The sequence below is a fragment of the Leucoraja erinacea genome, chromosome 8 (genome assembly GCF_028641065.1).
Source record: "Leucoraja erinacea ecotype New England chromosome 8, Leri_hhj_1, whole genome shotgun sequence".
In the NCBI taxonomy this organism is placed as follows: Eukaryota; Metazoa; Chordata; class Chondrichthyes; order Rajiformes; family Rajidae; genus Leucoraja; species Leucoraja erinaceus.
Genome location: NC_073384.1, coordinates 51,624,575 through 51,912,932, shown reverse-complemented (window position 1 = coordinate 51,912,932; position 288,358 = coordinate 51,624,575). Strand labels below are relative to the sequence as shown.

At 41.3% G+C, this 288,358-nt stretch overlaps 4 protein-coding genes across 7 annotated transcripts; all 4 read right to left on the bottom strand.

The window, feature by feature from the left end:
• Positions 1-48,438: 48,438 nt before the first annotated feature.
• Positions 48,439-57,136, bottom strand: sertad4 (SERTA domain containing 4). The gene is given in 6 exon segments (XM_055639700.1): positions 48,439-50,271; positions 51,120-51,235; positions 56,184-56,264; positions 56,267-56,425; positions 56,525-56,609; positions 56,996-57,136. Coding segments are annotated over 4 exon segments (1,095 nt in total). The 5' UTR covers positions 56,373-56,425; positions 56,525-56,609; positions 56,996-57,136; the 3' UTR covers positions 48,439-49,479.
• A 29,402-nt stretch (positions 57,137-86,538) lies between these two features.
• syt14a (synaptotagmin XIVa) lies at positions 86,539-219,496 on the bottom strand. 3 transcript variants are annotated; one of them, XM_055639699.1, is made up of 9 exons: positions 219,307-219,496; positions 209,727-209,774; positions 164,796-164,960; positions 154,084-154,305; positions 130,091-130,368; positions 124,786-125,235; positions 108,962-109,154; positions 98,895-98,969; positions 86,539-90,151 (listed from the first exon to the last, which is right to left on the bottom strand). In XM_055639699.1, the coding sequence occupies exons 1-9, from the start codon at positions 219,317-219,319 to the stop codon at positions 89,838-89,840; spliced, it is 1,758 nt and encodes a 585-aa protein (XP_055495674.1). In that variant the 5' UTR covers positions 219,320-219,496; the 3' UTR covers positions 86,539-89,837. The 3 variants fall into 3 exon arrangements, with proteins under 3 accessions (XP_055495674.1, XP_055495673.1, XP_055495672.1); XM_055639698.1 differs by lacking the exon at positions 98,895-98,969 and having other exon boundaries at positions 108,965-109,154; positions 219,307-219,492; XM_055639697.1 differs by lacking the exons at positions 98,895-98,969; positions 154,084-154,305; positions 209,727-209,774; positions 219,307-219,496 and adding an exon at positions 162,829-164,080 and having other exon boundaries at positions 108,965-109,154; positions 164,796-164,930.
• A 9,207-nt stretch (positions 219,497-228,703) lies between these two features.
• On the bottom strand, positions 228,704-263,934 carry utp25 (UTP25 small subunit processor component). The gene is given in 13 exon segments (XM_055639696.1): positions 228,704-229,999; positions 232,102-232,313; positions 232,315-232,348; positions 235,176-235,288; positions 236,216-236,398; positions 237,259-237,461; positions 242,941-243,154; positions 246,216-246,623; positions 247,929-248,014; positions 249,240-249,428; positions 249,595-249,835; positions 251,596-251,635; positions 263,756-263,934. Coding segments are annotated over 13 exon segments (2,280 nt in total). The 5' UTR covers positions 263,866-263,934; the 3' UTR covers positions 228,704-229,752.
• An 11,069-nt stretch (positions 263,935-275,003) lies between these two features.
• mrps10 (mitochondrial ribosomal protein S10) lies at positions 275,004-285,359 on the bottom strand. Of its 2 annotated transcripts, none has more exons than XM_055639695.1 (7): positions 285,260-285,359; positions 282,726-282,784; positions 280,423-280,492; positions 276,595-276,734; positions 276,230-276,338; positions 275,389-275,469; positions 275,004-275,290 (listed from the first exon to the last, which is right to left on the bottom strand). In XM_055639695.1, the coding sequence occupies exons 1-7, from the start codon at positions 285,308-285,310 to the stop codon at positions 275,207-275,209; spliced, it is 594 nt and encodes a 197-aa protein (XP_055495670.1). In that variant the 5' UTR covers positions 285,311-285,359; the 3' UTR covers positions 275,004-275,206. The 2 variants fall into 2 exon arrangements, with proteins under 2 accessions (XP_055495670.1, XP_055495668.1); XM_055639693.1 differs by having other exon boundaries at positions 275,380-275,469; positions 285,260-285,358.
• Between the last annotated feature and the right edge of the window lie 2,999 nt (positions 285,360-288,358).

Below are 288,358 nucleotides of genomic sequence, written 5' to 3'. Positions count from 1 at the left end.
AACAGAATTTCCAGGAGAATATTTTCTCCAATTCTGATATAACGTTGACTTTCATTGTGCTAAATTACATGGCACTCTATTCTTAAAATAATTTCAAGTTCACTACTGTATTTACAACACCAAGAGAGTCCACTTGTAGGTATTGAAAATGGATAATTAAAATGCATTATTTCTTTGCTGGAAAATGTCCTCACTGCAATCTCACACTTGCAAATTTTGGTGACAATATGAAGCAATGACTTTTAATTTCTTCAAGTGACTCACCAGGCTTCATGGACGCTGAGTTCCTGAAAATCCGAGCATCCAAATGATACATCTCCATTTTAGAAAATCTAGCCAAATTCTCTTGACAACTTGAATATTAAGATTCACTATATCCAGTCAAAGAGAATCAAAGCAAATGGCAAGGCAAGATATCGACAGAAATGGTCTTAATGGGGGAAAATGAGATTAGTTTGGATGGGCAAAACAGTCGGCATGGACGTGGTGTGCTCTAGAACCTATGTGGCCTTTAAACTTTAACCTACAAATGCCACATGGTGGCAGAATGTGGCTATCTTCATTTTCCGGCAGGAATTACTAAAATAAGAAGCAAGTGGTGCGTTGTTGCTGCTTGGACAGGATTCTATTAACTTTGACCATCCAGCCCCAACTTTAGTAATGGCCCACATAAGCATAAATAAGATGATTCCATTGCCCTACCAAGCATCTTTAAGAGTGCTTGAGATGAGATTAGCTAACTAGTATGGAATTATTGCCAGTTTTGTTTTGTGGCTTCCTGCTCATGGGGAATCAGTTTCAGAGTGCCAAAACTAATTTCACATAGAATTCTCAACAGCTGTCAGAGTGAAAAGACTTTCATTCCATCTGTCTGGCTGGATTGAAATCGAGGAGCTATAATTGAAAGCATAATATTCCAATTCACTGAACTTCCATTTCCACCACTGGTTTTCTAAAGGGATATGCGTGCTATTGACTTTGGTTTCAAATCAACAGTCGGTAAATCAACATTCCTGCTCCTTTCGTTTTATCTAATTCTTGAAAACGAATGAAATGTGGCTTTAGCTGCTTTATGTATTGTTGATAACAGCAGCTACCATTTTGCCAAGAGTTAATGCATCATAAAGTTGAAAGTGTACAATTTGCACACTGTACATTTAATAAAAGTTTCAAAACATGCAATCATATTGCATACTTTAAGTTCAGGAAAGGGATCAGGGTTTTTGTGAGTACAGAGACTGGACACCTTATATCATGAACGCAACCTAGCCTTTAACGTTATTAAGACAAAAGAGCTGGCTGTTGACCCAAGAAAGCAGGAGGGAGGTTGGAGCAGAGAGGGGGGGAGACTTAACCCTGCCCTCATCAATAAGAGCTGCTGTAAAGATGGTATATAGCTTCAAGTTCCAAAACATCCATATCACTAGCAACCTAACCCGGTCACTTCACACGGATGCAGTGATCAAGACAGCACAGTAGAATATTTACTCTCTTAGGCATCTGAGAAGATTTGGCACGTCCATAAAGGATATCTCAAACTACTACAGATGCGCTGTCGAAGATGTTCTCACATGATGCATCTCAGCCGGTGCTTTGCTCTAGTCCACCTGAACCTGCAGAGAGTTGTGAACACAGTCCAATCCATCACAGGCTCACCACTTCCTTCCACCCAGTCCTTTTTTAAGGTGCATGGTGTCTGCTATCTTGGCCATTTACTTTTCTCTCTTCTACCTTCTGAGACATCCAGACTTTTTCACCATTGTTATCAGACTCCTGAACCAACCACTTCTTTCATACATCCTTCTCAGATACACTGCCATGTACCCTTACTCTTAACTCTACCCCATTACTACACTTTAGCATGTTGTTTGTATTACTTCAGTTTGCAAAGACAGAATCTTTGCACCATTCTGCTGTCTTGCATTTGTTATTGCATCTTTCACTACCATACATGCTGTTTACTCTATGAGCTTCATGCAAACAAGGAATTAATTGCATGCTAATGTATATGAACAATAAATTAATCTGAATCTCATTATGACTATATGTATTAGTTGCACTTAAAAGCAACAGAGAGAAACCGAATGCCAGGGAAATAAACATATTGAGGAAGTTTGAGAAACAGAAAAGATTTTGCAGTTGGCATGTCTGAAATGGAAATAATTATTTTATACATATTAAAAATGTTTTGATAATCTCACATTAAAAATGTCAGATCTGAGCTTTTCTTTTGAAGTCCACATGGTCCATTAGTTATGGTTGATTAGCATCTTGGCTGGAATAGTGAGAGTTATTTCTCTTGTTATTTTGGTGCATCTCAGAATCTGAGCATCCACAACACTGCACTATGATCACACACATGCCAGCTAGTAAACTAGAATTTTAGTCAAACTTAATTTAGTTCATTTTCACACAGATATCAAACTTTAAAACATGTCTAAAACATATGGGGTAATTGAAATATTTGTTTGAATCTTCTGATCTTAAAAGTCAAGTTCAGTTTAATAAAATCATTTTCTAAAGTTGTTGTTCACTAAACCTGAAAATAAATGTATTTTCTCAGATTTACTTACTTTAAAATTATCAATATTATCTCTAGACTAATTTCTGTTAAGCATAATAAATACACTTTCTTATGCTGCTGGATGATTAATTGCTGTAAAAACTGGCTAAAGTGTTTGTTTCCTATGAGGCTATTTAAAGAAAACATGTTTTTTTTATATAGAGAGAAGGGATGGATGGGTGACATTTCGGGTCGGGACCCTTCTTCAGGGAAAAGGGAAACAAAAGACATAAACGATGATTTAGAGAGGTAAAGAACAATGAATGAAAGATATGGAAAAAAGTAACGATGATAAAGGAAACAGGCCATTGTTAGCTGTTTGTTGGGTGAAAATGAGAAGCTGATGTGACTTGGGTGGGGGAGGGATAGAGAGAGAGGGAATGCTGGGGTTACTTGAAGTTAGACAAATCATTGATTTGTTAGACAAATACATTGATTTCCTTCCGACACTATGTATTTTTTTAATAGATGGTCATTCTTGGCAATTTGGCACTGCAAAGTCTAATGGGCCTGTCCCACTTAGGCGACTTTTCAGCGGACTGCCTGCAACCTTCAAGCTCGTGGCACTCGCCTGAAAAACCGCGAACTGGAACGGCGATCATCAGAGTGGAACACACACACACGCACACACACACACACACACACACACACACATCTCAAAGACGGGGGCCAGGGAAAGTGGGTGCAGTGTCTGAAAGTCACACTGTGCAAAGCCATGATACAGACACACATCGCGATGAACAGAAAGGTTAAGACAGCTAGCACAGTGTACGGTGTCCTTTAAAAGAACGGGGAGGGGGAGGGGGTTGGAGAGAAGGGGGGAGAAGAGGGGAGTGGGAGAAGGAGTAGAGACACTTTTAAGAAGCCTGACAACTTTTATTAAGCCAGAGATACACAGCTGTGAAGTTTAGCGGGCTTTAAACATTACCAGTCGGTTATCCTTGGTTCTGAAAACTCATGCTTACGTTTTCTTTTTTGACCAATGAGCCAATGAAAATGCCCGGTCAGCAAATGCCCGGTCAGCTACCTCGACTACCTACAACTACATGGCGACCCCACTACCACTGCACCTACGACTACAAAAGTATCAATTTTCTCCATGGCGACCAATTTGTGGTCGCAGAAAAATGTTCAACATGTTGAAAAATTTGCTGCAACCATACTGAGGCCGCGACTAGTTCCCAGAATGCAGTAACTCCTCGTGACCATGAAGGAGACTCACCAGAGACCACCAGCGAACATGTGGCGCTCATGAGGCGAGCACAGATTCTTCTGCACTCGCCTAAAAAGTCGCCTAAGTGGGACAGGCCCTTTAACTGATTTAACTGTAGTAGTATATCTCAAAAATCAGTGCCCTTTGACACATCTGCAAGAAAGCCAAGGAATTCTGAGCTGGCCATGTATTTTCACATTGATGTGCTTTGGAAATCACCTTGTAATAATTCAAACAGACTTTGTCAAAAAATGTAACAAGGCCTTTTCAAACCACAGCTGCTAGAAATATGAAAACTGAAAATGTAGAAATTACCTGGTAGAGAGAAAAATGCTGCTAAAGCTGCTGCCTCAAATTACCGGAGACAGTTTTGATCCAGTTCTCGGATGCTGTCTGTGTGGAGTCTGCACGTTCTTCCTGCAATTGTGTGGGTTTTCTCCAGGTGCTCCGCTTCCTTCCACATTGCAAAGACAAGTAGAATTGTAAGTTTGTAGGAAAGAACTGCAGATGCTGGTTTAAATCGAAGGTAGACACAAAATGCTGAAGTAACTCAGTGGGACAGGCAGCATCTCTGGAGAGAAGGAACGCGTGACGTTTCAAGTCGAGACGTCTGAAGAAGGGTCTTGGTCCAAAACGTCGCCCATTCCTTCTCTCCAGAGATGTTGCTGAATTACTCCAGCATTTTGTGTCTACCTTAGAATTGTGTTCATTGGCCTCTGTAAAATTACCCCTTATATGTAGGGAATGGATGAGAAAGTGGGCTAACATAGAACTAGCATGAATGGTTGGCACGGACTTATGGGCTGTAGGGCTTGTTTCCATGTTGTATCTCATGCAGATAGAGGGAAACATTATTAATTTTTAAAGCCAATTACTTTTCATTGGAAATGTTACTTCCTCTTCTTAGTTTAGTTTAGAGATACAGCATGGAAACAGGTCTTTCGGCACACCGAGACCATGCTGACCAACGATCTCCCGTACACTAGTTCTATCCAACACACTAGGGACAATTTACAGAACCAATTAACCTATAAATCTGCACTTCTTTGGAATGTGGGAGAAAACCAGAGCAACCTAGTGTAAACCAGGGGAAATGTACAAACTCCATACAGACAGCACCTGTAGTCAGGATCATACCCAGGTCTGTAAAGCTATAAGACAGCAACTTTACCGCTGTGCCACTAAGCCACCCCGCAGATGTTGCCTGGTGAACTGAGATTATGAATCTAACTTCCTTCACATATGTATTTAATCAAAGAAATCAGACTTTGATGTCGCGTTTCATTTTTATGTGATTGCAGAATATTTTGAGATTTTGGATTCTATTCAAACAGGAAAATGTTAGCATCCAAATGAGACCCACCCTTGCAGAAACTTTACAAAATGATATTTTATAAAGGTTGTGCCAGAAATAGATGGCTACATTTTATTTGTGTCATATTTAACATGCCATAAAGGTAAATGAAGTAGTAAATATACATCCTTTTGTAGAAATGGACATCGCTGGTGATTCCAGCATTTATTGTTATTCATAATCACTGCCAAAATGAGAAGCAGTTAAGAGTCAAATACATTACTGAGCATCTGGAGACCAAATAAGGATGTCAGAATTCCTTTCCTGAAGAACATTAGTAGACGTGGTGCGTTCTTACAACTGCTGGTGTTATGTTTGCCATTACTGAAACTAGTTTTTTTTTGTAATTCCAGGTTTTTTAATTTAAATTCCCCCAGTTGCCATGGTGGGATTTGAACACGTTTGAAGATCAATGGTCCATTATTCTGGCTGCTAGCCCAGCCCCCTAACCACAACACCACTAACCGCACCATCATTATAAATATAACCAGAGCAAGTTGCAACCAAAACCTTTTGATTAACATTACGGATGAAATATGTACGCTTATTTTTGTGCATATCTTTATCTAAGCAGCACTATGAGGCGAGGCTGCCAAGTAAAACCTAGTGATTCCTCATAGGACACCAAGTGTAGTTAAAAAAAGCCAAGGCTCCTAGCAACCAGCTCAGAGCACAAACAGCGACAGGAGCATGTTGATGAGCCAGAGGAGGTGTGTAGGCTGCTGAGAAAAATTGAGGGATTTCATGCCTTCACAATAATTAACAAAATAGAAAATATTGGCATACTGGAACTTTGAAATTCAATTTTATTTACACATCCAAAGGAATTAGAAAATCCTCACTGTGAAAATCTTGCGATCTTGAGAAGTTTATATCAACCGATGCTAGATATTTAATGAAAATGAATGCAGAATTCATGCACACTCCTTTTGCTGCATTAAGTGGAATCTATGGTTTAAGATCTACAACATAGGCTTCTGAAGCCAGATTTACCGATCTTGAAAATGCTGGAAACACTCAGTGGGGATATGGGGAGAAAGCAGGAACGGGGTACTGATTGTGGATGATCAGCCATGATCACATTGAATGGCAGTTCTGGCTCGAAGGGTTAAATGGCCTCCTCCTGCACCTAGTGTCAATTGTCAGAAGGGGGATATCTCAGGTGTCCTAGAATGGAAAACTTCCTCTTGGGAGCAGATTCGGCAGAGATGGAGAAATTGAGAGTAGAGTAGAGTCATTGCGAGAGGCTGGGTGGGAGGACGTGTAGTCTAGAGAACTGTGAAGGTCAATGGGTTTGTAGTAGATTTCAGCCAATTGTCCCCAGTGATGAGACAGAGAGATTAAGAAAGGGGAAAGAGGTGTCAGAAATAGTAAATAAGATGGCAGGATGAAAGTTAAGTCAACGAGTTCTGTCGGTGCAGGGGTAGCCTTGATGCAGTCGTTGATGAAGCATAGAAAGAGTTGGGGGGATTATAACAATGCTTTGGCCGTCAGATCAGAAGATTTGTGCTATGCCCTAAGATTTATGCTGAGTTACGACAGAAGCAAATTTCTGAATTCAGAGTTTCAAAGTGCAGGGTATGGAAATGAAAAACAAGCAACAACCATGCAGTCTTAAAACCAATATATTAGTAATGGGAGATACAATGGTTTGGTTCTCTGCAGATCTCTGAACAAAACTAAAGATCTGGCAACTGAAGATCAATGTGAACCAAACCATTGTGTATTTCATTGCAAATTTACTGGTCTCAGCATGGCAGTACATTAAGTGAAGGTGAATATAATTCCATTCATTAAAGCACATTACTCAGTCATAATCACTTGTGCAAGTTCTTGGCCATAATTGGCAAACAATTTTCTTACATTAGCTGTAAAGCACTTCCAGATCTCCTGAGGTGGGAATGTTGTTGTCCAAATGGGACAGGAGACCCGGGTTCGATCCTGATTATGGGCGCTGTCTGTGCTGAGTTTCCACCTTCTCCCTGTGACCACATGGGTTTTCTCTGGATGCTTCGGTTTCCTCCCACACTCCAAAGATGTACAGACTTGCAGGTTAATTGCTTTTGGTAAAATTATAAATTGCCCCCAGTGTGTAGGATGGGGCTAGTGTAAGGGGTCATCGCTGGTCGGCACGGACTCGGTGGGCCAAAGGGTCTGTTTCCACACTGTATATCTAAAGTCTAAAGATAATGCAGACTCATGAAAGTCAACTCCACAGGGTTTATGTTTATTGTCTACGAGTCTAGACGGCAACTGGACTGCAGGGATCTTCAAAATCATTCAACATCTCTGCAAGTAATACTTTCCTGCAAGATGAACAAAGGAAGACATTCTGTACAATTTCTCTCCTCATCCCTAATCTGGACTCTGAGGCCATTTGAGATACTTAACTATTTTACTGATCAAGATGAACTAATTCAGCACAGACCCACTATTCAATCTGGCGAGTGTACACAAGGATGATAACATTCAAGGCATTTCTTCCCTGTGTCAACAGGGAAGCTGTAATTTGCTCTTTTATTGTGAACCATTGGAGTAAATGAATAAAACATGGTAACACAATTTATCAATCAGTCCATATACATTTGGCACTCCATGAATAAAATGGTCTGCATTTAATTATGGAATTAAATTTTACAACTAAAAAGAACAGTTTTCTCATGAATTGAAATCATTTTTGCCAATTTAAAATAAACTTATTTTCAGACCCAAAGAGGGAAGAGTCAATCAACTAAACATTCATTTATGCAGCTGCAAACTAAACAATAATGTTTTTTGAACATCACATCAAAATAATATTGTGCTTTTGAAAGTCGCTTTTTGAGAGTATTGGTAACATATTCTCTGAACGTCCAGGTTCAGAAATAGCTCCTTCCCCACAGCCATCAGGCTATTAAACTAAACTGAAACAAAACTCTGAACATTAATAGACCATTATCTGTTTATTTGCACTTTATCAGCTTATTTATTGATGTGTGTGGATATAGTTATATAATGGTATATGGACTCACTGATATGATATGTTCTGTATTCGTGCCTACTCTATTCCGTTGTGCTGATGCAAAGCAAGAATTTCATTGTCCTATCTGGGACATATGACAATAAACTCTCTTGACTTGACTTCTTGATTTGGCAGGATTTCCATGTTCATATGCACATTTTTTCTAGTATTAAACTCACCCAGATGACTGCACGAGTAGTATAGCAACCAACATTTGTCATCAGCGATACTTTCAACCACATTGGCCCAAACCACGACAGGATTCTTCATTTGCTGAACAGCTACCTTTCACTGCCACTGAATGTTCAGAAGCATATCTTAAAGGGCGAATCGCACTGAACTATCATCTGTTATGAAAATACCATCCTGCAGTCTCACAGCTAATTTTTGCACACATTTTCACACTGAAAATACATGATCTACCCTCACATCTTTATGCAGTCTGCTGTGATAATTGCTGACTTACCACAGTTATTTGTTTGGGCCTAACACTTGACACAGGTGTGCAAAAAACAACTTCCAGTCAGTTCACATATCCTTGAAAATCATGCCGTAAGAGGCAACTCCCTGAAGACTCCATCCACTCAATATTCAAACGGAACCAAGCTCTTTAATTACTCTTCTTGGAGAAACATTGTCTATGTCTCCCCAAGGCAGTCCTTACTGACATATGTAACCTCAAAAACCTCATACAAGCTCACACATGTGGCTAGATTTCTACTACAGTCAAACTCCAGATTGCTGCCACTGTTAACTAACAGCCATGGAATCATTCAGGGTGCAGCTGTTAAAATGTGTTACATATTATAGTATATTGCTGAATATGTTGGGGAGGTTGTTGATGTTTTCCATCCCTCACACCTTTCTTTCTCCCCGTCTTCTCTCTCCCCCACTCTCAACAAGGAGTGTCTATTTCTCTACAATTGGGAGGTTCTTATTGCTTTCTGTCCCCCACACCACTCTCCCCACCCCCTCCCCTCTCTTCCTTCTGTCTCCCTCTCTTCCCGTCTCAACTCATTGGGACTTTGTCTGCTTTTCCTCAGCCCGTGAAAGGTGGTAAAGCAATCATCATCTTTGTCTACCATTGCAAGCTTTTCCAAATTGAAGGAATTCACAGGCTGCACTCATGAGCTTATTAGATGCCCCAAAGCCAACACACATACGTTGCTAAACAAAAAGGAAGTACATTCTTTTGAGATACACCTGGTGGTAGACATCAGGTGATGTTTGTCACAATCAATTCCAGATATACATACATACATTTTGCAAACTTTATTCATTCTTAGGCTTTTCTCAGCTGCCTCTTACCTCTGGAGTCACAGTGCCCTCAAGAATGGATTCTGGGCTCAGGTGACTGCTCATTCTGCTCAGAATGGGAGCAAAGCAGCGGGGCATAGTAGTGGCAATCACAGCTATGCTGCTGGCAGGAGCCGCGTGGAGGCCACAAAATGACATTTTGCCTCTCTGCACCATACTGGTGATGCTCACGATTTTCAGCGACCAGGGTGTCATTCATGGTGGTCCTCTGCTGTGCCCTCAGTAATTTGGCAGATAGCACCTTGCATCCTGACAGGCTTTATGGGCAGCCGGAGATTGTAAAGCAAGTCTTGTGAATAATGTACCTCTTATAGGGAGAGATGGAGATGCTTTTCAGGACTAATGATATTCAGGAGGAGGAGGTTGGTATTGAGAATGCACAGGCACTTAATGCTGACAAGAGGAATTGAAAGCCAGTGATTTAATTCACAGAATTCAGCACCAAATGATATGCTAGCTACTGTAACTTAGCCACTCTGCAGAAAGCTAACAACATCCCATTTTAAGAGATAATAGGACCTCACCCCCAGGCATTTGTGCTAGTAGAGAGACATATATTGTACAGAGACAATTAATGAATAGGAGAACCAGGCAGTGGTGATACTTCTATCGTAGCATTACAACATTATTGCGGCATTGCAACTTTGGAGAACTACAAATTTGTGTGTATCTAAATGGTAAAATCTGTTAGGTATAAGCCCATGATTTGGCATGTGGATTGTGACTTCAATGGCAATGATAGCCACAAATGCCAAATAATGATGACCTTTGCCAACCACAAATCTAACTGCGGTTTAGTCCTTTATAAAGGGTGAAGTTTCTCAGTACAGAAGCACATGATAAAATAGGCTGGTCAGCATGATTTTGTGAAGGAGAGCCCTGCAGAAACAAGGGAATGCATGTGCATATGTAAGAGCTAATAGGTTGCTCATATGCTTCATATGTTGCCTCAAAGTAATCATGCCAGGTGGGGAATACTCTTTGATGCTCATGTAATATGGTGCAGCAGTGGTTGGCACAGTGACACAGCAGGTAGTGCTGATGCCTCACAGCTCCAGAGACCAGGGTTCAAACCTGTCCTCAGGTGCTGTGTGTGCATACCATATGCTCTTTCGCTCTGCAACTGTACAGATTTCTTCCAGTTAGTCTGATTTCATCCTGTACCCCACGATGTGCAAGTGGGTTTCCTGACTACTGCAAATTAGCCCCTGGCGGAGGCTCATGGCATAAAGAAATAAAAGGTGAATTATGCGCCACAGGGAAATAAGAAAAGGGGGATTGAGACTAATGGGAATGCTCCCCCGGAAGATGGCATGAATCTGATGGGTTCAGTGGCGTCCTTCTGTGTCGTTATAAAACAATTGTGAACTACCTGTACTATGAACTTGGCCACCATCTTGAAGCTGAACAAATTCTTACGGTTTTTGCTTCCGTCATCTGAGGGTGGAAACCGGTCTGCACCCTGTTGTTAACCAGCTCCACGCATTGCAGATAGTTGCAGAGAGTTTCTCTACTTCACAACAGGAAGTCTTCCTTTCCTATCCCTATCCGAGCATTCCTCTTTGTTCCACTAACTCAACAAGTAAAATAGTAATGCTGACAAAGCAAGAAAGCAGCATCAGCACTTTAAGAACTGTTACATTAATATATTTTAAATGCATATATATATTCCCATAACGATAGTGCTCCCTGGAGGTTAAGCTTTTCTCCCTGCAACAGTGTAAAACATGGTGACAAGTTGGCAGTTCATTTTACATCTCAGCTATTTTTTGCTTAATTGGCAAAAAAAAAGTGAAAAAAATAAAATAGACTATTAATTTTTTTTTTACCGTCTATTTTAAACCATTACACACAATCTGTGTCAGTCCAACCATCCACTATCGCACCCCATTCTTCTGTTTTTAACTCAATCTGTATCAGGTACATGGAAGACTTAATAACCATGCAATATCTTAAATCTGGTCAATGATTGAAAAATCAATGACTACCATTATCCATTATCTCACCTATCATCTTTTTTTCTAAAGCAATTTGCACAATTCTCAAAGTGAACCAGTAATCCTGGTTTACGATTTTTAGTGACCTTTATGCATTTGAGCAGTGTAGGAATAAAAAGTTTGATTGAGCACAGTCACAGTGCATGTTCACAAAGCTTTTTAGAACGAAAATTGTATTTTTGCTCTCAGTGAGCTTCTCTTACACACTGCAAAACCCTGCTGGAACTCATTATCAGATCCCCACGGACATAAAAGAAAATTTGTAAATTCTGAGAAGTTTTGTAGAAATAAGATACTGGGTATAGGGTTACAAACTAACAATGGTGGCTGAATCTAGTTGTATCCTCCCATTTTCCCACAGTGGACTAACTCGCAGAAGTCTTTTATTTATTATGTTCAGACATTGACTGAAAGGTTGGAAATAGGACCAGCAGTGCAGGGGGTGAAGTAACTGCTTGGCACAGAACTCAAAACCACTCGGGGATTACAGTACTGATGAAAAGTTCCAGTAAAAACAAAAAGGAGCTTTTTTCTTCAAGCCATGCATTTCCTTTATGGCATTTTTTTTAAAGAATGTGTCTTTGGTACTGACTTGGCTGTCTGACTAACCCTCGCAGGGTGTGTCTGCGGTTTGCTGCATACAGTAACTCTTTTGTTTATGAACAGCCGCCAAAAATACAAAAAAGGTGGAGTGTTTATTTAAATGTCACATTTGACCATATTAAAAAATGCTGGTTGGTGGGTGTGCGGTGTTCAATCAAAACAGTTCTTAATCATATCATGCACTGACGATACATATTAAAAAAAAAATTTCAGCAAAAATAAAATAAAATGTTTTGTTCATTTCTGGATTTAAAATTAAAGTAGTTCTGTGAAATATTTCTCAATGTTGTTCGTTGTTATTTAAAAATATATATACTATTCTATTTCAGTAACATTTTCAGCTACGATAGAAAGCACGTGACATTATGCATGTCTCAGTTAGTAATGTACACACATGCTAAAGAAAATGAACTGTTGGAATTAATTCCCATCCAAGTTATGTACATGTTATACCATTGAAAAAACTGATAGTTTATGCTTGTACAGTAGGTAAAAGGGACATTCATCTCTTTGTCTCTTTCCACTCTGGAAAATTCAATCCTAATTGTCACTGTCATTCATGACCCAACATGCAACCAGCCACACATGGCAATTTGAAGTAATGTTTTTCTGGACATTTAATTAGGCAGTAAAAGAATCAGCCTTACAGAGGGAATTAACTTCCTAAAAAAACTGCTTTTGAGTAGTAGCCAAGTGGATGGCAAGTGAACTGGGAACATGGTAAACCTGACCAATTCCAAATATTATCTTTTGGGTCATGTATCTTTTTCACTTTTAAATGTGCATGCATCTTATCCCTATTGAGGTGAGCTGTTAGGATTGCCTGGGCTGTAATATGCGACTTGCCATTTGAGTTGGGAGGTGGGTGATGTTGTGAACTCCTTCAAAGCTTATTCCATTTAAAGGTAAACGGCTGCTTTTAAAGGGTAGGAAGTAGTGAATGGCAGAGCAGCTGGTGCATGCAAGCTGTCTGCATCTAGGGCCCCAGTTTTCAAAGATTTTCTTGTGCTGGAAGAGGTGATTAAGGGGAAAATACATATTAACAGGCCTAATAGCAGTGCCTTCTCCTCACCCAGATAGTCTAGCAGTATAGAAGCTGTTCCTATTGAATAAACATACTCATTAACTTCAAGGGGATTGTAGCCTCCCCTAGTCGCTCTACATTCGTTTTGCTCCAATATGTCAAAGTGCTGAAGTGTTATTTATTTATCCAGAATTGGGTCCAAAACAATCTGTGTACTTCCATTCTAAAGTACATCCTGTCCTTTGGATCTGTGCATCGAGAGCCAAGTTGGCTGATTACACCATCAGCTTGCCAATTACGTTACCCGTCCTAGTGAGGACATGTGAACAGATGATCATCCACCTCCACATCATCTGCTTCAGAAGCTCTCTGTCATGCATCTCTGGTAGATTAGGCATGATTTTCATTGTACAAAGCCATGCTAGGGTTTTGAAATCTATGAATTTTCCAAAAAATTACCAATCTTTATGCCTTGTTTTAACCTTCTAGTATATTGATTTGCAGTAAGTGCCGTTTAAAAATTAAAATCACCTACAGTTTGGGCAAGATAAGGAATTGTACTCTGGATGGCATTCTATGGATTCCTGGAGACACAAAAGATTGTAGATGTTGTAATCTGGAGGGGTGGTGGGGTGGGAAGGGGGACTAGGATTGGTTTTGGGATTGCTGGGAGAGGTTGGTGAGATGTATGGGAGGGGATGGTGAGATGTTTGGGAGGTGAAGATGGGATGTCCAGAGAAGGGGAAGGTTCCACGGCACATGGCTCATTACTTTCCATGTATCCTGGGTGAAAATGATGACAAAGAGTTATGTCAGCTTTACCTTTTTGGGCATCTCCACTGAAATCTCTCTATCCTGTCGTGAACATGATTAACGCATAAAAATATTAACCTGTTAATTCACGTTTACATTAATAGCACATGTTAGTCTTGATTAATTGATGGGGGCAATGGCGATCAATGAAAATTGTACATTGGAAATATTCATGTTGCTACTGACTAGACTCGGCTTAAATAGTAGCTGTGGTGTATAAACCCAATGCTTCAATTCATGCAACCAGGATCTTTCAACTGTGTCCCCCAAACATGTGTCAACATCTCTCTCCTGTTTGCCTTAACATTTCTTATTGACTGTTGTCAGGTGGATAAAAGACATGATAAGCACCACAACACCATTCTGCAGCGTACCCCACCCTGACCAACACTGTAATACACCCCACTGCTCAGACTACCAGACGTCCCTACTACTACACTACAATATTGCACAGAGGTGAAGGGCTGCCTATTGTGTTGTTATCTAAGGGCTGCATGTTAAGTCTATTTGACGTATTAGAAAGAGTTAGAGAATGTGAGAGATTGGGAGGTGGAGAGAGAGAGAAGCAGAAGAGAGACAAGGGGTGGAGAGAAACAGAAATTGAGAGAGAAAGTAAATTTGTTAAGACTTCTCTGTGAACGAGAGAGAAAGAAAGGGAAAAATAGAAAGTTGAGAGGAAAGAGGGAGGGAAGGGATAGGGGAGAGAGATAAACGGCTGCTTTTAAAGGGTAGGAAGTAGTGAATGGCAGAGCAGCTGGTGCATGCAAGCTGTCTGCATCTAGGGCCCCAGTTTTCAAAGATTTTCTTGTGCTGGAAGAGGTGATTAAGGGGAAAATACATATTAACAGGCCTAATAGCAGTGCCTTCTCCTCACCCAGATAGTCTAGCAGTATAGAAGCTGTTCCTATTGAATAAACATACTCATTAACTTCAAGGGGATTATAGCCTCCCCTAGTCGCTCTACATTCGTTTTGCTCCAATATGTCAAAGTGCTGAAGTGTTATTTATTTATCCAGAATTGGGTCCAAAACAATCTGTGTACTTCCATTCTAAAGTACATCCTGTCCTTTGGATCTGTGCATCGAGAGCCAAGTTGGCTGATTACACCATCAGCTTGCCAATTACGTTACCCGTCTTAGTGAGGACATGTGAACAGATGATCATCCACCTCCACATCATCTGCTCCAGAAGCTCTCTGTCATGCATCTCTGGTAGATTAGGCATGATTTTCATTGTACAAAGCCATGCTAGGGTTTTGAAATCTATGAATTTTCAAAAAAATTACCAATCTCTATGCCTTGTTTTAACCTAGTATATTGATTTGCAGTAAGTGCCGTTTAAAAATTAAAATCACCTACAGTTTGGGCAAGATAAGGAATTGTACTCTGGATGGCATTCTATGGATTCCTGGAGACACAAAAGATTGTAGATGTTGGAATCTGGAGGGGTGGTGGGGTGGGAAGGGGGACTAGGATTAGTTTGGGGATTGCTGGGAGAGGTTGGTGAGATGTATGGGAGGGGATGGTGAGATGTTTGGGAGGTGAAGATGGGATGTCCAGAGAAGGGGAAGGTTCCACGGCACATGGCTCATTACTTTCCATGTATCCTGGGTGAAAATGATGACAAAGAGTTATGTCAGCTTTACCTTTTTGGGCATCTCCACTGAAATCTCTCTATCCTGTCGTGAACATGATTAACGCATAAAAATATTAACCTGTTAATTCACGTTTACATTAATAGCACATGTTAGTCTTGATTAATTGATGGGGGCAATGGCGATCAATGAAAATTGTACATTGGAAATATTCATGTTGCTACTGACTAGACTCGGCTTAAATAGTAGCTGTGGTGTATAAACCCAATGCTTCAATTCATGCAACCAGGATCTTTCAACTGTGTCCCCCAAACATGTGTCAACATCTCTCTCCTGTTTGCCTTAACATTTCTTATTGACTGTTGTCAGGTGGATAAAAGACATGATAAGCACCACAACACCATTCTGCAGCGTACCCCACCCTGACCAACACTGTAATACACCCCACTGCTCAGACTACCAGACCTCCCTACTACTACACTACAATGTTGCACAGAGGTAAAGGGCTGCCTATTGTGTTGTTATCTAAGGGCTGCATGTTAAGTCTATTTGACGTATTAGAAAGAGTTAGAGAATGTGAGAGATTGGGAGGTGGAGAGAGAGAAAAGCAGAAGAGAGACAAGGGGTGGAGAGAAACAGAAATTGAGAGAGGGGGAAAGGAAAGGGCAAGGGGAAGTAGAGATTTTGTTAAGACTTCTCTGTGAACGAGAGAGAAAGAAAGGGAAAAATAGAAAGTTGAGAGGAAAGAGGGAGGGAAGGGATAGGGGAGAGAGATTGTGAGAAAGGATGAGGGGGATGGGAGGGGGAGAACAGGAATGAAAAGGTGTTAGGGGAAGGAAAGAAGGAAAGAGGAGAGAGAAGGAAAAGAGGGAGGGAGATGACGGGAGAGGGAAAGAGGACAGAGAAGGAAAAGGGAGGGGGAGGAAAGAGGTTATAGAGAGGAACTGAAAGGATGGAGAGAGAAAGCAATTGAATAGTCAAACTAGCACTGAAGCCTAAACTACTTACCTGTCTACTTCCTCTTGAACATTTGCATTTTCTCATCTTAGAGGTTGGTAACAAAGCTCTTTTGCCACACCATTGGCAGAGTGATGCAGATTTGGAATACGTGAGAAATTGTATTTGGAAGAAGGAAGGGATTCAAGGTTTGGAAGACTGAAGCAATCTAAAGAAATAGGGAGAGATTTGAACACAATGGCAATACTGTTTTCATTTTTTGTAATTAAAACAATGCATTTTCTTCTAAACTATTCCAAATTAAAAGCATTGTGTCATTTTTTGGATGTTTCTTTGATTTAAGTGTGTGATTAAGGCTGCAATTAGGATTGTTTTTTTCCATCAGACGGTAATCATAATTGCTTATTTAAATGCTTACTGCAATCGGTGCTCCTGGAGTGGCCTCCTTTACATAGGTGAGATCAAGCGTAGACTGGGCTACTGGGTAAGCAGCTCCACCATTGCCGGCCTGTGTCCAATGTAAATGTGTGATCATACAGTGTTGTGGAAATGACAAACTGCCTCGATTCCTCCAGGGACTGTGCACTGAATTGTTCGCATAAGTGCAAGTTTACCTAGAGTGAATATTGCATGAATCAGGGAGTGGCTGTATATGATAGATTGAACCAAGGAGAAAAACTGTAAAGCAGCTCAATATCCAAATAAAGAGCTTCTTTAGACAGTGCAGTGATATGGATATTTGTCTTCATCATACCATCAAATATGCAAAAAGAAGAAAGCTTCCTTGAAAAGAAAAAAATGGAAATCTAAAAACTATATTTTAATATGAACATAAAGAATCAGAGCTGCATGTACTTGCCAGTAAGCTCCACTTTTCAATATAATTATGGTTTATCTGCCTCATGGCCTCAAATTCATGCACAATTCCCATGATCCTTAATTTCCCCAACAGTCAACAAAATCCATTAATCGGCCTTGAATATACTTAATACTCAGCATGCACATAATTCTGAGGCAAAGAACTTCAAAGATTCACAAACCTCGGAGAGAGGAACTTCCTCCTCATCTCAATCTTGCAGAGAGACCCTATCCTGAGATTACACTCCTGGAACCCACCAGCGGAATCGTTGTCAAAGCATCTTGCCGGTCAACCCCTTTTGGGACCTTATGTACTTCAGTGAGACCACCCCCCATTCTGCAAACAGAATATTGGCCTGCATTTAATTTCAATATACACTGTTACAGCCTATATTCCTCTTATCACAAACGTTTGCTTGTGGGATTAATTTTTCTGGGATAAACCTCTGCTCTTGTCCTTCCAATAAATTTGCCATCTACACAGAGCTTGCATCGGGTAATCTACATGTATTTACTGAACTACATAACCTATCCCTCGTCTATCATTTCAGCAGCTGTCAGATAAAAATGTAAGCCATTCTGGCTTTTTGGAAGTCTATAAACAGTTTTATCTGGGGATCATGAACTTTGTACAAGTGTTTTGGTTAAGGAAGAAACTTCAGCCAGTTTTGATTTATACCAGATACATCCTTTGGGTATTCATTAGTAAGAATAGCACAGCGCATTGGGTTTTTTTTTATTTTGGGAGAAGGAATTTAGTGGTGATTATATAGAAACAATGGCATTTGTCTCATAAACATTTCACCTGGAGGTGGTTCAGAATTTTTTTGCAGGGGTGACAATCACTCTGAACAGTATGGCTATGCTGTTGTAATCTGTCATTCAACAAACAAAAGGCTTGTGTACTTGAATATGTGCAGACAGGTTTCATGCAGTGCTTTGGCACATCCAAACCCACTGCCATTTTAGATTTGTAGTTGTAGCAAGTTCATACTGGCACTCTACATTCTGCCACAAGTGTGCCAATATTATGACTGCCATTGCAGCCTCATTGTACAGCAACAGCTAAGCAAAGGTGGGAGCAAGCAATGCAGGCAGTTGTGCCGCATTCTCATCATATGAACTGCTGTCCATTTGTCAAATCAGGTTATATGCATCATAGTGACTTATGAGCTAAAATTATGTTAACAAAGGCAGGGGAATATGCATTCTGCTGCAGAAATAATGTCACACTAACAAAACTGTAGAGCTGTGCATTTTTGAACTATGGTTTTCCACATGAAATATGGACCTTTATTAGCGCAGTAATTTCAAAAGATATTTAAATTTTTATTTCTTTTGAGAAAAAAATGTCAGTCTAATGAAATTTCTTTATGACACATTTAAAAGACGGCTTTAAAATAATTATCCCTGTGTGGAGATTTTTACCGATTCTAATAGAAGGTTGATATTTTTGAACCTTTGAATGGAAGTAAGCAAATTACTTTGTTGTAACTTTATTTTATAAACGACAACAGCCTTCTCAATCAATGAAGGACGACAGTTTCTAAGGCGAGACGCGGGTTTCAAATTGACATTCCTTCCATCCAAGACCAAACCCAAAACAAAGAGCGCAAAGCTCAGTACTATTCACAGTACGCTTGGTTGCTTAGCAACAAGCAAGAGCTGTCTCGGCTTCAGCACATTCAAAATAGTCCTGATTTTTTTTTTCATCATGTTTGAAACTCAAGTAGCAAATGACAGGGATAGCTTAAAAGAAATTGATGGGCTGGGGAGTGAAGGAATTCCCTGTAATGATTTTCAGCAATTCATCAAAAGCTCCAAATTTGTTGATAGACTTCCCAGCTATTTGAAAGTCTGTTTTATAATTTACAGTACCACTGCATTGGAGGGAGTTTTAACAAGGGAGTTTTAAAACACCAGAGAAATCCCTCAACGGATGTTCTAAAATCAGATCAAGCTCACATTTTAAGAGAAGAATGGCCTTCTTGGCTAAATGGATTGAATCTGTGTTACTGAGCCATAAAGGTTCCAGCTGTTTCTATCACGTACCTCCCACGATACAAGCATTCTGCCAGAAATTGGCAAAGTCCACATTGTAACCTCAGACTTCAAATGGAAATCCTTATTGAAAATATTGTTCTGCAAGATTTCCCAAAGCAATTACTGTGCATCATATTTACAGTTTTTGTTTCAAGCTGTGTCCTCATTGTTCCATGCAATATTTAATAGTTTATGGGAAGAATGGTGCCAACTACATCACTGTTAATCAGTGTCTTTCTTTACTTAGGGTGGTAAAAATTATTACAGGCTAGTTTGACACCATGCCAGTAAGTGTTAAATCTGCTTTAAAACTGTTTCATCTAGTAAGATACAGGTACCTTTATCATATTCAAATCCATCATCCTGGCAGGATCATTAACTCCTACAGGAAACCATCTCAAAGGATGTGCTAAGCTTTTGCTGATAAAGTCAGTTGTACTGGAAAACATGCACTAGAATGGCAATGAACACGTGACATACCAGATTAATCTGCTGTTGTTCACACCTGATATTTTATACAATGCAGCAAACTGCAATTGTATAAATTCTCCTTCAACAACCAGCAATTGGGATGTTTAGCACAACAGACCACATTCACAGGGTGTAATTTCATAAGTAATTAGCAGCATCTGAATCTAACTGGCATTGGCTGAAGTCGTGCTGCATCTTTTAAATACGGAGTGATCATTACGGTGAACAATTGCTGGAAGCCAGTGCTTCTGGGGAGGTTTACTGAAGCTGTGGCGGACCTGGTGTAAGGGTAAGCACCTATACTCAATCCTTAGCTGAAGAGATGGCGGTTAGAATAGAGGTCCTCAGAGCTCAGATGTGGTAAAAATCCCCAGCTTACTTTTGATGAAGCAAATGGGGACAGGTGGCTGTGGAATTTAATGCTGAAAAATACACACAGGGCACCCGAGTCAGGTGGTGGAAAAATATTAAGGAATTTGCTCGTGATTAAAGTTCCAGTGGATTTTTTAACCTAAGATGCTGCTCAATATATGCACAATCCCATCAATAATCAGCCAACAAACATTTCCCTCTATCTTGAAAGATGGGGTAGTGACAAACTATGAAGGGCACAAAGTGCTGGAATAATTCAACAGGTTCGGCAGCATCTCTGGAGAACATGGGTAGGTCACGTTTCAAGTCGAGGCCCTTCTTCCGACTCTGAAAAACTATGGCTGCAACAGGAATATAGTGGAGTCACTTGTGGCTGCCGTGCATTAACCATCTGGGGAAGAGCACGTGACCACAACAGAATCGATGGTCAATAACAAGACTGGGGCATGATCACATGCTCAGGTCTCATCCTCTTTTTCACATCCACTATTCCCTCCAATCTAACAACTGCAAAAAGCACAAGCAGCCCAACTTGTTGCCTCATTTGCCTTGATATAATTACTATACCTATCCTATGAATGAATGAATAAGTTTATTGGCCAAGTATTCACATACAAGGAATTTGCCTTGGTGCTCCGCCCACAAGTGACAACAACATACAGTTAGGAATGACACATAAAACATTAAACATTAATAATAAAACATTATTGATTAAACATGTGAATTAAATAAAATACCAGAGCAAAAGGAGGCTACAGATTTTTGGTTATTGAGTAGAGCTACTACTCGTGGAAAAAAGCTGTTTTTATGTCTGGCTGTGGCAACTTTGACAGTCCGGAGTTACCTTCCAGAGGGAAGTGGTTCAAAGAGTTTGTGGCCAGGGTGAGAGGGGTCTGAGATGATCTTGCCCGCTCGCTTCCTGGCCCTTGCAGTGTACAGTTCATCAATGGAGGGAATGTTGCAGCCAATAACCTTCTCTGCTGATCGGACGATTCGCTGCAGCCTCCGGATGTCGTGCTTGGGGGCTGATCCAAACCAGACCATGATGGAGAAGGTGAGGACAGATTCTACGATGGCCGTATAGAATTGGACCATCATTGCCTGTGGCAGATTGTGCTTCCTCAGCTGCAGCAGGTACCTGTCCAAATGATTCTTAAGTGTTGTGAGGATGCCTGCCTGAACTATCTCCTCCTGCACCTCATTCCATGTACCCACCACCCTTTGTAAAAAAAAGTTGCCCCTCAGGTTCCTATTAAAGCTTTCCCACCTTGCCTTAAACCCATGTCATCTGGTTCTTGATTCCCCTAGTCTGGGTAAAAAAACTCTGTGTGTTTTCCCTATTAAACATTGCTTAAGCATTCCAGTGGTCACCTTCGTTCATTGTTTTACCTGCACGTACATTGCTTTTGTGTGTCTTCATTGCGCATCGGTGTCAAGAGCCAAATAGTGAGAAGACTAATAAGCTTCCTTGGGTTTAGCATGATGCATCGTGAAAGGAATGCACAGCTGACTGGTACGTTGTGGCTGCTTTCTAGATAAGGGCAAATGATCATTTCACCACGCTGGACCTAGCCATCACCAGTTGTGGATTCAGACAGCAGAGTGACTTACAACTGGAATAAATCTTAGAGTTCACATCCAACATCCAGAACACAATGTAGGTCCTCTACACCAACAGGAAGTCTTTAATCCTCATGGAGGCACACGCTTATGTGCAGCTGCTAAGAGAAATTTAAAGAATTCTAGTTTCCTGGAACATTTGTTGCCTTCCCCACCACAGTGAGCTGCAAAATGCAAATATGTCTGCAGCTCCGGCAAGGACTTCCTTATTGCTGCACAATGTCCTGACAAATCCCTTCTCATCAATGTACATTAGAGGAATTGCAACATGATAACCCTAAGTAGATATAGTCATAGTCATGCAGCGTGGAAACAGGTCCTTCAGCCCAACTGATCTATCTGACCAATATGTCTCATCTACACAAGTCCCACCTGCTTGAGTTTGACCCATATCCTTCCATATCTATCCTATCCACGTACCTGTCCAAATGTTTCTTTAACATTGCGATACTACCTGCCTCAACTACGTCCTCCAGCAGCTCGTTCCATGCACCCATGTGAAAAAGTTTCCCCTCAGATCAACTCCCCTGCTGAGAGTCATTTCTCCCTCTTCTGGTAATTACATGCCATGTCCTCATTCTGCCTATCAAATTGCAGTCCAAAGTAAAGATAAATATCTGTAACTAATTCTATTGAATCATCTGAAATCTGTATTGATTCTGTCTGTTTTACTTTCCATTCAGACAAATCAATTTGATGTATAATAGATGGCCAGCAGGCTTTAACCTATTTATATTCTCACCCAACTTGAATTTCATCGGTCTGATTGCACTGCTCTTCCATTTTGCCTTTGCAGGAAAATAAAGCACTTCATTGTGTTTCTTTGCTGCAGTCAGAAATATTTGGGGAAACTCTAATGACTATACAGACCTAACCAGTTCAAACAATAAACAAACAACTAAAACATAATGTATTTGCCAAACCAAATAGAGACTTATGGAGTGATGGGATGTGAATTTCACACATGTTGAACTACTGAGTCTGGCGAGACTAACTGGAAGAGAAAATTGGCAGCACTCTCTTTCTGGACCACCCATTAGCATCCAGTTACAGTCAAGCAATGGCAAGGGCATGGAAACTGACTGCGTACTGTTGCACTTTGAAATTCTGGAGTCTCAAATGGCCCCAATGTTCAGATTTAAATAAAAATTACACTGTGCAAGTGTTAAATTAGACTTGAATGCGAATTTCCAGCTGCAGAATCTTCGAGATACTTTACAAATATTTTTAAGTGTAAGATTACGTGAAAAGATTGGGAGGATTCCCATACATTCCTCCTTCTGGGGAAATACACTTTGGCGTAAGTGATGAAATCGAAGGAAGAGACAGATGTCATGAAAATGCGAAGGCAGGAATGGCAAAGGAAATAGCAGAATATGCTGCAAAATGTAAATAGAATTAAATATTCCAACAGTGAATTTTTATTTCCATTTCCTTACATTGATTATTTTTTTGTTATGTTTAGAATTTGCCTTAAATAATATCAGGGAAAACTTGACTTTTGTAGTTAATTCTATCCAGAGCTCAACAAAAAAAAATCCTTGAATTTTTGCATTTAACTAATTTGCCTCCAATCATACTCTATGGGAATGCACACAGCTTTCTATAAAATTGCTTGTAAATCCAAATTCCAAGTTGAATTATTCACGCATACTTTTGTTTCAGTTGGTCTGAATGTTACAAGCACACTGCAGTCTGGTATTCAAATGAAAATATATATTTCATCCAGGCGTTAAACACTAATTTCATGGTCTACCCTTATTTTTTTTTATCAGGTGTATACAGCAAGCCTTTCAATGCCCACATTATGAGAGCATCACCAATACTGAATTCATCTTGCTAGAATTACTTGGCATGTCAACATATGAAACAAGAAGTTATGGTCAGGTTAACAATCTGTGATAAAGAACTACGCAGTTCAGAACTAATGACCATCCTGTAAAGTCCAAATTACATTTTGTCCATTGATGGTTTTCTTCTTCCAGGATTGTAATTCAAGAAACCTACTGTGTGTAAGGCTGTATTTCTGTGTTGGTCGCAGTTCTGGTTGCCACAATATAGGAAGGACATGATTAGCTGGGCAAAGTGCAGTCGTGATTCAGCAGAATATTTCTAGCATTGGAGGATTTTAGTTGTGGGAAAAATATTTGATAGGCTGAGCTTGTTTTCCTTGAAGCAAAAGAAGACCAGATTTAAGGATATAAGATTATGAAGGGCATGGATAAGATAGATGGTCAAAATGTGTAGGAAAGAACTGCAGATGCTGGTTTAAATTGAAGGTAGACACAAAATGCTGGAGTAACTCAACGGGACAGGCAGCATTTTGTGGAGAGAAGGAATGGGTGACGCTTCAGGTCGAGACAAGGTTGAAGGTGAGAGGACAAAGTTTTAATGAAGAATTGAGGGAACAGTTTGTTTTTTTACACAGAATGGTTGATATCTGAAACACACTGCCAGTGGAGGTGGTGGAATTAGATACAATTGCTACATTAAAGGGGCATTTAGACAGGCATATGCAGAGAAAGATATGGTATTAATGTGGGGAAATGGTCAGCATGCGCGTGGCCTGTTGAAGGATCCACTTTTGTGATATACAACTCTATGACTTTCTAAGCAAGGATTAATCTTTGTTTCTCCAGCTTTTTTGTGTACCTATGATTGTAAGAGAAATGGGTTGAATGTCCACATGCACTGAGGTGTTACAATCTCCTCTGTAATTCCTTGACAGCATTGCATGCATTGCACGAGGCCAAGTCAGCGGATATTTTTAAGGCAGAGATAGATAGATTCTTGTTTAGTACAGGTGTCAGAGGTTATGGGGAGAAGGCAGGAGAATGGGGTGAGGAGGGAGAGATAGATCAGCCATGATTGACTGGCAGAGTAGACTGGATTGGCCGAATGGCCTAATTCTGAGGCCCAGTCACTGCGATCAACAGGCAACTGCTGTCAGGAACTATGCAAATTGTGTTTTAACACACAAATCAGGGTGAAAATATATATTTTTCAAGCTTTAGTATTTTTGAGCACTAAACAAAGCCCTCAAACTGGATATCAAATCAGGGTGAATTTCAGATTCCAGGGTACTGCAGTGAGCATAGGTACAATAAATCACATATATAGGCTAAAGGTCTAATTAGCACATCAATGCTATACCTAGTCATATCTTGTTTAGAACCTACATGCATGTTCAAATTTCTTATAATCATCAACCAAAATGGTGTGTCATAACATGAACATATTCTCACATAGGCGTGCGTTAGTAGCAACACGTGTATTCAGAACTTAATTGCAGTCCTTGGCCAAAATAATACTCATAATAAATCCAAATTATATCAGCTTAATAAATTGTGCATAGATTTGCTTGTTTAAGCAAAAGAGTCTTTAAGGCGATTCAATGAAATAACCAACTAACAAAATATTACTATTAGGGCAAAGATAGGGTTTGCATTTATCCTGACAAACGTTCTCAATTTGACTTGGATAAATAAAAACTGCAAACAGCCACAAATCCATAAACATTGAGAATGGTGGAAATAATTTTGCTTAACACAGGAGCAGGAGTTGGCTCGCACCATAACTAGCCTCTCAAACTATTTCATGAAGGTAATGGCAAATCGATAGTAGTCATTGAAGCAGGTCACCATGCTCTTCTTGGACTTCAGTAGATTAGGTGTTCTTTTGAAGCAGGTAACAACGCATGTGTTTAGTACTCGGCATTGTATGTCGGTGGGCACAGCACTTTGCTTGGATTCACGCAAAGGATGCTCTGACATTGGCCGAAGAGACTGAGATCACTGGGATACCAGGGACAGCGGGGGCTCATGTAGTAGGTGTGTCATTGTCCTCCTTTCAAAGTGTGCATAAAAGTGATGATTTCTTGCCACTCATGTGACCCGGATTTGCTTTGTAGGTGGTGATAGTGTGCAGGCCCTGCCAGACCTGTTGAGTGGCTGTCTATGACTCCAGCTAAGCAACAAGTTGTGAATTTGCACTCTTGCTGGCCTTGGGTTGACCTTTTGGGTTGAAACCCTGCATCAGGACCAGGAGAGAAGAGGAAACTGCCAGGATATGGCAGTATTAGGTGGGGTGGGGCAGAAGGGAAGGTGGAGTCAGGTACATGAAAGATGGAACCACACGACAAGGGGTTGGTGGGCAGATGGAGCCAGGTGGAGGGATATTGGTCATCAACATTTCAATTGCCACTACATCTGCACTGTTTTGGGACACAAAACTCCACACTTCTACCGGCATTTGTATTAAAAATTGCTTCTTGATTTCCCTCCTGTATGGCCTAACTCATCTGCAAAGCTTTGATAGTATCACAATATACAGTGTTGCTGATTGGAATATTTAGAAAGTTTTCATTACCAACTGGACTTTCATCCTGTTCTCTTCATTGATGAATTCATTGATGAAAGCTGTGGAGGCGTAGTCGCTGAGTATATTCAAAATCAAAATCAATAGATATTTAAATGTTATGTGAATCACAGGGGCATTAGTATACGGGTCAATAGGTCAAAGGACCCGTTTCCTTTCTGTATGACTCCACAATTTCTACAATGACTTTCAGTAACTTGTGCACAAAGACATTTTGCTTCCTTTGTACATCAACATTACTCAGTCTCTCACCCTCCTTTTCTGCTTTGTGCACCAAGGTGGATAACTTCACATTTTTCCACATTACTGTATAGTCCATCTGCCATATCCTGGCCTCACTTATCTTATCTATATCTCCATTAAGCTTCCTTGCATCCTACTCCCCACTTACAATTCCACTAGTTTTGTATCATCAGAAAACTTGGAAATGTCACTCTTGCTCCCCTTGGCCTGCCAACATGAAAATTGTCCATTTATTTGCACGCTTTTCATTCTGGCCAATAATCATATCAATGCATTATCATCAACACATGTTCTCTAACCCTGTTGACCAATCTGTGGAACTTCATCAAAAACCTGAAAATCCAAGTACATATCCACTAGTTCCCTTTATCAACTTTATGAGTCACATCCTCATAAACTCCAGTATGCTCGTCAAATATAATTTTCCTTTCATAAATCTGCTCAATTCGGTTATTATAATGGCATTTTCCTAATCTTATCTCAAGATCGCACACCAGCAGATTCAAGAACAGTTTCTTCCCAGCTGTTATCAGGCAACTGAATCATCCTACCACAACCAGAGAGCAGTGTTGAACTACAATCTACCTCATTGATGTCCCTCGGATTATCCTTGACCGAACTTTGCTGGCTTTACATTGCACTAAACTTAATTACCTTATCATGTATCTATACATTGTAAATGGATCGATTGTAATCATATACTGGTTAGCATGCAACAAAAAGCTTTTCACTGTACCTCGGTCCACGTGACAATAAACTATACTGAAATCTATTGATATTTGTTGTGAACATGCTGAGTGACCGAACCTCCGTGACCCTTTTGGCTAAAGAATTCCAAAGGTTTACTGCCCACTGGGTGAAGATCCCACCAGTTACACCTTCCTGTCCAATCCTCCCTTTCTGATTCCCACAGAGACCACTCTTTCTGTGACTCCTTGGTTCGCTCATATTTTTCCGACCACAGTGGAGACCTTCATGTTTTTCCATGTTACATTCCATTGTTCCTGTTCTAAACCATTTAATTAGTCTGTTAATATTGTAATGATGCCCTTGCTGTAATTCCCTCATTGCTCACACTTCCACCCAGCTTTTGTATTGTCTGGTGAAAGTTCTCAGAAGAGATAATCGATTGCTGTTTCACTTGAGCTGCTGAGCAGTCCCAGCATTTTCTTTGATTAATTCAGATTCTCAGCATCTCCAATGTCTTACTTTTGGACAACAGTACAGGCCTGTTTCAAGTGTGATTTACAACTGCAGATGCCATCCCACAACAATTCAGTGGCAACAACCCTGAAGTTGAATTTCATCTCTGGATTAGCATTTTTGCGTACTGTATAGCTGAAATGTATTTGCACTAAGCTTTATTCCCTTTATTATGTATCTATACACTGTGGTGCTGATCTAGAAGAGAAAGGTCCAATTGCAATGAGGGAGACTGCGGCCCAGATCCTGGAGCACAGTGAAGAGTTTAGAGGGGATGATGGTGCTGAATGCTGACCTGAGAGATGTTTGTAATCATGTATTGTCTTTTTGCTGACTGGATAGCACGCAACAAAAAAAGCTTTTCACTGTACCCCTGTGATGTGGCCCTTGTGGCTAAAGGGATCAGGGGGTATGGAGAGAAGGCAGGAACAGGATACTGAGTTGAATGATCAGCCATGATCATATTGAATGGCGGTGCAGGCTCGAAGGGCAGAATGGCCTACTCCTGCACCTATTTTCTATGTTTCCATGTTTCTATTCAACTGAACTAGAATATGAAAATGATGCAAGTTAACAAGTAGTTAAAAATAAGCAGTTTAAAGATGCAAGATGGAAATAGGCACTTTGGCCCACCGAGTCCTCATTCACACTAGTTCTATGTTATCCCACTTTCTCATCCACTCCTTACACACCAGGGGCAATATACAGGGGCCATTTAACCTAAAACCTGTACGTCTTTGGGATGTGGGAGGAAACTGGAGCACCCGGAGGAAACCCTCGCGGTCGCAGGGAGAACTTGTACACTCCACACAGACAGCACCCGAGGTCAGGATTGAACCTGGGTCTCTGGCGCTGTGAGATAGCAGCTACCAGCTGCACCACTGTGCTGCCAAAGTCTATTGTCACGACATGTAGTATTTTAACAAAAAGCACTTACGTCAGCTTGCATACATTCAGTTCTAAACCCGACGATCTCTGTTAAGCCGCAATGATTTCTCATCTCCAGTATTTTTACCACTGGCCTAAAGCCATTTTCACCCATCTGTTTCCACTAAACAGAACAGCACAGGCACACAAACAAGAGCTTTTTTTTCTAGTCCACAGCTCTGCACAACTGTCTGTCATATATATTTAACTGTGTACCTGGATTAGGCACGCACCACCAGTTCCACTGACAGCAGTTTTATTGTGTTGCTCGCATGATTATGTGTACCAAAGAATGATCACATATGTTACAGATTACCTAATGGTGAAATGTATTCATCTTGTATATATTATGGATCTGGCTCCAGAATCTGTTAGAGGTTTAGCCGCTCGAGATGTGCCTCAGTTCAGCCGGCTACCAGGTACAAAATACAGGTGACAACAATAACTCAATTGCACATAAATAAGTATGCAACTGGTTTTCAGTTTGTCAACCTGATCTAATCTTGAGGAAGGTCTATATGGGTCAGCATAAAAAAATCTGGATGATTAGCCCTTACTAGATTGCTGGCCTGGAAAGCAGCATTCCAGTAGCCAAAGCTAAATGACATTCTGCAACAACTATTTATTTTTATGTCTGTTGAGAGTTTACCTCCAACCGTGTATAGATGTAGAAACAACCTTTCAAAATATCTGCTGCTCCACCGTTTGGACATTTGTGTCCGCTTGCTTATGATGGGTGAATATTGCCTCTGAAGGAATTGCTGAATAAAAGCCATTTTAGGGAACAGTATATTTCAACCTGTTTCATCAGTATTTTGTTATTAATGTACTCACTGTATGTCCAAGCGTTCTTGCCACCCAGATGGTGGGCTGAAATTTTCCTTTTCCAGTTTGGATCACTTTGTTCACCTTTACTGCTTTAAAGTTATGTCAGATGGGTTTATCTATCGGTGTACTTGATTGCAGAATATCATCTGGCTATCAATTAGCAGCATCAAGCTGCTTGTGGCTCAAGACTGTGGTTAATAGATCCCAGCTGGGACCATTTCAACTGGGAAACTTGACCCTGATTTGCAAAGCCGAGCAGATCTAATAAAAAACAGATTCCAGCAATTTATCCGTGAGCTTTTGATTTTTTCCCCCCCGCGGCAGACCATTTCCAAGACCAAAATTCTTTCAACAGTTCTGCAAAAGGGATGAGAATTAAGTGTTGTTGCATATGAATGGCAGCGCATCAGGCCAGAGATGCCAACCCAGGATGAACTGAAGCACAGTTTAAAATCGAAGTGCGGAAAAAGAAAATAAATCAACTTTCAGCGTGGAATGAGCTTAAGATGATACATCATGAAGCAAGCCTTAATTGGCTTTAAATGTAATTCCAGACAACAACTTTACAGAGACGTTAATGGAATACAGGCTCACGAAAAAGAATGTGATCTGGAATCGTACAACTGCACAATGTTGCACCTTTGAGACTGACCAGGAGATATTCTTGTCTTTTTCAAACTGTTACAAACCAAGGGTTATGGTGTCAGATAATAAACGTATTTATATTGCCACTTGATCAATCCAGATCTTTACATTCCTTTCACATAAAAGCAAATTACTCAACTGAGGATGCTGAAAATCTAAAATAAACACAGAAAATGCTTGGAGCTCTTCCCAAGTTAGCAGTGCCTGACCCACAAGTGGGGCGGCACAGTGGTGCAGCGGTAGAGTTGCTGCCTTACAGAGCCAGAGACCTGGGATCGATCCTGACTAATGTGCTAGCTGTATGGAGTTTGTACATTCACCCAATGACCTGTGTGTGTTTTCTCCAGGTGCTCTGGTTTCCTCCCAAACAATTAACCAGGTTTGTAGGTTAATTGGCTTTGGTAAAATTGTCCCTAGTATGTGTAGGATAGTGCTAGACAGAAGGTCATAAGGAATCGGAGTAGAATTAGGCCATTCGGCCCATCGTCCACTCTGCCATTCAATCATGGCTGATCTTTCTCTCCCTCCTAACCCCATTCTCCTGCTTTCTCCCCATAACCTCTGACACCTGTACTAATCAAGAATCTATCTATCTCTGCCTTACAAAAATATCCACTGACTTAGCATCTACAGCCTTCTGTGGCAAAGAATACCACAGATTCACCACCCTCTGACTAAAGAAATTTCTCCTCATCTCCTTCCTAAAAGAGAGTCTTTTAATTCTGAGGCTATGGCCTTTAGTCTAGACTCTCCCACTAATGGATGTCCTATCCTCCTCTCCACATCCAATGTGTGTGGGGATCTGGTCAGCGTGGACTTGGTAGGTGGGAGGGCATGTTTCCATGTCTCGAAACTAAATACAACATGAGTTGTTGGATTTTTCCAAAAGTTTCTACTTATTTCGGGGTTCTTTCAAGATCAGAAGTTAGCCAATTAACTGCAAATTGTCCCATATCACATGAATTCAGTATGAATGAAGATACATCTATTAACATCTGACTGCTAGAACAGAAGATTACATGGCAACGAGATAAATACAGAAAAATGTTGCAGTGTTTTGAAAGTTCCATCCCCAATCACAAACTGATCTGTTTTGATACATGTAACAGTGGTCACAAGTATGTAAGCAGAATTTTCAAAGCGAGCTGAGATTTTGAGTGATGACGTAAGGCATAAAAAGTCGAACTCTTTGATGAAAACATCATGTTTCCTGTCGGGATAGTTTTTCCAGTGTAGAAGAATTGGAGCGGTTTGTGGCCAATGCTCCAAACTCATAAATCATTAACTTGGATCAGGGATCATTAGTTATATAGGATGGGCGCCCTACGGGACTCTTGCCACACAGAAGGAGCCAATTGCTCCGAAAAAGGAAAATCCAATGGCCCCGCAACTGCAGGAGAGGAGTAACATCTGTGGGAATGGGAGGGAGGGAGGGGTGGGGGAAGGGAATATCCAAGAGACAAAGTGCTTTTGCCTTTCAGAGGGTATCAAAGCAAAAAAAACTAATCTAATTGGGGATTGATGAGAAGGAATAATGTCTATACTTGCACACATCATCATCACTGCTCTATTATCTATCTACCTCTACCCAGCAAACCTTGAAACCAGCAGATCTCTTTCAAAGAGTCATAGAGTTAGCGTATACAGTGTGGAAACAAGCCCTTCGTTCCAACATGCCCACTCTGGCCAACATGTCCCAGCTACACTAGTCCCACCGGCCTGCGTTTAGACCATAATCCCTCCAAACCGTCCTATCCATGTACCTATCTAACTGTTTCTTAAACAATGGGATAGTCCCTGCCTCAACTACCTCCTCTGGCAGCTCTTTCCATACACCCATCACCCTTTGAGTGAAAAAGTTACCCCTCAGATTCCTATTAAATTTTTCCCCTTCACCTTAAACGCGTCCTCTGGTCCTCAATTCCCCAACTCTGGGGCATTTACCCAACCTATTCCTCTCATGATTTTATACACCTTGATCAATATTTTATATAAATCAAACCAATGGACAAAGTCAGCGATTCTTTATGTGCATTTTGAACAAATGGAGTTCTGAATAACAGAGGGTGGCACACTGGCGCAGGGGTAGAGTTGCTGCCTTGAAACCCGGGTTTGATCCTGGCCACGGGTGTTGTCTGTACAGAGTTTGGATGCGATCGCTGGCCGGTGTGGACTTGGTGGGCCAAAGGACCAGTTTCCACACTATATCTCTAAACCTATAACTGAAGAGACCACAATGAGAGATGAGATCGTAATGTTTAAGAAGGAACTGCAGATGCTGGAAAAGCAAATATAGACAAAAATGCTGGAGAAACTCAGCGGGTGCAGCAGCATCTATGGAGTGAAGGAAATAGGCAACGTTTCGGGTCGAAACCCTTCGACAGAAATGCTGGAGAAACGCAGCGGGTGAGGCAGCATAGATGGAGCGAAGGAAATAGGCAACGTTTCGTGTCGAAAGGGTTTCGACCTGGAACATTGCCTATTTCCTTCGCTCCATAGATGCTGCCTCACCCGCTGAGTTTCTCCAGCATTTCTGTCTACCTGAGATGATCGTAATATGCTATTACCCCAAGCTCAATGTTTCTGTACAAGGCACAGCAAATTTGTATTGGCATCTTAGTTGCAGAACTATTTGGTGTAGCCACTAACATCCACTTCTGCATTGGGTCAGGAGAATCACTAGGCCTGCTCGCTAGGCCATATATTGCAGCTGCAACAATTGCGAGACAATGCTGAGACCTATATATGCTGCACACAGGATCTTTTCCTTCACTCTACCTGCTGTATTTGAGTTTGGTTTGATTGTATTTATGTGTAGTATTATCTGATGTGACCAGATAACATGTAAAACAAAGCTTTTGTACCTTGGCACATGTGACAATAATAAACCTAAACCTAAGCCTGATATAAAAATGTATTGTTGAGCAAACCATTGCAGACCAGCTAGATTTTGTATTACGCTCCCCCAATGTGAGTCAGTATATCATTGACGAACATGTTGAAAATTTTGCAGCAGTCGCCTGTAATCGCCTAATTGGGACAGGCCCATTAATGTTGCTCACTGTCAGGGCTTGTACATTCTTCCATTCCACTAAGTATATTGGTCGACTATCTTCCCCTTGCCCTGATTTTAAACCAAGATAATACTGAGGACGGAAAAGTACTTTTGTTAATGATCATACTAAAGGCATGAGGTCAGTGTGAGTAACATATCATATTTCTAGACCAGCTAACCTAAATCCCAGAAATTAGTTCCATGTAAGGAAAATATGTTACTGGGGGTTTGTTGTCATGCTGCAAATTGTTTAATAATTGCCTTATCATCAGCTATTATCTCGGAATGAAAGGCAGAATGCAAACTTTCAATACAAAACTAACACAAAACTAGATTTCAGAAATACAGCTGTAGCTGCATGAGATCATCAGTGAAAACAGAATGGAATACAAAGTTTTACATTTTAAATGTCTGTTTCCTCTTTTGCCAGCACATACTACTTTCAAGTGGTGTCATTATTTCACAGTGCATGTGTGTTACCCTCATTAACTTCTTAGGAGAATTAATTGCCACCATGAAAATGCGAACCTATGGAAGAAAACCAGATGAACGTTATTTTTCCGCTGCTAAGCCTTGAAAGCATAAGCCAGACTTATGCCTTTAGAAACTTTCGTTTCTGTCTTTCATTCCAAGATAATGGCTGAAGAAAAAAGCAATAGTTAAAAATTGCAGCATCATAACAAGCTCCCAGTAACACACTTTCCTTACATGGAAATCATTTCTGTGTTTTATGGTTTTAGATTAGGCAGGCTTGAAAAATGATATATTTCTTACAACTGACCCTTTCCCTTTGTAATGTCATTAACAAAAATACTTTTCCGCCCTCAGTATTATCTTGGGATCTGTAAGTGCCTGGAAGAAACAGTGGAATCTGGCATTTATTGTGATGCTCCCATCTGTTTGACAGGATCCAGATGATGGTGCCTTTGCTGCTGAACAGATTTATTGCTCATACATTAGAATCAGATGAACTGAATAGTTCTGCAGCAATGCTGGTTGGGTGTTGAAGCAAACAATTAAAATACTTACTCAGTCTTTCTCATTGTCAAATGACCCTGCCTCACAAATGTGGTTCGGAACAGGACTTGGAGTTGTGGGAATTGATGGAAATTGCAATGGTCAAATACTTAACTTGACCCCAGTGGTCTTTACAAGTAGACTGGAGAAAACAGTTGTGGAGAGAAGCAGGCCTGGCTGAATGTAGAGGGCTGATGATCAATGCGTATTGTGGTGTGTTGCTTGATTACTCGAGTTTCTTGCAGAAGATGCAACGGTCCTGGTGCAAAGGAAGGTCCAAAGTGTCTTTGGACACTATGGGACTATATCTTGCCTTTGTACAGGGTGAAACACAATGACTGATCATTGGTAGTGCCATTGGTATTAGTTTATTATTGTCATGTGTACCAAGATGCAATGAGAAACTGTACAGGCAAATCTTATCACACATGTGCACATCAGGCACTGCAAAAGAGAAAACTAATAAGAGTGTACTAGATAGTGCTGCAGCTACAGAGGAAGTGCAGATAAATAAAATGCTTGGGATGCAACAAGGTAGATTGGAAGATCAGGAATACATCCTTAGCATATGAGAGATCCACTCAATAGTCCGATAACAATGAGGAAGAAGCTGTTCTTGAATCTGGTAGCACGTGCTTTCAAGCTTTTATGTCTTCTGCTGGACCGAAGGGGGAAGAATAAAGAATGATTGGAGTGTGAGCTGTCCTGGATAATGTTGGCTGCTTTCCTGACACAGTGTGGTGTAGATGGAATCTTTGTGGGGAGGCTGTTTTCCGAGATGGACTGAGTTACATCCAGGACCCTCTGCAGCTTCATGCCATGGGCAATGCAGTTGTGATACCAAGATGTGATGCATATTGATAGGATGCTTTCTATTGTCTCATCTGTAGTAATTGGTAAGTGTCTCTGGGACATGCCAAATTACCTGATTATTAAATTGATGGAAATGAAAAACTGGATGATTTTGGAAGCAGGTTGTTGATTTAATTTGTGTAAGAAGGAACTGCAGATGCTGGTTTAAATCGAAGATAGACACAGAAAGCTGGAGTAATTCTGTGGGACAGGCAGACAGAGATGCTGCCTGTCCCATTGAGTTACTCTAGCCTTTTATGTCTACCTTCTTGTTGATTTGCGATGTCCCATTTCCACCATCACACTCAGACCAGATCTATCTTGGTGAGATCCCATTCCAGCTCAAAATCTGGAAAGAAAGTGGTCCAAAGGATTTTGACTCACTGGTTTGGCTTTATCCTCATTTCAGATGGAGGTCAGTGCAACATTGGCTCCTCACACAAAGGATTGTTCAGTAAGGTTCCCTGCCATGGATGCCGCATTAGGCTGTGGGTCGAGCATCAAAAATGTGTCTAGAAATCAGTTTTCGTGACCCAAGTCATCAAACTACATTAAATTTTCCACAGATTTAGATGAAATATAATTGAGAAGGATGTCATAACTCGTCATTGCCAAACGTTGCACATTAATTAATAAAACTAATTAGAAAATGAGATCGGGGAAATAAGCGCCATCTAGTGGCCAATGCCCGTATTACATCATGGGCAGCCTATTTCCGTGTTGCAGTACATTTAAACAATATATTATTATACCAATATATATATCTATATATATGTAACCTGTAAATATGAATGTAATCATATTTTGTGTGGATATTAATTGAGACCGCGGCTTCACTATACCGCGATTACCTAGGCCCCGCGATTGGAGCACTTTTTCCCGGTAAGTTATCGCAGGCAGCTCCGAGATTAGCTGTTAAAGACTTATTACTCTACAACATGCTGGCATTAGTGACAATGTTTAATTGACTGTGTTATGGAAACATATAGTTTAGGCCCTCAACTTCATGAATGAATGAATGAATGAATGAATGAATGAATGCATGAATGCATGATGAATGAATGATGAATGAATGAATGAATGGATGAATGTAATTAAGTGAATGAATTATTCACATTATAAAAGGGTGCAATTAAATTAATTAAAGTCTATACAAATAGATTTTCATAAATTCAGACTTTTGATCTTACCTTTCAGTTAGAGTTGATTCCTGGCTCTTAATCTTTGTGTTCCAGCACCTCAGCAGCGACTTTGCTTTCAAGGTTTTCTTGCACTTCCATCCACTTAGCAGCACGTTCTTCAGCCTTTTTAATGCTTTTCTCACTAAATTCAATTACCCTGCTGCAACTTTCCACAACATTTATTCCACAGAACTACAAATCGGAATCTCCAGTAAAACAGGCATCAGTGAAGCCCCCTCAGTCATTTTGTGTGCTAGCCTGAAGCAAAGCACGTGATTGGCCAACTGGCAGACAACTCAATGTTAAACGTGCTTTGATTGGACTACAAATTACCCGAAATTTTAGTGTTTTTTCTCTAATTTAATAAAAATGTGCAAGTCTTGTTCATGACGAGTTTCAGGGGTGATTTATATGATTTCTTTACACAATATGTGAAAATTTCATGTAGTTTGGTGACTTGGGTCATGAAACTGCAGAATAAAGCTCCTCGGCCCACAGCCTATATGGCATGTGGGTGGGCAGGTCTGTGGCAGCAGAGGTTGCTTTCGCTCTTCAAGGCCCCAAAGATGAAAATAAAAGGCAGTGAAATAAGAACAATTCTACAAGGGTGATTTGGATTTTCTGCCATCTTGAATGATCTCAATGAGCAATATTGTGAAGGCATTACTTTAAGATGAGATCACCATCATAATATTTATGAACTTGTTCAAAACCATTTGAATGTAAATTAGATACATTTCCAATGATTTTCTTTAATTGAAGATTAGTACTGCAGCAATCTGATGACTGCTACGACATCTGCAAGTTTAATTTTCACATGCCAGCAAAAGCAACGCCTAAATTCATGATGTGTACATGTGGCATTAGGTGGATGAGCAGTTAAAACACCTTGGTTGGTTGTGTGTGTGTGACAATCCAGGAAATGTCAGAAGATGTCAGTTGAAGACATTCCCCTGATAACTGAATCTAACACTAATTCTAGCTCGGAAAGAGATTTGGGACGAGAACAGGCTCCCAAAAAAGGCACGTTTCTCTTTGCTTCACTTGTGGCTAACCCATGCAGTTGGTTTGATCACCTGCATTCTTCCCACCCCATCCCCCTTCCCCCACCCCCTCAATCTCTTGCTACATCCTTGGGAACTCCTTACCTTCCCTAGTGCTTTTGCTACTTTCCTGTGGTGTTTGTGGTACTCTTGTGGCCTAGCTTGTGTTTTGTACAGTTCAAGCAGAATCTTCCAACCCTTGATCTACTCTTGGCTGTAAAGACAAGTTTCTAACTCAATAATCAAGCAACCACTGCAGCTTTCACAGATCAGACACCCACCCCAAATCCCTCCATTTAGCTACAGTATCCTACAGTTACTGCTTTTTATTTTGCAGTATACGTCCACCACAAGTGCATTATGTTCCAAACGCTGCATTTTCCATTGTTTGTCCACCTGACCAGTCAACCCATAATTATCTTCCTGTCACTACAACGTATTACACTCACAATGAAACTTATTGCTAATTCTGGTGTCATGTGAAGCTTCTTAACAATTATCTCACAAAACATTTGTAGATGGACCATAACAAACAAGGAACATCGAAGCATAAGATTTAGAAACAGCTCAGTCATTAGTATCTTTGACACTTCTCCATCATTCAATAAGACCCCAGTTGATAGTTGCTTCACGGAACATAGAATATAGAACAAAATAGCACAGGAACAGGCCCTTCGACCCACAATGTATGTGCCCATGTGATACCACGACCAACTCTTATCAGCATGCACATAATCAATATTTCTCCATTCCCTGCATGTCCATGTGCTTATCTAAAAGTCTCTTAAATGCCACCATTGTTACTGCCCATATTTCTACCTGATCCAATAACCTTTAAGGTGTCCAAAAATCTATGGTTCTTCACTAAGAAAGACGGGGCATCAGCAATTTGATACTACATTTTACTACAATCCATGTAAAGTTCAACAAATACGGCCCCTCATTGATCCTCATTACTATCTCCTCAAACATTCTTATGTTGATAAAACTTGATCTTCCTTAATAAATTCACTAACTGGCTAACATTGCATATCTATACCTATCTAAATTATGATTTATATTGTCCCTTATTTCATCTTCTCCTCAGCATTATACAAAGTAGTCAGACCATGTTATAATGGAGTAAGCAAAGTTGATCTAGCTCCAGCATTGCTATTTTGAAACTCAACACTCCAATTAATGTCTTCTCTTAATCTTGCACAGCTGAACACAGCAGGAAGGTCCACATTTCTAGTGCTATTTAAAGGCATCATCGAGCGCTTATAGGTGTAGTTGGTTGCTAGTTAATTTATTTTACATGTTGCTATGGTTGTATAAGTACACAGTGCTTTCTTTAGTTTTTTTTTCTACTTGCAGAAATCTACTGGGAGTGGTGTGGCAGCTGCTGAAAGATTTATTGCTGGTGGTATATTTTCTCCACAAACATTAGCTGCCAGATTACAACATGAACAGCAAGACTGGAATGATGAACAGAGAAATCTCATTGCAGGACTTACTACTGGCAGAGGTAGGAGGAGTAGAAAGCATGTGTGTGACTCTGAGGAAACGACCATAACCAGCCATGGTGTTCATGGAGTGAAGGAAATAGGCAACATTTCGGGTCGAGACCCTTCTTCAGGCTGATGCGATGTGAGGGTGGAGGAGGGGGCGGAAGAAGAAAGGAAGAGGTGGAGACAGTGGGCTGAGGGAGAGCTGAACTTCTGCCATCAGGCCACCGATATAAAGTCCCCCTATCCAAGAAAAACATCCACAAAAACTCATTCATACCCATTGCCATAAACAGCTTAAATTAAAAATGAACAATGGACAAATTAACCCTGACACATTGTCACTTTACACGTATCCACAACTTTGATCTTGTCTATTTTTACAGTTTTTAATCTTTATATTTGCTTTTAAGATCGATACACACTGTGTGTGCTCACAGAAATCTGTGTTGTATGACTGCTTATCAGTACATTGTCCTGTCTGTATGTTGAGCCACGTCAAAGAAGATTTTCTGTTACGACAGACAATAAAGTTTTCTGAATCTGAATCTGAGAAGGGGAGGAGAAAGCAGGGACTACCTGAAATTAGAGAAGTCAATGTTCATCCCACTGGGGTGCAAACTGCCCAAGCGAAATATGAGGTGCTGCACCTCCAATTTACGGTGGTCCTCAATCTGGACATGGAGGAGGCCCAGGACAGAAAGGTCGGATTCGGAATGGGAAGGGGAGTTGAAGTGCTGAGCCACCGGGAGATCCGGTAAGTTAATGCGAACCGAGCGGAGGTGTAGGGCGAAGCGATCGCCAAGCCTACGCTGCCTCACCCGCTGAGTTTCTCCAGCATTTTTGTCTACCTTCGATTTTCCAGCATCTGCAGTTCCTTTTTAACATAGTGTTCATGGAGTAACTTTCCCAACAGAGTTGAAATAAAGTTCTATTAAAGTCTCTATTGCCTGTGGATCTGCTGGGGGTCAGTCTGGACTTAATTATCAAGTTTGTCACCAAAAAACATTCACTGGCTGTAGAACAGAGTAAAAGTTTACATTGCCAATGACACGGCAATAAATTCTCTGTAACTATCTCATTCCTGGCTGGAATATACATTATTTCACAGTTTCATATTTATTGTTGAGTAACAGGAGATTGTTACCATGCTCTATTCTTTCATTATCCAATGTCAGAGATCATTGATTGCATCATTTTGTCTTCTGGTGTGCCACACCTTGTCTACCAAAGAGAAAGATATATGCGTATCAGGGGCAGTTGTGCACTCTTTGAATGATGTGGCTGCCCTCTTTGGGATATAGTATTAGTCTGCGGCAGTGCTGATAAACTATTAAACATGAGGCTTGATTGATTGAGATTCTAGCTGATGTGAGTGTAGTGAATTGAAAAATGTCCAAGGCTAGATATATATTTCATAGGTGAGAACTGAAGGTGTATCTGCTGACCTTTAGTGCCCATATTATATCATTAAACTTCTTGTGGCACTTCATCCAGTTCCTGGGAGCCTGACATGGCATTTTTCTCCGTGTTCATATGTTTTGATTGCCATTCTATTTGACACCTGGAAAGTTAACTGGCCTCAAGCAGATATCTCTTCCTTCCAAGGTACACAAAATTGCTGGAGAAACTCAGCGGGTGCAACAGCATCTATGGAGCGAAGGAAATAGGCGACGTTTCGGCCCGAAACGTCGCCTAAAGGGTTTTTGTGTACCTTCGATCTTCCAGCATCTGCAGTTCCTTCTTGAACACATCTCTTTCTTCCAACTCCTTTGTCAATGCCCCCAGTGCAATATTCAAAGACTGTGCACCCTACTCCCTCCTGCTTGACACCAGTCACATATCTCCAGGCTGGATTCAGTTGTGGAGGATCTTTCAACACTACATAAATTCAGGATCATTTTAAATAGTTCAGACTAATTTTCAATGGCACTAATCACACACAATATTTATTCTTGATAATACATCCAGATAGTAAACAACATGGCTGGATGCAGTAATCATAGAAATTATTTTTATTCCAAGGACACAAATGAATGGTGCAAGGCAATTCCCTCAGTCAGTTTCTGCAGAATGTAATCTCCAGCTTTTCTGTGTCTGTGCTTTCCATGGTCTGTCGCAATGGTTTACCATTCAATCAGCGCTTGTTTGATATCCATCTCCCACAAGCCACCTCTCATTGAGAATATCGGTGATGAAATTCACCATCGCCTTCAATGCACTAACATCACCTTTGATCGATTAAGGAAAGGGATATTTGGAAATCAAATTAGGCAGCAAGGATCCCTGCCTTCCGACCTGATTTTGAAGCCTGGACCCCTGCAGCTGACATCTTGAGACACAAGAAAAATATCAGCAACATTCCCAACAAACCAACATCATCTCATCTCATCCGGCCGACATCTTAAGCACTGAAGTCCCAGTTACTGCCAGTGAGTTACTTTGGGAGGTGATATCACTTAGATATGCACAAAAATTCCCAAAACTGACACTATTCCAGGCCCTTTCATAGGAAGAGATTATCAGGTGGGAAGAGAACAAGATTCAAGGATACATTCAAAGCCTCTTTGAAGAAAGGCAACATGCATGCCAACTTGTCCAATGACAGCTCAAACTGGTGAAGAAGCATTTGCAACGTTACTGAGAAACTTGAATCCAGGCATTGGAGGGGTCCCTTCCACACATTAAATAACCACCCGCCCCATCAGCTGCCTTCTGCCCAATATGTGGGAGGGTCAGCAGTTCCCACTATTACTTATTAGCCACTGCAGATTGTACCGAGTGGAAGTAAGTGATCCTGAATTCCAACCTCAAGGGACTGCGCAGGAAGACATTTGGCACCAGTAACACGGTCTAAACATAAGTAGAAAGTAAACATGATGCTCGGAGATGCTAGAGATGATCTCTTCAATCAATGATTGCTGTATCAACATAGATAAAACATTTCTCAATTACTAGATGATCCATACAATTTAATTGTTTAATGACATGCAGATTTTAATATCAGTTCCATATTTAACAAGTATTTTCAATTCTATTGAATATTACTTTTTCAAGACACTCAGTTTCTCGAGTATTGCCAGATTTTTAATTTTATTTCAAATTTCATTACCTCCCAGTATTTGCTTTACTTTCGTAACTCTGAGAACTGTAAGTTTGTGAAAAAAGTTAATTTTGTTAATAAAATTTAACTTGGAATGAGTTCCTCATGATTAATGGTGCTTCATAACATGTACAACATATGCCTGGGGCAAATGGAATTTCATTCACTGTGTTTAGATTAAATAAGGAATGGTTCTAGTAGTGTTTAATACAAGGGTTTAAATAAATATGACTCCGTAAAGCAATATCAACAATAAGATCTCAGATATGTCACTAAACCACACAAATTTAAACTGACACATTGTCCTCCTTTCTTTTAGATAAATGCAGTCATTTAGGATGCTTCCTTGGTAGTTGATAGCTGACACTTGATGGCTGTGGTCAAGGATATGGTAATGTAATCTCTACTTCAGGTTAATAGTTTTTATGAATTGGTTTCCTGTGATCATGATTTAATCTCCACAATCATTAGGTAGCAATTGATAAAAAAAAGTTATAATGCACTAAGTAGGGAGAAAGGCCTGCCTGAGATTTGCATTACATATAAGTTTAATGATGCATTTCATGCCCCCAGACTGTCCCATAATACTTTTTGAAGACTATGCACTTTTGTAACTGGGTTCCCAGTTTTTTTTAGTGAAAATCAAAATGTAACGTGGAGTAGAAAAAATATTAAGAATTTTTAAACAAAAGACCTTTTCCTTTTTTTTTGTCCCCAGGTGCAGATCCAGAATTGTTAGCATACTGCATCCGTTTCACAACATTTCATATCTTATTTCATTTTTAAATGAACAGCACATTTTTCCAAACCTTGGGAAGATGGGTGGGCCTCATTTCCCTTCCAGGCACCCTGTGTGATCTCACCTCCCTATGAGAGCCTAGGTGACGACAGCAGAGCTGTAGGTGATAGCTGGGTGATGGGCAGTTCTGACAGAAAACAAAACACTAAAGCTATTTGGTAATTGTCACTTTATATGAAAAAAAATCAAGGCAACAATTATTATTAATGTTATAATTATGAAAAATCGTGATTTTAAAATAAATGGCTATATTGAAGAATATCAGCAAAGAAGCATCAGAACAAATTTTGTATATTTACATTTAAAGTAAATATATGAAAATGTCTTTAGATACCTTTTCACTGCATTTCCTGCCAGTTTCAACGAGCCTAACCAAAATATTTCATATTTCACATATAGATCACATATTTCCAAAATCTTCTCGACAAATTTCAACTAGTAAGCTTATCCCAAATTTTCTATTCAATGTTCTTTTTCAACTGTGAAAAGTGTGCGTGCACATTAACAAAGAAAATACTGCAGAGTGTTTGAGTTTTAAATCATTTGTATTGCGATCATTTTCTTCTGTGGTTCTAACAAGCCCATTCTTGCCTCGTCTGCATTGATATGAAATGGAGGGTCTACCATTTCCATACCAAAAGTGATGGGGAAGCAGACTTATCTCAAGCAGTCGCAATAGTTAAGCAGCAGGAATGCTCACCTTGCCACTACCTATTTTGTGAGATTGCAATTTCATTACGAAAATATAGCAATGAGTCATGACACACCTGCAACACAATCACAGTAAACATTACAAATATTGTAAAAGGGCATCTTTTCTTGTTGGACAAAAAGTCTGAAAGCAGATAGGGAAAAATTAAACAGACACAAAAACCTGCAGATACTGGAAACTTAAGCAAGAAATACAGTATTGGACTCGGGGTCAGGCAACATTTAGGGAGAGTAAAAGCAACTGATATTTTCGGTCGGGACCCTTCTTCCGACTCAGGGAAAAGATAATGACATTGATGAGACACTTCAGGTTCTGGTAAACAGCGCAGTAGAGATGTTTAAACACATTTTTGGTGGAGTATGTCCAGTCACATGCAGAGATTGATATTCTGCCTATCAGTCACAAATATTATCTATCATTTGGTGACCTAACATCCAGAAGTATTTTATAATTCAGAAGACAATAGTAAGGCACCAATATTACAGTAAATTAGCATCTATAATATGCACATGACATGAGTCAGGAATCAGGAAAAAAAAACCCAACTACCAAAAATTAGACATGTTAATACGGATGTTGAAGGTAAAGAACAAGAAATGGTTATGCAAGTTCCTTTGAAAATGAAAATTCCATGTAGAACATAGAACAGTACAATACAAGAACAGGCCATACAGCCTACAGTGTCTCTACTGAACAAGATGCCAAGACCATTTTATATAATCCACAGCCCTCCATATACAAATGCCTGTCCAGGAGGATCATACCTATCTCAATCACCAACCCCGGCAGCATGTTCCAGGGACTCACAACCTTCAGTGTAAATGCGTTCCCCCACAAATCTTCTTTAAACTTTCCCCCTCTCACGCTATACCCTCTTGTATTTGATTTTCCATCCTGGGAAAAAGGTTCTTACCGCCTACCCTATACATGCCTCATAATTTTATATATTTCAATCAGGTCTTTCCGCAATCTATGGCGTTCCAGAAATAACAATCCAAATCTGTCCAACGCCTCCCTGTAGCTAATACCCACTACACTCGGCATCATTCTGGTAAGCTTCCTCTGCACCCTTTCCAAAGCATTCACATCTTCCTGTAATGGGGCATAATGCAACATAACCAAAGTCCTATCTAGCTGCACCACGACTTCCTGACTTTTATACTCAATGGCCAATGTCCTATGAAAGCAAGCATACCACACTGTCTATGTGTTGCCTCTTTCAGGACTTGGACCCCAAGATCCCTCTGTACATCAATGCTGTTAAGGGTCATGCCATCAGTTGAATATTTTCCCCTTACATTTGATCTTCCAAAATGCAACACCTAACACTTACTCGGATTAGACTCCATCTGCCATTTTGCTGCCCATTCTGAAACTGATCAATATCCTGCTGTTTTCTGTGACAGCCTTCCTCACAGTCCACGACCCCAGCTGTCTTGGTGTCACCTGCAAACTGACTAAACAACCATCTACGTTTACATCCAAATGTTCAGTGAAAAAAGCGTCAGACACAATTGCATCATTAAATGTAATGTTTTAAATGTAGATAAAATTATAACAGCAGTGCTTTCTTTTGTAACTGGACTCTGGAATGAAACATAACAATTTATGTAGGTGTCAGTATTGCCCTGGAGTTGTTTCATGAATCTAGTGTCTATTCCAGTACTTCAAAAGCCTGGGCAGTCATATTAGTCCAACAAGGTTCCTGGAGTTTTCTCCAGATGAAATATGAAACAAAACCCCAATTTGCCGATCAAATACATATGAACATCCTGTGGCTGTATTGAGAGCTACCAGTATTCATCCTCAACTCAACATAAATGAACATTCCGGTTATTCAGCTCATTGCGTTTTGAAGAATCTTGCTCTGTACATATTTTTTGCTACAAATGAACAATGATTGCACTTTAATTAATTAGTCATAAGATGGTTTGGGATCGATCCTCTGAATGTTTGAAAAGTAATAATAAATCATAGTAACATTTTCATTCAAAGTGAAAACATGTTGTTTGTGTGGGTAATCAATTCCCACAACTCGTTGCATAAACAGACACTAATAATGGATAATAACTGTCTTAAATTAATTATCTTTGTCTGTACTTCTCCTAGAAACGGAATAGGTTTTACCAATGTCTACTTCTGGCAGTTGTCAAATGTTGACATCAATTTGTAAAGGAAGTGAAATCCAATTACTCTGATGGCCCCAAAAAAGGGAGATGGTTGTATTAAGCATATACCACCTCTTCCAAAGTCTATTATTTTGTATTTTCCTGAGCTGTGGCTGTTAAATCACATTTTTTTAGTGCACTCTTGCTTTTAAGTGGAAATTGCAAAAAAAAAGTTTAGCCTTATATTCTTTTGGCCTTAGAAGAATGGGGGATGGTCGTATCAGAGCTGAGGGGGCATATTGTGGTGTTTGTACCAAAGGAAAAGTCTCAAACAACGAAATAGTTTCAAGATCAGGGTTCGGTCATTTAAAACTGAGTTGTGTAGCAACCTCTCACAGAGTTAGTGAGTTTGTGAAGAGTTGTGGAGGCTATGTCATTTACTGAGGAATAGATGCACTTTTGAAAGACCAAGCAATTGATGGGTGTGGGGATCTGGCACAGAAGGGATGAGGCGTAGGGGAGATCAGCCAAACTCATATTGAATAGTGGGGCAGGCTTGAGGGGCTGAGTAGCCTACTCCTGTTCCTATTTTCTTATATTCTTCTGTTCTGCAGATTTAGGCTGTGGGCCGAGTGTCAAAAATGTGTCTAGAAATCAACTTTTGTGACCCATGTCTCAGAACTACATGACATTTTGCAGAGATTTAGGTAAAATATAATTGAGAAGGATGTCATAACTCGTCAGTGCCAAAAGTTGCACATTAATTAATTAAACTAATTAGAAAATGAGATCGGAAAGGTAAGCGCCATCTAGTGTCCAAAGCCCGTATTACACATCGGGAGCCTATTTCCGTGTTGCAGTCTCTTTAAACCATATATTATGATACCATATATGTATATGTATGACGTGAATATGACTGTAATCATATATAATTATGTATAATTATATTATATAAAAATAATATAATGAATATAATTGCGTGTGTGTTTTGAATGTGTGCCGCAGAGGTCCGGCTCCTGAACCAGCCTAATTAATGGGTGAGGACAGTTCCTCTGTTTACTGAACCCCACTGACTGAACCCCAGTGTGCAGAGTGGGGGGGGGGGGTCACGGCCATAGTGGGACTGGGGCAGTGCCAGGCTGGGGGAAGGCTAAAAGCCCTGTCCCACTGTACAAGTTCATTCAAGAGTTCTCCCGAGTTTGCCCTGATTCGAACTCGGAGATTTACGGTAATGGCCACTCGTAAGTACTCAGTGCTCTATGGACATTTTTCAACATGTTGAAAAATCTTCACGAGTCCTTCCGAGCCTACCGCGTTTCCCGAGTACCCGCCGTTAGTGTAACGAGCCGCTAAGAGACATGCCTGAGCTCCGACGTACCCGCTACGTACATTCTATGTGCTTACCACGAGTTTGATTTTTGTTTAAACTCGGGAGAGCACTTGAATGAACTCGTACAGTGGGACAGGGCTTGTAGGCATCTTCCACTGACAGGAAAATGCCTAACCCTAACCCCCCCCCCCCCCCCCCCCCTTCCAGAGCTGCCCACGGCTGGTGCTGGGGCCGCTTTGGGATCGGCTGCAGGCTCCGTACGTGTGGCCCCGCAGCGCGTCTACCTCAGCCAGCACTGCCCCACACGCCGCCCAGGCCGCCCTCAGCAGCACCATAGCGCCAGCTCCGTCAGTCCGCCCGCACGCTTGCTGCAACACCAGCCATCCGACCACTCGCACTCACAGCACCCACCAGAGGCCAGGCCCAACGCTCACCACCCACCGGACAGCCCGACAGCCCGACTGATCCCCCACAGCATCTATCAGTCTACCGACAAGCCCGACCGACAGACTGACCCTAATCCTAACCCTAGCTCTACATTTGTTATTTATCATTTTTATTTAACAGTTCACATCATAACTTTATAAAGATAAATCAATTGCAAAACAAAATGATCAACAAGGTTAGCATTACCTTAATCTTGGAAACCTTGTTATTGTTTAGATGTAATGAGGAGGCAGCCATGATCCCAGGGTCCTCGCTGCCTAACGACCATAAAACAAAGCGCAGGATTGGTCAATTTGTGTCCGACCTCATATCAAATGTGCATTGATTGGGCAATTACTCATATTTCTTAAAAATGTGCAGGTTTTAGTCTTGACGAGTTTCAGGCATGATTTATATATTTTTACACAATATGTTAAAAATGCAGGTAGTTCTGCGAGTTGGGTCACAAACCTACAACGAAAAAGCTCCTCGGCCCACAGCCTAATTGATTCACTGCATAATTCCAAGCATAACTTCATTATAATGTATTTTTCAACCTGTCTACTATATTTCAAGATTAATAAGTAAAATACAACTTGGCAAGAATGATCAATGTCACAAGCTAAATTTTACCCAACACATTTTCCAAATGGGAACATAATTTGGAGAATTTGTACTTCAAAATGAACAGGTTCAGCAAGTCTACAAATGGAAACCACACCTTGGCAAGTTTACTCTGGCGTGTCTTTCTGATTCTGTGCATTCTGTGAATAAATCTATCTATCAGTTTTAGCATAAATGGTCTGGAGTTATGATGTGACCTTTTCCAACCTATCCAAATAGAAGATTGAATAATAAAGAATGGGTGAGATGGCAATAGAGTCTGCAGGTACACCCCAAGGCATCAGGTTCATATTGTTTACAGGAGACTATAACCTAGCAATTTGGTTGCATAGTACTATATCTTCATAGCCAAGCAACAGAATTTCATCCAAAACACAATTGTTAAATGTGGTCTTTAACTTACTGCTTTTGATGGCAAATTTGAAGATCAATATTAGCTGCAAAATAACTGCAATCTATGAATTTCCCTTTTGTAGAGTCACATGCATTGGGGTATATATTGATGGGTAAAGGCATTTCTCAAATGCAAGCTAGTTATTTTTATTTCTAAAGCCTTATTTTATTTCCAAATACACTTGGACAGGAGAAAACTTGATTTAATGTATTTAATCATTTCTATTCCCACTTGGAACCAATTTGTTTCCACGTATTCTGAGGAAAATTAATATTGAACTACTCCTGTGTAAAATGTTCTACTGTTTAATAAATATCTTACATGTAAATCACATTTTACTGTAAAACACTTGTATGAACCAATTTACCATATCACGTGGAAAAGGACCCCGATTATTATTTTTTGATTTTTATAAAAGCATATACAATTGCATTGGAAACATAAATACCGGCCACAATCACAACAAAAAAGCAAATGCCTTAATGTAAAGGACTTGATCACTCCAAATGCAATTGGTTTTATGGAGAGCATTTTCCATTCCTCATTTGAGCTAATATGGCTCCAAAAGTTTTAAAATCCAGTTACAACTGAGCAGTCCCTACGAACAAGATTTCATTCTATGGTGTTTGCTGATGATTATGTCGATAAAATGATTTTGGATTTTCAGCAAAAAGCAGGAAAGAAGCTTGAAGAAATGTTTTTTTTTTTTAGTTTAAAGGTTAAGTAAAGCATTGCAATTCTTCAAAAATAAATGGAGGAATTATGTCAGCCACCAATTCACAGACTGTACAGCACAAATTTAATTTTCTGCAGCCGTCTAACTGTTGCTATGGAAATGCTCAAGCAGCTGGATGTTTGCTCATGGAACACACTGTTGGCTTATTCAAGAATATTACACGGAGAACAGGCTGAAATTATACACATTATCTGTTCAAAATGGTAAATTTAAAATAACAAACAAAAATTCTCGCTTTCTATGTGTTAGAGCTGATGTTCTGTGGCAAGTCAAAATATAAGAAAATATTATAAAATCTCCTACAGCTAACCCCCAACAGATGATTCGTATAGTCCTGCAAACTTTAACACTGTGGTAACAAATTTAAGGCACCTTCGATCACACTCAAGTTTTTCTCTGTATAAACCACTGTCTATAACATAAAACCTTAACCTGCTATAATGGTAAGTATAAGAAAACCAAACCACAATGTGCTGGTTTATTTCCTTTCCTACATATTTTTTCTTCAGGATCTAGTTTCAAGAATGGTATAAAGTGCATCAGCATGATGGTAAAGATTCAACATCAGTTTCTGTAATGGGCGTTCCTGCTAATAAGTGTCACTAACTCTGCATGTGCTCTTAGCTATGCTTGTTAAACTGTTGGTTGTGGCCATTGCAAAACAAGCTGCTTCTAATTTTGCTTCCTCTACACAACAAAGTTTGTGATCGCCTACATATTGCTTTAATATGCTGGAATCTAACCCAGATTCAGGAGAAACAATTCCATCATTTCTGAAGCCTGTCGCTGTGCAATCAACCTCCTTATCACTGCACACACGAGGGGGGCCCCTTTCGCAGGAGGTATGTTTCTCTGTGTTGCTTTCCTTTTGATGTTCATCTTCCTTATGGATTTCCTTATCACCATTTTTTTCAATGTTCTCATAAATGTCAGACAATGCACTGGTTGCCAGTTCAATTCTGGGATGCGTGCTGTGTATTCCGTAAACGTCAGGGCAGCCCATGCCCTGGCGAGAGCAACTTGGCAGAGTGGAGGCAACTCTCTCCCCATTATAAACTGAGAAAGGTATCACTGAATACTGGTTGCCACGTTCCTGGTAAAAACAGCAATCATGCAGGCTGCTCTCATATTCCTTGGCAATCCGCAGCCGCTTCCTGCAGGTAGAGTCTTGCGATCCAAACCAATTATTAGGCCTCGTCTCCCCAAAAGAGCAGGCAGACAAATACCAGTCATTCTGCATCTCCCCTCGGATCCGCTTCAGTAAGTTGTTGATCAATACTGATCGACGCAAAAATACTTCGGGATCTTCAATAAGTCTTAATTTTTCCAATGATAAACGAAGTATGTGGGTACGATCCTCAGGAGCGACCAATGTCCGTGACTAAACCAAAGGAAAAAAGTAAGTCATCAAATAATAAAGCCATATGATTCTCTTTAATAAGACGACCCTTAAAGATAGCGGAGTCAGGGGACATGGGGAGAAGGCAGGAACAAGGTACTGATTGTGGATGATCAGCCATGAACGAACGAAATACCATTCAAACCTCACTTGTTTGAATGACAATAAATGGCAATTGAATTGAATTGAATGATCACATTGAATGGCGGTGCTGGCTCGAAGGGCCGAATGGCCTACTCCTACACCTATTATCTTTGGCTAACTATGAACATTCTTGATTTACTGTTGTTCATATTTCTATTTTTATTCCACAAGCTTGGTCCCATTGCTATCTGATATAATTATAATTGAGTTCATGTATGTACATTAAACCTCAACCATTCACAAACTCAATCCTATAAACTACAGAGTGTTCCTGCAATGTGAAGAATGTGGAAAAGAGGACAAGTCAATTAATATGCATGATTATTTTCTTCTTCATGCGATTTATCACTAACATATCCCATATCTTTATAGTTTTCTTTGTTCAGTCACTGGCCTTACTAAACAAAGATCCTGTATGTTTTGTACAGGCTTTGGAAGATGTGCAAAGTAACTCTTTAATCCCCGTTTTTATCTAGGATTCTCATGCTTAATCATTTTTCAAATCAATAACTTCCTAAAGCACTGGAGAACTGTGGAGATGTAATGAACATTGCTAAACTGACCAGATATTGCGTGTGTGGAGTATATCTCCTTCTTCTATTTTGTGTCGATACAAAACTGCACCAAATATAACAGAAAGTAGTCATTAAGTTGTAAAAGAGTTCTAATAAATTCTTTCGACCTACTTTTTGGCAGCAACTGTGAGCAGGTGGGTGAAGATCTTCATCTTCCACATATTTCCGTTTGAAGTATGCTATCTTGGACGTTGTTAGAAAATTTGAGATTCCTTTGCAAGAGGATTCTGTAGAAATTAATCAAAGGCAGTAACATGTGGTTAGAGATCTCTTCACTATTTATTTTATCCTTTTCCCCTTACAATTGAGAATTAATAAAGTATTTGCTGCTATGGAACAATTCCAAAGTCAATAAAATATTCGAATGTACATACAATACTATTTTCCAATTACACGTCCTATTGACTTATTCGTCGCAGGGAAAAGAGCACGCTTAAAATGTCACTAATGGCATGTCGTCATAAGTTCATGTCATAGGAGCAGAATTAGGCCATTCGGCCCATTGAGACTACTCTGCTGTTCAATTATGGCTGATCTCTTTCCTTTTCAACACCATTCTCCTGCCTTCCCCCCATAACCCCTGACACCCTTAATAATGAAGAATCTATCAATCTCCACCTTAAATATATCCACTGACTTGGCATACACAACCTTCTGTGGCAATGAATTCCACAGATTGAAATTCCTACTCATCTCCTTTCTAAAGATACGTCCTTTTATTCTGAATGTTTAAGAAGGAACTGCAGATGCTGGAAAAATCGAAGGTCTCGACCCGAAACGTCACCTATTCCTTTGCTCCATTGATGCTGCCTCACCCGCTGAGTTTCTCCAGCATTTTTATCTACCTTCCTTTTATTCTGAGATTATGGCCTCTGATCCTAGACCTCCCACTAGTGAAAACATCCTCTCCACTCTATCCAGTCCTATCACTATTCGACCACTCTATCCAGGTCTTGCACTATTCACGATTCAATGCGTACAATTCAATGAGCGCAATTATTTCTGTTGTATTAAAGGCCACATAACAAGATTGACATTTCAGCATAGTTATGATCATTAAACATCTCTCTGAATAATAATTGCTACTTTTTCTTCCTATTGTTTTACTTTATTACTGCCTTAACCTAAGAGATTTGAATGAGTCATTTCCTCTGGCTATTTTTGTCGCACTGAATGAAAGATGATACATTGCCTCTCCATTAAGTAATCCTGTGACTCGAGCATCCCTTTTGAAATTAATGAATTATTAAGTCCAGAGGGGTCAATCCAACATTGTTGGAGTCCAATCAATTCAGTGTAGAGCTGTCTCTTAATATGAGATTCTTGTTAATGGCAACAGTAGAATTTCAAATGCTACATTTGACAAGTACAATTCCTTAATATCATTAGTTATATTATAAAGAAGAGGCTCTTTTATTTTTTAGAGAAATACAGCATGGAAACAGGCCCTTTGGCCCATTGAGACCACACCGACCATTGATCACCTGTTCACACTAGTTCTATTTTGTTCCACATTCACATCCTCTCCCCGCACAATCTTTTTAAACGGAGGCCAATTAACCTACAAACCCTTACGGCTTTGAAATGTGAGAGGAAAGCCACACGGCCAAATTAATAAGGATAAATTTAGGATTGATGTCAGGAAATTCTCATTCAAAGACTGGATTCAGAAACAGAACAAAGGCGAAACCTTAAATCGTTCATGTGTGGAGAAAATCTTTTGAAATTTGGGGATACCTGGGAAGTATTGGAGTAATTTCAGAAAGATGAATTAAGATAGCCAAATCTTCTTAATCTATAGTTATCTCCTTCTCTTGAATTTCCAGGTGTACACCATGAGTGACAAATTGATTTTACATGCACAATTATTCATTATACATTGTTTGTTGCCTAGAGATTTACACAATATTTCCCTCCTTAACCAAACCCATTATTGTTGCTGAAATTGTAATCCTTTAATGATTAGGATTAAGGTCTCTGGTGGGGGTGGGAGATTGCAACCTTCACGTGGTCCGCCCTGTTTCAACGAACGCAATCAACCCGGCGTGCACAATCAAATAAGATCAAATAGAACAAGTTGTCCAACTTTAGGTTGTGCACGCCATACGTAAGAAGAAGAAGGTCTCTGGTACAGATTTTGCGTTATTTGGAGCACGAGAGCTTTTCACTGTACCTCGCTACACGTGACAATAAACTAAACTGAACTGACGTGAGTAAATAAGATTGTAATCCAGGTCAGCAATGATTCCAGAGAATAATCTGCTGAGGGAATGAATGATTGCACATTTCCTACATTCCTAAAAGTAATTCCTATGAAAGACTGACCAATTATAACAAGGTTATTGCTAGACCCAAACTTGTGCAATCCTGCTTCTACTTTGAATCCCAAAGCCAAGATGAGAGTAAAAATCAAGCTTTTTGGCCAGTTTATTTAAACTGCAGAAGCTAAAGAATTTCAACTGTTAAATCAATTGCCAAAAAGAAATGGAGGCTCATTCTTTAAGGTAGACTGACCACCACACTTTTTTTTCTCTGATCTTAGCTTCATCTGAGTGAGACCATGTTTGGAGAAAAATCTTTTAAACTTTGGGACTTACATATTTATATTGGTGAACCAGAGTTCATGAATGCATTTACAGAATTATGATGCAACTGCACACTGCAGAAGTATTAAAAACACAAGTATATTTTGTTTCACATATTACTCCATTTTTAAATCATATTCTTTATCATGCTCTCGATTTTGATTTGTCCTGGAATAAAAATATGATATAAGCTATTTATTTTACAGGTAATTTCAGCTTAACTCAAAAAGGGAAAATTTGCTTTTAGCCCATTGAAAATGTGTTAAATGTAGGCTAAGATTTGGTTGTTATGGACATGCAGAGAAGAGCTATATTTTCCTTGACTTTCTGTGTGATAGGCAGCATTCCATCTAATGTTAAAGAAAAAAAAGAACTTTAACAAAGACATCATTTTGTGATCTCAGATCAAGGTGTTCTGTGCAATTTACCCTAAATTTACCTCCAGACAAGTATGATGAAAATAAAATGAACGGGTGAATTTCCGTGGATTATTGCCAGGAGTGGAAACTCTACCTAATATTTATTTGCACTGTTTTGAAGTACAAGCCCAACAAAAACATAATAATTAAATGTATAAATATGCAATTTATTCTTACATTCCTACTGCATCAAACGATGATCAGTTTGCTCACTGTCACCATATGTCCTGAATTTGACAACTATTGATAAATGTTGAAAAATTTAAATCTCAGGAACCATCTGACAAGTGTTTTGAATTTATGGTAAATCAATTTCTACACTTAACTCTGGAATGCACTGGGCCTCCCGCATATGGAAACTTTTTATTTTTGATAACTGCTCTGAGATAGTACCAATAGTATAGTTGATTATACCAGGAATGCATCAGAAGCAAATGAAGATGACTGTTGAAAATCCAAAGTACAACTTTTGAATTATAGCTGCAACTGAAATGTATAAGGGTCACTTTGTAAATCATGGTAGAAAATATTAAGTACTCAATATTATTTAGAAAAATTGAAAATTGGTGAGACATAAACTTCTAGTCAACAACTGAAAGGGGAAATATGTTGACTTCTGGGTATAGCAGTACATCAAAATAGTTAAATCTAAAAACAATCAACATATTTTGCGTTTTTTTCAGGTGATGACTGACTGGATGTGCATTCCTATCTTACCCCAGTTATTTTCTTGGTACTGCACTTATTTCAGCTCCCTTAAGTCCAAGCATTGCAAACTGAGACAGATAGAACAGACAATAACAAATGCATTCATTGCTCTCGCCTCATTTACCAAAGATGCTCACTTTTCCAAGGTCACTTTCTATTGAGCTTCTCTCCATATCTCCACCATCTCACCTTCAACAAGTTAACTAATTTGTGCAATGCTATCACTACTATCTCTATTTTCTTTAAAGCAAGTCCTTAAACATTTTAGTTGAAAGATAATGACTGGCGAAAAATGTAAATCTTTGATAAAGGGTGCAATATGCAATCGTAGTTCCTTATGTAATACACTTATATTTGGAATGTGCAAGACTGCAGAAATTGCAATTTCGTTCAAACCAAGCTGTTTGAAATGACAATAAAAGGCATTCTATTCTATTCTATTCTAGAAGCAGAACACAATTGGAATAAAATCATGCTAAATTGGAATAATTATATATGGCCATTGGTAAAATAAACCAGTTCCATGCTCCATTATAAGGCCTCAGCATGTACTTTGATAACCAGTTTAGTCCTTTGAGATCGAGGCTGGCTTGCTTCTACCCCAATTTTGTGGGTTTTGAGGTGGCTACTAAGGCCTATGTAAAAACTACAGACTCTTGCAAAGATTAGGCAGGTTGGGACGACAGGGGTGGGTGGTTTGTGAGGTTGTCCGCTCTTTCCATAGCTTACACAGGGTCCCCGTATTACCCTAATGCATGGTCTTGGGGTTTTCAAAACCATCCTAAATACTCCTTCTCGACGGAGCTAGTCATGAGCCAAAGATTCCCAGGAGTTCATGAAAATGGTTCCTTTCTTCAAGCAGACTTTGAGCAGATCCCTGAATCTTTTCCTGCCTGCCTGGTAATCTCCATTAAAGAGTTTGGAATGCAGCTGCTTTCAGAAATGTTTCTTCATTGTACACTTGCTCCACTGTGCATGCAAGCCGTGCTCTTAACCAACAGATCAACAACAACAACCATGTTAGTGAAGATTGGTGTCAAACCAGGCTGCACATTGCTTCCACATTTTGTTCAAACTTTCCAAAGACAATGCTGGCATAGATGGTAGCTAGACTTTTATCAGTATCACATGCCATTCCTGGGAAGACCCTAGATGATTCTGTTCTTGGATGGTAGAATTATGATTCTAATTACCTTTAAATGAGGATCTCACCTCGTTTCATGTAACTTCAGATCTGTTCCAAATTGTCACGCCAGTGTTTTTCTGGTCACTCCAATCCAACAGCAGATCTTAAAAGGGCATCACAACTGTGCCATACATTTGGCTATCCTGGACCGTAGAGTTAGTGACTGGAGTCATGTTGCCATAATGCTGTGCTTTGGTATAACATACAAAGACTGTTTATATGTTTTGGTGAACACTTGATATAGAATCAGTTATCAAAATGTTGTGATCAGACTAACCAGTTGCATACTTGATAGCACTATTGGAGTGAAAATGAATCCCTCTATATGAAGAAGGGTCTCGACCCGAAACGTCACCCGCTGAGTTACTCCAGCATTTTGTGTCTTCCTTTTATAGTTTCCTCCGTCTGTTAATTTTGACTGGGTTAAAGAGAGCAGCAACCTCCACACTCCCTGTCCCCACATCATTTTAACCAGTTGACACTGGTGAAAATCTTTTATGCAAACAGAAATGTCCAGACCTATGAAAGATTTAAATATTGTGAGAGTCAAGCTTGGGTCATTTGAACCCCATGAAATTATCAGTTTGAAATCTCTGCCACGGACCAACAGCTACAGACCGGCACACTTACTGCGAACTTTACAATGAACAGCACGTGTCTTTGTGTTGAGACTACCCTACAGCGTGTTGATCACCTCGGCAATCTGTGAATAATCATGTTGGGGATTAAATATTAATTATTTTTACTTTATTGCTGTCATTTTATTCAAAAACAATTTGTTACAGCTTTCTGAAATATATAGTATATATGTATATATATATATATATATGGCTGTACACTGTGGCAGGCAGTTGTAAGAAATCGGGATAAAAACAAAACAAAGTCTGTGTTTCCTCTTGTGAAATTCATATTGATTTTCACCTACCTTGGCTCTCCCTCGCCGCCCCCGTTATAAACTGTGGCTGAGCAGCACACATTGGCAGCCCGGAGTGCAGACCGCCCGCACCCAAACACACGGGGCTGGAGCCCAGGAGAAAAACACAAGCGGGTGAGATGAGATGCGATGTCTGGTACCTGCTCCCGACTGACCTGTGGGCTCTCCGTATTTAATCTGGGTTGAAATCGCTGCGGTTTTGCTGAAAGATTCTTCCCAGATGGGCGCGTACTCCGGGATATCTGAAGCCTCTTCAATGGGAAGATCGCATAATCTGCTCATCGAAATCACCAATGTCATTTCTTAACCTAGGGACTGAAGGGCCAGAGAAACAGGAACCATTTAGTCCACTTTGTACCTGGACAACGTATTGAACAAAAGCAAACCTCACCGTGTTACTGTTTCCTCTTTGCTGCAACGTCTCGGGTAATTCCAGCTCCCCGCCTTATCCAGCCCGGTGTAAATTTCCCTTCTCAGTAACAAAAAACCCAATCGATCTCCTCTCGACCAGCCCACTCCCTCTCCAGAACGGCCAGAAACCGTTCCACCCGCGGGTCCTTCCCATCAACAGCACCTCCACTACACAGTGGCATCTGCCCACAGGCGTGGAACCCATCCCAGAGGAAAAACAGGGATGAGACACTTTAACGCCTTACCTGTCATTCGGAGTCGATCCCGGTCCGCAATTCAGGTTGGGGGAAATCGGTTGAATGTTTTCAGAAGAGCGGGTCGGGCTCCTGGAGTCAAACCACTGTGAGAACGGAACAGGAGAATTGGCTGGGAATAGACTCAGTGTGTGTGTGTGTGTGTGTGTGTGTATGTGTGCGCCGAGTGCCGAAGGAGCCAAGCACAACGTCAAAAGCATGCAGATTAAACAAGCCTTGGTATTTGGAGAGAGAAAGAGCAGCCCTGAGATCGGAGATAAACAAAACACAAATCAAATCAGCCGTGTGCTTCCAGGGCGTATTTCATTTCTGCCACCGGTGAAAGCAAATGTGATGTAAATGGCTGGGTTTACACAAACTAGGGTCACTAACTGTCGCCCGTCAACCTTTACCCCCCACCACCCTCCTCACCCACACTGGTTACAGCGAATGCGTATTTCACGCAGCATTCCGCGCGGATCAATGATACCAAATATCATTTGGGATCCAGTGAGTTCTGGTGTGGAATGTCCTGGGCAGTTTGCGCTCGGAATTTCCAAACCATGAGCCAGCGGTGAATCCCGTTTTTATGGATGTTTAGCTTGGACGGGGCTTTCGGACTGGTTGCCCAAGGAGTTCGCGCCGATCAATCATCCACAAACGTACCATCGTCTCTTATGACCAGAAATTGGTTAAGACATGATTTCTGATTAAAACTTCCCTGTTCATCCAACCTTCCTATAAAATCCCGTTGTCCCAAAACAAACACAGCATGGAAAAATAGCGCGCAACCGAGATAATTGCAACTAATCAATTACCTAAAAACAAATCTATATCCGAAACTGCTTAAAACAGGAGTGTTAAGGGATCTTGATTACCCACCCACCCTCAATACATACCTGATCCTGTCAGCAGTCCGGTTTGTAAACCTAGCCCGGGACACCCGAAGCTAATGCCAACATTTCTGAGTTCTTACAGTCATATCCCCAGGAATCCTACCTACAAGATCAATTTCCCCATAGATGGAAAACAGTCCAGGCGCCGAATGAATGCTCCCAGTATTTGTCTGGGGAACGGGGCGGGGTCACTGGAAGGATTGGATCCCAAGAAATGCAGCCGTGCACCATTGTGAAAACCGCTGGGATTGGCTCCAGGGGAGTGTAGTCTCCCATTCCTTTTATAGAGCACTTTTTATGCCCATCGAGGACCACGCGGCCAGACGTGGCAACAGGATTTTTTTTGAAACTTGCTTGCTTTCCTGTCCGATCTGATTTCAGGATGTCAGACACCCGGAGATAAATAAAACAGAGATTCAACCTCCGCCACATCTGCGGGCCGTGGGATCGCTTCGCTCCAGCCTCAGTTTGCAGTCTTGCATCAAATTGCATTCCATTATTACTGCACCAAACGCGTTCACTACAACGCGAGTAAAGGGCTACAGAAAGGTCGCTGTGCGGGCGGCTGGGTCGAAGTCTAGGATGCCGCCCGCCTACCCCGCCCAACCTCTACATGCTTCAACAGTGGCCGCTTTGTGTTAGCTAGACTGGGCACACACATAACACCGCCGGCAGTGGCTGGGTGGATCTCTCTGCCCCACTCTGCACACAGCCCGGGGTGGACTCGCATATCTGGAATGAACATCCGAGATTCCCCGCTGCGCACATTAATTCCCCCTTTACTTACTGACCTGGTCTCCTCACTGTCGCCCTCCTTTCTGCGGATTGCGAGTCAGGGTGTTTGTGTTCGCTGCTGCACACTTAAGATGCTTTGTCGAATCGCCCGACAGCCCGCGCCTCGCCCTCGCTGTTACATGCTGGAACAAGAGCACGGATTAGGGCGATCTATGTGTGTCTCACAGTCCCTCCCCACCGAGCGCCCCGGGATGTCCTCACAAGTTGCTGCTGCTTTCTCGCCTCAAGCCCCGCACCGAAGGAATCTGGCAACCGGACTTGACCTCAGCCTTGGGGACGTCGGGAATTGACAAAGCGACTTAACTCAAGAATCGTGCACGTTATTGAGGGGGAGAGGGGGTCACCAGGTGGCAAAGTCCCGGGACATCAATGCCATTTTCGCCTTTCTCAGCTGCCAAACGCTAGGGAAGTTTCATCTTTGAATTGTACATTGAAAATAAAATCATATTGCCAATATAATGATTACCACAAAGCCTTGTTATTCGGCCACCTCTTACTTTATCGTGTACGTAGGCAACAGACAAAAATCATTGCCCCTGTTATTCACATATGATGTTGTGCATGTAAGAATGTCATTGTTCTGTTTGGAACATACGAGAATTAAACACTTACCCGGCATCTAGTGCCCTGCGCAGACTGACCCTTACCTGGATGGTAAATGTCTTGGTTTAGGAATTAAAGGTCAAACAGGGAATCATTGAAATTGCAAAATTATTTAGGAAACTAGTAATTCCTGTCTGACGCGTTCCAGCGGGCTCAAAACTATTGAGTTGGCCCGACTGCTAATGACTCCAGTATCGCCTGCAGGAAGACTGTGGTGTGAACTTGACCGAGACTTGGAGCAGTGTGGGGGTGACAGAGGAGGGGCGCAATAGGGAAGACCTAACATTATTCAAAGTTAAATATCTGTTCCTTGCCGTGGGGTGAGGTGGTGAGAAGCCAAGATTTGCAGATGGGGTATTTGTCTTTTATTCCTCGTGTCCCCTAATCGAGCTGATTTTGACTGGAAAATGCTTGAGACTTTGACCTCAGATCTGGAGGTTAAGAGGAACATATTTCTTCTCTGTGATTATTCAAGAAATAAAAGTCAGCCAGCTCACCCCCATCACCATGATTTATCAGAGGCCCAGACAATTCTTGATCACTCATGCTAGGATTGAGACAGTAAACGAGGAACCCAGCGGATCGCGCAGCATCTGCGGGAGCAAAGGAATTGACGAGGTTTGGGGTCGAATGGCTCAGGCATGGTTGAGGACGTTCAATGACCTGGTTATCACATGCACAGCGATTGTGACGTCTCCAACCTGGAACCAACAGGTGAAACAAGAAACTGCAGATGCTGGAATCCTGAGCAAAACACAAAGTGCTGGAGTAACTCAGCGGGTCAGGCAGCATCTATTGGAGGGAATGGGTAGACGACGTTTCACGGTCGAGATCCTTCTGCAGACTGATTGGTGCCAATAGGTGGTAATTAAAGTAGCTTGACCTTAATCTGCAAGTTGACCCTCACGTACACCAGCAATTTGACTCGATGTCTTTTTTTTATTAACAGAAGGCTCCAAATATGCTGCATTTAAAATCATGGTGGAAGGAAATCTCAGTATGCAAAGTCTCCATTCCGGCCTCAACATTCTCCTGCAAGATCATTAGTTTGGTTAGTCAGAAGAAGGATCCCAACCCAAAATGTCACCTATCCACGTCTCCCAGAGATGCTGCCTGATCCCATTAGTAATTCCAGTACTTTGTTTTTTAATTAATTTCAAATCAATTTGGAACTCCATTTGTAGGCTCAATTATCGTTTATTTATTTTTACATCATCTGGACACCCCTGGCAAGGCCTAAATTGTCCGAGAGATCTAGTGAGCATCCTAGTGGAATCGCTTTCTGCCCATCAGCTGAAGATATATCCACTGTGCTGTAGAGGAACTCCCCTTCCCATTCCCATACTGACCTGGGCCTCCATTGTCGTTGCCCAACACAAATTGGAGGAACAGCACCTCATATTTTGCTTGAGCAACTTACAACCCAGTGGTATGAGTATTGACCTCTCTAACTTCAGGTAACCCTTGCTTTTCCTCTCTCCACCCCCCCCACCTGAGTTCTCCAACTAGTGCATACCTCATTGTCACCTTTCCCTCAGCTAACAATTATCTATTCGACCTTTTCCTTTGTTCCCTTTGATCTCTAATTTTCACACCTTACCCTTCCATATCTCTATGTCTTCGTCTCAGACTGTCTGAAGAAGGGTCTCAACCTGAAACATCAAGAGTCAAGAGAGAGTCAAGAGTCAATTTAATTGTCATTTGGACCCCTGGAGGTCCAAACGAAATGCCGTTTCTGCAGCCATACATTACACACAAATAGACCCCAGACACAACATAATTACATTTAACATAAACATCCATCACATAGCTGTGATGGAAGGCCAAATAAACTTCTCTCTCCACTGCACTCTCCCCCCCCCCCCCCCGATGTCAGAGTCAAAGTCATAGCCCCCGGCTGGCGATGGCGATTGTCCCGCGGCCATTAAAGCCACGCCGGGTGGTGCGAGGTCGCACACCGGGTCTTGATGTTGGAGCCCCCGGCGTGCGCTCGCAGAGTCCGCGGCCATTCCAGCCGCGCGGGGCAGTGATGTAGGCCCCGCTCCAGGAGCTCTTCGACCCCGCAACTCGGGCGGGAGAAGTCGCCGCCGCAGAAGCCCCGAAAAGCGGTCTCCCCCCAGGGAGCCGTGGGCTCCCGGCGCCGTCGTCCACAGACCTGTAGAGAGCCTCCGACTCTCCGGCAGCAGCAGCAGCAGCACAGCATCAGCAGCAGCAGCGCTCCTCCACCGCTCCGAACTCGGCCAGCTCCGCGACGGCAACGGTGAGTCGACACCTGAGTCCCCGGTCTCTTCCTGTTGGAGGCCGCTCCTCGTTACGGCCTCAACGACGACTGAGACCCGACGAGAAAAGGTCGGGTCTCCAGTGCAGGGAGAGATTCAAAAAGTTTCCCCCCCCCTCCCACCCCCCCACACACACACACCCCAACATAAAATAACAAACACTACATAAAAACACAGACAAAAAATAATAAAAACGCGGACAGGCTGCAGAGGCCGCTGCTGGCCAGAGCCGCGCCGCCTACCGAAACATCACCCAAATGTCATCCTTCTCTCCAGAGATCCTGCCTGCCCCGTTGAGTTACTCCAGCATTTTGTGTCTATCTACAGCGTTCTAGGATTTAGACCCAGTGATAATGAATAGCAGCAAATTTCTAGGTCATCATGATGTATGACTGAGAAGTGAACCTTTAGAAGGATGTGTTAATGCCCCAACTTTCTAATTCTTAGGTGGTAGATGTGTGTTTGGGAGCTGCTTATAAATAGTCTCAGCAGGTAATTGCAGTGTTATTTGTAGATAATGTAACTAGCCACAGTATACTAATAAGGGGTTCAATGAAATATTAATAAAGTGCATTGTTTTGCCCTGTATGGGCTATCTTCTATTTTCTATTTCTTTTTCTGCATTCCTATTGGAGTTGGACATGAAAAGGTGAAAGAGACCAAGGTAATATAGTAACAATAATTGCTTGAATAATATCCAGAGACTGACTAGTAGCTGTCAACCTGAAATAAAATTGTTCTGAAAGGCGAGTGCAAGTACCGAAGGTAACAAATTCCTACCAGGGCCGTGTTAAGGCAGGCATCAAATCTGTTATTCTAAACAAGTTCACACCTGCACAAAAATAGCTTTTACGTGAGTGTAGCAAGAGAACATTAAGTATCTGCAATTAAATGTCTACCCTGAAAGCTGGATGTCTTATTTCAGTGCTTTAATCGCAGTGAAGGATTTAGGCAATAGGAGTTGCAGAGCCATAGAAAATAAATCAAGAGACTATTAACAATGTATAGAAATTACAGGCATACATATTTTAATTTATGTAATTAAATTGTTTGTTTTTAGGCACACTTATGGTGGTTTTTGGTTGTAGGCACTGGCCTGAGAAGGTAGTTGTATTGTGAGTTACAGCTGGGCATTAGCAAATATTGTGTGGCTGAAAATATACCCATAGGATAGCTGATTGTGAGCATGTTTATACATGTAAGGACCTGTCCCACTTACACGCAAATTACGCAACCTTGTCGTCGCGTTGAGGCACACGGGCATCGTATGGCCACGCGGGGCCGGTCCCACTGAGAATCGCGGAGGGGTATGTAGTTGTGCACAACATCGCGCGGGGCTCCGAAATTTTTGCAGCGAACAAAATCTTCGCGCGCCAACAGCCTGTCGCGTAACTGACGGCCAAAGTGGGACAGGCCCAAGACCCTGGCGCGACGCAACATCTCACTTCCTCACCTCCAACAGCAGCAGAAGCAGGCAAACAATCGACGAACTCGGCCTGGGGCTCACGGCCGTTGCGGTCCGGATCAGCCCCCACTTCTACTTCCAGAGCGAGGCCAAGAAAATTGAAGATGGACACAAAATGCAGAAGTAACTCAGTGGGACCGGCAGCATCTCTGGAGAGTAGCAATGGGTAACGTTTCGAGTCAAGACCCTTCCTTTCAGGCTGAAGTCTCGACACGAAACGTCACCCATTCCTCCTCTCCAGAGATCCTGCCGGTCCCGTTGAGTTGCTCCAGCTTGGTGTCCATCTTCAAATGATGTCACTCGCTCCAGACGGCTGTGCGGGCGCATGAAATCGAGCGTGACCTTCGCGGGACCGTCGCGGCTCAATGCGACCAAAAGGTCGCGTAATTTGCGTGCCAAGGACATGTAAGTGGGACAGGCCCTGTATGGAGAGCTACTCCCAGGCTTGAGGGGTATGCCTACATCATCCAAACAATTAAATGAATTGTGAGTAGGTTTATAAAATGTCTAAGGTTTCCCAAAGCATGTTTACAGCTGGTTTGTAATGATAAGAATCACTTCAGTGTTGCTGATAACGTGATAAAAACACCTTCATATTGTCAACACCATCACACCTTAAAACCAAGGAAAGACAAATTGCTGGAGTAACTTATCAGGTCAGGCAGCATCTCTGGATAACATGGATAGGTGATGTTTTGGGTCGGGATCATTCTTCAGACTGATTGCAAGATGTGGGGGTGCGGGGAAGGGGGGGGGGGGGACAGGAAAATAAAGCTCAAAGAGAGGTTTGGCAGGAGAGAGCATAGCTGATAATAAGTGAACACAAGCCACAGGTTTTCTTTGATAGGCAAATTATTGGACAAGGCCAGAGATGAAAAGCCAGTGGAAGGGTTGGAGGAGAGAGCAATGTTAGCCACGACTCTTCAGGGGAGGGAAGGGAAGGCGACAATGGGGGGGGGTGGTCAGGGAAGAAAGGGGAGTGAGAAATGCTGTAATTGTGGGTAGTTACCATAAAACCAGAACAACATTTTGTTTTACATAGAAACATAGAAATTAGGTGCAGGAGTAGGCCATTCGGCCCTTCGAGCCTGCACCGCCATTCAATATGATCATGGCTGATCATCCAACTCAGTATCCCGTACCTGCCTTCTCTCCATACCCTCTGATCCCCTTAGCCACAAGGGCCACATCTAACTCCCTCTTAAATATAGCCAATGAACTGGCCTCGACTACCCTCTACGGCAGAGAGTTCCAGAGATTCACCACTCTCTGTGTGAAATGGCATTCTAAGGGCCCAGAATGTTCTGAGAAGGCACACAAATGTCCCAAATTCCCCCGTCTGTCATTCCAACATGACCTCAATATTGTATTCATCATGGAACCTGGCAGCAAAGCACCAACTTCCTACTGTATCTGAGGTGTTGCAGAGATACCTTGCAAAGGGCCGCACACTGACGCAGCAGTAGAGTTGCTGCCTTACAGGGGCATTGACCCGGGTTCAATCCTGACTACTGGTGCTGTCTGTACGGAGTTTGTACATGCTGTCAATTGGTTTACTGACTGCCTTTCAGCCATTTGATGGGGGTGGCTCCCAGATGTCTGGCAGGACACAGAATGCTGAACAAGGGCTCCTTTACTGGCGACACAAGGAACTGCAGATGGTGATTTACTCGAGGGGATGGACAGAGAAGGGGGGTGGTGGTAATTAGGGAAGTGAATGCGCACCAGAGAGAGAGGGGAGAAAAAGAAGGGGGAGTTACGTAAAATTGGAGAATTCAATGTTCATACCATTGGGTTGTAAGCTACACCAGGTGCTGTTCTACCGGTTTGTATGTGGCCTTACTCTGGCAATGGAGTAGACCAAGGACAAAGGTCAGTATGGGCTTTTACTCCTTTGAATTGGAAAGTAATGGGAACTCAGGCTAGAGATTCTACATTTAAAATGCATAGCAACCTACTCACTGCAACACAAGAACAAGAACAATGCAAGAAAATATGAGCAGGAGCAGGCCATGTGGTCTCTCAAGTCTACCCTGCCATTCAATATAATCATGGCTGATCTACCCTAGGCCTCAACTCCTCTCTCAGTTCTCCATTGACCTCAATACCTTCATTTATAATTTAGCCTCTACCTCTCTCTACTGTAGAGAAACACATAAATTCTCAGCCATCTACAAAGAAAAAATCTGTGTTTAATGATCAGTCCCCTATCTTGAAGCTGTGTCTCCTCGTTTGAAACTCTCCCATGAATGAAAACCAAATTTAGTGCCTCTGGCTGCCCAGATTTGGCAAGATTGCCCAAATTTGCATGTCTGCAGGAAATATCTCTATCGTGTCAATGCATCTCAGTGTTGTATGACTGGAGGGCAAGTTAGAGACAGGAGAAACTAATAAACTATTTTGGATACCTTTAAAAAATAAAATGCAGAACATAGCCAAATTCAAAAGGAATAGGAGGTTTCAGGAAGGGGAAGTCACAAGTGTAAGGGAACTAGATAGATTGATTTATAAGAGCATGGGAGGAGATTCTGCAGTCACTGGTCTTATAACCATATAACCATATAACGATTACAGCACGGAAACAGGCCATCTCGGCCCTACAACTCCGTGCCGACACAACTTTTTTCCCCTTAGTCCCACCTGCCTGCACTCATACCATAACCCTCCATTCCCTTCTCATCCATATGCCTATCCAATTTATTTTTAAATGATACCAACGAACCTGCCTCCATCACTTCCACTGGAAGCTCATTCCACACCGCTACCACTCTCTGAATAAAGAAGTTCCCCCTCATGTTACCCCTAAACTGCTGTCCCTTGAAGTCATGTCCTCTTGTTTTTAATCTTCCCTATTCTCAAAGGGAAAAGCTTGTCCACATCAACTCTGTCTATCCCTCTCATCATTTTAAAGACCTCTATCAAGTCCCCCCTTAACCTTCTGCGCTCCAGAGAATAAAGACCTAACTTATTCAACCTTTCTCTGTAACTTAGTTGTTGAAACCTAGGCAACATTCTAGTAAATCTCCTCTGTACTCTCTCTATTTTTTGACATCCTTCCTATAATTGGGCGACCAAAATTGTACACCATACTCCAGATTTGGTCTCACCAATGCCTTGTACAATTTTAACATTACATCCCAGCTTCTATACTCAATGCTCTGATTTATAAAGGCTAGCATACCAAAAGCTTTCTTTACCACCCTATCTATATGAGATTCCACCTTCAAGGAACTATGCACGGTTATTCCCAGATCCCTCTGTTCAACTGTATTCTTCAATTCCCTACCATTTACCATGTACGTCCTATTTTGATTTGTCCTGCCAAGGTGTAGCACCTCACATTTATCAGCATTAAACTCCATCTGCCATATTTCAGCCCATTTTTCCAAATGGCCTAAATCACTCTGTAGACTTTGGAAATCCTCTTCATTATCCACAACACCCCCTATCTTGGTATCATCTGCATACTTACTAATCCAATTTACCACACCTTCATCCAGATCATTGATGTACATGACAAACAACAAAGGACCCAACACAGATCCCTGAGGCACCCCACTAGTCACCTGCCTCCAACCCGATAAACAGCCATCCACCATTACCCTCTGGCTTCTCCCATTCAGCCACTGTTGAATCCATCTTGCTATTCCTGCATTTATACCCAACAGTTGAACCTTCTTAACCAACCTTCCATGAGGAACCTTGTCAAAGGCCTTACTAAAGTCCATATAGGCAACATCCACTGCTTTACCCTCGTCAATTTCCCTAGTAACCTCTTCAAAAAATTTCAAGAAGATTAGTCAAACATGACCTTCCAGGCACAAATCCGTGTTGACTGTTCCTAATCAGACCCTGTTTATCCAGATGCTTATATATATTATCTCTAAGTATCTTTTCCATTAATTTGCCCACCACTGAAGTCAAACTAACAGGTCTATAATTGCTAGGTTTACTCTTAGAACCCTTTTTAAACAATGGAACAACATGCGCAGTACGCCAATCCTCGGGGACTATTCCCTTTTCTAATGACATTTGAAATATTTCTGTCATAGCCCCGGCTATTTCTACACTAACTTCCCTCAATGTCCTAGGGAATATCCTGTCAGGACCTGGAGACTTATCCACTTTTATATTTTTCAAAAGTGTCAGTACTTCTTTTACTTTGAACCTCATAGTATCCATAGCTACTCTACTAGTTTCCCTTACCTCACATAATTCAATATCCTTCTCCTTGGTGAATACCGAAGAAAAAAAATTGTTCAATATCTCCCCCATCTCTTTTGGCTCTGCAGATAGCTGTCCACTCTGTCTCTCCAATGGACCAATTTTATCCCTCGTTATCCTTTTTCTATTAATATAGCTGTAGAAACCCTTTGGATTTACTTTCACCTTACTTGCCAAAGCAACCTCATATCTTCTTTTAGCTTTTCTAATTTCTTTCTTAAGATTCTTTTTACATTCCTTATACTCCTCAAGCACCTCATTTACTTCATGCTGCCTATAATTATTGTAATCTCCCTCTTTTTCCGAACAAGATGTCCAATTTCCCTTGAAAACCAGGGCTCTTTCCAATTTTTACTGTTTCCTTTCAACCGAACAGGAACAAAGATTCTGTACTCTTAAAATTTCCCCTTTAAATGTCCTCCATTTCTCTTCTACATCTTTCCCATAAAACAAAATGTCCCAGTTCACTCCTTTTAAATCATCTCGCATCTCATCAAAGTTAGCCTTACTCCAATCAAAAATCTCAACCCTAGGTCCAGTTCTGACCCTCTCCATAATTATATTGAAACTAATGGCATTGTGATCACTGGACCCGAAGTGCTCCCCAACGCATACCTCTGCCACCTGTCCCGTCTCATTTCCTAACAGGAGGTCCAGCACTGCCCCTCCTCTACTAGGTACCTCTATGTATTGCTGCAAAAAACTATCCTGCACACATTTTACAAACTCCAACCCATCCAGCCCATTTACAGAATGTGTTTCCCAGTCTATGTGTGGAAAGTTGAAATCTCCCACAATCACTACCTTGTGCTTGCTACTAATATCTGCTATCTCCTTACATATTTGCTCTTCCAATTCTCATTCCCCATTTAGAGATCTATAATACACCCCTATAAGTGTTGCTACACCTTTCCCACTTCTCAGCTCCACCCAAATAGCCTCCCTAGATGAGCCCTCCAATCTATCCTGCCAAAGCACTGCTGTCTTGACCATCAGATCCAATGCATTCACTATCTTGGAGAAAAGGGGAATGACCACAGGGAAGACAGACCCAAGCAAGGGGAATAAGATGATGAGAAAGACAAGAACGGAAATATTTTGATGATAGTGGACTCTATAATTAGGAGCATAGACAGCATCCATGGTAAAAGCGGGGTCAGTCAATTGTGATGTCTAGAGTGAATAACTAATGTAGGAATAGGAAATAAATCAACCTGAGGGAATGTCAGGACAGGAGCCAAAGTAATAACAGAAATGTTCGAATTATGAGTAATATTCTCTGGAGTATTGCCTAATCCACTGAAAAGACAGACAGATCAGGAGATCTACTATCCTGCTTTCTCCCCATAAGATGGCTGACAACATACTGGCGTGAGAAAAAGTGTGACATTGGCAACAGAAAGGCCGTATTGAGTTATTCAGAACATTTGTGGGTAAGCCCCATAGCAAAAATATTAAATATGAGAAGTGGCAAATGTTAAAAATAAGGGAAGGGATCTGCAAAAAAGTTGAAATTTAAAAAAAGTTTAAGGAGTATGGGAATATAAACCAAACTCCACGTCCAATGAATTACAAGTTTTGCAGTATAAAAGATGGTTAAGAGCCTGTTCCACTTGGCGATGTTTTTGGCGACTGCCGGCGTCATTGACTGACATATCAGGTCGCCGAAAGATTTTGAACATTTCAAAATCCAGCGGTGACGAAAAAAATGTTGTGACACTTGAGGAGACACCGCGCGTCAATACGCCACATCATGCCGCGACTTTTTCGGTGACCTGATACGTCAGTCAATGATGCAGTCACCGAAAAAATCGCCAAGTAGCACAGGCCCTTTAAGATCAAATGAAGAGAATCTCTAATAAGAGAATAACTATCTTCATATCAATACAGACACTATCATTGTGATAAAAATGAGAACTGAAGGTATTGCACAATGAGAAGGGCTTAATTGATAATTTTGTTATAAAGGAAGGATTAAGTGAAGACAAGGTAGAAATTTTAATTGAGTTTAAAAGTGATGTAGTTCAATCCGAAGTCAAGGTCCCAAATCTAAACAAAGGAAATAATAAAAGCATGGGGACTGTGATAGATTCGGAAAATATATTGAAAGGTGTGACAGTGATGGGCAGTAGCAAAAACATAAAAGGCAAAGTTGGTTGTCTATGGCTGACAGGAGAAGTTAAAGAGAGCATTACATCAAAATTCATAAAGTTGGCAGAATAATTAGTCAGTGGCAAGTTTTGGTGAATTTCAGAACTCAGCAAAAGAGGACAGAAATTAATAAAAGTCAAGACAGAATATGAGTGTGTATTGCTGTGAAACATGAAAACAGGCTATGTCCATAATTAATGTCCCAAATTCCATCATAATTAATGCCCCAAAATCTGCCTCTTAAAACTTATTAAAGGGATCATCAATTACTGTTTCTTGATTGATTTGCACTGCCCTTGTTCAAGTGAAGCTCAATGATTGCTTTATTATTAGGAGTTACTGAAGTCTACTTGAACCATACGCTTAGAGGTTTTGACATAAATGTTTCTGTAATAACCAGTTAATCTTAGTCATGGGTGATTTAGCAGAAACAATGTGACAGAGAAAAGAGCCGAGGACATGCAAAGCAATCAAGCTGCTTAAAGAATGGGGAGAGTGAAGGGGTAAACTTCTCAAAGCAGTGGATCATAGGGTCTCTGGGCAGCAATTCTCCTTAAGGAGTGACATATGAGGTGTATGCAATTCATTAAGAGGCACACAGAGAAAAATGTCATATGTTATGGTTGTAACCCCAATCAAAGTGTCGTTGAAGGGCTGGTTTGCTATTGGTTGGTAAGATTGTGGTTCCATCAGTGTTTGTCAGGCACCTTGCTGTAGCTGCAGATATCTACAACATGTATCTCCCCCATTAGTTTGTGGGAATAGAGGAGCATATGTGGTGGGAGATCATAGAGAGCTGTTTGTATAAAAGTGCTTGCCAGTAAGTGATTTTTAATTTTCCTAATATTGGGGAATACTTACCTCAGAGAAGTACAGCAACTAGATAGAGTCCTTTGTGAACAAGATGTTTTTATTTACTGATCGTTCCCTGCACTAATAACATCCAGGCTCCACAACAAACCAAAAAGTGGCCAATTGGCAACTGGAGTTAACCCTTTATTACATGGCTCCCGATTCAGTTGTGCAATCCATACGCACATAAACAAAATATCTACACTGAAATCTACTGCTACGTGAAACGTCGTACAGCAGTTTATTTACTTGTTCAAAGATTTCTTTGCCTGAACATTTGAAGACCCTGAACTTACTAGGTCAAGTATTCTTTGTTTTGGTCTATCCTATAAAATATTGCCATAATATTGCTATAATAACCACTGACTGAACAATAAGTTATTGTGGAGCAGAAGTAAAAGGGAGCAGAAAGGGAGAACATTGTTGAATGGATCTTTCTCAATGGGGTATCCATTGTCAAATAATCTCGATAATGCTTGATTGTTCCACATAGTACGTGTAATGTTTTTAAAACCTATTCCTTACTTTGTTTCCCCTATTGTATTGAGGAATTAAAAATTTCCTCTGGGTTTTAACATCTTGTGATAATAACGTAAGTAAATCTAATTAGTGAAAAATAAATCATGTTGATTTACTTTAATATGCTCATGCATCTTTGACAAAAATGAAAGGCTTGAAAAACTAGAGACATTTTCATTGGTATTTGAAATGTGATTATTTTGCAATCGTATAAAAAAAGTACGCCCGATTCAAAAAAACTGTTACACTAATGAAAAGCTTACATTAAAAGGGAAGAATTTCTCGGGGTTTACAGCTGACAGATGCCAACATGACAAAGGACATGCAAGAGAAACCTCGTGGAATTTCATCCTTGGTTTGCTGAGTTTGCTTTGATAATTAACCAGGATTATATATTTAGGATTGTCATCCAAAACAAGTAGGAAAGGACCATCATGTTCATCAACCCACAATCACATTGGAAAAAGGTTGGTTGTTTACACCAGTGATTCCCAACCTGGGGCCACAGTGGGGCCACGGAAAAATTTCAGGGGGGCCACAGAAAAATTTGGGGATTTAGGGGGTCACAGGTTCAATGAAGGGGGCCACTTTTTTTCCGCTAATAATGTCAGGGGTGGGGCCACAGAAAAATTAAAGAGCCCAAGAACTAAAAAAAGGTTGGGAACCACTGGTTTACACCACTGGCATGCATTCCAACTGTCTACCTGATGTCCAATCTCACATAACAATTGGCCTCTAATTCAGAATATCTATGACAAACTTTTCTTTAACTCCATTGCACGAGCATCTGGAGAACTACTGAAATCTAAAATCCTCTTGCTTTTTTCGACTTGATAAATGGAAAGCAATTCAAAGCAGAAAACGTTGCTGGTTTCTCATTCTTGATCAAAACCCAGAGGTACAGTGCCTATCAGTGTTTAATGAAATCAGTTGCATCGTTACCTACCATACACTGAATCCAAGCTCTAGTTTATAGTTCAGCTACTCACTGCTTGCAATGATAATGAGAAGGAAACAATTACATTTTTGATGAAAATACTTTACCTACCTATACAAATATTTAACATTTAGAACAAAACAATAGTAAGATGAGTACCTGTGAGGCTGTGAGAACATTGATTTTATTTCATAAATGTAGCACATCTATTTAACGATGCAAATGTTTCCAGTTTCCTCCAGGTAATGGCATAGCTTGAAAGTGGAGACACGCCGCAACTGAACAAACCCACACAGTATAATTTGCACACTAGTGATTCATTCACCTATAAATACAGTTTATAACAGCCAATTATTTTTTCATATCCTAACTTGTCATTCAAATGAAAGAACTCCCCTTAACTGATTTCAGTTATTTAAGGAACTGTTGTTTGATTACTTGACTTGTTCTTGAGAAATTCACAAGGGGATAATCATCTGCAGTGGTATGAATCACAAAAGACACATTTCAGATAAAAAGAATACCAAAAGAATAGTTAAGTATTAAACTTGTTCTATTCTTTTTCTTTTTAGAGCTATATAAAACACTTTCATTGATATAAATATATCATAAATATGTACATAAATGTAGTTACAATTAGATATATCACTGTTATTTATTCACTGGGTGAGGTTTTGTCAATTTTAACTTTAAATTGGACTTCAGTGTTTTGTGAAAACACTGTAAAGGGTTCCTCTGTGCAAACCCAAACTGTAGAAGACATCAGGAATAAGCGAGGTAGTAAAACATAGAAACATAGGGAGGTAGTAGGCCATTCGGTTCGAGCCTTACAATAAAAAATCATGGCTGATATTAACTTTCCCGTACCTGCCTTCTCTCCATACCCCCTGATCCCCTTAGCCAAAGTAACACTAACTTTAAATGCATATTGTAAAGACAATAACGTCTTTTTATTAATTTCCTAGTTAAAAGTAACACATTTCAAATGCATATAATGAGTGAACGTTCTTTTCCCGTTTTGTTATGGTGCATAGCAGAATCTTTAAAACACAGTCATCAACTTGTCTTGTCTTATAAAGGATGCACTAATAGGTAGCCCATAAGTTCATGTTTGCAAAGAGATTAAATCAAGCTATAAATTTCAGTTTACAATGCTAGGTTGATGACTGACTTTCTTCCTCTCTTTTAATATTATGCATGATCACGTGCCACTGTGAACTGTGTCCTCAAAAATATGGCATCTGGATTGTGACATACCAAATGCAAAACTTTTATATTTGTTTATAATCTACAAACGATTTATTTAATTTCCATGCACATCTTTTAAAATTTGCCAGTAAATTGGAGTAATCGACCAAAACAAAAGGGCTTGAATTTAATTTCTGTCTTTCGACAATGTCAAAACAAAGGAAATGAAGTACGAAAGGAAATGAAGAGTCAGTAGCACCAGTACTCACCTCCTCCTCGACCGACCTCAGGCCAGGACCACCGAAGACGCCGCCGTCACCGATCTCCACGTGGCCGCTGACGCTGACCTTCACCCACCCACCGATGAAGCCGATCCTCGCTGCCTCACCGGTAACTATCGCCCCCTCACCGATTACGCCGACCCTCGCTATCTCCCCGATTCCTTTGACTACCACCACCAAAACGTGACCGCCGAACCTCTCTGCCTCACCGGGACCCACTCACCTCGCCGTTTCACTGGGCCCGCTGAACCTCACCACCCCACCGGCCATCCGCTGTCTGGGACCTCCTACGCTTTGCCCGCTGACCCGGACTCCACTCCCCGCGGAGCTCCACCATCAACTCTCCCGATCTTCGCCACTCCACCTCTCTCCAGCAGGTTGCAGCCGTTGCCTTACCTGAGTCCTAGGCTCAGCACCAGGCCTGAAGTCTCCACGCTGCAGACTCTGACAGCACGGGGTCTAACTGTGTTAGGTCCTAGTGCTCATCCCTCTAACACAGGGAACCTCAGTGGTTGTTCCACTGGGTCTTTCTCTTCCCAAGACATGTAACCCCAGCTCTTCCCCACCCACACTATAGTCCTCATACCCTTTCTCCCTGATCATCCACCCACCCTCCCCCCCCCCCCCCCCCCCCCCCCCCCCCCCCCCCCCCCACCCCCACCAGACATCACCTCGGCCTCAGTCCACTCACCCTGCCTTCCTCCAGCCCCAACCTTGCCGTGTGTTCACGATCCACCCTGACCTCCCCTTTTCTGATACCGAATGGTCTGTGCTCAGCAGAGGCCTCACCTTTGTTCCCCTCCGTCCCCACCCTTTAAGTTCCGCTTCCTCCACGATCTGGAGGTCTTCTTCCATCGCCTCCGCATTAAAGCGTTCTTCCATGGGAAGGAGCCATCGCACCCCAGTAATGACCCCTTCTCCCATCTCCAACCGCCCCCCTCCTCTTGGACTCCCCCTCATGGTCATTGGACTTCTCTGCTCCCATTTCTCACTCTAACACTCTAACCTCTTCCCCCCCCCCCCCCCCCCCCCCCCCCCCCCGAGCGTAGAGCCCTCCATTCAATCTGCAAGAACCCAGATTGGGTGATCAAACCTGCCGACAAGGGAGGTGCCGTGGTAGTCTGGCGCGCTGATCTCTACAAGGCTGAGGCCACGTGCCAACTCTCAGACACCTTCTCCTACTTATCCTTGGACCATGACCACATAGACGAGCACCAGGCCACTATCTCTAGCACCATCGCTGACTTCATCAATACTGTCTCCCTGCCCTCCCAATCCTCCAACCTCATCGTTCCCCAGCCCCGCACGGCCCGATTTTACCTTCTCTCCAAAATCCACAAACCTGACTGTCCTGGTAGATCCATTATTTCTGCCTGTGCGTGTCCTACCGAACTTATTTCCACATACCCCGACTCCATCCTATCCCCCCCTGGTTAAATCTCTGCCTACCTATGTTCAAGACACCTCACACGCTCTTCGTCTAATCCAGGACTTCCATTTTCTAGGCCCCCATTCCCTCATCTTCACCATGGATGTCCAGTCACTCTACACCTCCATCCCCCACCAGGCTTAAAGCCCTCAGTTTCTTCCTCGACCGCAGAACCAAACAATCCCCGTCTACTGATACTGATACTCTCCTCCGCCTAGCGGAGCTGGTCCCTACCTTAATAACTTTTCGTTTGACTCCTCCCATTACCTCCAAATACAGGGCGTAGCTATGGGCATACGCATGGGCCCTAGCTAAGCCTCCCTCTTCGTAGGGTACGTCGAACAATCTTTGTTTAAGGCATACCATGGCCCTATCCCCGAACTCTACCTCTGCTACATCGACGGCTGCATTGGTGCTACCTCCTGCACCCACACACAACTCACCGACTTCATCCATTTCACCCCTAACTTCCATCTGGCACTCAAATACACCTGGACCATTTCTGACATTTCCCTACCATTTCTAGACCTCACTATCTCCATCGCAGGGGATAGACTCCTGACCGACATCTACTATAAACCCACTGACTCCCATGGCTATCTGGACTACACATCTTCCCACCCTACTTCCTGTAAGGACTCCATACCCTACTCCCAATTCCTCCGTCTACGTGGCATCTGCACCCAGGATGAGGTGTTCCACACCAGGCCATCGGAGATGTCCTCATTTTTAATGGGGGTTCCTCTCTTCTACTATAGATGAGGCTCTCATCAGGGTCTCTTCTATACCCCGTAACTCTGTTCTCACTCCCCATCCCCCCCACTCGTAACAAGGGCAGAGTCCCCCTTGTCCTCACCTTCCACCCTACCAGCCGTCACATACAACAAATAATCCACCGACATTTTCGCCACCTCCAACGGGATCCCACCACTGGCCACATCTTCCCATCTCCTCCCCTGTCTGCTTTCCACAGAGACTGCTCCCTCCATAACTGTCTGGTCAATTTGTCTTTTCCCACCCAAACCACCCCCTCTCCTGGCACTTTCCCTTGCAACCGCAGGAAAAGCTACACTTGTCGCTTTACCTCCATTGGACTCCATGGACCCAAGCAGTCTTTCCAGGTACAGCAGAGGTTCACCTGCACCTCCTCCAACCTCATCTATTGCATCCGCTGCTCTAGATGTCAGCTGCTCTACATCGGTGGGACCAAGCATAGGCTTGGCGATCGCTTCGCCCAACACCTCCACTCGGTTCGCATTAACTTACCTGATCTCCTGGTGGCTCAGCACTTCAACTCCCCCTCCCATCCCGAATCTGACCTTTCTGTCCTGGGCCTCCTCCATGGCCAGAGTGAGGACCACTGTAAATTGGAGGCGCAGCACCTCATATTTCGCTTGTGCAGTTTACACCCCAGTGGTATGAACATTGACTTCTCTAATTTCAGGTAGTCCCTGTTTTCTCCTCCCCTTCTCAGCTCTCCCTCAGCCCACTGTCTCCGCCTCTTTCTTTCTTCTTCCCGCCCCCCTCATATCAGTCTGAAGAAGGGTCTCGACCCAAAACGTTGCCTATTTCCTTCGCTCCATAGATGCTGCCTCGCATGCCGAGCTTCTCCAGCATTTTTGTCTACCTTCGATTTTCCAGCATCTGCAGTTCCTTCTTAAACATCTTAAATACTTCTTTAATACAATCACTTCGGTAATGAATAAAATCATGACCACCAATTTAGGCACATTAAGCCACATCATTTGTTGATAAATAATCTGTTTTGTGATGCAGTTCAAGGGACAAATATTGGCCAGGATCCCAGGTGAACTCAGACGGTAGACAAAAATGCTGGAGAAACTCAGCGGGTGCAGCAGCAGAAGGAAATAGGCAACGTTTCGAGCCAAAACCTTTCTTCAGACTGAATTCCCAGGTGAACTCCCCAGCTCTTCTCAGATTAGAGATGGAGCATATTATACACATCAGTCAATGGAATCTCATCAAAAGGACAGCAATATAGTGTCAACCTGGATAATGTGCAGATTCTTTGGACTGCCATCTGAACCCACATCCTCTTGATTCAGGTGAGGGTACCTTCACTGAGCCTATATTAATATAGGTCCTTATAGGTATATTAATACCAGGTCTTTACATCATTAAGTGTTATGTCTTCTGTGAGCCAAATTAGTTAGCAAGTGATCAGAATCATGTGGGTCACATTTTTCTCCAAATCCAGTTTAGAAATTATTCCTGACAGCATTTTTGCACAAATTATAATTCAATCCTTTCCAAATGTACTTTCTTACTTCCTCAATGGATGTCTAAAGTAACACAAGCTCTAGTAAAATAGCTAATAGTGGATTTTGGTACGTATTTGATGTATGATATTACCTCATGTATTCAACTGCACTGTGAAGTTAACACAAATGAAACGTGAAACTTCTGCACCCTTGCCAGTTTACATAGTCATAGTTATACATCATGGAAACAGGCCTGTCAGCCCAACTTGTCCATGCTGACCAAGATGCCCCATTACTATGTGATGATAGAAGTATGAAGACAAAAATGCAAATATTTTAAATTAATAATAAACATTTAACTTTGAAACTGTGAAAATTATAGTTTCACTTTTAAACAATCTATCAAACGTTCCTCTCTTCATGTGTAAAATTAAATCTACCATGTCAACTGCAAAGCATAGTTATGCAGGAATTGCTGGCAGGATAGGAATTGATTGTCATTGAGTCCACACTGATTTAGAGGAAAAGATGCACTCTACAGAGCCATCTATTACACAGTTCTGAGAGAATAGTTACTGAATGTCATTAAACACAAGCCTTTTTACAGCCTGTCTATCTTTACCACAGAATTGTGAATATATCAGGAACATTGAGGAGCAAATGTAAATGATGAAGATGATAACAATTGCATTGTGCAATATTAAAGTTTTGTATCTTCACAAGCATAGTTTGTTAACTACGAAAGTTTTTATTTTGACAGATCTTAGAAACTGCTTCAAAAATAATAGCACCTGGATTATTAATTATAAACAGGACCAAGAGAAGTGAACAATTTGAAACAACTCTACTGTGTTCTGTTTAATTCAAACAGCATTTACAATAAGTAAGAACATCTCGGACATGAAACATATCCATTACAATAGTAGGAATTACAAGATTAATCTTGCCCACTGCCTTCCAGCCCTTTGAGATGCAAATATTAATGCAAACCATTTTTGGATCTAAAGCAAAGTTGTAGGGGTATATTTTGTAACATTTGATTAAAAAAATACTCTATTTGTAAATTTAAAGTCCCACCAATTAAAAATGGTGGAGATTTTCTTTCCATCAAATCTCAGGGCTCATGGTTAAATGCAGGGAAATGGCAGAGCTCTGTTCTCTCCGATTGGGCTGCTGATGCTGCTTTTTCCCCATTCCATAGGCACCCAAACTACAGATTTTCATATACATATATTTTTGTGTGTTCAGCCTGCCATAGAAGGCAAATCTGTTTCCTTGTATGTGGCCATCAAATTTTACGAGTTGGGCGTGGAAGCAATGTTCATTGTCTTTCTAACAAGAAATTGTTCTGGTGCTGCATGGCAGCTAGCTGCTATACAGCACACACACTTATTGTGATAAAACATCTAAAATAAGCCTTAATCAAGTGAAGCAAGCATAAAGTACAAAACATATTGTGAAATGGAAAATACAACACAGTATAGGATATAATTTAATTATATAGTTCCACCAAAGGCAAGATATGAATATGAGGAACAGATACTGCGTACAAATGTGTACTGGAGTAAAGCTTTGAAATACTAATGGATTTGAAATTGCCAAATAGCCTTCCATTATGAATGACAAAGAGGACAACAAATATGGAATTGACTTACAAGGGCTTGATATAATGTAGAGGCAAGGTGAAACCAGAAGAGAGTTATCTTGATGTCAGAACCTCAAAGTCAGCTAAAAGCAAATACAGTTGGTTGTGGGAGAGGAATGTTGAAAGTGTGATAATGTGGTGGATGGGATGTGGTTGAGAAAGTGTCTGATCACAGAGAAGAACATTTGCAAGACGATCCAATTACAGGGGAAGCTGAGAGCTTGTTGGACCTGGAGAAAATATTTCAGCTCCTCCTAACCTACAAACACCACTGTCATAACACTTACCTTATGGATTAATCTCATCTCCTCTCTCTTCACTTGTCTAGTTTCCCGTGATCACCATTGTTAATAATAGAACCATTGTCAGAATGAAGGCACACAGAATTAAAACGTGTGAATAACTAAACCACTTCTATCAACTGATCTGTCACCCACCCATTTTCTAAAAATCAGAAATGAGCAGTTCCCATACAAATGTAGTTTCTGCATCAGATTTTTAATGCCTTAACTTATCAACTAAACGAAACCAGCGTCTTTCTATGTATTAATATTATCTTCCAACTGAGATATGAATGAATCCAAATGTTAATTTGCCCAGCTTACTTCATGTCTTTTTTAGAGAAGAGTTGCTCACACAAGCTCCATACAGGCTGAGAATCTCCCAGGAAAACATTTAACATTGATAGGAAAAGAGGTCCTTGAAAGTTTTGTCCCCATGTACATTGAGAGAAGCACAAACTGGTGTGCATGCTAATAGGTATGAATTTAGTTATGATCATACCAAATGAATTTCACCATGTGTTACAACAAATTGTTCAAACAATGACAATACAGTTGGTAAAGAAATAAACTTGCTTATATATTTGCAATTTTCTAACACATCTATGGGAATAAGATGGTTTACAGCATTCAGACATGCTAGCATAGTCATCATTGCAACGACTGTCAACAGAATTTCTTTACCAAATATCTTGCAATATATCTTTTGGAAGTTAGCAAATAACACTGATACCAGTGATGAAGGGACCAAAAAAGAGATGATTGTTAAGGAAGTGCAGGGTAGATAGCTCTCCAGCTGCCTAACTTTCTTCAAGTATCTCTGGGAATAGACACTATAGGATCTCACATTGTACTTAGAATATTAAAATACTGATTTAATTGAAAAGTCACTTGCATTCTTACTGTCAGTAATTCTAATAAAAAGTGAAATGTATATTTTACCACAACAACCTTGGCCTGCTTCAACTCACCTGGGAAATGCTCAGTAAACAAAGGGCAATGGGTCCAATGTATTCATGTCCAAAAAGAGCAAGGGACCTTATGAGGGCAGAGCTGATCATTGCAGTTGCTCATGCGCAGAAGCACAAGTGCAGCCAATTGGATCTAGTGTCAGCAGTAATTTGGGGTGATTTTGTAACACCATTCAAGAGACAGCAAGTGATACATCCAGAATCACTAAGCCTACACAATTCAAACAAGTTGCAGACAACTCAGTTGGTTTTACAAATCACATACAACCGAGCCGTTTCCAAGGGAAAACATATCATTCTCCCTCTGCAATGGAAGCATATGGGATCAGATTTGGAAAAGTGGCACAAAGCAATATATGATTTAAAAACAATAAGTATACAGAAGAATATGCTGAGCACCTAGGGCACATGCACTTAAAAAGCACATGTACTCAGACATCACATGCATTGAAAGATATTTTAAAATGCTGTTACTTAGAATATCCATTGCAGTAGGTAATCCTGTATGTATTCAGTAAAGGAAAAGACTCAGCTCTCCAAAAGCAAAGCAAATACGGTACAGTATATTCAGTTCTCAGCAAAAACGACACAAGAAGAATTATTAGCAAATGGTATTAAAAAGTGAACAATGGAAAATAAGCAGTAAAATTAATCAGTTGTAAAAATACAGACAGAAAACAGAATATCGGCAGCACATTTTACACTAATCTATGAAACAAAAATGAATCAAACGCATTTACACAAGCTACTAATTCACAAATGCCTGTCCTGCAATTTTGCTGAAGACCAATTGTACATTATATCAAAATGCTGTGCTCATTGGCTGAAGGAAAAACAAAAAGAAAGCTCTTTCTACACTCAAATCTCTATGTTTCTGAAGCCAGTGGTATCTGTAAATCTCTATCTTCCTGACCTTCCATGGTTTGCTGCTGCTTATCATTGAACTGGACGATATTTAACTATGGGAATATGTGACATGCAACATGCTATTTTCATTTTTCTCATCTCAAGACATATCTTAATGTATTTTCTTCACACACTTCTCAAAAATAGCTGGGTTATGTTCATGTCAGAAATAGTATCTGAACCCTGTCAATATGGTTTCAATGAATCTACTTGCAGGAACTGGGTTTTTGGTTATTTATGTATTATAATGAAGTTGCCTGCCTTCACTTTAACAGCTTGCTTTTAACCACAGTCAGCTGGGTTTCCCAAGCCTCAGGAAACAACACAGCTTGAAAGCCAGAAGATGTTGGAATGTTTCTGCCAGGCCCAACAAACTCCTGACTAAACCCATTTCCCCCAGTCTTTCCTAAACAGCGTCTACTGAAATGAGGTTTCAGCAGCCTGGACTTGACTCTTGTTACATACAGATACATTTTTTAGGAATCTTTTGCTCTAAAAGTGGAATGTTGTACTGACTTTTAGTGTCTCTGCAAGTGTATCGTAAATGGTTAAATGTATGCGCAGAATTTTGAGGTCCAGACCATATTTCACAGCTTCACTATCGACCTGAACTTCTAACCACTGCATGACCACTTAGTTTGTACATCTGAAAATATGTTGTAGAATTCATTTCTGGCAACAGTGTGTTCATATATGCAGTTCTCATTTCATATCACTAATCCCCCTCCTGAATGAGGCTTCAGGACACTCTCTTTGCTTGTCAACACATAACAATAAATGGCAGATTCTTAACAAGGGTGCTCATCAAGTATCTCACTCTGTATTTAGAATTAGGTTATTTCGATCTTTTCCCAGTCTCTTTACAAACATTTTACTTAGGGAGTAGACTATCAGTAATAATATCCATTGATTTGTTATGTTTATAAAAAAATCCTATTAACATCGTGAAAAATATATATTATGTCATTGATTGGTCAATAAGCAACAAATGTTATTAAAATATGTTGCATAATTCTTCTTAGTTAACTCACCCTTATAAAGTGGTTATATTTTGCTCATTAATATAAGCTTTTTAACATTAGTAATGGAGGAACACATCAATGTTTGATCCTTTCTTTCAAGTAAATATAACATTGCTGCTTTGCACAAAGATTACAATGGATTAATAGAATTAAGTAATATTTGTAAAGGTTTTCCATGTTCACAATTTGGATACAAATCAGCAGTATGCTACGTTTCTGGATAACACCAACTACACATAGTAATTGCTTGTTTCAAATTACCCTTAATGCAATGGTCATTTAAAAAAAAACTAATGCATATAACACCTAGCATTGATTTTGTAATATGTCCCATATAAACACAATACAGATTTTATCAATCAAAACGATGATAGAAAAGATCAAACTTAACAATTCTATTGTTCTTCATTATCAATATCAGCATATCCTGCAAAGGAAAATGCAAACTAACTCAATACAAGCTTAAAATAATATTTACAATGTAAAATGAAATAGCGTGCACATTGTTCAGATTGCCAAATCCATCCCATTAGAAACATCTGGATTCCACAATAAATCCATATAAATTTTTAGTAAATCAATTTAAGAACTAAAATCACCATTACAAATAGATAGGTCTTGAGATTTACATTCCTAATACACACAATTGTAAAGTTTTATTTAGTACAGTGATAAAAATAAGGCACCGACATGATCGGTGTTTTGTAGGCATTAAAATATGAAAGCACACAAGTACTGTATAATGTAACTTTGTATTTCAGTATAAAATTCATCTGGACTCAGTATTTTACCTGTTGTGTTGTGTCCCACTGTATCATGGAAGGTGCTTTTGACATTGACAACACAAGAAGACACAATGTTATTTAGTTATTGCATACATGATGTCAAATAGGTGCCAGAACTTTTAAAAAGAGGTGGAGATATAGAAATATGATTGCACCTTTTCTTGTCAGAGATATTTAAAACATGTTCTTTTTGGAGAAATGACAACACCAAAAGCACATTAGTGCACAATATTATCCCTTAAATGGAAAAAAGATTATCTTTATTATGCATTTTAAAAGGTAATTATTTTACATATGTGTGGAATGAACCAGGTTCCCTATATAGTACCGTGATTTGAGTATCACAATTTTTGTCTAAATTTATGTAATTTTTAATGTTTTGTGCCCGGAAGGGATATTGGCTGAATGTGAAAAACATCTTCTGTCCTAACTGGAGACCTGGATTATTTTTAACTCCCTGTCATATTCACATGCTGGTGGTCTGCTGCACACGCATAAGAAGCATAAAGCAGCAGTCATTTGCTAAGTGGTGGAGGTATTTGGGAATGGCAGGCTTGCTTGCTGGCAAAAAGGTGAATAAGCAGGTTAGTAGAGGGAGTGGGGTGTATGTGAATTTGCTTAGGGTGGAAAGTGTTTCAGAGATGGGAAGTGTTTGAGAGATGGGAAGCTGTGGGCATTTCTTGTGTGGTGACACAATAAACTAGTGAATTAAAGAGCAAAAGTGTTAAAAGTGTAACTAACATCAGTAACATTGGCCACAAATTATATTTATTCATAGTTCCAAAATAGGTTCTAAAATAGGTTGTGCACAATATTTACAATGCATATTCTATTTATTCACTTTGACTGTTTTGTTCACTAATGTCCTCTAGGGAAGTAAAATTGCTACTGTCTTACCTAGTTGTATAAGTGATCTCAGATCCAGACAAATGTGGATGTCTATTCAAATCGACAAGTATCCATTCAAATAGACAAGTAAGTCAATAGGTCATGGTTAAAAGTAATTGACAATAAAGGCTGTCTGTGCCAATTATGGAATTTTTATAAAATCTTCTTCCTGACCCATAGAAGAAAATATTTCATTTTCACTCTCCATTTTAATCATTCTAACTTCATCGGGCAGAGAGACTAGAGCTGCTTCCTTACTAAATTCAAGGTTAACGTTCATTTAGGATCCTATTGCTACATTCATATTCATGCAGTCTCTGAATGGCTAAGGGGAGAACCTCAGATGCCTTATAATCTCCATAATTTAGATGGTAAGTAACAAAAAATAAATAAGTTCTGTATGAGTACCATGGTTTTGCCTGCTACTGGTTTGGTCTCAGCCCAGTCTGGTGAGAGTAAAGTCCAGTAGCATAAAAGTGGCTATTTTCTATTGCATTATTCTGTTAAAACATTCTAATTTCATTTGGGGTTATATTTTGTGTAACAATCATATTTATCCAAATGCTGCAAATTATATAAATTATCATAATTATATCCCTTAGCATTAGTATTTTGTTGAAATTGGAAGATTAATTTGTATTTATCAAGTTATACTGGAATCTGCATTAAGGTACAATCAATATTTAATTATATGTTAATGAAGGCTTTGTATATTCTACTTTAACATTGTTGATACAAGACTAGAATTTATTTAAACTTGTAAACGCATCATTCATCCAGACCTTTGCTGGCTATTTGCATAAGGTGCCATAAGTAAAGTTAATTTCAAAATGTTGTTAATTACAAGATTGATTTTTTTCTGATGTAACATATGTTGCCAGTACGATCTTGTTTAGTTATTTGATTAATATTATTCGATAGCCTTATAATCCAATCTAAAAACAATTCAATATAATATATCTACATTGAGGATGTTATTATTGGCCAATATGGATGACAATAGAAAATGAAACTCATATCTGGATAAAATACATAAATGATACATGGCTGTATATAAATAATTGCATAGTATTCCAATAATGGATATCAGCAGAAAATCATATCCTGACACCCTGGTTTTCTAATTATTTTCATCATTTCCTTTCCCATTTCTCTTAATGATTTTGCTAATTTCCTTCTTTCTCCTCCCAATTTAGTTCTGCTGTATTTGCTCGTTTTGATTAATTTACGGTTTAGTTATATGCAGCTAATCCTGGTGTTCTTTTGAAAACAATTTTTTTTCTCATGAACTTTGTGTGATCAAATGAGCTATGTTAGAATAGGAAGTTGGAGCTTTGTCCATTTTATTATCCAAACTCAAATAATCCTAATTGCTGAATGATTTGGGTGTGATAAAGATTTTATGAAACTCTGTACCATTCACTGCAACTGCTGCATTGGTGTATTATTTTGTGGTACACATACTGTAACAGCCTTCCCTACGTATGTCTGAGTGGGATGGTTGTAAATTTAATGCCAATTGTGAGTAGTTGTGCTGTGGAACTATTCTCATTAGGAATTGGACAGACTGCCCAAATGAATTTTAAACATGGAACTCTTACAACTAGCAGGCAAGCAAATCTTTCATCCCATCAATTTGAGCTGGTTTTGGCCCAACTCCCAGAAATGAAAGGCCTATTGCTACATGAGTCTGCTTCAACTTGATTTCATCAGGCATTATGAGACATTTTAAAACAAAGTTTCCCTCATGTTTCCTCCTCCTTGATTTCATTATTAGTTTGCTTTTATTTCCTACATTTTTCCAGAATTTAATTTTTAGATATTGATATTTCAGTTTTACTTTCATTACCTATACTAAAAAAATATATATTTTTTAATCATTTGGTATTGTCAGATTACTGTATCATCTATATACTGTTACAGTGAACGCATTTAGTCTCTTATTCCAATTCCTTTCTCTTTTTCTAACTATTCCATATTTTATTTGGTTGCGTTGTCCTATCTTTTTGCTTTTCTTTGCTTTTACTTTATTCCTTCAATTCTTTTTTTTTGTAATGATATATCTCCAAGGAATGCTATACAAAATCATGTGATTACATAGATAATTATGCAAAGACATAGATCCAAAAATATTGCTAATTCCATCCTTATCGCCATCATTAATGTGGCTTTCTCTTCCACACTTTCATCTCTGCCATGAACAAGCTATATTTCAGTAGTATCTTTAACAAAACGAAAAATCACACTATGGTTTAATGATCAAGGTGGAACTTCAAAATTTCTATAGGGTAAGCAATGAATGATTAATTATACAGGATTTAATGGAGAGCAGAAATACACGAAGAGATTTAGGAAGGAAATTCTAGAACCTTGGTCTAAGGTGGGTAAAATATCCAAATGTATTTCCCTATGTAGTAAAGGGTTGTTGTCTTTATAAAGACTTCATTGGGAATAATGTTCTTGAGATCCTCCAACAGCTCTTCTGAGTTGCTAAGATCCTCCAGTACCTCTCATTTTTTTTTTGTTTTGATGGGAATAACATTAGTCGCAGCTGGCATGCATTTTGTGAAAGTAATGGACATAATGCTGAGGGAAATCACCTTCTACCCAGATATCACTTGTGGAGGATAAGCCTATGTGTTTATCCCTTTTTATTCCTGGTTTGGCATAAGGCTACTGTGAATGTCCATTTTTGGGTGTTCTTCTCAGGTCTGTTGTGGCCTGCAAACAAAACTGATTGTTGGGGTTCTTCTCAGGGTCCATTGGTATTCAGAACATATTACTTCCTTGGTGCCTATGAAGAAAGCATTGAACTACCTGGATGTTCTGAGGAAGAGAGAGAGCAGGGAAATAGAAGCAAAACCAATTGAACAAGGAAGTTTGAGAGAAAACACAACTGAATGAGGAAGAGTTCATTTAAACTGACTAAGATGTGTGTAGTTGAACAATGTCAAATTCAGGCAACTTTAATACTAGTTTCAGTGCAGCATCTCCCTGGTTGGAACTTACAAGATGGACTATAGGAAACATTGGGCCACTTTCAAATTTGTGTGTATGTAACCGGCTAATCTTACATGTTCATATGCCATTGACTAGGCATCAAATATGCAGTGTCGTAATTTACTGGCATGCAATCGAAGGCCATAAGATCAAATCTCCAGGAATACATTAAACTAGAACTTGCAACATTATTTCTGCAATCAAATATTAAGAAGCAGCTAAAGTGCAATAGAACCCCAGCAGAACACATTTCCAAATTGAAAATCCTGACACTATTTTAGCAGAATTATTTATTTGCTCCTCATCCCTTGCAATTTCAAGGGCTTTAAGTTTTTTATGGTAAATCTGTTGCCTTTAGGATATAGAATGCAAGAAAAAAATAATTTGCCAGAGAATTTTCACTAAATAAATTTCTAATTGGAGGGAAGGCAACAGTAATTGCTAGTTACTCTGCGGTTGTAATTCTCTTCTATATTATGATTTATTTTTAATTCCTTTCGACGTACGAGTGGCCATTACCGTAAATCTCCGAGTTCGAATCAGGGCAATCTCGGGAGAACTCTTGGAATTAACTCGTATCGTGGGACAGGGTTTTAAGTTAGTGAAGTTGGTTAAAGTTCTGTCCCACGGTACGACAGGGACAAAATTCAGACAAAATGTTCACATTGCAGTTGGTGTTCTGTGACCATCCAAGTCGCTACTGGTAGGTGTGGTGGGGTCAGACAGTATTATTCCTTCCCGGGCATGAATCCTGGTTTTTGGTTGAGTCTTTTTACTTCATTAATATTGTACCCCATACAACAATTTAAAATTTAAATGATTTTAAGATTTTCTGTCAGATCTAAAAACTGAAGTGCATATGATAGTTGGTTTTCGAAGTGTAAAGTTCAAAATGTTGACATCAGAAGTCTAACAATGCCTGCTATATATGTAATAGAAATAGTTTCCAAAATGATCTGGTAATTTAATTTTGATGTTATCCCCAGGTTTCCAAGGACTAGTGCTAACTAGGAATTTCTCCGATATAATTTGCATGTGTCTACTTTCCTAATGTTGGTACCTTAACACATCTAAACTTGCCTAAAAGTAGCTGCTGAATTATTATTTCTATTTTAAAGTATTAAAGTAATTTCAGTTTAGGACTGAAACAAGCTGTCTTGATGTTCCAGTCAATGTGCTTTAAAAGAATGGTGGCCAGATAATATGGCTACTGCCTATAATTTCAAACCATGAAATATTGGAGTTTATGCAAAATTTTACTATTACATTGATCATTTATAAAAAATCTGAATCATATTTCAATGCAGCTTATTATTGAATAAGTTCGGTACTATTGAGTAAAATTGAAATTTTGGATATCCCTATATTGTTTGAATATACTAAAATTCAGTTTATTCTTAAATAATGGTTATCCCACTTTAATTGCTCTGATAGAACTAAGCAAAGTCTGATTCTAGACCCCTTATATTACATATACTGAAACATGTTGGTATGAATTTGCTTTGTGCTCATAGAATTAACAATGCTGGTGAGGGGGAAATTAATTTCCTCCTGTTTGTGGCAGTTCGACTACTTTTAGATTACATATAGCGTTATGTAGATATTGGTCAGAATCACATTCATCATTGTATAAGAGCTGGTATTATTAAGGACACATGTATCATAAAGAATCAATATAATTTAAATATCTGTTTACTATTTTCACAATTGCTATGCCAATACTGGATTAATGAATACTATTGAAATCACGCACTCCCGACCCTGACTTCCCATCCCAACAGCAAGCCACAATGTCTCAGTTCTAAAATAGAAAATTCTGTTTTCCTGTTTTACTGTATCCATGCGTAGGGACAAAGTGGTTAATTCATACTTCAGCCACAGAGCATGACAAAGAGGAAATTTTCACTTTTAAGCCAGTATGTAAAAAAGGCACCTTAACCTTACAACTGTTTATTTCAGTGAGTTGCAACAGTGTTGTGATTTCTGATGAAGGATATCAGAACTGAAACATTAACTGCTTTTAACTTAGGTTTCCAGCAGCAGCTATTTTTTTGATTTTCATTGTTGCAATATTTTTGAGAACAGAAAAATATGACAGTGGAAATTTCTGTTCACTCTAATTAGTCATATGGCCTATTGGATTCTGACCAATCAAAATGATTATTGTGCTTGCTTTTGGTGATTCTAGCTGTTGCTGCAATGTTTTGAATGTAATTGTTTTCAATCATTAAACTTCCAACCAGCAACTACAGGAAGTCAAAGAGCATCTCAGTTCAACAACAAAGTCAGATTGTGGAAGTGAAGCAATGGCATCAACATATTTGTGCATGTTTACCCTTGAGAATCTTTAAAATTTGATATGCTAATATTCCAATGCCACAAGCCTTTAACAGTAAAATGACAACATTTCTGCATCATCAAAATAAGTTGCCATTTTGTAATTTATTCTATTAAGTAGTCCAACCATGCAAATATCCTGGCTAGAAATTCATGCCTATTGAATGGAGCTAAAAATGCTACATTATTACATCAGAAAATTATGCTCTGCCTCTAAAATTCACTTCATTGAAGTTATTGGAATAAAAATTTGAGCCAATGCACAATGCACTGATCTATTATATTGTGCAATTCACACTAAAACCAAGGATGAATTTCTACTCATCTTTGTGGCAACATTCGGCTGTTATTTTGTATCCATAACCTCAACCTAATGACAAGAATACTCAAGGTCATGTTGTTTGGGCTTTACAAATGCTATAATTTTTCTCTAATTTTCTATAAACTCTTGTGCCTCATCCTATGCGTTTGCATTGATAATAAAAAGTGCACATTATACAGGAATTGTGTTCCCTCACATTTTCCTTAAAGTTATTTCTTTACCAGCATTATCTCGAGCTGAGCCAACAATGAGGCAACTGTTGCATTTTGCAACTATTGGTTTGGTTAGGAACAAGTCTGAAAGGAATTGTGTTGAACCCCTGAGCCAAAGCCCACTGTGGTCCTCAGCGCATTTGTTACGATTCCAATAATGAGTGCCATCGACAAACTTGCTGTCCTTTTGATTCCTTCATTTCAGTCCAATGGTTCAGTTCTTCCTCACCTGAGCTGTTGAGGCCTAATGAAATCCAGCCGATCATTTCTTTACGTTTCATGCTCCGTTTGTTATACACAGACAGTATGAGTGTCACATCGGAAAGCTGAAATAGTGCTACCTGAAAAATGAATGTTTCTTTGTACACAGGATTTGGTTGGCCTCGGCGGATGGACGTCTTACATTTGGACATCTCCTGACCCATAGAATTCAGCAATGTTAACTTGACATATGTGTCTGGAAAAGCAAATGGGTTTAAAAGAGACATCAGGAGCAAGAAAACATGCTTCTTTATAATTTATATCAAAAACAAACACTTAGCAAGCTTCCACTAGCCACAACACTTGGTAAGCATACTAGTCAGTCTCCATAACGGAATATACATATATAGAAGAAATGAAAAGAATATGCCTAAAAGATAGCACAGGTAATGAAAATGAATCAGGAATAGGCGGGTAACAGGGAGCACAGAGAATGCCATCAAAACAATTTGGCATGGGATGGACATTAAATATAGCAATGGCTGGAATAACAATCTCTCCTTTTTTCTTTTTTAGTCAATTCTGAAATGTTAGGTGACAGTTGGAAAATTGAATTAATTGAATAAATTAAAATGACTGATCTTGTCTAAGAACCAGACAGCTTGAATCCTGATCATTCTAAATGTTCCGCATTTACTTTCTCTTACAGTTATTTTTTTTTCAATTTTGTATCATCTACGTAGAAGACTGGCGATGCTCTAACAATATGAAACGTTTTATCTTGACATATTTTTGTTCAGAGATTCAGTTAATAATTTAGTTTTTATTTGTACAACTCATCCATTTGATCGAACAATATACATCAGCTATAATGTCAGAACACCATGTAAATTTAGTTTGTTACAGGCTGCCCGAGCCAAATAACGTTGAGCTTCCGATAATCCTGCACTCGAATACAACTCCCAAATTTACTCTTCACAGAACCATTAAGTCCTACATTTTATTTAAAAATCTCAGAATTAATAATAATGGTTTACTAACAAATATGTGCACAAGAGCAAATGGAATTAAAAAAAAAAAACATCTATTTTTGTTTAATATTCCTGAAAACTAAAATTGCCCAGTACCACTAAAACTAATCTGAAATGGCATTTATTTTTCACTTGAACAGTAATTTAAATCTCATAGGTCTGCTGTTTCTCATTTCCTTTTAAGTTCTGCCAAATCTCCAATAAATTCTTAAATGTTAACTTTGCTGACCAATTATTTGGTTGAAGAAAGTTAAGGACAAACATTTGTACATCTGGTTCAATTGTCAAATAGACCTTTAAACGGATACTCAATACTTCCTTACAAAATGGATGGGAAGCTGTCTGAATAGACTAATCAATATCCAGTTGCACAAGGCATTGAGCAATCAGACAAGAAATCCTAAAAGAGATAGTTCTAAGCCATCAAAGATATTTTGATAAATGCATTTCGTTGTCTCTGTACTGTAGACTGACAATGACAATTAAATTGAATCTGAATCTGAATCTGAATTTTAAATTATATTTGTGCAGCTTGAAGGAACTTTCCACTCACCAACATAGCAATCCCACCTTCCCCTGGCAATGCTCCCCTGAACTGGCCATAATTGGAGGAAGCAGATAATTTTCTGCCATTCAAAACTGTTTAGCATGTTAGTGCCTCTTTGATGAGTGCATGTGGCCAGTAATTGTCAAAAGAAGCCTCATCTTGAAAATTGTTTGAGCCTCTTGTCTATGAACTTTGATGAATTCTGTCAGAGGTTGACCAAGTTTGAGCTTATTCTTAAGTGCAGTTCATGAGTTCATGGTTATTTGATCCAGCTATTACATTACCAAAACATTACCGGGTTTCCTCACCTATTAGCTTCTGTACCTGTAATAATGGCCATTGTGATGTAATTACAATTCCATTCTTCAAAAGTTTGCTCTAAGCATGTAATTTAATGACCATTGAGTCTGAAGAAAGGTCTCGGCCCAAAATGTCACCCATCTCCCAGAGATGATGCCTATCCCGCTGAGTTACTCCAGCATTTTGTGTCTACCTTCAATTTAAACCAACATCTGCAGTTCTTTCCTACAAATGTAATTTAATGTTTGGATTTGGAAGGCAAGAATGACTGGGAAATGTAATAATTAAGATCAAAAGCTGTGCCTTAATGATACGGTGAATTCCTGCATGTCCTTCGGGTAGCTTAAGAAGTATGCAGTACTGTTTTGTTCATGGTGCAAATATTCTGGATACAGAATGAGCTAATTAAGGTAGAAAATGATTCAGTCGACCATACCCTAAATGTATGAAGCACCCTAACTGCTTTGCAATCCTACTCCAACTCAACAAACTTCACAATAACATGTAAGCTCACCTATCCTTCTCTAGCTGTACACTTCCTCGCATCACACTGTATTGTCTTATCCTCATCTAAAATTGCACATCTCACTGGTAATCACAACAAATGTTCCTCCCCATCATTCCATTAGTTTGATAATTCTCATTCATAGCTTTCAAATTTCATTCCTTACAAAAAAAGAGCAAATAACATATCCTGTCCCACTAGGAGGTGAGACTAACCAGAAAAGACAACACAGGCCATTCAATTAAGGAGAGGAGCCCTGGAAGTCTTCAACATTGATTTGACTCCTCATGAAATTCCTTGTCTCAGGTGAAACATGGACAAGGATGTTCCACCTGCCAGTTGTCAAAACAGTACTCTGTCATGTTGAGGACTGCTTGTAAGAAATGTTGAAAGTAGCAAGAGCATAGAACTTACTCTGGTTGAGGGACATGGGTTTAGATTTGTTATTGTCATGTGTAAAGTGAAAAACCTTTCTTTGCACGCCATTCAAGTCCCTTCTCAGGTGAAACATGGACAAGGATGTTCCACCTGCCAGTTATCAAAACAGTACTCTGTCATGCTGAGGACTACTTGGGAACATCCACAACTACTGGGCAACATCCACAACTCTCTGCAATTTCCTGCACTCTTGAGCAGAACTGGTCCCAAAGCAAACTTCAATATATACCCCCATTGCTAACCAGACATAGCTGCCTCACAGGATTAACAGATTTGACAGCTCAAAACCAGGCATTTATCAGGTGCTGTGGACGATTTGAAGCAACAACATTTGCCAGGGGATCAACTTTGGATCAATAAGAAGTTCAGAAGGGCATGCCATGGGCAGCACCGGGCATACTTAAAAATGAGATATCAATCTGATAAAGTGCAAAATAAAATCAAACATGTTAAACAAAGAAAGTAAGAGTGGAACTGGCAGAGGAAGCACTGTTCCCATAAAAAAAACTTTATCAGATCAAATTTCTGGCATTATATCAAATAAATTGTGAAAGGTAGTGGTCAATTAAACAAACAAGAGGAGGAGGATCAGAGAACATCCACATTCTGAATGATTGAGGAATCTGCACATGAGTGCCAAGGACAAGACTGAAGTATGTACAGTCAGACAGTCAGAAGTGTCAGTCATTAAGAGTCAGAGTCTTACAGTGTGGAAACAGGCCCTTTGGCCTAACTTGCCCACATCGGCCAACATGTCCCATGTACACTAGTCCCACCTGCCTGCATTTGGCTCTAAACCTGTCCAATCCAAGTGATGAGGGAATGATCCTCAGCGTTTCAGTCTCTTTCAAAGGTTTCCTCTATCACATAGACTAGTGTTCAGCTAAATCTATGCTGGGAGTACTGGATACAAGACCAGGCAACATTCCAACAATATTGCTGAAGACTTATACAGCAGTGCCTCTTGCCTACTTGTTTTAGCACAATTACAACCCTGCATTTGCCCAACAATTTGGAATGTATTCTGTATTAAAAAAAAGCAGGAAAAACCAATCCTGATAATTACCATATCACCAAGCTCCTCTTAACCATCAGCAAAGTAATGGGTGGTGTTGGCAACCATGCGGCAGTTACCAATAACCTGCAAGTCAATGCTCAACTTAGGTTTCTCCAGGATCACCAGTGCTGGACCACATTATAGCCCTGGTTCAAATGTAGTCAGAAGAGCCGAAATCTGAGTTGGGATGTGTGATTAATATCAAGGCAGCATGTGATAAAATATGGCTTCAAAGAACCCTGATATAACTCACATCAATGGGAATCAAGGGGAAAATATTCTAATTGTTGGAGACATACCTCAAACAAAGGAAGTTGGTTAACCATATTCATGGTTATTCACGGTTAACTATGTCAGCCTAAGATGTTGTAGGGATTCTTCAGGCCAGTGTCTGAGGCCCTGCAATAAATCTGAAGTGATGACGTTCTAGGGTGATTGTTTAATTCTACCATAACTCCTTAGAAAATAAAGCCAACATACAGCAAGAACAGAACAAAATTTAGGCATGGAATAATAAGCTAAAAGTAAGGAAGGATAGAGAAACCAGGGAATTGCAGATCAGTTAGCCTAGCATCAGCAGTATGGAAATACAAGCAACTATTGTAAAGGGTGTGAAACTTGCACTCTTAAAAAATATCAATAGAAATAGACAATAATTAACATACATTCATGAAAGGGAAATCATATTTGATTAACCTACTGAAATAATTTGAGGATATAACTGGCAGAAAAGTTAACCAATAGATGTGATCTATTTGGATTTTCAGAAGACGTATAAAAAGGTCTCCCAAAGAGGCTCATGAGCAAAATTAAACCACATGGGTTGAAATTAATATACTAGCATGAATTGAGACTTGGTTGCCAGATAAGAAGCACAGTAAATTTTCATTTTCAGGGTCGCTGGCAATGACATAGGAAGTTGAGCAAACAGTGTATGGGCTCCTGCTATTTACGATATACAACATTTATTTGGATAAGGGGAGCAAAAGGGTTTTGTGCTGAGTGGAGGAAGCAAAGATGCTTTAAGGTGATTTAGCTAAATTGAGTGAGAGGTCAACTACTGTGTCTTGGTAACGTTGTGTGTAATTTTGGTTTCCTTCTTAAAGAAAGGATATACTTAACATAGAGGGAGTGCAACAATGATTCCCTGAGATTGCAGCTTTGTCTTATGGTGAGAAATCAAGTTGGCTTGGCCTATATTCATGAGCGTTTTGAAGAATGAGAGGATATTTCATTGAAATGTATGAAGTGCTGGCATAGCTTGACAAGCTGGATGCAGGGAGATTGTTGTCCCTGACAGGTAAATCAGTCTCAGGATTCAGGTTAGGACATTTAGGATTGAGATGAGGAAAGATTTCTTCACTAGAGTGCAATAACCCTGTGGAATTCTCTACTGCAGAAGGCTCCAATGGTCAACTCAATAAATATATTTAAAAAGAGAATTGTCACAAAGGTATCATGAGAAGGACGTGACAGCAGAAATGTATTGTTGAGATAAAGTACCAGCCATCATTATATGGAATGGCAGAGCTATCTCAAAGAGTCAAATGCCTGACTCCTGCTCTAATTTTTCTCTGTGTTCATTGGACTGTTGATTAATAATTTTTAATTAATTGTGTTTTGGGACATAGACAATAAAACACTCTTGACTTGATTGAGGAAGATCTGATAATTGCCACATGCTACAAAGTGCCTTCAATGTATTCCAGACTTCGACACTTGTGTACGGCAGTATATGCAGGCATATCTGGTTTGATGTTCTGCCACTGTATTGGCCATTCTACAATATACTTAGCTGAAGGCTCAGATACAGTTCATATCAAGGCCATCAGCTAAATATAACAGGGCCCCATTCATTTCAATATAGTCCCTGATCTTCACTGGAAAGCTTTTTTTATTTCACCGTATTTTTATGTTTTAATTGTGATTTCTTTTCATAACATTTTAATTAATAACACCAATGTTTTTAAATATATTTAAACAGACAAGAGATTCTATGGCCACAAATGGGATACTAGGATGATGTGTTGCCTCCTGGGTGTCATAGTCCAGGACGTCTTCAAGCTGTTGGAGAACATTCTCAAGGGGGAATGTTGAGCAGCCAGAGATCCTTGTGTACGTTGGTACCAATGACATAGGTAGAGAAAGGGATAAGGTCCTGCAGACTGAATATAGGGAGTTAAGAAAATTTTCAAACTTGGGTCGTAATCTCTGGATTACTCTCAATGCCATGTGTTAGGGAGGGCAGGAATAGAAGGATAGGGCAGATGTTTTTAGGCTATGACTGACGTGCTGATGCAAGGGACAGGAATTCAGGTTCTTGGATCTTCGGGATCTCGTCCGGGACAATGGCGAACTGTACAAGAGAGACAGATTGCACTTGAACTCGAAGGGAACCAACATCCAGGGATAGAGATTTGCTTGTACTAATTGGGTTTAAAATAGGTTGACAGTGGTGTGGGTCCCATATCAGTAGGCAGATGAGAAATTGGGGTCAACTACTATAGTGAAAGGAAGTAAGTTTAGTAGCTAGGACAGTCAGGAACACAGAAAGAAAAAAAAAAGATCTGTGGTTTAAATTGCATTATGTCAATGCAAGAGCTGGTAAAGATGCTGGTAAAATGGACGAAGGCAGGACATGGATTGGCTCATGAAACCGGGCTGTTACAGGCATAATAGAAACATGGCTGAGAGAAGGGCAGGACCGATGGCTTAATGTTTGAGGGCACAGGCAATAAGTTGTGAGACAGGTACAGGCGAGAAAGGAGAGGAGGGTGGTTGCCTTTTGATTAAGGAGGACAAAAAAAGTAGTGCTTAGAAAATATATTCTTGGGTGATCAGCTTGTGATGTCCTATAAGACTGGTTAAGATGCATTTGAAGTATTGTGTGCAATTCTGGTTGCCCATTACAGGAAGGATGTGGAGGCTTTGGAGAAGGTGCAGAGGAGGTTTACCAAATGCTGCTTGGATTAAAAGGGTTCAGCTACTAGGAGAGATTGGATAAACTTGGATTGTTTTCTCTGGATCGGCAGAGGTTGAGTGGAGACTCAATAAAAGTATATAAAATTATAAGAGGCATAGAAAGGGTAAACCGTCAGACCCTTTTCCCAGGATTGAAATGCCCAACACTTGAGGGCATAGCTGTAAGGTGAGAGGGGAAAAAAAATGGAGAGGTGCAGGGCACGTTTTTTACACAGAGAGTGTTGGGGGGCTGGAACGTATTGCCAGGGATGGTACTGGAGGCAGATACAACAATGGCATTTAAGAGGCTTTTAGATAGGCACGTGGATGTGCAAGGAATAGAGGGATATGGACCATGTGTAGGCAAATTAGATCAGTTTAACTTTGTATCATGTTCAGCACAAACATTGTGGGCTGAATCGCCCATTTCTGTGCTGCACTGTTCCATGTTCTTTCTATATGGTAGAACATAGAAACAAGAAAGAGATGATCACTTTGATGAAACTATACTACAGGTTCACTAGAAGTCAGCAAGAATTGGAGAAGCAGATGTGCAGTTAGGTCACAGATAGCTGAAAGATTAATAGGGTAGTATTAGTCGGAGTTTTTAACTATCCTAATATTGACTGGGTCACCTGTGTGTACAGGGCTTGAACAGCATGGAATTTGTCCAAACACTTTAATTCCCCTTCCCACACTGACCTTCCTGTCCTAGGCCTCCTCCATTGTCAGAGTGAGGCTAAACGCAAATTGGAGGAACAGTATCTCATATTTCGCTTGGGCAGCTTACATCCCATGTATGAATATTGATTCATCTAACTTCAATTAATCCCTGCACTCCCTCTCCATCCCTCCCCCACCCAAATCACACCAGCTTCTCGTTCTCACCTAGCAAACAGCTAACAATGGCTTGTTTCCTTTATCATTGTTACTTTCGTGCACATCTTTCATTCATTTATTCTATATCTCTCTGCATCACCATCCATACCTCTGGTTTGTTTCCTAACTCCCTATATTCACTCTGCACGACCTTATCCCTTTCTCTACCTATGTCATTGGTACGAGGATGTTGCCAGTACTTGAACGCCTGAGCTTTTGGGAGAGGATGGTCAGGCAGACATTTACCTCGCCGGAGCATGGGAGATTAAGGGTGACCTTATAGATCTGTATCAGATATTGATAGGCATAGATAAAGTGAATGCATAACAGTCTTTTTCCCCGGGGAAGAGATATCAAAAACTAGAGGGCATGTCTAAGGTGCGAGAGGATTTAAAAGGGACCTGAGAGGCAATTTCTTCACACAGTGGTGGTGGGTATATGATTGAGGCAGTCATAATAACAACATTTAAAAGACATATGGACTGATAGATGGATAGGAAAGATTTAGAGCGATTTGGGCCAAATGCGGGCAAAAGGGACAGGCTTAGATGGGAAATTTGGTTGGCATGGATGAATTGGGCAGACAGGCCTGTTTCAGTTCTGTGATACTCCATGACTATAACCTTTCATTATTATAAATCATGTACTCTACGTGTGATTCAAGGTATAAAACTTCAATAAACGGAATCACATTAAAACTATGACATCTTAATCAGACCATATTACTGCATCCAAGAAAATGAAATACCTTTGAATCTTCAAAGTATTAAATAAAGTTCAGTGTCAAAAGTCACTCGCTGAAAGCAGTATGTTTTTGTTTGTGTTACATAAATATATTGTGGTATTTCCCATTAAATAGTTAAATAAAGGCATAATTCAGAACTGATTTAGAAAAGATATGTTAACTATCTTCGCCTCAACTTTTCTAAAAATCTTGATCAAAGCATTCAATTTTTTAACAGATCGGACAAATTTATCAGGGTTCAGCAGCGCTTTTCTTTTCAATTTATGAAAACATTAACATTTAAAGTTCTAATATCGCACTGCATACATCAGTGATACATGGAGTATTATTCCTGGTCTTTGTGACTTTCTCATATCCTGTTTATAAGGAGAGATGGCTAGTTCCAGCAGTACAATTTATCTTGATCACAGAAAACAACATTAGTAAAAGTCTCTTTTAATAAGCCAGCACAAATGGTGGACAGCTTCACTGCTGGCAAGTTTCTTTCACATGAAAGAGACAAGAGCCACTAATAGCGATCCTGTACTGCGACTCACCTCGGATTATATAAACCTGCCCACCTATCAAGTGTTTTAGACAACAGAACAGTCCATCTGACAACAGGGGGTGGAAAGCAGTAAAAGAAATAATGGCCAGATGTCAATAGTTGGGTGAGAAAGGGTCATAGGTCAAAAGTTAAAACGAGGAACACTGTTTAATCGAGTGGTAAAAGTTTAACAGTTTAGTAACAAGAAAGGATTCAACAGAGAGCCTTAGTATTCTGAGGTAATGCAGCATTTTTTCATGGCTCAAAAGTGCATGCTTACAATCTTTTAGAAATATAATTAACAATCTCAGAATATTACAATCCCTTCCCTCAGCAATAACAAGAAAATCACAGGAACTTGTCTCCTTAGTAGTGACATCATGCTGCCCACTTAAATGACCACTATGTTAAAATCGGGAATAAATTTGCTTTATAATTAAAGAAAGTAATTTTACGATTCATCAAGATATTGGATATCAAATTGACACAATTGTATGTCACCTTGCAGGATAGGACTCCAAATGCCACTTGGTGGTTAACAAGTCCTTTTAAGATGCAAACATTTTTACAATGATTTTCTTGTTAAGTGCAATTTGTTTCTGCACACTGTAATAGTGCAACAATTATAAATTTTACTGAGATGAACAAGGCGAAAATATTAGATTTTAAATTTTATACATCTGACTAATGTAAAGTGTTAAGGGGTTATACGCCAATCCACCAAAATAGGTTTCAAATATAATTTACTTTGGACTGGAATAAAAATGAAGATTAATGAATGAAGCAAAAAAGAACAACTATTATTTGATAAGAAAATTATTGCACTTCTACTGTGTTTAATGTCATGATTGCATCTATATAAAAAACGAAATAGCAAAATATCATCTGTAGTTCAGTGCACTTACATTAGTTTTAAACAAATGCCAGTATAACGTGTGACTTAACACTTAATGTGAATGGCAAACATTTCCAAAATTCTGAAATTAAATACGAAAATCTGGAAATACTCAACTCATGCAGTGTCTATGAAGAGGGTAAAAGAGGTAACTTTTGGGGCCAATTACCTTTTATCAGGCAGATGAAAGGCAAAAATAAATAACAAAACGTAGGTCTAGAGGAGGTATAACTAGGCAAAGACAAATAAATATCCAAAATCATCAACAGGGAGAGATACATTAAAAAAACTGAATACTGAAAATGTGAGATATAAAGGCAGCTGATTACCTGAAAGTGTTGAATTCAGTGTGGAGTCCAGAAAGCTGTAACAGGCTGAGTCAGAGATGAGATCTTGTTATTTGAGCTTGCATTAGACTTTATTAGAATATTGTAGGAGGCCAAAGACAGAGAAGTCAGAGTGCGAGCTGGTTAAAATGATAAGTAAATAGCGGCATAGAATCATGCTTGCATGCTGAATGGATCTTTCTGTAAAGCAGTCATCCATCCTGCATGTGTTTTCCCCACTGCATAAGTAACCACATCATGATCACCAAATGCAGTGCACTAAATTATAAGAAGCACTAGTAAAATGCTGCTTCATCTGAAAAGAATGGCTGGGTTCCTGGGTAGTGGTGCATAAAAGGCAAGTTGTGGCTACTCAGTGCTTACATTATAAGATGTCATGGGAAGGAGAGTAGCTATGGGTAGAAGTGAAGAATAAACCAGAGCAGCCCAGAGGGAACAAGCCTCTGGAATGCTGAAAAGCAAAGGGTGCAAAGTAAAGAACATTCTGGTGTGGCATTATAATGGAGGTGTCAGGCTTACAGCGGATGATCCAATGAATGCAGAAGCTGGTGGGATGGAAATAAAGACAAGGGAATCTAATCCTTGTTCTGCAGGGAGGAGTAGGTTGAGCGCAGAAGTGCGAAAAATGGAACAGATGTGGCGAGGCGTTGGAATAAGTGAGGTAGGTCACTTGTGTGAAATGGCATTGTCACAACAGACGTGTAGGACAGTTTTTTACTCCACGGTGGTGGAGGGAGATACAATCGTGACATTTAAGAGACGCTTGGATAGGGGAATGGAGGTGATATGGATTATGTGCAGGCTGATAAGAGTTGACCTTGGCATCATGCTCAGCACAGACATTATGGGCTGAAGCGTCTATCTGTGCTGTACTGTTCTATGTTCTACGAAATGGAGAGGAAAAACTTAGAAAATGGAATGAAGTCCTTCAGGAAACAGGTGAAAGTGTAGTAAAGATAGCTCTCAGTGTTGTGGACACTGGCTGCACTAAACTATAAAGTTTTGCCATCCAATCTCTATGGTCCATCTCCAACTCTCCCCTTACTTTTCTTAATCAGTCTGTTGGTACTTCTGGGACAGAAAGAAGGCCTCATGTGTTGAGGAACATTTCATCATTGTGGCATCAGTTTTGAATTTGAACAATTTGAGATAATCAATAATTCCATCTTTATAATTTCCCCAAATTAAAGGTAACTTATCTAAATGATGGTAACATTTGCAGCAAGGTGCATGAATTAACAACATAAATAAAAAAATTCAGAAAGTTGGTCAGAAGGCTGGGTGCATGCAACTTGGTGAAATATACTAACATGGATTTAAGGTTGGTTAACAGAGAGAAAGCAAAAAGTAAGAATAAACAGCTCTTTCTCAATTTGGCATGCTATGTATGACAAGAAGGATATTACAAGGATCAGCGCTTGGGTCACACCTATTCTCAATCTATATCAATGAATTGGCTGAGGGGACCAACTGTAATTTCACCATTTGGTCATGAGGCAGAATACATTGTGAGGAAGATGTAAAGAGTCTTCAAAACCAAGTGAATTGAGTGAGGGGAGAAAATAAATATTTTGAAGTTTGCTGATGAAACAAAACTATATAGGGTAATGAATAAAGAAGAGGAAGACAAGTTCCGTGAGTGGATAAGAAAATGGCAAATACAACCTTATGGTGAAAAAGGTGAGGTTGACCTCTTTCGTGCAAATGAATCAAGATCGTTGAAAATTGAAAATTGAGGAAAACAAATGGGAAGGCATGACAAGTAGATAGGGTGATTAAGAAGGCTTTTGGCACATTGACCTTCATTAGTCAGAGTATTGAATATAGAAGTTGGGAGGCCATGTTACAGTTGTGCAAGACATTGGTGAGGCCACATTTAGAGTACTGTGTTCAGTTTTGGTCACTCTGTCATAGCAAAGATATTAAGCTAGAAAGGGTGCAAAGAAGATTTACAAGGTTGTTGCCAGGACTTGAGGGCCTGAACTACAGGGAGAGGTTGAGCAGGTAGGACTATTCCATAGAGCACAGGAGAATGAGGGATGATCTTATATAAGTGTATAAGATCATGAGAGGAATAGATATGGTAAATGCACAGCTTTTACCCAGAGTAGGAGAATCAAGAAACAGAGGATACAGGTTCAAGGTGAGGGGTAAAGATTTATTAGGAACCCGAGGAGCAACCTTTGTATACAAAGGGTGGTAGGTATATGGAAATAACTGCAAGAGGAGATGGTTCAGGCAGGTACTATCACAACGTTTAAAATAAATGTGGACAAGAACGAATAGCTTAAGAGGGATATGGGCCAAACGCAGGCAGGTGGGATTAGTGTAGATGGGGCATGTTGGTTGACGTGGGCCATAGGGCCTATTACTAAGCTGTTTGACTGTGACTTTATAACAAGAGGATTTGAAGAATGGAGTAAAGTTTTCTTTTTTTCTTTTCGTATTGCGTGTAAGACTTTGGTGAGATCACTCCATGAGTATTAAACAGATCGGTTTCCTCTGGTGTAAAAGTCTCAGAATAAGGGTTAGGCTGGTTATGACTAAGGGGTGGAAGATTTTCTTCAATTGGAGGGTGGCGAGTGTTTAGAATTGGAATTCTCTTTTTGTTCAAAACAGAGATCAATAAATCTCAAAATATTAGGAAAATATAAAGGTATGGAGATAGTGCAGGAAAATAAAGTTCAGATAGATCAGCTTTAACCTGCTCCTAATTCATGTGTTTTTATTTTTGTATATTCATATCATTCACAGATTTATTTTTCTCTCCCAGTGCAGGTAATTTCAGATATTTGTTCATCTTTCCCTTACACCTCCTCAGGCTACTTTCTGTTATTGACTAATGCATTTACCATTGTCTTTCAAATGGCTCCTTCTATCCTTTTATCATTTAACCTCTCCTGCCCTTCTTTGCGTTCTCTTCAAACTTCCATTCTTTTTCTGATTTTTTTAAATTGTTTTGAACTTAACTTTTCTCATTCTGATGAAAGGTAATCGAGCTGAAACATAAACACCTTTCCTTTCTCCACAGATGCTGCTTGACCTATTGAGTATTTCCAGAATTTTCTGTTTAATTTCAGATTTTTTTAGCCACAGTATTTTTGCTTTTGGATTCTATTTTCCAAAATTTGCAAGTGTTGGTTATCAGAACTATTGCAATGCAATCCAAATATGTGTAATCAAAAATATCTGGAAGACTTGAAAATCAGAATTAGAGCCAAAGTCAGTGAAATGGCAATCATACAAATGCCAAACCATCAAAAATGGTACTTCTCAATGGCATTTCTTTCAAATTATGTGGCTATTGTTTCACTTGAAAATGAAACATGGGTAGCTTAATGTATGGATATGCTCCATCCAAATTGTATTCTCAATCCACAATGTGTTACAAAACACGTATTTAGTGTTTCATATGCATTTGAAGCCCAGGATTCTGTCCTATCAAGCCATCTGTATTCGGGGCTTTATGTTTTACCAGAACAAATGCCTACCAGCAAAGATGCATACAAACTTGCTAAAATAACTGCAAAAATAATTGTATGAATACATGTGGCGACATGAGTAGATTTCACAACAGTAAAAGCTATTCTTCTTAAGTTAATACACAATATTTCCGCATTAACAAATGGATAAAAAATGTTTGTGTTCAGTGAACCTGTTAAAGAAAAAAATTGATGCTTGTGTTTGGATATTGCTTTAGAATTTACAACATATTTTACACCTTGAGTTTGCAGGTAATTCCTTATGATTTAGTACATTTAGAAACTATTTTTAAAATGTGGGATTATTAAGGGTGGCGAGAACCCAAAGATATTCAGAGGCTGACTAAAAACAACTACAACTTGAATGCTTAGGTAATTAAGTTACATAACACAAACCTATTTTAGTTTCACTCATTCTGTGACAAAAATGATTATGATCTAAAAATTAACACTTGCAGATTTCAGAACTTTTAAAATCTTGTCTACAATGCATGAACTACATGAGTGGTAGCGAAATATATTTTCTCCAGTAAGAAATTAAAATGATTGGAGATCTGTGCAAAATATTAATCTGTAAAATTATAGTATTTGGAGGATGTATTGAAGAGACCCCTTCACAGCTGCATTTGAAGTGTCATTAAAAACAGAAATCATGTTGTAAGAAATTAGTTAATTTTACTTGTCCATCTAAATGCTACTTTTTAGTGCTACTTTTATTAAGTAAAATTGATGCCTAAGAATAAATCATAATTATTTGGGCAGGCTGTTGTATGACGCTAAAAATTGCTATTAGCTTAAACACTGTTTAAACACATTATATATTTGTACTGTGTACCAAGCCACTATTTTAATGGAGCTATTATTCCTTTAAAATAACTATCCCCAGTGATGATTTCTATCCGATAGGGAAGATTGGGGGAACAGGGCCCAAAGGGTCCCAACTTGGGCTAGTATCTATATTATTATAAAACTCTGATTTTGGATGTTTATGTCGTCTGTGTGTCGTCCGTTTTTGATTGTGTTTCACACTCCTCGAAAACCCGACGCGCTAACGGTGATGTTTTTACATATTCCAGTAGAGATTTACCACATGATTTCAAAAATCCCCATCATCTGAAAATTTGATCCATTATTTCCCGAGTTTGTTACTAAAATTGTTCACCAATCTGACATCATTTTAAAATCTAACGAGCTCACAATGGCTCTTCTCGCTCACAGTCCACCGGCCTGCCGCCCGAAGGGCTCTGCCCACCCCCCCCCCCCCCCCCCCGAGGCCCATCCAGCCTCCCCCCCCCACCCCCCTGGGGCTCTGGATTGAAGCCAATGACGAGTTACGTTAACCCCCCCCCCCCCCCCCCCCCCCCCCCCCCCCCCCCCTAAACTCACAGTCATTTTGACGCCTCCCGACTCACAGTTGACAAGCACTTGGCTGGCCGTCCGCCCCCAAGAGCTTTTTACGAGTCGGGCCCTGGACTAGAGCTCTCTCTCTCTCTCTCCCCAGGCTCTTTCCGCTTTTTGCAGCACCCTCGCTCTCGCCCGGCTCACCTCCTCCCCTCCCCCCCATTCACCTCTCACCCCCCTCTTCTTCTCCCCCCTCCTCCTCCTCCTCCTCTCCCCCCCTCTCTCCCTCCTCCTCTCTCTCCCCACCTTCCCCCCCCTCTCTCTCTCCCCCCCCCCTCTCCCCTCTACTCTCTCTCCCTCCCCCCCCCCCCCCCCACCCCTCCCTTTCCGCCATCTCCCCACTCCTCTTTACCCCCTCCTCTCTCCTTCCCTCCTCTCTCCCTCCCCCTCTCTCCCCTCTACTCACTCTCCCCCTCCCTCCCCCCTCTGCCCCCTCTCCTTTCTCTAACCCCTCCCTCCCTCCCTCCCCCCTTCCTCTCTACGCCCCATCCTTCCCCCTGCTCTCTCCCATCCTCCTCTCTCCACCCTCTCTCTCTCCCCCTCCACTATCCCCTCTACTCTCTCTCCCCCCCCCTCCCCCCCCCCCCCCCCCTCCTCCCCCCCCCCCCCCCCCCCCCCCCCCCCCCCCCCCCCCCCCCCCCCCCCCCCCCCCCCCCCCCCCCCCCCCGCAGGCCTCCCCCCCCTCCCCCGCGCGCGTTGAGGGGACGGGACCCATCGGGTCCTGCTTGGTCTAGTATATTAATCAACTCTCATCTTGTTTGTTTGTATGCGTGCGTGCATGTGTGTGAGTTCCGGAAACTCCGCCAAATGGTACACAATAGTGCTATAATGTTTGGCTCACCTTACTCACCATTGTCCTGCGACGTGCAGTACCAAGTTTTGTTCAGATTTAAGTTATATATTACAAGTTATTGACATTTTAAACTTTACAAAAAACATTTTTCAAACCAGTTTTCCACGCCCTGCCCGTCAGCCAACTTTGACACACAATGATGTCACAATGGGATCCCAAATTTCATTTAGATTAAAAAAATCATGACTTTGATTGATATTGATTTTATTCTAAAAAAAAAATCAGTTTTAATCAAATTCTTCAATTTTTATTAAGCTAACAATGTGTTTAGGATATTTTAAGGGAAAAACACGATTTTCATTGAGAATTTCATTTTTTTTAAAAACATTGTGACTTTCATTGTGGAAGGGTGGGATAGGGGGAGGTGAGTAGTGGGGGGGAGCAGGGGGATAGAGGGAGGGGAGGTGGGTTGGGAGGGGAGAGGGGGGAAAAGTGGGGGAGGTGAGGAGGGAGGGTGGAAAAAGGGAGCGGAGGGAAAGTGGAGGAGGTAGGGAGTGGGAATAGAGGGAGAGGAGGGCAGTGGGGAGGTTAGGTGGGAGAGTGGGGGTGAGATTGGTGGGAGGTGAGGTGTGGGGGAGCAGGGGGATAGAAGGAGAGGAGGAGGGTAAGGTGGGGAGAGGGGTTATGGAGGGAGGGAGTGACTGAGGGTAGGGGAAAGGAGAGGGAGAGAGAGGTGAGGGATGGAGTGGGGGAGGGGAAAGAAGAGGGGTGGTGAAGAGGAGGGGGAGAGCTGGGGCATGAGGGGGAATGGAGGAGGATAGGGGTAGGAAGTGGGATGTTGAGGTAATGGAGGAGAGGAAGGGGAAGAGGGAGGAGGGGAAGGAAGGGATGAGGGGAGGAAGCAGAGGAGGGTTGGTGGAGGGTGGGGTATAGAGAGAGGATAATGGAGGAGAGGTATAGGGGACTGAAGAGGGAGAGTGATATGCGTTCACGTTGATCTTATATTTTAAAGGTTATTGCCATTTTGACCTTTAAAAACGTTGCAGTCGCATTCCCATTTGCCGCCCGCTCCTGCGCAGTTGAGGGAGGGTTGCTGTGACTCGAGTCACAATGGGGATCTCTGACGTCACAACAGGCACCTGCACAGTTGGGGGCTATGGGTCAGTGGTGGAATATTGCCTTGGGGACAGACCCAAGGGGTGTAAGGAGAAAGTGAGATTTTTGCCCCCCCCCCCATGCGGGAAGGCAGGGGGGGGGGGGGGAGGGGGGTTGGGAGAGAGAGGGGGAGAGGGGGGGAGAGGGGGAGAGGGGGGGAGAGGGGGAGAGGGAGAGAGAGAGAGAGATTGGCTGCGCTGGGGGAACGAATGAGTGGTGGAATATTGCCCACTCTCTACTCCCCACAGCCCGCTCCCCACAGAATTTTGAGAGATAGAATTTTGGTGATGCCCAATCGTTGGTGGCATTGGTGGCCCAATCGTTGAGCAGTAGCATCATCATTAGCAGAATCGACTGCTGTCAACCCCCCCCCCCCCCCCCCCCCCCCTGGGGGAACAGGTGGTGGAAACGGGTTGGGTTGGGGAACGGGTGAGTGGTGGATTATTGCGTTGGGGGAACAGGGCCCAACGGGTCCCATTTGGTCTAGTATATTACTAAAACTCTCATCTTGTTTGTTTGTTTGTGTGTTCCCGAAACTCTGCAAAAACAGTACATGACAGCGCAACAATTTTAGGCCCATCTTACTCACCATTGTCCTGCGGTGTGCATTCGCTAAGTTTCGTTCTGATTTATGTTATATTTTAGAAGGTATTGACATTTAAAACTTAAATTAATTTAAAACAGCGCCCCCATTTGTCGGCCGCACCTGCGCAGTTGGGGGAGGCCCGTCAGCCGCGTCACAATTGAAATGGTGCTGGTGACGTGGCAGTAACGCAAAATGACGCAGTCTCCCCACCCGTGCGCAGTGGGCCCGGTATCCGCCCGTGCGCAGTTTGCCATTTTGACTCGCGTCACAACGGGGACCTCGAGCATCACAACGGGAATGGGTGAGTGGTGGAATATTGCATTAGGGGAACTGGACCCAACTTGGTCAATTATGATAAAAAATATATACTATGGCAGTAAGGCCTTTAAGGCATCTTGATGTTTGCATTGTAAATTAAGCTGATTCAAATGTATTATATATAGCATTTTACATCATTGTCTGAATTTTTGCAGCATCAAGTAATCCCAAATCCACATAAGTTACAGATTATAAAGATATTTTTCTGTACTAATCAGTACTGCACCACAATGTCAGAAATTTGGTCATCATATATACATTATCATTTCCTACACTAACCATTGTTGATTGAGCATTCACAAAAATGACCGAAAATATTAATAAGAGACATCAAAGCAGGAATTTTCACTCTATTAGTCATTCACTCTGTCAACTTTCAATTCAAAGACTCAAGTTTATATTAATTAAGATTATAAACTTGAGTCTTGTAGTGAAAGTTAAACGTTTTATAGTGTCAATTGATACATTTACTCTACGCCAGGCATTTTTGGGACTGTACAAAATTTAATAGGTAGCTTGAAATTCATCTTTTGTCTTTTTTTTAGATCTGACCACTGTGTAGAAGGAGAAAATCAAACAATTGCTAATTTGTTAGGATCTAGTACAAAATATATTTAACCTTCAGTAAATGAAGGTGGCTGCTTTTTTTTTTTAACTAAATGCAGGGTCTGGCACTGGTAAAGTCTGAAAGTAATCATAAATTTACATGGAATAAAAAGCAACATGCATACACAATCAGGAGGAGAATGCAAACTATTAACTGATCAATGCAGACTAAAATAGCACTGTTTAAGCAACAATGGCAGTGCTTTTCTGTCAAAGTAAGATGTGGGACTTTAATCCCAACCCATTTGTATTTTCCTTACTAATTTGACATTGCACGATTTGAAACAGTCACAATTTCTCCACAACTACACATAATTTCCAATGAACATAAACTTGCTTGAGTTTTTTTAATTAATAACAGAAGAGAAATAGCTAATTTGGTGACCATCTGAGTGCCTGCACTACTTCAATAAGTTTAAAAAAAAATGTTGTATATACTTTCAGTTTACACAAGACGCATTCATCATTACTGAATTCCAGACAGGTCTTGTACTCACTAGGTGGTCTATTCACTGCTAAGTTTTTGAAGTGGCTTCCTTTTATGACTTCAACTGACAGTCTGCCAGTGGTGGCATTATACAGTAGACCAACAAGAATTTCTGGTGTTGAGCCATGTGCCAGAGACTGACAGGAAGAAGTGCTTTCACTACAGGACATCTCAGCCATGCTCATTTGGGAGTCACAGCCCTAGGAAAAAAGATAAAAATATTAATAATTAAGGTATAAACACCAAGTAAATGCATTGGAATTTCAAATGCCAAATAACTACCTAATTAACCAACCTTCCATCTTTCAGACTTTTTTTTAGATATGCTTTTATAAGACATCAGTCTATCTTTCTCATTACGAACTTAACTGAAATAAGCACATTTACTTTTAGTTTTCTGATAATTGCATGTTACACTATCTCTTTATGTGCACTCAATTCACTTAAAAGTTGTAAATGGAAGCATGTGGAATTTTGCCAAAAATGCTCTTCAAATCGTAATGCTTGCTTTGTTTAGATTTTCTCTAATGATTTATATTTTGTCTAAGTGCAGGTGTAGTCAGATCTAAGGTTCAATTTCAAGCTTGTATATGTACATTAAATAACAAGTTTTATCAATGCAATCAATTAACATTTATATTGTGCAGGGCAGTTGGTACAGATGCATGGGGGTCATTCTGTTACCTGGTTCAGGAAACATACTGTATCATTCCTGAACTCTTTGTCTTTGGCTTTACATACAATTAATAACAATGCATCAACTACACTGAGGAGATTTTGTAAATTTATTCCACAGCTTCAAGTGAAGCTGTATTGACTGGTATTGAAACAAAGCCAACAGCTACTGGTTTTGTTCTTTTTTATGAGGCAACAATGATATTCAGTTCCATCTTATCATTTTATAAAATTAAATGCCAGGTGAATGTAGCACTAAGGTATAAGTAGACATGTATCTTCATTATCGTTAATAGACATGGCACAAAAGAGCATTTGTCTTCCAGTAATAAAGGATGCGTCACCGAATGATTTGCCCTGTTGTTCTGGCCAACTAAATGCGTTTGGCAGACATTAGTGGAGCCTTGAGATTTATAATCATGCAGCATTGCAATGAAGAGTTTCATGGTAAAGAAGCTCGCATTGAATGTAAACAACGGCTTTACAGTATCTCCTAACAGATAATGCAACCTATTAGTGTCTTATTTAGAAAACAATTGAAAACAGAACAAGGACACCAAATAATGGTCCTTTTTGATAGTACTTTAAAATATAGAATTGGTACACCTGGAAATTGTAGTCCAAGGAACTGCATATGCTAGTTGAACAAAAAGGACACAAAGTGCTGGAATAATTCAGTGGGTCAGTCAGCATCTCTGGAGAACATGGATAGGCAAAGTATTAGATAAACAACCACTCCCCCTCCTTTTTAGCTCCATCTCTTCCTGGTGCCCCATCAAAATGCGAACCCATTTCCCCTCCCCCCCGTCCCCCGCTACCTATATTCCTTCTGGCTGCACATTTCATGCATTGTCTATCCTTATCTCCTTATCCCACACTTTTTGTCTTTTGTCTGGCCTTTGTCCAACCATTTGCCTGCCAACAGTGTCCACCTTTCACTCGCAAGTATGATGTTGTGGGAATAACAGAGACATGGCTGCAAGAGGGCCAGGGCTGGGAACTGAATATTCAAGGGTATACCTCCTATCGAAAAGACAGACAGGTGGGCAGAGGGGGTGGGGTTGCCCTGTTGGTGAGGAATGAAATTCAGTTCCTTGCAAGGTGACATTGAAACAGGAGATGTGGTGTCAGTATGGATAGAACTAAGGAATTGTAAGGGTAAAAATACCCCAATGGGACTAATCTACAGGCCCCCAAGCAGTAGCCTGGACATAGGGCGCAAGTTGAATCAGGAGTTAAAATTGGCATGTAGGAAAAGTAATGCTGTGGTTGTTATGGGAGATTTCAACATGCAGAGAGACTGGGAAAATCAGGTTGGTACTGGACCCCAAGAAAGGGACTTTGTAGAGTGCCTTTGTGATGGATTCTTAGAACAGCTTGTATTGGAGCCTACCAGTGAGAAGGCAATTCTGGATTTAGTGTTATGTAATGAACCGGATTTGATAAAGGACCTCGAGGTTAATGAGCCATTAGGAGGTGGTGACCATAACATGGTCAGGTTTAATCTACAATTGGAGAGGGAGAAGAGTAGATCGGAGGTGTCAGTGTTGCAGTTGAATAAAGGGGACTATGGGCCCATGAGGGAGGAGCTGGCCAAAGTTGACTGGAAAGATACACTAGCAGGGATGACAGTGGAACAAAAATGGCAGGTGTTTCTAGGAATAATACAGAAGGCGCAGGATCAGTTCATTCCTGGGAGGAAGAAAGATTCCCAGGGGAGAAAGGGACGACCATGTCTGACAAGGGACGTCAGGGGCAGTATAAAAATTAAAGCGAAGATGTACAACGTAGCAAAGATGAGCGGGAAGCAAGAGGATTGGGTAATGTTTAAAGAACAAAAGAAGATAACCAAAAAGACAATACGGGGAGAAAAGATGAGGTACGAAGGTAAGCTAGCCAAGAATATAAAGCAGGATAGTAAAAGCTTCTTTAGGTGTGTGAAGAGGAAAACATTAGTTAAGACCAAAGCTGGACCCTTGAAGACCAAAAAAGGTGAATTTATTATGGGGAACAAGGAAATGGCAGATGAGTTGAACAGATACTTTGGATCTGTCTTCACTAAGGAGGACACAAACAATCTTCCTGAGATAGTAGTGGCCAGAGGATCTGGGGTGACAGAGGAACTGAAGGAAATCCATATTAGGCAGGAAATGGTATTGGATAGACTGATGGGAATGAAGGCTGATAAATCCCCAGGGCCTGATGGTCTGCATCACAGGGTACTTAAGGAAGTGGCTCTAGAAATCGTGGATGCATTGGTGATAATTTTCCAATGTTCTATACACTCAGGATCAGTTCCTGTGGATTGGAGGGTAGCTAATGTTATCCCACTTTTTAAGAAAGGCGGGAGAGAGAAAACAGGGAATTATAGACCAGTTAGCCTGACATCGGTGGTGGGGAAGATGCTGGAGTCAATTATAAAAGATGAGATAGCCGCACATTTGGATAGCAGTAACAGGATCGGTTCGAGTCAGCATGGATTTACGAAGGGGAAATCATGCTTGACTAATCTTCTGGAATTTTTTGAAGATGTAAATAGGAAAATGGACAAGACAGCCAGTGGATGTAGTGTACCTGGACTTTCAGAAAGCATTTGATAAGGTCCTACATAGGAGATTACTGGGCAAAATTAGGGCACATGGTATTGGGGGTAGAGTGCTGACATGGATAGAGAAGTGGTTGGCAAACAGGAAACAAAGAGTAAGGATTAACGGGTCCCTTTCAGAAAGGCAGGCAGTGACTAGTGGGGTACCGCAAGGCTCGGTGCTGGGACCGCAGCTATTTACAATATACATCAATGATTTGGAGGAAGGGATTCAAAGTAACATTAGCAAATTTGCAGATGACACAAAGCTGGGTGGCAGTGCGAACTGTGAGGAGGATGCTATGAGAATGCAGGGTGACTTGGACAGGTTGGGGGAGTGGGCAGATGCATGGCAGACAAAGTTTAATGCAGATAAATGTGAGGTTATCCACTTTGGTAGCAAAAACAGGAAGGCGGATTACTATCTAAATGGCGTCCAGTTGGGAAAAGGGGAAGTACAACGGGATCTGGGGATCCTTGTACATCAGTCTATGAAAGTAAGCATGCAGGTACAGCAGGCAGTGAAGAAAGCGAATGGCATGTTGGCCTTTATAACAAGAGGAATCGAATATAGGAGCAAAGAGGTCCTTCTGCAATTGTACAGAGCCCTAGTAATAATAATATATTTTATTGTCATTGCACGTTAGTGCAACAAGATTTAGTATGCAGCTTCCAACGGATGTAAAAGAATAGTAAAATAAATAAATAAATAAGCTGTGTGATGTGGCCATCCGAGGGAGACAGTCCAGGGGGGGGGGGGGTGTGAAGGGTGTGAAGAGCCTTTATGGATGCTGGCTGCCTTCCTGAGGCACCATGTGTGGTAGATGCCCTCCAAGGACGACCCGCTGAAGAGCTCTCCTCTCCGTGCAGCTGAGCTACCACACAGAGATGCCATACGTTAATATGCTCTCTGTGGTGCAGCGGTAGAACGTTGTCAGCAGCTGTTGGGGCAGACCAGTCTTTTTTTAATGTCCTCAGGAAGAACAGTCGTTGCTGTGCCTTCTTGACCAGCGCAGCGGTGTTGGTGGACCATGTGAGGTCCTCAGAAATGTGAGTGCCCAGAAACTTAAAGCTGGACACTCTCTCCACACTTTCCCCGTAAATGGAGATTGGGGCGTATTCTCCATTATGGGACCTCCTGAAGTCAATAATCAGCTCCTTGGTCTTGGAGGTGTTTAGTGACAAGTTGTTACGTGTGCACCAGTCCGCCAGGTTCTGCACCTCCGCTCTGTATTTTGTTTCATCCCCGTTGGTGATCAGCCCAATCACTGTTGTGTCGTCTGCAAACTTCACGATGGTGTTGGTGTCGAATGCAGGAACACAGTCGTGAGTGAAGAGGGAGTAGAGCATGGGGCTTAGTACACAGCCCTGTGGTGTGCCGGTGCTCAGGGTGATAGTGGAGGACAGGTGCAGGCCCAGTCTCACTGCCTGCGGTCGCTCCGTCAGAAAGTTCAGGATCCAATCGCATATCGGCAAGCTGAGGCCTAGCTGGTGGAGTTTGGTGGTGAGCTTGGTGGGCATGACCGTATTGAATGCAGAGCTATAGTCAATGAAGAGCATCCTCACGTGCGTGCCCTGTCTGTCCAGGTGAGTCTGTCCAAGTGAGACCACAACTGGAGTATTGTGTGCAGTTTTGTTCCCCTAATTTGAGGAAGGACATTCTTGCTATTGAGGGAGAGCAGCGTAGATTTACAAGGTTAATTCCCGGAATGGAGGGACTGTCATATGCTGAGAGAATGGAGCAGCTGGGCTTGTTTAGAAGGATGAGAGGCAATCTCATTGAAGCATATAAGATTGTTAAGGGCTTGGACACACTAGAAGTAGGAAACATGTTCCAGATGTTGAGGGAGTCCAGAACCAGGCACCACAGTTTAAGAATAAGGAGTACCCCATTTAGAACGGAGACGAGGAAACACTTTTTCTCACAGAGTGGTAAGTCTGTGGAATACTCTGCCTCAGAGGGGGGGTGGAGGCAGGTTCTCTGGATGCTTTCAAGAGAGAGCTAGATAGGGCTCTTAAAAATAGCGGAGTCAGGGGATATGGGGAGAAGGCAGGAACGTGATACTGATTGGGGATGATCAGGCATGATCACATTGAATGGCGGTGCTGGCTCGAAGGGCCAAATGGCCTACTCCTGCATCTATTGTCTATTGCCAGGGTTTGTTCCACCCCGACCTCACTTCCAAATTTCTCCTGTCTACCACAATCAATCTGAAGAAAAGTCCCGACCGAAACGTCACCTATTCATGCTCTCCAGAGATGCGGCCTGACCCACTGAGTAACTCCAGAACCTTGTGTCTTTTTACAGCCTGGAAATTGCTGTGCACCATCAAATAAGTATGATATAGCCACTGAAAATCTGTTCAGGTGTTGATGTTTGGGTGACAGATAGCCAGCAGTCTGGGCCACTGGTTGAGTACTAGGGTGAATTGAATTGAAAGATTTAATATTGAAACATGCCCTAAGGCCCACTGAGTCCACATCGATCATTGATCACCCCTTCACACTAGTTCTATGTTATCCCACTTTCTCATCCGCTCCTTACACATTAGGGACAATTTACAGAGGATAATTAATCAACAAACATGCTTGTCTTTTGGATGTGGGAGAAAACCCATGCGATTACAGGGAGAACATGCAAACCCCAAACAGACAGCACCCAAAGTCAGGATCGAACACGGGTTTCTGGTGCTTTGAGGCAGCAGCTCATAGGTGGGGTTGTGACAAAGCTTAGCAAGTGATAGGTGGTGGATGATTGGAAATTCTTGTGGGGGATGGAAGTTGAAACTGGACAACATAGAAACATAGAAATTAGGTGCAGGAGTAGGCCATTCGGCCCTTCGAGCCTGCACCGCCATTCAATATGATCATGGCTGATCATCCAACTCAGTATCCCGTACCTGCCTTCTCTCCATACCCCCTGATCCCCTTAGCCACAAGGGCCACATCTAACTCCCTCTTAAATATAGCCAATGAACTGGCCTCAACTACCCTCTGTGGCAGAGAGTTCCAGAGATTCACCACTCTCTGCGTGAAAAAAGTTCTTGTCATCTCGGTTTTAAAGGATTTCCCCTTTATCCTTAAGCTGTGACCCCTTGTCCTGGACTTCCCTAACATCGGGAACAATCTTCCTGCATCTAGCCTGTCCAACCCCTTAAGAATTTTGTAAGTTTCTATAAGATCCCCTCTCAATCTTCTAAATTCTAGAGAGTATAAACCAAATTCTAGAGAGTATAAACAGGGTTGTTGACTAATCTGGGTGTTAGGCCATGTGCAGATCAGGAAGAGAGTTGGCCAGGAGGGGTTCAAGCCTGGGCACTTCTAGGAGGAGAGGGCTATAGGGTCCAGGACTAATCTTTATAGATTGCACAAAGATTGTCTAGACCAGTGTTTCTCAACCGGGGTTCCCTGGAATCCTAGGGTTCCACGGTAGGTCACTAGGGGTTCCGAGAGAAATAATGATAAATAGGCTAATTATAAGTAAATGCATTTTTGAGTCATTTTCGTGTTAGCAAAATCTCGTGATGTTAACAGGGCTTATTGCATCCTTTGGTAATGATAAACGGTAGCAAGGCGCTCATCCATTCCACATTCAATACACGAAACAGATTGCAGCAAAACTGACTTGGAATTTTATATCTTTAAAAAGCTCTCGGGTTTAATGAGTACTGCAGAATGATTGGAGTCGTTTATCACTTGATTCCTGAGACGAAAACGATTTGTTAACTGCCACTGTTAACGGCCACTGTTAACATCATATTAACACTGTTATACGATGCGTCACCAATACATCGATATAAAAGAATATCTCGATACATTTATATATGTCTTACATATACTCGGTGTCTGTGCTTATAAGGTATATCACCCTGTGCTACTACTACTACTACTGTTATGCAAAAGCAAGAGGGGATATCGAGTAAGCACAATAAATAATATGAAATAGAAGATAAGTCATGAACACATTAAATGATACAACTGGGTCAAAGGACCACTTGTCTAACTCCTGTCATTTTTCTACATTTCTGTTTAAACTATCATGTTTAAATATCCAATTCACAAATTAGATAATTATCCTTCATTTCTCTCATCTTTCAATTTGCATCTCCAAAGTAGAAAGTATCACCAGATTTGTTTGTTTTATCTCCCAGTTCCAATTATTTTGTCTCGTTGATGCTAAATGACAGTTCTCTTCCTCCATCTACATGTCTGCAGCCCTGGTAACATACCAATTTGACCACCTCAACCTTCCCAAAAGTACAGAAAATAATTAGAAAGAAATGGTAAGGAATAGACAAAAAGAGGGAATATCTGACAGTCATTAAAGTATTAAACTGGAGAAAAGGAAGAGAAAGAGAGAAGCAAATAATAACAGAGAACTTTAAAAACATCAGTAATGTAAAATCGGTGAAGTAGTGCAAGAAACAAGGGCAGGGAGAGAAATAAAAGAGAGCCATTCAAATTAATAGGATCCTTCTCCCCTACACATAAAAATGCACGATACGGATAGAGAAAAAGAGTGTTTATCCTTTATGTGCTAATGAAAAAAACAAATTTTCTTCAGCTACTTGTGATGGTGTAAAAAATATCACCGCAGGGTGAATTGGAATAGTATCCGTTTTGATTCTTGTGTTTCAAGGTTGGATATGTCACAACTGCTGCTTTCTATAATTTCACTATCTCTAACCTAGATTTTAGCCAGAAACATAACTTTTTGCAGGGTTACTGTAGAAAGCAATGTTAGATTAATAAAAATTTACATTTAGATCCAAATCTATTTTATATAGCAAACACAAATGAAGACCTTTGGAAATAAGCCACAGACTTTCAATGCCAATAAAACTGCAAGCAGCTTACACAGGAAAAGCATATTTTGCCAGATAAATTATGCCCGCTTCCTTCAAACTTCCTTCTAATTTAAGTTTGTATCTGGCCCAACATTCTACTGGTGCATATTTTATCACCATTAGATGATGTTACATTTTGTAAATCTCTCCTTAAAGTGACAGTTCTACAAACTAAAACTACTGGTAGAAACAAACTTGACACATTGGTGGAATCTGTGGAAGGATACCTGAAGAAACTAAATTAACAGAAAAAATATTAATGTCAGTTACATACATAATTCACCTTGTGACAACATTCACAAACTATTTTTCTTGAAGCACAACAGCGATATGTTGTAAGAAGCATTGAATGCCTCAAAAGTTTTCTTAATTATAATTGTAGAATGAATGAAAAACAAATATCTGCAAGTCAGGAATACAAGGAAAAAATGCTACATGTTCCGTATTTATATGTTAGACAATAGACAATAGGTGCAGGAGTAGGCCATTCGGCCCTTCGAGCCAGCACCGCCATTCAATGTGATCATCCCCAACTAGTACCCCGTTCCTGCCTTCTCCCCATATCCCCTGACTCCACTATTTTTGAGAGCCCTGTTTAGCTCTCTCTTCAACCGCCCTCTGAAGCAGAGAATTCCACAGACTCACCATTCTCTGTGAGAAAAAGCGTTTCCGCGTCTCCGTTCTAAATGGCTTACTCCTTATTCTTAAACTGTGGCCCCTGGTTCTGGACTCCCCCAACATCGGGAACATGTTTCCTGCCTCTAGCGTGTCCAAACCCTTAACAATCTTATATGTTTCAATGAGATATCCTCTCATTCCTCTGAACTCCAGAGTGTACATGCCCAGCTGCTCCATTCTCTCAGTACATGACAGTCCCGCCATCCCGGGAATTAACCTTGTAAATCTATGCTGCACTCCCTCAAGAGCAAGAATGTCCTTCCTCAAATTAGGGGACCAAAACTGCACACAATACTCCAGGTGTGGTCTCACTAGGGTTCTGTACAACTGCGGAAGGACCTCTTTGCTCCTATATTCGATTCCTCGTGTTATTAAGGCCAACATGTCATTCGCTTTCTTCACTGCCCCCCAGGACCCCCAGATCCCGTTGTACTTCCACTTTTCCCAACGATGCCATTTAGATAGTAATCTGCCTTCCTGTTTTTGCTACCAAAGTGGATAACCTCGCATTTATCCACATTATACTTCATCTGCCATGCATCTGCCCATTCACCCAACCTTTCCAAGTCACCCTGCATTCTCATAGCATCCTCTTCACAGTTCACACTGCCACCCAGCTTTGTGTCATCTGCAAATTTGCAAATGTTACTTTGAATCCCTTCATCCAAATCATTGATGTATATTGTAAATAACTGCGGTCCCAGCACCGAGCCTTGCGGTACCTCACTAGTCACTGCCTGCCATTCTGAAAGGGACCCGTTAATCCCTACTCTTTGTTTCCTGTCTGCCAACCACTTCTCTATCCATGTCAGCTATCTACCCCCAATACCATGTGCCCCAATTTTGCCCACTAATCTCCTATGTAGGACCTTATCAAATGCTTTCTGAAAGTCCAGGTACACTACATCCACTGGCTCTCCCTTGTCCATTTTCCTAGTTACATCTTCAAAAAATTCCAGAAGATTAGTCAAGCATGATTTCCCCTTCGTAAATCCATGCTGACTTGGACTGATCCTGTTACTGCTATCCAAATGTGCCGCTATTTCATCTTTTATAATTGACTCCAGCATCTTCCCCACCACCGATATCAGGCTAACTGGTCTATAATTCCCTGTTTTCTCTCTCCCGCCTTTCTTAAAAAGTGGGATAACATTAGCTACCCTCCAATCCACAGGAACTGATCCTGAGTGTATAGAACATTAGAAAATTATCACCAATGCATCCACGATTTCTAGAGCCACTTCCTTAGGTACGGTGGGATGCAGACCATCAGGCCCTGGGGATTTATCAGCCTTCAGTCTATCCAGGGCCGGATTTAGATGAAGAGAGACCCTAAGCTGTTCCAATTGTGAGCCCCCCCCCCCCCCCCCCCCCCATCAATCCCCCACCCCCCGACTAGTGGAGAAAGATAGTCCACCAGATTGACACCGATTTGCAGCCAAGCGTGGCCAATGAGATAAGGGTCTGGAAAGCTGTGCCTTATTTATTTATTTATTTATTTATTTATTGCCAGTGCTAGTGTCGAGTTATCGGCATAAAACACCATTATTCTGAAATGGAGGGCAAGGAATATTATTGAAGGGTGGTTTAGAGACTACGGTGCGTTATGACAGCATATGTAAGAAAGTCCTATGACAGTGTCAAAAATATTATACATCTTGCAGGGCTCTCACTTGGCGATCGCTTCGCACAACACCTCCACTCAGTTCGCAATAACCAACCTGATCTCCCGGTGGCTCAACACTTCAACTCCCCTTCCCATTCTGATTCCGACCTTTCTGTCCAGGGCCTCCTCCATTGCCATAGTGAGGCCCACCGCATATTGGAGGAGCAGCACCTCATATTTGCTTGGGTAGTTTACACCCCAGCGGTATGCACATTGGCTTCTCTAATTTCAAGTAGTCCTTGCTTTCTCCCTCCTTCCCCTCCCATTCCCAGCTCTCCCACAGCCTACTGTCTCTGCCTCTTCCTTTCTTTTTCATGTCACCCCCCCCCCCCGACATCAATCTGAAGAAGCGTCTCGACCCGAAACGTCGCCTGTTCCTTCGCTCCACAGATGCTGCCTAACCCGCTGACTTTCTCCATCTTTTTTGTCTACCAACGGGATCCCACCACTGGCCACATCTTCCCATCTCCTACCCTGTTGACTTTCTGCAGAGACCGCTCCCTCCGTAACTCCCTGGTCAATCCGTCCCTTCCCACCCAAACTGCCCCCTCTCCTAGCACTTTCCCTTGCAACCACAAGGTTACAAGGAAATGCTACACTATGGGGCTGTATATTGGCCATAAAGTTGCTGCCTAAAAATGCCAGACACCCGGAATTGATCCTGAATATGGGTGCTGTCTGTATGGAGTTTGCTCCTTTTCACTTTGATCGCATCGGTTTTCTCCGGGTGCTCTTGTTTCCTTCCACATTCCAAAGGTGTGCAGGAACCTATTTCAGACCCAACACAAAAAGTAATAGTTTCCTTTTGTCCCGAGATTCTGTCTGACCTGTTGAGTTACTCCAGCTTTTTGTGTCTATCTTCAGTCTATCTTCCGGTGGCGCTGGTGCCAGCAGCCTCCACCTACAGCCCGGTATCTTTTTGTTTTTTTGTTTGTTTAGTTATGTTAAAGTGTGTTTTTTTTAATTTTTTTGGTGTCTTTATGTGGGGGAAGAGGGCACGGTGCGGGGGATACCGTCCTTCAGCCACTTCCTGGTGAGGACGCGACTATTATTCGAGTCGCGTCCTCGCCCCCCCCCCCCCCCCCACAGCGGCCTACCTACCTGGATTGGCGCGGCCTTTCCTGCCGGGATCGACCGGAGCTCCAGCAGCGGCGGGACAGTGCTGGAACATCGCGGGGCTGGCGATGCCTTACCGGGGGTCGCCGTCTGGAGCCCGGAGTGCTGGACCTGCTGCCGACATCATGGAGCTGCGGTTTGCAGAGCTCCCAACGCGGGCGGCGCTGACTACAACGCGGGGTCCTGCGACTCTGCCCGGCTCGGCCTGCGGACTCAGGAGCTGCAGACTACGGCAGCGGGAGGCGGCTGATCAGGAGGTCCGGGCCGCTGAGGAGGAGGATGCTCACCGTCGGGGTTCGGCGTCGGCGTTCCACCAGCCCGGCGTGAGGGCCTGAACATCGGGCCACCCGGGGCGGCGACTGCGGGTGCTCGGAAGGCCCCGACCACGGATGAACACGGAGGGGAGGCTGGCTGGACTATGGTGCCTTCCTCACCTGGGTGCCATTTATGTTATGTTGTGGACTTTATGTGTTTGTGCTTTTTTAAATTTTTAATTCAATTTCAATTTTATTTTTAATATGTTTTATTATTTATTTATTATTTATTATTTATTTTTATTATTTTTCTTGTGATTTTTTTTTTTAACGATACTGCCTGTAAGGAAAATTCATTTCGTTGTCTCAAATTGAGACAATGACAATAAATTGAATACAATACAATACAATACAATACAATTAAACCAGCATCTGCAGTTCCTTCCTATTCATACAATACTATACGATAGAACTTTATTAATCCCAGGAGGGAAATTGTGTGTGTGTGGGTATATATATTATACACACAAACCAACCATATTTTCATTTTCAAACCACATTAAGGTCATTCACAGTTGAGTAGACATGTGTTCATGGTTATTCAGAGCTCAGAGAGACGTGACCCTATGGCTTCCTCCATCTTGCACAGAGTGAGTGAGGCACACCACTTCCTGGTTTTATTGTCTCTCCCCCTCCCTCCAGTAGGGGCAGCAGAGAGAATGGCTAATTTTTATAAAACATTAACATCTCTCTGATTTTTCATCGATGGGAAAAATCCTCTGGTCTCGGAAGGCGGAGGGGGGCTCTGAGCGGGGTGGCCAAAAATGACGGCCGTAGGTGGCGGCGTTCTCTCGGAAATCGCAGCACAGCGGGCCAAAAACGGTCAAGATCAGACTATTCTAACAGTTTCCTGGATGAGGAAGATCCATTCAATTTAACCCAGAAAACTAACAATAGTTCATTAAAAGACCTCACGAAGCTGAATACAAGGAAACACTTACATTTTTAGACAATTAGACAATGAAACTAAAAATCCAAAGTATTTGAATAAATATAAGTAAACCTAATGGCCACAGTCTCTTAATCACGTAGCATGTAAAATTTACACCAGACTTTTTGTAGGTATCTAAATACCTTGGTGTAGTATCTGTTGGATCCATTTTGAGGACATTTTGTTTCCATGAATATTTGTTAAAATTGATTTCTGTGTAAAAATGATTTTCATAAATAAATAAAGTAAGTAAGTAAGAAGAATTAGGAGAGGAGGAGAAATGGAAATTGAAAAACAAGAAACAAAATTAAGGAATAAAGGATACGGAAAGTGTTATTAAAATTAAGTAAGATAGAGGAAGTAAAAGAGGAAGGAGAAACGGAAAGAGATAGGAGTGAAAAAAAAGATATTTCTAAGGTCCCCTGTCACCCTCTAGTCACTGCAACACTATTTTAACATGTTCAAGCTTCGCTACAGCACAAGGTTAATTCCCGGGATGGCGAGACTGTCATATGTTGATAGAATGGAGTGGCTGGGCTTGTATACTCTGGAATTTAGAAGAATGGGAGGTGATCTTATTGAAACATACAAGATTATTAAGGGTTTGGGCACGCAAGAGGCAGGAAACATGGTCCCGATGTTGGGGGAGTCCAGAACCAGGGGCCACTGTTTAATAATGAGTAAGCCATTTAGAACAATGAGGAAATACTTTTTCCACACAGAGAGTTGTGAGTCTATGAGATTCTCTGCCTTAGAGAAGGTGGAGGCCGGTTCTCTGGATGCTTTCAAGAGAGAGTTAGATAGAGCTCTTAAAGATAGTGAAGTAAAGGGATATGGGGAGTAGGCAGGAATGGGGTACTGATTGTGAATTATTAGCCATTATCACATTGAATGGCAGTGCTGGCTCGAAGGGCCAAATGGCCCACTCCTGCACCTATTGTCTATTGTCACATGTGTAAGTACTGAGGGATAATGAAATAATATTAAACAAATCATCATTAGACGTCTTTGATGAATGCTTGTAACAAAAAAATACCTCCAAAATTGAATTATTGACTGGCAGATTGCATTCTGTGCTATTTTTGCTTGTGAGATATATTATGTTTATTTGGAGTCACTAATCTATTGTTTTTGTTTTGCTTAGCACATATGCAGATATCCAGCAGCCATGAACATTATCAGCACCACTGGATACAGCAATGCTTTTGTAAATTAAAGGCAAAAAACTACCACTGACAGAAAACTAAAATAAAAAACCAAAAACAAAGGTGATATGCAACAGATAAGGCAGAATTAGTATTGGACAGAATTCATGTTTCAGTTTAATATTTGTTCTGATGAAAATTTATTGACCTGAGAAATCAATACTATTTCTTGCTCCATTGGTGCTGCCTGGCCTGCTGAGTACCTCCAGCTTTTTCTGCTTTTTTAACTTTTTTTAAAGTCAGTTCTGCAAAATCTAAAAGTATTTTTGACAAACTTACTTTCTTATTTGTGTAGATAGAAATGCTGGAGAAACTCAGCCGGTGAGGCAGCATATATGGAGCAAAGGATTGGCGACTTTTTTCGGGTCAAGACCCTTCTTCAGACTGCGTGTGCTTTCCACTGAGCATTTGTAACAATGAACAACCAGTGGATTAGTTTGCACAGTTCCCAGTTTGGATAGTGGACTGGTCCAGTCCCCAAAAACCAAGTTGCTTTCCACAGCCATCCAACCCCTTAATTTATTTGATAAAATTAGCAATAGCCCAGTTTCTCTGAGCAAAATCGTTAAGAGTCCAGCACTGGAAGATAAAATCTTATAGCTTTCTCAACACATATTTCAGGAAATCTGTGTAGGAAAGAACTGCAGGTGCTGGTTTAAATCGAAGGTAGACAAGAAATGCTGGAGTAACTCAGGGTCTCTGGGGATAAGGAATGGGTGACGTTACAGGTCGAGAAGAAGGGTGAAGGAGGGTCTGAAGAAAGGTCTCGACCCAAAACGTCACCTATTCCTTCTCTCCAGAGATGCTGCCTGTTCTGCTGAGTTGCTCCAGCATTTTGAGTCTATCAGGAAATCTGCCTGCTGAATAAGCACCAGGTCACCATGCCAGAAATCTTGTGTGCCCACAGATTTCAATTGGAAGAAACAGCCGCTTTATCTTATTTCCTTTTTTTAATTCAAATGAATTGATTTAGATGTATTTTATTATTCTTTAATTGGTTTCTGGTGTTTTATTTCTTTTTTTTAAAACTAATCAGGAATTAGAAAGAGGAAATTTATTGAAGTTAACCTAAAATATTGTAAGGACCAGTAGAACAAAAGAGTAAGGAAATATTAGATGGCAAAGAAAAGATGAATATTGTAAAAGTCCTTGCATGGATCCGTTGATTTAGTAACTTTTTTATTACTCCAGCATTTTGTGTCTAAGTTTAAAAGTGTTCTGGCCAGGTTTGGCTTTTGTGATTCAATTACAATATAGATGCATTTGGAAGTCCCCCAAAAAATGCTTTTGGCAATTTCCACATGCGTTGTTTAAGATTAGGTAAAAGGAGTGTGTCTTTACAAGGAAAGCCCAATTTTTAATATATAGTTTCTCTCCTTATTTGGAAGTTCTTTTTTATTGGAAGTACAAAAAATATAAAGTCAAACTGTAAACATATTAATTGACATTAGAAACAGAAAATAGGTGCAGGAATAGGCCATTCGGCCCTTTGAGCCAGCACCGCCATTCAATAAGATCATGGATGATCATCCAAAATCAGTACCCAGTCCCTGTTTTTTCCCCATAACCCTTGATTCTATCTCTATCTTGAATATATCCAGTGAATTGGCCTCCACTGTCTTCTGTGGCAGAAGACTCTGGGTGAAAAAGATTTTCTTCATCTCAGTCCTAAATAGCCTACCCTTTATTCTTAAACTGTGACCCCCTAGTTCTGGACATTATTCAGTGTCTGAGGTAGCCTTACCATTTAGATCACTTAACCATTCAAGCACACTACTACAACTATGATACCCAATCCAATTTTCAGTTACTTACAGTGAGACTGCCACATGGCTCCAACACAATCGGAATTGACATCTTGCCTTGCAGATTTAGCTTGGTGAGATAAAATACCTTTTCACCGACAATCCTTTCTTTCTTCATGCGCCGTATACTGTAGAGCCTAAAACGCACAGCATAATTACCAATCATCTCGGACTCAATCCGATTGAACTTAAAGTCTTCTGTAAAGACAGGGCATGACCCTCGCTGGACACTTGTTTTTGACCTTTGTTTCTTCGTGGGAAGAAGCACAAGATGCACTTGCCACGAGCTGTTGCCAGTTCGATTATATGTTGGAATGTCTGTAACAGCTGTTACTGTTACCAGTAGTTTCTGTGATTGTGAATCATAATCAAAAATTACATCCAATGTGCCATACTTTGATACAGGTTCTGGATCATAAGCTTTTGGTAGCTGTGCAGAAGATCCTCTGGCTGACGTGTCCTATGGAATATAAATAAAAGATTAAAGATTATATACAAATTACTTCAATTTATATGTGCATAAACACTCCGAAGTGTCAAATTTGGACAATGTAGAAGCTGGGGTAATGACATAAGTATAGGTATATATGGTATAGTGTTACAGGTTTTGAATGGATTTGAGGAAAGAGTAAAGTAACATATGTGTTTAAATTACATGAAACCTGCAAAGTTACTTGTATTTCCAGATATGTTTTGTTTCTACGTTATTATTTTCAGTTATTCAAGGGCTTTATACAGTCTGCGTTATTAGGCCTTTCAAGACTGTCTCAGACTATGCCAATCATTATGACTAATTGTTTCTTGTGCTTTCAAATAAATTTATAACTGTTTACTTTTTAGTTAGAAAAAATTAACAACCATTGAATTTCTTTCAAATATTTATGAATATATTTATTATCACACTACAAAAAATTAGCCAGATAATGCAATAACACACTGCGCTAGTATCAAAGAGCAGCCCTCTCTCCCCCAGTCCCAACTGCCCCACCGAGTGATCTAGAGGGCAGAATTTCATCTTGAGTTCAATAATATTTTCCAATACTACTCAAATTTCCTGGAGCCCGTGGCTTTCCAGTATGACCTTGAGCTTCAAATGAAGGAGCAATGCGTTAAACAGGTAAGTTATTCCCCTCCTCCCAATGTCCACCAAGAGCCATGGCAGCAGGAATAATGAAATCATTCTGACACGTCACGTTCTTTCTGAATACATGCACTGACATGTAAGGATTTTCTTTTTCTGGCCAAACACCATCCGTTTGTTCAAAAAGTGATTGCCTTTATAGTTGATGCATGGACTTCAGAGTATCACAAATGAAATCTGGGAGGGGCATCAGTGTTGAGAATTATTCTGGACCCTGCCTATCCTAATTTTGATACATGGGTCAGGAAGTCGTGGATCAAATCGCAGAGGGGGTTGCTGACTCAAAGTTCAGGAGATAGTAGATGAAGCCAAAGGTATAGTCAGTAAAAAGGATTGTACCTTTATAGTTGATGAGTGTAGTTTATAGTGTCACAAGTTATGTCTGTGAGCTCACTTGTTTGCTATCCTCGATGCTCAAGAGATAAGAGAGCATCCATGCAAACCTGGATTCTGTGGTGAGCTGAAAGCTGTAATATTTGGCACTTACCAGGTGTCATACACTGAAATGATCTGGAGGCTCAGAACATTCAATTCTACTGGCAGACAAGTTCAGATGCAAGTGCATGGTCTGATCTCTGCCTATGGAAGATCTATGTTACAGCCAACAAGAAAACCTGAGAAAACCGCATGCTTCAGTTGGATGTCGGATGTGATTCTTAGAGAATAGGCCCTCCTAGCCAGAGACCTTCTGGGCTTCATCATAACTTTCATTTTCTTCTCTCGTGGTACCCAATATTGGATCTTATATGATGCTGAGGGGATTAATGTGCAGAAAGAATGTTTTCTTTGTATGATTCTAAGGGGATTGAGATGCCGATAGAATGCTTTCTTCTGCAGAATGAGGGGGCATCGTTTCAAAATAAGGGGTCATCGATTTAAGAGGAAAGTACTTGCACCCAGAGGTTATGCATCTCTGGAATTTTAAAATTCACAGCTGTGGATGCTGAATTAACAATAATATTCATGCCTGACATGGGTAGACTTTTCCATTATAAAGGAGTAAAGGGTTAGTGGCAATAGGCAAAGTTGTGGAGTTGAGACCAAGATCGGATTAATCATTTTAAATGGCAAAATTGGCTTGAGGGCTGTTTGCTCCGTTCCTCATCCTCTTTCTTATCTTTATGTTATTATTTGAACATCCATAACACATAACAATTAGATTGTATCATGCATCAGCGCTCAGCAACAAAACTTAAAGCAACAATCTTTAGCCCCAGGGAATTGTACGAGCTCTCTTTCATGCTACTCGCCAATGATAATCGATGATCCCTTTTAAATAGCATAGGTGCAGTGTCCCTGATGATTTCCATGTGTGGGGTTAACTATATATTTTTCATTTCATTTCAGGGCAAAGCCGCTATTTGAGTACTGCATGTTGATTAATGTTACTGTCCCTACATTACCCATGGGCTTCACATGCACAAAGAGGCACCCAATTATGCATTTTTATCAATTTAAGATGATTATATTCCCGAGACCGGAGCGGGTGGAGCGGTGGAGGAGCGCTGCTGCTGCTGCGGCCCGACCGGAGAGTCGGAGGCCCCAACGACAGGTCTGTGGACGGCGGCACCGGGAGCCCACGGCTCCCTGGAGGGAGACCGCTTTTCCGGGCTCCTGCAACGGCGACTTCTCCCGCCCGAGTTGTGGGGTCGAAGAGCTCCTGGAGCGGGGCCTACATCACTGCCCCGCGCGGCTGGAATGGCCGCGGGACTCTGCGAGCGCACGCCGGGGGCTCTAACACCAAGACCCGGTGTGCGACCTCGCACCGCCCGGCGTGGCTTTAATGGCCGCGGGACAATCGCCATCGCCAGCCGGGGGCTTTGACTTTGACTCTGACATCGGGGGGGGGGGGAGAGTGCAGTGGAGAGATAAGTTTTTTTGGCCTTCCATCACAGCTATGTGATGGATGTTTATGTAAAATGTAATTATGTTGTGTCTGGGGTCTATTTGTGTGTAATGTATGGCTGCAGAAACGGCATTTCGTTTGGACCTCCAGGGGTCCAAATGACAATTAAATTGACTCTTGACTCTTGACTCTTGATTTATGCTGGATGTTAATCACATAGTCTAAATTATACATGCACTGTGTGTTGAATATCTTGCAATATCCTTCACTAATTTCCTCCAGATTACACACATCCTATTAAAAATACTGCAAATGGCTAAAATTAATTTAGAAAAGAGAATTTAAAATAATTATCAGCTATCAGGTGTTATGGTTTAATCTGTTTAATTGATGTGTCTTTTTCATGGTTGCATTCAGAGATTGAAGTTGTCGACGTACAAAAAGCTGGTCAATAGTTTATAAACCTGCAGAAAGCTACTTAAAAGATTGCTGAAGGAGAAACCATGAATGGAATTAACACAATTAGATCAGTTTCCAAAACCAAAATGCTGGAGGAACTCCATGGGTTAAGCAGCGTCCATAGAGGAAAAGGATTTGTCTGAAAGGCCTCAACTTGAAAGGTTGACAATTCATTCCTACTCATATATGCTGTTGGACCTGCTAACACTTTGTTTTTGCTCCAGATTCCAGCAGCTGCAGTCTCTTGTGTCTCCAATTAGATCAGTATTGATATACTGGTCTTTTAACCCATTTATGGTGAAATGATTTGAATAACTGATATTAAAGTTTGAATTATTATAAAGTAACATTTACTCAATATCCAGAAATTTTTCAGAAAATAGTTTCAGAACAATATCAGCTTTTTTTTTTACTTTCCATTCTCATCGTTAGTCTTAGATTATTGGTTATAACGACTTTTTAGTATGGGGTTTCAAGTATGTGTTGATGTGGCAGAAATGTGGCAGAAGCTTTTTTCAAAAATTCCAGTGCACAGTCTGTAATTTGATGTTATATGATGTGCTACATATAACCCAGGAAAGTTATGTAGTTGAGCGTCCAATGTTTACATAATGTTGAACTGATTAGTTAAAAGAAAGAGCTGGATGATGTGGGATCATATCTGGAACCAATAGAGTGACTTTTATCTTATGCAGGTTGTTCAAAATTAGAATCAAATAGTAGTCAGAGCCAAAAATGACATCATCTGGAAGCTTGCAAATTCAAAGCAAGAGGCACATGTGGCCATACTTTGAAGTGCTGCATTCTCCCTCTATACATATTTGCCTGTTTAAGGATATACTCTGACCACACCAACAATTTAATTCAATCAAGTGCTGAATGGCAACCATTGGATCATCACTAGCTGCCTTATATGAGTGAATATCAGTAGCTTATACATCCATGCCAGAATATCACTGCTGGGCATCTGAAGAGCTCTAGCCAAAGTAGGAAACAAAAACAAAGGAAACCAGAGAATTTCTGAATGCTTACACTGCTGCAGAAGAATGCCTGAATTCACTGAGCAACTACCTCAGGACATCACAGGTAACCAGAACTACTAGTAGAACCATCCACAAGGAGTTATGGTAGGCAAAACTTGGGGGAGGAAGGGGGGTCATTATGGCATTAGGGTGACTGAGACAGTGGGAAAATGCGCAACCGAAACCACCTTCGTACATAAAATTGGCTGGTCAAGAACCAACATGATGTAATGGGCTCAGGCATACCTGTGAACTGCAATTGAAAAAAAAAAAGAGGCATACAGTTATGGATGCAGCCAAAGCCAACCAGTAGGATTTGCAGCGTAGCCTTGGAATGAAGAAGGCCATATGCAAGAATGCACTCCATGAAAACTTAATGGCCAAATAATATTTTTATATACTCATTTACTTTTTCATCGCATCACACCATCATCTAACACCACATTATCACTGGTTAACCAACCATAAAATTACTGACAAAGTCTTCTCAGCGATACCTCCAAGGAAATTTCTGTCTATTGCCTGCACTTCTTAACCAAAAAAAAAATTGATAATTTGAGGCATTTCTATAAAACCTTGCTTAATACTGAGTTTGCAATAGAGAAGAAGGAAATTCTGCTTGGTTCCAGTGGATCCCCATCATTTAAATGATATATAATTAAATGAGGTAAGAATATAAATAAATATGCAGTAAGATATTACAGAGCTATATGAAGTTGAGAAAATAGACATTTGCGGGCAGACTCCAATGAAGATTTTAAATGTTTTTGTAAAGCATTGCAGCTCCGACTGAATGATTGAAATTAAACAATTCCATACACCAGATGTAAATGTTCATCCCTATTACCTCTGGACTGAGAATGGCAGTGCTGTCGCTGGGAACGTCCTCTTCATATCCTTTTTGATGGTAGCTCTCAGTCTCGTGGCCAACACTTCCCTCGCTAGGGCACTTACTGTATGAACAACGTGGACTGTTGCAATCTGCACTAGAATGAGACAGTTCACACTTGTCATCAAGTTCCGATGGAGTGTATGAGAGATGTGGTGATCCATTATCATCCTGATAAGGAGGAGGCTGAAGTTCGTCAAGTGGGGGAGTTCTTCTTATCCTCTGAATACAGTGCTCTGATTAGAACAAACATTAAAAATTAATTGAAAGCAAATATTTCCCATTATACTTAAATAAAATTAATTAAGAAATGGAATAATACTAACCAAATGGGTAAAAAGCACCTTTTATTTTACAAGCTCATATTTACCAAGCTCATATTTTTACAAACTTACATATTTTAATTAATATCTACCTGTTGCTTCATTTAAAAAAAGATGGAATTGATAATGCACTACAAATTGAAGATTTATTATACCAATAATTACATTGGCGTTGCTGAGATGCAATGGCAAAGCAACCATGTTATGATAAAACTCTTCAAATTCATTGAGCCTTGATAGAAATGCAATGTGCAGATGTTGGGTAACTCCTCTTCCCATTCGCATACTGACCTTTCTGGCCTGGGCCTCCTTCATTGTCGGAGTGAGGCCACACACAAATTGAAGGAACAGCACCTCATATTTTGCTTGGGTAGCTCACAATGCAGCGATATGAACCTTGATTCCTCTAATTTGAGGTAATTTCTACAAATATTCCTCTCCATCTCCATCCCCCCCCCCTCCCCCCACAATCAGTCTGAAGAAGAGTCCAGACCCAAAACTTCACCGATCCATTTTCTGCAGTGATGCTGCCTGACCCGCTGAGTAACATTTTGTGTCTATCTGTGGGTGAGGAACAGGTTGCACACAAAAGTATTGTTTTTCCAATATTTCTCATGAAAACTCTTCAAATTCAAGATAAATGTGCACCTTGGGCCATCCTAATAACCCATCTTAATTTATCAAATATTTGTAAATGATACTTGGTCACCTCTTTTTTCTCTCTCACATATTAATTGTTCTTAATAACAGTTAATCACAGTAGGCTCTGTTATCATCTTTGGCTATGTTTTAACCCGAGGTGTGTACTGTGTACTGATCTGACTACATGATGCCAATTAGGCTCTATTCACTTTCCACCTTCCCTATTTCCTTTCCATAACTTAAATATTGTACTTGTATCCAGCTGTCCAATCCATCTCCAAAAAGCAACTTGTGTTGAGACATTCTGCTGATTTTCTAATCACCTTGTTTAATTATCTATCAGCAAGAACTGGACCTCAAAGCCGTCACATCACTTTTTAATTTCTGTCTTACAATGCCTGTCCTCCAAACGAGTACTGTGCATATTTCTTGCAGGCTTCTGTTAAACTTGGAATTCTTCTCTGGATGCTAACTAAACCAGCATAAAAATCATATAACACGAATATAAATAAATTTATAAATGCTTATAGTCTTATTAAGTTACCTTTCAAGTCATTGCCAGTAATAAAACAAAATCTTTCAATGGAGAGAATTTACTGACCATAAAATCTATAAAAATGTCAGTTGAGAAGCTTCATATGGTTCATTTAGGATGTTTCAGGACCAGAACAATTCAGTGAAGCTTATGCAGCACCTATTTATACATGATTTTCAAACACAGTTGTTACATATTCAGGAACCTTAAAGCCTACTTGAGCCAATCGTCCTGCACACCAAATCAAAGCAACACAGGAGGAGAATATCTGACCAATCTGTGCATACTGGCTCTCTGCAGTGCAATCCAATGAGTACCATGTTTTTCATTGTCCTGCAAGTTATCTTCTTTCAAGTGCCTATCCAATCCTTTTTAGAAATCCTTGACCGTCCATGTGTCTCACCATTTTGGGCATGTAGTGGACTTCCAATATGGCAGCTAGCATATATCAGACAAAATTGAGAGGTGAAGATTACAATAAAAAAATAATCTCCGCTATCCTTTAATTGGAAAAGACATTTTCAGCAATATTAAATTTATCTCCCAGACAGCCCAAAAGCAGATATTCAAATTTAAGTACAACCTTTAACTCCACTACTCCTTGGAATCCCACAACCTTTAGAGATTATCTATCATATATGGTCCTGTCACTTGCCGAGTAAATTAATGACTTCCTGTCCATAATATTTTCTTTGGTGAGAGATTTTTTTGATCCTGTAGACTCTTATAAAACAATCGGTTATGTGTGGGTTTTTAACTAAATATTAATCACAGAAATTACTGTTTATGTGCCCTTCTTGGATATTTTTAAACTTTCCTCCTTTAAAATAAATTTACTGCTTGTAAAGTTCTAATAAAATTGTTAATTTCACAATAATTTCCAAAGAATTTTGCATCTAATCAGTATTCCATATTTTATATTTTTTTCATTAACATTCAGCAATGCAAGAAACACGGTAGCCTATTGTACTTAAATTATAGGGCTCCTTCAATCCAAGTAGAAATGTCTTTAGTTAGCAAACCTATGAGCGAAAGGAGAATGTTAGAAAATTATGTTTTATGCAACAAGGTTTGCAATGTGAGTCATCCATCTTTAATGAATTTCACGCTATTTTTGAAAATATTAAATTGCATTTCCAGGTGGATAGTACTCTTCTCCATTTAAATTATAGATGAGCAAAGTAATACCAACAATGCTCAAATCAGCAACAACTTACAGTCTTTGAATTGGGAAGCTGTGAAGTAAATGAGGCAACAAAAGCATAACTAAATGTAAAGATTATAAATGACATAGAATCACACAAAACGAGTCAAAGACAGTGTGGATACAGGTCCTTTGGTCCGATTTGCCCACGCAGGCCAACATGTCCCATCTACACTAGTCCTACCTGCCTGCGTCTGGCATAAATCCTTCAAAACCTGTCCTTTCCAGGCACCTGTCAAAATGTTTCTTAAACTTTGCGATAGTACCTGCCTCAACTACCTCCTCTAGCAGCTCGTTTCATACAACCACCACCCTTTGTGTGAAAAGTTACCCCTCATGTTCCTATTAAATCATTTGCCCCTCACCTTAAACCTACGTCCTCTGATTTTCGATTCCCCTACTGTGTGCAAGATCACCCCTCATCCTCCTGTGCACCAAAGAATAGAGTCCTAGATTGCTCAACCTCTCCCTATAGCTCAGGCCCTCGAGTCCTGGTGACATCCTCGTAAATCTTCTCTGCACCCTTTCCAGCTTGACAATCTTTCCTATAACATGGTGCCCAAAACTGAATACAATACCTAAAAGCAGCCTCACAACAGCTTACACAACTGCAACATGACCTCCCAACTTCTATATTCAATAAGTGTTTAATAAGTGATCAGTCTGAAGAAGGGTCTCGACCCGAAACATTGCCAATTCCTTCTCTCCATAGATGCTACCTCACCCGCTGAGTTTCTCCAGCATTTGTGTCTACCTTCTATATTCAATACTCTGACTGATGAAGGTCAATTGCCAAAAGCCCTTTTGACCACCCTATCTACCTGTGAAAAATGCTGGAGAAACTCAGCGAGTGAGGTGGCATCTATGGAGCGAAGGAAATAGGCGACGTTTCAGGTCGAGACCCTTCTTCAGACTGATCACTTATTAAGCACTTATTTAACGAAGGAAATAGGCGACTTTTCAGGTCGATGTACCTTCTTCAGACAACCCTCTGCTCTACAGCATTCCACAGAGCCCCCTTCCATTCACTGTGTGGTTCTGCCCACTGAGTGCGGCCAAAATGCAACCTTTACTCCCACATCCCTTGCTCAATACACAGATAATCTGTGTATACAGAGCCCTTCCATTCACTGTGTGCAGGTTCTGGAGCCCATAGGCGACGTTTCGGGCTCCTTCAACCCTGCTGCACCCGCTTTTCTCCACAATTTTGTGTACCTTCGATCTTCCAGCATCTGCAGTTCCTTCTTGAACACGAGATAATCTGTGTTGTTGTTTATGTTGCATATTAGTCATCTCTCATTCCATTTCACTCAGCTCGGTTACTAAGATACTTTGCTCATGTTCACGTTGATATTTATTTTGAAAGTATTCAGCTAATTTCCACAATCTGTTTCTGTGGTAGCATTTTCCAAATTCAAACCACATTGTTTTCATTATAATACTTAGCAGCTATTTTCTCCCTGGTGACTCAATGCACAATTCTTCAAGATCTCTATTACTCCCCTCCTAAATGAAAATCTTTCTGTTCATTCCTTTTCAGATAACTTCAAAGCTTCAACATCATACATAGATGATTATTTATCCAATGCTGCTTTATAATATGTGGGCCAGAACCGAGCAAGGTATGTGGAAGTGTAGTCTGACAAAGAATCTAGACAAGTTTTACATAAATTCATCAATTTTGAATGCTAAGAAATACTAAGAAATTTATTTTTTTCGCAGCCCAGATTCTCCCACTCATGTACGGGTACATATCAGGGTCAACTTAGAGTGGACAATTAACCTGCTGACTTGTACATCTCTGGAATGTGAGAGAAAACTTGAGAATCTGGGGTAAACATTGTGGTCACAGGAGGATTGTGCAAACTCTACAATATCAGAAGTTAGGATCAAACCCAGATCAATGGAGCTGGGAAGCACTGTGCCGCTGCCATAAAGTCTCAATAACAAAGCAAATACAAGAAATGGGTCTGAATAGAACTGATACATATATCAAAGGAGGAGTCAGGCCTGGCTTGGGTCTTTGTGGCCTCCCATGGTCACTCCCCCAGATTTTCCCATTCAACTGCACACTGAGGGCAATTTAGTGACATTAATTCACATGTTTTTGGATATAACAGAAAATGAAAGCACACTGGAGAAAACCCACAGTCACAAGGAGATGTGCAAAATCCACACAGACAGCACACAAACGCTAGTCCTTTCAGTCTAGTCCTAAATCGTTGACTATTAAGTAATTTGGGATTAACAGTAAATCAACGTTTAATGAACAAATATATATATATTTTTAATTTGTTCATTTCTAATGGACCTAACCAAACAAACAGAGTGTGCAGTTAACTTCTTGTGATTGAAGGGATTGAACCAGGGTCTCAGGCACTGTGAGCTGCGCCAGTGGGCCTTCTAGCTTTATTCAATGTAATGATAAATTTAGCCAAGAGATTGAGATTGGTAGTACAGCAGGACTGTTCAAATAAGATGTGAAGGACCCATGGGCCACACTGGTATGGGATGGAGGTTTAGAGAGATTAGATGTTAGTGAAAATAAGCCTGTTGAGCCAGACAATCAAGAAACTGTCAAAGTGACAGAAGGCATCGTGCGTTAAAGGATCTGGGAACAGGCTGGATAAGGGGATAAAGAATGGATCAAGGTAGGAAGAAAAAAGTAATTTGGGGAAAGATCAGGCTGAAACAATAGGTCTAACAGGATAGTACATGTGGATCTTGTGGAGAAGGAACATACAGGTTGTATACTTTGCGTCTAGTCTTACCTAGCTTCGTGCAATGCATTCATTTGAGAAAACCGTTTTCCATCAGAAATATTATCTGAGTTATGTCAGCTGTTGTGCCCTGGATTTTAACTAATTTAATCAGGGGTACAGTCTTGTTAACAACAGTACAAATACTTTGACCTCATTTATTCCAATTTTCAGTCTAGTCCAAAATCGTTAACTATTAAGTACTATTAAGCAATTTGGGATTAACAGTAAATCAACGTTTTATAAACAAATAATCAAAAAAAAATTAAAAAGATATTTCCTATCTGAAAAAGCATCAATTGAGAGTTGTGAGTGTGGAATTCTCTGCCTCAGAGGGCGGTGGAGGCCGGTTCTATGGATACTTTCAAGAAAGAGCTAGATAGGCCTCTTAAAGATAGCGGAGTCAGGGGATATGGGGAGAAGGCAGGAACGGGGTGCTGATTGGGGATCAGCCATGATCACATTGAATGGCAGTGCTGGCTTGAAGGGCCAAATGGCCTACTCCTGCACCTTTTGTCTATTGTCTATTGAGAGAAAAGACAAAGTACTGTAAGCTTTCAAGCCAATGAGCTTTCATCAGGAAGGTTCAGAAAAAATGTCATCAACCTGAAACTTCAGTTCTACTTCTCTTTCCACCAATGCTGAGGAGTTCCAGCATTTTCTGCTTTTTTTGCCCCAGATTTTCAGCATCTGCAACATTTTACTTTCAGACAATAGAATTAGACAGATCACTTTGTTTATCAGGATCGATATAAAAAGGCAATTAACCATAAAGCCCATCTGAAATCATGCATAAGACACTGATCAACATGACAAAAGTCATTTAAAGGTCTCTGGAATAAATCGAGGGTTTGAAAATGTTGAAGTCACTTTCAGTTCTGTGGAGGATTTTATTTCCTTTAATTAAGTTATGTATGTCCATAGGTGTGTTTGGCATATTTCCTCCAGGAGTTGTGAGAAGTATAGCCTTTTTATACAATTCATGGAGGCACTCCACGTAAAAACTGCAAGCCCTATAAATCTTTTGGAATGGGTGCACATGTGTTGGATTAGTTCCTCATGATGAGGGTGACTTTGTAAAACTATGCAAAACTTTGCAAAATCATCTACAGGTACTGATACCCTTTCATGTGCTTATCCCAGAGCAGTGCACTTAATGTTGGCTCACTTTGACATTATATTTGGAGTGTGATTTTGAGGATGAATAGTGTTTAAAAAATTGTCATTTATTTTTTTCTGTGTGAAGTAATTTACTGTATTTTACTGTATTAAACAACACCTTGTAAGCTCCCTACACATTTGTGTTGAATAAAATTGTACGTTCATGTTTAATGACTTGTAGTGTTACCAGACTCTAATAGAAAATGTCAAATGCTCCTCTTCCAACATTGGAAAGTCCAGTAACAACATAAACAAATCATGGATTATTATTTACAATTGCTTTCCTGAGATTAATTATTTTTTTAAATCATGTTTTGGGCAGGAACCTCTGATAACTGGTGAACTGCCTACTTTTTGTTGCACACCACTGAAAGCACAACATTTGTTTCATCCTCAGTTGATCATTAAATGCCTGCCTAGTCCCTCTGACTGTATGTAACTGACATTAACAATGAACACTCTTGATGGCTGGTGAGGCCTCACACACCAAGCTCACCTATAAATATTCTATTTTTTATATCTTCTAAAGTGAAAATTCAAAAATCAATATTGAAATACAAATATCAAAAACAATATTTGGATTTAATTTTTGTGCTGACTTGTTAGTTTTATCAAAGACATTTGACTACATGGCAGTCCACAACTTATGACAGGTTCAATTTCTGAGTACTATTCGTCACCCAAAATGTTTGGAACCCGAAAGGGCCTGGCCCACTGTGGGGACCTAATTTGCTAGTTTAGAAGAGTTTGCGCTCGACTCAAACTCGCAGCATGGTCAACACGTGGTCCTAGGAGGTCTATGTAACTCTCCTTCATGCTCAAGAGATGTTCCCGCATACTCAAGGCCTCAGTTTGGTTAAGGAGTATTTTATAGCATGCTGAAAATTGGTCCTCGAGTAAAAATTGGTCAGCATGAGGAGAAGGGGGGGAGAGGAGAAGGGGAGGAGGGGAAAAGGGGGGAGGAAGAAGGGGGGGGGGGGGGGAGAAGTGGGGGGAAGACACATTTAAGAAGCCAGACAACTTGTAATAAAGTTTAGCGGGTATTTAACATTACCCGTCGGTTTTCGTTGGTTCTGAAAACTCCAATTAAAATGCCCGGTCAGCAAAGGAGTTTGCCTACGGCTACCTCGACTGCCTACAACTATGACTACATGGCAACCCCACTCCACAGCACTATGAGTTCAAAAGAACCATGCTGACCAATTTTTACTAGCCGAAAATTTTTCAGCAGGGTGAAAAATGTTCCCCGACCAAACTGAGGCCGTGAGTATGCGGGAACTTCCCTCGAGCATAAAGGAGAGTTACAGTGACCTCCTAGTAGTTCATATATAGCATATGTAGTGTGTGTTCACCACCAGGAGAGAACCTACATGTTGGATCAGATCCCTATCTTTTCACGTCTCCCACTTCCAATGTCTCACCGAGAAAGGAACTCCCCCATCTTCCAATGCTAACAAAGCATAACCCCCTTCCCCTGTTCCCATGGTCACATTAAGATAGAGTGGTACGTACTGAACTCAGACTGGTTTGCCTAGGTCACAAAGACGTGGAGTTTTCTGGCTAGGAGGAATTCTGCATAGGGCTTGGGATGTGGCAAGGGCTCTTCTAAGGTGCTAATAAATTACTGCCTCTTTCTTTCTAGAAATTAGATGAATACTGGCTTTGTTTGTAAGTGTGTCTGGAGAATGTTGGCTGTTACACAGGCGATCAATACATGTCCAAATTGGACCTCTGTCTCTTCTATGATTTCCTATGTTATATTTTTTTGTCATTACAATCAAGTCAAGAGAGTACTTGATAAGGACTTTTTTAATCAAAATTTTATGCAGTCATTGTTTAAAGATCAATGCTGGATTTTGGACAATATCACAATGCCAATCCTAATAAATCACAAATGATGGTTGCTAGTGTAGCACTCCTATAAAACCATGGAGATCTAAACCTGAATCTATTCTGTTGACAGGGAAAATGAAGGAGTGTTTAAGCCACTGAATGCATGAGTTATTCCTTGGCAGCCAATAGATGCTGTCAGCTTTTGTGGTTTCAAATGGTTTCAACTTGGGCTAATGCCAAATGTAGAGGTAAAGTGAAATCTTGTTTTGAGGCAGGATTGCTTTTCGAAAAGACAAATATTATAAAGGCAAATAAAGAGTGGGTAATGTTTTTTTCCCATACCTTGAATGGCTTTATTGTCAATATATTTTCATTATCAATATACCAATTTCAATATTTGAATTGATGATATTCCTGGATCTCTATGTTCTTCATAATGTAAACAATGAAACATTGTTACACATAAGAATTAATTAGCCTTCTTTCATTGAAGCCGTTTAATCTGCCACTGTATAAATGTGGACCACCACTACCTTCTACAGATAAGGAAAAATACTGTGCAATTCTTTAGTAACTTTTATGGAGTCTCAGATATGAACAATCAAAGGACATCAAAAATATAGAGAGTAAATCTGAGACAAAAAAAAATCTGAAACATAATCTGCAACTTTGAATTCATTCAATAATTGTTGGTAAATAACAAGGTTTTATCAATTTGGAAAAAAAGACAATAAAGGAGGACTATGACGACACAGGGTCATGACATGGAATTGTACCTAAATCTACAAACATTTAAGAAGCAATCACTGTGATAATTAATATGAGATGTATTGACGTAAAACAATAGTTAGAAATGGCACATTTTGAGTTTGAATTAAGGAAGCTTTGTAACTAATCACGCTCAGCCCGAAAGAAACAAAAAATTACAGAAAATCATAATTAAAACTAAGGTTTGAAATAAAACCAGGAAGATTACTTAATTGATTATGCATCATTTGTGGAGAGAAAAGTAGGAATTGTTTTACATGTCCTACAACCATTCAAAATACATTAAACCTTTCAAACTCATTCCAACTGGCTTCTACCTGACTTCCGGAGGGTTTCTAAAAGTTTCAGTTTTTATTTAATGCTGTGTCTGACATGGGTGTACAAACCATGGCTAAATAAAATGTCTTTCATTCGTCAACATTAATATCTTTCAGAGCTGAATTTGTAAAATTATTTCTGATATTTTTTAAATGCACATTGTGTGTAAACTCTGATGCTCATAACTGTAAGGCTTAAGGATGTTTAAATTTAAAATTAAATAACTAAACACATCAGATATTTATAATGCATTGTCTTTAATACAATTAAAATTCAGAATTTGTTGATATTCTCAATCTAGAAGAATAATGGAACTGAACATCAGGGATCCATGCATAATTCAAATAAATATCCTCAGGCTTACAACTTCAAGCTAAAATTGGCTGGAATGAAATGAAATACGTAGGAAAGAACTGCAGGTGCAGGTTTAAATCGAAGGTAGACACAAAATGCTGGAGTAACTCAGCTGGCCAGGCAGCATCTCTAGAGAAAAGGAATGGGTGACGTTTCAGGTCGACACCCTTCTTCAGATTGATGTCAGGGGAGTGGGCAGGACAGAGATAGAATGTAGTTGGAGACAGTAAGACTGGTGGGAGAACTGGGGAGGGGGAGGGGAGTGGTAGAGAGAGGGAAAGCAAGGGCTACTTGGAGTTAGAGAAGTCAATGTTCATACCGCTGGGTGTAAGCTACCAAAGCGAAATATGAGGAGCGGTTCCTCAAATTTGTGCTGGGCCTCACTCTGACAATGGAGGAGGCCCAGGACAGAAAGACCAGGTAACCCTAAAGGTCAGAGAAGCTGGTGATGAGCCAATGTCCTGAAAAACTGCTGGTCTGGTGAAACTCCCACTATATTTTTGCTTAAGTATTTCAAGCATTCAGGTTAAGCATCAATAAAGAAATGGTGATATATTTCCAGGTATCTCTGCACGTATATACGTCATCATGGAATGTGCGTTTGAAGGGAACCCACAGGTGGTGGTATTTCCATATGCCTCTTGTCCTTGGCTTTCCTGATGGAGAGCCAATGGACACAATGAATTTCCTGATGGACACAATGAATTTCCCGATGGAAACAGAGAGGCCCAGGAGCAGCTGGAGCGGCTGGTGCAGCGTCCGGGCGGTGAGTTTAAAAACGGAGCACAGGGCTTTGTTCTCACAGAGACCCAGGAGCGGCTGGAGCAGCGGGTGCAGCGTTGCCCACTCTGCAACGTTCCATCACAATTCAAAATAAGTGGGCTTGAGGAAGCCGCTGATTGATGGAAGCGGACTAGAGGAAACAGCTGATAGGGAGTAACCCTAGATACTGCCGGCCCTGCTGATTTCTTCCAGCACTTTGTATTGTATCCTGGGTAAGAGGGGAGAATGAGGGCCAGGGCAGTTTACTGTTCTGGATGTCAGATGTGGGAAGTCATGGAGGCTGAAAGCCTTCCAGACGTTGCGCCAGGTGCGTCGAGATGGGGCTCCTAAGGGACCGTTTCAGGAACCTGGGGCAGCAGTTTGATGACCTCTGTCAGGGAAAGTGAGGAGGTCATAGAGAGGAGTTATAGAGAGGTGGTCACTCCAAGACCACGGGAGGCAGACAAGTGGGTCATGGTTAGGAGGGGCAAGGGGCAGAGGCAGGGACTCGAGAGTACCCCAGTGGTGGTACACCTTGGCAATAACTACTCCTGTTTGAGTACTGTTGGGGGGGGGGGGACAGCCTACCTGGGGGTAGCGACAGCGGCCGGGCCTCCGGCATAGAGACCGGCCCTGTTGCTCAGAAGGGTAGGGAAAAGAAGAGGAGGGCAATAATAATAGGGGACTATAGTTAGGGGGTCAGATAGGCGATTCTGTGGACGCAGTCAGGTGACCCAGATGGTAGTTTGCTTCCCTGGTGCCAGGGTCTGGGATGTGGCTGAACGTGTCCAAGTTATCCTGAAATGGGAGGAGAGGAGCCTGAGGTCGTGGTACATATACTGTATGTACCAACGACATAGGTAGAAAAAGAGAAGAGGTCCTGAAAGGAGAATTTAGGGAGTTAGGAGGAGAGTTAAGGAGAAGGACTGCAAAGGTAACAATCTCAGGATTACTGCCTGTGCCACGCGACAGTGAGAGTAGGAATGGAGTGAGGTGGAGGATAAATGCGTGGCTGAGGGACTGGTGCAGAGGGCAGGGATTCAAGTTTCTGTATCATTGGGACCTCTTTTGGGAAAGGTGTGACCTGTACAAAAAGGACGGGTTGCACTTGAACCCAAGGGGGACCAATATCCTGGCGGGGAGATTTGCAAAGGCTACTGGGGAGACTTTAAACTAGAACAGTTGGGGGGAGGGACTCAAATAGAGAAAGCTAGTAGACAGTGTGTGAGGCAGGAGGCAGAGAAGGAAAGCACTCAGACCCAACATGTAGGGGGGAAAGAAGAAAAATAAAATAAACAGAGAATAAGAGGTGGTGGGTTTCTTAAATGTGTATATTTTAATGCTAGGAGCATTGTAAGAAAGGTGGATGAGCTTAGAGCCTGGATTGACACCTGGAAGTATGATGTTGTGGCGATTAGTGAAACATGGTTGCAGGATGGCTGTAATTGGAAACTAAAAATTCCAGGATTTTGTTCCTTCAGGTGTGATAGAATTGGAGGGGCAAGAGGTGGAGGTGTTGCATTGCTTGTCAGGGAATATTACAGTAATGCTTTGGCAGGATAGAATAGAGGGCTCGCCTAGGGAGGCTATTCGGGTGAACTGAGAAATGGGAAAGGTGTAGCAACACTTATAGGGATGTATTATAGACCTAATGGGGAGCGAGAATTGGAAGAGCAAATATGTAAGGAGATAGCAGATATTAGTAGTAAGCACAAGGTAGATGGTGGACTGGAATATCGGGAGCTCGCGGGTCCGGGTGGAGACGGCTTTTCGGAGCTCCCGCAACGCGACTTCTCCTGCCTGTGTCGCGGGGTTGGAACGACCCGGAGCGGGGCCGTACATCGCCCGGCGCGGCTTTAATGGCTGCGGGACATTCCAGTGCCCGTCGGGGGCTCCAACTTTGTGACTTTTGGGTATGGTGCGGGGCCGTACATCGCCCGGCGCGGCCTTAAATGGCCGTGGGGCTTACCATCGCCCGCCTGGGGCTTCGACATCGGGAGAGAAATGGTGCAGGTGAGAGAAAAGACTTTGCTTTCCATCACAGTGAGGAGGAGATTCACTGTGATGGATGTTTGTGTAAATTGAATTGTTTGTATGTCTTGTAGGAATTGTCTTTGTTTGTATGGCTGTGGAAATGTAGTTTTGTTTGAGTCTCACTGAGGTTCAAATGACACGTAATAAAATATTGTATTGTATTGTATACTGTATTATAGCGATTGTGGGAGATTTCAATTTTCCACACATAGACTGGGAAACACATTCTGTAAAAGGGCTGGATGGTTTGGAGTTTGTAAAATGTGTGCAGGATAGTTTTTTGCAGCAATACATAAAGGCACCTACTAGAGAAAAGACAGTGCTGGACCTCCTGCTGGGAAATGAGACAGGTCAGGTGGCGAAGGTATGTGTTGGGGAGCACTTCGGGTCCAGTGATCACAATAACATTAGTTTCAATATAATTATGGAGAAGGTCAGAACTGGACCAAGGATTGAGATTTTTGATTGGAGAAAGGCTAACTTTGAGGAGATGTGAAAGGAGTTAAAAGGAGTGAATTGGGACATTTTATTTTATGGGAAGGATGTAGAGGAGAAATGGAGGACATTTAAAGGTGACATTTTAAGAGTACAGAATCTTTATGTCCCTGTTCGGTTGAAAGGAAAGAGTAATAATTGGAAAGAGCCATGGTTTTCAAAGGAAATTGGACACTTGGTTCAGAAAACGAGAGAGATCTACAATAATTATAGGCAGCATGGAGTAAATGAGGTGCTTGAGGAGTATAAAGAATGTAAAAAGAATCTTAAGAAAGAATTTAGAAAAGCTAAAAGAAGAGATGAGGGCTTTGGCAAGTAAGGTGAAAGTAAATCCAAAGGGTTTCTACAGCTATATTAATAGCAAAAAGATAACGAGGGATAAAATTGGTCCATTAGAGATTCAAAGTGGACATGTTGTTCCATTGTTTAAAAAGGGTTCTAAGAGTAAACCTAGCAATTATAGACCTGTTAGTTTGATGTCAGTGGTGGGCAACTTAATGGAAAGGATACTTAGAGATAATATATATATATATAAGCATCTGGCTAAACAGGGTCTGATTAGGAACAGTCAACGGATTTGTGCCTGGAAGGTCATGTTTGACTAATCTTCTTGAATTTTTTGAAGAGGTTACTAGGGAAATTGATGAGGGTAAAATGGTGGATGTTGTCTATATGGACTTCAGTAGGGCCTATGACAAGGTTCCACATGGAAGGATGGTTAAGAAGGTTCAATTGTTGGGTATTAATAGGGGTGTAGCAAGATGGATTCAACAGTGGCTGAATGGGAGATGCCAGAGAGTAATGGTGGATGGGTGGATGGCTGTTTGTCAGGTTGGAGGCCGGTGACTAGTGGGGTGCCTCAGGGATCTGTGTTGGGTCCACTGTTGTTTGTCATATACATCAATGATCTGGATGATGGTGTTGTAAATTGGATTAGTAAGTATGCAGATGATACTAAGATAGGTGGTGTTGTGGATAATGAAATAGATTTTCAAAGTCTACAGAGAGATTTAGGCCATTTGGAAGAGTGGGCTGAAAGATGAAGTTTAATGCTGATATGTGTGAGGTGCTACATCTTGGCAGGACAAATCAAAATAGGACGTATATGGTAAATGGTAGCGAATTGAGGAATGCAGTTGAACAAAGGGATCTAGGAATAACTGTGCATAGTTCCCTGAAGGTGGAATCTCATGTAGATAGGGTGGTAAAGAAAGCTTTTGGTGTGCTGGCCCTTATAAATCAGAGCATTGAGTATAAAAGTTGGGATGTAATGTTAAAATTGTACAAGGCGTTGGTGAGGCCAATTCTATGTATGGTGTATAATTTTGGTCGCCAAATTATAGGAAATATGTCTACAAAATAGAGAGAGTACAGAGGAGATTTACTAGAATGTTGCCTGGGTTTCAGCACCTAAGTTACAGAGAAAGGTTGAACAAGTTAGGTCTTTATTCTTTGGAGCGCAGAAGGTTAAGGGGGGATGATAGGGGTCTGTAAAATTATGAGAGGGATAGACAGAGTTGACGTGGATAAGCATTTTCCATTGAGAGGAGGGAGATTCAAACAAGAGGACATGATTTGAGAATTAAGGGACAAAGGTTTAAGGGTAACATGAGGGGGAACTTCTTTACTCAGAGAGTGGTAGCTGTGTGGAATGAGCTTCCAGTAGAAGTGGTGGAGGTAGGTTCGATTTTATCATTTAAAAATAAATTGGATAGGTATATGGACGGAAAAGGAATGGAGGATTATGGTCTGAGTGCAGGTAGATGGGACTAGGTGAGAGTAAGTGTTTGGCACGGACTAGAAGGGCCGAGATGGCCTGTTTCCATGCTGTAATTGTTATATGGTTATATGGTTATATGGTTAAATGGTAACAGTTGCAGATTTCAGAAATGCCATCAGAGTAGCCTAGATGATTAACTTCAGTGCATTTTGCAGATGATAACGCTGCAGCTTGGGTGTGCCAGTAGTTAATATAATCAACATATTGGATGATGGCGACTGTGATGTGAGCTGCATTGTCCTGGATGGTATAAAAACCAAGTGGGGAGTCGGTTAAACATCAAAACAAAGATCTCAACAATCTTTCCATATATACAGCGTAGAAGGAGGCTACTCAACAATCCTATTCACTACTATTTTTCTCTGTAACCTATTCTCCCTATATTTTCATCAACGAACATGCAAATTTCAAATAGACAGCACCATGAGCACGGATCCAGGCCACTGGAGCATGAGGTAGCAGCTCTATGAGTTGTGCAACTCTGCCAGTTTACTAGTTGGGTAACTACTGTAACACAGAGATGTGGGAGGCTAACCTACCAATGACAAAAAATAAATCAAAAACTAAACACAGTTTGCCACCATTTTGGTTGAAACACAGTAAAATATGTATTGTGTAAAGGTGGATGATAAATTTGTTTCAAGTAGAATATTTGAACATATCTTTCCTTGATAAATAAGAAATATTTCACTGAAACATGCATTTCTATAATATGCTCTTAATTGCTTAATGTACAATTTTTTATTGTTGGCCATTTGCATTTGGGGAATGATAAACTATTTATTTTTAATTTGTATTTTAAAGTAGTCTGTTATTGCAACATAAGCTTATGAAAATATTACACTTAAGTCTTGTGCATGAATAAATTACAAATTTTCTCTCCATTCAGTGACAAATGACAACTATCAATGAAAACATCTGGAATTGTTGCTCTCAAGCTTCACTTTCTGTTTGATCCGTTTGTTTTGAAGTAAAATGAATTACAAGCTTTGCAGAGGTAAACCAAAAAGGCTTTCCTGTTTAGTATTGATGGAGATTGTGTGTAAAGACTATCACCGGGTGTTGCCAGCAATGGCTGCCTCGCCAACAGCCTGTCTATCCCTTCCTTCTCTGTTGTTTCTTTAGTATATGTTAAATGTATGTTTTAGTGTTCTTTAGCTAGTTTTATGTAGAGGGGGCACCGTGGGGGGGTTGGGGGAAACTTTAAAAAAAAATCTCTTACCTCGACGGAGGTGCGATTTTTTTCGGTATCGTATCTCCATCCACAATGCGGCCTAACATCAAGGAGTTAACGGCCTCTGCTGGAGACCAACTTCGGGAGCTCCAACCGCGGAGCCTACGGACTTACCATCGTGGAGTCGTGATCTCTGTCGGGGATCGACCTCGGAGCTCCAACTGCGCAGGAGCCTGCGGACTTTAACATTGTGGAACTTGCAGTCTCTGGTTAGAGACTGACTTCGGGAGCTCCAACCGTAGGAGCTTCGACTGCCCCGATGGGGGAACTTTGACGGCCCCTATGCGGGAGCTTCGATCACTCCGACGCGGGAGCTTCGACCGCCGGCTGCGGGAGCTTCGATTGCCCCAATGGATGGTTCGACTGCCCCGACCGCGGGAGAAAATGAGGGAAGAAGATTAGACTTTATTGCCTTCCATCACAGTGAGGAATGTGGGGAATCCGCTGTGGTGGATGTTTATGTTAACTTTTATGTAGTTGTGTGTGTTGTTGCTTTTTTTTAGTATGGCTGTATGGTAATACGAATATCACTGTACCTTAATTGGTACACGTGACAATAAAAGACCTTTGAAACCTTTGAATCCATTTCCATTTTCTCTTGATTGCATCATAAAGATATGACATTCAACTGAATTTGCGTGCTTAAATCAAGTGCATTCATATAACATTAACTTTGATGATTTTATTTTCCTTCAGACCTCCTACACCATCAAAATGCTGCAGCATCAAATAATGGTGATGGCAAAATAGTTGAAGGAAAATATATAAATGTGGCCATCTAGTGGATGAAATATCAACCACAACTTGTGGGAGGGTAGAGAATGCTTCTTGAAATGCCAAATCCCACCAATTCCTTTGTGTGTGCGAAATGTTGTCTCATCAATTTCATTTAGTTTTTTTGAAGAGGTGAAGAAGATTGATGAGGGCAGAGTGGTAGATGTTGTCCATATGGACTTTAGCATGGCCTTTGACAAGGTACCACATGGTAGACTGATCTGGACAGTTGGATCACATGGAATCCAGGGTGAATTAGCTAACTGGAATCAAAATTAGCTTAAGGTAAGAAACAAAGGGTGGAGGACTGGAGGCTTATAATAAATGATGTAGGGATCGGTGCTAGGTCACTGTTGTTCATTATTTATATTCATAAGTTGGATGTGAATCTACGTTGTAAGCAGACACTGAAATTGACAGTACAGTCGACAGTGAAAAAGATTGTCTATAATTAAAATGGAATCTTGATTAACAAGGCCAATAGGCCAAGGAGTTTAATTCAGATAAATGCAGGTGTTGCATTTCGGCAGACAAACTAGGGAAGGACCTAAATAATAAATGGTAGGGTACTGGGGAGTATTGTTGGAGAGGAAAACTTTGGGGTGCAGGCATATAGTTCCGTGAAGGTGGCGACAGAGTGGTGAAGAAGGCATTTGGCATACTTGCCTTCATCAGTCAGGATATTGAGTACAGGAGTTGAGATGCTGTGTTACATCTGTACAAGAGGTTGATCAGGCTACATTGAAGTAATGTGTACAGTTCTAGTCATCCTATAGGAAGAATGTCATAAAACTGGAAAGGGTGCAAATAAGTTTTACAAGTATACTGCTGGGTCTGAACGGTTTAAGTTATAAGGAGAGGCTGGATAGACTGGGTATTTTTTTTACCCTGAAGTGTAGGATATTGAGGAATAATTTTATATCGGTATATAAAATCATGAGATGGATAGATAAGGCGAATAGCCACAACCTTTTATCCAGGATAAGGGATTCTAAAACTAGAGAGCATTTAAATTAGAAGGAAAGATTTAAAAGGGGCCTGATGAGCAGCTTTTTCACAGTGATGGTATTGCATACATGGAATGAGCTGCAAAAGGAACAGGTGGAGGTGTGTACAATTATGACATTCAAAACACAGATGGATAGGAATGGTTTGGAGGGATATGGCTCAGACTCAGGCAAGTGGAGCTAGTTCGGTTCAGTAACATGATTGGTGTGCACAAGTTGGACCATTTGGCTTATTCCTGTGAAGCATAATGTTAGGACTTGAAAAATATAATGCCACACACCACCAAATGGACCATCAGAAATTAAACCATCTTTCAATATTCATATCCTCGAACAGTGGTGGTGCCGCCAATCTATTCTTAGTGATGAAATCTTCTACCCAATTACATTCTGTGCTACTTCAGTGCTTCTTCCAAATATTAATCAACATGGAGGAGTATTGGTTCATCAGCTACGGGAAGATTAGAGTTGTTAATCAGGAGATGGTTTCCTTATTCATGTCTGGCTCAATGTCATAAGGTTTCATGAAGCCAAAACCGATGCAAAAAACTTCTCATGCTCCTCCATCTTGCCTATTTACTCTAAGCCAACTCTTCTTGTGGGTCTATCCTGCAGATGGGACAGGATATAGGGATTGTGATGTTTGACTGTAAAGTTTGATTCTGTGACCAGTATCCCAATTTAAAAAACAGGCCCAGATGTTTCTGAGGAGGAATCCCCAAACTCAATAGGGCGGAAAGAGGCATTGCTGTGTCCAAATTTGGCACCTGTGTTGATGCCTTGCGGCCAGTCCCATTTTATTTCTCTCTGCTTCAATATAGCAGCTATGAAGACACCAACAGTTCCCTTCCCAATGAGTTCAAAGCATTCTTTGGAGGATCGTCACCCACCAAATTAGTCTGGGGCACTCTTGTACCAATGGTTATCTTGGCAGATGCAAGGTCGGCCTTCCTGAGAGTCCATCCGTGGAAAGTAACTGGTCTAGATGGAGCCCTGGCTGCATCCTGAGGATCTGGGTGGATAAGCAAGCAGAGGCATTCACAGACCTTTTTCTCACTTCTCCATCATCATCCAATTAACAAAGAAAATTAAGTAGTATGCCTTAATGACTACCATCCAGTGGCTCTGACATCCACCATCTTGAAGTGCTTTGAGACTGGTGATGGTGCACATTAACTCCAGCGAGCCTTGATCCACTGCCGTTTACCTACCATCACAACAGATCCAAAGCAGAAGTCATCTTCCGGGCCCTAAACTCTGGAACACCTCGACAACACCAAGGACACATATGCTAGACCCCTATTTATTGACCAGAATTCCACCTTCAACATCATAATGCTATCTCCATTCATCTCCAAATTCCTGGACCTAGGAATCAGTGAAGACAGATGACATCACATCCTCCACAATAATTCTCAACATCGGTGCTGCAACGATGCATTCTCATATGCCCTATACACTCATGATTGTGCAGCTAATTTCATCAGACCACTATCAGTGAGGACAGATGACACCACATACTCCACAATCATTCCCAAAACCAGTGGCCTGCAAGGATACTTTCACAGTCCTCTACCATACTCTATATACTGTACACTCATGAGTGTGCAGCCAAATTTATCTCTAACTCCATTTACAAGTTTACAGATGATATCTCAGTGGTGGGCCAGAACACAAACAATGATGAGATGGGAGTACAGGAAGACATAGATAACTTTGTAACATTGTGTCAGGACAAAAGTCACTCCCTCAAAATCAGCAAGATGAAGGAGTTAGTTATTGACTTCAAGAACCTGGTGGGGAACATGCTGCAATTAGTATCAATGGTGCTGAAGTGAAAATAGTTGGGAGCTTCAACGTCCTTGGAGTCAACATTACCAATGATCTGTTGTGCACCGCCCACACTGAAGTGACAGCCAAGAAGGCGCACCAACGCCTCTATTTCCTCAGGAGACTTGAGGAAATTCGGCATGTCTCCAATGATTCTTACAAACTTCTACAGATGCTCCATAGCAAACCAAAGTGTCGGATTGCATCGCAGTTTGCTTGGGAACCGCTCTGCCCAAGACTACAAGAAATTGCGGAGAGTTGTAAATGTTGCCCAAGCCATCACACAGGCCAGATTCCCTACCATTGACCATCCACAGTGCACTTCATGCTGTCTTGGAAAAGCAGCCAACATAATCAAATACCTGTCCAACAGTTGTCATTCCTTCTCCCCATTCCCATCAGGCAGAAGATGCAGAAGCTTGAAACACACACCACCAGACTCAAGAGCAGCTTCTTCCCCTTGGCAGGCTTCTGAATAGTCCTTCCATAAGCTAGGGTACCATCCAATTCACCTCTACTCCACTGCAGACAATGCACTTTGTCTCTGAAACTACTGCACTACAATGCTGAAAACGATATTCTGCACTTTGCCTTTGCTTTACCTATTGCACTTGAATTCAGCTTGATTGTATTTATATATAGTATTATCTGATTTGATTGGATAGTATGCAAAACAAAGCTTTTCACAGTACATCAGTACATGTGACCTAAACCTAATGCTGCAACGGAATGATTTACAGAACTATTTTAGAGAACATTCTGCTTGTCTGGAATCACAAAGTAGCAAAGCTAGACCAGACCAGATTCCTTCCCATCTGGGGCATCAGTGACTCTGAAAGATTTTTACATTAATCCAGTAATTCTGTGCCTATTATAAACAAGGAGTAGCTAAAAATAAATTTCAGATGCTTTGGTAGAATTTGAACTCGCATTTCTAGACTGTTAGTCAGGCCTCCGGGATAGCAGTCCAGTAACTTAATCTCTGTAGCACCACAATAGCTGCAGACATATCTTCCCTCCTTGTCCTCTTCTTTCTTTACATTTCTGTGTTACACCATTTCCTGGTCCACAGCTGCTGGAGGGCAAAGTCTGATTAGTTGCCGGGCAACAGGGCAGTTCAGACAACTTAAACATTGCTAAGGATCCTAATATTCTGTACTGTAAGATTTCAAATGGTTCTATTACTCTTGTTTTGCCACTTTCTCCCTCATGCACAGGCTTTAGCCACCTGTGGACCAAGGTACTGAATGGCCCACCCATGCTTTAGACAGCAAGCCTTTGCTGTGATGCAAAAACTGAAATATATCAAGCAAAGCAACCCCTCAGCTTATAAGGGAATTGTAGTTTCTTCCTTGGTCCCACTCGTCATCATCTTTTTCTGGTGATGGCTGTGAATAAGTTAGACGTAAGCGGATGATATCCTGTTTGGTTTCCGTACAATTCTGCGGAGCCCTCAAGGGAATAAATATGTGTTTAGGCCAATGTCTCCATTCATTGCCAGCAATGAAATTCTGTAAAACCATGTAATTGCTTTGATTGCCTCAAGTAGGAAGCCTCCATTACCTCAATAAAGGAGGGTCCCCCTCCTTTCTGGCTGGAGACCTGAGGTACAGATACCAAGAATGCCATGTCTTGCCACATGAATAACATCTCATATTCCAACAATAATCTAGCCACACGAATAACTTCTCATATTCCAACAATAATCAAGCCATTGCAAATCTTGCACAGCCAATTCTTCTTTGAATGGGTCACCACAAGCCTGCAATTTAAAGTCCCTTTAAATGGCATACATTCATTATTATTCTTTCTTTAGATGGACACCAGTTTTCCTTAAAGGCCTAACACATAGCTTTGGTCGGATTCCTATGATCCAATTTGGCAGTGATGGCACCAAATTAATATTTGATAAGACGTAATGTCATTCTCCGCTTTCTCAGCATATTCCCTTTCCTCTGCCCACATGCTGATGCCCTAAAAATGTTTGTGATTTGCAAAATTAATCGTAAAGATCGTACTCCGTACTGAAACAATTGATGCCAAACAGCTCACTTCTGCAGCCTACATTTATATAAATTCTAACCTTGCTGGTCTATGCAAAATGGATACCATCGATTGTACTTAACCCAGTTATAATAGATTAGATTAGATTAGATTCGTTTACTGTCGGTCTGAATGAAATTTTGTTTCCCTGCAGTCATACATATAATAAAAAATGACAAAAACACACATTCAACGCAAATTTAACATCCACCACAGTGAGTTCACCAAACACCTCCTCACTGTGGTGGAAGGCCAAATCTTAAAGTCTCTGTCTCTTCCCTCTATTGTTCTCCCTCTGCGCCGAGGCGATCCAGGCTCCAGATGTTGTGACCTCACCGGGTGATGGTAAATCCAGCGGCTCAACCATACTCCGCGTATGGGCCGTTTCAAACTCCGTGGGTGATCGCTGCCACCGCCACAGCTCCGAGGCCGGGTCGGGTCTCTGCTGCCGCCGCCACGGTTTCGGGGCCGAGTCGTGTCTCCGTTGCTGATGCCGCTGCCGCCGCCACAGTTCTGAGGCCGAGTCGGGTCTCCACTGCCGCTGCCTCCGCCACAGCTTCGGGGCCGAGTCAGGTCTCCGCTGCTGCTGCCACAGCTCCAGGGCCGAGTCGGGTCTCCGCTGCCGCTGCCACCGCTACAGCTCCGGGGCAGAATCGGGTCTCCGCTGCCGCTGCTGCTGCCACCGCCACAGCTTCGGGGCCGAGTCGGGTCTCCGCTGCCACTGCCGCCGCTACAGCTCCGGGGCAGAATCGGGTCTCTGCTGCCGCTGCCGCCGCTACAGCCCCGGGGCAGAATCGGGTCCGCTGTTGCTGCCGCCGCCGCCACAGCTTCGGGGCCGAGTCGGGTCTCCGCTGCCACTGCCACAGCTCCAGGGCCGAGTCGGGTCTCCGCTGCCGCTGCCGCCGCCACAGCTCCGGGGCAGAATCGGGTCTCTGCTGCTGCTGCCGCCGCCGCCGCCACAGCTTCGGGGCCGAGTAGGGGTCTTCGCTGCCGTTGTTGCTGCCGCTGCTGCCGCCACAGCTTCAGGGCCGAGTCTGGTCTCCGCTTCTGCCGCCGCCACAGCTCCGGGGCCGAGTCGGGTCTCCGCTGCCGCTGCCACCGCCACAGCTCAAAGGCCGCCAGCTCCACCATTAGGCTTCGGCGCAGACGGAGACGGGGATGGGGAATACGACAGAAAAAAAGTCGCATCCCCCCAAGGAAGAGACCAAAACATGTTTCTCCCACCCCATGCGACACCCCAGTCCTGATTGCAAAGTCCTCCCTAAACTTGAATTCCTCAACTTATTCAAGTATGTGTAACATAAAATTTCTGTGTTTTCTAGCAGCAACATCAATCCAGCTGTGATTATATTCTGGATCAGGTTACTTTCCATTAGCTTCAAGCTTGTGACTGACAGGCACACTGACTGATGAGGTTCAGGAAACTGAGTCTCATGTTACAATGACCAGGTCAGTTTGTCATCTGCCCACTTCAATTCTTGCTGCAAGCTTACTGTTTTTGTAAGGTTATGAAGCCAAACTAAAATCAGTCAACTCATCAATAAACTCACATTTTTTTAAACTCTAGTAGCAATTAAAGCAATCTAATTTGATGTCACTCTCTTACTTTAAACAGAATACTTAATTGATTTTTTAAATATGTTGTTGAGTATCCTTCAATTAGAAAATATGAAATATTTTGAACTGTACTGCACTACTATATGAAGAGAACATCATTTTAAAAACAACACAGATAGTTTAATATTTTTTCAAAAAAATAGTATGAAAAATATGTAATAATCATCTATTTGTCAAAACTTAAAGGTTCAATGACAAACAATCGTACAGAACATGATCCTGTTTCAAACATTGCCACATGCACATTTAGCACTTTTTTTACAGAGGTGGAAGAGCGATTTGTCACAAAACTATGTACTACTGACATCACATTATTGAGTTATATAAACAAGATATAACGTTATATTTATCCGACCTATCCGACAGGTAAAACTACAAGTTTTCTAAAGTTTATTGAGCAAGCATGCATCTGAAGCAGCATATATCTCAATACTTTAGTTTTTACCTGTAAACCATGAGATCCATTAATTCATCTTACCTTCATCTGCAGATGCCTCACTGCTGTAGCCATCATATTCAGCTGACAGGGGACTATACTTGAGTCTGGATTCCCACATATAACCTTTCTGATGGTGTCTGCTGTCTGATGCTGCACCAGATACGATCTGTATTTTGGACAAAGCCTCGTGGTATTTGCCAAGCACCTCATCTTCACTGTCTGATGAGGAACCATGGTGCTCTCCATCACCATAGTTGTTATCTGGTCAACACAACAATGATAGTAAGCATCAGACATTCAACCAGACACACCAGAATGATAAGGACAAATTGGCTGTCCATTATGATGATCTTCAGCATTTTCATTTATTCACAGTCTTGGCTGAATTCTCATGCATTTTTTCAAGCTTTTTTTAACAGTCTTGTTCAGCTCCTTTGAAAAATAATTCACATGCCATTGATAATCATATTACTAGACTGGACCAAATCCTAATTAAGATTATAAATAGATGTATTCGGAGTGAATTTCCAATGCGTTCCGTAGTTGAGGAACAAAATTCCAGGAAAACAACCAAAACGACGGCTCCTCCCTCCGTTTTTATGCATGATGCTGCTTCTCATCCCTGGACTCTAAAGGCATGTCAAAGGTTTCTACAGTCGTCTACTTCTCAACTGTCTTGAGGCTGCTACACAGCCTCTCAGTAACCATATATAACCATATAACAATTACAGCATGGAAACAGGCCATCTCGACCCTTCTAGTCCGTGCCGAACACATAATCTCCCCTAGTCCCATATACCTGCGCTCAGACCATAACCCTCCATTCCCTTCCCATCCATATAACTATCCAATTTATTTTTAAATGATAAAAACGAACCTGCCTCCACCACCTTCACTGGAAGCTCATTCCACACAGCTACCACTCTCTGAGTAAAGAAGTTCCCCCTCATGTTACCCTAAACTTCAGTCCCTTAATTCTCAAGTCATGTCCCCTTGTTTGAATCTTCCCTACTCTCAGTGGGAAAAGCTTTTCCACGTCAACTCTGTCTATCCCTCTCATCATTTAAAAAACCTCTATCAAGTCCCCCCTTAACCTTCTGCGCTCCAAAGAATAAAGCCCTAACTTGTTCAACCTTTCTCTGTAACTTAGTTGCTGAAACCCAGGCAACATTCTAGTAAATCTGACCAGTGACCAGTCTGCCTTGCTAAAATCTTTTAACAATTAGATGAACCACAATTTTTGCTAAATGAACATTAAGAACCCCGCTCCTAGGTGTAACTTGGAAATGACCTGCCAAAAATTTCAAGTATCTTTGTTTTATTCTGTTCACTTCTCTTCCATCATTATTGTCATTAAGGATGAAATACTGCTTAAATGTGCAGATGGACACTGAACAGCACAACTTAATCCTGAGGTCACTGGGCTAATGGGCTAACGAGAACCTTACCCATTGCAGGTGACTAACAGAAAACTGCAGGATATTGCCCACAATTTTCAAACTACAACAAATAAAAAATCACATGCAGTAATGTTATAAGACTATGCATTGGTTATTGCAAGGTTTGTTTGTCATCAGTACATCCTTGAAAAAGCTTATCCTCAAAAATGTTTATCCTCAAGATGTTTAATGTTTTATTATGCTTATGAGTTTTTTAAGTATAAGCAGTTTTCAAAAATACATACCTTTACAATATTTTTCATTATGCCCAGTGAATTACAATCTTACAATATTCCCAGATTTCCTTTGCATTTGTAATTGTTAAAGAAGTTTCCTTGCTCCAGAAACAATAATGTTATTGATAGCTGTTCAATTTGTAGAGACTCTGTTGCAGTTAAAATGCAGTTTGAGCTGAGACATTTCTCTTCTAAGCTGAGCCATACAACGAGGACTCTGATTGGGGAACAAACAATGCGGTATCGGAACGGATGGCCAATGATTTTGGGACACCGTAATACTTGCGCTATTATATTGTTCTTCACTTGATATTAATAATCTATTGTGAAATGAAACACTAAAAACGATGTTTCTGCTTGACAACTTTGCACCTTATGAAAAGTAAATAGAGCTTGTCATTTCTATTTGTAAGTAATAACAATGAATCAGAGGACACAAATTATAGTTTAATTTGAGAAAGTAAAATTAAAGACTATTTTGTATCCATATTCAGTAAATTTCTTTATTTTCTATCAAATGCCATTAAAAGGAAGAATGGATTATAGTAATTAATGACAAATGACACTATCTTTTATAGAATTAGAGCCTGAAATAATACCATTAATTTGAGAATGACATTCAAATTATAACCATGTACTTAAATTATTTGTGGTTATAGGCAAATTCAGAAAATTAACTGACAATCTAGAGAAATATCTCAGGAAAAAAAATTAACAGTAAAACATCGAGTAAAGAAGATATCAATAATGGTTTGGTATCCTGCCTAACAAATATTTCCTTGCTGATTATATATGCCTGGATTTCTAAATCATAAATATGGCAGTTGTTCATTGCATTTATGTTCATTATTTTCAGTGTCTGTTCCTTGCTATAATTACCTGTACATGCTGGTTTAAATTAATCTAATTTCATCCTTCTTATTACATTTTAAATAAGGCTGTTTGCATTTAACTGTATGTAATTAGACGTCGCTTGTTTTTGAGATTCCCGGTATTCAGGTATTTCCTTCCAATGAGAATATCAAATATGTAGAAACAACTTGGCAACCTTTTACTAAATCTTTTGAAATATATCACCAAATGATTCCAGCAGACAAGGGGAAATTGAAAACAAAAAAGAGAAAATGTCAGAAATACACAGAGCAGCACCTGTAATTATTTTTTTTGTGATACAAACCTTCACCAATACTGCAAAGGAAATGTAATTGCATTCTTATAGAACTTACAAACATAAGTAGAGAATCACATATTAATTAATCATGACAATACAAACTTGGAACTATATAAAGAACATAGAAAGGTGCAGCACAGAAAAGAACAGGCCCTTTGGTCCACAATGATTTGTCCAAACATAATGCCAAGATAAATTAATCTCAACTGCCTACACATGATCCATATCCCTTCATTCCCTGTACCTATCTAAAAACCTCTTAAACACCAATATCATATCTATCCCCATCACTGCTCCTGGCAGCGCATTCCAGGCACTTGCCATGCTCTGGGTAATTAAAAAAGTCCCGCACATCTCCTTTAAACATAGCCCCTCTCACTTTAAAGCAATGCTCACCAGTCTTTGACATTTCCACCCTAGGATAAAGGGTCTGACTGTCTTTCGTATCTATGCCTCACATAATCTTCTATTCTGCTACCTTGTCTCCCCTCAATCTCTGGCATTCTACAGAAAACAATTCAAGTTTGTCTAACCTCTCATTGTAGCTAATACCCCTTAATCTAGGAAGCATTCTGGTAAGCCTCCGCTGCATCCTACTACATCATTCCTGTAAAGGGGTGAACAGAATTGCAGACAATACACCAAATATGGCCTAACCAAAGCCTAAAAGAGCTGCATCATGATTTGTTTATTCTTATGTTAAATGGCAAAGGCCCCTGCAATTTCCTCTCTTGTTTCTCATAGTAACCTAGAATGGATCCCATCAGGCCCAGGCTATTTATCCACCTTAATGTCCTTCAACAGCCCAAACACAATCTCCTTCTTGATCTCAAATTGCTCTTGCATATTAATAATCTCCACACTTATCTCCTTTGAGAATACAGACACAAAGTACTCATTTTGCAGCTCATCTACATACTGACTCCAAGCACAAATCTTATATTTATTCTTGAGTGGCCCTACCTCCCTGGTTTCCCTCTTTTTTTTAGAAATATAACACGGAAACAGGCCCTTTGGCCAAACGAATCAGCGATCCCCGCACATTGACACTATCCTACACATAGGGACAATTTACACTTATACCAAGCCAATTAACCTACAAATCTGTACGTCTTTGGAGTCATGGGGAGAATGTACAAACTCCGTACAGACAGCTCCCATAGTCAGGATCGAACACGGATCTCTGGCGCTGCAAGCACTGTAAGGCATCAACTCTACCGCTGCGCCACCATACCGCCCCTCTTATTTTTCATGTATGTATAAAAAGCAGTGAGATTTTCTTTAATCCGATTCGTCAAAGCCATTTTGTGGCACCTTTTGGTGCTTTTAATCAGCCGCTTATTTCCTCCTTGCTTTATATTCCCCAAAGGCTCTGTCTGATTTTATCTTCTTGAACCTTACATACATTTCCTTTTCCTTTTTGACCAAGTTTACTATCACATTGGTCATCCAAGGTCTCCTTTACCTTACCATCCTCATCTCTCCTCCTTCCCTTTTACATACCGTTCCTGAATTTTAATCAACTGGCCTTAAAACAAATCCCACATGTCAGACTATCCAACAACAACAATTGCTCCCAATTTACTTTCCCTAGCACCTGCCTCATAACCTTGTAATCTGACGTACTTCAATTTAATACCTTCCCGAAGGTCCAGGGTCATCCCTTTTCAAAACATTTTTAAATCTTATGGAGTTGTAATCACTATCCCCGCTCTTCCCATGCTCTTCCGCTGAAACATCAGTCGCCAGTCACCTGGCCATGCTCATTACTCAGTAACAGGTTCAGTATGGTCCTTCCATGCATTGGACTGCTTTAGGAAGTCCTCTTGGATACACCTAACAAATTCTGCTCCATCTGAGCCTTTTATACTAGGTAAATCCCAGTCAATATTGGGGATGTTAAACCTGCATACTACAACAATCTTGTTGCTTTTGCATTTTTCAGTAAGCTGGCTGCATATCTGTTCCTCTAACTTCCGCTGGCGTTGGGGCTCAACAGGAGAGTATGACCTCCCTGAGTGTTTATTAAAAGGTAAATATATATTTATGGTAAAATTGTATCATATGACATTTGACCTCACTTTTAGAAAAGACTGAAGAACAACTCTGAGGATAATAGAAGGAATAAAATATTAAGGGAAAAATCTAGAAGAAAATGGAAGAGAAAACTATGATGCTTCTCCAGATGAAAATTAAATATTACGCCTAAAATCTCATTTTAAGTCACTGAGAATGAGTATGACGGTAGACTGATGGTGCGATACAGGACAATTAGGTTCCAGCTTGAAGAAAGATCAAAGGTACCCACAAACTATCCTGATGTGTATATATATATGACCCCTCCTGTTTTTCAGGTCCATGGAGTCAGAAACACAGGAGAAAAATAAGTGTGTAAATCTACATAATCATAAGTCTTGCATACATTACATCAGATATTAATTGCATATTAAAATACTTAGAGCCACAAAACATCCATCTCACTTCACTGAGTTGCTTAACTACCTACCATCTGTAAGCAATGTTGATCAAGATAAATAAAGATAGGTACAAATAGCTGCCAATTTTGTTAGCCACCTGCTATAAATAAAGAACTCAAACAGTACCAGCAAATTCAACCATTTGATTTATTTCTTAAGGTATCAAATTTATACTGGCAACTATGTTCCATTACATCATTTATATTGCTTGGTGTTTAGCAAGTCGAGACGGCAGGTTGATTTCCAAAGAACTTTATTACGAAAGTAAGGTGAAAACAACGATAATCTTGAGACAGCTAAATACAGGGCTACTACCACAAGGTGGTGAACAGAATCAATGGGCTTGCCCAGAAAAACGCACAAAACAAACCCCTCCCCACGGTCACGTGTCCGAGGTAGCCAACCGCAGGGTTCGACTACCCACAGGCACCGGTAGGTACCACTACATGTGTGTTTTTTTCAACCTGATTTATTGTTTTACTGTTTTATTTTCTAGGCAAAATGAATGCATTATCATACAACATTTATATTTTACATAAAAAGCACATTGCTACTCATTGTCCAGCAAGTATATGTTAGAAAAACTTCCAAAGCGTTACATTACACAATCTTTAACCTGTAATTGCAGGGATATGCTGGAAGGATGTGCCAATCTGTAACAATGATGCAAAAACAAAATTATAACTAATGTTATCACTACTGCACAATATCAGATTTACCTGTTACGATTTATCTGATGAAGGCAAATGCTATCTTGGGAATTGATGTCTACAGCCCTTGTTTAGCCATATTGAAGTTACAGACGTTACATTATTAATATTAACAATGGAAGCAAATCTCAGAGGCAGAACTGCCATTAATTACTAAGTGTTTTACACAATCAACCAGGAAGAAATTGTGGAATGTTACTCTGACAAAACAATAACAATTTGAATAATAACTAAAATAGTTTTATATCGTCTAAGAATGTACGTCTGTATCATAGACCAACGTATTAAGTGCCATTGGAAGATCTCACATCTAACATTATACACTTTCCAATCACAACACATTCAATATGTTTTATAGGTGCTGCATAGCCCGAGTAGCAATTTTGTAATATTTTGTAATTTTGTAATATTTTGTAATAATAAGCTGCAACCCATCTGACGTTTTTAATGCATAACGGACATTTAATCAACTTAATAGGCAAAGTGTATTGAATAAAACCGAGACTTCAATCCAAACTTCCTGAAAAATGCAAACATTCCATGTAAAGTGGATAATGAAAAGCATTAGCAATTGATAGAGTATGATCACAGCATGGAAACTGGCATATGGCCCAACTGAAAAGCCCATCCCTAGTCCCATTTGCCCGCATTGATAGAGTTTAAGAGGGAACTAGATGCTGGAGAATCGAAGGTACACAAAAAAGCTGGAGAAACTCAGCGGGTGCAGCAGCATCTATGGAGCGAAGGAAATAGTCAACGTTTCGGGCCGAAACCACGTTCTGAAGAAGGGTTTCGGCCCGATTTTGCCTATTTCCTTCGCTCCATAGATGCTGCTGCACCCGCTGATATCCCTTTGAACTTTTCCTATTCACATGAAAGTAAACTACTACAATTTTTTAATGATATAGATTTTGTCTTTTGCAATTAATGGAGCATGTTGGTGCAGTACCTGCTGCTGCTTCCTCACGGCTTCAAGACCTACAGTAGGTTTGATCCTAATCTGGGTTACTATCTCATCTATGGAATTTGCATGCTATGTATAGATTTATACCATCGCAAAGCAAGTGTACTGTGTGATGTCTATAAACTTACCCCTTAGATTTAGGTAAACGGGCATGTGAGTGTGAATAAATTGCAGGGCTACAGGAAGAAAGTGGGACTGATGGAGTTGTTCTGCTGGGAAGGATATGGACTTGATGTGCTGAATGCGTTCCTTTTAACCTGTTAAAAGTTGCTATGTGGTCTTTTGTGACAGATTCCTCGTGTCTAACATCTGTGATGCCCTTAAGCTGGCTGAACTGCAAAATTAGATTTACGAATTCTGACTATCAGTAAATGAAGAGCATTACAGTTCTAAGCTTCATACTTTTAGTATAATTTAAGTAAGACAAAATTAAACTTGGACAAATGGATAGAATACAATATCTGTAGCAAATTCATAAACTTCTAAAAACGAATAAAAATATTTTTAAATTCAGTACAACCTTGATGTAATGCACCTCGCTATATAAATGGCTTTGGCCTTTGGAGCTAGTATTATCATATCCTTCAAGTTATTGCGCACTTTATTCCAGATTCATGGGGAGCAGTTATTCTCAGCAAAATGTAACAACCTGTGTTTGTGAAAGTCTCTCTGACAAAAACAATAAGAAGGAGGGAATAATAGATTTTGGAAAATGATCAGTACTCCAGCACTGGGATCTGTTCTACAAATTGTAAATGTGGGATACAGCAATAGAGATTAAATGGAAAAAATGGGAAAATATCTTCAAACTACTTGTGTATGTACCGTATAAATATAAGAGGTTCAAAATTACAAAAATGTTAGTTTCACTTGTGGGTATTATACACACATGTGGGTATTATAATAGGAGTATTAAAATGATTCGCTGACACCCTTGCGATTATGAAGTGGCACTGTATAAGGAGATTTTAAGCGATTCATCTTAGCAAATTAGTTACCACTTATACAAAACCAGTTTTAGATTAGTTTTCGCAATGTTAGAGATTTTGTCCCAGTAACTATAACGTAGTCTATTGTTAAAATCTCAGTTACATTTCACTGAACAAAGTTTGTGTGATTTTTACAGCAAGGATACTGCAGAAAGCTGAACTTTGCATGGTCATTATTTCAATGTAGATTGCCTAACTGGAAGTTACAAAACACACTGTGGGAATTAGTGAAACAGCATCTGGATTCCTATATTTCACCCCAAATGTGCAAATGCCAGAGGATACTGCCAATTTCAGGACAATAGTATGAATGATAATGGTTTCACAACCAACACAATTGCAAAGTCTGGGCTCCGATTTATATTTAATAAAGCACCTTCACCTAAAATTAATAAGTATGTATAAATTGAGGAGTACAACTAGCATTTTTTAAATCTCAATACTGATTTTACTGGTGAGCTATTTCTATGATTTTTTAAAGTTCTTTAGGAAATCTTACCAAATTATACATGGCCTTTTGTCAATCTAGCCTACATAATATTTTAGACATAGGTATTTGTAACTGCATGCATATTTTTTCAAAGAAGCCATGTAAAATATCAAGATAATGGAGAGAGATATGAAGAGAATGCCCTTATTAAAGTTATTTTTGAAGAATAGAAAAAAGTGAAGTAGAGAACTCAGATATGCTGCCATAGTTCCAAACAATCTTCCAATGTCTTTTTATAGTTTTGATGAGAGAGCAGAGTAGATCAGGCTGAAGGTATATTGAAGATAAGTTGGAAAAATGCTCCTCACCTTTGTCTGAAGTTTTCTGTTTTTTTTCTTTCTTGATCTTTTTAAATTTTTCTGATATTATGGTGTGTACTTCTTTTCCTCCATTATTAAGTTCTTTTTGAGTTTGAAGGTCATTTTTCGGAACAGTGCTAGATTTTTTACTGTTTGAAAGGTTCTCTTTGTGCTTTTTAGAGCCTTTTTCTGACAGATCTGGTTTATCAATGACCAATCTCTTTTGAGCTTCTGAAAGCTGACAGTTTAGCTTTATCTTTTTATTGTCTTTCTTTTGATCTTCCATGATACTTTGTCTGCCAACTCCCATATTTCCTTCACCTTTTCCACATACCTGCTCTTTCTGTTTGTCCAAAGGTTCATTGTTGTCCACTTTACAATCTAAGGCTTTAACATTATACTTGCTTGACTTGGTTGAACTGTTCCCTTTGTCACTTATAGACCAATCTACAATATCATTGCTAATCTTAAAATGTTCCCTTGTTAACATACATTCAGATGCTTTGGACTTTCTATCTATTATTTGAGACTCAGTTATTTGTGCAGCACCATTGCAATCAGGAATAGAGTAAATATCTTCCTTGAATGATTCCTTTAATGTCTCAGATTCTATAAAATCCGTTTTTGATATTTTGTGTTGGTACATATCGTTCTGTCCCACGATAGAATCTGAAATATCTGTGTATTGTGGAGAAGCAATCTGTTCCACTGGTTCACAGACCAGTGCATTTTCATCTTCTTTATTTGCAAAATTATTATCTGCCAAACAACCAACTGAAGACTGGTGTAGTAACTGCCTGTGGCTTTTTCCGTTTTTAACTTCTGATTCGTCAAACCTTGGACTATCTTGCAACTCTCCTGAATTAATGTAGAGTTCACTCTTTGTTGTGTTCCTTCTTGTTTCTATATTTTCTTCGGTAGACAGGTCCGTTGCTTTGACTTCTGAACTGCTCATTGAAGATGCTGTATCATCACATACTTCAGGAGATACTTCTTCTGTTCGTAAGCCACTTAACATGTGTGTTACCTGCTCTGTGACTGAGTCAGCCACACTATGCCCAGCCTGCCCAACTGCATCACTCAGGTCCTCTACAGCACTGTTAAGTTGCTCAACTAAAGCAGACACTGATGGCAAAGTCAGGCTTTGTTGAAAACTCTTGAAAAACGACATTTATTCAAGCAGTTTTTTTTAACCCCAATAAAGAAAAAAAACATTCAGATGCATCACGTTGCCAAATTGGTCATCCTTTTCAGCTTACCTCTGTTAGTAAATAAATGCATAGTGTTTAATTATGACATGTACATCCAATAAATATATGTGCACATTTTAAACAATTAGCCTAAAATCATTATGTGGCATATTCATTTGTGGCATAGAAAACTAGTCTCAAAAACGTGTTTTGCAGACAGCCTGTATACCCATTTTGAAGTGCTTCAAGCACCTTAGTGTAATTTTCTTTCTTTGTGATATGACCAAGGTATTTTGGTGGCCAATCCGTATCTGAAGAAAACTCATTATTTTATATCTACTGATGCACCAAAGTTGGGAGGATTCAACCCTATCCTGCTTCCCAATCTTTGAAAATTGTTGAACATTTGGGAATCTATCCCTGGCATTATGCTAAAATGTGGTAATCTACAAAGAAAAAGAGAAGAAATAACGGTCAATTCTGAAGTCTATTGTGTATTCTTTTGGATATCATGAAGGATTGCTGGTCGATAATTGTGATGAAATCAAAGTCATGCTGAATTAAATTCAAAGAATGAATTCTAATAGAATGGATTGAAAATTACCTCAACGTTGCCAAAATCTTTGTGAAAAACATTCATGAAATTTTCATTCAATAGCAATTAGAAGATTACTCTATTCCCAACAATGTTCTTTAATTATTGAGTTGAATAAGAGATTATTTAACACATACTATATTATTTATGAGCACAATGAACTATTATCCACTTTCAGAAAAAGCACTTACGTGTGTTGTCTGGTAAATCTTTGTTGGCCCTGTATTCTGCATCAAGGCATGGAAACTCTCCTATATTCTCAAAGTATAGTCTTTTGTTGATGTATAGAAAGAGAAGGATCATGAGAATAATAATCACCCCAACAGCTGAAAGGAAGCCAACCGCCTCAGGAGATACTGAAAAACAACAAAAGGCATTAAAATAATATCTATGTGCCCTTATATGCACTGCAACAAATATCATTTGTCATAAAACAATGTCAGTCGTGGCTCAGTGGGAGCATTCTAACCAAATGTTTAAAAAAATTTAAAGAAAGGGTTTACTCCTGAAATGGTACTGTTTTAAGCTGAGATTCAAGCCTAAATGGTAGGAATCAGCAGTGCGTTTGATATTGTTTTGGGCTGCTGCTTCATTCTACCTTCAGTGGTAAGTATTCCACTTGAAAGCAATGTGAACATTTGGTTTTCTAGACAGCAGTTAGGCTTTCTCGGCCAAAACCAATCTTCTAGCAAGGTCCCCAAGTCTTTTATCTGTACTTGGAAAGGTGATAAAACCTCAGATACAAGGAAAATATGCCAATTTGCTTTTCTATTTTCAATTGAAAAGAAAATCAGAGCTGATATAAAACAGGTTATACATTCGTAATGCAATTGTTATGTAAGACAATGAGTAGGGCATAGACAGATATGAAATTATTGCAAGCACGTGGGATTAGTATTGATGGGCATGATGGTGAGCTAGTCACAGTGGACCAAAGAAGCTATGTTTATCACCCACAGAGTTGCTTGTGGGCTGAAGAGATTTGTCACATATATCAGTTCAAAGAATGAAATGTAAAGTGACTTTCAAAAATGCCCTACACCATAATTTACTTAGGAGTATGAAGACCATTTATATGCAAACAAAAAATGAAGCTTCACTCATCACAAAATTCCACAAACAGGAGGGATATGAATGACAGGCTTTATTCACATCATTAAATGTTTCTGTTGATGCAGGCTGAAAGAGAAATGCTATCAGAAATGTCACAGCATGTTTGCAATGAAGGAGGTAGAATTTCAATACTCAATTATACAGTAAAGAATGGTGCATCCAACAAACTCAGTACTTCTGCACAGCACAGTTGATGGACTCGATTTTGTAATCACCAGTGAAGGACATTGCAATCTGCATAATGCAAACGGCCACATTTATTGCAGGTTATTGCAAGTTCTAATCCTACACCAGATTCAGTGTGGTGCATTCTACAATGGGTATGTGGCATCTGTAAGCTAGATGTGAAACAGTAAGGCTTCTCAACTAATCAGAAAAGAATAGTTTCTTATTTTCTTTTCCTTTTTTTCTTTTTTTATGGTTTTGTAAATATTTGATTAGTGTTCAAATGTAAATCACTTGGTGTACATATAGTGGCTGGTGTACATATGGTGTACATATAGCTGCTAAATTTGTATAAGATAATTACAAGCAGTTGAATAAGGGGTGGGAATTAATAAGCTTTGGCTTCTTCCTGCTCCTTTTCGGACACATGATTTCATTTATTTATAGATATTGTTTATGATACTTTATAAATATTTTTGTTTTGTTTTTTTGTATGGTTTCACATTTGCTTTTTATTCTTTTATTCCGTTCGAAATAAATAATAAAATATATAAATAAATAAATAGTTCTCATGTAGAAAGTTTAAAATAAGCAATATAAAGCACCAAGTATAAATTATTTTAAAATCATGATTAAAAAATGGATCAATAACTAGGTAGAACAGATGAGAGCTAGTGAAAGAAATTACACTCAGATAAGTAAACATTTTCAACTGTATACCCCAAACTAGTTAGCCTGAAACATCGGGCCGCCCGCTGTTGCATCGACTGCGAAGGCCTCAATAGGCCCCGACCACGGGTGAACAAGAGGAGAGGACTAAACTTTGTTGCCTTCCCTCACAGTGGGTAACGTTGATTCCGCTTTGGGGGGATGTTTTATGTTTAATGTTAAATTCTATAGTGTTGTGTTTATCTTATTTGTGTGCTGTATGGTAACTCAAATTTCACTTCATGGTAACTCAAATTGGTGTATGTGACAATAAATGTCCTTTGTCCTATTGAAGACGTAAGAAATCACATTTTTACCAATTGACCAATTATGTTAGCAATTTGCTTAAAGTTACTTTGTTCAAAATGTTTCCATGATCGCCAGAACTAACTGTAAATTGTCAAAATCCACTGAAATCAATGAATTGAAATTTCAGAAGTGGAATGTAACATAGAGTGGCCACTATGCTGACCTTTTAGCACAGTGACCTAGATAGAGTTTCTAACCAACTCAGCCATGAAAGTCAAAAGCTCTGGGTGCCGGAAACCTAAAATAAAAACAGAACATTTGGACAGGGCAGGCGGCGTCTATGGAAAGAAAAACAGAGTTAAAATTTCAGATTGACAACCTTTCATCAGAACTGGGAAAGTGAGGGAAAGTTAAGGGCCTGTCCCACTTGGGCGACATAAGTTGCGAGTTTAGAAGAGTTTGCCCTGGACTCAAACTCGCAGCATGGTCGACACGAGGTCCTAGGATGTCGTCCGAGGTGGCTGGAACTCTCCTTCATGCTCGAGAGAGGTTCCCGCCTACTCGCGGCCTGAGCTAGGTCGCGGAAAAATTTTCAGGATATTGAAACATTTTCCGCGATTAAATTTGGTCGGCATGGTTCTTTTTCACTCGTAGTGCAGTGGAGTGGGGTCGTTTCTTAGTTACAGGCAGTCGAGGGCAACTGTAGGCCATCTCCTTCGCTGACCAGGCATTTTGATTGGCTCATTGGAGTTTCACGACCTAGGAAGACCTACCGGTAGGTAAAATGCCCACTAAACTTTATTATACTTCGTAAAAGTGTCTCCACTCCTTCTCTCCCCTTCTCCTCCCCCTTTTCTCCCCCTTCTCTCCGCCTTTTTTCGTCCACCCCTCCGAGCTCTCTAAAGGACTCTGTGGCAGCCGTTTACCTTCCTTTTCATCGCGCAGACAGCGCTCCTCCGCTTTCCCTTGCCCCCACCCTCGCGATGTGTTTGTGTGTGTGTGCCTGTGTGCGCAGTCGGTAGATGCAGCTCGCTGTTCAGTCGATCCACCTCGCAGTTTCAACGCGGCCAGTCCATCCAGCTCGAGGCTTTCCAGGAGAGTGCCCTCTAACTTGAAGGTCAAAGCCACTCTTCTGGACTCGCGGATTAGGTCGCCCAAATGGGACAGGACCTTTAGATAGGACAAAGGGAATATCTCTGACAAAAGGAGGCCAGGGACACCCAGTTTAGAGAGTGATTAGAAAGAGAAAACAGACAAAGGGGCAAGTCAAATGCAAGCCTGAACTGAAACTTGAAACTATAAGCTAAATTCTGGAAATACCTAGCAGGTCAAGCAACATCTCTGGAAAGAGAAAAGATTACACGCAACAGAATTGACCAATTTGGATATAAACGGTAAAAGTGAGTTGCCTTAAATTACTGGATTCATGATTGAGTCTAGAAAACTGTGATGTGCCTAGATGGAAGATGATAATCTGCTCTTCAAGCTTTTGTTGGGCTTCAATGGAACATGTGTTCGAGGCTGGATACAGATAGCTAAGTGTGAGAGTGAGATGGAAAATTAAAGTACAGTACAAACAAGTGGAAGCTGCAGACCAAGTGAAGGTGTTCACAAAGAGGCACTCAATCTACGTTTGCTATGTTGAGGATATCACTTTCAAATTATTAGATTGAAAGACATGCAAGCACATTGCTGGTTTACTTAGAAGAACTATTTGTATCCCTGGATGATGGGAAGGAACGAGGAAGAACAGCAAGTGGCATCTCTTGAAAGTACCATGCAATGCGAATGATTGGTCATGGAAGAGTAGACCATGGGGTCGCCAAGGAAACAGTTCTTTCAAACTGAAAGTGGAGGGAGATGTGTCTGATAGTAGAATCCCATTTAACATAGCAGAAGAAGAGTGAAGGATGATCTATGTAATTCAGAGGGTGGTGCAATCGAGGGTGAATCCTATTTGTCTGATAAAAGATCAGGAGGAGCTGAAGTGCAAAAATAGGCGAAACATTGCTGAGGGCTCAGTCAACTACGGTAAGGGAGAAAGCACACGTTTAAAGAAAAGAAAAACATCTCAATGGCATCCATATGGAAAGTCACCGTCAGAATAGGTACAACAGAGGAAATGGGAGAATGGAATGGAATGCATATTGGTAAAAGAGTGGAGGGAAGTATAGTTGAGATGGTGGGAGTCTGTGCTTGTGGATAAAAGTTACTAATCCATGACAAGTTAATGATGGGGAAATTCATAAAGGGAAGTCAGAGTCAATTCATGTAAAGGTAAGTGGAGGGTGGATATTAGCAGTGAAAGAAAGGAAAATTTCCAGTTATAAGCGTAGGAAGCTACAAGAAGATAATCATCAATATATCAGAAAAAGTTGAAGGTGGGGGGCTTAAAAAGACTGAAACAAGGACTGTTTCTCAATCTCACAAACAGACAGGTGTAGATTGGGTCTATGTCTGTTGGCATCTTTAATCTGAAGAAAGTGGAGTTGAAGAAGTTGTTGACAATGTGAGACAATCTCAGCCTGGTAAATCAGTGCAGCGGTTTAATAGAAGGGATTAGGCTCCTGGTTAAGGAAGAAGTGGAGGGCCTTTAGTGAACCCTGATGCGGAAGGAGATTTGGAGTGACCAGATGACCATGGTGAAAATAAGCCAGTTGAAACCTGGAACATTCATAAAGTGGCAGAGGGCATTAGTGATGTCAGGGGTGTAAATATGAAGAAACTAGAAAGTAACATTCCATTCTTAAAGGAGACACACGAGATTGCAGATTGCTGGTGAATTCATAAATTCATGTCATAGGAGCAGAATTAGGCCATTCATCCCATTACGTCCACCATTCAATCATGGCTGATCTATCTTTCCCTCTCAACCCCTTTCGTAAACTTTGACACCCTTATTAACGGAGAACCTGTCAATCTCCGCTTAAAAATACCCCAAGACTTGGCCTCCAATGAATACCAAAGATTCACCAGCCTCTGGGTAAAGAAATTCCTTCTCATCTCCTTTCTAAAGGTACGTCCTTTTATTGTGAGACTTTGCCCTCTGGTCCAAGACTCTACTACTAGTGGAAACATTCTCTCCACATTCACTCTATCCAGGCCTTTCAAGAAGTTTTAACGAAGTGTCCCCTCATCCTCTAAACTACAGCAAGTGCCGACCCAGGGCTGTCAAACACTTATCATATATTAATCCAGGGATCATTCTTGTAAACCTCCTCTGGACCCTCTCCAATGCCAGCAGATCCCTTCTCAAAAATGGGGCTAGAATACTCTAAATGCAATCCATCTAGTGCCTTATAAAGCCTCAGAATTACATCCCTGCTTTTATATTCTAGTCCTCTTGAAATCTGGAACAACAAGTGATTTGCTCGTGGTATTCAGTGGATCAAGCTACATCTGTGGGTGGAAAGGAATGGTTGATATTTTGTGTTGAAATCTTGTATCGAGACATTCCTTTACATCTCATTTTTACCCTGATGTATCGGACTATGGTCTCCTATACTGTCCCAACTAAGTCCAACATATGTTTGAGGAACATTGTCTTATCTTCCATCTGGGTACATTACAGCCTTTTGGACTTAGTATTGAATTTAATAATTTCAAATATTTATTTGTATCAAAATTGGCCAATTGTGCTGTTTATGCTATCCATCTGTGATGTTAACACAGTTATTTTCATTCCATAGAGGCTGCTTGATTTGTTAGATATTTCCAACATTCTCCTTTGGGTTTAAGCAACAGCACCAATCTGCATTGCATGGATTTACCTAGTTCTTTGCCTGTTTTTTCACTTTACAACAATCATGTTTAGTCTATTGACGAGTCTTTTGGGGAGGGAGAAAAACTACCCCAAAACAAATGCAATAATTTGAAAGAGAACCCAAATCCACCTTGCTTCTGCTCCTGATTTCTCGCTCACAAATGATGCACCAGAAAGCCTCCTCCATTTAGCTCAAGATTACACATTCCGCTATATTTGTGGATATTCTCAATTTGCGCTTGGAATTCCATCCAGCTCACCTCTAAGCCCAGTGGAACCTATGTTTACTGAGAGCAGATGTGATTTCTAATCTGGGGCTCCTGAAGATCGCAAACTGAAAAAAACAACAAATTAAATTTGCTCCTCCGGGATTGGTTACCATTGCAAGTCTAGTCTTATGTTCTCTTAAAAACGTAGAAACATAGAAAATAGGTGCAGGAGGAGGCCATTTGGCCCATCGAGCCAGCACCGCCATTCATTATGATCATGGCTGATCGTCCCCAATCAATAACCCGTGCCTGCCTTCTCCCCATATCCCTTGATTCCACCAGCCCCTAGAGCTCCATCTAACTCTCTCTTAAATCCATCCAGTGATGTGGCCTCCACTGTCCTCTGTGGCAGGGAATTCCACAAATTCACAACTCTCTGGGTGAAAAAGTTTTTTCTCACCTCAGTCTTAAATGGCCTCCCCTTTTTTCTAAGACAGTGGCCCCTGGTTCTGGACTCGCCCAACATTAGGAACATTTTTCCTGCATTTAACTTGTCCAGTCCTTTTATAATTTTATATGTTTCTACTGTAGATGCCCACTCATCCTTCTAAATTCCAGTGAATACAAGACTAGTCTTTTTCATCTTTCCTCATATGACAGTCCCGCCATCCCAGGGATCAATCTCGTGAACCTACGCTGCACTGCCTCAATCACAAGGATGTCCTTCCTCAAATTAGGAGACCAAAACTGTATGCAATACTCCAGATGTGGTCTTACCAGAGCCCTATACAACTGCAGAACAACCTCTCTACTCCTATACTGAAATCCTCTTGTTATGAAGGCCAACATTCCATTAGCTTTCTTCACTGCCTGCTGTACCTGCACGCCAATTTTCAGTGGCGGGTGTACAAGGACACCCAGGTCTCGCTGTACCTCCCCTTACCTAACCCTTACCTAACGTAACCCCATTGAGATAATAATCTGCCCCCTTGTTTTTGCCACCAAAGTGGATAACCTCACATTTATCTATATTGTACTGCATCTGCCACACATCTTCCCACTCACTCAACCTGTCCAGGTCACCCTGCAATCTCCTAATATCCTCTTCACAGTTCACACTGCCACCCAGCTTTGTGTCATCCGCAAACTTGCTAGTGTTGCTCCTAATTCCCACTTCCAAATCATTAATATATATGGTAAACAGTTGCGGCCCCAACACCGAGTCTTGCGGCACTCCACTCGCCACTGCCTGCCTTTCCGAAAAGGACCCGTTCACTCCTACTCTTTGCTTCCGGTCTGCCAACCAATTTTCTATCCACATCAACACCCTACCCACAATACCATGTGCTCTAATTTTAGTCACCAGTCTCCCGTGCAGGATCTTATCAAAGGCTTTCTGAAAGTCTAGATACACTATATCCACTGGCTCCCTTCATCCATTTTACTTGTCACATCCTCAAAATTTTTCCAGAAGATTAGTCAAGCATGATTTTCCTTTCATAAATCCATGCTGACTTGGAGTAATCCTTTTACTGCTATCCAAATGCCCCATTATTACCTCTTTAATAATTGACTCCAGCATATTTCCCACCACCGAGGTTAGGCTAACTGGTCTGTAATTCCCCGTTTTCTCTCTCACTCCTTTCTTGAAAAATGGGATAACATTAGCTATCCTCCAATCCACAGGAACTGATCCTGAATCTATTGGAGATTAGAAAATGATCACCAATGCGTCCACTATTTCTAGAGCTGCCTCCCTGAGGACCCTGGGATGCAGACCACCAGGCCCAGGGGATTTATCATCCTTCAGTCCCATTAGCCTACCCAATACTCTGGTTTCCATTTTTGGCCCTAATAGCAAATGTAACCAGACGGTATATTCCTTTAATCAACATTACTGCTGTTCAATTCATTTTAGTTTACTGTTACATGTACCGAGGTACAGTGAAAAGCTTTTGTTGCTGTTCAATTCCTCTCCAACCCTTCCCCCCCTCCCATCCCCCAGATGTCATTGGCAGTTTGTCCTGTTATTATTAAAAATTCCAAGTGTCAGGCCTCTCCGTTTGCAAAGCGACAAAGCTTTTCATTTGAAAATTGGTTGTAATTAACTTTAATCATTCCAAGTAATTGTAAACTGCTGATGGGAACGGATGCTGATGTGATCTTGATAGAACATTCTCGACAGCTATTTACTTGCACTTTACCAGTTACCTGGCTTACCATCGTCAAGAGAAATACCATTTAATGTAAAAACCATAACTAATTTACATACTTCACAGTGCAAAACGTTTTTAACCAATATCTGCCAAATTTTGTCTCCAATTATCTTAAAAGCACTTCAAAGTACTTAAAAGCCTTTTCACTATTGTGGCTACAAAGCTTTGTGAACAATTGTGAAATCACAAAGAGTATGTGTAGCCATAATAATCATGCACTGAAGGCACACTGAGATCAGTTTGAGTATGATCCAGCTGAATCTGCAGAGCCTCATAGCATTACAGAAAACAAGTTGGAGCCCAAATACAGGAGGGAAAGGAATATCTTGAGCGTATGCTATTCATCTTAGATAGACACAAAATGCATGAGTAACTCAGCAGGACAGGCGGCATCTGGAGAGAAGGAATGGGTGACGTTTCGAGACGAGACCCTTCTTAAGGTTGAGAGTCAGGGTAGAGGGAGACTAGTGATATGGAAGGGTAAGGTGTGAAAACAACAGATCAAAGCTGTCAATGATCCAGCAGATGCAGAATGGTTCATTGTTAGCTGAGGGGAAGCTGACAATGAGGCATACAATCAGTAAAAAATCAGGACAGTGAAACTAGTCGGAGAACTATGGTGGGGGAAGGATGGAGAGAGAGGGAAAGCAAGGGTTACTTGAAGTTAGAGAAACCATTATTCATACCGCTGGGTTATAAGCTGCCCAAGCGAAATATGAGGTTCTGTTCCTCCAATTTGTGTCGGATTCATCTTAGCCATACTATATAGAGGTGATGTTAATAGTGTATTGACTATGGAAGCCCACAGGAGATTGAGAGCAAGGGTTATGGAAAATGATTTTATTTAATAATCACACAGAAACGGATTGTATTTAACAATCACAATGTACTTGATGTGAGATGTACTTGCTTAAAGATTGTAATGAAAGGCTGCTGAATTCAACAATTGAAAGAAGTTATCCAAATAGAGCGTGGGAAGGTTCAATATATTAGTGATTCAATAAAGGGGATAAATAGCATCCTTTATTTGAGAAATCCACATGGTATATAACCAACCTACTGGCAGAGTGAATGATTATTCTACGGCAGTTTTAAATTATATTGGAAGGGGGAAAGAGGAGGGGAGAGGGGAGGATCAGTTCTTACAGATCATGTTGAAATGTAAAAGTAGAAAAGATTAAGGAAGAGGCTCTTTTGCCATGTGCATAATGCATAATGAGTGGAAGTTAAAGTAAAAAGAAACAAGATACTTCTGATCAGAATCTCCAATTATCTAAATTGAGTGCAAACTGGATTGGGGCAAAACTTTAGAGAGGTGAACACCAGGCTGAAGAAAGAGTGTGAAAATGTAAAGTTCAATTTCAGCATTAAATCCTGTCCTACGACAGCAAACAATGTGTATCATTAGGTTAGGCTCTACCCATAACAGAACTGGGATTACTGTCCTGACAGAAAAGATAAACAGGACAATTTTGGAGACCATGTAACAGGCTAGTCAAAATAAGTAAAATCCCAATGGATCCATGAGAGAATGGCAAGTTGGTTCCAAAACTGAGCCAGTAGCAGAAAGCAAAGAATAACTGTTGATGGGTGTTTTTGTGGCTGGATGTCTCATTGGGTTTCCTATGAAATAATGCTCTTCTACACCATCAATCCTAGTTAGTTCCATTGGGTAGTACTCAATTCCGTGTTTCTCAGAGTAAATATAAGTTATTTATTTTCTTCTTCTATATGATCTCTCCGCATCTCGGATGACTTGCTTCCACTCCAGTTTGGATTTCTCGGAGGTTATTGATGGGATCAATCTATCAGGAGATGTCTAACAGGACAGTGACCAGTAATTTGGCAGCACTGTTTGTGCTGGGTTCCATAACCTACGGACTCAAGGTTCTTGACATCAGCCAATGTTCTTTCTCCACTTGGGCATGGATTCTTAGGAGTTAGCGAGAATGCTGCATTTTTTCAAAGGGAATTTGAATAAACCTTTGAATATTTTCTTCTGCTAATCTTCTCCCTGAAGCTCAGAATAAACTGCCATTTTGGGAGTCTGATGTCAAATGCAAATGACATGGCCTGCTCAATGAAGCTGACATATATAATCTGAAGGCATATATAATTTGGGCTTCTGTGCTGGGGATGTTGGCCTAGGAGAGAACTTTGGCTTGGTTTACTTATCGTTCTGGTAGATTTGGAGGGATTTTGCAGAGATAGCACTGGCAATATTATTTAGTGCAGTGGCACCTGCTGTAGGTCATCCAAGGCCTTGAAGCATTTGGGAGGGCAGGGATTACAGTTTCTGAATAAACTGCTTATTTGTTGTATTTGAGTTCTTAATCTTCATCCTTTTGTAAACTGTCAAAATCTGTGCTGGTGCACAGAGAGCAATGGTGAATCTCATCTTCAATGTCTGGATTTGCTGTAAGGTACTTCCTGAATATGGAAAGCAGCATATGTTTTTCAGATCTCAATATGGTAGGCCTAAATATAGGAAGCATAATAAAAGTTTTAAAATGATATCAAAATTATCAGTGTGCTTAATAGTGAAGACAATGGCCCACCTACTGACTTGCGATGGAGAGGCATGCCCTGCGGACAATCTCCGCAGAGGCACAGATGTGGCACTAGCTGCGGCAAAGCGATGGCAGAACGTAGTCTGAAACATGAGCGAAGCGAATAATGAAGGGTACATTTTTGACTAAAATAAATGTAGATGATTTGATTAGTTGGGCAGGTGGGACGAGTGTAGATGGGCAACTTGATCAGCATGGGCGTTGGGCCGAAGGGCCTGTTTCTGTGCTGTACAAGTCTGTATGAGTCTATAATAGGTTCTTCCCTGCAGATATTTGCCAAGAAATCCACCCAGGCTAGTGTTCCTACATTTATGGATGTGTGTTCTACTACGTGTCTGAAATTCAGTCCATTGATTTTAACTGTTCATTACATTTGAACCAGAAATTTATTTTAGAGTAAATAATAAAACAATTTTAGTTCACTGTATGGAATTCAGGATGGAAAGCTGCAGGCATTTGCAATCAGCATCTGGTAATGTATTCTGCTTTTTAATCTTTCTTCCACAGTAAAATATTCATGCCAGTTGTGTGATGCTAGTATTGTATTGGAGTAACTCAATACTTCATCTTTGCCACGTGGATTTTCAAAGCCTTGGCTATTTAAGTGTCACCTTATAAAATTGAAAAGCAACTTTTACAAAATTAACCAAGCATTGTGAGAATTTCTATGGTACGTGCATAAAATAATGTGATCTAATAAATATTATGCCTTTCTTACCAATAAGTTATCTGCTCCACTATTTTTCTCTTACATATATTTGCACTGAAATACTGATACATTACTATCACAGTACTTAGTTAAAAACACTTCAGTCATATTAATCATATGCAAGAACGGGCAACATTTAGAGCATGGTTTACAATTGCAGATAATCTATATTCACTATTTTGATCCAATTTATTAAAATGGACATGAAGGAAAGTGTATTAACAAAATATTTTTTAAATCATTTATTTTTTTTAAAATGTAAAGATGAATTGATGCTTCCCAAAGACAATTTAATAATTTAAATGGTATCTTTTTTAACTACATTACTAGACCAAGTGGGACCTGTTGGGTCCCTGTCACATGGGAAGCCTGGTAGCCCAATGCAATTACCTCGCCATCCCTCCTCCTATCTCTATCCTCCTCCATTCCCCCTCATCCCACAAAACTCCCCCCCCCCCTCTTCTTTCCCCTTTCCTCCTCCCCTATCCCACTGCCTCCCTCACCTGTCCCTCCCTCTCCTTTCCCCTACCCTCAGTCAATATAAATCAGGATTTTTTTTAAAGGAGAGTTTTTTTTCCACGGTTTTGTTAAGTAAATGGAAATCTACCCCTGATGCCACCCCCCGCAATGAAAATCCTGAGGTTTTCTTTTTAAAAATGAGTTTTCTTGCTGCGGTTTTTAATGTAAATGTAAACCAGCCCCCTATCACACCCCACCTCCCTCACTCCCCCCCTCCCCCTCCCCACAATGAAAATCGCTATTTTCTTTTGTAAATTAAACCTCCCCTCCAAGAATTTGATTAACGCAGTTTTTTTGAAAATCGCGATTTTTTGATGCAAATGAGTATCGGGATCCCATTGTGACATCATTGTAAATGAAAATGGAAAAATCTGATTAAAATTGAATTATTTTGAAAAGAGCAATTTTTAATGTAAATGAGATTCGGCTTCCCATTGTGACGTCATAAGCTGCTAACGGGCAGTGCATGCAAGTGAATTTTGTCAAAGTGGGGTTTTGTAAAGTTTAAAGTGTGCCTCTGACGCAACCCATTCCCCAATGCAATATTCCACCACACGCATAGCCCCAACAGCGCAGGCACGGCACGTGTCCCCTAATCCCCCAGCATTCCCTCCCCCACCTCTTCACCCTCTCTTCTTACCCCTCTCTTTCTCCACTCCCTCATTCCCTCCCTCACCTTTCCCCTACCCTGTTCCTCCCTCCCTCCCTCTATAACCACTCTTCCCTCCCTACCCCCCTTGACGTCATTGTGAGGTGGAAGCTGCTGTTTTTTTTTAATATAAATGAGATCCCATTGTGATGTCATTGTAGGGTGGAACACTGCTGACGGGCAGTTTATGTAAATGTGATCCCATTGTAACGTCACAGCTGTTAATTGCCAGTGCAAGTTCAAGTGATTTTTCTCAAACTGGATTTTGTAAAGTTTAAAATGTGAATACCTTGAAAGATATACCATCAATCTGAACAAAACTTGATATATCACAGGACAATGGTGAGTAAGGTGGGCCAAACATTGTAGCGCTATCGTGTACCTTTTTGGTATCATTTCAGGATCACATGGACACACACGCACACACACAGACCAAAAAAAGATGAAAGTTATAGTAGTGTATAGATAGATTAAATATTATTATGTGCATTGATTATATTTAAGAAACCAAATTAATATATATATTTCAAAAGCATCCACTTTACTGACAGCAACATTGTGAATATATTAGTTCGGATTGTTCACTCCAATTTTATTTTCCTTCTTTTCTCCAATACTTAGAATTTTATCTGCACAATTTAGTACTCCAAATAGTGGAGCAGGTGACATATTACATTGCTAAGTAAAATATACCATTTCACTAAAAATGTTGGTTACAAATTTAGAAATAGATGAGTAGCCGGATTCCTATGAAACTATGTAATAATATACACTTAAAAAATAAATCTCATAAAGTTAACTTTTGTGACACTCCAAATGTTCAACCTAGTATTTCCAAGCATAAATAATCCTTCCGTTTCTGATGTGTTTTTTCACATCAGGGACTGCAGTCCTCTGCAACCGTTGGGAAATGCTTGCACAGCATTGTATCTAGAGAAATCATCTTTGGACACTCCCAGGATAATTCAGTGTATGGTCAGACTGGGATCTCTATCAGTTAGGTCTCTTAATGCCTGTCCCACTTTCACGACCTAATTCACGACCTTTTTTACTCGTGCGCATTTTTCATCACGTTGAGAAAACGGCCTGACCTACTTGATGCCACGAGTAACCACGACTAGCATTACGACCTGCTACGACCTACCTACGACCTTCTACGACCTCGAGCCGACCATGCTGCGAGTATGAGCCAAGGGCAAACTCAGCAGAGGTCGTGAATTAGGTCGTGAAAGTGGGACAGGCCCTTTATTTTAACTGATATCCAATTACACCCAATTACAACTCAGTTCCATGGAGCTATGATTTCTGACCATCCTGATGCACCCCAGTACCACCCTTCTAACCCCAAACCTAGCCTGACCCAATTCCCTTTCCAAGTTTCCTTTCCCAAACATCTGCAGCAGTCATGTTGAACCAACCGCAATGTTGTTGGTATCCGAGTGAAATACACATTTAGCACATCTGCCTGGGTGCACTCGGATGTCTAGGGTTCGATAAATACATATAAAATTATATAAAAAGTAAAATGATATACAGGTTTCACGCATTTTGTAATCCGATGTAATTTGTTCATGAACTATTGAGACCTTTATAGTATTGGATGACACCATATGGTAACCAACCATATGTCAAGTAATATGAATAAGTGATGTGATTGCTGAAACGGTATCTTATTCATATACCAGTGTGTAACCTTGTCAAGATCGGAAAGAATGAAAATAAAACTATCTATAATAAGTTACTGGTGTCAGATCAGTATAATTTCTCACTAACTAGAGTTCTATATTTTTTTATCTTTCCAATTAACAATAGTATTGACATACAAAGAGAAAAATATTAAAATGTTATGGTATAATGTATCTCCCAAAACAACATTGAAAATGAAGATGAATAATACAGTAAAACACACAATTTCAATAGTTAGAATGGACTTACTTCCCCACACAAATGAGCAAAAGTCAGGTAATGTCCACCTATTCAACAAAATAAGATGTTGTTTTCTGCTTCCTAAGCTTGGTGGTATAGGTGTAAAACAGATTTAGAAAAGGAAAACAGTTAACGGCTTGATAATATGGCTACGATCCATAGATTAGGTATGATGTTAACACTCTTGACCATTACTTCACCACTATCAAATACTCCGTCCCTTGCCCTCATTTTAGCCATTCTGGTGATTTGTTGTTGCTGCTCCTGCTGACCTACAGAGGTTAAAGGCTGAAATGCGAGACACCAGTGATGAGAAAAAAAACAGCAGTGTTCTAAGGAAGCTCAAGGATTACCTTGAGTTGGTGATTGGAACATGTTCACGACCACTTCAACCAGCAGGAATAAGGACACCTCAGTCACCTTTGATTCAGAAAAGCCTGGCCCAACTCGTTCATGCCAGCTATGATGGCAGATCTAGGCGAGTCCCATTTACCCACATTTGGCCGATATCTGAATAAACCTTTCCTATCCATGTATTTGTCAAATGTCTTTTAAACGTCATTATTGTACCTGCCTCAACTACTTCGTCTGGCAGCACGTTTCATACACCAACTGCCCTCTGTGAAAATGGTGCCCCTCAGATTCCAATTAAGTTTTCCCCTTTCACCTTAGAACTTTGACCTCTAGTTCTGGATACCCCTATCCTGGAAAAAAAGGTGCAATGCACTCACTTTATCTTTTCCCTCATAATTTTATACACCTCTATAAGTTCACCCCTCCTGCACTATGAGGAATAAAGTCCTTGCCTTCCCAATCTCAGGCCCACAATACCAAACACCATTTTCATATATCTCCTCGGCATCATTTTCAGCTTAATGGCATCTTTCCTAAAGCAGAGTGATCAAAACCGAACACAATGCTCCAAGTGCAACCTCACAAACATTTTGTACAACTGTAACATAATGTCCCAACTTCTATGCTCAGTTCCACGACTGTTTAAGCCTTCTTCACCACTCTGTCTACCTGTGATGCCACTTTCAAGGGAACCATATACTGTACTTTTCTCCTAGATCCCTCTACTTTACAATATTCCCCAGGGTTCTACCATATACTCTGAAAGTAATGCACTGATTTGACTTCCCCAACTATACCTGACACCTCTCTCCCGTTTCTTGATTTCTCTGTCTCCATCACAGGGGACAGATTATTGACTGACATCTACTACAAACCCACTACCTCCTGCAGATACCATGACTATACATCCTCCCACCCACCTCTTGCAAGGATGCCATACCCTCCTCTCAATTTCAAGGATCGCACTCCTTCCACCAAAGCTTGCGGGATCTCCCAGTTGTTAACCATTTTAACTCTTCCTCCCATTCCTGTACAAATCTTTCTGTCCTGGATGTCCTCCATTGTGGGAGTGAGGCTACATGCATGCTTTCAACCATGAAGCTAATTTTGTATCCAGTTAGCTAGCTCTCCCTGGATCCCATGCTTCCAGAGCAGTCTACCATGCAGAACATTATCAAAAGTCGTGTTGGTCCGTATAGACTATATCTATGACCCTGACCTTGTCTACCTTCTTTGAAAAATATCAAACTGATAAAACGCAATCTCCCACATACAAAACCATGCTGACTATCCTTTAGTCAGCAGTGGATGGGTCAGCAGGTCATTCCATTCACATTCAGTTTACAATGTCATCTGTGGCCACTCAAGGAATTTCAACTGAGCACTCATAAATGGAATTATATTGGGCGGGGGGGGAACCAAAATAAGGATCGAAGAAATTGTTGGGAAGTCAAATCAGTGCATGACCTTCAGAGTGTATGGCAGAACCCTGGGGAGTATTGTAGAGTAGAGGGATCTAGGAGTAAAGCACAGTATAAGGTTTGCTGGAAAATTGGTGTTCAATCTGTATATGCACAATATTTGAAAATAAACTCTCATCTCCCATGATCAGACTGGTTGTAACCCCACAGACACTTTTGTTACACAGATCTGAAGAAGGGTTTCGGCCCGAAACGTTGCCTATTTCCTTCGCTCCATAGATGCTGCTGCACCCGCTGAGTTTCTCCAGCATTTTTGTGTACCTTCGATTTTCCAGCATCTGCAGTTCCTTCTTAGACACTTTTGGAAGTCTACTTCCCCAATTTATGCCAATCTGAATAGCTCCCATAAACCCAGATGACCTGTTTTCTATTCTGAAGCTAGCTTGCAACGCTGACTTCACGTGCTCTAACCTTAACCACGAGTCTACTATGTGGAGGTCTCCCAAATAATTTTAAATATTTTATTACATCAACCAGTTACCCATGCATTCTTTATCTATTTCTTTCAAGGATTTCAATTCATTGATCAGGCATGGTCTTGCACTGACAGAACATTGCTGACTTTTCTTTATATATTTAGCCACTGGTGGTTTTCTTTTATAACTTTGAGTAAAAATCCCATTTAATTTTCCATTACCAATATTCAACAAATCCGTATAGTCCTCAACCCTTCCTTTATCTTTATTTTTCAAATGTAGGAAAAACATTATGTTTATTTTAATTAGGTTTTAATTGTATCTTCTCAATTTATTCCCTATTTTTATTTAATGAATGCATAAGTAAACCTTCCGCACCAGGTAATTTAGCTTCACTTCACTTTAACAATATATTCTTCCTGTCTAGGTTTAAACATTTTTACATCTTTTTTGTTCATACCTTCTGATTTACATATACCTTTTAGTCCCAGTGGTAAATATTGCCTCAAAATAATTATTTAATAATTCAGCCACTTCACTATTATTCTCAGTGAATCAATCTCATTCATCCCTTAACAGTTCTACTCCTGTAATTTTCTTTGTTTTTTTATTTATTTCACTGAAGAACACATACTTTACACATAGTTTTTTTTAAATTTCATGCTTCATCTTTTATTTCCTGATAATTTATTTTCTGTGACTTCCTAGTCCTTCTTGCCATCTTCTCTTGTATTATCTGTGTAATAAATGCTTGTCTGTTATTTAGTTTCAATTTAGCTATTATCTTTTGATTCATCCATTGCCTTTTATTGTTGACTATACTCAATCAACACAATGTGACCATTAAACTGTGCAGTTACTGGATATAAATGTGAGACATGGGAAATTATCTGCAAGAGTATCACACCTAGACAGTAAAGGCAATAATACATCTCAGAGGTAGTACTCCCCATGGCACAAATGGTTCTGTTGCTTTACTGTTATGCGCAACCATTTTATTTTATAATCTTGGTGTAAAACCCTGGATCTTCATGAATAGGGCGAGAAAGCTCTCCAAGTAGATAGAGAAGGAGACATTAACTGAAGTGAATGCACAGAATCTGGCTCCAAGGATCTAGAAACTGAATATGTTAATGAATAACTCAGATGTTACATCGTACACTATCAGTTGTGCCTCCATTAGTAACACCCTTGATGATGAATCAAAAAGTCTAGAGTCAAGGCACGCTGGCACTCCAATACATTGCTGAGGGATTGCAACACAGCTGGGGAACTCTCTTTCGGATGATAAGCAAATAAGGCCTCTTTTGCTCTCCTCAGTGGATGTGTAAGGTTCTATGCCACAATTGCAAAGGAGGTTGTCCCCAACATTGCGGCCAAAATTTATTCGTCACTCAACAATACCAAAACATTATCATGCTATTCTCATGGTGCTGTTGTATAAACTCACCGTGCACAAATTGGTTTCTATGTTTCTGTTTCTATGCGACACCAATAACAAATTTCACAAGTACTTTTTTGTTATATCGTAAAATGGATGTAAAAAGTTGTTTACAAGTGCAAGATTTCCTTTGATTCATGCCAAATGCAGTTGGGATGATTACTTTACAGCACATATCCTTTCAATCCATACGGCTGACAACAAATTTTCAATTATTTGTTACTTCAATTATCTAACCCACTGATATTTTGGCATTTCTGGTTTTGGTCTCCTACATTACTTGAACAATACCCAATGCAAGCACAAAAATAAACCCCCATGTACCATTCAGCACATGGTAACCATTGGAACACAATTGTGAATTTAAAATTTCAAGTAGCCCACCCTTTTTTTCCGCTCGCAACAGATATACTTGTACATTTCAACTTCAATTTGTTTCGTCTTTTTCTTTACTGTTTCTAATAGGAGGCTTTTAAACAAATCATTACCATGACAATTTTAGTCTGCACATTTCTGCTGTTCTCTCCATCCCCTTTCAATTCTCCTCAATTTAAAACATGCTATTTTCTTTAATTTCCTGTTCTGATGAGGGTTTCTTGACCTAAAACATCAAATTATTTATCTCCCAATAAATGCCAATGACCTGCCGTGAGCTTTCCATTTTCCATTTTGTTTCTGATTTCCAGCATCAATACAGTTTCCAATGCTCCAAATCAAATTCCACACTTCACTTTCTCCTGTTTACCTCTACATCAGAACATCTCGTAGCTTGCACATTGTTGGCTATTTATAACAGACAGGTAATTCAAACACATTATGAAATTAACACATGCCTATGTCCCTCTTAAAGGAGAATGTGTCCCACCATAGGGAATAGCAGCACCATCCAGGTTGTAGACATGTTTGGTTCCACATGTCATGCACTGGAATAAGAGTGCTGACCAATGTGGAGCCACTGTCAGTGTCCATAGTCAGCATTTTGACATGGATAGTTGATGATTGTGCTCATGCATAGTTATCCCCCAATCCACCTCCCCTCTCACCCCTCAACCCCACAAACTTTTCTGATTTACAAGCTGGAGGAAACATGCATCTTTCCATTAGTCCTTCATGCATTTTTCCATTAGTCCACATGTCCCTTTCCGCTAATAATTCCATGCATTTTCCTTTTTTCAGAAATACAAGAACTCCCACCTAGCCAGCCTGAGGAAATATTATATAATAGAACCGCTCGGATAGTGGCTTTTATATAAGCTAGGTAATTTGCAAAAGAAAAACTTAAGGTTTTCAGAAATACGTCTCCTAATGGAATAAAGTACAATGAAACATACACACAGGGAAATATACACACAATCAAAGCATATAAATTTGAACCTGCTTAGCTCAGTTTATTGCTTTGAGGCAACTATAACGTCCAAGTTACTCCTGTCTAATACCTATATAAATGACATGAGTTCTACTCCTCTCTGGACCCGCCCCAGAGCATCAGCTCTGTGTTGGAAGGTTCAGAGACTAGTCTCAGCTGAATAAAGAATTGCAAGTGTTTGAGTCAAGTTGACTTTAGATTGACAAAATAACTCAGTTTAACAAGTCAACAATGAAGTGATAAAACAAATATCCTGTCACTCTCAGCCACTGTTTGCTTATAAACCCACAAGTCCAATTTTTTCTTGCTCATGGTAATATGATAATGGCAGCAGCCTGAACAGCTTCAAAGTCAGCTGCAGCCTCTGTCATGGAAATTCAATCTTCCATTACCCATAGAGCACAGTACTAGATCAATAGCATGGGAAATACATATATTAGATGGATATTAAGGGAATGGATTAGGATGATCACTCAAGCTGCATCTCCAAGATGTGAACCTCTATCATTAAGAAGGTCAACCTCTATCATTAAGAAGGTGAATGGAAAAAATTATCACCTGCAGATTCTCTTCCAAGTTGCACACTCTCCTGACCTGGAAATATATAATTGGTCCTTCATTGGTGCTGGATCTAAATCTTGGAACTCCTGTCCAACAACACCAATGGAGTATCTTCAACAGAAAGAATGCATATGTATTAGAGAATGTCAGTGTTTATCACAGTGGATAAGGTACAGGTCAAGTAGGCTGCATTGTCTTTGATTCTGTCGAATGTCTTGAATATTGCTGGAGCTATATTAATCCAAATCATGTGGAGTGTTCTACCTGTGCCTTGTAAATTTAGACTTTGGACTTTAAAGATATAACATGGTAACAGGCCCTTTGGCCCATCGGGTCCACACCAACCAGCGATCACCCCGTACATTAGCACTATCCTACACAATAGGGACAATTCACAATTTACAGAAGACTATCAACCTACAAACCTGCACATCTTTGGAGTGTGGGAGGAAACAGAAGCACCCAGATAAATCCCACGTGGTCATAGGGACAACATCCAAACTCCGTATAAACAGCACCCATAGGTAGGATCAGACCTGGGTAAGGCAGCAAGTCTACCATTGCACCACTGGAAAGGTAATGGGAATTTAGGAGACGAATCACCTGTCACTCAGCCTCTGCTTTAGAAGTGTAATTTCTTAACAAACATGTTCATCAACAGAGGTTAATTCTCCCTTCATTCAATGAAGTGCCATATTATTCTGCAAGTGCAAACATTGATATATTGCAGAATTTGTAATGCCATTTTGACATCACAGCAGAGAATCATATGCTGCTTTTTCTCTAACCTGGTGTAACAGCTACTGATTTTGGAAGTAGAATTAATATTAGGGCTCAAATTTAGTATTTCTCATGCCTAGATTAGACCTATATTATGTTCCAATTTTATTTTTAGATAACTTGCAGTTGCACTAGTAAAAATATAGGAATTAATTAATTGGGAAACATTTACTGACCGCAAATGAGTGATTCTGATGGGGGGGGGGGGGGGGAATGGTTGGAATGATTTATACATCCATATTACATTGTTTGTTCTGAAAGATACTTGACATATTCAAACACACCATTCTGTTCCCATAGCAACCTTGAATTATACAGTTCATGTTACTTAAATCTAGTAATAGATAACATGCGATTAATAATTTTATTTTGGAATAGCTGAAGGCTGAATGGCTTGTTTGGAATGCTACAAGATGCTCTATCATAAATCCAATGCACAGATATTTGACCATGCCCTATATTATCAAACAGGACTGCCCTGGAAGGCCTATTGTTTCTGCCTGCTCTTATCATACTGAACATATCTCCTCTTATATTGCCTATTCTGTTTCCTCTTGTCCAATCCCTTCCACCTATATCAGGGAAACTTTGCATGCTCCCCACCATTTTGACAATTTCTGATTCCCCGCCCCCCAACTTCTCATCTTTACTATGGATATTCCATTACTATAAATCCCTATCAGGATGGTCTTAAACCCTTCCACTTCCTTCTGCAACAAAATCAAACCATGAACAAATTCTCATTTGACTCATTTCGCTCCCTACAAATGATAGGTACCCAGTAATCAAGGGCAGCCGCATGGGGCCGTTTTTTTCATTGACCAGTCCTGATGTAGTGTTTTGACCCAAAATGTCAATTATTCCAGCACCCATGGATGCTGCTTGATCTGCTGAGTTCTTCCAGTAGAATGTTTATTGCAATGGCTATTTTAAATTGTAACATACAGGGAAACCGAGTTTCATAGCCAAACCAACATGGCTAGCTGCAAAATTGAATTACTATTACTCACATGCATTGGGATGTCCTGTGACTGTTAATATTGAATTAGTCTTATGATCCTCTACAATTATGTTATAGCATAATCTTTATGTTGCATTGCACCTATGAGTTTGGGATTTCTGCTATTTTAGATTTCCATAATCATAGAGTCATAAAGCATTAAAACAGGCCTTCTGGCCAATTTCCCACTGCCGGACGAAATGCCAGATGCCCCATCTACACGTCCACCTGCCCATGTTTGGCACATATCCCTCTCAACCTTTCCTATCCATGTACCTGTCCAAGTGCCTTTAAAAGGTTCTTATAGTACCTATTGCACCTACCTCCTCTGGCAGCTCATTCCATGTACCCACCACCCTCTGTGTGAAAATGACACCCCTCGGGTTCCTATTAAAATTATCCCCTCACGCTTTAAACCCATGTTCTCTGGTTCTTGATTCCCTTACTCTGGGTAAGAGTCCCTGTACCCTATCTATTCCCCTCATGATCTTCTACACCTCAAAGTGTCCTGTCAATACTGTGATAATTACCTGTCACAACTACCAAAGCGAAGCCCGAAACGTTGCCTATTTCCTTCGCTCCATAGATGCTGCTGCACCCACTGAATTTCTCCAGCACTTTTGTCTACCAACATATGACAGATATGCATAATCATGCAAATTACGAGTGTTGGTGCTGAACACCCTTCAGCGAAATCTGAGCCATGAACTGTTTTCTCTGAAAATGCTTTCTGACAATGTTTTCATATTTTGCATTTTATTTTTCAGATCTTCAGCATCTGTAACATGTAGCATTTTGGTCTGGATACTGTAACTTAAATATGGATAGCTGTGTATGGACCAAATTATGGCAAAGAAATAGAAAACCTGATATAAAATGGCTAACAGCACAGTCCAAATGTATTTATTGACTGGAATGACTTCTGAAGGAAGCCACGTCCAAACGGCATTCATTGCCTACTGTAGTTTGTGAAAAACACCTCATGGAACATTCTCCCATCAGTTGCACCTCATTGGAAAAAGCATCCTCATTCCATGAAGGTGTGTTTTTTGGCAGCAATATAACTTCCAAATGAAACCTTCAAAATTACACTTCTTGCTTAAATTTTCTTCTCCACTTGCCAGAAAACATGTACTGCCGAAATCACAAGCAAGTCGCTCCTGAATTTCATAGCAGTGACCATCCATATCAAGCTGTGACATCAAGCTGCGACTTAGAATCAACAAGTACTCAAATTATTGACTTCAATTGCTCACCCATTCATTTTTCTATTCTCCCTTACAGTATTTCCATCTTATTCTTCATGTATATGATAAATTCCTGCATAGTTTTGCAAGTGGGGACATTATTCACTTACAGGCTTATGTCAAAATACCTTTTCTAACCACTTCTATGAGTATATTGGATTTACATATGTGAGTTGATATACCTCTCAACAGTATGACACTTGCACTATGTAAGGAACTTTGGCCACAAAACCAATAAGGCAAAGATGATGAACTTTCATTTTGTGGGACTATATTCCTGCCTTACATCCAAATTACATTATTTTGACTGAAAAAAAAATGCTCTCTGTTGAGCAAACTATTTTTCATTGTATTTTGCTCAGAATAGTTTAGTTTTTGAGATACAGCGCAGAAACAGGCCCTTTGACGCACCGAGTCCACACCGACCGGGGATCCCCACACACTAATACTGTCCTACACACCCTAGGGACAATTTACAATTATATGAAGCCAGTTAACCCACAAACCTATATATCCCGGAGAAAACCCATGCAGGTCAAGTCAAGTCAAGTCAAGTTTATTTGTCACATACACATACGACATGTGCAGTGAAATGAAAGTGGCAATGCTCGCGGACCTTTGCGCAAAAGACAAACAACCAAACAACCTATAAACACAATCATAACACACATATTCTTTTACATAATAAATAATGGAAGGAAAAACGTTCAGTAGAGTTAGTTCCTGGTGAGATAGGCGTTTACAGTCCGAATGGTCTCTGGGAAGAAACTCCTTCTCAACCTCTCCGTTCTCACCGCATGGCAACGGAGGCGTTTGCCTGACCGTAGCAGCTGGAACAGTCCGTTGCAGGGGTGGAAGGGGTCTCTCATGATATTGTTGGCTCTGGAGTTGCACCTCCTGATGTATAGTTCCTGCAGGGGGGTGAGTGAAGTTCCCATAGTGCGTTCGGTCGAACGCACCACCCTCTGCAGAGCCTTCTTGTCCTTGGCGGAGCAATTCCCAAACCAGATGGTAATGTTCCCGGACAAGATGCTTTCCACCGCCGCTGCGTAGAAGCACTGGAGGATCCTCGGAGACACTCTGAATTTCCTCAATTGCCTGAGGTGGTAAAGGTGCTGCCTTGCCTTACTCACGAGTGCTGAGGCGTGTGATGCCCATGTCACATCCTCGGAGATGTGGACTCCAGATATTTAAAACAGTTCACCCTATCCACAGGATCCCCATTTATCCTCAATGGAGTGTACGTCCTCGGATGATGTGCCCTCCTGAAGTCCATGATCAGCTCCTTCGTTTTTTTGATGTTCAAGAGGAGGCTGTTATCCTGACACCAGAGTGCTAGATCAGCCACCTCCTCCCGGTAGGCCTTCTCGTCGTTGTCTGAGATCAGGTCCACCACCACAGTGTCATCAGCAAACTTAATTATTGAGTTGGAGCTGAACCTAGCCACACAGTCATGTGTGTACAGGGAGTACAATAGGGGGCTGAGGACGCAACCCTGGGGCGATCCTGAGCTCAGGGTGAGGGACTTCGATGTATTCCCTCCCATCTTGACTACCCAGGGCCTGGCGGTGAGAATGTCCAGGACCCAGGCACACCGGGAGGTGTTGAGCCCCAATTCCATTAGCTTCCCGGCCAGTGTGGTGGGGACTATCGTGTTGAAGGCTGAACTGTAGTCTATGAACAGCATCCTCATGTAGCCCCCCTTCTGGCTGTCCAGGTGGGAGAGAGCGGTGTGCAAGACCTGGGAGACCGCATCGTCCGTGGATCTGTTCGGACGGTATGCAAACTGCAACGGGTCCATGTTCCGAGGGAGGAAGGCGCAGATGTGTTTCTTCACCAGCCTCTCAAAGCATTTCATGACTACCAAGGTAAGGGCCACCAGACGGTAGTCATTCAGTCAGGCTGGGGAGGCATTTTTTAGTACCGGTACAATGATGGATTTTTTGAAGCGGGCAGGGACCACGGACTTGTCCAGGGAGAGGTTGAATAATGTAGTGAGCACTGGAGCTAGCTGCGTAGCACAAGACTTGAGTACTCGCCCCGAGATGCCATCGGGGCCTGCAGCTTTTCTCGTGTTCACCCGTGTCAGAGCCCTCCTCACGTCGTGCTCGGACAGCGAGAATATATGCACATTCCTCCCTTCAGCTTCGGTAGCCAGCCCGCTGGTGGTATTGTCGATAGTCGGCAGACCTGGAGTGGTGTTGCCCCTCTCGAAACGAGCGTAAAAGGAGTTCAGGTCATCAGCTAGGGAGGTGCCGGCACTTGCGGATGAGGGAGGGGTGCTCCGGTAGTTGGTTACAATCTGTAGCCCCTGCCACAGGCTTCTGGTGTCTTGCTGCGGGGAGAACGTACAAACGCGATAGAGACATTACCCGCAGTCAGGATCGAACCAAAGTCTCTGGCACTGCAAGACAGTAACTCAACCGCTGCACCACCATGCCGCCCTAAATGTACCTCTAAATCAAAGAATCATAAGAATTATAGCACAGGGGGTGAATCATGAGATAGAAATTGAGCTACTTATGTTGCTCCCACTTCCTGGCTCTCAGCTCTTAGCTTTATAGTGCCTTCATGTGCCCGTTGCACTAGCGTTTAAATATTTAAAGGTAATCATAGTCTGAATCTCACTGATTCCAACAGTGCTTGAAGCAATAAGAATCAGATTGCAACTATTCTTAGGATAAACAATATTGCACAAAGCCACTCCTTTCTCCAATTAATTTAAGTCTTTGCCTCTCCTCGTGTAAGTTAAATGGGTCAATTCTCTGCAGCATGTCCAAGATTCATAATATTATTCACCTCAAGCAAATCTCCTCTCACCCCATTTCGTTCAAAAGAAAACAATCCCTGCACAGTTAGCGTTTCCTCATAACTGTAATTCTCCAGCTTTGAAAACATCCTCATATATCTCATCTGCACCCTTTTTATTCTATCACATGCCTCTTTAGTGTAGTGGTCAGAACTGCAATAGAGTCATAGAGCAGTACAATACAGAAATAGGTCCTTCAACCCAACCCATCCATGCCGACCAAGATGCCCCATCTAAGCTTGTTCCATTTACTCACGTTTGCCCCATATATCCCTCTAAACCTTTCCTTTCCATGTACCTGTCCAAAGGACCTTTAAATGTTGTAATTTTACCTACCTCAACTACTTCCTCCAGCAGCTCATTCCATACATCCTTCACCCTTTGTGTGATCAAATTGCTCCTCAGATTCATATTGATAGATCCATCTATCAATCTTTATCCCCTGTACCCGACTTCCCAGCATCTACTCCACCACCTACCAAGGCCCCTCCTTTCAACATCTCCACTGACCTCCTTACCCCTCCTCCACACTGCTTCCTTTCCCAGTTTGACCTGGTCACCCCTATTGAAATCTCCAAACTCATCAGCTCTTCCAAACCCACTACCTGCTCCCTCGAACCTCTCCCCACTCCCCTGCTGAAGTCCTGCCTCCCCGTTCTCTGCCCCTACCTCACTAATCTCTTCAACTTCTCATTGTCCCAAGGAATTGTCCCCTTCACTTTCAAAACTCCTGCTGTTACACCAATCTTAAAGAAACCTGGTCTTGATCCCTCCTCTCTCATTAACTACCGCCCAATCTCAAACCTCCCCTATCTTTCAAAAACCCTGGAGCGTATTGTTGCGTCGCAACTTCATTCCCACCTCCTTGCTAATAACCTACTTGAACCATGTCATTAAAACCTTCTTCTTTCATCTCCGCAACATCGCCAAACTCAGACCCTCTCTCACACCTCCCGCTGCTGAAAGACTCATCCATGCCTTCATCTCCTCCCGACTGGACTACTGCAACTCACTTCTCCTTGGCATCAGCTCCACCTACATCAACCGACTCCAACTGGTCCAGAACGCAGCCGCCCGACTCATCACCCACACCAAATTCTGTCATCACATCACTCCAGTCCTCAAACAACTTCACTGGCTTCCCATCTCCCACCGGATCAACTACAAAATCCTGATCCTCACCTACAAAGCCCTCCACGATCTGGCCCCCCCATATCTCACTGACCTCCTCTCCCCCTACCAACCCTCACGGTCCCTCAGATCCACGTCAGCTGGTCTCCTCTCCATCCACAAGTCCAACCTCCGCAATTTTGGATACAGAGCCTTCTCCAGGGCAGCTCCCAGGCTCTGGAACTCCCTCCCCCAACTGATCCGCAATTCCGTATCCCTCACCATCTTCCAGTCCTGCCTCAAGACCCATCTCTTCACCTCTGCCTATCCTTAGCCCCACGTCCCCCTCCCTTTTCATCTGTGCATTAATTGCCTCATTTTGTTTTGTATTGAATTCTGTCTTTACTTTGTGTACTAGTCATGTCTCTACTATTTATTTCATTCCCCTTACATGTTTTTCCTCTACCTGCTAAATTTTTGTAAGGTGTCCTTGAGAATCTTGAAAGGCGCACATAAATAAAATGTATTATTATTATTATTATTATATTAAAAGTTTCCCTTCTCACCTATGCCCTCTAGTTCTTGATTCCACAATCCTTATTTATTCCCCTCATGATATTTTATACCTCCATGAGATCACTCCATGGTCAGCCTCATACTCTCCAAGGAATAAAGTCCTAGCCGCCTATCCAAACTCTCCCACAGCACAGTCTTGGAGTTGTAAATCATCTCTGAACTCTTTCCAGCTTAATGGCATCTTTCCTACTGCAGGGTGACCAAAACTGAACACAATGCTCCAAGTGCAGCCTCACCGGGTGGTGCCACCATTGTGGCAGCGTTGCCAACAGTCAGTATGTCCTTTCTACTGCTTTTATTATTTTAAGTATGTTCTAAATGTTTGTTTCAATGCTTCGTGGTTAGATTATGTGCGGGGTGATGGGGGGAGGAATAGGGAGAAACTTTTTTTCCAGTCACTTACCTTGACGGAGATGCAATTTTCTCTGTGTCGCATCTCCACCCCCCACCCCGTTTTGCAGCCTAACATTGTGGAGTGGTGCAGCCTTTCCTGGAGATTGGTCCCGGAGCTACAAGTCGCAGGCGTGGTGCAGAGTTACCATCGTGGTGCCCGGGATCCTTTGCTGAGGATCGCCAGCAGAAGAGCTCCGACCGCGGGCCTGTGGACTTTAACACCATGAAGCTGCGGTCTCCGGTAAGAAGTGGCCGACTCAGGAACACCATGCCACAGAGTGTTCTAATCCGTCCCGACACTGGAGTTTCGATCATCCCGACGAGACGGCTTGGACATCAGACCATCGGCAACGGCAAGTGCAGAGGGTTCAAGGCCCCAACCACAGGTGAACATAGAGGATGATGACTGAGTTTTATTGCCTTACATCACAGTGAGGAATGTGGATTCCACTATTCCCAGGCTAATTAAAGCCTTCTTCAACCGCCTGTCTATCAATTATGCAACTAGCAGAATACTATGTACTTCTACATCCATATCCTTCAAGTTTACAACTCCCTAAATAAAACTCCATTAGCTATTCCTCTACCCACGATCCAGTTGATCAGGATCCCGCTATAATTTTTGATAACCATCTTCACTGTCTACAATACCAATTATTTTTGTGCATCTGCAAACTTACTACATTCTCATCCAAATTGTTGATAGAGATGATAAACAAGAATTGGCCGAGCATCAATCCCTGAAGCATGCCACTAATCACAAGCCTCCAGTCGGAAAAACAACCTTCCGCCATCACCCTGCTTCCTACTACAAAGCCAATTTTGCATCTAGTTAGCTCTCCCTGGAACCCATGCAAACTAACTTTCCGAACCAACCTACCATGGATAAACTTGTAAAAGGATTGGTGAAGTCCATATAGACCATGTCTATGACCCTGCGTTCATCATGTTTCTTTGTTACCTCTTCAGAAAATTCAAACAAATTTGTGGGGCATAATGTCCCACATATTCCGACTATCCCCAATCAACCCCTGTCATTCTGAATGCATGTGTATCTTATCTATCAGAATTCTGTCCAGTATTCCCACCACAGATATCAGGCTTACTGGTCTATAGTTCCCAGGTTTTTCTTTGCAGCCCTTCTTAAATAGAAGCACACTATTCGTCATCTTCTTGTCTTCCAGCACTTCACCCTGGTCTAACTGTGACCCAGGACTCCTGAAATTTCTTCCCTAGCTTCCCACAGTGTACTTGGATATATCTGATCAGGCCCGGGACATTTAAGTACCTTTATACATTGTAGGATGTTCAGCACCTCCTCAAATAGAATATAGATCATCTTCAAGCTATTTCCAGTAACTATCCCAAGTTCCCCAGTTATATATCTTTTCCCATGGTAAAAATAGAGGAGAAGTATTCATTGAGGATCTTGCCTATCCCCTGCGGCTCCACACATTGAAGGCCACTTTGATTTCTGACAGACCCAATTCTCTCTCTATTTAATGTTTTTTCCATAAGATACAGTCTATTCAGAAAGTATTCAGACCCCTTCACTTTTCCACATTTTGTTACGTTACAGACTTATTCTAAAATGGATTATCATCTTTTTTATCATATTTTTATCATCAATCAACACACAATACCCCATAATAAAAAAGCAAAAACAAGTGTTTAGAATTTTTTGCAAAGTAATTCAAAATAAATAACTGAAATATCACATTTACATAAGTATTCAGGCCATTTACTCAGTACTTTGTTGAGGCACCTTTGGCAGCGATTACAGCCTCAAGTCTTCTTGGGTACGACTCTACAAGCTTGGCACACCTGTATTTTGGTAAGTTCTCCCATTCTTCTCTGCAGATCCTCTCAAGCTCTGTCAGGTTGGATGTGGCGCCTCGATGCACAGCTACTTCCAGAAATGTTCGATCGGGTTCAAATCCAGGCTCTGGCTGGGCCACTCAAGGACATTCGCTGACTTGTCACAAAGCCACTCCTGCGTTGTCTTGGCTGTGTGCTGTTGGAAGATGAACCTCCGCCTAGTCTGAGGTCCAGAATGCTCTGGAGCAAGTTTTCATCAAGGATCTCTCTGCACTTTGCTCCGTTCATCTTTCCCTCGATCCTGACTAGTCTCCCAGTTCCTGCAGCTGAAAAACATCCCCACAGCATGATTCTGCCATCACCATGCTTCACCATAGGTATGGTATTGGCCAGGTGATGAGCAGTGCCTGGTTTTCTCCAGACCTGACGCTTGGCATTCAGGCCAAAGAGTTCAATCTTGTTTTCATCAGACCAGAGAATCTTGTTTCTCATGCCTTTTGGCAAACTTCAAGCGGGCTGTCATGTACCTATTACTGAGGAATGGCTTCCGTCTGGCCACCTTCCCATTGGTGGAGTGCTGCAGATATAGTTGTCCTTCTGGAAGGTTCTCCCATCTCCACAGAGGAACTCTGGGGCTCAGTCAGGGTGACCATCGGGTTCTTGGTCATCTCCCTGACGATTGCTCAGTTTGGCCGGGCGGCCAGCTCTATGAAGAGTCCTGGTGGTTTGAAAGTTCATCCATTTAAGAATGACGGAGGCCCCTGTGCTCTTCGGGACCTGCAATGCTACAGAAATTGTTTTATACCCTTCCCCAGATCTGTGTCTCGACACAATCCTGGCTCGGAGGTCTACGGACAATTCCTTCGTCTTCATGGCTTGGTTTTTGCTCTGACATGTACTGTCAACTGTGGGACCTTATATAGACAGGTGTGTGTCTTTCCAAATCATGTCCAATCAATTTAATTTACCACTCGTGGACTCCAAGAAAGTTGTAGAAACATCTCAAGGATAATCAATGGGAACAGGACGAATCCAAGCTCAATTTTGAGTGTCATAGCAAAGTGTCTGAATACTTAGGTAAATGTGATATTTCAGTTATTTATTTTTAATTACTTTGCAAAATTTTCTAAACACCTGTTTTCGCTTCTCATTCTGGGGTCATCGTGGCTATCCCTCGAGATCGAGGATGATGGTCTGTTCTGTTGTTTTTATGGACTCTCAGGTGGCTTAGGAGTCCAATCCTGGCTTTGAAAGTTCTTCGGCATTCAGGACAGGTAATTCCAGATGGCAGATCGGGCTTTGGTTGTTGCTGCCTCTCTTTACGTTTTCTTTTAATTCTGTGCATCTCTTGACTTCGATGGTTGCTGTTCCTTCTTGGATGATGGTTTGCCAGAGTTTCCTGTCCTTGACATTGGTTTCCCAATTGTCAATGTCGATTTCACATTTCTTCATGCAGGCTTTTAAGGCGTCTTTGAATCTCTTCTTTTGTCCGCCCATTTTACGTTTGCCTTCTTTAAGCTGGGAGTAGAAGGTTTGCTTTGGTAGACGCTCGTCTTCCATCTGAACAACATGACCGACCCATCTTAGTTGGTTCTTATGGGGTATTGTGTGTAGATTGATGACGAAAAAAAAGTGAATTTAAAATATAGGCTGCAACGTAACAAAATGTGGAAAAAGTGAAGGGGTCTGACTACTTTCTGAATGCACTGTACATAAAACCTCTGGAATCTCTTTAATCCGAGCTGCCAGAACTATCTCATGCCCCTTTTTGCCCCATTGGTTTCCTTCTTATGTACACTGCTCTATACTCCTCCGGGAATCCACGATCCCAGCTGCTTATACCTGACCCATGCCTCCTTCATTTTCCTGACTATATTGTCAATTTCTTTCAACACCCAGGTTTTAGTCCAACTTGCCTTTCCCTTCACTTTAACAGGAATATGCATGTCTTAAACTCACACAATGACACTTTTAAAAGCATCCCATTTTCCAAATATACCTTTGCCTGCAAACAACCTACTCCAATCAACTTTTGCCAGTACTAGCTAGTCACGTAGGCACAAACGACATCGGGAAGAAGAGGAAGGAGGTTCTCCAACATGAGTTCAGAGAGTTGGGAAGAAGACTGAAAGGCAAGACTTCTAGGCTGGTTATCTCTGGATTGCTTCCAGTATCTCGTGCATAGAAAACATAGAAAATAGGGGCAGGAGTAGGCCATCCGGCCCTTTGAGCCTGCACTGGCATTAAATATGATCATGGCTGAGTGATCCATGGCTGAGGACAGGAACAGGGAGATAGGGGATCTGAATGTGTGGCTGAGGGGCTGGAGCAGGGAGCAAGGATTTAGATTTATAGACCACTGGGATCTCTTTTGGGGTGGGAGTGACCTGTACAAAAGGGACGGGTTACACCTTAACTGGAGGGGGACCGACGTTCTGGCAGGCAGGTTTGCTAGGGCTACACGTGTGGGTTTAAACTAAATAGTGGTGGGGAGGGAAGGGATTGACAAATTGGGAGTATAAAGATGGAGTTGAAGGGGAAGTGACTACAGGAAAAATTACAAAAGATTCTCAAATTAATGGGACAGAAAGTTCGAGAAGGGATAAAAGAGTAAGGTCAGGGCCAATTGCGAGCGGTGCGAGGGGGGACGTGAATACGGAGGTCAAAGTGCTGTATATTAATGCGCGAAGTATAAGAAATAAAGTGGACGAGCTTGAGGCTCAGTTAGTTGGCAAGTATGATGTTGTGGGAATTACTGAGACATGGCTGCAAGAGGGCCAGGGCTGGGAACTGAATATTCAAGGGTATACCTCCTATCGAAAAGACAGACAGGTGGGCAGAGGGGGTGGGGTTGCTCTGTTGGTGAAGAATGAAATTCAGTCCCTTGCAAGGGGTGACATTGAAACAGGAGATGTGGAATCAGTATAGATAGAACTGAGGGATTGTAAGGGTAAAAAGATCCTAATGGGACTTATCTACAGGCCCTCAAACAGTAGCCTGGGCATGGGGTGCAAGTTGAATCAGGAGTTAAAATTGGCATGTAGCAAAGGTAATGCTGTGGTTGTTATGGGAGATTTCAACATGCAGAGAGACTGGGAAAATCAGGTTGGTACTGGACCCCAAGAAAGGGACTTTGTAGAGTGCCTTCGTGATGGATTCTTAGAGCAGCTTGTAACGGAGCCTACCAGGGAGAAGGCAATTATGGATTTAGTGTTATGCAATTTAGTGTTATGCAATGAACCGGATTTGATAAAGGACCTCGAGGTTAATGAGCCATTAGGAGGCAGTGACCATAATATGGTCAGGTTTAATCTACAATTGGAGAGGGAGAAGGGTAGATCGGAGGTGTCAGTGTTACAGTTGAATAAAGGGGACTATGGGACCATGAGGGAGGAGCTGGCCAAAGTTGACTGGAAAGATACACTAGCAGGGATGACCGTGGAACAAAAATGGCAGGTGTTTCTAGGAATAATACAGAAGGTGCAGGATCAGTTCATTCCTAGGAGGAAGAAAGATTCCCAGGGGAGAAAGGGACGACCATGGCTGACAAGGGACATCAGGGACAGTATAAAAATATAAGAGAAGTACAACGTAGCAAAGATGAGCAGGAAGCAAGAGGATTGGGTAATGTTCAAAGAACAACAGAAGATAACTAAAAAGACAATACGGGGAGAACAGATGAGGTACGAAGGTAAGCTAGCCAAGAATATAAAGGAGGATGGTAAAAGCTTCTTTCGGTATGTGAAGAGAAAATAATTAGTTAAGACCAAAGTTGGACCCTTGAAGATCGAAAAAGGTGAATTTATTATGGGGAACAAGGAAATGGCAGATGAGTTGAACAGGTACTTTGGATCCGTCTTCACTAAGGAGGACACAAACAATCTTCCTGATATAGTAGTGGCCAGAGGATCTGGGGTGACGGAGGAACTGAAGGAAATCCACATTAGGCAGGAAATAGTGTTGGGTAAACTGATGGGACTGAAGGCTGATAAATCCCCAGGGCCTGATGGTCTGCATCACAGGGTACTTAAGGAAGTGGCTCTAGAAATTGTGGATGTATTGGTGATAATTTTCCAATGTTCTATATACTCAGGATCAGTTCCAGTGGATTGGAGGGTAGCTAATGTTATCCCACTTTTTAAGAAAGGCCAGAGAAAGAAAACAGGGAATTATAGACCAGTTAGCCTGACATTGGTGGTGGGGAAGATGCTGGAGTCAATTATAAAAGATGAAATAGCCACACATTTGCAGTTTGGATAGCAGTAACAGGATCGGTCCGAGTCAGGGGAAATCATGTTTCAAGGGAGATGCAGCGAGACCTGGGTGTCATGGTACACCAGTCATTAAAAGTAGGCATGCAGGTGCAGCAGGCAGTGAAGAAAGCGAATGGTATGTTAGCTTTCATAGCAAAAGGATTTTAGTATTGGAGCAGGGAGGTTCTACTGCAGTTGTACTATTGCTGGAGTATTGCGTACAGTTTTGGTCTCCAAATCTGAGGAAGGACATTATTGCCATAGAGGGAGTGCAGAGAAGGTTCACCAGACTGATTCCTGGGATGTCACGACTGTCTTATGAAGAAAGAATGGATAGACTTGGTTTATACTCTCTAGAATTTAGGAGATTGAGAGGGGATCTTATAGAAACTTACAAAATTCTTAAGGGGTTGGACAGGCTAGATGCAGGAAGATTGTTCCCAATGTTGGGGAAGTCCAGGACAAGGGGTCACAGCTTAAGGATAAGGGGGAAATCCTTTAAAACCGAGATGAGGAAAAAACATTTTCACACAGAGAGTGGTGAATCTCTGGAACTCTCTGCCACAGAGGGTAGTTGAGGCCAGTTCATTGGCTATATTTAAGAGGGAGTTAGATGTGGCCCTTGTGGCTAAGGGGATCAGAGGGTATGGAGAGAAGGCAGGTACGGGATACTGAGTTGGATGATCAGCCATGATCATATTGAATGGCGGTGCAGGTTCGATGGGCCGAATGGCCTACTCCTGCACCTAATTTCTATATTTCTATGTTTGACTAATCTTCTGGAAATTTTTGAAGATGTAACTTGGAAAATGGACAAGGGCGAGCCAGTGGATGTAATGTACCTGGACTTTCAGAAAGCATTTGATAAGGTCCCACATGGGAGATTAGTGGGCAAAATTAGGGCACATGGTATTGGGGGTAGAGTGTTGACATGGATTGAAAACTGGTTGGCAGACAGGAAAAAAAGAGTAGGGATTAACGGGTCCCTTTCAGAATGGCAGGCAGTGACTAGTGGGGTACCGCAAGGCTCGGTGCTGGGACCGCAGCTATTTACAATATACATCAATGATTTGGATGAAGGGATTCAAAGTAAGATTAGCAAATTTGCAGATGACACAAAGCTGGGCGGCAGTGTGAACTGTGAGGAGGATGCTATGAGAATGCAGGTTACTTGGACAGGCTGGGGGAATGGGCAGATGCATGGCAGATGAAGTTTAATGTGGATAAAGTTCAGCGTAGGTTTACAAGGTTAAATTCCCAGGATGGCGGGGCTGTCATATGCTGAGAGAATGGAGCAGCTGGGCTTGTACACTCTGGAGTTTAGAAGGATGAGAGGATATCTTGAAACATATAAGATTGTTAAGGGTTTGGACTTGCTAGAGGCAGTTCCCGATGTTGATGTTGGGGGAGTCCAGAAACAGGGGCCACAGTTTAAGAATAAGGGATGAGCCATTTAGAACAGAGACAAGAAACACTTTTTCTCACAGAGAGTTGTGAGTCTATGGAATTCTCTGCCTCACAGGGCAGTGGAGGCAGGTTCTCTGGATGCTTTCAAGAGAGAGCTAGATAGGGCTCCTAAAGATAGCGGAATCAGGGGATATGGGGAGAAGGCAGGAACAGGGTGCTGATTGGGGATGATCAGCCATGATCACATTGAATGGCGGTGCTGGCTCGAAGGGCCGAATAGCCTACTCCTGCACCTATTGTCCATTGTCTATTGTCTCCCTTGTGTTTTTATAACCTCAATGTTCTAATATTCTATTTATCAGCTGATCAAAACAAATATCTCTGGTAAATTTGAAATTTCCTAATCTACCAGTCTTTCTGCTATCAGGAATTTGAGGATACAAACCTGTTCCCTAGATACCTTTCTTGTTCTACGCTGCTTAGGATCCTTCTATTTCTATATTCATATTGTTTGCCACCGAATTCCCTGGATTTAAATTTTTTTACAAATTCATCTATTTCACTAATCCATCATAATCTCCTGCTTTAACCCAGACTGTTCCAAGTTCCCTGGTCTTCATATCTTCCTCCACAGTAAAAACAAATAAGAAATATTTATTCAAGATTTGCTCCTCTCCTGCGGCGGCTTCACTATTGGTGACTATGGTTTCTGAGGGGCCTTCATTAAGTGTTTCATAGCCCTTTTTGGTAACATCTTCATCATAAATCAAAATTATTGATACAAATTGCAAAAGCGAGGGACCTAGGACTACATACTGCAGTGCCCTACATTCAAGAATATGCTCAAGAATACCATTAGTAGGATACAGAGTAAAAACATATCATTTTGATCACAATTAAAGTTACTGAAGAAAATAGAAGCTTAATGATACTAACTAGATTTAAGAACAGCAGTAGGTTATAGGATCGTTGAGCCTGCTCTATCATTCATGCTCTATCAAGATCATGGTTGATCTTCCATCCCAGCTCAATTTTCCTGAACTCTTTCCCTGTCCACTGATTTTCCTATTATCCAGAAATCTATCAATCTCTATTTTGAATAAACTCATTGACTGAGCATCCACAACACTCCCGTTTAACGAATTCCCGAGATTCACTGCCCTCTGAATGAACAAAATTTCTCCTCATCTCAATGTGATCACTAAGGGAGGATCTGCATTCTTATTTATGGCAAATCACATCTTTCCTTGTGAAGCAACAATCGGCATCAAGGCAAAGGTTGCTAATTAAATGATACTGGAGGTGTCAGCACAAAGACACTCATTGAAAGTGTACTGTATGTAGCAGCTAAATGTTATCCTCTCTAATGATTTTTATACATTCCTTGTACTTTGGAGGGTGCTTGAAAACCTCCACTGAGTGGTGAAGCTGGGAAGAGTATCCCTTTAATTGCTGATAAAAGCAACATAGCAGCATTTGTGCTTATAGATCTACTGAATCTGATCCATGCAGGCCAACGGTTGCATCTTTGAGCTCCTATTTATTTCAGTAAGAGCTGAATTGAGTATTGCATAAACAGTAACATCATTAAGTGCATACCTGAGGCTGGAAAATGTTCAAGAAGAGTTTCACCAGAAACTCGCCAGAGTATCACTCTAATCTTTGATTTGTGCATAAAAGAGCATTACATAAGTTTAAAAACTAGTTTATGCTGAAATGTTCATTTTAAGGTGAAACATTTATACTGCACTCTTTGGCCTCATTAACAAAGACCTCAAATATCACTTTACATATTTGCCTTGATGGCTTTGTCCCAAAGGGACAAACAATTACTTGTTGTTTCAGCTCTGGACTATTACAAGATGCTACTGTTGATGAAGTGCTCAAGGTTGCATTAGGAAGTCACAAAATCACCATAACCAAGGAAAGATTCTCCTCCTAGTCTTTAGCCCATCGGAACAAGCAGGTGCAGTCAGGATATTAACTGCATTGCAGGCTTTCCCAAAATGCAGGCAATCAGACAATGTCCTTTGAGAATAGATCTCCCATCAGAAATGTCAGAGGCTTTCCTGTGTATAGCAGATGCCAGGCATGGATACGATCACAGGCACAACCCAGACATCATCAATGGAGCTGAGATGGTCGACAGCCTTAAGTTCTTAGGCATTCACACCTTTAGCAACCGAACCAGAACATTTCATTCTGATGTGGTGATCATGAAAGCACACCGGCGAATTTACTTTCATAAACATCTAAGAAGATTTGGCATGTCCATGAGGATTCTATCAAATTTCTACAGATGTGCAATAGGAAGCATTCTGATAAAAACATAGAAAATAGTTGCAGGAGCAGGTCATTTGACTCTTCAAGCCAGCACCGCCATTCAATATGATCATGGCTGATCATGCAGGTCAGTACCCCGTTCCTGCTCTATCCCCATATCCCTTGATTTCGTTACACCTATATCCAACTCTCTTTTCAATACATGATAAGATGCATCTCAGTATAATACCTCTGGTATAATAGCTGCTCCGATCTTAACCACCTGAACGTGCAGAGAGAGATGAATACAGTCTAATTCATTACAGGCTAATCACTTTCTTCCATCTAGTCCATCTTCATGGTGCGCTGCATCAGGAACACTGGAAGTATCATCCAGGGAGCCTGTCACCCTGGTCTTTCCCTTTTCTCTCTTGTACCTTCTGTGAGAAGATGCAGGAATTTGAAAGCTTGGATGTCCAGACTTAAGAACAGGTTCTTCCCCACTTCTATTAGACTAGTGAACTCATGTGTTAATGGTGATAGTTGTGAGAACTTGGAATGTGTCAGTAGGGAACAATGTGCTGAAATCTAAAAATCAGTTTCAGCAGGACATTGCCATAAGGAAACCCAACAAATGTTCAGTGAACTTGTTCCACATGGTAGGCTACTCTTGGTAGGTTAGTTCATATGGGATACAGGGAGAGCTAGCTGACTGAATATAGAATTGGCTTCATGAAAGGAAGCAGAGGGTGACGGTGGAAGGTTATTTCTCAGGCTGGAGGCCTGTGACTAGTGGTGTAACTCAGGGATTGGTGGTGGACCCTTTGCTGTTTGTGGTTTATATCAATGATTTGAATGAGAGTGTACAGAGCACGATTAGCATGTTTGCAGATGACCCAAAAGTGTGTGGCATCGTACAGGTCGATAGGGTGGTCAAGAGGCTTTCGGCACATTGGCCTTCATCAGTCGGAGTATTGGGTTTAGAAGTTGGGGGATAATATTACAATTGCACAAGACATTGGTAAGGACGTTAGAGTAGGTAACGGGAGTAGAAAAGTTGAGACGGTTGATATCCCGCTGGCAGTTGGAAATAAAAAGGTCTAAAGAGGGTAGAGGGCCATCTGGGGGAGTCCAATAGGAGGGGGACTGGTGGAGTCGGAGAAAGGGTCATCACTGGGTGGTGAAGGCTCTTCTAGAAAGAGGCATGGAGGCGGAGTTGACGGAAGAAGAGCTCTATGTCATGGCAGACCCGGCACTCGTTGATGTGGGGCGGAGAGGAACAAATGTAAGGCCTCTGCTGAGGACAGATTGTTCTGTATCAGAAAGGGGGAGCTCAGGGGGGATGGTCACAACCCAAAACGTCACCCATTCCTTCTCTCCAGAGATGCTGCCTGTCCCACTGAGTTACTCCAGCATTTTGTGTCTACCATAGGAAAGATATTGTTAAGCTGGAAAGGGACCAAAGAGGATTTATGTGGATGTTGCCAGAACTCAAGGGCATGAGCTATAGGGAGAGGTTGAGCAGGCTAGGACTTTATTCCTTGGGATGCAGGAGGTTGAGGGGTGATCTTATAGAGGTGTACAAGATCATGGGACAAATAGATTGAGTAAATATACAGTCTTTATTTCTCACCCAGAGTAAGTGAAGGAAGGAAAGATTTAATAGGAACCCGAGTGGCAGCTACTATCACATTATTTAAAAGACATTTGGACAGGTACATGGATAGGATAGATTTAGAAAGATATGGGCCAAATGCAGGCAGGTGGGACTAGTGTAGATGAGCATGTTGGTCAACATGGGCAAGGTGGCCTGTTTCCACGTTACGTGACTCTATATTCTCCTAAATGAAATTCTTACTCTTTATGCATTCACAAATAGCAATAAGGCGACCTTGAATACTGCTGTAATACCAAAATATGTGGAGCGGTTTTCGCACCAGATAAATGAGATTAGATCAAAAACATTTTTTAGAGCAAATTGATACAGAATTATGCATAATGATAAATAAGCATATCGATACAGAGGTATGTAAGGATAAAGACTAGCACAGAGATAAGAACAAAAATATTAAATTGACCAAGAAAATATGAAACACTTCTGTAGTCAACAAAAAAAGCAACAGGCATTTATATGCTTTCATTTCTTCACACCTGGAAAAAATTGTGAAAACCTACAATTTTACACCTGCCGCTTCAATGCTCTTTCAGCAATTGTCACCATCTTTTAAGTACCTAATACCTTTAGCCTTCTTACAGAAGAGATTAATGGTATTGCACAACTCACATAATGAAGGAAACCATCCAGATACATCATCACAAATATATTGCTGATGCTAGCTCAGAACTTAGGGCAGGATTTCTGGTTTTCTCTTGATGTGTTTTTGAGCATTTGCAAACAAAATTGGAGTATTAAAGTAGTTCCAATAAGCACATGAAAATCAAACAAATTATTAAAAATATGGAGCCACTTAAAAAAAATAAATGAAATCAAGTACAGTATTAGTACCACAGGATGATGTCAAGAAACTAATAATGAATGTGATTTTCATTTTCATTTCCCATTAGATGTGTAACGGGATTTATCATTGCTGTGAGTGCAGGCATTTTTTTTAATTTCACCATTATTAGAATGGTGTGCGGTAGTCCCATTAAATAGTCAATATGTTCATACAAATTTCCAACATTCTACTCTTAAAAGTAGTGTGGTAGCTTAATTTTTCACTGGGACTCTGTAGTGTGAGGGCGTAACTTTCAACTGCTGCACTTCTTTTTTTCTTTTTTTTTTTAAAGGAGCCACATCAATTATAGGTCACAATGTGACATAGAACGGAAACAGGTAATCTGGACCAACAAGTTCATACTGCTATTTATGCTCTTGAGAAGCCTCCTGTTCATCTAACCACTTCAATATTTCTTCCTTCAATATCTTTTTTACTCATCTATTTAGTTTAAATACATCCATGCTATTTGCCTCAATCACTTCTCTTGGTAAAGAGTCTACATGCTAATTATTTTCTATATAAAGAAGCTTCTTTGGAATTCCCATTTGGATTTACCTTATGTTCCTCCCCCACCCACCACCCCAATTAAATAACACCCAACCTGCCAGGAATCCCCAGCATTCTCTGCTCCTACAAAGTAGTCAGTCTGCCACAAACTGGAAAAGATGTTTATATCAAATTGCTGAAATCAGTGGGGAACCCCAAATGTGAAGATGAGATATCAGCCGTTCTTTGTACTTTGGTAGGATAGTTTGGGGTTAAAGACCGAAGGATCAGTGTGGGTGTTAAATGGAAAATTAAAATGATAGGCAACTGAAAACTCAGGGTTACCCTTGCAAAATGAATGGTGTTGTTCTGCAATTTAGTCATCCAAGCTGAATTTGGCGAATATAGCGGCGACCACATTGTGACCACTGAATAGCAGGTGGTGCAATTGAATCATTGCTTCTGCTGGAAGGAGTATTTGGGCTCATGGATAGCATGAGGGGGAAGAGATAAAAGAACACATGATGCATCTCTACCGATTATGTGGAAGGTGTTAAGAGGAGACCCACTGAAAATAGAGATTGGCAAAGATAAGGACAATCCTTTTTTTACTCTGCATTGGGGAAGGGACTGGAAAGAGAAGAGATACAGTTAATTTTTGGAATTATTATCGATTTGTACTGGAAACATTTACAGGAAGCCAACACAGCTTAACAGTAAAAATGGATGAAACAGAAGGGAATGTACCGCATGGTAATAATCTTCTGATTTTGACTTGTCTTTGGGATATCTGAGGAATTTTCCAGGGTTCTTTCTCATGTTTAGCCCAGGTGGTTTTTGGTTGAAGTCTTTTTTTAGCACCAGTGTATTAAATAGCCTTTTGCTAATTATTTTCAGTGAGATTAATTTATTCACATTATTCATTCTGATTCATGCTCTCTGGGTCCTGGGCAAATAAAATCCACTGCCAACAGCTCAGAGCAACGGTGCACAGATAAGCACAGGCACATTATACACAACAATCTCAGCATCAACCTGAAACATTAATTATTTCACCCTCCACAGATATTGTGTGATCTACAGATGGTTTCTAACATTCTCTGGTTTTTCCATTCCCAGCACAACAATATTTCAAAATTTGCCTGCAATTATCTGTCGTGATTTGCAAACACAGAGAAAACCCGAGATATTTTAGATAACCAGCCTGCTTTTCATGAAGCAATAATGAATGTTCACAGGCTTTGCTATCGATAACATGTGGCATGCATATCATTAAATAGTTCACCATTGCTATGTTCTGGACCAATCCGACAGGGAGGGGAAGGCAAAGCTGTAAAATACATTTGGACAGATATATGAATAGAGAGGGTTTGGAGGTTTATAGGCCAAATGCAGGCAAATGGGACAAGCTCAACATGCCATCTTGATCGCTATGGACAAGATGGGTTGAAGGGCCTTCTACCGTGCTGTACAGCTCTATGACTATACTAGACTAAGTGGAAAAAGCTTGGTCCCCCAACGCAATATACCATCACTCACCCATAGCCCCCAACTGCACAGGCACAACTAATTTCCCCTCATCCCTAGCACTCTCTCCCCCTCCTCTTCACCCTCCCTCTTCTTTCCCCTCTACTCCTCCCCTCCCCAATCCCTCCCTCACCTCTCTCTCCCTCTAATTTCCCCTACCCTCAGTCACTCCCTCCCTCCATAACTCCTCTCCCCTCCCAACCCCCCTCCTATCCTTCGATCCCCTACCTCCCCCACTCTTCACCTCCCCCTATCGCCCCACTATCCTTCCTCACCTCCCCCACTACCCTCCTCTCCCTTTATTCCCCACTCCCTGCCTCCCGCACTCGCCTCTCCTCGATCCCCCCTCCTCCCACTCTCCCTCCTCCCTCTTCTTTTCCCTCACCTCTTACCCTCCCTAACCTCTCCTTTCTCCTACCCTCCATCCATAACTCCTCTCCCCCCCCTACTCCCCTCCCCTCCCCCCCCCCCCCCCCCCCCCCCCCCCCCACTCTCCCTCCCCAGGATCTTGAAGTTGCCACTCCTCTCCCTTTTTGCGTGCCCCGGAGGAGCATCAGCCATCAGCGCCCTTAGAGCCAGGCCTTGGATCGGCCCGGTAGCACCAGCAGCTACGGCCGGAAAGGAGGGGGGGGACGGACGTTGTGATGGCGGTGCGTTTGAGACTCACAGTGGGCACTGGACGCTCTCCCCCACCAGGATCAAATTCTCCGCTTTCCGTTTGGGAACATCTCACGCTCCACTCTGGGCCGGGCCGCTTCTGGTCCCTCTGAAAATTGTGTCCGGTTGGAGACTTCCGCTGGCCATCCTCAGCTCCAGTAAAGTCGCGATGGCGTAGGAAGGGGCGGACTGTCCCGGGGAGTAACAGGAGAAGAGACTAATCCGCGCGGCGCTGACTGGCAGGAGAGGAGATCGATTTGCGCACGCGCGGTTTTTAAGATTTTTAAACCTTGCTAACTTTTACAATGTACCACCGATCAGAACAAAACTTGTTGCACTCGCAGCACATGAGGACGCTGACTGAGCTGGTGAAAAACCGTGAGTAGTTCTTCAGCCTAGGCAAAACTGTCTCTGGACATTAGAGCAGCATTTTACAGCTGAGACATGCAGTTAATGCTATTACGATATCTTACTATTTTACTGATTTTAATGATCTCCTAGCATCATAGAATTATGTTGTACAACAGCAGACCATTTAACTTAACACATGAGTGTCAGATCTTCGAAAGAGGGGAATAATTAATTTCACTGCCTTAGCTTTCTCTTTTTAAATTATGTATATAATTCCTTTTTGAAAAATACTATTTAATTAAAAAATTCCACAACCATTTTTAAGAAACCATTCATGATACGGAGCATCATTAGGGCCAGCATATCTTGCCCATCCATAATTTCCTATAAGAAAATGGTAGCATGGTGCTTTTTGATTCACTGGAATCCATCCAGTAAAGATAATCTCACAGAGTTTCAAATTTAAACCAAGCAATGATGAAGGAATAGTGATCTGGCTGCAATTCATGGCTTGTAGGGGAACGTGCAGGTGGTGATGTTTCCATGAGCCTGCTACTTTAGTCCTTCTTGTTGATAGGGTATGTAGGTGCATGAGGTGCTGTGTCAGTGGACTTGGCCAATAATGACTGAACACTTACCCGTAAATCTGCTTATGCCATTCTTTTTGACGGCATGTTCCAGTACATAGCCCCTCACTACCTCAAAAATAATATCCTCGTCATATCCCTCCGATGGCATAAGCTGTTTTAGAATGGTATAATCAGCTCTATTGATTAACATGAGTAAAATTTAAATTGATTGTTTCTTTAAAGCAGAAACAGGGTTAGTAAAGTTGAGGTGAGAGATTGGAACACCAGTTGGGGCGAGAGATTGGGACAGCATTAAATGGAATCACATTTGATTATTTAAAAAAATTTCCATTGAAAGTAAACAAGTTACAAAGCCAACCAATTATCCCCATGTGCAGATTGTTGACAAGTCAATAATAATTTTACACACACAAGGCTAATTTTCTATTGAAGCCTTTCATAATGAGTATAATGACCCAGTCATTTTGTTCTTATAGCTCGTATCAAAATCATTCCACAAAAACCAACAATTGAGTTGGTAAAAGAAAAACAATTAAAAAAACCTGACATAAATAGGAAAGAGATAGCTTGAAATAGGAACGTAAAGAGCCAGAAGAGAACCTCTATCTGACTTATCAAGTAAACACCACACATCAACAGCAGGAATTCAATACTTAAATTAAGAAAGTGTTCAGAAATTTCCTCTGTGAAATAAAATTGTTAGTCCTTTACTTGTGTTAAAAAAATAAAACATTTTATTAATCCATAATGCATATAACATTTTTTCTTTTGAGTACTTAAACAAAAAAACAGATTGGTCTCAAAAATAAGTCGCATCCACCACAAATAATCAAAGATATATTTATCCATAAATTCCCCTTCCTGCAACAGCCAATCCAAAACACAATGCTAAACATTGCAGAAATAATAACTTAATTAACTTCCAGAACAATTTGCTTACCTTTGCGGATACATATAAGTTCATGGACACCACAAGTACGTTCTCCACCTGAAAAGAGAAATGTATTCTTAGTTATTTTTGATTATATTTGACTTAAATTCTAAAGTTTGGCTCTAGGTATTATAGCATATACTTGAACGGAAATAAATGAAAGAGACTGCAATTTTTAAATACCTTTCATTTGCAAAACAAAGATTCACCCAGTTATACTCTGAAATTGAATTGGACAACAATAAGATTCCCTTCTGAATCATGCTGATAAATGGCAAACAACGTATCCACAATGTGATGGCAATAATCATCTCCAACATGGAGGTACTTAACCCTGATTGCACTACTCTGCATTGCAAGATCCAAGCTTAGATTTGCAGAACACCCCTGTTACAGTATATATCTGTAAAGATCAGCCCATCCATTTTCACTCTGGCCCTCATTCTATGATGGATCCTAATATTTCCATTATTACTATATTTCTTTATGATATAAAAGATGATTCAGCCCACCAATGCACCAAGTCTATACCAATTCACAGTGCAATGTAATTAATTCACTAATTACCCCCACAGTATATTCTTCCCACATTCTCATCAATACTGCCAGCCACACTACACCAGGGGGCATTTACAGTGGCCAAAAAACCTACAAACTTACATGTCTTTGAAAATGCACTAGGAAAACTGAGTACCCGAGGAAATCCACATGGTCACAGAGTAAACGTGCAAACTTTAAAGAGACAGAACTGGAAGTCAGTATTTAACCCAAGTCAATTAAGTTGTGAAGCAACTGTTTAACAATTACAGCACGGAAACAGGCCATCTAGGCCCTACTAGTCCATGCTGAACACCGACTCTCCCCTAGTCCCATCTACCTGCACTCAGACCATAATCCTCCATTCCTTTCCCAGACATTTACCTATCCAATTTATTTTTAAATGATAAAATCGAACTTGCCTCCACCACTTCCACTGGAAGCTCATTCCACACAGCTACCACTCTCTGAGTAAAGAAGTTCCCCATCATGTTACCCCTAAACTGTTGTCCCTTAATTCTCAAATCATATCCAATGTACCACTAACTTCAATTGAACATAAGCTCAAGGTACTATGTCATATATTTTGTTTATCTTTCATGTTGCAGTCCACAGCAATTCAACAATGTCACAGGGCATTTCTTGTTTAGAACAGAACTGGCCAATTCTGCTGTAAGGTCATTCTGTATATTTCAGAAGGTCAGCCCATCTGCCTCTATCCAGTGACCTTTTCAGCCAGCTAGCCACACATCCTAATTTACAACATCCTTCAAAGCTATATCACCACAATATAACAATGGAAGCAATGTGGTAGGGAGATTGCCAACTGGCATGGGTTAACAACAGCTGCTTTCTTGTGAACCTTAGTCATTGCCTCGTTTAATTCAATCCGTCAAGCTATCTTAACCGGAACTCGAAAGAGGGAGCACATTACGCCAATTTTGGCCTCCCTTCACTGGCTCCCAGTGCACATTCGAGCTCATTTTAAAATTATTTTATTTGTTTTTAAATCGTTGAATGGGCTCGCCCCGCCTTACCTCTCTGAGCTGCTCCACCCATACGCTCCTGCCCGGTGCCTCAGGTCAGCTGATCAGCTGCTCCTTGAGGTACCAAGGTCTAAGCGGAAGCTCAGAGGGGATAGAGCCTTTTCTGTTGCTGCTCCGGCACTCTGGAACACCTTGCCGTTGCACATCAGACGCCCTCACTGTCCATCTTCAAATCCACCCTAAAAACTCATTTTTATTCTCTGGCTTTCGACACTGGCTGAGACATTGCTCCTGTTTTTAGTGCTTTTAATGTCTTTTAATTTTTACTGTTTTATAGTTCTTTGTTTTACGGTTTTTAATAACTTCTTGTCCATGAGTTTTCATGTACAGCACTTTGTGGCAACTGCAGTTGTTTAAAGTGCTTTATAAATAAAGTTATTATTATTATTATTATTATTATATCAGTGCAGGAAAGAACTGCAGATGCTGGTTTAAATCGAAGGTAAACACAAAATGCAGGAGTAACTCAGCGGGACCGACAGCATCTCTGGGGAGAAGGAAATTGGTGACGTTTCAGGTTGAGAACTCCTTAATCATTTTAGGCGCCAAAAGGTTTGCCACATTGAGATGCAAACCAATCCACATAAGTCACATGGATGGATGGATGGATGATGGATGTCATTGTCGAAAGCAAGGACTGCGAGAATAAGCAAGAATGCTCTCGCTGAGCTAAGACGGTGTTGAAACAACAAACAAATAGAACTACATGAACTGCAAGAGCTCAAGTAAGCTGCCAATACTATTGCTGGCAAATCCAGAGACCAGCTAACCTTGCCAGTGATGTGCATTCCCCAATAACACTTTTTTATAAACTGACCAAACATAATACAACTTCACTAACTTTATTTCATTAATGAGCTTGAATAGTATTTTCTAGTTTTGTGTACTTATGTAAAATTAATCTAATATAAAACCACATTCTCTTCATGGCTATGTACTCTGGACAAACAAATATGGATATTTTATCTACTTACAGTTTCTTTGTAGGAAACCAATGAAATATGTTGCCTAAAATTTGTTGAAGATTAACCTAGTCACAATAGCTCTTATGAGTACAACTACACAAATGGATTGATGCAAACTTGTGATCTACTCAAACGTAACCAAATACTTTGGAAGTCTTAACCCAATCTAACATCTGAGCTTTGAGGAATGAGTCATAGGTTTACTCATTCACTGGTGGGACTTATTTCTGACATCATGGTAAAATAATATCATCCTATAGGCAGACAGTAAAACAAATTGAATATTATTCCCATATCTATATGGACCGTGTTTAAAAAAAAAAATTATGAAGACAATCATATCACCCGATTTAGTGAGAATTTCGAGTAGCCTTTAACGACTCATTAAGCAGAATATAAATATTTGCACAATTTCAACTTGCTATTAATTATGAGTTTTTAACAATATTAACTACACAACGGAGTATGTTTGAGAACCTCTATCAACTTTCCGAACTACATAACTTCTGCAACAGATGTTACTGAATTTTATGAAATGAAATTGGAGAAAGTTTTGCAATTTATTCTACTTTTATTTATAAACTGTTAAAACAGTGAGATAATCATTAATATTCTCATGCTGAAATAATCTCACTAAGTTGCATTATGTCTTGCACAAAGTGTTCTGTCACATTCATTCCTACTCACACATACAGTGAAACTATCTGAATAAAGCAAAAACTTTAAGCAAGATTATGCATAATTGTTCATTTATTACACTTTCGCCAGATTTTTAAATTGGAAAATGTCATAATAAAAGACTCCTAAAATGCATCCATAAAACTACATCATAACAATAATACATAGATATTTTAAAAAATATAACTTTTTACTACAACAAAGATTATTCAAGAGAGTCAGCGGGTGGAAGTTATCGGAGTGGTTATTACTAGGGAGAAGGTGCTTGGGAAGCTGAAAGGGGTGAAGGTGGATAAGTCACCTGGACCAGATGGACTGCACCCTAGGGCTCTGAAAGAGGTGGCGTTGGAGATTGTGGAGGCATTGATAGTGATGTTTCAAGAATCACTAGAGTCAGGAGTGGTTCCAGATGATTGGAAAATTGCCAATATTACCCTGCTTCACAATAAAGGAAGCAAAGCAGAATAGTGGGAACTGCAGGCCACTTAATCTGACTTCAGTGGATGATAAGATTTTAGAGTCCATTATAAAGGATGAGGTTATGGAGTACTTGGAAGTTCATGATAAAATAGGCCAAAGCCAGCATGGCTTTATGAAGGGGAGGTCTTGCCTGACAAATTTGCTGGAATTCTTTGAAGAAGTATAGCAGGACAAAGGAGACTCAGTAGACGTTGTATACCTAGATTTTCAGAAAGTCTTTAATAAGGTGCCACATGGGAGGCTACTAAGGATGATGAGAGCCCATGGAATCAAAGGGCAGATACTAGCATGGATACCAGGTTGGCTGGATGGCAGAAGGCAAAGAGTGGCAAAAAGGCGGGCTTCTTCTGGTTGGCTGCCAGTGACAAGCGGAATTCCGCAGGGCGATGTTGGGGCTGCTGCTCTTCATGTTGGCTATTGATGATTTGAGGAGGGGATTGAAAGCTTTGTGGCCAAGTTCTCGGATGATATGGAAATAGGTGGAGGAGGTAGTGTAGAGAAAGCAGGGATTCTGCAGAAGGACTTAGATAGGTTAGGAGAGTGGGCAGAGAAATGACAGATGAAATATAGTGTAGCAAAGTGTGAAGTCGTGCATTTTGGTAACAGGAATAAAGACGTAAATTATTTTCGAAATGGGGAGAGAATCCAGAAATCGGAGGTGCAAAAGGACTCGGGAGTGCTAGTGCAGGATTCTCAAAAACTAAATCTGCAAGTCGTATCAGTAGTAAAGAAAGGAAACGCAATGCTAACATTTATTTTGAAAGGGATTATATACAAAAATAGGGATGTAATGCTGAGGCTCCATAAGGTGATGGTCAGGCCACATTTGGAATATTGTGAGCAACTTTGAGCACCATATCTGAGGAAGTATGTGCTGGCTTTGGAGAGGGCCCAGAGGAGATTTACAAGAACGATCCGAGGAATGAGTAGGTTAACAACAGCAAGTGATGGGAAAAAGGTGAGACTTGAATGAAATAATCATTACCAGAATAGTTGTGCACAATGTTAATACTACCAATTAAATTCAATATTAAAGCAGCATTTAACTGCATTCAGGCACAGACTACTTTGTGCATAGACCCAGAGGAGTGGGGTCCTTTTAATATATGGTTCTCAACTTCATTTAATGAAATGCCTAAATTATCTAATTATTATTAAAACCCCAGGGGCTTTATGCAGCTAAGGTTGGAAACTACTGCTTCAGTGAACACCAGTACTATAATGTACATGATGACAGCCTGCCTTGTCAAGGCTTCTCTTTGTTATGCCTGCCACCAATCTCTATTGGTTTACCAACTAGAACTGCAAAGTGGACAACGATCATGATGAACAGATCATTCAACATGCCACTGAAGACAATAAGCATGAAACTGTCAGAACAATCCTAATAGTTGGCTATCTTGCCAACCTCAATGGCACTTTCAACCCAGCTTCTGGTGGTCCCAAAGTCTAATTTTGATTTACCTCAACAGGATGAACACGAGCCATTTCTAGAGTGAAGAGCTGAAATAGCAGGGATAGGCATTCTCCCAAGATTACCACTCCATGTAAACTTCAGTTATACTGGACATAATGAATGAGAATGAATACAACATTTCTGAATGATTATGTCATCTGCGCTCTCATGATGTATGGAAATGATCACAAGGATGATGATCACAAACCATCGGTAAATTTAGAGAATTACTGCCTTTGCAGTTTATGAAGACGCTACACTGTGTTACTCTCTGATCCGTCAGAAAGCTAAATTTGAAAAAAAATGCACAATGTTCTCTACAGAGGAGGAAGCATACAAATTCTCCTGTCTTCATGTTGAAGAGTGGATCCATGACAGTCCATCATTTGTAAGTATCGGGTGGTACAGTCCTGGCAATGTGGTTGGGCATTTTTCTTGCAGCAGGTGACAGATCTCTGTCCCCACTGCATTAGAAATCCTTATCCAAGGATCAATTGGAAGAACGAACACGTCCCAGTCAACTCAAGTTAGAGTGGGGTGATGGGGAGGGGGTAAAGTGTAGGTCTTGCTGGTTCAATACCCTACTGTTCCTTCATGCTCAGGATCTTACTTAAATATTACAACACAGAAGGCAACCATTCAGCCCATCAGGTCCATGCCTGCTCCAAGATGTGCAAATTAAACAGTCCTGTTCCTCTTCTCTTTTTCCTGGAAGCCTTGCAACATTTTCTCTCTCATGCCTACCAACTCCTCTTCTATTTTTTTTATTGTCACTTACCAACAATAAGGGGTAGCCAATTAACCTACCAGCATACATTCCAGCTGTGGAAGGAAACTGGAAACCCACATCTGAAAATATATCCCTCCCTTGGGTCCCTCTGTTCCAGCTCCTGGTCATATTGGAGGCTCAGAGGAATTACTTCCAAACTTTCCATCAACACCAGCAAAACAAAAAATGCAACCCTAAGCTCAGCTCATACACATATTTCTACAGTCCTGGTCCACAAATTTAATAAACTCTACCTCATTAACCTGCAAGTGATTGTTGACCCTTTTAAATAGATCACTGTAGGACTCGTCTGGCCTGTTAAATTTTATTTTCTTGAGTGCGAATCACGCAAAGTGTTAATTACATTTTCTTCATTCAACAGCATGAAACCAACAATGCACTGCTTAAAAACTGCTTACATCCATCACATACATATACACAGACCATCGGTCAAAAAGCTACCATTACTGCCTATTTCATCTCACAATCAACTTTACCTACTCAACTACTAAATCACAGCCCCGTGCCAAGTGATTGAATTTCTAAGTCACTGAATTCAAATCCTGGTTATATTCCCATAAGGCATTTTGTTTAGAACAATGACTCTTCTCAAGGATGGAGGAAAAAATAGACCAAAATTTCCCTGGACATCCCACGGACAATTTCAGTGCATTATTGATGTAAGACATTCGGCTGTATTCCTTCTTGGCTAGGAATGGTGAACAGTATATTGTGACCCAGGAAGTAGATTTTTAAATCTTATCAAAGAGGTAATCCCATCAAAACAGTCTAATCCAGATAAATGTACTGCCTAATTATATGATGCTCACATATGCTTTCTGACTTTATTTACGTTTCAGTCCCAAACTTTCCAGAGCATCAATGCAAGCATAAAATTACAACTTATGATGTCTTGGTGTAAATAGTCCATCCACATTTCTCCTACTAAAAATGATGCATGACTACAAACCTCAAAAAGGGGGAGGCATGCTTGAAAATAAATTGAAGCATTTACAATGCCCTCCATAATGTTTTGGACAAGACTCATCATTTATTTGAAGCCCTCCCTCTCTGCACCCCCCCCCCCCCCCCCCCCTCCCTCTCTACCACCACTCCCCCTCTCTAGGGATTGAAGAGGGAGGGTGAAGAGGAGGAAGAGGGAGTGCTGGGGGATGAGGAGAAATGAGCTGCGCCTGCGCAGTTGGAGGCTATGCGCGAGTGGTGCAATATTGCATTGGGGGAACGGGTGAGTGGTGGAATCTTGCGTTGGCGGTCTGCACTTGGTCTAGTGCACACCCATTCAATTATCATGTTGAATGATTTTATATGAAAATGCCCACAAAGATCACTGGTAGCACAATAATTTTACACCTTGTCAATGGCACTGACAAACAAATATATATTCTAAATGTAGTGCAAGAACTTAAAAGCCACAAACATTTTAGCATAATTAATATAAATTAACATAGAATATATAGACTACTAAACAACATCTAATCATTGCATACTAAAACCACACAATCTCCAACACAATATATGTTGTAATAATTACTTTTTTTTCTTACTGCAGTCAATATACCCCCTATACATATACTTATCATCAAATATATTCTATATTTATTTGGACCACATTTCTGATCATTTAAAAAAAAATCTACAATACCATAACTACACCATTGCCCATGGAACTACAATATCTAACAATCAGCACCAATTTTAAAATATTGATGGATCAACTTTACTTAATGTTTTTTGAAAAGATATCCATGATAAAAGCAACACAAATGTAGCAATTATTTAGGTTTAAATCACCTTTCTTGAGATATACATAATAATGGTTAGAGACTAAAGAAGTGATCACTTGCTGAATTCATAATGGAAAGCAGAGAGTGGGTGTGATAATAGCAATTCACAGTGGGAGAAGGTGGGTGGAGGTATTTCACAGCAATTGATACAGAAAATACTGGAATCGCTGCTGTTCGCGATTTACTTTGGAATCAAAACACAATAGCAAAACATAGGAATAATGTAGGTATGTTTTATACCTGATATTAAGAAGGATTGCAAAAAATTACACAAATACATTCTTAGAATTGCAAAATAGGTCAATCATAACAAAGGAAGTTCAATTCTGATAAATGTCGAAGAATAATTTGATAGGAAGAAGGGAATTTATATATGTGCAAGGGTGACAAAAGGATCTCTGAGTGCAAACACACTAATCAATAACAGGTGTGCCGCAGTTTACCAAAGCCACAAAATAAGCAGGCAAGACATCTAGTTGTATTTCTAGAAGACAAAAGTATAAGTGAGATTATGCCAAACCTCTAACAATCCTTGCATAATCTACATTTAAAGTAGAGTCAAGACACTGAAGATACAAAGAAGATTTTGAAGTGTCAACACAGGATGAAAAAACTGGACATCTTTTTTCTTCAGAAAAGAAAGGTGAAGCATATCACAAAGGGAGATCTTTAAAATCATAAAAGATTTTAATAATATCCATGGTAAATGTTTTCACATTAAGGAAACGACTAACCAGAAACCATCAATATAAAATAGTTGGCATAAATCCTGTAAGGAATTCAGAAGAAATGTCAATACAGAAAGAGTAATGTGAATGTGGAACAAGCTACCACAGGGAGTGGCAAAAGTTGACAATACATTTAAGTGCAACCTACACAAACATATGAGGGAGAAGGAATGTTTCATATTTCCTATCTTCAAATTTCCTTATGACAGGGAAGGCCATTCCACTATCAAATGTATCAGTTTCCATCAGTCACATTTCCCCACTTATTTTCCTGCAATGTATTTCCTTTTGCATATTTGAATGGTACATAAAAGCCAGCATGGATTAGTTGGATTCATTGTCCTATTTCTGTGATGCCCATTCCATGCAATATTAATAGTCCCACCGAAAATAATTCGAATGCACTTCAGAAAGTGGCCTGCCACTCCTACCAGAATAAATACAACTTTATTAGGAAAACGTCCAAATTGCAATGATAAAACTGAAGAACTTTTATTAAAAATCTATATACCAATAATTAAAAATTGTGATAGTATGCATTTCTGCCTATGCCGAATACTCAAAATTCGAAATAATGTAAAAACTGGTCAGGAGCACGATAAAATAAATAGTAAGAAAGCTGTCTCGAGCTGTTTACAATAGTGATAAAACGTGCAATACGATGGTCTAGGTACACAAGGAGTGCCTCCGTGTGCCCGCCACTAGTCTGATAGAGTAGAGCGGGGAGACATCTGGGAAACGTGAAGAGCTGCTCGGTGTTAACCTTCCCTGTACAGGGAGCTGGAACATTTGTTGTGCTAAGAAATGGCTCCCGGGGTGGCAGCAGCAGACACCTGGGGTGATGTTCAGTGACGCTGGGGATGGAGGGGGAAACCGGCGCACATTCCTATTCCGATCATCAAGCCACTCCACTTGTAAACAACATCGGATTCAACATGCAGTCGGACAGCTGCAACTCGCCGTGCGGCTTTCAGCACCAAGGATAGCGACCGGTAACCAGCGCCGCCCTGGAAACATCCACGGCAGCGCCTACACTTAGGGCCTGGCAACCAGTGAGGGGAGCACCAGCAGCCGGTGCCGGTACCCGGCCGAGCCGGAACGCTGGGCCTCCTGCAGTCTACTCACCATCAATCGCCATGATGCTGTCGATCCATCCAGCCGGACTGTGCCGCCTCCGCCACCGCCGCCGGGGAGCGGTTGGTGGAGATGAGGGGAGAGGAGGAAGAAGGAGGGAGCGGGACCCGGCGTCGCCACCGGCACGCACACGGAACCTTCCAGCCCAGGCGCGCGACCGCCCAACCGCCCGTCCCGAGCGCGCGTCCACGAGCGCGCGTGCTCTCGATCGACAGGTGGCGCTCATGGGGGGGGGGGGGGGGGAGATGGAGGTTTACTCATTGTAAGGGTGACAGAGCAGATACACTGTCAGTGTACAGGAGATAGTATGCACAAGATGAGTAGGATGGGACAGGCACATTATTAATGAGAATCAATATAGAAACGGGTGGGTGACAGGGACAGGTACAATTCACACCAGTAGTCGAGAATGGGAGAGAAAGAGCGTTGGATACATCTACAATGAGAAAGGTAAATACAATTCAAATTTTAAAGAGATGGGATAGCAATGTTACAACATTTTGAGATTTTAAAAATCAAGTCTGCAATTTATCCCACCAGATAAAGCATAAAAAGAACTTTAATTTGATACCTAATACACTTCATATCTTCAGTATTAAAAAAGGTTATGGCCATTTTCATACTCGGAAATTAGCATCTTGTTCCCTATTGCTTTTCCATTGACTTAACACAAAAGCTGTGATTGAGGACAGTCAAAAGCCCATAACTTTCTTAAAATTTAAGAGAACTGAATGAAATTTTCAATTATTATAGATTGCAGCATTCTGAAACAAATATAAAACATCTTACTTGGATGACCTGAAAATAAAGTCTATAATTAGTTAGTTACCTAATTGTAGCTAATTACAAAAGTGACCGTTGTGACGGAAATAATAATAAACACCCAGACTGCCTTCAAAATTCAAAAATGTGATATTCTCAAGATCAGAACTTTAATATTATTGTATTATATGCTGTAAGTCCGTAACAGATAGGTAAATAAATTACAATTTCTAGCAATAGACCAAGTCTTTATGGAGAAGATCAGTTGCTAGCTGGTACATTGGCATACCCTAATCAGTAGCATCATCATACTCCTCAGATTGTAATTAATAACCAACTCTGTACACCTTGTTTTTCCTCAACTTTTCAATTTTGGCATTGTAAACTACAAGTTTTTGCTCTTCAAACCACGCATGACATGCCTTTCCGCCCACTACTTTCCCATTAAGAATGTCCTGTAGATTCCATTTAAGAAAATGATAATTTTTTTTAATAGCCTAAGTATCCAAATATCAAACGAATCCCATTCACACAAGAATTCACATTATAACATGATTTTTAAATCTCACTGTCATGAACATGTGCCAGATGGAAGGAATTTAATTTAATTCCCATAAATTAATCTAGAAACATCCACTTTCAATATAATCAAAATTATTATTTTTTGCACAATAAATGTGGCTAAAGCTGTTGTGTATATTTAGTATATACAAAATATTGATTGTGGATGGACAATAACACAAAATATCGATGATTTAGATGCTCTTATAGAAATTAGGTGCAGGAGTAGGCCATTCGGCCCTTCGAGCCTGCACCGCCATTCAATATGATCATGGCTGATCATCCAACTCAGTATCCCGTACCTGCCTTCTCTCCATACCCCCTGATCCCCTTAGCCACAAGGGCCACATCTAACTCCCTCTTAAATATAGCCAATGAACTGGCCTCAACTACCCTCTGTGGCAGAGATTTCCAGAGATTCACCACTCTCTGTGTGAAAAAAGTTCTTCTCATCTCTGTTTTAAAGGATTTCCCCCTTATCCTTAAGCTGTGACCCCTTGTCCTGGACTTCCCTAACATCGGGAACAATCTTCCTGCATCTAGCCTGTCCAACCCCTTAAGAATTTTGGAAGTTTCTATAAGATCCCCTCTCAATCTTCTAAATTCTAGAGAGTATAAACCAAGTCTATCCAGTCTTTCTTCATAAGACAGTCCTGACATCCCAGGAATCAGTCTGGTGAACCGTCTCTGCACTCCCTCTATGGCAATAATGTCCTTCCTCAGATTTGGAGACCAAAACTGTACGCAATACTCCAGGTGTGGTCTCACCAAGACCCTGTACAATTGCAGTAGAACCTCCCTGCTCCTATACTCAAATCCTTTTGCAATGAAAGCTAACATACCATTCACTTTCTTTACTGCCTGCTGCACCTGCATGCCTACCTTCAATGACTGGTGTACCATGACACCCAGGTCTCGCTGCATCTACCCTTTCTCAATCGGCCACCATTTAGATAATCATTATGACATAATTGTCCAAAAAAAGAGCATTTAAGTCGTCTTGCGAGTGGGTGATTCTGGAATGCGATCGATTGGAACGTTGCAGTTGTGGTGAATTTGAACCCCATATCGGCAGGAAAGACACTGCAGATTCGTATGGGGCCCAAATAAAATGTTCGCAACGTAAAATTAGATTAAAGCCACCCCAAGAAGCAAGATTATATGTAAAATAAACAGCTTACCCTTTGTTTTATCCTGTATTTGCGATCCATCACGTTGTAGGTGTTGAGAGTGTTAGAAGTCGCTTTTTATTTTAATCCAATTATTAAATTGTCTAGCGATTTAAAAGAAAACGGGAACGGAAATCCGATCAATTTTTCTTCATCAGCTAGCAGCCCGAGGAAATCCCTCTCCGACAAGCAGTATAAAACTGCATTTTAATCCCGCCCCCCCAAAAGGCGCGAAAGTCGCACACATGGCCAGTGGCAGAACTGCAGCGCCGCTGAAGGTAGGTTTTGTAACATTGCTAGATGGGAAATACTGTGAGAGAAAGGGATAGGGGTAGGACAATTTCCATGTGCAATAGAGACAAGAGCAGGTACAACCATAACGTACTTGAGATAGATACAAACACATATCGGCAAGCATTATTGCATCTCTTGCCCCACAAATATATTTCCTTGGTGCCTGACCGTTTTTGATTCTCCCTTGAAGTAACTATCCTTCACTTAGATTTTAATTCCATTGAATTGGTGAACTAATCAGAATTTAGGAAAAGTTTGATGGAATAGCAATAAGGAATTACCATGAAATGCTATATAATAAAATGTCAAGTGGAAGTGAGCATGTGGATATCAAGTATTTTGAGCTCAGACATCAATCTAAGGTAAGAGCTGGATAGAATTATTTTGCACATAATATGTGGAACATTACCAAAAGCATTCTGAAAATCTAAATGCATCACAACCATTGGTTTCCCATTAGCTTATCTACAGTTATATCTTCAAAGATCTCCAATTAGTTACTCAAACATGATTTTCTTAAAAATAAAAATTCTGACTACATAGAATTTAGGATTGTACAATACTGGAACTGTCCCATCAGCTAACATATGCCGGACTTGATGCTACGTTAAACTAATCTTTTTTGCCTTCATATGATCTATATTCCAAGTTGCCCTCAATATCCATGTGCCTTTCTAAACTCCTAAATAGTGCAACTATCATATCTACTTCCACCACTACCACTGGCAGCATGATCCAGGCAGTCCCAATTCTTTGTGTAAAAAAAACTTGCCCTGCACATCTCCTTTAAACTTTACTCCTCTCGCCTGAAAGCTATTGAATAGTCATACTGCATAGAAACAGGCCCTTCAGCCACCTGGCCATGCCAACCAAGATTTGACCCATACCCTTCTAACCTTCCCTATCCATGTACCTGCCCATCACCTCCAGTCTTTGATATTCAACCCTCATTAGAAAGTCGTGACTCTTTACCCTATCTATGCCTCTCATCATTTTATATATTTCTGTCAGGTCTCCCCTCAACTTCTAATACTGTAGCTAAAACAATCCAAGTTTGTCCAGCCTCCCCTTATGCCTAATTAGTGGTCTTGACATGGTGGGAGGATATTTCCCCCGTGGGAAAACCTAGGACCAGAAACCAAAATCGTGGGATAAGGGATGTGCATTTCTGAATTAAAATTTCTTCTCTCATAGAGATGCACGAGCCTTTGGATTTCTTACCCCAGAAACCTCTGGAGATTGACCCTTTGCTTATATTTGAAGCTGAAGAAGAGTCCTGACCTGAAACATCACCTATTCATGTCCTCAAGGGATGCTGCCTGCACTACTGAGTTACTCCAACATTATTTTTGAAAGCCATTCCTTGTGTCTCTATAAATGTTTTTTTTTTAATTCAGTAAGGGAATCAGGGTTATGCAGTGGAAAGATGAAGAAGAAAAATATGATCAACCTTGATCATTTTGAATGGTGGAGCAGATTTAAGGGACTCCAATCCCCTTACTTTAAGGAGTCTTATGGTCATTAATTTCATTTAAAAGAGATTGATAGATTTCTGGATATTAAGGGAATCAAGGGGAAAGGAGAGTGCATGCATTAAGGTAGCAAATCAGCCATAATCTTGATGAATGGCAAAGTAAATACTAAGAGCCAAATGGCTTACACCTATTTCTTATGTAATTTGCGTGAAAGGTGGAGGAGGATATGATAGAATCCATCATATGAATTCATTTTGGCCCCAGGAGACATACCACGAATGAAGTGTTACATCAGATATATGGCAATTATAATTATAAAACTAGATTGATCCTTAATCGTATTGTGTGAATCCATCTGTTGGAATATATCCAGTCTCTCAAGTGCAGCAACCACTTCCATTTAAATAGTGTCTTTAAAGTAGCAGAAGTATCCCAAGGCACCTTCTATGTGCATTATGTAATGAAGTCTGACACTAGGTCACAAATGACATTAGGATATTAGGACAGATGACAAACAGCTTGATTAAAAATACAGGTTTTAAAAAGGGATAAAATGGAGAAGGACGAAGAGGTTCCAGGGTGAATTTTGGATTTTGGTACCTAAAGGAACAGGCAACAATGTTGGAAAGATTAAATTTAGGGATGAACCAAAAACCAGAACTAACACATATCTTGAAAAGTTCCCAGATAATGTAAGGTTACAAAGGAAGCAAATGGTTAGCAACCAGAGGTATTTGAGAAAAAGGATGACAATTTTAACGTGACTTATTCAGCTACCATATAGATGCAAGCTAAAATGCAAGGGTGGAATTTTGGCGAAACCTCAAGTTTACAGCAGGTCAGGTAGGACAGCACTTGCATTGTGAAGGTCAGTGATAACAAAGTCTTGGATTCAATTTTTTTTTTTTATTCTCACCAAAGATTTCGCATAGAAGTATATATTGGAAATTAAAAAAAATACCCAAGGAATGTAAGTTCTGCATTTGCAAGTTATCGATTTTGAGCTTAAAGTGGCCAACAGAAAATTTTATTTAGATATTCAGTTCAATATATCGTTGAGCAGACCAGAACTCTCACCCAACTACAACAAAAGTTATTTACAAGCCTGGAACACCTTTAGTGAAGGAATAATACAGCACAGAAAAAAGCACTTTAGACCAACTTGTCCACGCTGGTAACATTATCAGGATTCTTTTCTATTCAGACCATGCATTAACCGAACTGCATACCAGCGTTTTATGCCAAAGGCTTATCAAGTGGCTTCTCACATGGAAAGGACAAATGCCTGATCTACCAATCTATCTCGTATCAGCCCTTGCCTTTTTTTAAGCTCCTTTTCTCTGCAGCTGTCTCATTATATTCAGTACTTTGTTTATTTGCTCCTTTTCAGTTCCAGATGTACTGATGGTTTCCCTGGATAGCACGCCATACAACACCAAAAAAAATGTATTTTGGTACACATGATAATAATAAACTTGCATATTCTGAAAATAATTTATCTTTGAAAAAAACCATCACAACTAAGTTACAGAGATAGGTTGAATAAGTTAGGTCTTTATTCTCTGGAGCGCAGAAGGTTAAGGGGGGACTTGATAGAGGTCTTTAAAATGATGAGAGGGATAGACAGAGTTGATGTGGACAAGCTTTTCCCTTTGAGAATAGGGAAGATTCAAACAAGAGGACATGACTTCAGAATTAAGGGACAGAAGTTTAGGGGTAATATGAGGGGGAACTTCTTTACTCAGAGAGTGGTAGCGGCGTGGAATGAGCTTCCAGTGGAAGTGGTGGAGGCAGGTTCATTGGTATCAATTAAAAATAAATTGGATAGGCATATGGATGAGAAGGGAATGGAGGGTTATGGTATGAGTGCAGGCAGGTGGGACTAAGGGGAAAAAAAGTTGTTCGGCACGGACATGTAGGGCCGAGATGGCCTGTTTCCGTGCTGTGATTGTCATATGGTTAAATTAGTTCATTATTTTAAACAAATCTCAGGGTAAAATTATTAACACCTGAATATATTTATGCCATCTTAAATGCTAAAAGACAGATTGCAACATTGTAATATTTTTCTTAATTCTGTTATTGCCCTTTAAATACCTATCACGTTATTTAGCCCAACATTACAGTGGTTTATCGAAATGTTGGAACAATTTGAGCATTTTAGATTTAATACAGTAGAAAGGATGATAACAGTGGCAATTATTGATTTAAAGTCATAAAATTAGGTTGGGTTAAATATTTAGATAAATGAAATGAAAGATGTAAGAAAATGTTTCTGCATATCACAGTACCATTTTAAAAAATCCATTAATAATTTTCACATTTGTTGGTTGTCTTGGTGTGAGCAATGAATTATGTAATGAATTGTTACCTTGAATGTTTGCAATGTGACTGGAACATTTGAATAAATTGTTGCAGGGATTACATAAAATGATTCAAGCACTGAGGAAGAGATTGTAAACATTCATGGATTGTCAGATTCCATACCTGATAAAGAGCCAAATACAAGGCAACTTATTGAGAAAAAGTGATTGATTCCCTGAAGATAAATGAAAGAAAAGGACTTCAATCTATATAAAATAGATGGTGTTCAAAAACAGTGGCACAGCTGGAAGGGCTGGTTCCTCAGTGCCAGAGACCCGGGTTTGATCCTGACCTTGGCTGATGTCTGTGTGGAGTTTGCATGTCCTCACAGATGCTCTGGTTTCCTCCACATCCCAAAGACATTTGGGTTAATTACCCACTGTAAATTGCCCCTAGTGTGGAGGGAGTGGATGAGACCGTGAGATAACATAGAACTAGTGTGAACGGGTGGTTGATGGTCAACCTGGACTGAATGACCAGTTTCCATGCTGTATCTCAAAAAAAAATAAGAATTGTAATATTTGCTCACACTTCAAGATATTTTGAATAAAAGAGCAAATGGGAGAGAACCTCCCACCTTGAAACATAAACTGTCTTCTTTTGGGTTCACAAGAGACTGTAGGTATAGTAATCTGGAGCAAAAAAAAAACTACGTGAGGAATTCAGTGGGTGAGGCAACATCTATGGAGACCAAGAGACAGTTGATACATTGGGCTAAGACCCTGCATCATGACTCAAACCAAAGATCGAAAACACAAGTGCATGTAGAACTATATGCATCATCCCAAGTCACACAATAATGAAAACAATAAAAAATGCATTTTCTATTATTTTCAATCAATTGATATGAATTTATACAGGTCATTAAAATGACACAAACAGATAAACATTAAGAAGTGAAAAAACTTTTGGTTTTAAAATACAAAAGATTAAAATAAAAACAAACTAAATGTTAAGATTATGCAAGACCCTTATTTTGGGTGCGATGAAACTATTGTGGACATCTAAATATAGGGAAATGCTTTCACTTCACTAACATTGATGGACCTACTGGGTATTTCAAATCAATTCCTTTTTTTTTCTCATCAGATTTCCAGCATTGGGAACTTGTTAATCTTACACAATTTTACATTGTGAATTTTCTAAATTTTATAAAACAAATTGGTTGTCCAATATACGATTGACTCCAAATTATGACAATTAATTATCCATTGCCACACTATAAATTGGGAAGGCAAACATTTCATAAATTATACTTTATGAAGAAACAAAAAAATTGCAATGCAGTTTTTACTGCTCCAAGTTTGTGCCAATTTGCATATAAATGCAGATGGTTCTCTCTAGTATACGGTATTAACTGTTTTATCTATTCTGAAAATGAATTATATTGTTTTAGTAAATCAACAAAACCACTTAAAACAACCATTCTCGTTGCTGCAAGCCAGTGACATTAAGTTTAGAGGGTGTGCAGAATAGAAGTTTGAAAACCATTAAATATTAGGTTCATTTTCAATGTTTGAATTGGACCAATGATAAAAATATTTGCTAACAAACACCTGGTTGTTCAGACAACAGCTGGATTGAAAGTCTTCCCACAATTCTATTGTAATCAGGTGATCTGAATTATATAACGACAAACCACAAGTGGGATGTCATTTGAGTCATCTGATTGTGTTGCAGCTCATAACTCATTCTAACCCACTTCTGTTTATCTGGTGTAGGCAAGTTTAATTTTGAGCTTTTAAATATTTAGTGCTGTAAAGGCGATTACAGCCAGTAGTCTGTCAAACCTACCAATTCAAAATTATAATTGAAAATACAAACAATCTGCTGGGGAAATTCAGTGGGTCAGGCAGCAACAATGGATGGAAAGGGATGGTCGATGTTCAAAGTGGAATGTCTGCATCAGGTTACAGGGTTGCAGCCCAAAACTGGTTAAAACCCTGTCCTGATGCAGCATTTACAATTTAGATTTTCCTTTAATCGAGGGTAATACAACATTCATTGGTCATCTCAGCTTCCATCTCAAATTCTTCAACTGGAGCACTGTGGCTGTAATGCATATCAATGAGAAACAGCACTGCAACTTGTCAAGACTTTGAATTTTCCTCACAAAGATACAATTTTTATAATCTATGGGGGCAAAAGGTGGCAGATGCAAGGAACTGCCATAATTTCCTGCAAGCTTCTCTCCAGAATATCTTGCTTTCATCGTCACCGAGTCAAATCCTAGATTCTATTTAACTAAAATCATTGCAGGAGTATCTTCAACAGATTCAGATAAGATTTTCCTCAGTACTCCTGAAATGATCTTTTCCATATCCAGAAAGCTGATTTTGCTGGTCCAAACAGTCCTGGAGCTGAGTGTGGCATCCGTAAACAGCAACACCAGGGCCTCGCATTGCATTTAAATAATATCACCCCGTACACTAGCACTATCCTACACACTAGGGACAATTTACCATTTATAGAAGCCAATTAACCTACATACCTGCAAGTCTTTAGAGTGTGGGTGGAAACCAGGGCACCCAGAGAAAGCCCACACGGTCACAAGAACATACGAACTCCGTACCAACGGCATTCGTACTCAGGATTTAACCCAGGTCTCTGGCGCTGTAAGGCAGCAACTCTGTCTCTGCGCCACTGTGCTGCCCTCTATTTTCAATTCATCCCTCCATGATAGATTGCTGAAATTTTAATTCCTTAAATGCTGCAAAAAGAATGTTTTCAAACTTAATATGAAGAACAACTTTATATCCAATGTAGAAATTAGTTGAAGCATTTTATTACACGATTATGTTTTCATTCATTCTTGGCGGTATGATAATTTCTCAAAATGTTTCAAGTGTCAAAGTACTTCAAGAATGGTGAGGTTTTGGTCTATTGGAAATCTCAAAGGATTGTTTACAAAATGGAATATAAATCCGATGCAGGACAGTTCCCTTGTGCATACGTGAAGGATCTCATGTAGATGAACCCTGAGCAAAATATTATGACTGGACAATTCAGATTGAAAGCGCAGTCAATCATAAAACCCATGTGCGTTATTGGTAGGAAAGGTGCGTAATGATCAGGAGATATTCCTTATCAATACAGAAGCTGCTTGAATCAAATAAAATTTTACTCAACCATAAAATACCTTTCCCCTTAATATGGGCTCTCAGATGCAAACGTTTCTTAAAAAGAACCAGAACAGATAGTCCTCATCATAGCTAAATGGTACAAGCACCAAGAGAGAAAATTGGGAAAAAGAAATAGAATTTAGCCTCATTCACCGCTTTTGCAAAAATTAAACAATTCTGTGCAATTTTAACCAGTATTAATGGCATGGAGAAATTCACTAGTGAATTTGACAAAAGATGAAAAACAGGAATTTTACATCCCCAAAATAAATCAATGTATTAACAGCTATAGAAATAAAAGATGTGCTTATAATTTACTTTTCACTTGAATTGCAAACTGTCTTATAATCAATGAAAATGAGAATGATATTATATATTTTTAGAATATGGGCTCACACAGAAAATTTTAGAGTTGCAGTTTATTTTAACATTTGGCTATTTTCTGCAGTTATTATTTTTGCCTTAGAAATCCAGCAAAAAAAATGATTACATATGTTTTAATCACAATGGCTCTCATTTTACATTACATAGGAAACATTATCTACAAATTTGACATACATAAAATTACGAGTGTTGTATTCCTGATATTAAAAAACAAATGTACAATTGAATGATAGGCTAGTACATTAAATCCCAAGCATGACTCTAGCCATGTCAAACTGTTGAATTATTACCAGTCCTTGGTTTATCTTACAAGTCATCTCCTGTTACGAACAAATGGACAGGTTTACTGGACTGTATCATTTGGGCAGCCCGCTCAGCTCCTACCACACGAGTTAGCTTTTGAACATCATACTTAGAATACAGAACAGTGCATGTCCATGATGCTTCATCACCCCTATTTTCTGCTTTCAGCATGTTGCAGATGTCGCTATAGAAATGTGGATATGTGGGAAGCTCATAGAAAATAAGATGTCTGATGCCTTTGATGGTATATCTATATTGAGAAAAAAATAATGTTAATGACAATTTTTAATGATCAGATGTATTCTACAATAAGATATGTAGTTTGTTTCTATTTCATTGGAATAAGCAAGATTCTTTTAAGATAGTAACATTTATTTGCCCAGCCTACTACCGGTGGATAGGCACAAGGTGCTGGAGTAACTCAGTGGGTCGGGCAGCACCTGTGGAGAAAATGGATGGGTGATGATTTGGGTCGGGACCCTTCTTCTAACTGAAGGAGGGTTCCGACCTGAAACGTCACACATCCATTTTATCCGGAGATGCTGCCTGACCCGCTGAGTTACTCCAGTACTTTGTGCCTATCTTCAGTATATACCAGCATCTGTAGTTCCTTTCAGTAGGTTACTGCCAGTGCAGTAGTTCAAGAGTGTACATAAGCTCGATATTATATACTTATACATTAAAGCACCTAACGTGACAAAACGTATTGTGTTACTTTTCCATTTTCAATGCAAATGGTGTCCTTGGCACAAACTACACATTTGATAACTTTTTTCCTTAAACTGTTCCCCTGCTAGGAATTCTGCTCAATCTGATTTGCATAATCACAATACAAATTCTGCCATAAACTTGTACAATTTGGATGCATTTTTAAAGCCTTGTTCCAAAAATATTCATGAATATGTTTAAGAGTGCTAACGGTGCGAATAATTGAAAACAAATTCTCTCAGCTCTGATGAACTGGGTGCTGTCTGCATGGAGTTTCTTCCTATGACCACCTGGATTTCTTTTAGGTGCTTCAGTTTCCTCATACGCCCAAAAAGACATGTGGGTTGGTTAGTTACTTGCTGTTAATTGCCAATAGTGTGTAGGTAAAGGGAGAAATGGATGGGAGAATGTGCTGGAAGGGTAGAATGGTGGAAAGGGATGCTTGACACAGTCAACACAGCCTGGGCATGTCAAACGTCCTTATTCCATGCTCTATGACACAATAGACAAACAATTTCAAATTACTGATAGAAATCTGGAAAAAATACAATTAAGAAAATATGCTTGTCGCCTAGCCTATTTTAAATAAAATTCATTTAAAAAAAGTAGATATTGGTAACCTTCCTCCAAATAAAATGTTTAAATGCCCCCTCAAAGGCCAGCAAAAAAAGTGCAACCCAATTGTGTTTAATTCACTCTAGGGAGTGGGCAGATTTGTCATCAGGGACAGCTGCTGGTGCAACATTTTCAAGGCACCAAAGACAGTGGGAACAAGAGATGTGACTCATTAAAATTCTGTAAGTATTTTTTCTGTCTGCCTGGATTTCCAAATAATTGCCTACTAAAAGGAAAACAACATAATTGACCAGAAATGAACTTAATTATTCCAAAAAGAGAAACAGCATTACATTTGACAAGGTCTCAAAAAGTAGCTATAAAATATCAAAACGCTGAAACACCAACACTCCAAATATGCATATCAATAATGCTTGTAATTAATCTGATAAACCATGAAGCAACATCTGACCTGATCTCAATTTCACGATTTCTGATTAGTATAAAAATAGGTTTGGCATTGGGATTCAGCACAATGGTATGCAGATCAGGGTTTGTTTAAATCAACTCTCTTTCTCATGTCAACTAGCTTTAATAAAATTAGCTTGTTGTTTCAATTCCTCCAGAATTAAAAATATTGCATTATTATGATCAGGAATGGAAGAGTGCCATTTAGTATTTGTATACAGAGTGCTCATGGGTAAACGAGAAAAGGCAAAGCTGATAATGAAAAATCATCCTGTATAGCCCTGGAATATTGGAACATAGTTGCTGTTGGCAAGATGAGAATTTACTGCTCACAGGAAAATGATGGCAATCTGTCTTTCTGACTTCTATGGCCTCTGAAGTCAAGATACTTTCAGAGTGATGGAGAGACTTGCATAAAATCTTGTAGGCATTGGTAACATGCTTATATGTTTGCTAACAGTTCTATTTCCTGGCCTTTAATGATGTTCCAACAATCTCAGTCACCATGAATGATACTTCTACTTGTTAGAATCAGTTTTCAATGTGAGATCTTGGTTTTGCCCTTCAGGTTACTGGTCTATTAACATAATTATTACAACAATGCCCCCTTAGATATCTCACCGTTTATAAAAATGGAACCGTTCAGTGAAAAGGAGGAAAGATTTCTCTCCCTTCAGGAAGTGGTATCTTGCTCGATTAATCGTTGATTTTTTGCTGTATTCACAAACATGAGAATAATTCAGTTCTTCACGATTAAAGTAATTCCTGAGTCGCACATAATCAAAATAGATTGGTATGTAAATTAATGTGTGGGACATGACCGCTTCTCTGTATTTGAGGCAAAATCTTCTGGGTGAAAAATTCAAACCTTGAGGAGTATATATTAAAAAAAAATGTTAATCACATATTCTAAGATTTTTAAGAAACACTACAAATAATTATATTTTGCACAATCATATCTGTAGAGTCTGGGTTATATAGCATGGGAAATTATCCATCATGCCAACTCGTCCACACCAACCAAGGTGCCTTCCTGAGCTAATCCCAGATTCAAATTAGTTTATTGGCATGTACACCAGAGTGCAAAAACATCCTAATTCACATGAAGCTCATTGGGGATACATACAGTATTGATAAATGCAAAAAATATAAGTAAAAAGAGCAGAATGGTGAAGATTAGGACAATTCAAATTAGTACAAAAAATATTGAAGTACAATAATGGAATAACCAAATAAGATTGATTTAAGACTAAGAGTATGTGACAGCACCTCTGGTAAGGGGGTGTGAAAGAAGCAAATGGTTCAGGAATCTAAGAGCATGGGAGAAGTTTGCATGTCTGGGCTTTCAAACCCCTGTATCTTCCCCCAGCAGCTTGAAGAGGAAAAAGGGAATTGCCAGGGTGGCCAGTCAAAGGCCTCTAACCAGAAAACCAACTCTGCACAACAGCTCTTTGTCACCTTCCTTCAAGCCAATTGGCTAACTCAATTTGGTCCTTTGTCAAAGGTTTTGCTAAAGACCATACAGATAACATCCACTGCCCTGATCTCGTCAATCCTCTTAGTGGCCTCATTAAAAAAAAACACCTTCAGATTTGTGAGGCTTGAATTCCCATGCACAAAACCATGTTGACTATCCCTAATCACTGTGCCTGACCAAATACTGGTAGATCTCATCCCTAAGAATCCCCTCCAACAACATTCCCACCATTGACATATGGCACATTGGCCTGAAGTACCCTGGCTTATCCATGCCACACTTTTTAAATAATGGTACAAAATCAGCCATTTTCCAGTCTTTTGGGATTTCAGCTGTTGCTAAAGACAATGCAAATATCGCTGCTGGAGGCTCCACGGTTTCCTTCCTTGCTTCCCACAAGCTCTGAGGATGCATTTGGTTAGATCCTAGGGATTTATCCACCTTAATGTGCCGTAAGAAGTATTAATTTAAAATCTGCTCCAGCTCATTTGGTTCCACACAAAGATAGCTATACTGAACTTTAAGGAGACCACCAATAGCCTTGAAAGGAAGTACCCAGAGGCTTTGTACACAATAGCCAGGATAATCAGGCCAACCTCAAGATCATGCAGCCAAAATACTATCAGCACTGATCCTGCCCTACCAAGGGACCCAAACACCCTTAATCAATGGCACACAACCATCAAAATCACATACCACTCCATTCCCAGACTGCACTTTGGGAAATCTGATCACCTGGCTGTGCTTCTACTCCCTGCTGACAAGCAGAAACTGAAGCAGAAGGATCAGTTCCAGAAAGTCGTGCAGTGCTGGCTGGTCCGAGTTAATACATGAGATCCTTGCGACTGCTTTGAGTCGGTGGCCTGTTCCATATTTAAGGACTCTGCACCTAACCTAGAGAATATGCCACTTCATCAGCAAGCATGTAGAAGATTGTATACTAAATAAGATGATACACATGTTCATCAATCAGAAATCATGGATGAACCGTGTAGTCAATTCCCAGGTCTGCAGCATTCTCGTCAAATGATCCTGAGCAGTACAGGAAATCTATCTATGACCATTGTGAGCGGATACATGGCAGATGCAGTATAATGTGGATTAATGTGAGGTTATCCACTTTGGTGGCACGAATAGGAAGGCAGATTATTATCCAAATGGTGTCAGATTAGGAAATTGGGAGGTGCAACAAGACCTAGGGTCCTTGTACATCAAGTCACTGAAAGTAAGCATGCAGGTAGAGTAGGCAGTGAAGAAAGCTAATGGAATGTTGGCCTTCACAGCCTACTCTACCTGCATGCTTACTTTCAGGACACTGATATCCTTGTACATCAAGTCACTGAAAGTAAGCATGCAGGTACAGCAGGCAGTGAAGAAAAGCTAATGATATGTTGGCTTTCATAGCGAGAGGATTTGAGTGTACGAACAAGGAGGTCCAACTGCAGTTGTATAGGGCCCTGATGAGACCGCACCTGGAGTATTGTGTGCAGTTTTAGTCTCCTAATTTGAGGAATGACATTCTTGCTATTGAGGGAGTGCAGCATAGGCTCACCAGGTTAATTCCCGGGATGGTGGGACTAAGATATGATGAAAGAATGGACCGACTGGGCTTGTATTCACTGGAATCTGGAAGGATGAGGGAATTTTATAGAAACATAAAATTAGAAAGAGACTGGACAGGCTAGATCCAGGAAAAATGTTCCCTGTTGGTGGAGTCCAGAAGCAGGGGTCACAGTTTAAGAATAAGGGGTAGGTCATTTAGGACTGAGATAAGGAAAAAAGTTTTCAGCCAGAGAGTTGCGAATCTGTGGAATTCTCTGCCACAGAAGGCAATGGAGGCCAATTCACTGGATGTATTCAAGAGAGAGTTAGATACAGCTCTTAGGGCTAACGGAATCAAGGAATATGGGGAGAAAGCAGAAACAGGGTACTGATTCTGGATGATCATCCATGATCATATTGAATGATGGTGCTGGCTCAAAGGGCCGAATGGCCTATTCCTGCAACTAATTTCTATGTTTCTACTAATTTCTATGTTTCAGATCATTGATCTTACGTAGATGAACTAGAAAAGCCATCCATCTTATCTGTGACTGTATCTTGCAGTCAATATAATGCAACTTTCAAATTTTTGCTTAGGTAAATGTGATAAAGCTATAATTCAAACTTCATCCATTTCTTCTTTATAATAAGGAAGTTCTTAAGCATAATGGAATACCTTGCATCAGGCAATCCTGTGAAGCTGGAGACATCTACTCGCTGGAAAACATGTGGCAACTGCACAACAACATGGCAGATTGAACCAGTTTGAGGCATATTCCTCACAGCCACCTAAAAGACAGAAACAGTATCATGACGTTGGTCCTGCTGATCAACTAAATTTTAATTTAACAAAATTGTTACAAAGAACTTTTATTGGGCTTTAAGGGTGATGTGATGATAAATACACATTCACCCATATAATGCAGTGCACTCATATCAGCAACACACACTTAGAAAAGCATAAATAATTCAAATTCCCTACTCAGTATAATGCGAGAGCCATGATTAAGTTACCAAACATAAATAGACAATTTCTTGCAGCAGACCAAGCTACTCTGCGTAAGCTAAAGTAGTAATGGATAAGGTGTAGAACATTCTGGTTTTCACCCATTTCTTGGACAAATACAAATGCTAAACGTTGAAGAGCAAGAAAAATAGTGGGAAGACTATTCAATATGCACTTTAAAAAAAAAAGAATAGCACTCCAATTGTCCACTCTGCTTTATTTCAATGCAGGGCTAAATTACACAATACATTCCTACCCAATCCAGTGATTACAAATTAAAAATTGTAGATCAATAAGAACACCATTTATCGGGTGCATAATATGCTGAATTAATAGAACAGAGTTAATACTATGTTGATATCAAAATGATTGCTTAATCCATTCAGAGCCTCTGCAATCCAAAAAACAGAACAATTCAGAGACAAAGCAATCAATATGAACCAAAATATATCCAGAGTTGGATTAACCTTTATAAAATGAGAAATTTGATTTATGAATGGGGAGAAGGCAGGCACGGGTTACTGATTGTGGATGATCAGCCATGATCGCAATGAATGGCGGTGCAGGCTCGAAGGGCCAAATGGCCTACTCCTGCACCTATTTTCTATGTTTATATATTTCAATTAGCTGCAACTCAATTAAAATCAAACTGAACAAGTAATCTGCTAAATCCACAATAAAACAATTTAAAACATCTGTGATAAACATACCTGTCCCTTATAATTGAAGCAGTGTTTACTATAAATAGAATTAATCTGTGGATTCTGAAGTGCGCTGAAGATCAAAGTTTGCCTGTAATACTTGGACCAACTGTTCAAACTCCACATACGCACACGAGAGAAATCCACTCCGTGTGGTTCGTGAGGTTGTTGGTTTAGATGTTTCAGTAGATGCTGTAACAAACAAGAACATATTGCTAAAAAAAAATAAACTTCCACTAAGAAATCTGCAACACTAAGCATTGTTAACTATACCGAGTACTTGTGCGTTCTGACTGAAATGCAAGTTTGTTAGCCTTTTAAACTGAACCATTGTGTGATATTGTAATCACAAGTCAATCAAATGCTCTCCAAATTGTATTAGTAAAAAGGCTGGGTTTTACAAGAATCCAGCAGCTTTGATGGATTGTTTTGGTATCAACCCGTAGAATTTGTTAATATTTTGAAATCTATTTTGTAACTAGGGATGCTTAGGTTTGAACTCTAAGCCTCTAAAATGGTTTAAGTACCAAAACTACATCTATTCACTGCAGACAAAAGACAACTTAACCTAAATTTGGCAGCAAACTGCTATTCTGAGCTGACTTTTGCCGTTTCAAAAGTCAGGTGTTCAATATTGTGATATGTTTTTTTAAAGGTCAATCAAAACTACTTTAGTTCCTCCAGAATGGACATAGTTCATGAATATGCCAGAAATAGTCAATTTATTTTATTTTGATCAAATGAATGTTTTACAGAGACATTTGCATAAAATATCCATTGCAAAAGGGCTTAACTTTAAAATGAGATCCATTAATTAAAAAAAAAAAAAATCAGTATTGAAAAACGAACAGTCAATAAACAAACTTTAACTTGTCTCACCTAACCTATCACATTTTTAATTTTGGCAGTTGATATGTCAAATCCTAAAACATCTTTAGAATTATTAGTTAGCCCTAAAGGGAATGTATCCTTGGGATAACCATTAGTAGTATTAAAAATATGATTTTTATCTGACAATCCACTGAAAGGGACTATTGGATCAAATTTCTCACCATAACATGTTCCCAGTTTTGCATAAGATAAACATCAGCTTGGTCAATGATTAATATTTCAATGGAGGAAAGAAAATCAAAATCCCTGGTCTTGTCATCTTCTGTTTTGATAATTGTCCGCAAGCCCAGTGGAGAGGCAATGATGATATCACTGGAATAAAATGGTGCGTACAATCTTATACTCTTTCGAAGGATAGCCACACCTGCATTATAGAAACAAACAAGTATAAATCAATTTGTGAACAAGGAAGATCCTCTCCTCTTTCATCCTACAACGCCAATCTGATTATATTTATTGTGTGGTGTGGCAGCCAACCTTCTAGCCCCACATGGTCCCTGGGGATACCTGGTTGGTGTGAACTTGTTTCAACAGCGAGGTCAACACTTGTAACAAAATGGACACGGAAAGAAGAATTCAGTCACAACATAATCAAACCCCAAAAAACTCAGCCCAGTCATGAGGAAGATACAAGGATTACGTTATTGACAAGGCAGTGAAAGTACCACTTATGAAACCACATCCAAAATATCTAAGGAAGGAAATTATTAAAAATCTAAAGCAGAAATGTTTTGCTGGGATCGCATCTAACTAAAAAATCAAATACTGAGCTAGAAAATGACAGAGCTAATAGAACTGCTACATCATAGCTCCAGTGGCCCAGGTTCAATTCCAACCCTGGCGTGAAGTTTTCACATTCTCCCTATGACCACATGGGTCTCCACAGCTCTGGTTTCCACCCATGTCCCCAAACATATGCCAACTGATAGGTCAATTGGACGGTAAATTAAAGGGTATTGATTGAACCTGGAGAGGAGCAAGAAAGTAAATGGAAATGTAGCAAGAATAAAATGGGACTAAGGTAGAATTGGTGTAAATGGGCAGATGCTGTGCGCTGAAGAACCTGTTTTCACCCTTCATGAGCGTCAAAACATGGCATATTCCTGGATTAATGTATTAGTCATGTTTTATCTTAAAGTAAAATCTGGAAGATACCATACACAAAAGCAGAGTTTTATTCCAATAACGTTCACAATTGTAAATTCAATTTACTCTTACTTGCCTCTATTGACTCTAATACCCTTGCACTACAGCAAAAGTGTGCAACTGGTACTGCAACCAAGTTGGACGTGAGGCAAGCATTTCCAAACCTTTATAGGCCATTCTCACATAACGAGCTGACGCAAGAGGTAACCCGAGTGAAGGGGTCGTGGTTGAGCACGATATAACGTGAAAGATCAAGAGGTTAACCGAGTTCCCACGGGTAGACGGCAGTTTCCCGTTTACTTGTCATTTCTGCGATGTTCCCAGTTCGTCTCCCGAGTTACTCTTGAGCCAATCCTGATTGAAGTTTTGTTTTAATAAGCAACAGTGTTATGTTTTAATAAGCAACAGTGTTAAAGAAGACCTCTCCATCCTGTGGCTTTGTTTTAAATATATAATTCAGAGCGGCCGCATCTATTGATGTGACCTACAAAGGGAAAATGCGCACCATCCGGTGCCAGAGTTATACTTATGATTTGTTTGAAACACAGGTTTGATATGTTTTAATTGAATTTACTGCCATGTCTACATACTGCGGGGAGACGGGAGATTAAATCTTTGAATGTGGACGGATGTGCACATCAGATTGTTGTGAGACGGAGCTCAAGGTTCGCCTCCTGAGTTGCTTTGGTGCCCAGGCGTGAGTTGAGGTGGAGAGAGGTAGTGGGTGGGGTGGGGGGAGGGGGGGGAGGCGTCATTAATCTGTCTGGGGTGACATGGCTCTTGGGTTAGGCTGGGATCATTCTCTGCGGGGTGTTCTTAGTGCGGGAGACAAGTGTAGGAGAGGTGTACTGACTGTGTGGGCAGAACTTTGGAAGTGATTGCCCACCAGTCTCATAAGCCGCTGTGTCTCCCTGTCCCTGGGATAGCAGGGGGCGATCAAACAGCACAGTACCCCCCTCCCCCTCCAACTCCAGGGGAATCCGCTCCCCGATGGTCCGCTACCGCAACAAGTGGCAGTTCGCCCACAGCCCGAGCTGCGCCCCCTCATCCGCCACCCCAAGAACAAGACGTACCTTGCACACCATCAGCTTCTGCCCCTACGGGGAGCGTGTTCCTCTGGAGTTCGAGCGGGGCTGGGCTGGAGTTGCTGCTGGCTGTGGGTCTCTGGGATCTCCGTGCTTGCAGTGGGCCTGGGGGTCGGTGTCCCGTTGGTCCTGACGTCTCCGGCCACCTCCCTGGACAGGAGCTGAGACTGGGAACTGTACCGCCCTTGCCCCCTCCCTCTGTAACTGCAAACAACCACACTCTCCTGCTCACCTGCAAGGGCGGTACAGTTCCCAGTCTCAGCTCCAGTACAGGGGGGTGGCCGGATACGTCAGGACCAACAGGAACCCGCTCCCCCGATGGGATGGGCCGCTACGGCGAGGGGAGGGAAGGGGTCACACACATGGCCGGGAAGCAGAGGGGTTTAGGTGGGGGTGGTGACAGATGGGGCCAACAATGAGTGGAGAAAGACAGAAACACCGACGTGCAAAGGAGACCTACAACAGTGCATGATCTCTCTCGCGTGGCAGGTGACTGTCGCTGGGAAACTGAAGGGAGCGACAATCTGCTGCTGCCTGCATCCTGAGTTAAAGAGTTCCCACGGTAGACTCACGATACACTAAGGTAAACGCACGGGCCACTACGTTCTTAAATCGAGTTAAAATGTTTCAATTATTAACCACAAGAGTAAAATTGACTCGTGGAAAATTTCAAACATGTTTGATTTTTTGCAAGAGTAGACAAGTTACACGAGAACCTGCCGTTAGCGCCACGATGCACTACGTTGCGTCCACGAATGCCATACGTTAATCGTACGTTATTACCTCGAGGTTTAACTCGGGTTACCTCTTGTGTCAGCTCGTAACGTGAGAATGGCCTTTTACTGATAGAGTTGCTTAACAAAACTTAATATTGCAGCACACAACATTATTAGGAACAAGGTTTCTTGCATATCTCTCTCTCTGTGGCTGCAGCCATCGTCTGCTTCAGTAAGGGAAGCTGGTCGGTGATTGGTCACAACGTCCCTCGGAGACTGCGTCTGATTGGCCGCCGAGTGACCAGCGATTGTGATTGGACATAATGCCCTTGGAGACAGCAGCTGATTGGACGGGAGAAGACCGATTTGTTGATTGGACTGGAATTTTAAGGGATGCTGGTCGGTGATTGGACGTAACCCCCTTAGAGACAGCGGCTGATTAGCTGCCAAATAATTGGGCACAAAAAATTGACAAATAGGAAAACAAAAAATTCGGAATTCCAATTTAATCGGAAGAATATCATGCCTGATCTGCAGTTCCTTCCTATAGAAGATGAACCTTGGCCCGAAACAACTCCTAATCCATTCCCTCCACAGATGCCACCTAGCCCGCTGAGTTCCTCCAGCACTGTGTTTTTTATTTATCTCTGAAATTGAAGATAGACATAAAGCTGGAGTAACTAAGCGGGACAGGGAGCGACTCTGGAGAGAAGGAATGGGTGACGTTTCGGGTCAAGACCCTACTTCAGACTGAACTGAACTCTCGTATGTTAGAGAACTTGTGATTGTCTGAAGAAGGGCCTCGACCCGAAACGACACCCACTTCCCCTCCCCAGAGCCACCGCCCGTCCCGCTGAGCCACCCCAGCCCCCCGTGTAAACCTTCATCTCCACAGGTGGAAGTGGTGGGAGAGAGGGAGAGAAAAATAACTGCTAAAAATGTCTACATTTAGAAACGGAATTTTCTACAATAGCTTGCTTAAGCATAATTTATCCCAATGGTTTCCCAATTGATTTTCTTTGCAAGTTCACACCGGATGAGTTTGTGGCAAATGTAACTTCAGTCAATAACTTACCAGAAATACAAGTTATGAAATGGTTCAGCATATTTTCAGATTTTGAATCTCTAAATTCAACTGTTCTATAAATAATTCCTATTTTAATCCAGCTGGAAGAGTAATGCTATCACATATTAAATATAAAAACAAAGTCTACGATTCTTTAAAAAAAAATACCGACACACCTTAATTTGCTTATGTAGCAAGTTGGTAAGTCCACTGTCATTGCTACTTTAATTTAGATGTTATATAGCTTAAAGAACTCTATCCAAGTTTGGAAAAAATACCATGTAAATATTGTATTGGCAAATTGTAGTTCATTTGAGATGACAGAAGTGACAAATTTCAGATCCTAACTTTACTTAATTTAACAGTAACAGCACTTTGGAAGGCATCATTGTAAAGAGGAAATAAATCACTAACTTCTAGAGTTATCCCATCATCTTTCTCAATACAGGTGCACAACCTTTTATCCGAAAGCCTTGGGACCAGACACTTTTCGTAATTCGGAATTTTTCGGCTTTCGGAATGGAAGATTTTTAGCGTAGATTTTAACGGCACCTCAGTGGTAGAATGCTCGGCTCATATCTGCAAGGTCGCGAGTTTGCGCCTCGATCCCGGCAGTTAATCGATCGCGAGTTTGAGTCTTCAATGTAGTTATTTCTTGCAGAATAGGAGAGAATAGGGAGGGTTAGGCTGGGATCATTCTCTGCGAGATGATCTTAGTGCGGAAGACAAGTGTAGGAGAGGTGTACTGACTGTGTGGGAAGAACTTTGGAAGTGACTGCCCACCATTCTCAAAAGCTGCTGTGTCTCCCTGCCCCTGGGATAGCAGGGGGCGATCAAACAGCACAATACCCCCCTCTCCCTCCAACTCCAGAGGAATCCGCTCCCCGATGGGCCGCTACAGCGACAAGTGGCAGTTCGCCCACAGCCCGAGCTGCGCCACCCCAAGAACAAGACGTACCTTGCACACCATCAGCTTCTGCCCCTACTGGGAACTGTACCGCCCTTGCAGGTGAGCATGAGAGTGGGGTTGTTTGCAGTTGCAGAGGGAGGGGGCAAGGGTGGTACAGTTCCCAGTCTCAGCTCCTGTCCAGGGGGGTGGCCGGAGACGTCAAGACCAACAGGAACCCGCTCCCCGATGGGCCGCTACAGCGACAAGTGGTAGTTCGCCCACAGCCCGAGCTGCGCCCCCTCATCCGCAACCCGGGTTCCTCTGGAGTTGGAACGGGGCTGGGCTAGAGTTGCTGCTGGTTGTGAGTCTCTGGGATCCCGTGCTTGCAGTCGGTGTCCCGTTGGTCCTGACGTCTCCGGTGACTGGCACTCACCTGCTGGCATTGCCGACGTGAAGACAGTGCAAAGCCCCCGCGCCTGTGCAATGGGCGGGGAGCTGGAGAGGGGAGGGAAAGGGTCACACACATGGTCGGGAAGCAGAGAGGTGTAGGTGAAACTGAAGGGAGCGACAATCTGCTGCTGCCTGCCCGCTGAGTTAAAAAGTTCCCACGCAAGACTCACGATACACTGTGGGCAGGCAGCAGCAGATTGTCAATTATTAACCCTCCCGCGCAATATACCCTCACCTTTTCTTTTATGAATGGGGATTTAGTTCCCCTTTCTTCGAGGACCGACTGGAGGTTCCGCTGTCACCTCTGCGGGCCGCCCTCGGTGAACGTCTTCAAGGACCTTTCTTCAAGGACCGAAAAAATGTCCGCTATTCGGATCTTTTCGTTATTTGGAATTTCGGATAAAAGGTTGTGCACCTGTAGTTACTAACCCAAGTAAGGATAACAGTTCAATTCATCAAACATTAGGTAACACAACAAATACAATGGTTACCTATTCGGAAATGATCATCAATATTGCCTGCAAAGATAGCTTCATAATCTTCAGGACGTTTTAGATTTGGTGGTTTGTCATCTGGATTAGAGCCATATTCATCCTTAAACCTCTTTTTATTGCTTATTTCCAGTTTATCTTTCACATCAAGAAGACCAATCAAAGTTTGTATCACTCTTAAAACAGAATCTCTGAATGGCACCACAATAAGTACCTGAAAGTGAATGAAAAAAAACTTTTCTTAAAAGCATTATTTAGTAGCAATCAATAAATTTTCAATAGGACGATAAACAGTCCTTAAATTATCTTTCCCAACAGTATTAATACTTGGACGCAAGGAAGCAAGACAGCCGCTTTATAACCAGCTCCTACAGAGCAAAAAAAAAAAAACCAAGAAGGGTCTCGACCCAAAACATCACCCAATCCTTCTCCAGAGATGCTGCCTTGATTTTTGTGTCTATCTTCAAAAAAGGAGACACAAAGTGCTAGAGTAACTCAGCGGGTCAGACAGCATCTCTGGAGAAAAAGGATGGGTGCGTTTCAGGTGGGGACCTTTCTTCAAACTGAAAGAAGGGGGTGGGGGGGGTGAAGAGCTAGCAGATAAATGAAGAGGGCCAATCGGGGTCAGCCACAAATGACCCCAGGCAAGGTGGTGCCTGGTGGGTCCATTGTTGGCTAAGGAAGGAGTGGTCTCAAGAGAAAATATAGAGAACTGCGGAACTGTTTATTTTTTCTCTCTTAAAATGTTGGCCTACTTTGATGGGTTCTGAATTCATCTAAGACTTCAGCTCTACCACCAACTTTTGCATCCTTACAAGTTTTCTCCCTCAACTTCAATAACCTCTTAATTTCCTTGGTTAACAATAGTTGTTTCATATCTCTCTTATACTTAGCAGGTAACCCATTTCTCTGTGTAGGAAAGAAATGCAGATGCTGATTTTTATCAAAGGTAGACACAAAATACTGGAGTAACTCAGCGGGATAGGCAGCATCTTTGGAGAAGGAATGGGTGATGTTTCCGGTCGAGACCCTTCTTCAGATTTCTTCAGTCTTCGACCCGAAACGTCACCCATTCCTTCTCTCCAGAGATGCTGCCTCTCCTGCTGAGTTACTCCATATATTTTGTGTCTACAACCCATTTCTCTGCATCATTTTTATCTTCTGGGTTTCAAAAGAATGGTACGAGTGTACTGGTAACGTTACCATGGAAAAGCCCACATCTAAGCATGTAAAGCTCATAATAGAATGGATTGAACTGCAGTCCTGCAGTTGAGACCCAGCTAATCATAAGCTTCCAGAATGAATAATCAAATAATGAGAAGTCTATTCACTTTTTTTGAAGCTTTGCAAAATCTTCATTAAAGGAGATCAGGTTGATAGATACCAGCAATAATTGAAGACAAGCTAATGGCAACTGGTGTTGTTTACTTGTTGAGACATTATATTATTAGACTAAGTGGGACCCATTGGGTCCCATGTTCACATGGGAGGGCTGGTCCCGCAATGCAATATTCCACCTCTCCACCAATTCCAATATTGGTGGCCAGTGGGGAAGGGGGAGGGAGGAGGGGCTTTCTGGAGCGCTAGTATGGGTGTTGTGGGATGAATGGACTGGTTTCCAGAGAGCTAATATGGACATTGTGGGACAAATGGATTCTTGGGGTGGCAGCTCAGTCACTCAAGCCTGATGTGCTGGCAGCTCACTCACAGCTGGTGGGCTGGCAGTTGACTCACGGTTATTCCTTGAAATTCCATTTCAAGCAGGGTGCAAGGCCACCAATTTCAAATGCAGTTTCCTACCATTTCAACCAGGGTGTAAGGCCACCAAATTCAAGTGCAGTTCAATACCACTTCATGCAAGGTGCAAGACCACTAAATTCAAGTGCAGTTTCCTACCACTTCAAACAGGGTGCAAGGCCACCGAATTCAAGTGCAGTTTCCGACCACATGAAGCAGGGTGCAAGGCCACCGAATTCAAGTGCAGTTTCATACCACTTCAAGCAGGGTGCAAGGCCACCAAATTCAAGTGCAGTTTCATACCACTTCAAGCAGGGAGCAAGGCCACCAAATTCAAGTGCAGTTTCATACCACTTCAAGCAGGGTGCAAGGCCACCAAATTTAAGTGCAGTGTCATGCCACTTCAAGCAGGGTGCAAGGCCACCAAATTTAAGTGCAGTTTCATACCACTTCAAGCAGGGTGCAAGGCCACCAAATTTAAGTGCAGTGTCATACCACTTCAAGCAGGGTGCAAGGCCACCAAATTCAAGTGCAGTTTCATAGCATTTCATGCAGGGTGGAAGGCCACCACATTCAAATGCAGTTTCATACCATTTCAAACAGGGTGAAACCACCATAAAACCACACAAAACACCACATAAACACCACTCACTGTTCAGTGGACATTCAGTGTGTTCAGTTGATTCACAGCTCAGACAGAGTCGTGATCTCTCCCTCCCCCATCTGGCAGAGACTGAGCCACACCCACACTTTTGGGTTTTATAATCCCTCCCTCTCCCACCGGAAGGGACGTGGCCTTCATGACGTGATTGACAGGAGAGATTCTCAACATTTTTTAAACACTAATAACACTTTTATTTTTCATTGATGGGAAGAATCCTCTGCACCAGATGAGCGGAGGGGGACTGAGTAAGATGGCCAAAAATCACAGCCGTAAGTGGTAGCATTTTATCTAAAATCAATATTCAGTGCAAACAGGAAGTTGTCAAGTTTAAACTTTTAATCATTTGCCATTTCAAACCAACCACCACCAACCATTTGCTGTGCTTTATTTCAAACCAACCACCACCAACCATTTGCTGTGCTTTATTTCAAACCAACCACATTTTCATTTTCAAACCACATTAAGGGCATTCAAGGTCAGTAAAACCACACTCAGTTTAATAGACATGTGTTCAGTGTTATTCACCGCTTAGACTGAGAGACGTGACCATCTCGCTCCCCCATCTTGCAGAGACTGACTGAGGCACTCAACACTTCCAGGTTTTATAGTCGCTCTGGAAAGGGCGTGGCCTTCAGGAGAGAGAATCTCAAAATTTTATAAACACTAATAATTCTTTTATTTTTCATCGATGGGAAAAATCCTCTTGTCCTGCACAGCGGAGGGGGACTCCGAGTAAGAAGGCCAAATACCATGTGTTCACCAGGGGCATCCATAATTAATCTTAGTGAGATGTCAAAAATGTGAAATGCAACTGCATTTAAAGTGGTATGTGTAAATTATACAGGTACCATGGTCATGTTAAAATACTCCTTACCTTGGGTCTTGTAAGTCCTTGATCGCTCAAACCTTCATCATCAAATGCCTTCCTGTTGTATTTCTTTGCGTTGTTGTTTAGCACATGCGAATTTGCTTTCAACACATGATTTATCATGTGTAAACAATAGGTGTGGCGAACTTCCTCTCCATTTTGTAAAGCTGTCCTTTCTGGGTAATACAAGTCCTTGTAAGCATTCATTATGGAGAAGAGTCCTTGTTGTAATGGCGTGAAGAATTTTTGTTCATTTAATTTGGCTTTTGCATGGGTCTGACTATTTAATTTAGGCCATGTTGCTTCGAGAGGTTTCTGGAGGTGGAGATTTTCCAAATTTTCACATGATAACTCTTTGATGGAAGTCTCCTTTAATAGTGGGCTTGTCCACACCAGCTGCCCAAGAGAAGTCCACTTTCCAAAAGAAAAAGAAAATGTAATGATATGGCAGTCACATTCATCTTTAGAGGCACAGAAACCTTTTTCTTTTTTTTAACTGGCCCCAGAGCCCCAGAGCCATTTTATGTGTAGCTCCTCTTATATGATAATTTTTTACTTCTTATTCTCTCTCTCTCCCTCCCTCCATCCCTTTCTCCATCCCTCTCACCCTCACTCCTTCCCCCTCTCTTCCTTTTCCTCCCACCCACCCTCTCTCCTCCTTCCTTTTTTTCTCCCTCCATCTTATTCCCTCCCTCTCTCCATCTCTCCACCCCTCCCTCATCCCCCTTGAGCCAACCCACCATTCTGTAAAATCAAGGCCAATCCCAATGTAACTAACAACCCCACTCGTAACTTTTCATCACTAGGCTTATCCAGAATTCTATCACTGCCTGAAAAATAATCAAAGGCTCAACTACCATTGAGAAAGAGAATTTCCAAAGACTCATTGTCATACGAGAATTTTCCTGAAGTCTGTGACCCATAGCGCTGTGGCCATAGAATTATGTGTAAAGCCCATAGCGCTATGTTTAAAGCCCATAGCGCTCCAGCTGGCAGTGCTATTTTTAGAACCCATAGCGCTGGTGCCGACAGCTCTTTGTTTAAATTCCCACGGGTTAAACTGGCAGCGCTTGTTTAAACCTGGAGCGGGACAGGCAGCCTGGAGAAGGAATGGGTGATGTTTGTGGTCGAGACCCTTCTTCAGACTGAACTGAACTCAGTATTTAAAATCCGTATTTAACAACACAAAACCGTACATCCATATTCTAATCGCATTTCCTTACAAAATACGGAAAATCCTTACTACTTGGCAGCTCTGCATATGGAAGCCACAGGCATGAGGAAAGGCAGGGGTGTCTGCATTATGATCAACACTTTGTTTTGCACTGATGTGACTGCTTCTGGCACCTTGTCAATATACTCACCACCCTCTGTGTGAAAATATTGCCCCTCAGGGTCTTATTAAATATTTCGCCTCTCACCTTAAACCTCTGACCTTGATTCACCTGTCCTGGGGAAAAACTCAGGCTTTCTAGAAGAGTGATCACATACTATACAAGAAGGCCAACTATGAAATCCAAAAGAATATGAGGAATGCCAACAAAATACCAAAACAATTCAATCAAAATAGATGCCAGGTACCTGTGGCAGGGCCCAAATCAAGGTTATCTGAATCTGAATCTTAGTATATTTGGCCCCTGATGATAAAATACCTTAGAAAAATAAGGCCAGAAACAATTTTTTTATAACTTAAAGATTGAATAATCTGTTTATAATTACCTTGGACTGCATTGTGTTTTTGGTCTGGGTTATAGTTTTCAGATCATTGCTGTCTAGTTCTGTGTCCACATGCTGTTTAAATGGATCTGAAAAGAAAATCACATTGTTTTTAACAAAGTCACAAAAACTAATTTGCATAATTCAGCTATCCACCTATTTAAACAACCCTAACTTACTGTGGCTCTTCTCTGGATGCAAAATGCATTATTAATGGACCACTATTAATGATTACACAAAAAAGCTGGAGAAACTCAGCGGGTGCAGCAGCATCTATGGAGCGAAGGAGATCGCTCCATAGATGCTGCTGCACCCGCTGAGTTTCTCCAGCTTTTTTGTGTAACCTTCGATTCTCCAGCATCTGCAGTTCCTTCTTAAACACTATTAATGATTGATGCACACAGATACAAAATGACCCAGTTCCATATAAACATCCTGAAAATTAAATTAAAGCACCAAGTCTGTCACACAACCCTCAAATTCCCTTATCCCTCCAATGCTTATCTCACCCATGTTCATCTATACAATTTCACTATAATGCAATAAGATCCACATTTTTAAATGCCAGTTTGGTCCTTTGATAACTTATGAAGTTAATTTTGCACATCCTCAAATGGATACAGGTTAATTCCCCCTCCGCTAAAAACGTTCACAATTTTAAATGTGGTCATATCTTTGACTTCTTATTTTTGAAGACTCAATTTGTTTTTGTTTATGATAAATGTTCATATAGACTTCTTTGTACAAATTCCAGTGTCAATATTTGTTATCAGAAGCAAAAATAAAGTCTAATCAAGAATTGATGCAGGTTTATCATAACTTTTATTTTTCAATTCTATTTCTTCTAAAATAAACCATATTCCTTGTTTCCTTTTCAAATGTTAAACCTGTACCACTACTTTTAATAGTATATCTGGGTGGAGAAAGGTGAATTGGATGACAGTTGATGGGAATGTGAGAGGGAATAGGTTGTGGGAATCAGTGTGTGTGTGTGGGGGGGGGGGGGGGGGGGGGGGGGGGGGGGGGGATACTGATGCCAATGCATTCAGTTAATTATAATTATAACTAAATTATAATTACATTTTAGCCATTCTCTTCTAACCCAACTTTCTTCCCTCCAGCCCCTTCCCCACCACAATCAGTCTGAAGAAGGGTTCCGGCCTGAAATGTCACTTATCCATGTTCCCTCGAGATGCGACCTGACCAGAATTAATCCAGCACTGTGTTTTGTAAATCAGCATTTGCAGTTTCTTCTTTCAACAACCATGAAATCTAATTAACACAAGCACAAATGGAAATATTTAAAAATCCAACCTTCAGAACTGTGAGTGCAAGAAACTTCGTTTTCATCTACATTGTAGTTACTTTCTAGACAGAATTTGGCTTCATTCTTCACATCAGTAAAATCATCTCCCAGGTCATTGGTGTCTTTGTTATCATGTATCACCACATCATTTTCAAGTGTTTTCTCTGCATTACTGTCCTCGGCAGCACTGAATGAATCTGTTAACATAAATTAAAAATTTGGAAGGAACCGTAAAAAAATTAATGTAGTGGCAGATTGAGAATCCATGCTAGATAGAATCTTTATATAGATTTTTCTAATAAAATAATTTTTATATTGGATTTTCCATTTATATTCAGGCAATAGAAACTATTGGTACAGTACCTCCTTCTCCTTGGCCATTTTCATCATCAACTTCACTGTCAACATCTGGGACCTCCACCTCCTCTTCTTTCCTCTCATCATCTTCATCCTCTGCCTTTCCTTCAAGTTCACTTTCACTCTCACTTTCACTTTCATCAGCTCCAACATTTTTTAAGGTGGAACACAGGTGTTGGTAGGCAGTTGCTTGTTCCAAGACGGATTCTGTATCACTTGCTGAATCGGATTGTTCCGAGATGTCAGACTGAAAATATTTTAATGTAATTAATCTCAAAAATTTCTGTAACAAAAAATACTTTATGTATCATCAACAATTCCCCAGTATGGAGGAAAAATATCTTGAGTCTTTTCTGAAGAACATGTTTAACTTCAAAACACTGAAGAACATAAAGGATTCAAGATCTTCAAAAATATCCAAATAATCTGCCTTTCCAGAATGGGAATTCTAAAAAAACTAAAGGATACTTCACCTCGGATTATCGTAAAATGGGGGGGGGGGGTAACATCTCTGGTGAAAATTGATAGCTGAAGCAAAAATACTCTTCTGCAGATATCAAGACAAATAGGAGCAGGAAGCAAAAATAATATCAAGACAAATAGGAGCAAGCAACAGATGAGCTCAGGCAAGAAGGAGGTTCCCTGATAAGTAGTGTGAGCCCAAGAGGGTTGCATCGCTGCAAACTGTGGAACTGTTAATGTACAGTTAGTGGAGGAAGGGGATCTTTAAACAGTGACAGCGAATTCAGCATTCTGTCAAATGGGAAGATAGCCTATTCGGATCCTCCCTGTAAAGCACCAGATCCTCCCTGTAAAGCACCTTCATGATCCTGCATGTTTCAATCCAGTCCCCTCTCACTTTCAAATTCTAATGCATACAAACCTGGTCTGTCCCACCTTTCCTCATAAAACAGCCCACTCACTCGTAGCATTGGTCCAACAAACATTTTCTGAATTGCTTATGAGACACTGATTTAATTCCAGACTCCTCTCTCCAGCCATAAAGGAACAGCAGATAAAGGGAAGCTTGATAAAATCACTCAGTGGTAAATGGGAACTCAGTCTTCACGTCTTAATGGATTTTGTAGAAGCCTGCTTACTGTTAAAACTGTGGTAGGTCCTGGCATGGTGCGCAAAGACCCTATAGCACACCCGCCCCAGTGCCAAAGAATATCTATGCTAATATCTATGATTAATAGACACTGCATCTCTGCTCATGCGACCTCTTTTGACTATTGATTGCCCTTTTCTATCTCGCCACTGCCTTTGTTGTTGGATCATCAGATATGCAGTTTTGGAGGAGGTTGGGCAAGTTGCTTTTTCGTCTGGTATAATGTTTGGAATGCCAATGACACTGTCTTTATAATGTACCATACACTCTATCATATCACAGATTCCACTCCTAACACATGCTCTGTGTACCAAATTTTAGCTGTAAACAGCTCAATTTTAGTTCAATTCTAGCTATTATTGCTTATTTTATGAATAGCTGCCCTTCAGATCTATCTGCATACACTAACTCTTTCCCTTGCTCATACCCCCTACTCTTTCCATGCATTTACAAAATTTCACCTCCCTCCCATTTATATTATTTATCCAATTCAGTTTTGAGAGCTACAATATACCTGCAACACCATACCAGCATGAGCATTCTAATACTTAACCATCTCTTGCTCCCACCTATCCAATGTGCCTTGTTAACGCCATTGCATTAATCTCCAATGTCATTCTTTTATCACTTCAATATATTCCTCTTTGTCAATATCGTACATTAGCCTTCCTACCTCAATGACTTCTGGGTCTGTTACTGGGAAAAAACGTTCGCCTTCAGTCAATATGCACTTTTAAAAGCTTAACTGACTAACCTTTAGCCCTCCATACACTATGACATTCCTGCAACTGCTGGTCTACAGAAAATATATGGTGTGAGAGGAGCAAGTGAATCAAGATCAATATGGATTTAGCTTGGTCTTTGAGAACAAATGGTAAGTACTTAGATTAACTCACCAGTTCAACAATACGAGTTGGCTCGATTTTATCAGAAACCCTGTAAAATAATATCCAATAAGTTAAAAATTGGTCAAAGACATCTTATGCTCTCATTTCAGAAGCCCAAATAGACTATTTTCTCTGCCCATTCTAGTTAGTCCACCCTTCCATTTACTCCAGTATCCAATCCCTACCTATGCAACCACCGGAAATGTAACACCTGTTCTTTTATTTCCTTCCAAAGCTCCAAATACTATTTCTAAGCAGTAATTTACTTTCACTTCTTTCAATTTAGTTAACTGTATTCACTGTTTATAACATGGTAACCACGAGAGGCTAGTCGCAGATTGGGTTACTGTTTTGCAGAACATCTTAACTTAGTCCACACACATTCCCAAGCTTTCAGTCATCTGTGACTTTAATTCTCTGGCCAACTCCTTTTCAAACCTCAGTACCCTTCAATGTCAGAGTGAAGATAAGAGCAAAATGCAAAAATAGCATGTCCGTTTGGGAGAATGACATATCACGACCTTCCAAACAGGGTTGAGATCAATAACTTCAGGTAAACAACATTATTATTTCAGATATCCACCTTGCACAGAGTTTACTTTTGTTACTGAAATTATGGTTAGTTATTCTATTTTCCCTGTTAAATTTATTGCTGATCAATCAATATTCATTTTTGTGTCCCATTACCATCCTTTTTTTTCCAAGATTCAAGAGTTTATTGTCATGTGTCCCAGATAGGACAATGAAATTCTTGCTTTGCTTTAGCACAACAGAATTATAGAAGGCACGAATACAGAACAGATCAGTGTGTCCATATACCATTGCATTAATATATACACACATGAATAAATAAAACAGATAAAATGCAAATAAACAGATAATGGGCTATTAATGTTCAGAGTTTTGTTTGAGTTGAGTTCAATAGCCTGAAGGCTGTGGGGAAGCAGCTGTTTCTGAACCTGGGCTTTGCAGTCTTCAGGCTCCTGTACCTTCTACCTGAAGGTAGCAGGGGGTGGTGGAAATGAGTGTGTGGCCAGGATGGTATGGGTCCTTGATGATGCTGCCAGCCTTTTTAAGGCAGCGACTGCGATAGATCCCCTCGATGGTAGGGAGGTCAGAGCCGAAGATGGACTGGGCAGTGTTTACTACTGTTTGTAGTCTCCTGGGCACTCAGGTTGCCGAACCAAGCCACGATGCAACCGGTCAGCAAGCTCTCTACTGTGCACCTGTAGAAGTTAGAGAGTGTCCTCCTTGACATACCGGCTCTCCGTAATCTTCTCAGGAAGTAGAGGCGCTGATGTGCTTTCTTTATAATAGCATCAGTGTTCACGGACCAGGACAGATCTTCAGAGATGTGCACGCCCAGGAATTTGACGCTCTTGACCCTTTCCACCATCGAACCATTGATATAAAAGGAACTGTGGGTCCCCATCCTACCTCTTCCAAAGTCCACAATCAGTTCCTTGGTTTTGCTGGGGTTGAGGGCCAGGTTATTGTGCTGGCACCATTTGGTCAGTCGGTCGATCTCTCTTCTATAATCTGACTCGTCCCCATCGGCGATACGTCCCACAACAGTGGTGTCATGAGCGAACTTGATGATGGAGTTTGCAATATGACCAGCTACGCAGTCATGACTATAGAGTGAGTACAGCAGGAGGCTGAGCACGCAGCCTTGAGGTACTCCCGTGCTGATTGTTATCGAGGCTGACACCTTTCCACCAATTCGAACAGTCTGTGGTCTGTGAATGAGTAAGTCGAGGATCCAATTGCAGAGAGATGCGCAGAGACCCAGTTCTGCAAGTTTGGTAACCAGTTTGGAGGGGATGATTGTATTAAATGCTGAGCTGTAATCAATGAATAACAGCCTGACATATGAGTTGGTGTCGTCCAAGTGGTCCAGAGCGGAGTGGAGAACCAGCGAGATCGCATCCACCGTTGATCTGTTGTGGCGATAAGTGAACTGCAGTGGGTCCAGGTTTTTGTCGAGGCAGGAGTTGATTTGCGCCATGATCAACCTCTCAAAGCACTTCATCACCACCGACATTAGTGCCACTGGTCGATAGTCGTTGAGGCACATCACCTTGCTCTTCTTGGGCACTGGCATAATTGATGCCCTTTTAAAGTAGGTGGGAACCTCAGACCTCAGAAGTGAGAGGTTGAAAATGTCCGTAAAAACTCCAGCCAGTTGGTCCGCACAGGTTTTTAGAACACAACCCGGTATATCATCAGGTCCAGGCGCTTTTCGAGGGTTCACCCCTCTGAAGGATCTTCTGACGCCGGCCTCTGTGGCTGAGACTGAAATACCATCACAGCGAATGGGGGCTCGAGAAGGCATATCAGTATTCACCCTATCAAAGCGTGCGTAAAACGCATTGAGCTCGTAAGGGAGTGACGCTATGCCGACATATGAGCCACCTCCTGATTTCGCCTTGTAGGAGGTGATTGCATTCAGGCCCCGCCACAGGTGCCGAACATCTGTCTCATCCTCCAGCTTGGAGCAGAAGTCCCTTTTGGCCTTTTTGATGGCCTTACCAAGGCCGTATCTGGACTTCTTGTAGACCACTGTATCATCAGGCATGTCTGGTCTTCAGGAGAGTGCGGATCTCAAAGTTCATCCAAGGCTTCTGATTGGGAAACACTCGGAAGGTTTTTGTCGGGGTGCAGTCCTCCACACATTTTTTAATTTAGTTTGTAACGACTGTGGCATATTCGTTCAGGTCCGTCGCCGAGTCCCTGGACATTTCCCAGTCTACAAACTCCAAACAGTCCTGGGGTTGTTCCTCTGCATTCTTTATGGTGGTGTTGCAGTGGTCGAGGGTGTTTGGTCCTCTGGTGCAGCAGGAGACATGTTGGTGGAAGTTAGGGAGCGATTTCGTAAGGTTTGCTTTATTGAAGTCCCCAGCTATGGTGGTAAACGCCTCGGGGTAAGACGTCTGGTGTTTGTTGACCACGGCGTGCAGCTCCTCCAGTGCCAGACGGACGTCTGATGGGGTGGGATGTAGACCGCGGTCAGGATGATGGAGGTGAATTCCCTCGGAAGGTAGAAGGGACGGCACTTCATCGCCAGATGTTCGAGGTGTAGAGAGCAGGAGTTGGACAGGACTGCCACGTCTGAGCACCACGCAGAGTTGACCATGACGCAGATGCCCCCTCCTCTCCCTTTCCCAGATGCCTGCGTACGGTCCATACGGTGGATGGAGAATCCTTCAGGCTGAACTGCTGAGTCTGGGGAGCTGGGGGTGAGCCATGTCTCTGTGAAACAAAACACAGAGAATTCCCTCAGTTCCCTTTGGTAAAGCAGTCTTGCCCTTAAGTCCTCCACTTTATTTTCAAGGGACTGTACGTTGTCCAGTAGGATGGTGGGGAGAGGGTGTCGAAGTCCCCTGCACTTCAGTCTGACCTGAAGTCCTGCCCGTCGGTTACGTTTCCAGACACAATGGAGGCTTCCCCTTTGTTTCCAGGTACTGTACTTACTGTACCTGCTGTTTCTGCGAACCTGCGCTGAACCGGGGATTCCCTTGCAGACGGCAGCTCCAGCTCCGTTTTGAATGGGGATTCCTTCACAGACGGCAGTTCCAGCTTCGTTGCTCCCAGGAAATCCTGCTCGTCGGCTCTGGAGGTGTTTCCAGGTGCAGTCTCTTTGATTCGCAGTCAGGTCGGGTTCTCTCCAGCGGTCCAGGGAATGCTTGCAGTCGGAGGCTCCCGCAGCTGCGGGAGATCGTGAAATCACTAGTGCTTTCAGATGCACTAGCAGCTCATCTGTTATGGCGCCGATTTCTGCCATTTTTCCTATCCAGGTAAGTTGCTTGTTGCTGTAGGTAATCTTCTTCTGTTTCTTCTTCTGTCCTCTTTTAATATGTACAATAAACCAAGAGGGTAACTGGGAAGAAGATGGGACCACTCAAGGATATTCACCAAGAAGGTCAGGGAGAATATTGAAATCAATGCGGGTACACTAAACTGCTCAGGCAGTTTGAGATCAAGAAGGGCGGCTATCGGATTTCTTGAAAAGCATTGAGGTGGATAAATCTCTAGGGCCTGTTGGAATCTATCCCAGGTTATTGAGAAAGGCAAGAGAAGTGACAGCAGGGGGTTTAACGCTGATCTTTGTATTCTGTCTCTCCACAGACAAGAACTCAGTGAACTAGAAAGTAGCCAATGTTTTACTCCTTTATTTAAGAAAGGAAATAGGGATAATATATGAAATTATAGGCCGCTGAGCCTAGCAGCAGTTGTATGGAAGCGATTGGAGAGGATTCTTTGGGATAGGATTGACTTGTATTTTGAAGAGAATAGAATAATTAGGGACAGGCAGCATGGTTTTGTCAGTAGCAGGACATGCCTTAACTAGGAGGTGACAAAGGTGAGTGAGGATAGGGCAGTTGATATTGTCTACATGAAAGTCCCTTGTGATAGACTGAATCAGAAGATTAAGATAATTGGGATCCACGGTCACTTGGTAGTTTGGATTCAGAACTGGTTTGCCCATAGAAGACAGGAAATAGTAGTGGAAGGTTGTTATTGTGGCTGGAGGTCTGTGACCAGTGGAGTTCCGCAGGTATCCGTGTTAAAACCTCTATTGCAGGTAGATATGCATAATATATATTTGGGCAGAGTCTAATCCAAGCAATTGTGAGGTTGCACTTTAGGACAATGAATGAAAGAGGAAAGTATACAGTTAATGGCAAAATATTTCACAGCATTGATGTGCAAGGGGATCTTGGGATCCAAGTCCATTGGTCCCTGAGAATTACACGCAAACAGATGGAGGGGTAAAGAAAGCATGTGATATGTTTGCCTTCAATTGGCTGAAGCATATTGTTGCTTTATAAAACTTTTGTTAGGCTGCATTTGGAGTACTGTGTGCAATTCTGGTAGCCCCATTACAGGAAGGATGTGGAGGCTCTGGAGAGAATGCAGGAGAGGTTAACCAGAAAGCTTTCCAGATCAGAAGGCTTTAGCTGTGAGGAGAGGTTGGGCAAATTTGGATTGTTTTCCCTGGAGCGTCAGAGGTTGAGGGATGACCTAATAGAAGTATAGAAAATTATGACAGGCATGGATTGGGTACAGTCAGAACCAAGGTGGAAATGTCAGACTTGAGGGCATAACTTCAAGATGAGAGGGGGAAATAATTTTAATGAGATGTGAGGGGCAAGATTTGTTTTACACAGAGAGTGGAACACACTGCCAGAGGTGGTGCAGGAAGCAGATAGATAGTGGTGTTTAAGGGGCTTTTAGATAGGATAAGGAATATGCAGGGAATGAATGAAAGGATATGATTCCGTGCAAGCAGTGGATATTAACTTAGTATCATGTTCGGCGTACACATTGTGGGCCAAAGAGGTTGTCCCTGTGCTGCACTGTTCTATGTTATCTTGCACCATCATTCCTTTTGCCAGTTTATTTTTCCCAATCTTTCAACTACTGTTTTTTGGTCTCCCTTTCCTACTTCATTGCATCTTTATAGGACATGCTCATCGTTAATTTTGACCATTCATCAAAACTATTGACCAGAAATGTGTTTTGGTCTCTTCGTACCACAGAAACTGAGTGACTTGGCAGGGATCACTTTCAGCTTTTAGTTTTGAATTTGCAGTGTCCGCCGCATTTTGCTTTCCAATAACTGTGGTTAGTAGATGAACTACCGTATATTTCCCGGCAATGAAGATGTACCTGCTTCGAAGACGCACCCCCATTTTGAGTTGCTAAATTTTGAAAAGAAAAGGCTGGCGGGACAGGATCATGGCTTTGGTTTAGTCAGTAGAAAGGAAGATATGAAACTCCTTCAAGGAGGCAATCTGGACCGGGGAGCCTCCACCTGTCCCACAAGGCGCTGTGCGGTTCAGGTCTGAGGGACAGGGACTTCGTGGCTCAGGGAGATCACATTGCGGGGAGAGAGATAGAGAGAGAGAGCCCGGGACGGAGCATCTAGCCTTCTGCCCAGTAGCTACCCGCCAACAACCACCCGCGTGCCACAGGACAGGATGTAGCACCCAGGTCGGCTCGCTTGCCCCAGGTCTGGCTGTAACATTCGGTAGGCGGCGGGACTCTTGTCAGCAGCGGCCTCTGCAGCCCGTCCGCGTTTTTATTATTTTTTGTCTATGTTTCTATGTAGTTTTTGTTCTTTTTTGTTGGGGTGTGTGTGTGGGGGGGTGGGGGTGGGGTGGGACGGAGGGGGTAACTTTTAAATCTCTCCCTGCACGGGAGACCCGACCTTTTCTTTGTCGGGTCTCCGTTGTCGTTGGGGCTGCAACGAGGAGCGGCCTCCAACAGGAGAAGACCGGGGACTCTGGTGCTGACGACTCACCTCGCCGTCGCGGAGCTGGCCGAGTCCGGAGCGGGTGGAGCGGTGGTGGAGCACTGCTGCTGCTGCGGCCCGGCCTCCGGAGAGTCGGAGGCTGCAACTGCGGGTCTGGCGGACGGCGGCACCGGGAGCCCGTGTGTCACTGGAGGGAGACCGCTTTTCAGGGCTCTCGCAACGGCGACTTCTCCCGCCCGAGTTGCGGGGTCGAAGAGCTCCTGGAGCGGGGCCTTACAGCACCGCCCCGCGCGGCTTGGAATGGCCGCGGGACTCTGCGAGCGCACGCCGGGGGCTCTAACACCAAGACCCGGTGTGCGAGCTTGCATCACCCGGCGTGGCTTTAATGGCCGCGGGACAAGCGCCATCGCCAGCCGGGGGCTTTGACATTGACTCTGACATCGGGGGGGGGGGGGGAAGAGTGCAGTGGAGAGATACGTTTTGTTGGCCTTCCATCACAGCGATGTGATGGATGTTTATGTAAATTATGTTGTGTCTTGGGTCTATTTGTTTGTAATGTATGGCTGCAGAAACGGCATTTCGTTTGGACCTCAAGGGGTCCAAATGACAATTAAATTGAATCTTGAATCTTGAACACCCAGGTCGGCTGCGTGTCCCACGAATGGCTGCAATTCCCAGGTCGGCTCGCTTGCCCTGTTAATATTGGCCAAATTAAAGACAAGACACCATAAAATGGAGGATCCCTGCACTTGTCAGAATTGCTTAACCCTTGTCAGCTAAACTTTACAGGCTTTGAATGGCACCGGCCATTCTAGGCTCAGACTGGTATGCAGGATGGTGAAGGGTCCAGCTGTTCTCCCCGTTTCTCTTAAATTGATAAAATGTATAGCAGTTTTGCTATAACAAACCTTAAATTCATCATTTTGATTGGATCGCTGCAAAAGCATTGTAAATAGTATAAATAATGTTGTAAGACGGTCATCCTGTTAATCGATGATTGGTCGAACTGTTGAGCCTTGGAGAAACTGTTTGAATGTCAGGGCACATGTTTCAATGTTTATTCTTGTTTGCTTCCTTCTAGAACTTTCTTTTGAATACAATGTATTGGTTACTGTATTATTGGGTTAGGGAAATGTCTATCATATATTGTATTAATCGATATCTGTTATTGGACTGTAAAGAGACCATCCCCAGGTGGTTCGGCCCCTCGAGGTTCAGGGACCTATAAAGGTCCACTCCCACGAGGTCCTGTGTCGATCTTCTTGGAGAATGCTTGGGACTGCGTGATCTTCTGGAGTGTTTCTGCTTGCACGAGGCCAGGAGGGCTTGATCAGGCAGATACGAGGATCAAACCCATGGTGGTTAGGTATAGTAGTGGGAGATGTAATTGTGTTTTGTCAAAATAAAGTTTAGATGCACAAGTGCTTGACTCGGTGATTTTTGACTGAAACTAGGGGAAGCTTAGAACAAGCTATTTACATAAGGAGGCAATCTGGACCTGGGAGCCTCCACCTTCACCTGTCCCACAATGCGCTGTGCGGTTCAGGTCTGAGGGACGGTGACTTCCTGGCTCAGGGAGATCACATAACGGGGAGAGAGAGAGGGCCCGGGACCGAGCAGCTAGCCTTTGCCCAGTAGCTACCCGCCAACCACCACCTGCTTGCCCCAGGTCTGGCTGTTGCGCCCAGGTCGGCTGCGTACCCCGCGAATGGCTGCGGTTCCCAGGTCGGCTCGCTTGCCCCAGGTCTGGCTGTTGCGTCCAGGTCGGCTCACTTGCCCGAGGTTTGGCTGTGACACCCAGGTCGGCTTCGTGTCCCGCGAATATAACCATATAACAATTACAGCACGGAAACAGGCCATCTCGACCCTTCTAGTCCATGCCGAACACGTATTCTCCCCTAGTCCCATATACCTGCGCTCAGACCATAACCCTCCATTCCTTTCTCGTCCATATAACTATCCAAATTATTTTTAAATGATAAAAACGAACCTGCCTCCACCACCTTCACTGGAAGCTCATTCCACACAGCCACCACTCTCTGAGTAAAGAAGTTCCCCCTCATGTTACCCCTAAACTTCTGTCCCTTAATTCTCAAGTCATGTCCCTTTGTTTGCATCTTCCCTCCTCTCAGTGAGAAAAGCTTATCCACGTCAACTCTGTCTATTCCTCTCATCATTTTAAAGACCTCTATCAAGTCCCCCCTTAACCTTCTGCGCTCCAAAGAATAAAGCCCTAACTTGTTCAACCTTTCTCTGTAACTTAGTTGTTGAAACCCAGGCAACATTCTAGTAAATCTCCTCTGTACTCTCTCTATTTTGCTGACATCCTTCCTATAATTAGGCAACCAAAATTGTACCCCATACTCCAGAATTAGTCTCACCAATGCCTTGTACAATTTTAACATTACATCCCAACTTCTATACTCAATGCTCTGATTATAAAGGCCAGCACACCAAAAGCTTTCTTTACCACCCTATCTACATGAGATTCCACTTTCAGGGAACTGTGCACAGTTATTCCCAGATCCCTCTGTTCACCTGCATTCTTCAATTCCCTACCATTTACCATGTACGTCCTATTTTGATTTGTCCTGCCAAGATGTAGCACCTCACACTTATCAGCATTAAACTCCATCTGCCATCTTTCAGTCCACTCTTCCAACTGGCATAAATCTCTCTATAGACTTTGAAAATCTACTTCATTATCCACAACCCCTCCTATCTTAGTATCATCTGCATACTTACTAATCCAATTTACCACACCATCATCCAGATCATTGATGTACATGACAAACAACAGTGGACCCAACACAGATCCCTGTGGCACCCCACTAGTCACTGGCCTCCAACCTGACAAACAACCATCCACCATTACTCTCTGGCATCTCCCATTCAGCCACTGTTTGAATCCATCTTGCTACTCCACCATTAATACCCAACCATTGAACCTTCTTAACCAACCTTCCATGAGGAACCTTGTCAAAGGCCTTACTGAAGTCCATATATACAACATCCACTGCTTTGCCCTCATCAATTGGCTGCAGTTCCCAGGTTTTGCTGCAGTTCCCAGGTCGTCTGCATGCCCTGGGACTGGCTGCAGTTCCCAGGTCACAAAAACAAATTGAAAAAATATACGCCTGCGGACCGGATGAGTTTGGGTCGGATCCGGGCAGTAGGTTGCCGACCACTGTGTTAGGCCTCATTGTGTCCCCCCATGTTTTAAAAGCGATTTTGCCCTAGTCTATCTTTCTTGGCTAACAATCTAACTTTCTGCCTCCAAGACACAGGTACATTTTCGGGCCTTATTTTAGGGTAAGAAATAGCGTCTTCATTGCCGGGAAATACGGTAGTTTATTTCATTGATCAACATATATTTCTACTGAATATCATACTGATAAATCTAACAATAGTCATGCAGAAATATCATTGTTCTGCCATCAGAAATATAATAAAGGCAGCAACCTCATTTCAAATTTCAAGCAAGCAGAAGGCTGGGCATATTGTGAGCAAGAGGCTTCTTTCATTTCCGCAATCTTCTCCAAGTGGAAATTAGGAGTGCAATAAAATATTTCAACTTCTCTGGATGCATACAACAATAACACAACAAATTTAATATAATCAAGGCAAGAACCCCCTTCATCAGATTAAATACCAACCACAGTGCCCAATCTACAAATAGATTTTTTTTAAGATGTAAAGTATTGGTATAACTCAGTGGATCAGGAAGCATCTCTGGAGGACGTGCACAGACGACGTTTTGGGACAGACTGAATATGATGAAAGAATGGGTCGACTGGGCTTGGATTCACTGGAATTTGGAAGGATGAGAGGATATCTTATATAATAATAATATATTTTATTTATGGGCGCCTTTTAAGAGTCTCAAGGACACCTTACAAAAATTTAGCAAGTAGAGGAAAAACGTGTAAGCGGAATGAAATAAATAGTAGAGATATGACTAGTACACAAATTAAAGACAGAATTCAATTCAAAAAACAATATGAGGCAATTCAAGCACAGATGAAAAGGGAGGGGGACGTGGGGCTAAGGATAGGCAGAGGTGCAGAGATGGGTCTTGAGGCGGGACTGGAAGATGGTGAGGGACACGGAATTGCGGATCAGTTGGGAGAGGGAGTTCCAGAGCCTGGGAGCTGCCCTGGAGAAGGCTCTGTCCCCAAAACTGCGGAGGTTGGATTTGTGGATGGAGAGGAGACCAGCTGATGTGGATCTGAGGGACCGTGAGGGTTGGTAGGGGGAGAGGAGGTCAGTGAGATATGGGGGGGGGGGGGGGGGGGGGGGGGGGGGGGTGGGGGGGGGGCAGACGGTGGAGGGCTTTGTAGGTGAGGAGGATTTTGTAGGTGATCTGGTGGGAGATGGGAGACGGTGGAGGATTTTGTAGGTGATCTGGTGGGAGATGGGAAGCCAGTGAAGTTGTTTGAGGACTGGAGTGATGTGATGCCAGGATTTGGTGTGGGTGATGAGTCCGGCGAGCTCGGGTTGTGATGAGTCGGGCGGCTGCGTTCTGGACCAGTTGGAGTCATATAAACATATAAAGTTCTTAAAGGATTGGACAGGAAATGCAGGATGCAGGAAAAATGTTCCCGATGTTGGGGGAGTCCAGAACCAGGGGTCAGTTTAAAAATAAAGGATAGGTCATTTAGGACTGAGATGAGGAAAAACTTCTTCACCCAGAGAGTTGTGAATTTGTGGAATTCTCTGCCACAGAAGGCAGGTAAAGCCAATTCACTTGATGTTTTCAAGAGAGAGTTCGATATAGCTCTGAGGGTTAAAGAAATTAAGGGATATGGGGGAAAAAGCAGGAACGCGGTACTGATTGTATATGATCAGCCATGATCATATTGAATGGCGTTGCTGGCTCGCCATTCAATAATTTTACTTGTCACATCCTCAAAAAATTCTAGTTTCTCAAAGCGAACTAGGAATGAACAACAAGTTCTTAGGACTACACCTGTCTGATGACCTGACGTCCACGGCCAACACCACAGCTCTGGTCAAGAGAGCCCAGCAGCGACTTCACCCCCTCCGAAGACTACGGAAAGCAGGCCTCCCCACCACACATCTACGGACTTTTTACAGGGGGACTGTCGAGAGCACACTGACATACGGCATCACTTCCTGGTTCGGGAGCTGCAAGGCGTACGAACGGCACCAACTGGACAGGATAGTGAAGACCGCAAGCAGGATTATTGGTGCTCCACTCCCCTTCCTGCTGGACATATACAAGAAGAGATGCATCAACAGAGCCATCTCCATCATCAAAGACCCTTACCACCCATCGCATGACTTTTTCACCATCCTCCCATCTGGGAAGAGGTACAGGAGCATCAGCTGCAAAACCAGCAGGATGCTCCTCAGCTTCTTCCCACAGGCTATAAGACTGTTAAATGAACTTTCCCCCCTGCCAAGTATCGCGCACAAACCCCCCACACTGCAGCAGAGCCACTGTTGTGCCGCTGCCGGTCGGAACGGCTGTTGAATGTTATTGAATGTTATTAGAGGGTTAAATTGTTCATGACTGTATTTTAATTTTAATTGCTATTTATTTTGTAACGAAAACTGAATGGACACTGGTTGAGAAACGTTTTTTTGTTTCCTCTGAGTATGCGAATACTCAGGAAATGACAATAAAGATTTACAATTACAATTACAATTAAACCCACGCAAGCAGGAAGTCCAATAGCTCACACATTTAAAAAACGTAGAAACACCTCAATACAGGTGACATCCATGCCACCTTAGACTCCCTACAGGCATTTAAACGTGGCGGTGTTGTTCAAAGATCGCTATAGGATCTTTGGTGTTGGAGGTGGAAATCACTCGGGGAGATGCTGACACCAGACTACAAATAGAGATCTGATCAAACAGACAAATTGAGGATAATTAACTCACTTATCGTGAAAGGGATGTTCCTCTCCAAAGTCCCTCAGATGCTTTTTCTGTTTCTTGGTCAGATTCTTCACGATGTCCTTGGACTTTTTACTACTTTTCCTCTTCCCCATGGCTACGCGTCCACAACCCGAGCACCACGCGTGACCCAATGTGACAGCCACCTCCTAGTACGACCCCACGCCATTGGCCCATTCCCTTCCTTGCCTAATCCTGCTTCAGCCGAACGATTGGTCCAGGACATGTGTTTGACGTGGACCTGTCCAATCAGCGGGCAGAACAGGGTGTGACCGGGAAGTGAGCGGCGCCCAATCACGGCGCTGTAGGCGCTGCGGAGGGCGGGACCTCGATGCCCGTTGGGTCCAAAGATCTTAGAGCTATAAGATCTTTGGTTGGGTCGAGCTCAGTATCTTTGGCCGAGCGGGACACGTCGCCACCGGGAGCTGAAGACAGCGAGGCCTTTTCCAAATTAAAAGTCATTTAAGTCCAGGGAAACTTCAGGAAAGTAAACAGTTTTTGTTTAAAGCCTTTGCGAATAGCAACTGCGGCCGAGGGCGCTGTTATCCTACCCGTGGCTCACCGAGTGGTGATTCGCTGCCTGACTCCCCTTTGACATTTAAAAGAAACACTGCGCCTTTTCTAAGTGTCTGGAATATAAACTGTTACCAATGTAACAGTAGAAACAATACACCCCAAAGAGGTCTTAAGGTTAAAAAAGGAGCAAATTAGTAAACAATTTGAAATGTTGCCTATCCACGTCCTCAAGAGGTGTGAAGGGAGGAACTGCAATTACAGGTTTACACGAAAGATAAACACAAAAAGCTGGAGTAACTCAGCGGGACAGGCAGCATCTCTGGAGAACTGCTCTATTTAAGTAATAATATTTCCACGCAACAAGCCACAGGCAAGGTCCCCACCCTATCTATTTTCTCCACAGATGCCGCTTGACCCGCTGAGTTACTCCAGCACTCTTGTCCCCCACAGACAACAAGTTGGCAGCTATTGGTTAATCATTTTAATCCCCATTCCCAAAATGAGGTTTCTGTTTTGGGCCTCCTCCATTGCTCGGGTGGGGCCACACCCAAACTAGAGGAATAGCACTTTATATTCCACTTGGGTATGAACCAGTATCTTTGGTATTAACATTGAATTCCCCAATTGCTACCAATTACCATCCCCCACCTCTTTGTGCCCTACCTGGATTTGCATTAATTTCTCTCACCCTGTCCCCTTCCAGTTATGTTCCTTTCTCTGGCTTCACAAATCGCTCCTCTTCTATCCTTATTGCATGCTCTGGCTCCCTCCGGCTTTTGTCCAACCATCTACCTATCAACTATTTATCCTGTCCCCACCTCTCATTCAGCTATTTTCTTCACCATCAAAAGAAGGGGTACTGACCTGAAATGTCACCTATCCATGTTCTCCAGAGACGCTGCCTGACCCGCTGAGTTACTTCAGCACCATGCGTATTTTTTTTGTAAAACTGCTTCTGCAGGAACTCAGGAATTCTCTGCCTCCCACAGCTGGTGGAAGTTAGATAATTTGAGTGCAGTAGATAAAGATTTGAAAGATCAAGGAGTACAGGGGTATGGAGAAATGGCATGTCAAGCAGAGATATTAAATGGAAGGGCAAGCTTGGAGGGCTTGATGGCCTACTGCACTATTTACATGCAATCAAGCTAGCTTCATATGCATGTTCAATCAATCACTGAGATCACTTATACCTACTTTCTGCTATTTTTAATGCTGCTGTACCCCAACCCAATGTTGAAATGCTTTGTCAAACATTTAAGGATAGTTTAAGATTTTTTTTAAATAAATGCAAGAATATAAGAAGAATCGGAGGAGGACATGAAGCTCTTCCATCCTCCAGTAGCAATCAATTGTCTTATTGCTGATGGTTGTCTTCATTTCTACTTTCTGGCATGATTCTTGTAACCCTCAAATACCCTAATATCCAGAAATCCATCTCTCTGAATATATTAAATGTGATCAAAGCTCCTTTAGATATAGAATTCCACACATTCATAATTCACAGAGAAAGAAATATTCTCATTTTGGTCTTTCTTAGGCAATTCTTTAATCTGAGATTTCTCCACCAACTATCACAGCATCTACCCTTGAGTCCTTTCAAAATGTTGGCTCTTTTAATAAATCATCATCGTATCCTTCAAAACCGCAGAGGATTTAAGTTTCATCTTTCCTAATTAGTCAAGTCTTTTATTTCACGAATTAATCTTGTGAACCAGCTCCGCGAGGCAGTTATCTACTTGCTTAACTAAGACCATAACTGAAGGGAGCAAGCAAAAGTTTGGGGAGGTTTAAAAAAAAAAATCAACAAAAATGAGATAGAAAGCAAGAGAAAATACATATTTAAAGTAAACTAGCATTATAAAAACACAGTTATGAAGTTCCTGTAAGGAAGTGATTAGTAAAACATTACTAATACAAAAATATTAAGCTACAGTTGGGGAGAGTAAATCAGGAGGAGTAGTTATTGGGTAAATCCACAAGCGACATGTGAGTTGTTTAAAGACCAACTAATCAGAGTTCAAGACCAGCAGTCCCTGTTAGGAGTGCCATGGATCACATGAAAGGCTAAATTTAGTCAAAAAGAGAAAGAAGCATATGTAAAGGTGAAATCAGAAAGGGCCTTTAAAGAATAACAAGAAAGCACTCAAGCAAAAAAAAAATTAAAAAATAAATAGTACGGCAAAGAAGGCCATGAAAATATATTTTGCAAGTTAAAGAGAATCCCAAGGCATTTTATATGTGCAAAAATAAGAAAGTAATTCAGGAAAGGATAGGACCACTCAAGGGAAATTATGCTTGGAGTCAGAGGATGTAAGATGGGTGCTACACAACTGCTTTGCATCCATATTCACCAAGGAGAAGGACATGGAGGATAATGAAGGCACAAGAAACTACACATGTGGAATCTTGAGCAAAAAACAAAGTGTCTGAGGAACTCAGCAGACCAGCCAACATCTATGAAGGGAATGGACAAAAGGACATTTGGTATTGGGATGCTTCTTCAGTCATGTAAAGGGACAATGGGTTCAATTGGACTAAGGCAGATAAGACCAAGATATTAAATAATCCTTAAACTTGTGTGAGGGGACACTGAAACCTGGTTGAAACTGGATCATGCCAGTTTCTGACCAGGGGGAAATAAAGTGTCTTTGAGCCCATGCCTAGATGCTGCTGAGCAATCACACTACTCAGACTCCAGAAGAGGCTAAGTGTAGATAAAGGGTAATATTAAATGATATATGTTTTGTACCTGAGCGCATTTGTCCTAGGACAGGAGAGCATCTACCCTAGGACATGTATTTTCCAAGTTGGCCAATTTGTAATAAACAGAGCTTGCTCTGAAAGCGAATCCAGGACTCCTTGTGAATATTTTCTGTGTACAAGACACATTCTCCTAACCTGTATACACTATCACTAGCCAGACTTATTGTAATTGTAATTAATTTATTAGCCAAGAATGTAAACATACAAGGAATTTGATTTGCCAACAGTCATCGAAAAAAAGCAACAAGATACATAACCACATAAAAATTAAATATAGACTTAAACAGCCACCACAACGGCGTGTGAGAATCCCCAGGGCACACAGTATAAGCGGAGACTCACTGCCATCAGTTCAATGTCCAGGCCACACACATGTTCCTTCACCGTGATGTGACCAGAGTTGCACTGACCGCTGTCACTCTCTCTGCATTCCTTGTCCGCCCAGTCAGAAAGCCATTCACACTCGCACAAGACTGAGGGATGTCCTCATGGAGCCATGTCCCCGCAAAACACCAAGATTACTGGCACTCACGGCACTCCCTCTCGAGCCCTCATCAGTGCAGCAGCACACCCATCTTGATGTTTCAGTGACCTCACATTCGTCACTGTGATGGAGGCACATAAAGGGCCTGTCCTACGGGCATGCGACCTGCATGCGGCAAGCGCGACCTAATGGGTCGGTCCCACCAGCATGCGGCAAGAGCGACCAAACCAGAAGCGGGGGCCGCGCGGAGGTCGAGTGAGTGACATGAAATGCAAGCGAAGTTCGCTCATGACGTACGGCATCAAGGCGGCTGCGGGCTGTAGCTGCGCGGAATTTTTAAACATGGTCAGTTTTTCAGAGCCCCGTGTGATGTTGGGATCAGTTCCGCACAACTCCATACGGCTCCGGCGATCGAAGTGGGACCGGCCCCGTGAGGCCGTATGGCTCAAGCGACCACGTTAAGTCGTGCTTGCCGCATGCAGGCGCATGCTGATGGCAGGAGTCAGTACTTTAGAAGCTATCCTAAGAAATCACATGTATAAATTAATTTGCAGGATAAATGACAAAAAAAAATTATTTTAAAAAAAAAATATATATATATATATGGTATTAATTTGAGTGCATTTGTGGGCTGTTTCCTAGAGCAATCTCAACTCATAACAGAAAATCTGAAATAAAAGCAAATTGCTGAAAATGTTCAATGGATTAGGCAGTCTCTATGGAAACAGAAACAGGGTTAATGAATCTTCTTCAAAATTGACAACTGACTCCCATTTGTTACAACGAAGGATCCTTGACCTGAAACACTAATTCTCTTTCTCTCTTCACAGAATGCTGCCCGATCTGCTCAGTGATTCCAGCATTTGCTTTTTATTCAGCTTTTAAACCATAGCTCTACACAAATATCATTGCCTTAAGGATGTCTGGACATCTAAATTACCGTAGTACATGCAGTTATCGGTTTGACCTCTGCAAGATTCAAATCAATTTATTTTTAATCTTGTAGAATTATTGTTATTTAAATGAATAAATAACATTTTCTATTTGTTTTTGAACTATAACTGTATCTACTAATCAATGCCATTGATTATATTCCCATTCCTTGTTCTCTCTTCTAATATGTTTCCATGCTAATCCAGTTTAGTGTACAATAGTTGCCTAGGTGCTTAAATAGTAAGATTAAACGAGAACTTACCAGTTTGAAGTTTGATCTGTATTTTATGAGGAGGAACGTTGAGGGAATACATGAAAGAAACCCGCTACGACGCATGCGTGTCATCCTTCAAAGCAGCGGTGTGAGGTCACAGATACCCTATATTGACCTAAAATAGCAAGATTATCAAAGAGATACCAGCTTAAGATTTGACCCTATGAGGGTGGGAGCGGAGGGCATGTATTCCCTCAACGTTCCTCCTCATAAAATACAGATCAAACTTCAAACTGGTAAGTTCTCGTTTAATCTTACTATTTTACTTCGGAGTCACGTGAGGGACTCCATGAAAGATTTCAAAGCTCTGTGACCTCATGCCGTGGAAAACGAGTCCATGCTTCACAACTGCCTTGGTAGTTAGAGAGAAATTTGTTAATTATATTCAAAGCATTCATACCAATTCTTTAATGGAAATGATAAATAATATCGAATTAATTCAAATCATAACCCTGTATTCTTCAGGGATCAATTATCATACAGAACTTAAAATTGTTCCCCGAAAAAACGTTCCCATACTGCTAACTGGTTTGTTAACATTTCTGAAACGTATTCTCCAACAACCATCCTGCAATCCTGAGGATTTGGTCCATGGATACATCAAGGCGTTTTGCTGCAGATGTAGCTGCAGCCCTGGTGGGGTGAGAATTAAATATGTTATTGTCCACTCCCGCCTATCATATCCCATATTTCAGCCACCGCGAAATGGTCTGAGTTACAATCTATGGTACAGTATCTTATAGCTGATTAAACACCAATTCCTTGCCTCTGATAGCCTTTTTCCCTTTACTGTATAACAAAACCGTACTTTACTATACAGAGGCATTGTCCTCCGAGTAGGCCATCAATTCTATGACCTGCCCCGCTGATCCTGGCCTATTTTGTTTAATAATACGGTCCTGGATCACAAAACCCCAAACTTCGTGCCGCAATAGTGAAGCCATCCAGTCTTACTTTTAGCAATAACTGGAGCTTATGCGCTGTGACTAGCGCTATCAGCATTACCATTTCTAGTTAGTTATCCAGATTTAATGCTGTAGCCGGCAACCCATTCCTTAGCAAGATCAAAGCCACACTTACATTCCAGATATGGTTGTATCTTATTTTTTTTTTTTTTTTTTTTTTTTTTTTTTTTTTTGGTGGCTTGGTGTTAACATATCCTCTAAAATTATTAACTGCCAGAGGATGTGATCCCACAGACTGTCTTACTGTTCCTTGCCACCAATAACTTGACAATGCACTTTTGGCACTATTCACAGTGCTGTAACTCAGTCATCCATATTGCAGGCTGGTGAGCAACTGTAGCACCACCGGAACATCCTTATTTCTGTGGTCCAGAAAGTTATTATGGCAGTAATTAGTCCATTTTAATATGACCTAAATACTGTTATTGTGTAGACCTTCTTCGTGCTGCTGTGATCATGTCCACAGTTCTTTTGATAGCCCCATGTCCCGTAGCGGTGTTTTAGAGTCTACAACCTACTAAATCAATATTTTCTATGACATAGATAGCTATCCTCAGTTACTGGATGCACCAGCAACTTAGGACTATGTCTACCGTTATACATGGTTCCAGCACCATGTCCTGTACCCCGGAAAACCATAGTTGGGTAAGCCAATCAGGTACTAAGACATCCCCGATGCCGATTCCTGTTGAATGTCCCTTAGTACCCCAAATTTATAAAGTAGAAAAGGAGGTAATACATAAATGAAAACCCTCCCCTAGTGCAGTGAAACAGCATCTGTAGCTTCTGCCTCAGGATCTGGTACCAATGATACATACCTCGGTAACTGGTGATTTAACCCTGGATGCGATCCTAATATCCGGCCTTACATACTTTACTGATTTTAGCAAATACCGTTCTATCCAACATCCATTCAGTACTTTCAATAAATTTTCGTGACCTGGTGTCTGCCACTGAATTAGTATCCCTGGTAGATACGTAGCCCATAACCAAATATTCCTTTGGACACACCATTGCCAAATTTAATTTGCCAATTCATCACAAGCTGGTGATATCTTTCCACCCATATGACTTATATATGCCATCACCGAGGTATTATCTATCTACCATCTAACATGCTGCAGTTTCATTCCTGAGCAATAAGATTTTAGCCCATGAAATGCACTTAACATTTCTAACCCTTAGTGTTATGTAGGTTAGCTTCTTATATATTCCATCTCCCCCATAGCTCGAGATGGTATCAGTTGTACCGTAACCAATTGCACTGGCATCTGTTTGTAATAGCACAGACGGGTTGTGAATAACTATTGGGTTTGGAGCAATACTTAACATTGTGTTCCTTTTAACATTGTAATTTTCTTTTATATAATATTCTATCATTTTTCCATTGGCCAAAATAAATGACCTCTATAATATATGCGCCCATTAAACTGCCGATGGCTTTCCATATTAGTAAAGTCATTAACATATTAAATGTGTTTGGTGGTGTCAATTTTGACTTAAGTGGATGGATAATGAATCCCCCCTGTTCAAACAATTGTTTAGTGGCAACCACTAACATGCCGAACATGCCGATTCATAAGTTATTCCCACAATAAGGATATCATCCAACTATACCATTACTCTATGATTTTGGTGTTGCAGCAGTCCCAACGCTGGTTTAAAATTTTCTAATAAAGATATTTGAGACAAATCCTGTTGTTCAGGTTTGGTTTATTCCATACCAGCATGTATATCTGTCCGGTATATGTTGTACTGGAGGGTTTTGTTTGTGTAGAAACTCTATCAGATATCCCTTAAAACTGCTAAGGATATATCTGTCCATAGATATATTACACCACGCTTCAACATGAAGTTGCAATGTCCCTCCAACTTCCGTGCTCCCTATTAATGCTGGAGCCCCAAATTCACCTACCTCCATGGTATTGGTGGTAACCAAGTTATTTTTCTTGGTTTCATATGCGGTTGTGGAGAGCCTAAAGGTTAATGTTACTTTTGCATCTTCCACAGTGGTCGTCCCGGCCCAAACCCTAAACAGGACGCTGCTGCTGGGTACCTCTGCCCAATTCTTTGTAGTATAATTACAAAAACACTACCTCTCTTAGGATGCACATGAGGTTAATGTCTTCCCCAGATAACCTTTGGATGCTTTAATCAGCCCCAAAGTCAAGCCTCCTCGCCAATTCTTTACCTGTTTAGACAGGTCTCCCCCCCCCAAATAACGGGGTCTATAGCCCTTTGCTTACATAGTATAGCGAACTAGGGTCTAGAGCTGGCTTAATGGCCCTTCAAACTGCACATTGCAAAAAAATAGTGCTAATGGCATCCTTGTGGTCACTAATTTTGTACACCTTATTTAACATGCGGGCCAAAGCTGTTATGCCCGCCATGAGACCTTTCAGAGTATTACGGATTTTCCCAACTCCTAACGGCCTTCCCAACATGTCTGCAAATGCACCTGTAACAATGGCTACATTAAGAGCACCACAATATTCCGGGGTATAGAAGCCTTGCCAACACTTCAGCAAAAATATTAGCTTGAAGTTGATGGGTGGACTCACAGTCCTTCAATACTCACAGCCATCCTCTCGCAATCATTCTCCGTGAGTTCTGCTGGCAGTACTGCTCATCATGTTCGGCAGGTTGTTTTCCCCCCCTTCAATAGGGGACAATGGCTCCATCACCTGCTCAGGCTTTACCCCGTCAGACCTTCCATACCCTCCTCAGAGGCGTCCGACATTTCATGCAGCCCATATGGGAAACTGCTGTGGGACTTATATTATTATTTGCCCACTGTGGCTACCTCCAATCCCGGAGCCTGCCAATATGGAGAATTTTACTCCAGCAAACCGCTCCAGCCGACTTACATGCTCTCGGGCACTAGTCGTCGCGGGTGCTTAATATATGGGACCGCTCCTGCCGACCTTGGTGCTCTCGGGCACTAGTCGCACGCGGTATCCCACTGCCCGTCCCCCATGCCTACGGGCACTGGACCGTACCCCATGGTACTGGTACACGGGCACCTCTACCCATTTAGGGTGAAGTTTGGCACTCGCTCCCATCTGGGAGATGCTGGTGCCGACATTTATTGCTGGCTGCTGCTGGTCATTAAACAACAGCCCTTCAGCTCTATACTGACATCAGTCGCTGGCTCCCTGCTGTTCAGCATCCCACCAGTAACGACCTGTGGCTGTGCCCTGACGTCCTTAGCTGGCTCCCTGCTGTTCAGCAACACACCAGTCTCTTCAGAATACAGCAAGCACTCTGGAAAAAGCACCAAAAAAGGTAAGGGAAATTTGTTCTTACCTGTACTGGTTTTCAGCCTGCCGTTTTCGGAGTGAACGTCCTTCCTCCCGCAGCCCCACGGACCCCGTAGCGCAGGTCCATGGGCTGCTGTCCCCATGTCGGCTCTCTCTCTCTCCGGGTGGTGCAGCTGCTTTAATCAGCTGCGGAGCGCCGAACGACTGCATCTAAAAATAGACCCGACTTGGTCTAGAAACTCCCCGGGCCGTGTAGCTTTGTTTCCCGCCCGGCAGCAGTCTCTTGCCGGTGCGGGGAGCGACGTCGGGCACAGCTGTTCTGTGCTAAAAATAGCCGTTTGGGAATCCTCTCCGGAGGGTTCGCGCTAACGGCTGCTGCTGCTGGTCTGGCTGCAATATTTCTGCAGTCTCCCTCCAGCTCCTGCAGCTTCTTGTATTTCCTACCTGCAAGGTAAGTGGAAAATTTTTTGCAGTCTCTTACCTGCTTCTTTGCCTTTCTCTCTAGGGAGACGTCGTCTCCCACTTCTGACTCGTTCAATGCGTGTATGCGATATGACACGCATGCGTCGTAGCGGGTTTCTTTCATGGAGTCCCTCACGTGACTCCGAAGTAAAATTCTTCATTCCCACCCGCCTAGAAATCTGTTATGGGTTGGGTTTTCACACAATACCTTTGTAATTATGTGTAGGAAAGAACTGTAGATGCTGGTTTAAATCAAAGGTAGACACAAAATGCTGGAGTAACTCAGCGGGCCAGGCAGCATCTCTGGAGAGGAATGGGTGACGTTTCAGGTCGAGACCCTTCTTCAGACCTGTCAGGGGAGTGGGCGGTACAGAGATAAAATGTAGTCAGAGACAGTAAGACTGGACAGAGAACTGGGAAGAGATGGAGAGAGAGGGAAAGCAAGCGTTAGTTAGAGAAGTCAATGTTCATACCGCTGGGGTATAAGCTGCCCAAGTGAAATATGAGGTGCTGTTCCTCCAATTTGCACTGAGCCTCACTATGACAATGGAGGCGGCTCAGGACAGAAAGGTCAGATTGGCAATAGGAGTGTTGAGCAACTGGGAGATCGGGTAAGTTTAGGCGGACTGAGCGGAAGTGTTCAGCGAAACAATCGCTGATCCTGCGCCTTGCCGACATACAGGAGTCCACGCCTGGAACAGCGGATACAGTAGATGAGGTTGGAGGAGGTGCAAATGAACCTCTGACTTACCTGCAAAGACTGTTGGGGTCCTTGGACGGAGTCCAGAGGGGAGGAGCTTTGTAATTATGCTGGAAAAGCCTGTATTCAACCAGCAATCAACACAAGGTTAATATTGCACATTACAATTAATATGGTATGAGTTATGATTTATATTGTGTTGGAAATGAGAATTTTCTTTGTGACAAAATAATTTTTGCTTCTCCAACAGAGATAACATTCTTGACAGAAACTATCTCTGTGCATTTTAAAGTAGTAGACAAGGTTGATTTCTTCCATTCTGACAACTGATCTTGTTCTTGGCAATTGTCAATGTAACTCCAATTTCAGACAGCCGCAATATTTGTTTTCTGGCTTTCTAATTCAGGTTATTTGGAAAACAGTATGAATATGTGTTTTTTTGCCAGTTGTGGTTGAGCAGTAGACTTGTAATTATGGGTTTAAGTCAGAGTCCAAAGACTTGACCACAAATTTCACTGCAGAAGTGAAGGAGTGCTGTACTGTCTTGAAAAAGATCAGTGGGGAGTGATTTACCAAATTACCACTTATTACTGGGATATTTATCCTCTCACCAGTTTCCACAAACAAAATGGTGACAAAAAATGTTCACATTTCTGCCATGTTTCCTTGAGTAGAACTGGTAAATTTACTTTACTCGGTGTAAATAAATGTTGAATGGCTTGCCATGTGAAGTACCTTAAATGCAAGTCTCTTCTGTTTAGCTCCACATGTTGTTTCATTTTGAAGTCTATGTTGGTTTTGGCAAGAGTAGTGAAACCTGAGAGTTTTACCTTTATTAGTTTACATGCAGCCTCAGTAATCCAACTCAAAGCTATATCATTTTGACAAATTAACTTTATTTGATGACATAAGGAACTGCAGATGCTAGTTAACATAAAAATACACAAAGTGTTGGAATAAGTCAGCAGGTCAGACAGCATCTCTGGAGAACATCGGCAGTTAACATTTCAAGTCAGGACCTTCAGATTATTTCAATTCAAAATAAGTAGAGTCATTACATATTGTCCACTTTTGCTTAATCAAACTGGCTTTTCTTCATCTTGAGGAGAATCTGAGTTCCAGATAGGCTCCCTAAGATGGTCTGGTAGTTTTTTTAACATTGTCTGAAAAAGCAAAAAAAGTTTTAATTTATAAACTTACATGACAAACGAGAAAAAAAAAGTATAAATCCTAATATCAATATAAGACTGACCTTGGATACCTCCATTGCGACACCTTCTGGAAGATTGCGCTGGATATATTCCAAATATACATCAGCAGTGCTTCCAGTCAAATGTTTGAGCTGGCAGAGAGTAAGAATTAAAAATAAGCCAGAATGTATATCATATGCTTTACTAACGAGTCACTCAATATGCCTACTTTACTATATTTATGGATAAACCTAGGTCCCCCCTACCTGTTCACATTGGTGCTCATTTTCTGCCAAAATGAACCACTTCTCAATTTGCATATTTCATCTGCTGGCGTATGCTCTTTTGCAGTCTGTTATTCTCTTTGCTTCCAAATTTGATCTGCAGTTTGTCCCCAGATTACAAATTTATACTATTTATACCCCTATTGTACTAATTCATTTTATTGTCTCCATCCTCACCCTCCATATTCTACCAACTATAGAAGCCACTTATACTGACCCACAACTTTGGAACATGGATGTAAACCCCCGTGGTTCCTTTTTTCTCCTCCACTCATTTCCCACACTATGTTCTGCATGTTTCCTTTCTCTTCTTGTACTACTTGTTGTACCTGTGTACGGCCTGATTACACTCATGTATGTCGTGATCTGCCTGGATAGCTTGTAAAACAATGTTTTGCATTGTACCTTGATACACCTGACAATAATGAACCGATAGCAATGAACCCATTGCTGACCATCAAATTATTAATACAGTAAAACAAAACAAATAACCCTGAGAATGAACAAATATTGTCCAAAGAAATATGCAATAACAAAAATAATTTTGTTTGAATATTTTTATCTTTCAGCTAAATATTTATAGTAAAATATAGTAAGACATGTTACGTCCCAATAGCTTTTCACTTGCCTCTATGCATCTGTAGTGTGTTCTCATTTCATATTGAACTCGATGTTTCTTAAAAATGTGGATAGATTTGAGAAGTGTCAATCTATCGATTTTCCTTGTGGGCTCATTCCTTTAAAAAAAAGTTAATGTGAGTTTTTTGTTACACGAAAGGACATTATATTTAGTTTCACTGACTTTATGAATACAATGTACCAGCTGAATGCCACCCAAGTTTCCATAGATTATTGCTAGCATTATTGAAGTGCATTTGAATGGAAGGAAGCCAAATTCAATTTTGAAAATAATTAATTTGGTATAAATCTAAAGCATTGCAACAATGCTATTCTGAGGAGAACGTACCCATCCATGCCTTACAAGCAACTTACACTTTATCAACAGTGATGTTCAGCTCTTTTGCAGCAAGTGTGGCAAAATATTCATAGCTATCCAGTACCATTTTATCATGGCCTTTTACCAACACACAGACTTTCTTGTAAAGTGTATCGGGGTCATCTGTTTCGGTTATCTAAGATGACATAAAACCAGAAAAATTATTAAAAAAATTATCACAGAAATTATATTAAAAAGTATGTCAAGTTCCAAAGCAGCCAAATATTCCAGCATCTGGCATATTATTGTTTGTACAAGATTTAGCAGGGAGAACATATTTTGGGACATTTCTCATTTCTTACAAAACAATCCAAAAAGCCTCTGTCGAATATTTGCTGTCGAGTTATTTTGCCAAGTTTATACTTGCTTACTCTTAGGCAAGTGCAATGACCATTTAGCATAAACAACAATTCATCTGTGATTCCCTGAACAGTTAAAGCAAACTAGTTTAGGAGGTGTAACTCAGTATTGAAGATGATGGAAAGAAAATAAATTCAGAGTAACGTGATTCTGATCGCCATCTTGCAGCGCTTGAGATAAAAAAACAAGGCGACACTCTAATGCCAAATGAGTAAATTGTCTGAGGTTAACAAACCGCTCAATGGATTTGCATCCCAATACTAGGGAAAATTAGGGACATGGAAAAATGATTAAACAAGTCAAGTTACAAAGTTGTTTAAATTAAAGTTAAATTCAAATATTGAAGCATTAAATAATAACATTTTGAAATTAAATATATTAATTTCTCATCTACTACTGATCTGATTGCACATTCATTTTGTTTAAAAGACTTCCAATAAGATGTTGAAGATTTTCACTTAGTTTACTTCTACTATCAATGCACAATTTTAAAGAGATTGATCACACAGAATGGTGAACACAAAGCAGACCATCACAGGTTTGTCACTTCCTTACACCCAGTATCTCTTCATGGTGCATTGCATCAGGAAGGCTGCAAGTATCACCAAGGATGCCTGCCACCCTGGCCATTCCCCTTTTTCTCACTACAGGTGCACAACCTTTTATCCGAAAGCCTTGGGACCAGACACTTTTCGTAATTCGTAATTTTTCGGCTTTCGGATTGGAAGATTTTTAGCGTAGATTTTAACGGCTGGCTCAGTGGTAGAGTGCTCGGCTCATATCCGCAAGGTCGCGAATTTGCGCCTCGATCCCGGCAGTTACTCGATCGCGAGTTTGAGTCTTCAATGTAGTTTGCAGAATAGGAGAGAATAGGGAGGGTTAGGCTGGGATCATTCTCTGCGAGATAATCTTAGTGCGGGAGACAAGTATAGGAGAGGTGTACTGACTGTGTGGGCAGAACTTTGGAAGTGATTGCCCACCATTCTCAAAAGCCGCTGTGTCTCCCTGTCCCTCCAACTCCAGAGGAATCCGCTCCCCAATGGGCCGCTACGGCGACAAGTGGCAGTTCGCCCACAGCCCGAGCTGCGCCACCCCAAGAACAAGACGTACCTTGCACACCATCAGCTTCTGCCCCAGAGGGAGGGGGCAAGGGCGGTACAGTTCCCAGTCTCAGCTCCTGGCCAGGGGGGTGGCCGGAGACGTCAGGACCAACAGGAACCCACTCCCCGATGGGCCGCTACAGCGACAAGTGGCAGTTCGCCCACAGCCCGAGCTGCGCCCCCTCATCCGCAACCCGGGTTCCTCTGGAGTTGGAACGGGGCTGGGCTAGAGTTGCTGCTGGCTGTGAGTCTCCGGGATCTCCGTGCTTGCAGTCGGTGTCCCGTTGGTCCTGACGTCTCCGGCCACCCCCCTGGACAGGCGCTGAGGCTGTGAACTGTACCGCCCTTGCCCCCTCCCTCTGCAACTGCAAACAACCCCACTCTCCTGCTCACCTGCAAGGGCGGTACAGTTCCCAGTCTCAGCTCCTGTACAGGGGGGTGGCCGGAGACGTCACAGCCCGAGCTGCGCCCCCTCATCTGCAACCCCAAGAACAAGATGTACCTTGCACACCATCAGCTTCTGTCCCTACGGGAAGCGTGTTCCTCGAGTTGGAACGGGGCTGGGATGCTGCTGGCTGTGGGTCTCTGGGATCTCCGTGCTTGCAGTGGGCCTGGGGGTCGGTGTCCCGTTGGTCCGGACGTCTCCAGTGCTGGCATTGCCGACGTGAAGACAGTGCAAAGCCCCCGCGCCGGTGCAATGAGCGGGAAGCTGGAGAGGGGAAGGAAGGGGTCACACACATGGCTGGGAAGCAGAGGGGTGTAGGTGGGATGAAACTGAAGGGAGCGACAATCTGCTGCTGCCTGCCAGCTGAGTTAAAACGTTCCCACGCAAGACTCACGATACACTGTGTATCGTCAGTCTACCGCGGGAACTTTTTAACTCAGCGGGCAGGCAGCAGCAGATTGTCAATTATTAACCCTCCCGCGCAATATACCCTCACCTCTTTTATGAATGGGGATTTAGTTCCCCTTTCTTCGAGGACCGACCGGAGGTTCCACTGTCACCTCTGCGGGCCGCCCTCGGTGAACGTCTTCAAGGACCTTTCTTCAAGGACCGAAAAAATGGTCCTATTCGGAGCTTTTCGTTATTTGGATCTTCGGATAAAAGGTTGTGCACCTGTACTTCCTTCTGGGAGAAGATACTGGAGCTTGAAAGCATGGAAACCAGAATCAAGAATAGCTTCTTTCCTGCAGGTCTCAGGCTCCAGAATCAATTCCATCTTTTACTCCCCTTCCCAGAGTTGATGCTATGTATTCTTACTCTTAACTACCTCAATAAGTTATTCTGTTATTGCACTTTGCCTTGATTTTGCATTACTTCAGATTGCACGCCTGCATTCTGCTGTTTTATCATTGTATTTACTGTTTACTCTATGAGTTTCATGCCAAAAATTTGGTGTCCATTGTAAATGTCAACCACTTCCTCCGAGGTCACTTTTCTTGGGTACTAGAATGCAGGATCGAGGAGTCAGCGCCCAACAGTTGAAAGGCCCGCGGTAGCTGGTACCTCTCCACACGCTGCTGGAAGAACCGACACCTCTACTCCCCGGGTCGGGCGCTACCTCCTCGATCCCGCTGCTCGGCCAACCAGGATTCCAGTGCATCGCCAATGCGTCACATCAGCTCCTGATCCCCCGCCACCTGTCCGGATAATGTGACCAACGTTGGCTGAGCTGATGATCGGATCCAACCACTCTCACAAAACGCTGGTGTACGACGAGGACGTTAAGTTCACTCAACACAAACTTTAAGTCATTTGTTCCTTGCGCCCGAGGAAACCCCCGCTCCCATCCATCCCAATCATGCCACAAAAGTCTAATGTGTAGGAAGTCTGAAGGAGGGTCTTCTATCCAGAGGTCCGCGGACGGGAGAGTCGGCCAAGGCCTGCAGACGGGTGTGTCGGCCCATGCCCACAGCCAGCGCTGTGGGGAGGCGCCGGCCCCAGCTCGACTCTGCCTGTCCTGCTGGCGGGATGGGAGGGGTTGAGCTGGAGTTGGTGCTTCTTTTCCACGCTGCCTGCAGTCCTGGGCCGCTGCTGCGACGGGCCGGCACCTTGCCGGTCTGTCCGGCAGGCCAAGCAGAGCCGAGCTGAAGCCGATGCCCCCTCCATGCTCTCGTCAGGCTCCCGCCGGCCCAGACGGGACACTCTGGAGCAGACGGGGACAGACGGCCCAACGGCGGCTGGTTTGGGACGAGACGCAGATCTGCACCCATGCAGCGGCAAGGCCGCCGAGAGTGTTTATCCCGAGCGACCCATGACCTGTGCATGCACAGTTGGAATACCAAACTCACTTAATTAGCATTAATCTTAAATCGATCAAAAAGGGCATTCAAATGATTAGTAAAAAGTGCCGGAATGCTTACCAAGGGAGCTGTGGAGTAATGCGAAAACCCCAACTTGATTCCCGATGACAGGGTTGGCAATGGCCTTTTCCTACAGTAACCAAAACATTGTATAGTAATAGTAGGTTCCTTGGGGAAAAATAGCATCACAACTCTGCTAGAGCTAAACTCTATTTCATTAACCTCATCTCATTTAATGGTTTGAATAATTTTTGAATCACATTATTATACAGCAAATGTACCATGTAGTTGGAAAAAAAATCAGAGGACCAATATCCAAGATAAATGACCAATCAGAGCAACATTTATGTCATTGCAAGAGAGAATAAATTAATAAGGAATTAGGGAAGTGGGAAATTTGGATTAATGCCAGCATGGGCTTGATGGGCTGAGTGGCATTAAATACCATCAGAAAATAGAAAAAAATTATTGAATTTAGGCAAAATGGATCATGTTACTGATTAAGAGAGACACAAGGATTTGCAGATACTGGAATCTTGCATAAAATACAAAGTGCTGGATCTCAGCGGAATCTCTGATGAACATGGTAGGCGATGTTTGTAATAGAGGAGAAAGTTGGAAAAGAGGTGGGTGCAGGACTAAGCCTATCAAGTGATAGATGCATACAGGTGAGTGTGGTTTTGTTTGGCTGATGGGTGGAGAAAGGCTGGAGATGAAAAGGAGACCAAAGGAGAGACAAGGAGACAAAAGTGTGTCAGATAAGAAGAGAAGTGAAAGGGCAGTGACATGTAAAGCCTGAGGAAGAGATGTAGGTGGAAGGAGACAGGGCTGGAGGCGGAGGTTGGGAATACGGGGCAGGATGGTGGGAGAAATTAGTGGGGGAGGGGTACAGGGAAGACAGGGATTGGGGAAAAAAGGGTGTTACCTACAATGTCTTGGTAATTCTTAACATAGCATCTACCAAGGAGCAAATGGACATTTACCCAGGCTCCATGCTGTCTGTTCATCTGTGGGTGTCAGTCAGATCAATTGGAAAATTATATTGGGTAATATTAGGGTTAACTTTGTTCGCTGTTAAGGTTTAATACACATTATTTTTATCAATCTAATTGTGAAGCATTTATGAATAGGAAGAATGAATAACTCTCCTGTGAATGTGTGCTCTGGAATTAATATGGTAAGTACATAATAGCAATTTTGATATGAAATAATTGGAAATGGGGCATGCAACAAATTTGGGATTCTAACTACTGGTAGTTGAAGAGAAAAAGGCTGTTGATCAAAGTTTGTATATTCAATCAGTAAACCTATTGTCAACGTTTTAGTTATCCTTTATGGATGGCATGGACAAGAGTCCAGAGTTTTTAAGAGAGGTAGATTTAGCTCTATTGGGCTAAAGGAATCAAGGGATATGGGGAAAAAGCTGGAACAGGTAACTGATTTTGGATAATCAGCCATGATCATATTGAATAGCGATGCTGGCTCAAAGGGCCAAATGTCCTACTCCTGCACCTATTTTCTATGTTTCAGTGTTAGTATAGATTGAGATTATTGCCAATGAAAGGGGATAATATTGGGGAACTCTATTCTTCTCATCAAAAGTTTTATATCATTCACTTACATTCATAGAGCTAGACAGTGTGGAAACGGGTCCTTCAGCCAAACTTGTCCATGCCAACCAAGTTGCCTAACTGAGCTGGTCCCACTTGCCAGTGCAAGGTATAAATTCATCCAAATCTTTCCTATACCTGTATATGTCAAATGTAATTATGTTCACCTCTGCCACTTCCTTTGGCATCTCATTCGACAAAATCAACCGTGTGGAAAAAATTGCCCCCAAGGTTCTCTTTCAGTCTTTGGCCTCTCTTCTTAAACCCTGTGCCCTCTAGCATCGACTTCCCTACTGTGCAATGGCTATTCACCTTATCTACCACCATCATGATTGTATAAACCTCTAATAAGGCTTCTTGTGACCTATGGGGAAAAAACAAGCCTTTTCAGCCTCTCCTTATACCTGCAGACATAGTAATATTCTCATCATTCTTTTCTGCACTCTTTCCATTTAAATGACAATCTCCCTACAGCCAGGCAACCAGAATTGTACAGGGTACTCTAAATATGGTCTCACCAACATCATGTACAGCTATAACAGGTCATCCAACTCCTGATGAAGGCAAGCATGCCAAGCACCTTCTTCACCCTGTGTATGTGTTATCACTTGTATGGAACCCCAAGATCTTTCTGTACAACAATCCCCACGCCCCTACTAGAATTTATATCTGACTGAACAATACTTGAATTTCATCCAAAAAATAACTTTCCTAACATTGCCCAATGTTTGAAACAAAACGTGCAAAACTTACCAAAAGCGTACTGCTATCGTATTATTAGCAGCACAATTCAAGAATGGCACACAATCAACCTGAAATAAAAATAATTTGGGGATTCTTATGCTTATATTTTCACTTTTCAAATAAAACAGAGCCAATATAGAGATTATTTTTTTCTCCAATATACAATTGTTTAAAATACCACATTTACAGATATGTTACATTAGTTTCTCCCAGTTACATTAATTTGAACACCTTTAAAATAATTTCTAGGGAGATGAGAGGAAAGAAAAATAATGACCATCAAGTATACAAAATTAAAGAAAACTTGCTGAAAGGTAAATCCAAAAAACTCAAATGTTGAAAATCACCAACATAAATTCTAGAAAAAATCTCAGCAAGTCAAACAGTATCTGTGGAAAGAAAAAAAAAGTCACTGTTTCAAGTCTGAGAAACTTTAGATTTCTTATTTTAAGAGTCAAAATGAGGAATGATTGAAGGGAGTTTGAGAGGACTACGTTGTGGTGGCTAATGGTCCAAATACTAATGTTGGGGCTGGAGACTTTTGGAATATTCAATTCAATTCAACTTTATTGTCATTGCACAAATACGAGTATAGGTACAATGAAATGCAGTTTAGCGTCTGGTCATAGTGCAAGATAGTAGAAGTAAAAATAAAAATACAAAATAAGCATACAATAAAAATAAAAAATACTGGTGAACAATGTGTGGATTGTGGATGAATTAAAACTGGTACATAGGCAAATAACTATACAAATGGGAGTCTGAAGATAGCTAGGGACGGTTCAGCAGTGTAATGGTGTTGTTGAAAAAGCTGTTCCTCAGCCTGCTTGTGCGAGACCTGAGGCTCCTGTACCGCCTCCCTGATGGGAGGAGGGCAAACAGTCCATGGTTAGGGTGAGAGGGGTCCTTGATGATTTTCCCGGCCCATCTCAGACACCATTTTCGGTGGAGGGCATCCATGGCAGGGAGCGGGGCACCGATGATGTGCTGAGCGGTTTTCACCACCCGTTGCATTGCCTTCCTGTCAGCTGCTGTACCATACCGTGAAGCAGGTGGTCAGGATGCTTTCGAATGGTACAGCGGTAGAAGTTGGACAGGATCTGGGGGACAGGTGAGCTTTCTTGAGCCTCCTCAGAAAGTAAAGGCGCTGCTGCGTCTTTTTGATCAATTTGGTTGTATTGAGGGACCAGGACAGATCCTCTGAGATGTGTACCCCGAGGAATTTGTAGTTGGAGACACGCTCCACCTCAGTCCTGTTTATGTGGATGGGGGTATGTCTGCCACCTCTGGTCTTCCTGAAGTCAACAATTTCCTTCGTCTTCTTGGAGTTGAGGACGAGGTTATTGTTGGCACACCAGGCTGCCAGGTTCTGGACCTCCTCCCTATAGGCTGATTCGTTGTTGTCGCTGATCAGTCCTACCACCGTGGTGTCATCGGCAAATTTTATGATGGCGTTGGAGCCATACTTAGGGACGTAGTCATGGGTGAAGAGGGAGTGGAGGAGAGGGCTGAGCACACAGCCCTGTGGCACGCCGGTGTTCAATGTTAGAGTGGAAGAGGTGAGGTTGTTGATCCTAACAGACTGTGGTCTGTTGGTGAGGAAATCCAGTGTCCAATTGCAGAGGGAGGTGGTGATGCCAAGTCCGCTGAGTTTGGTGATCAAGCTGGTGGGGATGACAGTGTTAAAGGCGGAGCTGAAGTCGATGAACAACAACCTGATGTAGGAGTTGTTGTTGTCCAGGTGGGTCAGGGCAGAGTGTAGGGCCGCAGTATGGCGTCCTCTGCCGACCTGTTGGTCCGGTAGGCAAACTGATGGGAGTCCAGTGTGGGGGGGGGGAGGCTGGCTTTGAGGTGAGCCAAGATCAGAATATGGTAGCAGTACTGAAGAGAAAAGTTACTGTGGCAACGTGAATCAAAACCAAGGTTCAGTTTTATTATTTTACAATGATTTCAGCAAACGAGATAAAATGATAATGAAACAGTGGGTGGTAACAAAATGTATAGAACAGAAAAAGTTGGAATCATATATCTTTTCTTCATGTATAAAGCCTAATTGCACAATCCAATGGTACGTTTGACTAAATTTACATAGGAATAGATTGCAGCGATTTTCAATTTAGAAGAAGAAATAAGCTGCATGATGATCTGGAATGAGGGAAGGGAAACTTAAAAAATAAAACGATTAGGATCGGAAGCAGAAGAAAGTTGTTGAAGAATGAAACTAACGGCATGATCAGTTTGAAGTAGAGGGGCCGCGCCACGTTCAAGCGGGTGGGTGAAGGGATCCGGATCAGCCGGGATGCGGGGGTTCAAGAACAAATCACAGGGAACCCAGCGGGTCAGGCAGCATCCGTAGAGGGATGGGACTTATGAAGAACGGTGCCGAGCCAAACGCACCCTGTCCAATTATCCCCACAGATGCTGTCTGATCCAGCAACCCATCTCCCCGCCCCGCATTTGGGGTCCCTGGTGGATCCGACTCGACTCAGAGCACCACAATAACACATGGCGAGGAACGCGGGTACAAGGACGGCGGACGTTACCCGATGCAGCTGCCGTAACAAACTGCACACCAGCCCCGGCGCGGCCGCCATCTTGAAGAGCGGCGCCGCTGCCTCCGAGTGACGCGGACGCGGGTGACGTAAGGGGGCGGGGCGTTTACAGACAACATCTGTGTGTGTGTGGGGGGGGCGACTGCAGATACAGGTTTGTAACCGACCACAGACATAAGACACTGCAGTAACTCAGCGGGTCAGGCAGCATGCAAGGCCAAACGTAAAGTGGAGGAACACCACCTCATACTTCGCTTGGGCTGCTTACAACCCAGCGGTATGATTATAGATTTGTCTAACTTAAAGTAACCCCTGCATTGCGCAGGCTGCCCACTGCCCTCTCTGGAGAACATAGCCACCTTAAGGGCCTGTCCCACTTACGTGTCCTTGGCACGTAAATTACGCGACCTCGTGGTCACGTTGAGGCGTACAGGCGCGGGCACACGCGGCAGGCGCGGGCACACGCGGCAGGCGCGGGCACACGCGGCAGGCGCGGGCACACCGCGACGCCCTGTGTCTCCCTTTCAAGGGAGATGCTAAAAATGCATTTCGTTGTCTCTGTACTGTACACTGACAATGACAATAAATTGAATCATTTCATTTCATTTTTCATTTTTTCATTATCGTGTGGCCGCGCGGGGCCGGTCCCACTGAGAAGCGCGGAGGGGTATATAGTTGTGCGCGACATCGCGCGGGGCTCTGAAATTTTTGTAGCGAACAAAATCTTTGCGCGCCAACGGCCTGTTGTGGAACTGACGGCCAAAGTGGGACAGGCCCAAGACCCTAGCGCGATGCAACGTCTCACCTCTAACAGCAGCAGAAGCAGGCGAACGATCGGCGAACTCGGCCTGGGGCTCACAGCCGTTGCGGTCCGGATACGCCCCCACTTCTACTACCAGAGCGGGGCTAAGATAATTGAAGATGGACACAAAATGCTGGAGTAACTCAGCGGGACCGGCAGCATCTGTGGAGAGAAGGAATGGGTGATGTTTCTGGTCAAGACCCTTCTTCAGTCTGAAAGAAGGGTCTTGACCCAAAACGTCATCCATTCCTTCTCTCCAGAGATGCTGCCGATCCCGCTGAGTTACTCCGGCATTTTGCGCCCATCTTCAAATGACGCCATGCGCTCCAGAAGGCTGTGCGTACGCATGAAATCACGTGCGACCTTCGCGGGACTGTCTCGGCTCAATGCGACCACGAGGTTGTGTAATTTGTGTGCCAAGGACACGTAAGTGGGACAGGCCCTTTACGCTACCTCAGCAGAACCACTGACATCATCAAAGACTCCACACACCCTAGTCACCACCTTTTTGAACTGTTGCCCAAAGCAATCTTCACACTCAATATGAAAAAACACTGAGTATTATTCATGCTGCACTTTTCCATGTTGCTACCCACCTCGCACTTTACTATTACCGTGGTGGTGGCCCTTATCTCAGACAACGATGAGAAGGCCTACCGGGAGGAGGTGGCTGATCTGGCACTCTGATGTCAGGCCAACAGCCTCCTCTTGAACATCAAAAAACACTAAGGAGCTGATCGTGGACTTTAGGAGGGCACATCATCCAAGGACGTACACACCATTGAGGATAAATGGAGATACTGTGGATAGGGTGAGCTGCTTAAAATACCTGGGAGTCCACATCTCTGAGGATATGACATGGACATCACACGCCGCGGCACTCGTGAGTAAGGCAAGGCAGCGCCTTTACCACCTCAGGCAATTGAGGAAATTCAGAATGTCTCCGAGGATCCTCCAGTGCTTCTACTCAGCGGCTGTGGAAAGCATCTTGTCCGGGAACATTACCATCTGGTTTGGGAATTGCTCTGCCCAGGACAAGAAGGCTCTGCAGAGAGTAGTGCGTTCGGCCGAACGCACTTTGGGAACTTCACTCGCCCCCCTGCAGGAACTATACATCAGGAGGTGCAGCTCCAGAGCCAATAAAATCATGGGAGACCCCTTCCACCCCTGCAACAGACTGTTCCAGCTGCTATGGTCAGGCAAACACCTCTGTTGCCATGCTGTGAGAATGGAGAGGTTGAGAAGGAGTTTCTTCCCAGAGGCTATTCGGACTGTAAACTCCTATCTCACCAGGGACTAACATTACTGTACCACACTACTGCTTTATTTTTCAATTGCTGTTTTTTCCCTTTTTCCTTCCGCCCACAATATTTAATATGGAAAAGAATATGTGATTCTGTTACATTCTGTTTGTAGTTTGTTTTGTCTTTTTGCACAAAGTCCGCGAGTATTGCCACTTTTCATTTCACTGCACATCTGTATGTGATGAATAAACTTGACTAGACTTGACTACCATGTGCAATACTGATTATTTATTTATCTTGATACTTCGTTTTATAACATTGTTTTTAAATTGTGTCCTGTGTTTTTATGTTTGTATATTATGCACCAATGGAGTGGCAATAATAATTTTGTCGTATGCAGTGCTTACAATGACAATTAAGGGCAGTCATTCATTCATTCCCTCGTTCTCTATCTTCCCCCCCCCCCCCCCCCCCCCCCCCTCCCCCACCAAGTCGTACCAGCTTCAAAGTCGTCTTGTTGAGTCTCATTGTCTGTACTCGTTAACACCTAAAGGGCCTGTCCCACTTTGCGATTTTTTTCGCCGACTGTGAGCATCAGTGACTGACGCCCGTTGTCGCCCTAAAAAGCGCCAAGTTGTACGACATACACGCTGACGTATGCTGCCCTGCGGGTGACGCCCAGTTACGGTCAGGGTTAGGGTTAGCCCTAACCCAGCGTCACCCGCAGGATATGATAAGACACCCAGATGTTGCCTGAAGATTTTGAACATTCCAAAATCCAGTGGCGCCAGGGAAACACCACGCGTCACCACGCGCCACCCAGCGTCTCGCCCCAACCACGCTGTGACAACCTCTTTTCAGGCTGTCACCGAAAACGTCGCCCAAGTGGGACAGGCCTTTAACAAGCAGCTAAGAATGGCGTGTATCCTTTATCATCAGTACTTTTTTTGCATTTCTTTCATTCATTTGTTCTATATCGATGAATTTTCTGGTTGGCCCAAAACATCGCCTATTCCTTCTCCAGAGATGCTGCCTGTCCTGCTG

Excerpts from the sequence above, each read along its gene's own strand:
- mrps10 (XM_055639693.1), bottom strand. The coding sequence starts at position 285,310 with ATGGCGGCCGCGCCGGGGCTGGTGTGCAGTTTGTTACGGCAGCTGCAT. Across the intron at positions 276,735-280,422 it reads ATTACTCCACAGCTCCCTTG|ATAACCGAAACAGATGACCC; the intron begins GTAAGCATTCCG and ends ATGTCATCTTAG. Across the intron at positions 275,291-275,379 it reads TCGCAATGGAGGTATCCAAG|ACAATGTTAAAAAAACTACC; the intron begins GTCAGTCTTATA and ends TTGCTTTTTCAG.
- syt14a (XM_055639697.1), bottom strand. The coding sequence starts at position 163,990 with ATGTCGTTTTTCAAGAGTTTTCAACAAAGCCTGACTTTGCCATCAGTG. Across the intron at positions 130,369-162,828 it reads ACAGAAAACTTCAGACAAAG|AGCACTGTATTCAGAGGATA; the intron begins GTGAGGAGCATT and ends TGTTCTAATCAG. Across the intron at positions 109,155-124,785 it reads AGCCATGTGGCAGTCTCACT|GGCTGTGACTCCCAAATGAG; the intron begins GTAAGTAACTGA and ends CTTTTTTCCTAG.